Raw genomic sequence first — 288,358 nt, forward strand, 5'->3', positions numbered from 1 at the left:
TAAGACAAGTTTAAGTTTTTTTTAGTTAATTAATGATGCAGTTATGCAAAATTGTGATGGATTTATTGGATTTATTGGCAGGTGAATAGAATACGGATATATACAATACAGTTATTACATTTCGAAGTAATATAGTTTTCTAATTATTAGGTTATTTTTAAAAATCATTGAAACAAAATATTTAAAACAGTTAACGATAAAACCTTGAAGCAGAGGTTTTAAATCATTAACAAGCAATTTTTTAATTGGTTTTTGAATTTATATAGTAACTAAGTTTAAGAAAATGTAAATTGATTAAATAAATAAAAACACTATTATCATAATTTGAATCAATAATACTACTACGAAGTGGTTTCTTTTACACAGTAGAAGAATAAAAATAACAGTTCTATTTTTTTATACTTAAAATTAATTAGCTACTATTCCGAAAATAACGACTACGAATTTGTTTCTTTTGCACATCCAGACATCGGCGTCGAAGGAGAAATAACAGTTTCAATAGTTGACAAAACGTAAAAAAACTATTTTGTATTCCTGTATAATTAATTAACATTGTCTAATAGCTTTCAAGAAAATTAAAAACTATAAATCTATAATGTAGCGTATAGTAAACTTAATAACTGTTTATCTTTTTTTATGTTTTGCAGTAGTGAATTATAAATTTTGGGGACAGCAGGACTAATAAATTACTGGAAGATTTCGTTGCCTTGGGTGTCGCTAAATTGGCTTGTTAGACGAGTTACAAATTGACTGTGTATGGTCATATTATAGTTAGTGATAAAATTTAATTATATAGTAAAATAAAACATCATTATTTACGTTTAACAAAACATTTTTTTATGATAATATAGCAAGGACGAGACAAGAAATGTACAAATTAATGTACCAAAGGCTTTAACAATATTTTATCCAGTCCAGTAAAATCGAAAGTTGAGTAAAAAGTGATACGAGAGTTTCATATAACAGAGATAAGTTAAAAAAATATTTGACGTAGATTAATAAGAACTACTACGACTTAGTAAAACGAAATATTCACCGAAATTATATAGAATTATATCAACCAGTGGCAGTCACCCTAGAATTTCGCTCATCAAATATTTTAAAACTTTGATATAAGGAGTTTGGAATAAATGTTTACATATTTATCAAAACTTTTTTCTTATTTTGGTTTGAGCATTAACCTTTTTATTTATTATTTTTTTCATTTTTCTTTTTAAAAACAATAAAAACTCTGCCTCATACAAAAAACCTCGAACAATACGAATAATCCCCTTATTTTTCAGTTCATTCAATCCATGAATTTTTTTAAATTTAGGACTAGCCCACCCTGTATACTGCCTGTAATTCGCTTGGATTATTATACAGAATAAAGATAGTTCTCTACTGATCGCCTCGTCTTAGCTATGTACGAAACAGCCAACTGAAAATAAAACAAACCCAAAGAGAATCAATTATTTGCAAATTATCTTAATACCTATAATTTAGCTGGCGAGGCAAATTATCCGGAGCAATGCAGTAGCAGAGATTCTCCCTTGCTCTGAGCATTCCCAACGGTGACACAAAACATGGACATAGTCCTCTGATTGTAGATGGCGCCACGTCCTATTGCCGGGATGCCGGAGAGTTGGATCCCATTCCTGTTGCATTACTGGCGATCCTTGTATGTGCCGTCGCCTGTCAAAGCTCGGCGAATCGCCGGGAATTAAAATGTTTGGATTGAATTGTTTTATTCGTAAATCGGTTCATTCTACACACAGAAAAAAATTTTTGTAGATTACTTCTTAATAACTTGAAAGTTCACAGGCAAAATATGAATTCTTAATGAATTATTTTCAAAGAAAACGTAGCTCTATACTATATTTTGTACACGTATCAAAAAAAAAATAACAGTACAGGGTGATTCACTATATTTTGACCCCCCTCCCTTTAACTTTTTTGTTTCAAGAATTATAAAATAATGTGAAATATAAAAGTTGCACGATTTTTATATGAATTTTTCGAGAATGATAGTAGAAAAACAAATGAAGTCCAAATAAAATGGCCGCGGTGACTTTGTTAAGTTAAATGGAACACCCTGCATATTTTTACATATTTAGAACGTTCCCTCTCGAGCATAGTCATATAGGGTTTGTTGGGTCCATCTTTAACAATAAGCAAGATACTATTAAAAAACGAAGAGAAGTTTTTTTTTAAGGAAATAATACATCTCGTAATTGTTAGATCTCTTTCAGGCCAATTACGTAAGGATTTACAGATTACAGATTAGTTATATTTTGATATATCGGACATTGATACGGTCCAAAATGCTATAGGTAATGTAACGAAATATCACTAATTATAGGCCGTGAGAGGTCTAATTACTCATGGACATTATATGGTAGGTCGTAACAGTGACAGATAGTAATGTCTTGACAACATTGTTATTGATTGACAGTTTGTGAAAATTATTTAGAATTAAAATAGAGCATGGAGAAGAACTTTGCTCTATTTTAATTCCTAATATTTCAATTTTCTACTTCTGTGTAACCCATTTTAATTAAATAATAATACAAACTGTCAAACAATTATGACATTACCTGTCACTGTCATGACCTACCATAACACTGTTCATGAGTAATTAGGCTTACCTCACACGACCTAATTAGTGAGATTTAGTTAAAATACCTATACGCATTTTTGAACCATATCAATGTTCCATCTGTCAAAATATAACTAAATCTGCAAATCCTTACGTAATTAGAAAAAGGCAGAAATGCCAGAAAAAGGTTTAACAATTGCAATATGTATTATTTTCTTAATAAAAAGCCTTCTATTCGTTTTTAATATGTAGTATCTCGCCTATTGTTAGAGATGAACCCAACAAACCTTACACAACTATGCTCGACAGGGAACATTCTATCCAAATATGTAAAAATATACAGGGTGTTCCATTTAACTTAACAAAGTTAACATCTGCGGCCACTTTGTTTGGACTTCATTTGTTTTTCTATCATTTTCAAAACTTTTGTTATTTCAAATTTTTTTATAACTCTTAAAACAAAAAAGTTAAAGGAGGGACAAAATATAGTGAATCACCTTGTACGCGGTTTGTCACCAGTGTCATAGGACAAAAGTAATTCAAGAAATCATTTATATTTAAATTTATTGAGTATAGCATAAACAAGGTGCTTGTTACTATTTTTTTAAAGTACTGTGTTTAGTTCATGAATCTCAATGACATTAACCTAGTTTTGGTCCACCTGATGTGATATAACAACATGGCGCTAAGCATGCAAAAAATAAAATACTTTTTCACATTATATTTTTGATACACAACACCATCCGTTTTCCATATACTAATGCCGAGAATTTAAAAAACGTAATTTTCAAATTTTAATATCTAGAAAACAGTTGAAAACATTATTCTCCTTGTGGGAATCCTGGCAGCCATGAACTTGCCCACGTATTGTTTTACTTTTATATAACAGTTGCATAATTATATCAATTAGTCCGCTATTTTTAGCCTGGGTAATAGGATACTTATCCAAATTATCAGGTACTTGTTCTCTCTGCGTTTTATTTACACCGGTGCTAATGCATGGGAGTCTGCAGGGTAATTAATCATTCTAATTTCGCCGATAAAATCAACTCAGTCCTCTTAGAATAACGCGGAAATTAGCTGTGGATCCACGAATTATCTTCAGAAGCCATAAATTAATTAAATAATTGCCATTTCCTTTATGGTAAAATTGGCTAGAAAGGATATTTTTAAACGAGTTCATCGCCTTCTTCTATTATAGGGTGTCCCAAACTCAATGCATTCTCTCTAGAAGAAAAAATCTTAGCCAATTATACAGGGTGTCCGTTTATTGAACCAATTCTTCTATCATAGTGTAAAATCAAAGAACAAAAGAATTAAAAAAGATCCGTTTTAAAATTAGTGACATATATACAGGGTGTCCCAAAAAAGTGTGATGCAATTTATATAAAATATTTATATTTTTTTAAATATTGGGTCATCAAAGTTCAGTATCTTCTTTATGAGAAGTTAGTTCTTCACAAAATTTAAGAAGGGTCTATTTCATATGAAAATGAAGTTAGAGCAACAATATTTATACAGGGTGTTCAAAATTATGTCTTGAGTACCGATATTTTCGAATAATTTTTTTATTTTATTGTTTTAATCAAGTGCCCTGTATTTTATAACATACAGTCATACAGCCTTCGATTGTATTTAGATACGTGAATGCCAAGATGTGTAACTTTTAGAATTTCTTTGGGATATGAAATTTCAAAGACAACTGAAATATTTTTAATAATTTAATTTTGAAAAATTGAAAATTAAAAATTGGTAATTTGTAGAGTTCTTAGAACTAGTAATATAAATTATGAGGAAACGTCTAGATGTGATTATGAAGTTAAATATAGTAATTCTGTATTTTGAAAAAAAAAAGAAAAAAATTAGCACTTTGTGTCTCAACAACACAAAAAAAGCAATAGCCTAAAGGTCCACAGATAACAGTTGACGTTCTATTATGTAAACATATCTTTATTTTGAGCCCGTGAACTTTCTGTATACAGAGTGCTTTAGTCATAATGTCATTAATTTTAAAGGAAGATAGGGAAAAATGAGTAGAATACGAATATCCCATTAAAAAAAAATTAAATGCCATGCTTACGCAGAAAAAAAATCACTATTTAAACCCCCTTTCACCACTCCTGATCGCTAACCCACAAAGGTTTATCGAGAGTGAATCTTGGCCTACCGTAATATTTGGTCATTAACATAGCTTTTAATGAGTTTTTAATCCGTTGTGAACGACACCGTACAAACAGAGCTTTTTACCTATGCATATAAATGAACAAGACATTTGTTACATTTTAAATATTAGCAAGTATTATTTAATTGTTGATAAAAACACATGTATAAGAATAGCAATTGTGGTCTAATGTTAGGTTATAGAATTTAGTATTTTTAAGATTGTTAACGTATTAACTACGTATTCACATATGTTCAGTTAATTATTCAGTTTGTAGTACATATACATTACTGTGTGACTTATTTCTTGAGTGTGGTACCTACCTATTTAAAATGACACTACGGCTAAAAAAACACTCATTCATTTGTCTATAGCTTTGTTATTAAGTTTTAGAATCCGCTGCACTTTGATTTTGAAACAAATTGCCAAATTTTAGACGACTAAGGAAATCAGCTGTTTCGCTTCAACCTCCACCGATAAGGTCGAGAAATTTTTTTTTCGATTTTCTGTCTTTATTAGGCCTTTCGAATACTTGGTTAAAAATGATGACATAATGACTGAATCGCCTTGTATTTGAATCGACGCTAAAATACACATTTTATCATCTAGGAAGAAGGTACATGTCTCGGTAACCGCATTATTATCGTCTGGCTCTTGTCCCTACATGAAATAGAGTGCGGTGTGGACTGTACATTATATTAATCTATTCAGATGTAGCCATAAATTATTGTGTAGCAGTTCACGTCTTCCGTAGTCTGTCCGTATTTCCGTAAATAGAGCATCGCAGAGACCTATGCAAATGTGCCCTGTCGATCGGACTTAACATAGCAGGCGTGGCACTGGTCTTTAGTTGACAAGTGCGGCGAAGGTTTTTGCGTTCTCACGCGTTTGTTTATTCTCTGATGATCATTGACGTGCCAATAAGGAGTTTTTGTCGTGTATTGTTTACAAGAAACGATTTTTTCTAAACTGGACATGGGGAAACGTGAACCGTACTGGTTCAGGAGACAACAGGAATTTATGCAGAGTTTGTAGTTTAACGCTTGTGCAAATTTTCTCCATACTTTCGAAAATTTTTAACGATTAAATGCTGTTCTACTATAAAGAGAAAGGAAATAAAAATACTCCTATGCAAAATATTACACAGGTCAGTTAGTTTGAAAAAGAACACCGGACTCTCCCTAGGTACCTAGGGGATTGATTGATTTTTTTCAAACTAAATGTTTACCTGCGTTATTTGCTTTGAAAAATATTCACCATTCTTTCGAAAAATTATGGCGCCCAAATGCAGTCTATATGCTGTTCTAATATATAGAGTAGTAGATACCTGCATAAAAATACTAAGTACATAATGAAAATTCACCAAATCCAATGTACCACAAGATGCTGTTCTATTAAAAGAACTTGCATGAAAATACGTGTACGCAAATATTGTTCAAGCATCGAAAATTTTCACCACACTGAAAAATTTTGACAGAAATTTATTATAATTGAGTACTGAGGCTATCAAAAATTTTCACCTCGCTTTTGAAAAATTTTGATCAAATACAGTCTATTACAAGATACTGTTTTATTATAAAAAGTAGGTACCCACGCAACAATGCTGTTAAAGCTTCGAAAAATTTTGCCAACCGAATTTTCGCCACACTTTTGAATAATTTTCACGAAATAGATTTTATTTCAAGGTTTCATGTATAGAAAGTGGATATAAAAATTAAAATTAATATATTCTCGCCATACTTTTGCAAAATATGAGGGACCAATTTACAAATTGCTGTTCCAAAGAATATTAATAAAAAATTATAACTTTTCTAAATACTTATTTAAAATTTCATTAATAATAATAATCAATCGATTTTTAGGTATCCTTTATTAAGTAAATTGATCGCTGTCCATCTTGAAGACATAGACAAAAATAACGCTTGTTACGTTGTATATTATTTGATTTATTTTTTACAGGGATTGCTGGGTTCCCCTAAGTTGTCTATTTGTTTCAAAGAATTCATAGTAAATAAATTCCTAGTCGGTTTTTGCTGAGTCGAAATTGGAATTAAGACATTTCTTTCGTGGCAATTATTTACTAATTTGACATTCGAATCAGCAACATTTGCTTTTCTCTCTTTCTTGTACAACATAATTATTAGTAAAATGCCGTGGATTATAGTTAAAGTTTATTCAACTCTACAGAAACTTTAATTTGCCTTGACGAAATTGGGGGTCGACGAGTTTTTCTTATTTATGTTTATATGACCAATAATTACTTTGATTTTATAGTGCGGTTAGTTTTTACTTTGAAAATCATGGTACAATTTTTTCCACAAATTTAATTGTTCGTAATACGTGCCTTCCCGGAAGGTCGCTTCTATTTTGCTTAGGTTCACAGAAATGCCGAGACATAATTAAAGTCGATTCCAAAGTCATCTGATTTCTATCAATATTTTTTCGAGGTAAAAGAAGTATTATTTAGATTCCCGAAATTTGGTGTTTACAAATAATGGATTATGCAACAAATTGAAGCGTTCAAACAATGAAACGGGAATTTACATTTTAAATGCGAAATGTAACACTATTTTTTTTAACGAATCCGCAATGCTTAAAATTTACACCAGCTAAAAAAAGTATATCCATGGGTAGCTTCGTTTAGCTGCTGGAGCGCAATAAAGTGGGCAAAAAAATAATTTTCAAAACGAATTCTATTAATAAAAAATTTGCAAAAATCACAAAATATCACAAAAAAATGGAAATCATGAATCCCAAAAAATCTTGATTAAATGTCATGGATATGAATTATTTCAAACTAAATTCTATTGATAGGCTATTATGTCTTAAAAAACAGGGCATTAAGGAACTACAACGTTGATGGGTTTTTATTGCATGTATCGTTCACATGTTATTCAGAAGGAAAAAACCGCGAAGCGCTATTAAATTAGAGGGTGGAAATTGGAGATAGGGGTGAAAATGCACTTTTGCAGTTTTTTAAATATAGCACGAAAACGAAGCAAAATTTCGGTATAGTTCATAGGAAAAATTTTGTAGAGAATTGAATTTCCCATCGAAATGGCTTATCTAAAAAATTTAACAGAAAAATTTTATGCAAAAAATCGTTAATAAACAATTTTAAAGAAAGCAAAAAATAAGATTTTTTATTTTTTTTTATTTTTTTAATAAAATAATTTAGTAAAAACTTGAGAATTTAAGTACAATAAAGTTTATTAATAATGTATAAGTATACAGTGTGTCCACGGACGGAGTTGTCAAGATGTGAAACTCTTTTGTTTTTGACTTTATCGAAAAATGTCACTCTTTATAAAAAGTTCTGCCCCTCGAAAAAATGAGACTGTCATACAAGCATCTTAGATTAGACATACATGGTGCTCATAAATTAAAAAAACGCGAAAATAGTCCATTACCATTATTTATTTTTCACAACATTTTTATAAAACAAATCTGTTTATAACCTAAAATAATGTCCTAATACAAATTTTAAAATAAAAATTTCAATTTCGACTTTTACTCTATATGTATAGCTACTTCCTACCTCAAAAATTAAAATTTTGATTTTAAAATTTGTATTAAGACATTATTTGAGGTTATAAACAGATTTGTTCTTTACAAATGTGTAAAATAATAAATAATGGTACTTCTCTCTTGAGTATTTTCGTTTTTCTTTAATTTACGAGCACTTTGTACATCTAATCTGTTTGTATGACAGTCTCATTTTTTCGAGGGGCAGAACTTTTTATAAAGGGTGACATTTTTCGATACAGTCAAAAACAAAAGAGTTTCTCCTCTTGTCAACTCCATCCGTGGAGACACTGTATACTTATACATTATTAATAAACTTTATTGTACTTAAATTCTCAAGTTTTTACTAAATTATTTTATTAAAAAAGTAAAAAAAAATTAAAAAATCATGTTTTGCTTTCTTTAAAATTGTTTTTTAACGATTTTTTACATAAAATTTTCCTTTTACATTTTTTAAATAAGCCATTTCGATGAAAAATTCAATTCTCTATAAAATTTTTCCTATGAACTATACCAAAATTTAGCTTCGCTTTCGAGTTACAATTAAAAAACTGAAAGGTGTGCATTTTCACCCCTATCTCCAATTTCAACCCTCTAATTTAATAGCACCCCGCGGTTTTTTCATTTTTAATGACCCTTCGAACAAGTCATGTGATGAAAATCCCTGAACGTCTTATTTCTTTCCTTTTTTGCAAAAAATGAGAATTAAAACGTATGGGTAAACGCGATGATAATCGAAAAATTGGCTAAGATTGAGCGGCCATATATCAGTCAATTTTCATCCAAAAATACTCTACAACCTCTTGTTTTAAAGAAAATTTTATTTACTTTTTTTCTATGAAGCAATGCCTATACCTTTGCCTTTCATTCTAAATAACCATTTGAACGATTCATGCAATAAAAACCCATCAACGTTGTAGTTCCATACCATATGACATAATCAATAGCCTACGACTCGTATGTATTAAACTCGGCGCATTCACCATTTTCTTAACTTGCATATTTTTTTCACAACCGCTTCAATTATATATTTTTATTTAAAGCAAGCAGGCAAGAAATTGACTTCTTAATAAACACGCTAAAGTATTTCGACGTCTACAAATTCAGAGAATGCACAATCCTATGGGCACAACTAGGCGGGTTCAAAAGTGTGAAGACGAGGAAACAATAAAGAAAGGTGTGTATATGCATATAAAATCCCGCTTTTTGTTATTTTTTCCTCTTTGGCTCTTCATTCTCACCAAGTTGAGACGGACAACGACGTGGTTGGTAGTTCAAGGTCTGCTACTGCTCAGACTCTGCCAAGATGTGGAAAAGCCGCGTCACTTTTCCACCGGCGGTATGACAATATTTACGCCTTCTGAAATATCACTTTTGCATTAAGTTAAAAAGTCTCTAAGTGCTAAACTTGGCATAGAAATGAAGACACTTTAACTAAACATATTTCTGTACAAAGTTTTCTGCAATTTTCTAAAAACAAAAATGTTTTATGGATTTCAAATCCAATTATTTCATGTTTCTTTTCTGTTCAAAGTCAACATCATGTTACACCGAAACGAATGATGCTTTAAACGTATGTGGGAATTAGTAATTTCTTTTATCAATTATTTAATATTTAGGAACAACATTCTTACTGTACTTGCATTTCTTATGTCTTAAAAGTTACAAGTTACTGTTTCAGTTAACAAGTAAAGAACCCTCGTTGGTACAGACGTATTGCGGATAGTTGGCAACATTTTACCGTTTAAGTGAATATATTAATAATTATCAATTTACGTTCACGCAAACTCGTTAGAGCGCATCACTTTTTGCTTATAATTAGTAACTTATATGATCAGTTAGCTTAAGGGATTGATTAAAGTAACAGAACTCTGCACCAGGTGTTCATTGTAAATACCTCTTGTTAGAAATAAAAGAGAAATGTTCCCAGACGTAAATTACGGCCGGTTAAAAATCAAAATTCAAACAGTAACGACCGTAAGTCAAAATAATGTTAGAATGCTTATTTTTACACATAATTTTACGAAAAATACTACTGTAGGGAGTAGGCACATTAAAATACTTATACCCAAAATATTGCCAATGCTTTGAAAGATTTTCACCATTCTTTCACCACTTTTTGCAACATTCGACTGAAAGCGAAAGCAACGATAACAGAGATATATTAAATTAAAACGTGTTTTATTTCTTATTTTACTTTTTTTGACTGACTTACGTGAATTAGACACGAGACCATATAGGCCAAGCAAATACAATTTTTACTCGAAAAAAGTCCTATCCGCGAGATTATTGTAAAATTGTCTAAAGGAACATAATACAAGACATCTCTCATCTCGTGAGTCAAAAATTTTTATTAGCTAACTTTTCTATTTAAGCAAATAAGTGAGGAAAACAGTTTTTTCACTTTGCAGGGAAAACCATCAATTTTAGCGAAAAGTGACTCTCAGACAGCTTGTAGGGAATAAAATTATCTACAAAATGAGACTGTTAAATTAAAATCGGTTGATAAACAAAAAAGTTATTGCAAAAAAAACAAGAAAAAAAGCGACCTATTAAAAAATATCACCGGTTTTTTGACATTAACATTCTCAAATTGTGCATTAAAAAACCGTGCGTTTTTCGCTTATAAAAAATTTGAATAAAATTGTTGCTATTTATGCAACCTCACCGAAAATAGATTCAATGGATAGCTGGCAAAAACTACAATTTTTTTTTTAAAAGCTCCCTCCGCGACTAACAGGAGCGAAGATAAGATTTTTTTTTAATCGTAGTGCAATTGTTTATAAACATTAAGCCTTGAATTTTTCGCAAAATCAAGTTTACGACGTAAACTACGATTTCCCGTGAATTGCATTGAAAAATCTGGAAAATTAACGACTCACGAGCCCTTTAAAGAGAAGATATTTGCTTCTATTCATCGTAGAAACTTCTTTTTTTTAAACTGGGGTAGCTCGACGAAAAAATAACAATGGGCATATTTACGAATTCGTAGAATAGCCCTGAACCCCAGAAAAAATGCATCTTTTATACTGATTTTTTTTTAATTTACAAAAATGTCACAAAAATTATTGTTACACGAAATGATCCCTGAACCCCAGAAAAAATGCATCTTTTATACTGATTTTTTTTTAATTTACAAAAATGTCACAAAATTATTGTTAAACGAGATATTAATTGAAATTTCAATTTCGGAATTATTTTGCTATTATTAAATAAATAAATGAAGCTATCGTTGATTTAAAAAGTTATTTTTTTATATATTAAGCCAAAGTAAACTTATCTATTTTTTCAATATTTTGTTAGTTATTTAATTACGATTTAAATGTAAAATTAAAGTAAAAATTCACAAATTATTTTCAAATTATTATTTATTGTTAAAAGATTTAAAAAAGAATAAAAAGTAGGTATTTGAATTTATTGCAAAATTCTCAAAATTCAGAAATATTAATAAAAATAATGCGGTCGATAAAATTACAATTTTAACTTCTTGAAATTTTAATATATACTTACCTAAAGTTTTTTTTATTATATTTATTACTAATTTGATACAAAAAAATTTTTGGAACATTAAAATTAATTCAAAAAATATTAATCACAACCATTTTCAATGATAGATATACTGCTATATAATACAATTTAAAATTTAAACTTTTTTCTATTTTTATGAAAATAACTTTTTAAATGAATGGTAGCTTCATTTATTTATTTAATAATAGTAAAATAATTCCGAAATTTAAATTTTAACTAACATTTCGTTTAACAATAATTTTTGTGACATTTTTATAAATTAAAAAAAATTAAGTACAAAAAATGCATTTTTCTGGGGTTCAGGGGTACTCTACGAATTCGTAAATACGCCCATTATTATTTTTTCGTCGAGCTACCCCAGTTTAAAAAAAAAAGAAGTTTCTACGATGAATAGAAGCCGAGATATTGCAAAATTTACAGCGCGCATCAATTTGAACTTCGTCGCGCGCGACTCGCTTGGACGAGCTTCCCCCACCACCACTCCGGACATTTTACTTAGCAAGTACTTTCTCTTTAAAGGGCTCGTGAGTCGTTAATTTTCCAAATTTTTCAATGCAATTCACGGAAAATCGTAGTTAAAAAACTTAAAATTTGTATTTTTGGCCAGCTATCAATTGCATCTATTTTCGGTGAGGTAGCATAAATAGCAACAATTTTATTCAAATTGTTTATAAAAACGCACGGACTTTTAATGCATAATTTGATAATGTTAATGTCAAAAAACCGGTGATATTTTTTAATAGGTCGCTTAATTACGTCTTTAGGATTACAATAACGCTTTCAGATTCATATTTGGTTGATTTGGAGTTCATAAGTTTTGGAGCCTGCGTTATAAACAAATTGAATTGTGCGAAAACTATTGCACCTACAGCGCCCACTTTTGGCACACTTTTAAAGTATGACAAAAGCCTCAACTGTCATAGGTTTTATAAAATTTTACCAATAAATGCGATAGTTATAAACAAATTGAAAAATGGGCACTTTTCTTTTTTTTTGCAATAACTTTTTTGTTTAAACCAATTTTAATTTAAGAAGTCTCATTTTGTAGATAATTTTACTCCCTATAAGCTGTCTGTGAGTCACTTTTCGCTAAAATTGATGGTTTTGCCTGCAAAGTGAAAAAACTGTTTTCCTCACTTATTTGTTTAAATAGAAAAGTTAGCTAATAAAAGTTTTTGACTCACGAGACGAGAGATGTCTTGTATTATGTTCCTTTAGACAATTTTATAATAATCCCGCGGATAGGACTTTTTCGAGTTTCTCTTTTATTTTCGTTAATTTTCCTGCTGTAATAATTACAAGCGTCAAAAGCAATGAAACTTTATAAGATTTCGCTAAGCCAGACGAAATGTGCTTAATCCCGACCTAATTTTTTTCTATAAATTAAGTCTTCGCCGTTGTTTTCAGAGAATTGCTGTTACGCAAGTGATATTACCGTACATTATGGACGCACTTAAAGCAAACAGCTGTGAAAAATGTAATTAAAACCATACCGTTACGCTTTAATTTCAAGGAAGAATCGTAATTTTGACAATTTCCGTCACGATAAATTTAGACTTTTCGGCTTAATTATAAAGTCTGTAAATAAGATGACTATCAGCCGATCAACGAAATCCTAAAAATACCTCTCATTAAGGCAACGATTAAAAGATAACTATTAAACGACTCTATTTATTATACCTTTATTGCCACTTTAACAGTAATTAAACTTAAATAAAAGAGAACCGTGAGCGCAAAAAATCTGCGGTATGCATAGTAAGTAAAGACCGGTACACTGAAATATTTCATAACGAAGACGACAGGGTCAGTTTTATCGTACGCTGTTGTTTTGTTTACGGATCCACCTGCAATTAAAACCCTGATTTGTGGCTCCACGGCTATGAAATACGATGCAGTTCCTTCCAATTTACATGATTTTTTTACAGGCCTGTCATCGCATAAATAATTACTTCATTAATGTTAGCTGGTGGAGTGTATTATATGCTGGTAATTCGATATATAACGAGAAAGGGGGTTGTACACACATAATTCAACATTCAGATCGTTAATTAGGTTCTGTGTATATACAGGGTGGCCCAATATTTCAATAAAATTGGGATACATATTCAGCAACAGAAAAAATTAAATTAAATTGTGTTCGTAATGTGCAGTCAATTTAATTCGACTTGCAAAATTCGTTTGCAAAACTGAACTTCGTAGCTCGTTTTTACATGTGTAAAGTGTTTACAGTGGTGCTCATGGTTACCGTCGCGCGAAAGTCAAAGACAGAGTGGGAGTAGCGCATATTTACAATGCAGTTTGGAGCTCTGTTTAATCCAACCGTAATCAAATAATAGCTATTCACCGCTTTTTTCCTTAATAAACGTAATTTGTTTACGTGTGGTGTGAAATTTTGTTACTTACATACAGGGTTTCCGCAAATTTCACCGACAACGTTTGACTACATATTCACGCCGATAAATGAACACGATCTACGAAAAAAAAGTTAATTAAAAAAAGTTTGGTTTTTCAGTTACAAGCCTTCAAAGTTGTCGAAAATAAAACTAATTTAATTAATAATTTCATAACCTTTTTCCCGATCGCGTTAAAATTTGGTACATTTATTTGGACTATTATGGTGTATTATTTCTAAAAGCTATAGTCAAATCGATATACTGGGTGATAGTTTTCTCCGGTTACCTCTCCCTTTTAGCGGTCAAAACTTTCACAGTGGCCGTATTTTTTTTTAAACGGGCAGCAACATCGTTTTATTAAAAAAAAAAATATTGTGTCTTGAATAAATCGCCCTCAGAAAGCCATTCTTGAGAAAAATACCATTATTTGCAGGTCTGTATGTTTCGGTTTGAGTAGCAGTGTCACGGATTTAAAACTTTGAGTTCAGTACGCGATAAAAACAAGATATTGATTGCTGTGGCTGTCAGGTAATGTCATTATTGTCGTGTCTCTTTAAGATTTACTCCATACATACAAATTATGAAAATTTACAACTCCGTTCCTTGTAAAGCAAGATTCGTCGGTATGTACACAACAATTTTTGAAGCAAATTATTATCTTCTGCGAAGTCATTAAACGACCACAGGTAAAATTGTAAACGTGCATTGGGATAGGTATAAATTAAAGTTCTTGAGCAGGAGTTAAATGAAATGGCCGAAGAAGTTGCTTTTTAAGTTTTGTGAACATTAGTTTTACATACATTTAATTGTCTTGATACACTGCGGATACTTCATAATTTGCAAGTGTGGCCCCACGTTGGGCGCCATTTATAATATTTATAATAATATTATGTTTAATAAATTTATATTTTATTATATGATTTTATCAATACGTACTTATTTTAATATCCTCTCAACGATAATAATAATAATATGTTATTAAATATTTGATCGGTCTATATCTTTATGGGACGCCTTTATATTTCTAATTTAATATATATATTTTTGTTAAATAAATTTAAATTTCAAATGACCCTGATTCTGATTCTTTAAATTTAATACTATTCAAATTAATAATAATAATATATATAACATGAAATCAAATATCTTTTCTCAAGGGCGGTTCAAAATTTGATAAAAATAAAATTTCAAAGTGTTCTTAACAAATATAAACAATATATTACTTTTATATGTAATACATTACATCAATCAGTATTTAAATTTCTTGGAAAATTAAATTATTTATTAACTAGACTATGTTAACAAAAATTTGGTTTCTCAAATAAAAACACTGTGAGCAATATGATTTAAAAAATTTAGAAATAATTACCAAATTTTGTTAATTCTTTATATTCTATATTTTATCTATTTTAAACATGAAATCAAATATCTCAAGGGCGGTTCAGAATTTGATAAAAATAAAATTTCAAAGTGTTCTTAACAAATATAAACAATATATTACTTTTATATGTAATACATTACATCAATCAGTATTTAAATTTCTTGGAAAATTAAATTATTTATTAACTAGACTATGTTAACAAAAATTTGGTTTCTCAAATAAAAACACTGTGAGCAGTATGATTTAAAAAATTTAGAAATAATTACCAAATTTTGTTAATTCTTTATATTCTAGATTTTATCTATTTTAAATGTTAAAACAAATTTTTTTATAACTAAAAGTGACGTCCACTACCACTAACGTTTATTTGACTTTTATTATTGTTCTATTTTGACGTATTAATCAAATGTTTATTCGCTTACGAATTATATTCAGTACCGTATGTTATGCAAAAATTATATTCCACTGGTCTTATAGTTTTTCTATATTCTGGTTCATTTTTTTACTTGAATTCGAGTCCGTGTCTCCTTGTTTTCCTTTTCTCTTATTAAAACTGCCAAATCTTGATTATATTCTAATGTTCTATTTACTTCTATTTCCTATTTGGAAAAGTATTTGGTTGAGAATACATATATTGATTCTCGCTAATTAATTTATATTTTTTTCTTCCAATTATCTTAATTTTTATGTCAGATTATTATGACATCTCAGCACACCTCTCCTTTTTTTTCTGCCAAACCCATTGCCATATAAAATTTTTATATAGTGCCCCACTTTGATTCTTTCACATGTCTTGTTATTCACATCTTTTTAAATTTTGTATCACTTTCCTGTATTCACACACGTTTTACCTTATTATCTAAATTTTACATTATTATTACAATTTATTATTATTTTTTTTAACAATATTTCTATATCTAATAACAATATCTGTTTTTAATTTTCCAAATGTTAAAATAAATAATTCTAATTATTTAACATGACAATAATGACATTACCTGATGGCCACAGCAATCAACATCTTGTTTTCATCGCCTACTGAACTCAAAGTTTTAAATCCGTGATACTGCTAACTGCTACGCAAATCGAAACGTACAGACCTAACATTTTTCTCAAGAATGGCTCTCTGTAGGCGTTTTTCTGTTTTTTTTTTTAATAGAAGATTAAATTGATTGTAGTACTTACAATGCTATTTATTGAAAAATCAGTGTGCGAGAAATATCAAACTTTAATGAAAAGGTACTTAAAATAAAACTACCCAGTTATATAATTTTTTTTTTCCAATATTTTGTACCTAAATTTTTCCGGTTTCCCTGGCATGGAGGTCAAGAGCTGCCACTGGTCGTAACTAAGTTCATGTAAATATTTCAAAACAACAGGAAACATAAATTTTACTCAAGCTTAAATTGCGATACTATAACGTGAGTGTTTATAAAATGTAAATGTAAACGATCTCTAAAAAATAATATATATTTTAATTATTCACGACAGCATACAGTTGCAATTTTTTTTAGTAATTAGTCTTTGAAAAAAACAGATATAACAGTTTTTTACAAAAAACATTTTATTATCAATTTATATATGCAAATCACTTTTTCTAAAATTAATGTTTGGTTAGAGCTAACAAACACCTATTAATACTTTACCCGACATTCAACAGTTAATGCCTATGACCTTGCAAATTTAATTAATTATATTCTATATTACAAAAACATGTCTTTACCTTTGATAAGAACTACACTGAGAAAACTAGATTGCTTGAAACTAGAAGAAAGCTTAGTTTTCTGAAAATATCAAATATTTATGTTAAAATATACTTATTTGAGAAACGGGAATATATCGCGGATTGATATAATTGAATTAAAAACTGTATTAAAAACATATTCATAATATTGGTTTCTAGATTTAAATAATTATTTACAAAACACAGGTTGGTACCACGTCATCGGTTTAGGCTTCTTGATTTTTCGAGAGACATATAGCTCTTTTCTTCAGAAGAAATTCTGAAAGCGTCAGAGTTTCAGAGTTTCTTCCGAATAAGAAAGCGATATGTCTCTCGAAAAATTTAGAAGCCTTAAAGCAACCACGTCTCAATCAGCCGGAAAATCTTGACAACTGGCATGGGAATCAGCAAACCACGCTAGAAATCATGTAATTCCAAACACAAACGCTTCTACAATATATTTATTCCTCAAGTAGAATAAAACAGCATCAGCCATTACTGTGCAGGCTTAGTGTGAGGTACAATTGTCCAAATAATACCAACATTTTGTACGTAATGTTCTGTCTAATTTAAAATTGTATTGTATCGATAGTGATTTTATAATTATTGTCGACTTGGAACTGTATGCTTATGATTAATATTAATTAATTATTTAACAAATATGGATATTTAATAGTGACAATTAAATTAACTTTTACAATAATAAACAAATAAAATTATACCAATTGCATATCCTTCTCAAGAAATATCTGCACAACAAATAGGCGAGCGGTTCACCCCTTAAAGAAAGACATGAACTGACTAAATTTTTAAAACAAAAACCTACAGCATGAAAGTTTTTCTGTTTTATAAAGTGTATTTTTCTGATAATTTACATATTTTTTTATATTTTTCGGCGTGGTCAGTCAATTGTTATAAACAAAGAATTGTAAAAAAAAATTACTCGCCGAATGGCTTTGGTTTTTTATTATAAAATGGAACAAAATAAACACTAGTTGTTCTTTGACAAAAATTCGAAAAATGCTGCGTTTCCGAGATATTTAGAATTTAATGTGAAAAATGTGACGAAATCGACAAACTTTCGGATTTTTTTTCTCAAAAACTATCGAACAGAGTTTAATTCTAAAAAAGCATAATAATCAGCAAATTTTCTACTTTAAGATATATTTTTTTGGTATGTGTCAATCATTTTATTGAAGGTCTAAAGCGAGTAAAAAAAAATTATGATAACACTTCAAATTTAAATTTTATTTTTACAATATCTTGGATTAGATTATATTTACAATAAACATTATTATGATTATTTTTTTTAATCGATATATGTTAACAGTACAAATGTTCAAAAGATCATTTTGTTTGGTTTTGTAGTCGGAGTAAGGTTTTTGCAAGTAATTAGTAAAATTTAAATATTCGATTTTTTGTTTTATAAATGGCTAAAATTGACTTGAAAGTTATACCAAAACTAAACTAAATGAGCTTTTTAAATCGTAAAATTAACCTTATAATAATTGACCTAGCGGTCTCGAAAAATAAAAAAGTTATTGGATAATTTATTGTATAGGATAATTATTTTATTGTTATTTTACAAAAATATTAAGAGCAATAAAAGTATATTAATTTCTTTTTCATTTAATTTTTAAATAATAAGTTTTTCGTTATTTTCAACAAGTTCTTGAGTTGAAATAAGCGTTTCATCATCAATTTCAGATGGAACATTTTGACACTCATCTCAGCACGCATAGACTGCACAGCATTCCAGGTCCGATGACAAACAATTTTTCGTAGAAGATTTTCCACTACATGAGCAAAAATATCCTTATCATGATTTTCTTTAAAATACTGTTTTTTACTCGCTTTAGACCTTCAATAAAATAATTGACCTATACCAAAAAAATATATCTTGAAGTAGAAGATCTGCCGATTATTATGATTTTTTTAGAATTAAACTCTGTTCACTAGTTTTTGAGAAAAAAATTCCGCAAGTTTGTCGATTTCGTCACTTTTTTCACATTAAATTGTAAATATCTCGGAAACGAAGCATTTTTCGAATTATTGTCAAAGAACAAAAAGGGTTTATTTTGGCCCATTTTGTAATAAAAACTATTTTTTTTACAACTTTTTTGTTTGACAATTGACTGACCACGCCAAAAATTATAAAAAATATATGTAAATTATCGGAAAAATACACTTTATAAAATAAAAAAAGTTTCATGCTGTAGGTTTTTGTTTTAAAAATTTAGTCGGTTACCTTCATTTAGAAGCATCTTTTTAGGGGTGAACCGCTCGCCTAAAAGATGTTAATTCATTTTGGTTGTTTAAATTATTTTTTAGAATTAAATATTTAGTATTCTGATATAAATAAATACCTTATTGACTACAAAGAAATATTTAGTTGGTCAAATATAAATACATAATTTAATTAGTTCTAATATAATTTAATTTTTTTAACTAAATATCTTCCTCCGCGTGGAATGGGATAGAACAGATAAGAATCAGTTATATTTTCGTCCGTCCAGGTACACTAAGCAGAACTAGGCAAAAAATCCTAATTAATATATTAAATTATTCCTTTTAAATCGCCGCCTATCATGGTATTTTTTCGAGATTGCGGTCTGACACCCAAACAAAGCAAGAAGACCTACGCCGCGCCGTGCCTTAAAGCATTAAAATTGCGTATAATAAATCTTCAAGTACGCCATGCTTTACTGATCCGGCATAAAATAGTTGTGTCGCACAAAAACACATTTTTATCTTGTAAGCAGGCGGCAAAAACTGAAATGCTCACAACCCCGCCGATGTCCATGCACTGAGTCACAGTAATTGATTGAACACCTTTTAGAACCACCAAGGCCGTCTATTTCACGGAGCGAACTGTGAAGGTCATATGTTTGCTCATCTCGGCAATGATCTCAGATTTTTCCTTTTGTCTAAGAAAAAAATCGTACAAATTATATTGTATCATTTTTTTTTTGTTAAATCCGAGACCCCAGATCGATGTAAATAGCTTATAGCCTTTACGATTCCAACAAAGTAAAATACGTAACAAGAGCGGTTACAATAAACAAAATATTCGGCAAAGCCAAATGCGATTAACATTCTCGATCGAGGACATAGCCCAGTCATTATAGACATGAAACAGCCTGTTTCGGGAAAAAAATACTGTTAGAAGTTTATCTGCGGAATATTGTTCGGAAACCTGTTATAAACAAAATAGGCAACTCGAGGCTAGTTGGGAAACTTTATTTAAATAATGGTCAGTTATGGAAAAGTGGTTTTTTGACTCACTATTATTCATATCGAAAAAAAGTTTATACAAAAAAGGTAGGTATTAAATAAGCCTATAAAATGAGATAAGTCCTATTAAATTCCGATCATTTGTTTATGCGCAAGAGCTCAAAAATGGTCGAAAATGGCCGTTTTTTTCAATTGCTAATAAATTAATGCAATTTTCATCGAAGACACTTGTAATTCAGGATTTTTTAGGCTTTTTACACCCTTAATAAGTGGTAAAAATTTCTGCCCGAAAGCTTAATTGGTTTGGCGTTGGCGGCAAATACAACTATTTAGGTACAAAAACAACTAATGATCGAAACTCTACAACGCCTGTGAGCTTGGGAAAAATGAATCGAAAAGAGCATCTTCTTAGATAAAAAATTCCGCCAACGCCAAGCTAAGGCTTCAATCTTTACCACTTATTAAGGGTGCAAAAAGCCTCAAAAATCGTGAATTACAAGTGTCTGCGATAAAAATTGTATTAATTATTAGCAATTGAAAAAAGCGGACATTTTCGACCATTTTTGAGCTCTTGTGCATAAACAAATTATCGGAATTTAATCGGACTTGTCTTATTTTACAGATTTATTTAATACCTACCTCTTTTGTTTAAACCTTTTTTCTCTATGAATAACAGTTTTTTTACGCGAGTCAAAAAACCACTTTTTCATAACTCTGACCATTGTTTTAACAAAGTTTCCCAACTAGTCTCGAGTTGATTTTTTGATATTTTGTTTATAACACGTTTCTGAACAATATTCCGCAGAGAAACTTCTAATGACTGGCCTAACACTGCAAACATCGCATGATCGTATACGCCAATTGGAAGAAGACCAAACCCAGTTATTCTTTATGTGACGATGTCAAGACAAGAATTCTTAGAATTTGTAAAAAGAAAAGAGTAAAAACAAATTGTTTACATGGTTAGTCTGAGTGCTGGTGCCCATTATTTGTATAATAAACTAGTTCATTTTATAAATAATCGGAGTGAGTTTTTCATCATCGAAAATACTAAAAAATTTAGACCAATAGACCAATTTCGATCTTTTTTTTTTAATTCGATATCTCGCGAGCCAAGGAATTCGAATATCGTAATGCCAACTGTCTAATTTGCACATATTTTGTTATAAACAAAGTTTATTATTTATACATTAAATATACTGTATATTTTACCCTATGCTATTGGATTTTTTCAATGAAAAAATTGGTTTACATATATATTTCAACACTGAATATGAATGTATTTAATTATAATTATTACAATTATTTAAATAATTTTTGTTTAAATAAATTAAAAAAAAAATTATTTGAAAAATTAATTTTTTTGTTAAATCCGTATAAAATTAAGACAAAATAGTACTTTAAAATTATAATTTTTGAAAAAACTAAATTGCATATTGATAAATGTACTCTTAATTGTTTAAAAAAAAGTGTTAACTTTAAAAATTTACTGTGGCCATCCTAATCAATCGATTCCAATTTTTCAAAAACCATTTGAAAAGTTCAGCGGTCTTTTCTATGTGAAAAAATTTTCAAGTATATGGATGCTTTATTTGAGGCTGTGCAACATTTTGAAAATTCGAAAATTTTTTTCAAAATATTATTTTGCGAAAACTATAGAACCCATTTTAATGAAATTTGGTGTGTTGTTTTATTATACTCTAAAGTTTTTTTACCAAAATTAGAATGCCCTCAGAACAATTAAAATATTGTAAATAAATTATCCAAAAAAACTTAATTTTTTGCCTTTTTTTTCATCATTTATTGCTATTTTGCAACATCGGTAATAAATTTAAACATGTTTAACTTACAGTAGGTATATTGTGCAAAATTCAATTCTAAAACTTTTTTTCCTCTTCAATATTCTTCCAAAATGCATAGGTTCCAAGACATATGTAAAAAACTCGGATAAAATTAAATTTTTTTTTGCAATTTTGTAAATGTTCCGGACCTCGCCCATATCTAGGGATCTACACTTTTATTATGTTATATGTCTACTGAAGGGAATCCAGAAAAATTGCTTGTCCCCTCTCACATCCATCTCAAAACAGATCCACCCTGGTCTAATAGTCGTACAGGTCAGGAGATTAAAGTGCATATTTTAACGCAGTTTGTGTTTTCACTTTAGTCCCTTTGTATTTTCCACTTTAATATTATAATACTCATAGGCGGACACTATTTGTTTATACTTTAGTTATTAAAATTAAAGGCTAAAACCACGAGTTACAAAATGTAGTTTTGAATTAGACATTCTTAGGTATTTAAAATAAAATTTTCATACAAAATAGGTAATTCATAATTCTCACTCAATCCAATTGAATTAGAAACATGGAATATCGTTTACAAATAATTTTCTCTGACACTGTTCTCTTGACCTACACTTAGCCAAAACTACCAGGTACGTAAAGTGTTTAGACCTATTCCCTCTGGGTCAGCAGCTTCTTTGACCCCTTTGACTTAACAAACAGAAAATACTGTGTATGTTCACAGAACACACGCAAGTCATGATAACACTCCCATACGGACCCTGAGGTCTGTTAGACTCAACGATCTTAACATGATATTTGCTACTTCCAATAATGAGTCAGTTTTTTTTTTCTCTTCTTCATTGTTGTTAGTTCTGACTGGAGTCTAGTTCTTTGGATTAGTGTAAAAAAGTCTTTTGCGCATAAAACAGAAGATATTTTTTCATATTTAATATTTATAATAAAAGGCTTACACCTGCAGAAAATAATAGCTCAATAAATTTTATATTAATGAGATTAAAATATTTGAACAATATAATTTATTACCTAATTATAACGCTAATGATGCTTCTTCATATTCATAGCCTAGTAATCAAATACATTTTTCTCGATGCTAACAAGAGTCATCATTCAAATTTAGAAATTTTTAATAATCCAGTAATAATAATGCGCCTCAAAATTTACGGGAGACAACAGTAGTTTAGTTTAATTAATTATTAACTCTATAAAATTCAGACTAGTTCGCTCTGATCTTGGCAATTTTTAGTATAGCAAATTACCATGATTTCCTAGGGGTTTGTGGAACCTTTGGAGAGAATCTTGCTGGCGTGGGAGCTTTATGGTAAATAGGCAAATTCTTAAACAGAACCTAATATGAAATGGTAATAAGATAATGTACGTGAATTATTTTATTTTCTCATGAATTTTTACTCTGAGATTAGTACCTATTTGCATACTTAGTTGTTTAGTATTTATAGCTTTACCAATGAAACTTCTGAAGAACTGATTGGGTTAACATTAAACATGTATTTTATTAACAATAAATTTAATTGGAAATTTAAGTATGTGGTCAAATGATTGAATGTTAAGTTAAAAAAAAACACATTTATAGATAGATTATAAATAATAATCTTCTTGAACATTAACAAGACTGCTAAGATTGTCATAAGTAATAAAGGACGTGAAAATAAACGAATTTTCGTTGAGGAACCTGTGGTCAAAGTGTCACGTATAGCAAAAACTTAACCAATTATTACGCGAAACTTAAGCCGACCCTGTATCGTCCCACTTAATCAAGATTAACTATTTACAATGCAGTAACTACAACAGTAGCTTGCTTGCCTTCGTCGGCTGTAGATTTATTTGAATTGTTTTATTCTAAAATGGCTTATTGTTTTATTCCAAAATGCCTTATTCACATTTTACACTTTGTCGAGGAAAACCTGTGCCGCAGTACCCGCGATATTGCCCATCACCACCGTTTGGCGTGTGTTATGGGAGCAGTTAGGTACTGATCTACTGCTATCCATAAATGGATAGGATGTAATGGAGTTATGTATTAGCCAGTGCGAAGTCCCGATACGAATCCTTTAGATTTTTTTCTTTAGGGATGCATGAACGCAAGGATGTAGAGTTTAGACAGATTCTGGAATAATGCTTATTAGCTGATGGAAATAATTTCAAGGAATTTTTGTAGAATAACTTTTTTTCAGTTTATTTGATAAGTGGATTATTTATATTATTTTATATATTTCAGTCCCAGTGGCATTTTCAAACGAGTCCCTAAAAAACCGTTTTAAATATTTCGTCCTTGAAATTGCTACGTGCACTATACAGGGTGTCCAAAAGCTCACCTCTCGGACCCATAACAGACAAACGAAAAACGACAATAATTAAAATTATCTATTTTTTATGAACATTTTTTGTGCAGAAATTTTTTCTCTATCTCTTCTCCTTAAAAAGTTACAAATACAAACGTTATACAAAAATGTATTCTATTGTATCGGAACTAGTCATGACTTAATCAACATTACTGTGAAAAACAATCGCTGTAACTCCTGTCATAAATCTGTTTACATAGTAGTTGCTATGTTATTTTTAAAAAGGGTCACTCCACGAATAAAAATAGAACAATTCACATAATGACGGTTAAACAGGATAACCAAATATAGAAAATATTAAACAATTTTAATTGTAACTAATAAATGTAACAATAACTAATAACAAAACACAAAACAAAATATAAAATTAGGATTACTAATTTAAAAAAAAATTCGATATGCATGCCTCGGACTTCTAAGCATTTATTCAATCTTTTCCTAACTTACCTTGTAGCTTTAAACATTTCTCTTGAAAGATTCTCACAAACATGTTGAATATTTTGCTTTAAATGCTCCAAACTTCTCGTGGGTGTTATATACTCGATTTTTAATGTTCCCCATAAAAAAATAGTCTAGGGGCGTTAAATCTGGATATTTTGAAGCCCATTCTACAGGACTATTAATTCCAATCCACTTAGTTCCGAAAGTATATTTTTAAATAGTCTGAAACTCTGTTAGCTTTATGTGGAGGAGCACCATCGTGTTGCATCCACATATTCAACTTGAGCTGAAGCTGCACATGATCCAGCAGTGCCGGAAGCTCCTCTTACAAAAACTGTAAATAGCTACTAGCGTTCAATACATTTATTCCATAATGAATGGGATTAACATAGTGTGGATTTTCAGTAGCCCAATACCTAATGATCGTTTCTTTTATTTGGCTTGCCATTACTTATAAAAGGACCCTCATCGGTCCACAGAATGTGTTGTAAGAGTCTATTATCTATTTCCTAATTAACCATTATTTGGGCTACATAATTAAGTCTTTTTTCGGCATGTATGTCAGATAAGTGCTTCAAGTTATTTAGCCTATATAAAAATTAATTTTCGTTACCACTCAAAATTCGTTCTAATATGGCAAATATTCTTGGGTTAACAGCTTGACGCTCTGGATATGTCTCATAATATAAGCAGCTCTTCTGGCATTTTTTGACATTCACCATAAATTAAAATCATGTCAACTTTTTCATCGTTTGTGAACATTTCTTAATTTTTAGCAACCACTTACTAGTTTGTTTATCATGCATTTATCATAGCGTTTGACAGAAACTAATATGTAAACACATTCAGCCATTGTTTTCACAGCAATGTTGATTAAACCATGACTAATTCCAATATAACAGGATACATTTTTGTATAATGTTTGTTATTGTAATTTTTTAAGAGAGAGAAAAAATTTCTGCACAGAATATGTTAATAAAAAATAGATAATTTTAGTTATCATAAAAAATGGGTATGTTCGTGGAAAAAAAGTTATTGACGCAATTTTTTTTATTTTCCGTATTTTGAAAAAAATGTTTTTCAAGTACCTACAAAACGGACCTTAGCGAGTCCCGATTCACGCCCTCTAAACAGATTTTTACTGTCGTTTTTCGTTTGTCTGTTATGGGCCCGAGAAGCGAAATTTAGGACACCCAGTACATAACAGGACCGGTTTCAACATTTTTTATTAGTTTGGTTTGACAATTTCTTTATTTTGAGAATATGACATGTTAGAGCACAGAATGTTTAATGAAAATTGTTCAAATTTCGCAAATCCGCACACATTTTTCTTTGGTCTTTATAGCTTTGGTTATTACCGAGGTAATTCCATTATCATTGGACCTACGCTCGCGCCATTTAACATTACTGCTGCGCGAATGCAGTTACTCGGCTCCTAATATAATGTTCATTTATATTTCCGATAAACCTGCGATTAAATATGCATAAATAATGCACGGTGAAATAGGATACGTACGAACTATTAGCTTGAGACGAACAGTTATATTGACCTAGGTCCAAATTATGAACCCTAGGAGTGGTCAGTACGTATTGATCTAACGCACGCAAGTCCTGTTAAGGTTCCTAAAAACATTTTTCCGGAATTGATCCACCAGGTGTGTACGTAATTACAGTGTATTAGGAGCTTAAATATGTTAATTGGAAATGCAATTCGACGTCGGCATGATTTGTTGGTGATGCAACGGGTAGGGATAAAAATTGAATGTAAATTTCACGCATCCCAGATTTGGTTAATTAAATTTTGCTGTGCCATGTTTGCGATATGAATTTTTATTTTTTTAGATACATCTACAACAGATACAGCAGGGAATAGTAAAAACAATGGGAATTCTTCATGACACCATGGGGTTGTCTATTATTTGGCGTATGTGACGTCACTACTAAAAAGGTCTATTTGCCAAAAAAGTGTTTTTGCGATGAAAATTTTCGACTAAGCATTTTTGAGCTCAAGTTCATACGATTAAAGATACATGAGACACAATATTTGTTTATAATAGTACTGTACAGCTGCGGACAATAGGTTTTAAATCGGAGAGTTTTTTGTCCACGGCGGTTCTTACATAATATTTCGAACTTTTAAAATAATTGTTATTTAGGATATTTGGCCCGTTATTCGCACACGTGTATCCAAACCAAAACCAAATTACACGATTTATATTTAGCAAATAAAAATATGACCGCAATAAAATCAGGGATTCCTCGGTCTCTGTAAACACAAGGGACCTTTAAACTTCTCCGTGTCACTCCGCGTATCGGATTTTTATAAGCAAACACGCTGGTGGTATTTGCTTAAAAAACGAGAAAAAATTTCGGGTGTCTTTATTTGAGAAGTTTTTGATTATGTATTCAAGGTTGTTAAACTTTTATTACCACTTAGTCATTATCCTGGAAGGCCGAGTTTGTACGCCAAAGGATGCAAATGACGTGATAAATAAAACATACGGTGACTAGTGCAACTTGTGATAAATTGGCTAAAGTCAAACAAGGAAATGTTTGCAAAAGTTTGTTCCCTTTTAATCAAATAACTAAACATACACTTTCGATTTTTTTACTTCACTTTTTTGCTACGCCTTCTTCTAGGTATAAAATCATATAGTACAGGGTGACAGATTAAGGCTTTCTAGAAATCAATACATATCCTGAAAGCAGTGGCGGGTCATGACATTGTGAATAGGTGAGACCCATGGCTTTTTTACTAGGTGGGCAAGAAAACAAAAAAAGTGCCCCAGGAAAATATTTTTATATTTTCAAGGTCAAACGACTAAAGCATCTGGAAATTTTTAGTTGCATTTACAATATTATATAAAAACTGATGTTCACGAGCAGGATTTTCATTTAAATTTCATAAAAGATAGTACGCAACTATTTTAATATTTTGTTAATCCGCTCCCAAATAATAAATAGGAATAAATTTCCACGTCATTTTTTATTATGGAGATCTTCGCCAATAGCTCTACTATAACCGTAAATTAAAAAATTATATTATTAATTAATTAATATCAGAATTTAAAAAATTGTATTTACAATAAAATTAAGTAACAGAAAAAAACTAAGTGATATATTTACCTAATAATTAACAAAATTGTTTCTACTTGATTTATGAATATTTAAAAATATGAAAAAATATAACAACAAAGAGTGACCGCAAAAATCGACCGTTTTTTCACAATTCGAATTCATTCAATTCGAACTAATGAATAGATAGAAATGTTTTTGATCTCAAATTACTCGTTAATTAAAAAATTAAGATGAGCATAGGTTTCAGTTTTTTGAAAATTTTCAAAAATCACCCCTATTTAGGAGTTGAAAAGACGCCCAAAATGAAGATCTGAATATTACCAATAAATATAAAAACTATAAGCATGTGAATTTTTCTATCGAATCGTATCGATTCTTGATACAAAGAAAGATTTATTCTCATGACTGAAATAAGCAAGAAATTTGCGACGAAAAACATATTTTTATGTATTTTTTTTTAATTATGTGCGAATTGTGAAAAAACGAGCGAAAATCACAGGTTTTTTGTGGTCACTCTTTGCATAAGGTAGCCAGCCAACTTATTCTGCATATAAAACAACGCCGCCAGCTTTTCGTTTGCCTCCACTTTTAACAAAATATTGCAGGAATTGTTAAAACTGGGGAAAACAATTTCCGAAAATGCCATTTTAAATTCCTTGTATAATATTTCTATCTTTTTTTGAACTTGTAAATTACGAAATTAATCGTCTCTGTACAAAATAATAAGTTCGTTTTTCAGGCTATCTATTTGAAAAACGTTTAGATTCATTTGTAATAAACATTCAAATGATTTTTCGCGAAATTTGTTTGCATATTCGGGAAATTTTGAGGAATCTATGTAAAGCAAAAAAATTTAAATTATGTAAGTTCCCAAAACGAGTAGGTACTTAATTAAGGGGAAATATATTTCGAAAATTTTGCTAAATCGTCGTAACTTTTGCCCCGTTTACTTAGTAGTAGTAGGTAGTCCAGTAATATTTTTCCCATAATTAAAAATATTAAAAAAAAACTAATTTTTTGTTTTGTTTCTTAATTCAGAAATTCTTTGATTACAGATTACCTGTAGGTAATCTGTGGCAGTAGTTTGTCTTGAAAAAGGTGTTTCAAGAGATAAAACAATATTGTGAGATAGTTCCTTATTAGCTACATATGTAGGTATTTGAAGTATCTATTAAATTACGTTAAATTTAGTGTTACTTTATTTTGTTGTAAGGAACTTGTTTTTTATTTACTTCAAATTAATACCTGCTTTGTCCTTATCATTAAAGCCTGTGTACTATCCCTCACACTGACATCGGACACTACCCGCGTACTATGCGACGCGTGCATTAACCGCGAAATGAAACATTAAAACCATAAGCAATTTTGAGCCGGCCTCAGTTGCTTCATATGACGAGCCGCCACTGCCTGAAAGTAGTTTAAAGTATAAGAAATGTTAAATCGAAAAAAATTTAAACCAAACTAAAAACTTATTCCAGCAGCATCAAAACAGGGGTATGTCTCTTATAAGAAAATGTTACCAGAGCGCTATTTAGCGATAGGAATGTATAATTTTTTTTTTTCATCTTATATTTGAGTTGCAATCACTGGAAATATAATTAAATTCATCGGTTTTTTAAGAGAAACTAATCTCCCAGGATATATCGACCTCCCTGCACTAGCGATTAGTTGTTTGAAAACAGACACGGTCCAAAATATGACCCGGCAAGGTTAAGACTTGGTGGTACATTGTCGCCTAAGATTTAGCAGAGTTATCCATGCACAGAACAGTCCGACGACCGGTTGTTGCACTTGCACTTGTCACTCTTTTGTTTCATTTCACGAGACCTCTAAGTAAATAACAAAAGCAAACATTTGCTCCTGTGTAATAATTACCTTGGGAATGGAAACGGCTTGGCAAACTCAGGTGTATGTTCAGGGCCGGATTTCTAAGGGCACGTACGAAAGGCACTTTCGAGGCTGTTATTCCGCCTGTCGATTTGTATGGAGTTCCCCGACCGCAAATTTCGTACGTCAAGTGACACTGAATTTACATGTACTGGTTAACATACGTTTTTAAAATTCATTTACGATATGAATATGCATTAAAACTTGATTATTACAAACACGGATAGCTTGCAGTGTGCCTAAATGAGGAATAGATAGTAGTAAGAACGGATAGTAAGGGCTAGGGCTTGATACATTTTGATAGTTTCCCAGAAATGCGATATTAAAATTGAAGAAAAAATATTTTTTGTTGTACCTATATATATTTACGTAAAATTTATATTAATTAGACATGGGAATGTTACATTGAGTTCCTTCATTAGGTTTTAAATAAGGTCGTCACATCTTTTAAGCATATACAGGGTGTTAGGGAAATGACTCTCGTAATTTTACCGGGCGATTCAATATATCAAGCTAAGCAAAAAAGTTTATTACAACATAGGTCCTAAAACCAACCGTTTTCCAGAAAATCGCGTACAGTGTTAATGAAATTTGGTATGGTTCGGCAACAGCGCATCGGAACTAAACATGGGTTCTGAATGAGTAAATCAGTTGTAAAAAAGTAATCTGAACACCTAGACTATTAAATTTATGGCTAACGCACCATTATAACTTATTATTTTCGGAAAATTAATTATTTCTACAATTCAGAATTGGTTTTGATAACATTACATAGTCAGATGAATTTTAAAAAATTAAGTTCACTTGAGTTCTTTCGTTTTATTTCAGCTCAGACAACTAAGAATTACTAATTATTTCTAAACACTTCACAATAAATGTTCAAAATGTCTGCCTTCACTATCTAAACAACTCCGACACCTGCGAATCCAGTTTTCACGAATTCGTTGGAAAATCCCTGCCGTATTACGAATTTGATCGGCTGCTGCAAAAATTCGTTCTCGAAGATTATTTTCATTTTCAATTTCGGAGGAATACACCATATTCTTCATATGACCCCAAAGGAAGAAATCCAATGGATTCAGATCATGGATTCAGCGATGTGGACCATTTCTGCCTATCCACTTATTTGTGAAAGTGTTGTTTAGGTACTGCACTACTGCACGACTTGAGTGAGCTGGTGCCCCATCGTGTAAATACCACATACTTAAACGTGTTTGAATTGGCACTTCCTCTAATAACTCTGGTAAATTGTTCGTCAAAAAAGCTAGATATTCTTCACCAGTTAATCTACGTGGTAAAATAAAAGGCCCTATGAGGAAGTTACCTATTAAACCGGCCCAAACGTTAAAAGAAAATTGATGTTGCCTATTCCTTTGCACAATAGTATGGGGATTATCTTCAGCCCAATTATGTGCATTGTGAAAATTCCAAATGCCACTGCGCGTAAAACAAGCCTCATCTGTTGACAAAATGCAGGAAACAAAATTGCGATCTCGTTCACTCTTGTTAATGAACCATCTACAGAAATGTTCTCTTGGAGGAAAATCAGCTGGTAAAAGGGCTTGAACTCTCTGAACATGATATGGGTACAACAACTGTTCTTTCAAGGTTCTGTGTACACTCCAATGAGACACTCCGTTCTCATTCATGTTTATTACCTCTGTCTCCACTTCGTTATACTAGTCATTCCTTTCCTTGATTCCTTTATTTCTGTTAAACGAAAACAAGTTGTTAATACTAAACTCACAAAATATGGTGTCATTTCTTGGGAGAAATTACAGTGTCTTATGAGAAATGTACGAATTGAGATTTGGTCTCCCAGTCATTTCCATTAATCAGTCTTGCAATAACATTACTTTTTTGTTTGGAGAAATTTATATATACGGATTCCCAGTACTCGCGGCGTAAAAATAATAAATGAACAATGTCGTATCTCACGTCATGGACCGAGGCGCCCTCTGGACGTCGACCCAAGGGGGTTAGTCATAATAAACTGTTATACGCTCAACGGTCAAAACTGCTGGGGGATTTCATTAATATAGTTGAACAAAAAGAAAAAGGTTTGCCAATATTACAGGAAATAAATTTTACCTGCAAAGACATTGACAAAGTTAAGCCGCTTTCAGATGCATATTTGCATGCAATGGAAAAATAACATAAAAAACAAGGCTTTGGATTCTAGAGAGAAACGAATAATTTTTCATTTATGCTTTAATTCGAAAAAAACGTGGCACGTAATCTTTGTTTGAAAAGTGTGAACTGAGAACTAAAATTAGTAACAAGGTAAAAGCAGATAATTAGTAGTAGAGCTGTTTGATTATATTTCAAAATCAGTATTAGTAAATATTGACTTACATTAGGTTATTTTTCTTATATATTATATAAATTCAAATAAATATGTGATATTAATGATTACAGCTCGGGACTCGGTCGGATGATCATAGCCGTCGCGTTGGCCTTTCGCTATAGCACCAGTGCACCGTACGAAACCAGTAATAACGGCAGTTATTGGTTTCGCGTTTGCTTCGTGTATATGTGTTTTAATATTCTAATAATTCTAAATTCTAAAAAACGACTTTCGCTGATATAGTACGCAAATTTATTTATTTTTATTTAAATCTATTTGTTTATTTATTTGTTTACGACGAACACGTCTATGACGAAAATCCCGAGCTTTATTAATTATTATTTGGTAATGACCATTATTAATGATAGTAGTATTATATTTTACCAATTTATTTAATTTTTGTCTTTATGCTTTGTATTGATTATTATTTATCTTAGGTATTATTAACAGTTTGTGAAAGATAATAATAGAAAAGAGAAATAATTTTTGTAAAATTTCTTCTAAGCATTTTAAATTTGCCATAAGTCAACAAGAGATGGCGGAAACGTGACTCGTCGGTAATACAAGGCGTTTGGCTTTCTATATTAACCCTCAAAGCAGATTAGCGCGAATTCGCACTACCGTTTTTTAATAGCTGGCATTTATCAGGTAGGGTTCCTCCCACCACGATAATTCCTTCTATAGCCCAAACACTTGAGCCGTACCGTAGATGGCATCCGAACGGTGCGAATTCGCAGTAATGTGAGTTTAGTGTGAGCAAAAATGGCTAGAAAAAAAGTGAATTGAAATGCAGATCTCCGATTTTTTCACCTAATTCACCCTAAAATATAGACCCAAAACTGCAAAATCTTTTATTTTCTCTCTAGCCATTATCTATACAAAAATACGAATGTAAAAACAAGCGATTTTTAAAAAAATATTTGTTTCAATCGCATTTTTTATTAGCAATTGTTTTTTTTTCAAAACTAACTAGGTACATCATTCGATTTCTCAGAAAATTTTATCCCAGTTTTGATATAAATACGTTATATATTTATGTTAATAATGAAGAAATAAAGGTTCAATGTTGACAAAATCCCAATTCGCACTAGTGTGACCTTTAAGGTGGCCCACCTCAATTGTGACCTTTGAGGATTAAAGCTTGTTCCAGGGAGAAGACCAAATCCAATTGGTCCATGGTTTAAGTGACCACGAAATTTGGTGTACCTTAATGCTTACACAGGACGTTTGTAATCGAGATTGCTGTGCGCAAGACCGAAAAATGTGTAGCTAAACCAATTTGAAATTCCGTACGCGCCCAATATTATTTTTTCAGACTAATTTCCCAGTCTTCCATTTTCGTGACAGTCGACGTCCAAGAATCTGTTTATCTAGCATAGTTCACTGATTGATCATATCAGCAGTCTTGATTAGTATTTAGTGATTTGGCGTCTCGCATTGCTATTCAGAGCACATGGGAGTGCAGCTGTAATTTGTTTGGTGTGCAGGTAATTAATTACATAATGCGCCTAACATGGGAGACTGACCTCTCTCTTAAGCGTGTATGAAGTGTAGTAGGAAACGTTAAGTTGTTCACGGTTCGACTGGGAAATATCGCCGGTTTGTTTTGCCGATAGTTTTAATTGCAATTTTGCGACTGCAGCACCCAATTTTCCCACTTAAGTTACTAATTAAAAAAAGTTTTATGGTAGTCAATATGGAAAATCGCGTCACCATAAATATCTTAAAATTCTGCATCTAATAAACGTAGGTGGTTACATTCTCTTGCTTTGTCATCATTAAAGTCATATCCATTAATTGTGTATTGCTATTTTGAACACTTGTGCAAGACTGATATAAACAATAAACCACAATAATAAGAGCACTATGAAAACCACAGTAATACTGAATCGGCATAGATATATCAAATCTGCTGAAGTACCTCAAGACATATTTTTTTAATACGTCCAGTCCAGTGCTTTTAAATCGGGCAAGTGCAAACATTTATTTCTCGAACTTTGTAAATATTTACATATACACCCAAAGTTTTTTGAATTCGGAATCACCTTATACAGGGTGTGGCGTGTATAATCTATAAAAATTAAACTACAGCTTTCTGATGATCTTTGTAATAGAAAACTCATACGATAAAGTTCTATCTTCGCGTTTCTTTTGTAAATTAAATTTGTTCAACGAAAATGAAGGCCGACCCTGTTATTTATTAAAAACTGAAAATGTTTTTATGCGACCCGAGATGCAACCTTATAATTTAAGTCGGTACCTATAATCTAATACTAGTAATACTAAAAGAAGGTTAGGTTACATTGTCAAAAAATTTGTGCAGTCAACTGATTTTGTATTTGTATTGAATTCATTATTCACTTAATTATTAAATATTAAGCATCGTCTATCGACCCATCAGTGTTAAAAAGTGAAAGATTCCAGACAAAAGTTTTTATTTTGTAATTCCACGATAGTAACTGTAATTTTTATAAAGAAGTAAAAAATAAGAATAGCGTGCCGAATACATTCAAAACGAGATTCTTATTTCTTACTTTGCTTAATTTTTTAGTTTGTGCACAAACTAGTTCTACAATGAACCGAGAAAACAATGCATTTACTATTTCCGAACGTGCCGATATGGTGTTAGTGTATGGTGCAACCGGAGAAAATGCGCTCGCGGTGACTAGGTTGTACCGGGAACGATGGCTACAACGTCATCCCCCATGTGTAAATACAATCCTACAGTGCGTTCAGCGGCTGCGAGATACGAGAAGTGTTATTCCTCGAGGAGAAAGACGTGGTCGCCAAGTGAACCTTAATGTTGAAAATGCAGTGTTGGAAAACCTTGTCGAAGACCCCACAATTAGTACTCGACGACCCGCACAGTAAGTAGGGACCTCATCTCGTACCGTACATCACATCTTGAGGCGCCAGCTGTTGCACTCCTATCAACAGTTCAACAGATTTTACCCCCGGATTGTTTTGCAGATGGTTTTTACGGCAATGTGCCAAGTAAACTTTCCTGCTTATGTTTGTGTAACAGATGAGGCGACATTTACCCGTGATGAAATGAATTTCCATAATATGCACATATGGGCCAATGAAAATCCTCACGCGATTAGGGAAACTCATTTTCAACATCGGTTCTCGGTAAATGTTTGGCTGGCATAATAGGCGATGTACTTGTGGGTCCCTATTTCTTTGAAGGACGACTAAATGGACCAACATATGCTGACTTTTTGGAGAACCGGTTACCTGAATTATTGGACAATGTGGCATTACAAGCTCGGGCACGCATGTTTTATCTTCAAGATGGAGCTTCTCCACACAGTACTCGAAAAGTAACGACACTTTTGAATGATATGTTGCCTCAGCGATGGATTGAACGCTTTAGTCCTGTGCCGTGGCCACCTCGGTCACCCCATCTAACTCCAATGGACTTTTATCTTAGGAGTCACTTGAAGTCATTGGTTTACAATACTCCTATTGCTACGGTGGAAGAATTGCGAAACCGTATACTTGAAGCTACTGACACAATTAGGGGAATACCTGGAATTTGGCAAAATATTCGCCAAAATTGGGTGCGTCGCCGTCGGTGCCATGCCTGTATCCGCGCTAATGGGGATCAATTTCAACATTATCTCTAGAAATGGTGAGTTTTATTTCATTTTGTTCCATATTTTAATGGAGTTTGTTTAGTGCACGCAGTTGGCAACTACAGATGCTTCGAATGTGGTTTTGTTTGCGAACTCTTGCAGTAACAACAATTCATTTAAGATAGTAATTACTACTAATGATTATAATAAGAAAATAATCAGTTTTTTTTTCTTAGTTTGTATTTTACATTGAAAAATTACCCAAAAATTGTCTGTCTTCTATCTTTCTATCTTTCAACAACGATTTATTTACGTAGCTGGTCTACAGCACGTAACTCATCGCACAGCACACGGACAGGACCGTTCCAGAGAAAATATTTTGATCCATAATTGAACTTTAATTTACAAAAAAAAAACGCAAAAATAGAACTTTTTCATATAAGACTTTTCTATTATAAATATCGTTCGTTAGGAAGCTGTAGTTTAATTTCTATAGATTATACACGCCACACCCTGTATAATTAAAGTATGTTAATATATTACTTTAGCATATATTTTTTACACTTACCTTTACTTCTAAATGAAGGAATCTGTTGTCAGCCAAAACAAATTTGAGGAAATAGTTTACTTTTAACTTTCAACGTCCTATGCGGCCGATGGGGAAAGAAATGAAACAAAATTGTGCTTTATAAATTGTATATTATTTATAATAAATTCCTGAGCAAAACCATTGCAATTAACTATAACACGTTATATATAGATGAAATGTATATAAATCCTAATACAATAATAATAGTAATAATAATTGTCGAATACTTTAAAAACTATATAATAAAATGTTGCCAAAAATGATAGATGGCACAAAAATATGAATAAAAAATAAGTACATTATAAACTATTCTAAATCATGGCCTACATAATGACTTACTAGTTCTTTTTTTGTTGTTCTTGTTTACTAGAACCGAATTTTAAAGAAAAATAAACACCTTGTATAAAATGAATAAACACAATATAAAAATGGCACAGATGGCGCTAAGTGTTAGTTTAAGTCAACCGGGAGTAGAGGAATGCAGTCATCACAACCCGATCAAGTAAAAAAAAAATAGTGTGAGTTACTTGGTGATGTCAGAAAATCCTAATCAATAAATTACTAATGACGATCAAAACATGATGCAAATTTGAAAATCTCCGCTCATTTGCTCAGTACGTGCCACGTCGGGAACCTGAGGGAGAAAATAAATAATACAGAGAGTGCACCGCTTAACATTCTCGCAGTAATTTACATTAAAACAAAAAAAAAACGATTTTAAATCGGGACTAGCCTTGTTTGTTTAGGAATGAAATACTAGATGGCGACTCTACTATAAAATCCCTGTCACCCTTGATCGTAGTGTAAATAATCTATGAATGGTCACTGCTATTAGGCCTTCAATACACCCACACTGGCATAGAGTGACCTGCAAATTCATAGGTAATATGATAAGCTCAATCTATCGAAATAGACGAACCGATAACTGACGATATTGCAGAACACAACTACCCTGCGGGTTACATGTCCCGACCGGCAAATATTTTAGTAAACAACTAACATCATTCGTCAGCCAAACCCACCAGACACATACCGGTTTCGGAATTCTCATTCTTCTCTCTTCATTAGTACGCCATAGACAAGAGACAAACGATTAAAACTTTTGGCGTCTTAACTCTGTAGTTCATGTCTGTATATGGAATGAGATGGAATACGTAAAGGACTGTCGACGAAAAGACCTGCAATACTGCAAGCAGTATGAAAGCACGATGAATTGCCAACTAGATGTAACGGATGATATTGCGAGAAACAACTACTCTGCGGGCTCTGTGCTCCGATCAGTACCAGTAAATTGTAGGTCACTCTCTGTCAGTTTGACGTATTGAAGGCCTAGGCATCAAGTTGAAATAACCAATCATAGATGTGGCGTACATTAATTTCACGTCTGTAGTTAAGACATAAAAAATAAGTGGATCATTCGTCAGCCGCCCACCTATGGCAAACTGACGAAGACTAATAAGTCCGAAATCGATATATGTCTATTGGGTTCGGCTGACGGATGATCCTAGCTGTTTTGGATAATGCTGGTATAATTAAATGTTGGTCGAAACATGTAGCTCGCAGAGTAGTTTCCCGCAATATTATCAGTTTAAAAGGATGGTAGGGATTTTATGACAGTCGCCATCTAGTATTTTCTTGCGTAACTTTGATTGCTTCTATAACTACGTTATACAGAAACAAGTTTACTAAGTAGGGGGACAATAAAGAATTCAACTTAGCATAAAAATCTAATTTCTATCTTCACTGTAGGTGGCGTTGTTGTGCAAACAATTTGTTCTATCTCGGGAACAAAAAATTTAAGCGCGTCTACGCAGAGTATAATATTTGGCAATATTTTTTTCCTGTTTACGTATGCTAATAATTGCAATTTTGTTGTTTTTTTGATGGATTTTTAATATTTTGCATAGTTAGACAAACACTATTAAAGAGAAATAATCAAATTTCCGTGTACCTTTCGGTCTAACTAAAAGTGAAATAAATTATGCGAATCTGTATATGAATATAAGAAATGATTTTGATAAGTAATGCAACTCAAATTTTTCAAATGTACAGGGCGTTTTTTGAAAAGGGTTACGGAGAGCACGAAAATGGGCAACTTTTTTTTAAGCAACTGATGGTGTAAATGTAAACCGAACCTGTGCATCTTGTGCACATGCGTTGTGAGTTTTAATACAAGCGTCATTGGCCCAGAAGTTAGTGTATCTACCGTGTGGCGTCTACTACGGGAACAATTATTACACCCCTTTCATGTACAAAGGGTTCAGGCATTAAATAATAATGGTTTTTGAGCCCCGTGTGGAATTTTGTCATTGGTTTCGACATTAAATAGCACAAGATCCGGATTTTACAAGCAAGGTGCTTTTTACGGATGAATGTTGTTTTACTGGAGACGGCATACTAAATTTTCACAACATTCACTATTGGTGTGATGCAAATCCTCATCTCAAACCTTCATATATATATTTTTTTTCAATTTGACACGTACTGTTTTAGACCATCAGTTGCTTAATAAATGTGCAAAAAATCATAAATACCTTTAAAAATCTTGCTGATTCGATTAATAGAAATTGGATCATCTACAGTGAAACATAAGATAGATCGATTTTAAACCATCTGCACATGCATATTCTGAGTTATCACGTGTTAGTGATGTATTTACTTTTGTTTGTTTACATTTTGTTAATTTTTGAATACATTTTTGATTTTGCATCAACAGTGGCTAAATTTGTTAATAGTTCTTTTTAGTTCTTTAGTTTCGCGTTTATTATACTTGTTAACCCTTTCAATTTTCAGCTTATTCTTCCTAGATATTTCATAGCTAAGTTTATTTTATATTATCCCCTTAAATATACTAAACACAATAGATTTTCAACGATGTACAACTATAAAATAAATTATAGGTATTTTTTTTAACGTTCGTTGACCCATTCCAAACCGTAAAACGTTCGTCAATTAACCAAGGAATATAACGTTGAGAGAAAGAATTATTTATAATCATACTTTTTAATACCAGTATAGTAAAAAGATAGGTACTGCTACTTTTGTACGTATTTTATAGCGATATTCACATATCAAGAAAATAATTACCAATATCGACAATTAATTGGAAACTTGTCTACAAATTGCGTCAATTTAATTACATGTCAATAGTAATTTGTAAAAGGGCACAACACACACCGAAGAACAGTACATTCCGTCCGCGAAATACACAATTGTTTTCCAAATAAAATAAAATTTATCGATTTTGTAGTATGAATATAGTTGTGCTTAAATTTTAGCTCGAATTTTAGTAATTATGCATCTCCTAAAACAGGAACTTAACTTTTAATCAAATTACGTATTTGAAAAATATGTAATTAAAGTACCCAAAGATTCACGTCGTGCAAATAATCATACGTATTAAAAACAATTTAGGGACTTACCCAAAAGCAAAAGGAAATAGTGGTACGCAAAAAAACACTCAGACACTGGCCAATTCCAGATACCAACTGAATTGCGTAATGCTGGACAGCTTAGTACATCCTGTTATCCGCCGCGCCGTTGTCACATTGCTCGATATGAATTTTATCGAATTTTAAATTTATTACAACGCTAATTATTTTTTAGACTTAAGCATAAAGAAATTCAAAAAGTTATAAACACCGAGTTGTATGGTATTCTATGCACGCAGTTATGTCAATATTCCTTAATTGACCGAACTTTTGTAGATCAAGTTGGAGATTTTGATCATTTTTTCCTTGGAAATGGTTGAGTTTAGGACCCATGTCATATAAGGTTTTTTTAATTTTAATGTATTCTATCGTCTGTTAAAATTAAGACAGTCAAACTTCTAACACCCTGTACAAACCAAACGTGTTCGGATTATAGATATCAATCATTATGAATTCTGTAATTCGAAAGTTTTGGTAATCCGAACGGAGTGGTCTGTCAACTTTCTGTTCGGATTATCCATACATACAGCGCGACTACAAGTTCCAATAGTCTAGACAACCGAAATAAGAATTGGGAGTGAGCCGAATACGGCCCTGTTAAGAGCCACGTCTCCCGAACTCTAATCGTAACATTTGAGCGAAACAATTTGTACTTTCATCAGTGCGCTAAAAAATTATGTACAATTGTGTAATTTATGGGGACTGAACGATTTTGCACGACAGCGCCACCTACAAGTATGAATATAAATATAATATTGTATTTAACACTACTATATTTCGTCCATGACTACATAGCAACGATTTAAAATACATTTTCTTGTTCCCAAGGAAGGAAAATGTTAAGTGGCACATCTCGTCTATAGTGGCAGAGAGTTACTGAACCGTACTTACCAGATTTAAAGACCACAGGACTTGTGTTAGCGGGAGAATTTGCTTGGCAATTGAATGATTAGTAATTAGGTTCATCCCAGTCCTGCCCAACGCATAAAGTCGGGCAGCTCCCTCACGGGAACATCCCTAGCGTGAGCTTTAACTCTTAGGTTTCGGTCTTCGGTTATCAGCACCACTTCGCGAACTAGGTGGCGAGGTTCCCCTATAAAGAAGGAAAATTCGTTTATTCCCTATACGTCAGTCTAAAAGTGTAACACAAATTATATTGCGGAATAATACAAAAATTTAAACAATCTCAGAAAAATATGAGTCCTTTTCCGATAGAACTGTTAATTGTTCGTGTTAAAATTAGTTGTTTCTTAACTGTTACTTATGCGCATCTAAATGTTTCTAGTGTTTAGGTATTAAATATCAATATTCGCCCAAAACACATTTTTTTTTTTAGCTACAAAATGATATTCCGATGAAAATTTACAGGCAAAAATTGTAAAACAACATGAAAATACTCAAAATCCAAGTTGCGAGAAATTGCTGTATTAATAGATATATTTTCTCGTGCATTGTCATAAAATTTTAAAGGATATTATTCTTTATTACTTATTATTATTATTTTCAGGAGAAAACCACATCAACATAATTGGATTCAACATCAAAGCATGGGGATAAAAGCAAGGATCCCAAACACATCCTCTATCACTGATTCAAAAGGCAAACACCTGGTGGCACCACTGATGCCAACTTAACACATTAGAGAGAAACTCCAGCAGAGCTAGTGCTTGCTTTCGCACGCAGCACAGTCCAAACTCTAATCAGCGGCATGCACAATAGATCAAAAACCTAAGTGGTGCAGATTGTCGCGCCGCCGATTTTACAACAAACTCCACCGAAGAAGATGTACATGTCTAGAATCTACTTTATCCTTGTTGCTGTGTCGTTGGACTCGTCAATAATAAGACAACGCAGCGTAGAAATTCGTAAGAAAATTAAAAAGTTAAATTTACTATTTAATTTACAAAAACAAATCCCTAAAATGTGTTTTAGCTTCTTTATTGTTTCAGATTGGAAACCAAGACGATGTTTGTTCCCATAATAATAATATCTCTCACTTACCTTCTGGAACTTGAGCTTGGTCTTTGTCCTTGTGGCTCTTACAGAGGACAAGGCACGTAGTTAAAATTTTGTCGTCATTCCTAAGGCTGCTGTCCCAAGTTGCGTCGTCCTCCGTGGAAAAGGTGGTCGAGGCGATTATGGCCCCTTTAGTTGTTACGCACTTGACGGAGGCGTGACGGTTCCGTAGAAAGTCCAGCGCGTTTTTCGCGGACTCCGCCACCTTCTTCACATGCTGGGGGTCCAGGAAACTACGGGAGTCAGGAGTCGGCGCCTTGCCTCCTCGCGACAGGCCCTCCAATTCGCTTAAAACTGAAACAATGGAGAGAAGTGTGTAATCATACATTTTCTTCGACATATTTTTATTAAAACTAATTTTTTTCGAGAACTATATTGGCATGTACGATTTCATTTTGTTTTTGAGGATAGGAAATGGAAATTTGTTTCCTCTGTAGGTAAAAAGCATTAGTTTACGTATAAAAGTGACACAAATGCTCGACAACTTCAAAATACGTACTTTAAAATACATGAAAATCAATGAATGATGAAAATCTTTTGCAAAATGTATTTAGAAAATATTTTGAAATACTTGGAAGTACCTACTTCGAAATTCATCGAAATATTTTGAAATATTTCTTAAATCACCAAATGTTCGTAATATGTATCTCGAATTATTTCGAAAACCATTAACTTTTCAAAATAAATATCTTCAGAAATTACAAAATGCATAGAAGTTTTTATACGTTTTTACAAATACTTACAAATCTCTGGAAATACTTTCAAAACAAATTCTCGAAAACTATAAAAAACGTCGAAATAAAATGGTCTTAAAGTATTTTAAACTATGTATTTCGTAGTTTTCTACCTATTGCAATTTGAAATTTTCGGTGCATCTGGAAATAATTTGACTTCTTTCAATATATGTCGAGGTAATTCGAGATGTTCGAAAAATGTCAACATATTTAGAAGTTTTTGAGGTTGTGTCATTGCATTGATAATTCTTCCTAGCCGCAGTCGCAGTTTGAGGAGTTTGTATTTAAACGCATTTAGAAGTTTTCGACATATTTCGAAGTAATCAAGTTTTGCGAATTATTCCCAGGCCTATACATTGCTATATTTCGAAGTTTTCAACGCATCTGGAAGTAACTTGAGGTCCTTTCAATATATTTCCATTTAATTCGAGATATTCGATAAATGTCGACATCTTGAGAAGTTTTCGAAGTATTTTCAAGTTTTTTCGAGGCTCTGCATACATGTGAAAGTTTCCGACGCATCTTAACGTAATGTAAGGTTCATTCGATATATTTCGAGATAATTCGAGATGTTCCAAAAATGTCAACATATCTTTGAAGTATTTCCAAGTTATGCCATTGCATTGCCAATACTTCGGAGTTTTCGAAGTAGTTGGATGTAGTTTGAGGTGCTCGAGGTATTTAAACATATTTAGAAGTTTTCGACATATTTCGAAGTTGGTTTTGCGAATTATTTCCAGGTCGATACATGACTATACTTCGAAGTTTTCACTCATCTGGAAGTAATTTGAGATTCTTTCAATATATTTCTATATAATTCGAGATATTCGATGAATGTCGACATATTTAAAAATTTTCGAAGTATTTTTAATCTTTTCACTTAGAAATTTCCGACGCATTTGAATGTAACGTAAGATTCATTCCATATATTTCGAGGTAATTCGAGATGTTCGAAAAATGTCAACGAATTTTTTCCAGGTCGATGCATTGCTATACTTTGAAGTTTTCGATGCACCTGGAAGTGACTTGAGGTTATTTCGATATATTTCCATGTAATTCGAAATATTCGATGAATATCGACATATTTAAAAATTTTCGAAGTATTTTCAAGCTTTTTCGATGCATTGCTTATACTTAGAAGTTTCCGACGCATTTGAATGTAATGTAAGGTTCATGCGATATATTTCGATGTAATTCGAGATGTTCGAGAAATGTCAATATATTTAGAAGTTCTCGAAGTATTTTCACGTTTTATAGATGCATTGCCAATACTTGGAAGTTTTCGACGCATTTGGGAGTCATTTGACTTTTAATATATTTCGATGTAATTTGAAATATCTCGTATATGAAATGTATTTAGACATTTTTTCAATGCATTCCAAATGTTTAGAAGTTTTCAGTGCTTTTAAAGTGATCTGAGATTTTTTGCAATTCAAAGTATTTGAGATAACTCCACGCAGTTAATTTTCGAAGTATTTCGATATGTTGGAAAATATTTCGACTATTTCGAAGTTTCGCTGGTAGTTTAGTTTTTGTTCAAATTTTACATACACTATTGTTAGAGCTGCCCTTCTGCTAGTTTGAAGCCTGCATCTTTGAATGATCATGGGGCACTCGAGGACTATATTAAAAAAATTCGCGTCACAGCGGTACAAATGCAAATTTTTCCGCAACGCTGGTGGACTTCCAGGAGATTCGCACGGAGCGTGTGCACACGGCATAATGTAACGCGGAAGTACACCTGCACATCCAAATTGCAATAACGGACAACACCTTCCCACAATACGCGCGGTACCATCGACTGCGGTGGCTGGGTGCTAGCCAATTCCTCGCACGGTATTCGAACGACGCCTGCTTCGATTTCTGGCTCGATGCCCGTCCGTACGCAATCGATATCGCAGTGGTCGGCGGAGTGGATATCTCGCATTGCGAACGCATTTCGAAGATGATAGATCGGATTAGCCGTAATGGGCGTACAAAAAATTCCTCGATCGGTTGTTCCCAGCGCCTATTCTCTGACTTTCCAGGATTCTCCTGTCACGGAATTAATGTTTTGGCCGAGTTCTAATGCGAAACTATAAATTCGATCAACGTGTCTCATCCTCAGACAAACAGTTATAAAAGACTGAACCAATGTATGAAATAATGCTACGATATTCGATTAGCACGTGTTGAGTTACTGTTATGGTAAAGTAACGAATTAAAAATTTGACAATGGTTGACAAGTTGCGTTTTTGAAAACACAATTCGAAATTTCATTTAAAAAAATATACAAGGTGCCCCATTTTTAATTAAAAGAGTTAATAAAAAAATTAATTTTAGCAAAACGTTTCATATTAACAAATATCTGGAAACCCTTAAGAAAAAAAGGTACAAGGTGTGAAGTTACAATAAATAAAAAAGTTTTTATTTTATATTTCCGCGTGTACAAAGCTAATTAATACAAATTTACAGACTCTACAACAAAATATATACAGGGTCGCTGATATGTATGGAAACGGTCGATTATCTCGTAATACAAGATCGCTATCGAAAAATCATAAGACACAAAGGTTTTAGGGTTTTAAAAAATCTATTACAATAAAGAAAAATTAATATACAGGATCAGTTAAAAAGCTACGACGAAACAAAGTTGTTTTTTCTTTAATGGAACACCCTGTATATTATCCCATATTTCAATTCTCGAAATTCTAAACAAAATTCACATAGCACATCATGTACCTAAACTTAACCGTTTTCGAGATATCGAACTTTGAAAATCATTTTCTTATAAATTAATCAAAAATATTTTAGTCCATTAAGTTTACAGTCCATCAAGTTACCTTTGAATGTTTATTTTCTGTAAAAAACTAATAATAAAATTAAATCATATTCATATCCTGCACCATGTGTTATTTTCAAACTAAATATCCGTAATTGGGGGTCCTTCTTCTTTTACAAATTTGAGAGTAGTAAAAAGTTACTTTCAAAGTTCGATATCTCGAAAACGGTTAATTTAGGTCATTCACTATATTTTGACCCCCCCCCATTAACTTTTTTGTTTTACGAGTTATGAAAAAATGTGAAATACAAAAGTTGCACTATTTTTTATGAAGTTTTTGAAATTGATAGTAGAAAAACCATTGAAGTCCAAACAAAACGGCCGCGAATGTTAACTTTGTTAATTTAATTAGAACACCCTGTATATTTTTACATATTTCGATAGAACGCTTCCTGTCGAGCATAGTCATATAGGGTTTGCTGGGTCCATCTTTAACAATAAGTGCGATAATATTAAAAAACGAAAAGAAGGTTTTTTATTAAGTTTTTTTTGTAATAGTTAGGCCTCTTTCCGGCATTTCTGCCTTTTTTTCCAATTACGTAAAGATTTAGATATAGTCCATTGATACGGTCCAAAATGCATATAAGTATTCTAACTAAACCTCACTAATTAGGCCGTGACAGGCCTATTTACTCATGGACAATGTTATATGGTAGGCCGTGACAGTGTCAGGTAATGTCATGACAACATTGTTATTGTTTGACAGTTTGTATTATTATTTAATTAAAATGGGTTACACAGAACTAGAAAATTGAAATATAGGAATTAAAATAGAGTAAAGATCTCCATACTCTATTTTAATTCCTAATAATATTTCAATTTTCTACTTCTATGTGACCCATTTTAATTAAATAATAATACAAACTGTCAATCAATAACAATGTTATCATGATATTACTACCTGTCACTGTCACGGCCTACCATATAACATTATCCATTAGGCCTCACACCGCCTAATTAGTGAGATTTAAGCTTCATTCACAGCCAGCCAATTACAATTACAATTAGTACTTAGAATTAGTGGTAAAAGTTTGGCATGTCACTTTATACATGATCGTTCACAACCTTTAAATTAACGTTTCCACTGATACTTACACATACACTTAGAATTACCTTGCAAAGCCCAAGCTTTTGCCACTAATTGTAATTGAAAAATATTTGCGCGTGCGCATGAGTAAATGACAAATCACCTAACCTTAAATATGGTGAATGTTTGTTTATATTAAATTTGTTTGTTTAAATTATTATTGTGCAATAAACTCTGTTTCCGAGACGAAATGCGCCGTTCCGGCGAAAAATATTGGGTTCACTAATCACTTGGGTATTGAGAAATACTTGACCTTCAATGTAAATTAATTTTTGCTAGAATTCGACGTTCTGAATGATCAAAACAAGTTAATTTTCGCCCTACGTCTAATATTAATTCTAAGTACTAATTGTAATTGTAATTGGCTGGTTGTGAATGAAGCTTTATTATAGTCAGAATACCTATACGCATTTTGGACTATATCAATGTCCGATATGTCAAAATATTACAACTAAATCTGTAAATCCTTACATAATTGGAAAAAAAACAGAAATGCCTGAAAGAGGTCTAACAATTACAAAATGTCTTATTTTCTTAATAATTGACCTTCTTTTCGTATTTTAATATTATCTCGCTTATTGTTAGAGATGGACCCAACAAACCCGATATGACTATACTAGACAGGGAACGTTCTATCCAAATATGTGAAAATATACATTTAAATTAACAAAGTTAATCCATTTTGTTTGGATTTCATTTGTTTTTCTACTATCATTCTAGAAAACTTCATAAAAAATCGTGCAACTTTTGTATTTCACATTTGTTTATAACTCTTAAAACAAAAAAGTTAGAGGGGGTCAAAATATCACCCTGTACATGATGTGCTATATGAATGTTGTTTAGAATCTCGGGAAGAATTGAAATATAGAATAAATAATACAGGGTGTTCCATTAAAGAAAAAACAAATTTGTTTTGTCATGATTTTTTGACTGATCGTGTATATTTAATTTTTCTTTATTGTAATAGATTTGAAAAAAAATCCTAAAACATTTGTGTCTCCATACGTATCAGCGACCCTGTATTTGCTGAAAACCGAAATATTTGTTTCATGCTTGAGCGTAAACACAAGAGCGAAATTTTTGGAAAAAAGAAAACCATTACTTTAATTCTTGAACACTCGCACTAAATCCAACGACTTAGTTCCTGTAGGAAGCGTGTATTGTGTCCGCCGAATTTCCACTTCCGTGAAACTCGACTTTTTCCGTCCCGGCCCCACTGTGCGGCGTCCCGCGTTCGCCGTCCTGCCGTGCACGGGTCGACGTTAAAAGTGCAAGTAGCGTTGAGAGTGGAAGTGCGGCGCCCGCTGGCTACCGTTTTCCGCTTCCATCCTGACCGGCCTACGGCGAAACCACACGGAGAAGGCAGCACCACGCTGCGTACCGATGTTTCCAAGTCAATGCTCCTCGGATCGCTCATGCCCGCACGCCAATGCACGCGCGCCGCGGCGCTGCGTGAGATTCGGACACACGTTTGGACGGTCCCGCAGAGAAAACAAATGAGAGTGCTTTTTTTAATAGGAACTTCACGGAAAAAAATGGCACAACGCAATCTAAAGCGTTTATGTGTATGTACTAAAATATACACGGTGATTAAGAACTTATCAAAAAAAAATTCTGGATGTACAGGGGACCCTTACAAATACAATTTTGCCAAGAAAAAATCAAAAAGGGCATTTCGAAAATGATTTAAAAATACACTTCTGCACGGCACTGGAAACTGGTCCACTGTAAAACCTGACCCCGCACAAAGCAACCAGCATGGCGGTGTGATAAAAACGGACAAAAACTTTCGCAAGGAAAGAAATATGTGAATAGAATTTTATCGCACCTATTTTATATCGGCAAATTCAACTACTTTTGCCTTTATTAATTAATAAGATTAATTTGTGTTTTTAAACACTAAAATCATTTGACATACCCGATGTTACAACAATTGTTCAATATTTTACCCACCAATGTGTAAACACATTTGGGTACGTTGTACTCAGTTTCTACGAACTAACACAAATGTTGTCTTGTTTCACCATAACACAAATGCTTCACCATAAATTAAAACGATATCCATCAACTGCGAGTACACGCAAACCATTGTTGACACTAACTACCCATTTTTGACACAAACTACTAAAAACCTATTGTAAACACCACAGATAACAGGTAAATATCGCAACGACGACTGCAAAATCCGAATTCAGTATTCGGAGTCGCCGAGGCCACGTGGCGAATGACGCTAGAGACTACAGCTGTCCAGCTATGTAGTGGTTGAATGTACTATAACTTCAATTTTTTTTTCTTGGAAACTACAAGGATTTTACAAAATGTTTTTTTACGATATTGATTCCATTTCTCATGCTGCATCTATTCCCAAATTTTTTTGGATAAGTTATGAATCGCCCTGTATAGATAAATTATTTGATTTATCTTTTTGTTCCTTTTTCAAAATCCATTAACGTTTTTGGAATAATTATTTATTTTCATGTGTTTTATGTTCACGGAATTGTATGACGTATAAACCCAATTATCTTCAGTTCTGAGGTATGTCATCAATGTAAAAAATTTGAAATTATTAGAATTTTCCCGGAATTCGGGTCCGTCACATAATAGCTGCGCATTTCGTTTTAACATCAACCAATCTTTAATTCTGGAAACTCTTTACACGTTTTACATACGATCTTGCAAATTCTCATGAAAATGGTAAAATTTTCATGAATAGAATCGTCTATTTTTTGTAAGTGTTACTTTGACAGCTAGTAATATTCGAGTGTAACGACAGAACCAGAATTGAACATTATAGTATTGTAAGAAAATGATATTGTAAATAAACTACTGTAGTTGAGGTTGCTGTCGTTGCTCCTGGACGAGTGTGTTTTTTCAATAAAATATTTTACCGAAAATACCACATACATTTTGTTATTAAATAAAACAATTTTCGATTACACTCTTCAAATCCACCAAGTCGTAGGAGAAAAGACCAGTCCTCCATGAGATTATTATAATTCTCTTACGTCGAATTTCATTTGGATTTCACAACTTAATTTGTTTGAAATTATTTAAAAATAAATTTCTATTAGTAGCTTTGTATCTTTCTTAATCGTTTTCGAGGAAACTTTTTGCTTAATATTAAATTGAGATATGGTTAAATGTTTTAGAAACATTCTGTATACAATAGATGTAATAGTTCAAAACATACCTTATCTGAAAAGAAAATTATGCGACTGACAACTGGTCTACAGAAATGTGATACATCAAAGATTAATTTAAAAAAAAACTTGTCACTATTACGAATTTGAAAAAAAAAACACTTGTACACCATTGAAATACTGGTCGACTGGATTGAGGTAATAACTCTTATCTACCGAGCAATAAAATAGGAATGCGGAGTTGGTACATGTACATGTAGGGAAATAAATAAATAAATAAATAAATTTAAATTTAAAGAGGTCAGTTAGGCCGGTTTTGGCCAAAAAAAGGAAGAAAAAAAATTATTATTTATATCCAATAACTAAATCGATTCCATCCCAAACGGGACCTACCTTCTCCTTCCTAGTCAGGATCAAGGTCAATTAGAGGTCAAATTGAAAAAAAAGCCGAGGAATCGAGTCCGGGCACATTTTATACGGGATTTTGGAATCGCTATTTTTTACAATCTTCATGTATTTTGACTTTGTAAAGTAGAGGATAAAAAATTATTATGCAAGCCAATATAGATTACCAAGGGTAATATAGGCCGAAATATATTAGTATTAAGGTTTTTACGACGCAAAACGAATTAGTATAAGGTAATATAGATTTTTACAGAGAAATATGGGTTGGAAAGGGGTAACGGAGGTTATGGGATTAGAAAGGTCTGGAGTTAGATGGGTATGGGGTAGTACGAGAGAATACAACGTTTTATGGAGGAATATGTCTATATGTCACTAATCCTACCAGAAAACGTTCTTTTTCTCAAATCAACCTTATAATGACCTTAAACCTGATTTGATACATATAAACGGACCTTGGACACAGAGACTTCAAAACCAGTAGTCGATTTCCCGTTTTTTTCTTGGATTGACCTTTAAATGACCTTGAAATAACCCTCAAAAGACCTGACGCAGACATACTGACCTCGGATTTTAACTCAGCTATCCCAAAATCTATACAACAGGCGGTTAGACTTAATTGTTCGGCTTTTTCAATTTGACCTTGAAACGACCTTTAAATGACCCGGTACAGACAAACTAACCTCAGATTCTAACACAGCAACCCCAAAATCCTGTATAACAGCTGGTTGGATTTGATTACTCGGTTTTTTATCAATTTAACCTTGAAATGACCTTGAAACAACCTCAAAAGGGCCTGATACAGACAAACTAACCTCGGACTTAGCGACCCAAAAAAACCTAAACGCCGAGATCCTTTGATTTAATGCACTTTTTCTCAATCTGACCTCTAATTGACCTTGATCCTGACTAGAAAGGAGGGGGAGGTCCCGTTTGGGGTGGAATTGATTAGTTATTGGATATAAATAATAAAAATGTTTTCTTTTCTTTGGCCAAAAATGAAGAGGGCCGAAAATCGGCCTAATCGACCGTCCCCCTTTAAAGTAAATAACTGCATTTATTTCCAAAGTTTTTTTTCCTAATAGACTGTTCCACTTATATACCAATTTAAAAAAATAATGGTGCTCCCTTGAGGTATTTTTAAAGCAACAGCATTTTTTTTCAATTTCAACTGTCTGTAATTTAAAATTAATCCATATTTTCTACCAAAATTAGTGGGCTATTTTAAATACTATTTCGAATAATTTATTTTTACTATACTATCTAAAGAAACACCTAAAATAATTCAATATCTTTTCGATATCATAGTAATTTGCTTAATAAAAATATTGAACCATAAAAATAATGAATATGCATTTTTCAAACTTACAAAATTACCTTACAACAAATAAAAGTTTTTTCAAGTCTTGTATTTCTATTTTCAAATAAATAAATTAATAATTATTTTTTGCTGTGCATTTTGCAAAAATATATATTTTTTAATTAATTGAACGCCATACATATGGCAAAAAACACTAAATACATACTCAAGGTAGGGAAGAGGCAAATTAGGTCAAACAGTTTAGATGCCTAATACGACTTTAAAGGAGACCTAACATTTTCCTTAGTTGTACCAGCCAAAGTAATAGACGTAGAGCCCAGAATTTGACAATGTATGCACACAATGTAACACAGAAGTCATTAAACAACTTTAATTAATCCGAGAACCATAAAGCGCCCCATACACGCCATTGTCATACCCTGAATATGCATAAAATCTGTATATTTATGTTGCCATTCAGGGTACACTACGGCGTCCATTCTGCTAGTGGCAGCATTAGCGCGAATCATTAACTCACCAACAATGGGGACCATAAGGGTGTAACAATGGGACTGGGCTATGGTCCGGATGCCGTCCAGATGGTCGATGAAGCAATTGGTGTCGGGTACCAGGTACTTGGGCCGCACCTCCATGTGGACGCTGACCACCGACTGGCTGAGTATTTTCTGTGAACAATCGGCGACAATGTGACAAGAGATTTATTGCATAACATGCATCGTACATTATCAGGGCTTAATCGTTGGAATGTCGTGTTGTGTCGGCAGGCCGTACCAATGCCGTGGAGACGGCCGGCTGTGGTACTGCGTTAACGGTACCGTTGCGGCGTTACATCGGGGAAGGTGACCGTCGTGCCGAACATTCACGTCGCGTTTTGAGAATCGAAGCTGAGATTATTTATTGGGGGCTTGTACGGCGTACGATAAATGTCGGGGAACAGGTACTACCGCCTCATGTGTGACGGCGAAAAACCCAGATCTCAATTTTTTTTCTATAATAATTATTAACAAAAATGTGACAAATAACATTTGTTAAAAAAATTAAATTTTTAAATATCTTACAATTTTTTATAATCTATATAAGTATTGAATTTTTTAAGCTTCATATCCAGACTGATTCAAAATTCAGTACAAAGAATTTGGGAACATATTTTTGGGGTCAAAATAAGACTTTATTCCTACAAACGTGGGTATACAATGCTTAGTTTTCGATATAGAGGATGTTAATTTTTTTAAATTTTTTTCGGTTCTTTAGAAATAATTTCCAAACCGATTTGAATGTTGGCATAAAACTTGCGGTACGCGGTTTTTTAGGATGCTAAATTTCAATATGTTATTGCTTTTGACGCTGCTTGTAGAGGACGCCACCTATAAGGGTACGCTTGAATTAAATTGGCCCTAACATTGTTATTACAATGTACATTGACGTTTCGTATTATAGTCTGTTTGGAAATGAAAGAGAGTAATAAAACCCCGAGATAAGAACCGGTCATGGGCGTGGTAATATTTCGTTTCAGGTAATTATCGGGTAACACTAATGCTAACAGGTAATGGGTGTACATTAGTATATTTTACTGGATACATCATAGGGCAGGAGCCAGTGTATTGTGACAGATCAATCCAGTCTTAGAGCTGAATATACGAAGACGTGCTAGTGCAGTAGAGTAAAATTCGACTTGTGTTTAGTGACTATTGTGCCAGTGGATATAATATTGTTTGGGTAAAATGTCGAGCTTATCAGATTACGTACCTGCTAAACGCGTGAAAAGATGTGCGCTGTCTCAGAATGAGAAGATTATTATATTAAATGTATTTAATGCATTGAAACACCAAAATCCTACCAACAGTGTTGACGACATCGTGGAAAAGTGTTCCAAAATGACAGGGATTGGAAAATCGACTATCTACAGACTTTTAAAGGAAACAAAAAATGAACAAGATACTGTAAATCCCCCAAAATCATCTACAGGGAGGTCAAAAGTCGTTATAGATGATTTCTTCAAAAATGTCATTCGCAGAAAAGTACACTCATTTTATTTTAAAAAAGAAATACCAACGCTAAACAAAATTTTAAGTGAACTTTCAGAGGACAACGATTTGCCAAAAATCAGTAGAAGCAAATTATGGGCCGTCTTACGAGAGTTGAATTTTTGCTGGGAAAAGCAGAACAGGAAGTCAGTTCTTATCGATAAAGATGAAATTATTTGTTGGCGAAGATCCTACTTAAGATCAATTAGAAAATTCCGTGACGAAGGGAGGAATATTTATTATCTAGACGAAACTTGGGTCAACGAGGGATATACTGTAACAAAAGTATGGCAAGATAAAAATGTAAAAAGTTTTCGACAAGCATTTTTGGATGGACTTTCAACAGGGTTCAAGGCACCTTCAGGTAAAGGGCGAAGATTAATAGTGACACATATAGGTAGTGCCAGTGGTTTTGTAGATGGCGGTTTACTTTTATTTGAATCTAAAAATACAGGTGACTATCACGAAGACATGAACGCAGATGTTTTCGAAGAGTATTTTACACAGATGTTGGATCTTATTCCTCCGGGGTCTGTAATTGTCATGGATAATGCCAGTTACCATTCACGGCAGACCGAGCGGACGCCTACGACTGCTTGGAGGAAAGCCGATATAATTCAATGGTTATCCGGAAAAAACATTTCTTTTGAAACAAATATGGTGAAAAAGGAACTTTTGACACTTGTCAATCTTAATAAAGATCAGAAAAAATATGTTATCGATGAAATGGCAACAAATCGCCAAATAACGGTACTACGGTTACCACCTTATCACTGTGAACTTAACCCAATCGAATTAGTCTGGGCGCAGGTAAAAGGAGATGTAGCGCGAAATAATACGACGTTTAAATTAAGTGACGTGAAAATTTTGTTAAAAAATTCCTTGGAACGAGTAACTGCAGATAACTGGCAAAGATGTATACATCATGTACAAAAAGAAGAGGAGAAAATGTGGGAACTCGATAATTTAATTGACGTTACTGTGGAACCTATCGTTATCAATCTAGGAGACGAAGATAATTCATCAGAATATTCAGAGGATGAATTTTAATATACCTACTTTTTTATTTTCTTTATTGTACATTTATACAACACTACATTTACTCACCATAATTTGAATTTTCAAAATACATATATTTTTGTGTGGAATAAAAGTCTATTCATTAAATTTAAATAAATATTTTGATAATAATATTGAATAATTTTATTTGAATTACTAAAAACCCTCTTAACCCGGTTATGATGCTTAAAGTAGCCTCATGTTTTGAAATGCTGTTTTTATATTGTTTACTTATAAGAGAAATGGACCGAGAAATTGAAGCGGCATAGACAAAGACGGATTGTCGGGGATTAAATTTTAGCTACCTGCTACAATTTAGTACAGTCCGATCGCACAAAGTTTTTTTAAAAGTACACCTCATCTATACCGAAACTACATAATATAAAAATATTGAATATAAGTACTACATTTATTTACGATTTGCATACATAATGAGCTTTTATTACTCTCTTTCATTTCTAAACAGACTATAGTGCGGTTATTCTCCCATCAATTTTCAGCAAGAAAGATGTACTTGGGTAAAATCCCTCAGACCACCATTTCCGAGATAATGAAGAGTTGATGAAGAGTTAAATGCACACCATATTTTAAAATTTTATTCCTGTATGTATGTATTGTTACATTTTGTTTATAAGTTTTTGTTTCTATTAATTTTTTTTTATTTTTATTTATTATTTAGAATATTTTAATTATATTTTGTTATGTTTTTATTTATTAATTATTTTTGAGTATATTTTTTTGAATATATTTTTCCCAGGGCGCCAACAAGAACTTGTCTTGTACTATTTATTTGATTTTAGGATCATCAGGGTGTGGTTTCTTTGGCTTATGTTGATTTATTTTAAATATAAGATTTTTGAGAAAATGAAAAATTCAACTTAGCATTTTACAAATAGATTATATTACAAATTCAAAATATTTGGACAATTTAACAAGTTTTATATTTCTTATACTTCTACGTTATATCTACTAACTATGATATTTTGTTCTAGAGAGTGAACATTTTGAATTATAGTCGACTTTGATATTTACGGAAAGTTTAATTTAGAGTTAAGTTTGACTCATATTACGAATTCGTTTGGTGTAATATTTTTAATTGGCCAATTTAAAGTAGATAACCCACGTTACACAATTGAGTAATGCTGGTTTCAGACATGCCTCCCCGGTAACGTAATTCTTTTTATGGCTGGTGCTCGCTTTCGGTGCGTCAGGATGGTACCATACGTCTAATCTTCCACTGGTAGAAAGGGTTTGAACTTAACCTGCTGTTGTATTTGTCCACTGCGCTTCACTAATTTATTTTTGACAAATTTATATTTTACACTTTCGGTTAATTAACATACGTTCCCATTGTATAAACTTCCAGTAGATATTTGGTTCGTTGTGAAAATTTGAACTGATAGAAAACTGTACCTCTTGACAGATGCCGTACTACCTTGTGAATACTGTTTGACCTGTTCTAACCTGGTAACTAATTTCACCATTTATTTACTTAATTTTGATTTTCATTTGTTTATTTTAGGTACAACTCAACGATGTTTACTGTTCGGCAAATTATGAAAGACTGGCTACTACAAGCCCTGTTTTAGTTTTTATAAACTGTTGACAAAAGAATTTGTTTTTATGGAGACATCATATTAAACTTTTGTGAAATTTGTAATTGAAAATTATGACTTTATGCATGTTTTTTGTAGCGTGACTATTACATATTCTGATTTTACACAATTTTCTCTAAATTTTGATGTCTGTATCTATTTTCTACATTCATTTTCCAACATTCTACAAATTTCACCTATTTTTGTAAATTTTAACCAAACTGTGCTATCTAGCTTAATTCTATGTCTGCAATACTGTTCCACGACATTGATATTTACTTATTTTCACTTTTCTGAACAATCTTTATCTGTTGGAATTAACAATTAACTGAAATGTTTTTAGGTCCATCGTTTTTGACAACTTTTAAAGTTTATACACTAGTTGGAACGTAAATTGAGATTATAATACAGTTTTTTGTGACTAGAAGGTCTTTTTAACACTGCACGAATCATTTTACATCTTATAAATACCTCCTACACAACAAATTTCACATAAAATCAACTTATGAGTTTGACATTCCGAAAATCGCTACATACAGTTATACAAAGAACATCCACTTATAAATATAGACTAAAGAAAGGTATGATATACTTTAGTATTAGTTTTAATGCTCCAATATGACATATAACTTTACAAAATTGTACTTTATTGTACCTTTAAACTTTTCTACGATATATGGTTGCCTTTTACAGCCTATTTAATTCAAAAATTTACATTCCTTACTTTATTTTGACAGATTGATTTAATTCATTTAACGATTTTGCCTTTTTATACCATCAACTTATTCTATATCTAAATAAATTTTATCCTAAATTTTCTCATATTTAGTATTCCACATCCCTATTGTCAGTGTTCTCTACTTTTTTTCACGTGAATTTGTCAAAATTTCAAAATTACGTTGTTTTCTATTTATTTAACGTTTCAGCTCAAAATATCATAACAGTATATTTATTTTTTAGATTTTAGAATCTGTAATGACCCTCACATCTAAAAACATTTCAAATAGCACAGACCGTTACCTGAAACGATAAGCGAATCAGATGTACACAAACACAGAGGTAGATCCGTACATGCCCCCAAGACACACGTCTCGAAAAAAATGTTCCATTAAGACAAATCAAATCCCGGCGTATCAGATAAGCCGGTCGCCTCCCACAACATAGTCCGGTCAAATTAGTCATAAAAATAGTGGTCAAATAACGAAAATTCCGACAGAGCTAAGTTTTGGTGGAGACCTTGGGAACACCATTAGAAATAAAGTGTCAAAAGTCCCCATCGATCCCATGTGTGCTAAAAAAGTTATTCGGGGTCAAAAGTCAAAATTTGAGGTTTTTTGGAATTTTTTCGAAAACGGTAAGTTTTATCAAAAAAGTAGTCCAGACAAAAATTATAGATCTTAATTATCTACGAAAATGATCCTTATACTTTTTTTTTCTAAGAATCACCATTCCTGAGATATCCCGATTTTAAAAGTTGAAGGAGTCACGTTCTACATTATATGCACATATATGCCACGTATATGCATAGCCAGGCACTTAAAACAAATAAAAATACCTATTTGTGTCTCTTATATGTATAAACTATACTATTCTGAGAATATACACTCAAAAGAAACTCAGTCCCTTAGTCAATCCCCTGTATCCGCATGGCCTTGAATAACATCTGGCTACTCTATTGTAAAAACTTTTGTAAAAAATACACGAAACAAGAAACAAGTACAACTATCTCGTCTTCCTCCAACAGCGGCTTCTGCTAATCAACACTTGTATCCAGTATACTATCAAGTTCAGATATGGCTAGGCAATCAACTGAACCCAGAAGACTGGGGTTCGAAATTAACAGATAATACTTTGGAACCGATTCAAACTTTACTCTCACCTGCTCCGGAAAAACTCCTAAATACTATTTTTTGCAATTGCAAAAAAGGTTGTAGTACTAAATGTGGCTGTAGAAGAGTAGGGTTACTGTGTTCTCCAGCGTGTACTAATTGCCAAAGCCAGTCTTGCTCAAATGTCCAACTGAATGCAACAGACGAAGTCATATGACTTCGATGAAGAAACAGCTGATCTTCATTTGAACAATTTATGAACAGGAGAAGAAGAGGAAGAAGAAGAAGAAATCGAAGACTGACATGACTATTGAAGTCGACTTTGAAGAGTATGAATCAGATTAAAATATCAAAAGAAATCAGAACTGCAATTAAAGTCAATAACAATGCCAATATTCATCATGCAATTAAAAGAGTATTGTCCCTGATTCCGTCATAACAGTTCGTGGGGTAGGCTTACAGGAGAAACCACGTTAAAAAAAGCGCCAAAGTACACTACCTCACAGGTGGTGTGGAAATGTGTGCATATCATGTAGAACGTGACTCCTTCAACTATTAGAATCGCGATATCTCAGGAATGGTGATTCTTAGAAAAAAAGTATAAGGACCATTTTCGTAGATAATTAAGATCTATAATTTTTGTCAGGACTACTTTTTTGATAAAACTTACCGTTTTCGAAAAAAATCCAAAAAACCTCAAATTTTTACCTCTAACCCCGAATAACTTTTTTAACACACATGGGATCGATGGGGACTTTTGACACTTTGTTTCTAATGGTGTACCCAAGGTCTCCACCAAAATTTAGCTCTGTGGGAATTTTCATTATTTGAAATGTCTATTTTGACCGGACTAACACGAGTAACAGACCTATTCAGTTTCAATTTAGCCGCGCCGCGGCATCTGATGTTTGGAGGCGCACAATTAAAATAGCTGTACATCGGCTCAGTCTGGAACAGGAACGGGCACAATGAAAAGGAATTCTCACGATTAATATAGGTATTACAGCCACCAATTTTTGCGCATCTAGCCAACTATAAATTTCGTATGGGAATCAGGTTAATACGACGTTCGATCCGCCAGTCGGCCCGCCGTTGTGTGCCATTATCGCCGCATTTTATTAAAACTACAAATACACGCATTGCATTAATACCAGGTGTCAAGAGGTTACGGTTTATATCTGCGGGTTAATGTCTCAGAAAATGGTTTATATTGCACACTTAATAATGATCCGTAGGAATATCCGCGGTTTAATCGACCCGCAAATGGACTACCTACTTTTCCAATTGACCGCCTCGGGACGGATCTGTTTGAAAGATCGTATTCCGCAAAACGGACCGTGTTTAATGCACAGAAATGGACGTTAAGCCGTACATACCGAGCTAATCTCGAGTAATTATCAGATGCACCGTCAGCCACGAGAATAGAGGTACGACGGTGACAAAATCTTATTGTTCCTGTTCATCAAATTAGTATGTAACTGTATACAGGGTGTAAATAAATCTCATTTGACCATCGCCTGCGAAGATACAACCGGAAGATACAAAGGGTGCCTAAAAAGTAGTTTTTAATTTTTTTCTGAAATACCAAAAAAGTGACAGAAATGAAATTAAGTTAACAATTTCAGCTATCGAGAAGACACTTAGTAAACAATTTGTTGATTTTCCCCTACGGTTGTAAGGGGTAGAAAAAGCCACCCCTAAGACTTGTTTCATACGTAACTTTTTTTAATATCTTACCATTTAAAATTTTATTTCAGATAGCCTGATTCATTCTAAACAAAGAAGGTATATTGTACTTTTCAGGGGCCGTTGAATCCGAATTCAACATCTGCCCGTCGAAATTAGCTCATGTTCAAGGTTATTTCAAGGTCAACTTTTGTTTTTTTTTTTATGGTAACACTATTTTTTTCCCCGGATTCTGGAAGATCGAGCAATATTATATTCGGACTTAATCTTTAAAGTTATGTTTAAGGTTATTTCAAGGTCAACTCTTGTTTTTTTTATGACAATACAATTTTTCTCCCCGGATTCTGAAAGATCGAGCAATATTATGTTCGGACACATGATTGACTTAATCTTTAGTTATGTTCAAGGTTATTTCAAGGTTAACTCTTTTTTTTATGACAATACAATTTTTCTCCCCGGATTCTGAAAGATTGAGCAATATTATGTTCGGATACGTGGTTGATTTAATCTTTTAAGTTACGTTTAAGGTTATTCCAAGGTCAACGCTTGTTTTTTTTTATGATAATACAACATTTCTTCTCGGATTCTGAAATATCGAGCAATATTATGTTCGGATAGGTGGTTGATTTAATCTTTAGTTATGTTCAAGGTTATTTCAAGGTTAACTATTTTTTTTATGACAATACAATTTTTCTCCCCGGATTCTGAAAGATCGAGCAGTATTATGTTCGGATACGTGGTTGATTTAATCTTTAATGTTATGTTGAAGGTTATTTCAAGGTCAGCTCTTCTTTCTTTATGGTAATACAATTTTTGCCTCCAGATTCTGAAAGACTCAGCTTTTTGCATTCGGATATGTCATGTTCAAAGTTATTTGAAAGTCAACTCTAGTTTTTTTGGTAGAAATGCAATATTTGTACGCGTATCCTGAAAAGGCGAGAAATTCTACGTTCGAAAATGTGGTAGTATTATTTTCTCATTTTGAAGGTCATTTGATGGTCAAATCCTCTCTTGAAAATCTTGGGCTAGTATCTCGTAAGTATAGCGAGATATCGGAAAAAATACCTCTACAAAAGTTTTTTGAGTCTTCAGGAACCACCACTTCATGACTTTTAATACGACCTTGAAGGTCATTTTGGTGAAAATCACTAGAATTGGCTCTAGCACGGTAATATGATGATTTTTGTATCCATGAGGTCTGGTTTTCATAATTTTGAAGGCACAAAAATTGTAACGAAAGACTTTTTATTCGGGAATTTTGTCCTGCATACTTGTCGTTTTAACACACTGAGGATATTTCAAATGCTACCTCACAATATGCTGGAAATAGCGACACAGTCCAGAAAGGGAATGTGTGGCTTAATCCGTCCTATGGTAAAAAAAGAAGAGTTGACATTGAAATAACCTTGAACATGGTCTTCAAGATCAAATCCCAGATCACCAGATGGTGGTATGGTCTCCAATGACTCAAACAACTTTTATAGAAGTCCTTATCCCCGATACGTACAACAAAAAAAAAAGAGAATTGATCTTCAAATGACCTTGAACGTGAGCAAACTTTGACAGACGGACATATGATTCGGATTCAGTATATCGCACATTTAATTTTTCCTGGTCCGACAACAAAATGAGTTTCAAAGTTGCTATTTTTGATAGATAAAATTTTGTCACTTATTTCTGGGACACCCTGTATATAAGAAGGTTTAAGATATGCCAGGATATTGATATTCGCTTAGTATTTAAACTGATTTTTTATTCTGAAAATTTGTATTGGAAAGTAAGAGCAGCATAAAAAATAATTAGTGTGTAGTAAATTTTGTATTACTTTAAGTTAAACAAATGTCTCTCAAAGGCCCATTCACATTTTGTGAAAATCATAGATTTCATAGATATTTAAAAAAAAAGCTTTCGCAATCAGCAACTTGCCGAATAAAATTTCAAAAACCTGAACGTTTTGATTTCGTTCTAAAAAAAGGTCACATAGTCAGCAACTTACCTTACCTTAAGCCAATATGATAGACGATAATACGAGTATTAGAAATTTTTTTCTGGGGTGGGCATCGGGCTTTCTACTTCCCCCTAACTACGCCCATGCTTACTAGCGCAAATATTAAAGTTCTTTAAATGTCCATCAATTTTTGCACTACCGATGAGAAAAATTTCCTTCTAAATACGTAAAGAAAACATTGCAACAGCGGCAGCGAATCAAAAGATGAGTAAAAATAAAAAACTCGAGAGATCCAACTACTCCTCTTCTTATCGAACTCCTACCTACGCTCCTTTACGAACACGAACTGTATATACGTATAAATTCGAAAGAGTGGTAGGTTTTATCTCGGTGAAATATTTTAGAAGTCCCAGGATGAAGGGAGAGTAAATTGCCGGCAATTACACTACCAAAATCCGATAGAAATTTATGCGCGAATATACCAGCGCGATGTAAGGAAGAGATTACATTCACACCCACGATTTCCCACGGTCCCCGACACCTCGAACGACGCCAACGGTCCAATATTGGCATTCCCTTTTAACTCTCTTAAAATTCCCCGTTAAATAAAGAATATTTGCACGACAAAGCTGAAGCCCGTACACACTGCGGTAATAAGACGAAAGACGAAGACACCGGGTGCAATATTTTTTCTTTAGAAAAATAATATTTACCATAAATATTGAACTAATTTTATTGTGCAAGAAGTTGTCACAAGCTCTAAATTTTGACAATACAGACAAACTGTAAGGCTACAAATGATAAGCTGTCATTAAAATAAACTCTGTCTCTCAACATATGTGTTGTCAAACGTTTCCGGTGCTGAAATGAGTAAAGTACGTAAAGATATATCAAGTGGCTCTTCCCGCTAATTGTGCTCGCTGGAAATCAAGAATTAACTGTACTCCCTGGTATGCGCTTTAAGTGATTCTTTGTAGGAACGGATCTTCTCAGAAGCAATTATATTTTATAAAAATCGTCAACGACGGTAGAAAATCAACAAGGACTCCTTTGTATGCAGCGAGTTTATTTTTCTCCTTTCTCTATGGCCTACGAATTTTTTATCAAATTTCAGGTCAGCTTCAAAGAGAAAGATATCAAAATTCTAACCCAAATAGTAAGAGAGGAGAAAATATGTAATATAATTCTGAAGGAATTACATACTAACAGACAATTTTCATAAACTGTAAGAATACCTAGTATTTAAATAATGATATTGTGCGAAACTACTACCCTGCGGATTAAGGACCCGTACAACATGGAATTACACCCGCAATATCTAGAGAGGCAGCTCATATCATTCATCAGTATAATCACAAGGCATATACCGATTTAGAACTTATTAACTCTTATTTTGTAGGTTATATCTGACTCATAAGAATTTGAGTGCTAGTTTATTTTTCTAGTGAAGTATCTTAAAATATGGACTACCAAAAGTAACGAACAATCGATTTTAAGTGAAATTAAAGACATACTGAAAAAAAATCAGAAAACCCAACTGTCTATCTTATCTATTAGGGATCTCTTATTAATGTGTATTCTCCTGAAACCCAATATACCATCTTGATTCCAATCGTTCCAAATCACACTGACATTAAACTTTCTTTCAATCGATAATTCGTCTAGTTAGAACTTAGAAGACAGGCTACTATCCAAGTTGAACTATCCAACGGTAATAGTACAAGAAAAAAAAAGCTGCTGTGCATGGAGCATTATAATTTTCACATTTTTTGTAATCAGATTATTGAATGACATCTTGATAAATGTAGGCGCCGCTGGCGGAATAACTGTTCACCTTATTGCCGTATAAATTTCAATGGCCTTAATGAATACACAAACAATTTATTAGTGCAATTGTAATACCAGATCATTTGAAATGATTTCAAAGAACAATGAACGATAGATTCGAATATGACGTTTCCTTCACGATTAAGCAATGTAATATGTTCCAAATTCCAAGAGTTCATATTTGTAAAAAAAAACATTGGTCCTGAATATACGAAAAGGTAGTCTTAATTTATGTAATAATACACTCGTATATGAGTGACTAGTGACTCTAAATTTACTCACAATACTTACAAAATTAAAAAATAACTAGCTTATTCAATAACTAAACTACTTTATCGTCGCTTTCTTACGAACAATGTGTAAGTTTCTTGTTAATATGGTATTATACAGGGTGTCCCAAAGAGACCAGGACCTACCCGATAGTTTTTCAGTCCTATCAAAAAAATTTCGGATAAAAATTATAGAAAATGAAATGAATATAGGTACCGATGACCTTAGAATTTATCTTGACCTTGGAATTTATCTTGACCTTCAGTTCCAAGGTCAAACTGAACTCAACTTGAAAACATCATAACATAGAGCGCTAAATTTGATATCCTAATACGTGGTTATAATTTTTTTTTCCGGTATGACAGCAGATCATTTGAAAGTCAAACTAATTTTTCTCCGAATAACTTGTCAAGATCGAATTGTGGAGAAAGCTGTTTTGAAATAAAATTTTGAACGATAATTAGTTGTATGTTACAAGGTCAAACTAAGGTCAACTTAATGTCAAATGGAATACGTTACTTTTTTATCAGTAACCGATTCAACGCCAAATTCTATGTAGGAGTCTGGTATAAACGACTTTTCTAGGATGTCCTTGCAGGTCATTTCAAGGTCGAACTCAATTTTCACGCAAAATAATAGATATAAAAGTAAAATAATTCAACTAGAATATTAGTCAATAGTCACAGTCGTAAGTCAGTTCTCGACAACAATTTTGATATTTAACACTCTTAGGTTAATAATTAAGGTTAATAATTGAACTTTGATGAAAGGACATTTCTGGAGGTTGCCATCTAATCAGCTGTTAGGTTAAATTCAAGGTCATATCCTAATTTGTCAATCAAAATCCCACAAATTTACCTTGAAACATTTTTGTTTGAGCTTCACCTTCAAGTGACCCGCAAGAACATATCGAAAAAATTCGGACGTTGGAGTTATATCGACTACTGACATATAGGATATGATGTTCCATTTAATATTCTCAAATGAACCTTTTTTTACCTTGAAACTGAAGGTCAAGGTCAAATCGGAAAATTTACCGATACTTTAATTACTCCGCTTCTGTGTTTATCATACACAAACTTTTTGTACAAAAAAAGTAGTGGGTTATCTATAAAACTTTACCAATAATACAATAAAAATAATGGTGCAACCTGTCAACTGACACGAAAACTATAACTGTCGAGTGCAATAATAAATCTGGGTTAGAATACAGCAACGTCAGTCGTCTAACGGACGTTCAGTTTTGCATCGTGTCAGAGGATAGCGTCCTTGCGCAATAAATGTTGGCGACCCGACAAAGAAGAAATAAGACATTTTGTTTTAAAATTATGTTATAAAACCGGCGACCAGAGACAACCGTAACGATTAACGTAACTGATAACGCCGCTGCGAGGCAGTTAACCCAGGGATCCGGAAGACAATCGATGTGATACCGATTAACAAAGCGTGAGATTATCGGATTTATATGCAAATTTGTTTGTTTCCGTGGAGCGTCCCCTGTATTCCTCTCTAATAAATAACCCCGAAGGAATCACAAAAGTAATTTTTAACACGTATATCACCATAGTTGTAAAAAAGAATAATTGTCCTATTCAGATGAAACATATACAGGAACATTTACATGGGACATTTAAAAAAGTTTATCGTTATGTATAAAAAAGTAGCATTTTGGAGCTAGAACTGCTTTTATCAAATTAACCATGCGCTTTTACCCTGGATGTCAAATTTGACATAAATCAAACAACTCGTATAAATGTTACATTAAAAAAATACCCAGTACAGTTTCAACCGATAAGAATTTTTATATTAATTTGAATTAGTTATTACCTTTAAAGTAAAGTAAAAGTACATAATTGTTCTGAAAATGCTTCAAATAAAAACAAAGAAAAACATTTTTTCCGTGTAATTTTGTCAATTAAATTAGAAGACGGATTTAAAACAAGTAAAAAACGCAGTTAATTCTCAAGTACGAACGAATTAATATAATCTGAATGTGGGTGAGATATAACCTAGGAGTACCTTAATTCTTAGTGATACGCACTATAGTCGCAGAGTAGTTGTTTATCCCAACATTATTATTTACTATAATTTATTACTGCATTATGACGCACAATGCAACAAAATTTTTGCATTTATTATCACTCAGAAATTACATTTCTCGAGAAACATATTGATACATAAGGAAACTATGCCTTTATGGAGCAACAATGTTTTATTAAAACTATATTTCTTTTTCACGAAACTGAAAATTCTTAGTAAAATTGATGTCATTCATCAACTTATTCAGGTGCCCCCCCAAGGTTCCAAATTGGAACCGCTACCGTTTCTCCATTTTATTAATTATCGTGAATTGAATAAATTGAAATTATTTACAAAAATTCTTATTGAAAATGGCTACAATTTGTTACAAGTTAATGTTATCGTTAATCTTGTATGTGATTGGAGTAAAGAGAAGCAACTAAATTTCAATATCGGTAAATGTAATAAGAAATATACAGGGTGATTCACAAACGGTGGCCAAAAATGAATGAAACCTCGTATTCTTTGGTGAATTTTAAGGGGGGTCTTTCGTATAAAGTTTTTATCTAGGATGCTTCGTTAAAAAGATACAGGGTGTTAAAATTAAAAAAATATTTTTAATTTTTTTAAATAATTTAAAAAACAGTAAGTGAAATAATTTGAAATGTATTTACGTAAACACTGTCCAAAATCTAAAACCTTTTTCTAAAATTCAGATGCTCCAGTGGCGGAGATACAGGGTATCGGTGGCATATTTTTCTAAATAAAATATTACGCCACTGCTTGACGGTAACAATTATGATATTTTCGGATTCGTCTTTCAATTTTCTACAAATTACTACTCTTTTATGAATTTCGAGGAAAACTTAAAAAACTAACTGAAAACACCGGACCTCAACCTACTGGATTTCTTTTTGTGAGGTGCTGTTAAACAGTTGGTATACAGTGAACAAATTAATACATCTGAGCAGTTACAAGAAAGAATAAATAAGGCTTTTTCATCAGATTCAGGCAACAATAAATTTCGAACAAATTACATTTTCACTACTAAAAATATGTCGCGCCTGTGTTCGTGCAACTGGAGGTATTTTTGAGCATTTATTCAAATAAAATCATAAAAATAATGATGAAAAGTATTTTTTTTGCAGTTTAACACCCTGATCTTTTTAAGGCGATCTAGATAAAAACTTTATACAAAAGACCCCTCTTTTTTCACCATTCACCAAAGAATACGAGATTTCATTTTTGGTCACCGTTTATGAATCACCCTGTATAACAGGTCTAGATATTATGGATAGTAAATCTGAACTAAATATATGAGGCAGTTGGGAATAATATTTGACACAAAACTTTCATTTAAAGACTATGAAAATTTGCTTACTAAACTTAATTGAAAATAAATGAACTTTCACAATCAGAATTTTGGGTTTTTATAATACTGTTTTTTTTTTTTCATATCATTATTTTGTTCAACCATTTAATTGTAAGTTTAAAATTGATAAATCTGAGTTTTCCATTGTAACTTATTTTAGAAATAAGAAAGGGTCCAATTTTCTCACAATCCTTTTATTTTTAAAAAGACTACCGGTTTCGAGGTTAAACTTTACACCTCATCTTCAGGTCTTACAAGGATATCACAATTACAGGAAAATTCAACCATATTACTACAAAACATATTGAGATTTTGTCAACAAGATAAATTCCACTTTTTTTAAAACAAATTTTAAAGGCCAAATACAAAAAAGTTACAAACAGGTATTATTAAATTTAACAATTCAGGACAAAAGTTAGATTTAATAATACCTGTTTGTAACGTTGTTTTGTATTTGGCCTTTAAAAACTGTTTTTAAAAAAGTGGAATTTATCTTGTTGACAATATCTCAATATGTTTTGGATAGTAATATGGTTGAATTTTCCTGTAATTGTGTTTCTGAATGAATTCCGAAGCTAATAAAGCGTATGGATTTATAGTTCGCAACTGTCGTGATTTTTCAAGCTTAGATGTCATAAAGCTCCTTTACTTTAGTTACGTTAGATTGAAACTTAAATATGCCTCTCCCGCACAGTGGTGTCCACATTAATAAACTGGAATCGATTCAGCGTCGATTTTTAAAATATTTAAATTTTAAATCTGGTGGCTACTGTCCACATATCGGATATCCGCGTGAGGACCTTTTGAGTAGACATTCCTTTATCAGCCTTGAAACTAGACGGAAATACTTTTCGCAGGTCTTTCTTTTTAAAATTTTACGTAATTTGGCTGACTGCCAGGAATTTCTAGCCAAATTATCATTTTCTATACCTAGACTTAGCTCTAGAGAAAACGAAACATTTTATTTACCAACTCATCGTACTAATGTACTCAAACATTCACCACAACTGTAATAAAAATTCTCTAGATATCTTTAACTGCAGCCTTAATGACTTAAAATAACTTTATTTTTAACGTCTGGTAGTTTCAAATATGTAATTTTAATCTTCATTTATGTGTATTATTTAGTGTATAGATTTTATTTATTTCCTTCTTTTTATATGATGTATTTGTATTTTTTTTTGTTTGTTCTTTTTAATTTTTTTTTAAGTGTTTGTAATTAATGTACTTCTTTTATTATTGTCTGTAAAATCCCTATTCTATAATTGGGTAGTACCTGTTGAACAGTGTAATAAATAAAATAAAATAAAATTATCCTTTTAAGACCTGAAGAAGAGGTGTAAAGTTTGACCTCGAAACCGGTAGTCTTTTTAAAAATAAAAGCATTGTGAGAAAATTTGACCCTTTCTTATTTATAAAATAAGTTATTTAATTGTATTTACTAAGAAAGTTAAAAAATTCTAATACAACTACTTCTTTCAAATGTTAGAAAGAAATATGTCAAATTACTTCTAATTAAGACATACCTAAGCCTGTTTGAAAAATAAATAAATATTAGTAGTTTTTCCTTTTTTTCACCAAAAAATAGAATCTACCTTCAAAAGTGTGAAATAACTCTCCCCAGTACCTTTAATCGTTGCCGAAAATCAAGGGAACCCCTCCAAAACAAAGTGACAGTGACACAGGTAGCTCCGCTTCCTTAAACTTGCGCGATGAGCGCCCAGGCGACCTCTCGGAACTTCCCGCGGCCCAAATGTCAATTTGATGCAACTTAATTATGCAAGAGTTAGATGGCCTATTATTAATAATTTATATGGAGGCATCGGCGGGGTTTATAAAATATTCAAGCCGCTTACAAGATGAGTTTCGCAGGATGAATAATTCATCCGCGGGAGTTAAACTTCGTAGCATTTGCGGAAACCGAGTAAAAATTAGAACGCGATTACTCCCAGACATTGCGGGGGTAATTATTCGTGAATGAATTACCCGCCCTGCGGTTTTTAACCGCAACAACCAGGTTAATCTCATGCGGGAGAAGGGGTTGCTTAAATCGCGGATTGTTTGTTTTAAAGTGGGGTGACGAACTGCTTGTACATCAAAAAGTAGTTAAAAAGGGTAAGTTAAAACACGAAAATACGATTAGTTTTGTCTTTAGCAATAACAGAATCGTTACCAATTTTTGAAATATTTTTCAAAAAATTTGTAAGAAAAGGGAACACAAAACATTGTGGCATCTGTAAAGACAGCTACACAATCTAACTTGCACAAACAATTGCAGATTGCCAATAAAGTTAACTTCAAGAACATTATATCTTTATTGCCTTCCAAAGGTCCATAAGACTTCCACTTCGATCAATAGTGAGTGCACTAGATTAGATCACTCACTCACCTATTCGTCCAGAAAACTGAAGATCTGGTAGGAAAGATAGAACACCATGTCACAACACGATGTAGATTTTATAGACAAAAACAAGGGATCCAACTAGATGTATATGAAAATGAAGTAACGTCGTCGTTTGCAAAAGTACCAATTGAACAAGCGGAAAATCTACATTGAAGACGAGCATGAGAATTTAGTAGACTTGCCAGATGGAACTCCTTCAGTTTTGTGAATAAACTGGAGTAACAATGGAATCAACCATATCCCCAACTATGGCAAATATGTATGGAAACATGGAAACCTTCGAAGAAGAAAACCCTGCAGTCGCCTCCACTAAAGCTGAAGCCGTTGGTTTAAATATGTTGATGATACATTTATCATCTGCCTTCGTGGTTGTAACGTACAAAGTTTTCTGGACTACATTATTGGAATACATTCGCATATCAGTCTCATCATGAAGTTGGTACAAAACGGTACCCTTGTGTTCCTGGATGTCTTGTTAAGAGAGAATCAGATGATAACCTACGGTAGACGGTTTATAGAAATTCAATACACACGGATAAGTACCAACCAAGTATACATTGGGCAATGATGAAGACATGTTAACGAGAGAAGTCATCAGTGCAGATATATGTGATATACCGAATATTAAAAGAGCAGTGGAAGAAAAGATTTTGGCAAAGATTTTACAGAGAAAAAATATAAATCCACAAAAATTGATATCAAGAAAGACGAGGACTAACTGCAATTTCAATTAAAGCTATAGGCGCACACGAGATGTTCAAAACTTGTGTGGAACTGTTTACGAATGCCGACTGAACTGGCCACCAATAAAACTGTGTTGGGTGCCAGGACACAAAGGCATTTGTGAGAACGAGAAAGTGGATGAACTTGCTAGGAAGGGATCCGAGACAGAGTTCATTGGGCCGGAGCCCTTCAGTGGTACATCTCCCAGTGTGGTCAGGAGGGCTCCGGGCAAATGGACCGAGACAGAACATAGGAAATACTGGATTTCCAGACCAGGACATAGCCATTCTAAGGAGCTCATGGAGTATCTTTTGAAGGAAAGAGTAAACGATTTACTGAGCTTGAATAAAATCCGACTCAGGAGAATAACGGGACACTGTCACTTTAGGAAACATCTACATAAGCTAAAGCTTGTAGACAGTCCGGTCTGCCGAGGATGTGATTCGGCGGATGAAACTTCTCTGCATATCCCAGTCGAGTGCACGTAGTAGAATGACGCTCTTGTGGAGACCCTATTTGGAACCCAAGGAACAGAGAGAAGTGTCAGCAAGGAAGCTTTTGGACATTGTTAAAAGGACAAAACTACTTGCTGAATAGGACTTATCAGGACCAACCACTAGGAAAGGACGAAGAAGAAGAACTGCAACTTGGAAAGGAACCACCACCGGAACGACACAGACCAGTACACACAACAAACATTTGGCTTGAAATCTCACGAAATTTAAAACGACGACCGTGTTCACCATCTTGGATATTGTTCAATCTGAGTTATTTTTTAACACTGTTTTCCGAAAATTGATAATATTGGACCTTTTTAAAGGGAGATGATAGTTTTCATATGTTTTGCGACATCTTAACTGTCTTTGGACACATACTTTGCATATTTTAAACTTGGACTTACGGCATCTGGACACTAAGGTACTTGCAACTATTGAAACCCCTCATGTTGCTCCAACAGGGGTTATGCCACAAATATAAATAAAAATAAACAAACATTTTATATTATCGTAGCCGTTGTAAAATTGAGATTATTAAGATAGAGCTTCAGATTACTTCCAAACGCGAAAAATTCAGTCCACGATCCTGCTATACAGCAAAACGCACCTTCCTTGACGAACCGCCCCGGTCATTTCCTTGACAAGCCCTGATGGATTAGACTTCCAGAAAAAACACAAATATCAATTTGCGGACTACTCACCTTCACCCTCTGCATGTGAAGTTCCTGGCTGCGCTTCCGCTTCTCCAGCTCCACCTTCCTGGTCAACAGGCTCCTAATTTCGGTGGGGGCGTCCTGCGTGACGTTCTCCTCTTCCGCCTCGTCTTCCTCGCCGCTGAAATCCTCCAGTAATATGTCATTGTTGTTGGTCTGTAACAGGTGAGAGGGGATGAGGGATAGTCGCTAATAAGGGGGCCCAGCCAGGGGAAGAGATAAATGACACCGAATGGAATTGCTTAAGCCGGATGGCCAGAAATACGAAGAAAAGTAATTAAATAACAGGGATAATTGTTTATGGAAACTGTAATGTGCTGTTCATTTGGCATAGTGTTCCGATATATACAGGTAAAGAATGTTAAGAGGGAAATTCGCAGTTTTTTTAAGTTAAAAGTATTTACCGTGCGTTAAACGTCAAGCGAGAAAAGAGGGAAGGAAAATAATTAAAATTGATAATGCAAATGAACTTCTAGCATTAAAGAAAATTAAATTCAAACTGCAATCGCAGAACAGAACAACGCCAACGGGACGATTGCCACGTCATCGGTTTAGACTTCTTCACATTTCGAGAGAGGTGTGTTCTCTTTGAAACTCTGAATCTGGAGATTAAGACCTCGGGCCGGTATTTAAATTTCCTGTGTACACTGGTTCACTGCGTTCCGTATGACTTGAATTCACTGTCTTGTGACGTACCAGTTCTTGATTCAGATCGGATATGTCTCTTGAAACCGAGTACGTGGCAACCAGATTGGAAATTATTTTACAACCAGCAACCCAAAGCTGTGACTTTCTATGGTACCACCAATAGTAACATTACCCAAAAATCTCGCTACTCACCAATTCGTGTGGGGAGGGGGGCGAATCCCGGCTTCTCGACGTCGACACTACCGAGACGTACTCCCTGGTGTCGTCCTCGATCTCCAGTTTGAGCACGGGCGGATCGACGCCGCAGAGGTACACGGTGCCGAAGAACAGGAGCTTGCTGAGTCGGAGGGCGAAGTACGCCAGTTCGGTGTCCAGCTCCTTGGGGGCGTAAGTGAGATCTTGGACGGTGTACATGAGGGGTGTGAAGCCGCTGAGGACGCCGTCCTCGGGCAGCCTGATGGATTCGTAACCTGAAACAATATTAGTTTCGAAGAATAGTTGACTAAGACTAATGATGTAAGAAAAATACTCTGCTGACTACAGCCCCGTCCAGCAAAGATTAGTCGATGAGTCATTAGACACAGGTTCCAAAGTTCTTAGAAGTGTGCTATAGGCGAGACAATATAGTTATTTGAATGTCTTTTGCATAGACTTGCTTTGATCAGCGATTGCAATTAATATATGACATATTTGTAGGTTATCTCATCCACATTGAGGACAATTCCTATTAGAGATCTATATATCTATCTATACATTGCAATGTTCCACAGACAAAACTTTATAGGTGATTTTTTAGCCAAAAATAAAAAAAGTTCAACCATGCAGGTCTGTACACTCTTCGTTTACAAAATATAGGGTGATTATGTTATGTTTTCTTGTTATTTTGTTATTTTTTCGTATATTCAACAATTTTCAGAATATCAGGCAATGTAACCAATAACTACCCTCTGGAAAACTCTATAGCGCTATACTTTTTTAAAACTACGACTGTTCTCATCCTTCTAATTTTTTTCGCGACGATACTAACAGTTCTTTCGAGATAAGACACATTTTCTGTTAATTGTTTAATTAGCTTACTCTATATTTTTGCTTTTAAAACTGTTTGGGTGGTATAATATGCTTTCAAGTCTAACCAGCGAATAGAGACATTGTTAACAATTTACCTACAACAAAAGAGAAAAGACAATAACAAAAAAAGCATTGAAATTTTACCACCCTGTATCTCAAGAACGAAGAGTTTGCGGACCAGCGTTTATATCAACTTATTTCTCTCATTTTTGATGAGAGAACCTTGCATTTTTGTAATACTTTGTACAAAAAAAATTTATGCAACAATTCCTAAAGAAACTTGTACCGTTCTTATAAATTCCAGTATACTATCAACAAATTTCATAAACGGTTACAGAATATTCACACGACTAATCAGTTGGTCACCTCTTTGACCGGCAAAGACCAGCTAGAAAGGTCAAGTCACAAACCAATAAGCTTAAACTATCGAATGCAAATTCGATTTCGACTCTAATTTGCGAAGAATTCTTCTCACATACATATTTAATTAATTGACTACATGGTTATAAAACAACACATGTGTAAGGTAATCAATATTGGCCAATAAATTCGTTGTTATGTTCGGTATCTTCTTGTACGGCTGCTGCTGGTGACATCTGTTAAAGTACAGCGTGTCCCAAAAAAATATCAAACTAAATACTGTAGTGATTTTTTTTTAATAATTTACTTTGTGAAGTGGTATTAAAATATTTTGCTGTCGCTACCAATATGTTTGCAAAAATAATTATAAAGTAGCTCTCGTAGATTATACTGTTCAAGAGCTGAGCTTGCGACGAAGACCCTGAACGTACAAGCTCCTAAAGCTTCCATTCCAGGTACCCTAAGAAGGCACCTCTTAAAATTCTCAAATCAGGAGATTTCACAAACATTTACTTTTGGCATTGCTCTAGCCACCACCTTAACATAACTCTGAAGGATGCAGCCAATCAACACCCACATGGCGCTCAACGTGGGGCCAATACATCAGAAATTTCAACAGATAATGTTATTCTACGACAATACAGTGCTAGGACCGTTTTTTTATATGAAGAAACAAAGAAAGATACTTCGCCGTCCAATTATACATATTCTGGTATATGTAGATATTAGAAATGTTCTCCGTTCATATAACGTCTATTTATGTCCCCCTTATTGACTTGACTACTTGAAAAGAAGTTGATAAAACAACAAGTACTTCTTAAGGAAAAAAAAATGTTTATCCAAGTTCATGTGCGATTAATTGTGCAAAAAATTGCCAAACGCAATTCATTCTTCCAGAGATAACGTACGTGTAAAATCGCACGTGCAAACAATCCTCAGAATCTTCCACCTAAGTGTGGAATCTACGCTGGGGTCATTACATCGATAGTCGTGCATGAAAAAATAGGTTCCCACATAGCAAACCGTACATTAACATTTTTGAGCGCAAAATTCGCTTTTGAACCGAGGGGTATCATTATTCCTTGGCTCCCATTTTACCGAGAAATAGTAGTTTCGGATTTACCGAACCACTGCCGAAATAACAACACACATAATTACACACTGCGGGAGCATGTAGCTCGTCTCCTCTCGGACATCATTATATTTTATTAGCGCAGTTGCTGCTCTTCGGGAAAACTGACTGCACTTTTTTATTGGCCCGGACGTAATGGTGGCGATTAGACGCAATTTAAGGCCTCGGTTAAATTTATGAATTATCGCGATTATAATTTGGTAAAGTATGACTATAAATCAATCGGCGTGTGTGTGTGTGTGTGTGTGCGTAAGACCTGGCATTAAGTTTTAATGGAGTATTTATATGACCATAAGACAGAATGTTTTATGGAACAGGCAGTTATTATATTTTTAGGGCAGTTTTTCTCGTTCCTTTAGTTAAAAAAAAATTAAAAATAAAAATTACGACAGTTAGTCTATGCGTTGAAAAATTTCTATCTTGTTTTGAAAAGTTCAACGTCGTTGTTTCAGAAATATGAGAGTGAAACGTCAAAAAAACTAAAAAATAAAACGTTTTTTTGAGATGTTTTAATAAGCAACATAAAAAAAACATGTTTTGAACAAAAACCCTGCTTCTATGATAGTCCGGTCAAAATAGACATTTCAAATAACGAAAATTCCGGCAGACCACTATTTTTATGACCAATTTGACCGGACTATGAGGGAGATTAAAGGCCCCAGGAAGCGATTAGAGAAAAACGAAAATAATGTTCTAGGAGTATATTCCATTTTACCAGCAAATTGAAGAATGGACTGGCCACGGCAGAAGAAGCCACAAGTAAGCAGGAGAGGAACGTTGGAGAAACAGCATCTCAGAAAAAAACATATCTCATGTCGTCTTTAACTTAGCATTTGTGCAACTAGATGACGCTACAGATGTGATTGTGATAGCACCCAGGACAATTCCAAAAAAAGAAAACATCAGCGTCCTGGAACTAACTGCGAAACCAACGAAACCAAATCTATGTAGAAAAGAAGTTCAAGCCATCAGAAAACTGAAGGAAAATGAAGAAATTATCATCTCCCGACCGATAAAGGTACTGAAACTGTGAACTTGGATGTAACAGAGAATGAATCCAAAGAGAAGAATCTACTTCAGAATGGGATGTACAAGAAAATCAAGAAGAACTAAATCAAGAAATTTGAGACAGAGGAGGAGTCTGCGATTCCGACATCTGACATTCCCAAAAAACTACACTTTGTTTCTAGTGATTCCAGAATATCCTATAGCCTTCCAAAGGTCCATAAGTCAAACGTTAAATTTAAGATATGGTAGGAAACACCAGAGATTCCAGCTTTGCAAGAATTTAATCGAAGCCCCGTCGTACCAGACAAGTGTGCACTTTCTTTTTCTTTAGGGATTAGTTATAGATCCACTCCTGACGCCAACTATAGCAAATATCTCCTTGCAACCCATCGAGAAAAAATCCTGAAGTCAGCAACTAAAGCTGAAGTGTTCGTTTAGATATGTTGATTAACTTTAATTATCTTGAATTAATAAAAAATGAGCATAGATGATGTGGAAACTAATAATAAACGGTCTCAATGCAAAAACAACAATAGTGAAGAGTCAGAGTGGATGGAAATCTTCTGTTCGGAATAAAGTCGGCACAACAAATAAAATTATTAATGTGGAAAATAAACAGAACCGATCTGAAATGTTCAAAAACGAACCCAACATTATTGACAACACAAATATTATGCTCGCTGACTGGAAATTCAACATTTAATAATTGTACTTTTCATGACATTCAACATAAATATTAATAACAAATAAGTTATATTTTTGATATAAATTTTTGACAAATTATGTTCTAGTTCTGTCAAATTATTACCGGCTGTAAAGTACCACTTTCTTGGCATGTAAATAACTTTTAAACCTCAAATTTTTTAATTTCTGTAATAAATTAATGAGTTTTAACTACATATTATAAAGATCAGGCTACAGGTTGATTCAAGTAGACATTCACTATTGTAATTGGCTCACAATACAGGGTGTTTCAAATTTCATGAGGAAAAAACTTATTCTCTCTTGCACCCTATGCTTTCTTTAAAAATGCCTGAGCATCGTTGAGATAATGCTGAGAAAATCAACCAATGGCAGATTGTTAACGTCAAAATATAGCGATTGGGCCAAACATGCCATTATTAATGACTCGTCCTGTATATCAGCTGCTGTTTCTATTTATGAAACACTGACAAATTTGTTTTATTTGTAAGATTATTGTCCTCATAACCCGATAAAACGAACGCAATTTATAGAAAACAACCAATTTTTCAAACTGCCCGAGGAAAGCATTTGCGAACATTTGTACCCAAGCTGACAAGAGTCCATTGTAGACCTTGATGCATATTTTAGCATTATTACCCACAAAATTCCCGGCAAAAACTTTACCGTTGCCCGTAAAAGTAAAGCACCATATGGCAGCGACATTAACGTAAGAAATGATGCGGCCTAACGGCATGGAGACAATACTGCTTATGTTGTCCTGATATGCCTGTCCGCCTACCGAGCATGTCGGAGACGTCCTGCAAAAAAAAAAAAATTGATCTGCGAACACGGTTGATGTTTCGAATGTTTTGTGGAGAACGAGATTGGATTTTCATTATAATCTACATATGCCCAGGGACTTTTTTTATTCCAAATACGTAAATATTCAACGGGACACACAAAAAAAATAAAATAAATTATCTACTGCCACATCCCGACTTCGCACAGACGCATCAAAGGCCAAAGGGGAATAACGTTATCTGTATAAAAAAATACGCTTTCCTCTAACAAGTTACGTATTTAAAAATATCCCTGTCGTTATAAATCAGGCTGAACTACTATCGCATCCGGAATACCTATACAAATCAAGAACAAATTTGGAGGTGGCCTTGCCAAAATACTGTTTTAATATGCTATATTTAGCTGTTTGACCTAAGTAATTAAAAGAACAGACACATATGGTATCTACCTGCTACCTAGACTTAATTTGAGGAATACACATTTCGCCTTTATATTTCGCCTTTATATTTCGCCGACTATTATCGCTCTAACCCTGATACGGCTACAAATTTTGATTTACAACAACACTTAACTCAATGGCTATGCAGAAGTGACTGTTATAGGAAACCATAAAATCGTTAAAGCGGATTATCTGTATTACAAATTCTTCGCCATAATAAAATACAAAGTAACTAGATTAGCTGTAGCATTAAAATAATACCAATGACACAAGGTCAAATTTTATATTTATGACATAAACTGAGATGAAGAACAAAATATGTGGGGAAGGTAACAAGAGTTAGTAGTCGGCTATTGCATAAGAAAAAATTCAAAAGTCGTACGTATTTTTTCATTTACAAAATGCGACTTACATGTACCACAAACCTCTTTTATACTGTCTACGACATACTAATGCAATAATACTGACATAAATACTCTTTGCTGGGTTCCAGGCTATGTATTTATTGAAAAAATGAATGATAAATATTCTCTTTCTGGAGTTGAGGAAGACAAAAATGGAGGTGAAGAGGAAGAATAATAACAGAAATCAACTGAAGATATTAATACAGGCAACTTATTTATACAGGGTAGGAAAATGACGTCAATTGGGCATAATATGCCTTAAAATGCCACTCCTTACCTAGAAAGAGGGTGTTTTATCTGAAACTTTTCTCAAAATTTCTTGTTATGTCCGACAAGCCTTAGAGGTACTGAATTAAAAATTTAGGAGAATCCATTTTAAAAGACGACAAACTACGACATGTAAATGGTTTTCTAATTACTAGTAGGCGGCGCTAGTGACGTCATAGAAAATTCTACTGTTAAATGGAAACCTAATGGATTTTTACTAAATATTAAGATTTTTAAAGAAAAATATATATATTTGTTTCAATAAGTTACAGCCATTCGTTTTAGAGAAAACCGCGAATTAATTTATTACTGCAGTAGGTACCAAACTTATAAAACACAGGGTGTTTTATAAGTTTGGTCTCGGTAAGGAGTGACATTTTACTAAAGCATATTTTACTCATTTTTTTTATTTTGCTGTCGTCTACATACAACTGCTCTTTGCCTCATTCCTAATGGAACACCCTATACAGGATGTAAGAAGTTTGACTGCCATTACTGCAGCCATGAGATAGAGTAATCATCAACGAATAAAGAAGTTGTATACTACAGGGGCATAAGAGTAACACTTTTCAAAAAACAGCGAGTATTAATATTGGGGACTTTCATCACAACGTGACAACAGCGCTTAACCCAATCTACAGCTACAACTGATGCATACCACGTGTGCACACGAAAGACTTGTCCTACGGAAAAAATGTAAAAAACAATTATTGTGAAACATTTAGTAAATTTCAAGTTCTTAAATAAATAAAATAAAATGTATAGATTTTGTAGTACGAAGATAATGTTGAGCTTAAATTTTAGCTCGAATTTTAATAATTACGAATCTCTTAAAACAGGAACTTAACTTAATCCAATTTTCGCGCACTCGCCTCAAGAAAAGGAAATAGTGGTATGCAAAAAACAGTCAGACACGGTCCAATTCCAGATACCAATTGAATTGCGTATTGCTGGACAGCTTAGTACCTCGTGTTATCCGCCGCGCCGTTGTCACATTGCTCGATATGAATTTTATCGAATTTTAAATTTATTACAACGCTAACTATTTTTTAGAATTAAGCATAAAGAAGTTAAAAAAAATGATAAACATTGTATTTTATGGTATTCTATGCACACAGTTATGTCAATATTCCTTAATTAACCGAACTTTTGTACAAGTTGGACTTTGATCATTTTTTTCTCGGAAATAGTTAAGTTTAGGCCCCTTGTTATACATATAAGGTTTTTTTGTTTATTTTGATGTATTTATTCTTCTAACACCCTGTATACCAAGCAGGAGTTCAAATTTAAAATAAAAAAAATATATGTATATAAATTTTTTAACGTAGAAAAATGAGTACACAATTTAGGTTAGTTGCCGATCTTAATTGATAAATTGATGTTAATGGGAAGGCAACAAGGGGGGGGGGGGGTGACGTAGCCCTAATAATAAACTGCATTGCTTTCAAGAGAAAATATTACCTCTTTAAAAATAACATTAACCCCACTGTGCTTCACTTAATCTCGTTCTTCTCTTTTTTTTTTAAATCAACAAGAGTAAAAAAAGTTGTGAAATCCTTAAAATGAAATTGCAAAATAATCCCGGAGAAAAAAAGAACTGGCGATAAGAAAATAAAAAATTTGGAAAACCTAATTGTATCGAATTGACTTGAATATTGTTAATTCATCGTAATGTGCCAAAATACCCAGTTTGTAAAGACATCACAACTTTTTCAAAATTGTAAGCCCCACTTTAGAAATTAACATCTCCTCAATGTTAGTGATAAACAGCATCAAATAATTATATTTTGAGCCACCCTGTACATACCTGCCCTGTGTCGGTTCATTTAAAAATCACACTGTGTATCATTATACCAACACAGATAAAGATTATGTTAAAGAAAAGTTTTAAGTTGCAGATTAAATTGTAATTGAGAGGTTCGCAACGATTCCCTGCAACATTTTGAGGGAACCTATTATTTTAATCTACCACTAAACGAAAATCGAAAATCGCCATTGACCCCGCTCGACCGCTTAAGGCGGACCTTTTTGGGCATTACACAAATTACACGTCTGGTAGATGAAGTGCCTTTTATAACAGCGGGTTACTTGGCCACCATTTTACCGCCTCTACATCCTCAATTTTAGCCCGAGCTGCGCAGTTTATTGTCAACTGTGACATGTTAATTATGTTAATACTGGTCGTTTGTGTAGTGGTATACGCCATTTGACAACGTTACGGACCGCGTTATGGTCTTTTACGCAACGATAGATGACATTGTACTGTTCCTGTGAGACACTTTAAAAATGAATAAAATAATCGAGATTTTTTTAGCGTCAGGCAAAAACAGTCTTTGTAATTATGCAAAACGACAATGTCAAATTGTATTTCAAATGTATTCGGATTTCTTGTTTCATTAAATCGAGAGAACTGGAATCGATTCATATATACAGTACAGAAACTTACAAAAAAATTGTTGCAGAAACGGAAAATTGAATGGTCTATCGCGCGTCCAAATTAATAGAGACAAGTCATGTTATCACGAAACATTTCCAGCATGATGTGAGGAACAGTAACCTATCCGAAGATCAAGTTGATCTTTATTATTTATTAGCAAGAAGCTAAAGAAGGAATATAAAGATATATCTTAAAATATCGAAAGCTACGAAATATATTAAAACAGAGAACGAAATGCATTGAATTCTTCAAATCTGTTGTGAAATACATTAAAATATATTAAAAAATCAATACACCGCAAACTTCAAAATGCTTCGAAACACTTCAAATACATTGGAAAACGATAATTTTCGACAACCAACCTGTCGGCAAGAATACCCTTTCTATGATTCCTAATAAGATTGCAGTGTTTGAAATTAGAACATCCTGAAACATATACAGGCCATTCATTCCGAAGAACATCGGCAACGTTACTGGCTAATACAGGAGTTGATGTGTTAGCAATCAAGAGACATGGTGGGTGGAAATCAGCCACAATTTTTATAAATGTTACCAAATGTAATAACTGTACAATTACTATAAATATTCATTCATAATAAATAATTAATAAAATGTAATGTTCATAAAATATGCATTTATAACTCGAAATCGCTTTTTTCCCTAGGGAGGTAAGTTACCTCAGTTACCTCCCGTTGTCCATAGCAACTCCCACTTCTACGGTAAAATCCACTTACCTCCTTACAAACACTGTATTAATTAATAGTCTATTTACTATAGTGGGAGCAGATAAAAGACTTTACGTGAAGTAGACAAAAAACTGTAGTTTTGACACTTAAGTACCATGTAAAAGTCAACTTTTTGAAAAATATAACACATTTGATAACCTGCAAATACGAAGTTTTTGAAGTATTTTCAGATGTTTCGATATATTTCGAATATTTCTAGATTTTCGACATGTTTCGAGGTAACTTTTAGCTTTTTTAGAAGGCTTCAGAAACAATTCGAAGTTTTAGAGATATTCCTATGTAAGTATCTACATATTCCGAACTTTTAGAAATATTGCGAGATATTATTGCCTTCCGTCAGTCTAATGTTAGATTTTGATTACATTATTTTATTACCGAAAATTTATTGTTTATGGAATGGCTGTTTCTAAATTTTGCACAGAAGCTATAAAAAAATCCAAGCACTCACCTTCCTGCTGGCTCTTGGCGAAGCTGCTGGTGGCGCTCTGGTCCATCTGCTCCAGCAGGTTCATGAGAGTAGCCAGCCTGCTCCAGGCGTCTCCCGGGGACCTGCGCGCGTAAAAGACATTAATAACACACGCAAATGAGCAGCGGTCGTTAACAAATAATGATTGATCGGCGTGGTGGGTGGTAACCGATCCGAACATGTGGGGAATATTTTATTTCGCGGCCTCATTAAAATGCACGCCATTGTCATTAAGAAACACCGTGGAAAAGACGTTATTTTTTCTTGTAGTTTTTTACGTATGTACGTTTGGTTGTAGAGGTACAAGAAATTATTTTTATGTTAGCCTTAGTTTGTCTACGTATAAAGACTAAAGCATTCGTTATCGACCTTACAATGACCAAAAGAAGAAAAAATTGAAAAACCATAGTAACCAAAAATTATTCCATAAAGGATTATCAGATCCTGTCAAGCAAAAAAATATTAATAAAAATTAAAAAAAAATCAATTTTGCAAATAATAACCAAATTTTCCAAAAATTTCTTAAAATTTTTTTGCGTTATCTTTCTTACAATTTTATATTGAATATTTCAAATGTCTAGAATTTTTTTTTAATAAAAAAAAATTTGAAAAATGTGATTTTCTTTTTTAAATTTTGAATTTTTTTCGATATTTGATAAGTATTTAACACGCAGTTATGAGAAAAATAACGCAAACAAAATTGAAAATATAAAAATCCAAAAAAAAATCAATTTTGAAGTAAAAATTTTCCAGAATTTTCTTTTTTTTTGCGTTATCGTTCTTACAATTTTATATTGAATATTTTAAATGTTTAGAAAACAAATTTTTTAATATAAAATAACGCAGAAAAAAATTGAAAATATTAATAAAAATTTTCTTAAAGATTTTTAAATGAATATATTAATAAAAATTGAAAAAAAATCCAATTTTGAAAATAAAATTCAAATTTTTCAAAATTTTTTTGCGTTATCTTCTTTACAATTTTATATTGAATATTTCAAATGTCTAGAACTTTTTTTTAATCAATAATTTAAAAAGTTGTACCTAATAAAAAAATAATACGAATTTATGAAATATTTTATTATTTCTAATTAGTATAGCTAATAGTAGTAAAAAATGGATATTTTGTGCGGTATTGACTTTTATACTGTTATCCAAAAGATATTTTGAAAGCATTCAGAGCCGTACTCAGGAAAAATTTTAAATGATAGCTAAAAACCTTTTTTTTATTACAATAGTAATATCATCTAATTCAGAATTAAAAATGACTAGATTTTGTCATAAAAATTGCAGCAATTTAAAAAAATTAATCTGACGATGGCCCCTCGAAGATGAAACGTCGGATGTAAAAATGTTGACGCCATAGGATGGAGCGAAGAAAGTGGTAATGTAAATATGCAATTTATTTTAAAATTCGTTTTCAAGTAAAGATAGAAAAAAAAAATAAAACGATTTTTCAATATGACAGGTTTTCGGGTTTCGCAACAACAGTAGACTTTGCAGTTAATACAGTAGGTATTGCTGAAATCTCAAATCATCCACACATAATTTATCATTTGTGCATTTGTAATTCGACTTAGATGTAGCAACACTGTACAAAAATAAAGTTTTGCGTCAAACAATGAGACAGTTTTTTTTTAATTTTTTTTTTCGAAGAATTGAATGGTGTAATCAGTTTTTAATGTTTTTTAATTTAACCAAATTATCAATAAGTACTGAAAAATTCCTAGTGTAATTTGGTTGGACTATAGTTTCAGTGTCCACAATTTTTCGAGTTACTACTTAAATAAGGTGTTATTGCGTAAAGAAAAAGCGTAAAGAAGAAGCTGTAACTGTAGTAATAACTATTAAAAAACGGAATTATTTCATCTGTCGCAGGTTAGATATCTACTATGTCAAAGTATAAAAATTATACGCATTTTTCTATATTTGCGTTGTTTATACAATTAGCTTTATACACTTGCTTCGTTATTAAAACACTCTCACATTCAACTGGTAGAGTTACAATGACAGTATCGAACTGTCTCAAACTTTTCAGGTAATAACCCCTGCTAGGTCAATAACATCACGATTACATATATCCATGTAGGTAAACGGAAGACTGAATTTGAAATATATCAAAAATATATAGTCGTATTCTGTTCGGTGACTCGGAAATAAATACCATAATTTGGTAAGAAATTATTACATTCTACATAATGTGGTTGAAAGAAAACAAACTAGGATACTGACATTCGTTAATAGTGGAAAAGTACATACTCCACCTTATCTAAATGCATTTAAGAATCAGCAGATTTAAAAAGTTTCTGTCATTTGAGAAAAATGTATTGAACTACAACCCAAAGAAACTAAAGATGATAAGCCAAAGATATAAAGAACAAAAAGAGAGTCTCAAAAACTAACTATATGTATCCCATCAACGAAACTCAAACTTAAATATAAAAAAAAGGAATTCTTGCTAATTACTGCCAGCATGATTTTTTGATAATTGGCAGAGCAAATCGACGTCGTGACGAGAATTTAAATAGTTAGTTGAAAGCAGAGAGAGAGGGGGTGTATTTATCTTGTATTTAATTTGCTGAACTGTCAGCACGTACACACGTTGAGAATCAAGCTAATGAGCTGGAGAATTAAAATCAATTAAGAATGTAAGCACCAATATGCGAAATAAAAGATTGTAGGGCTGCAAAGGCTTAAAGAAATTTATTTCGCATTAACATATAGGATGACAAATTATTTTTATGATAAAAAATAGTGCAGAAAAATAAGGACAGAGATTGATTCAGAATGTTGCTTTTCAAATCTGATGACGATCAACACTGTTTTCTTTTATTCTAACTAAAAAGCTATTGCTTTTTTACAGTCTGTTCACTATAAAGGATTTGAATTAGTTTTAAAATCACAATATCTTTATAAAATTACTAAAGATTTTTATTTTTCTATAGATTTATCATTTTTACTTTGAATTATTACTTTGTGTTTTGGCAAAACAATTTATCTTGAAAAAGAAACGACCAACGAATACCACAGTTAGGTAAGTACTAAAATTCTAAAAAGGATTCGCAATATAATGTCTCCGGTTTAGTATTCCCTACGCCACATGGCATGATGCAATATTTCCTTTAAGAAAGTTATTTATTTGCATAGTATATTTCGTTCTGTCTATAATTCTTGTGGCGTCCGAAAACGTAAATAAATTTTTGAAAAAAAAAGAAACGCCGACAACTTAAAAATGAACGACTGTTTATGAAGCGCATGCTTACAATACTAAGCGAAATCACATCGATGTATACGGGGTGCAACAATGATGACGCGAAATATTTCTGGAGGAGATCAAACTCATCGAAATGAGAACTGACAAATAATTGTAAATTCCCTTCTGTGCATACATCTTTTCCATTTTAGTTGCAAACAATGTAATTAGCTACCATATTAGAACTTTATTATATGTGACAAAATGCGAAACCATTCGAGAAAATTCCTATTAAATCTGTCACATATTGCATATAATAGATGTTTCAATTAAAATAGTACCGATATTATAAAGGGCGATCACCTTCCTAGTTATTATCTCAGTGATGATTTGAGATTTGAAAAAAGCGCAAAATTAAAAATTGTAGAAATATACAGACCTATAGGAGGATCATATTCGATGCAAAGTAGAGCAAAAAATTGTCGGTCTTTTATCAAAGGAAAATCGTGTCATCATTTTTAGGATGCGTAAGATTTCAAATTTAAAATGAAATTGAATGTGCCAGTCGTGAACTGATCCCTTCATCGCTTCATAATGCGTAAACAAATTATTCAATTTCTAAACCCCTTAAAACCGTACTGCACTGGATCGCTTGATAAGCAATGATTTATCACTTTGCATCGAATATGATCCTACATAGTATAAATTTCATGACACATATTTTTGGTTACAACTCTGTTATTATTGGAAACACATCTATCTTATTCATTCTATAAAAATATACAAGGTGTTTCATGAAAAATATATTACGTCTGTGCTTCAATAATAAAATGTTCAATTGTTTCAGCAACATAGGTATTGAACATTTAAGAATTTAAATAGGTACCTATTTTTATATCTCGAAGTACAACAGAGATAAGAATTCTGTACATGAAAGAAATGATTTTTATTTAAATTACTACATTACTGTAGCCTACCGAATTGTATGAAAAAAAGTCAAAAATTTAAGCATAAATATATTTTCATATAATTCTGCAAAATATTTGTTTTATTGCAGTAAAATTTAACAATGTCGTCTCATTGTTGTGGAAAGCAGTACCTACATATGTGAAAACAAGAACACATTGTATCTAGATCTGTGTAAAGTATTTTAAAATTTTTCAAAAAATATTTGTATGACACTGAACACTGAAGATATTAACAGTTCTTTGTTACATTTGTGTTTCTTACACCTTTATTGTATTAGTATCTACTTAGTATGCTTTAATTCGCAAACGTCTTAAGTAAATGTTAGGCCGTATCCCCACGACATCCTCACAACATTCAAACGATATGTAAGCTCGATGCTGCGTCGGCGTATTTAATAAATGAAGCTATTCGCATGACGCCATATGACATGGAAGCAGCTACGATATGTAGTAAAAGTCGAAATTTCTTTGGATTATAACAAAAAATATACGGTTGCGACATCGAAGCGACATATTTTGATGTTATGCCGATGTCGTGTAGATAATTGAGTTAGTTGTGCATGGTATCATCCTGGTTACGAATAATTTTATGTAAAACAAACTAAAAGATTGGGATTTGCTCGTAAAACTGAAAGTACAATGTTCAAATTTATTATTTGTCGGCAAATGTTAACAGCAATATGTTAGTGACTAGTTATTACCGTCTTTAATAGTGTTACACTTCTTCGATTGCCACCATACCACTGTGAGCTGAACCCCATTGAATTAATCCAATACGTAATATAATATACGGACATATACTTCAACATATTGTTAGTAAAATATTTTTTGCACGTGGAAGAAATGTATCAGTGTTGCAAACCACAACTTGTTCCAAACTTTTGGGCACACACTCACCCGACTCTGAAGTCTTGCGTGGATGGTGGGGGGTTCCAAACTTTGGTGTGACCGAGCATCCAGTCGCACCACACCTTAATGGCAGGAAGCAGGACGTTAGCGTCCTGGGGCAGGGAGTTGATGCTAATGTCCTTGTTGGATGACACGTGGTCTTGCAGGATCGAAACGCACCGTTCCAAGATGAGGTTGAACATTTGCAATGACACCACCAGCGCTCTCTCTTGTAATTCCGATCTGTAGCCAGGTTGCATCTGCAGCTGGGGATCTGAAATAGACGACCGTCATTTAGCCACACACATTTGAATATACATAGGGGTAAATACATAATAAGCATAGTTTGACACTTCGGTGCGTTAACAAAGCGGCGAGGTGGGGGGGGGGTTCAGAAACAGTCGTCAGTTGCAATTATAATGAAGACACTGGTAAGTGTAAATAAGTTTATACAGTCGTGGACAAAAAAGATTGTACAAAGTATTTGGAAGAGTCTGAAGCACATAGCGTCGTGTTTTTTCCAAAATTGAAACTGTACTCGTACAAAACCGAAAGTTGTAACTATTTTCTGTGCGCATACTCAGATATGACTAGTAGGAATATCACTACAATAACATATGTTATTGTAGTGATACTGTGTGTGTGATAGTGATACTGTTTTAATGATTAATGGTCAAGCTTATTCAATGTTTAGGAACACCCATTGATTTGTTACAATGTATCGAGATGCCATTAACACAAATGTTTCACTGTTTCAGTGAGAGTCCGTAATGATCGTAATTGTACCGTTCCCATGTTAAATAACACGGAAAATTACGAAAATAATGATACCTCGACACGCTCGAGTAAAAAACTAAACGGCAAGAAATCCTTTCAATCAGAGTGGAATGCAGTGAATTTACCATGGTACAGTTACCGAAAACTGTAGATCCTAGCCCCAGGCCTAGGTCAACAAACATGTATAGGAGTAACTCTGGACACAGAAATTAATATGGGTTGTAACATATATTTACTCATAAATAAAAAAAATCCAAAACATGTATTTATGTTTGTTAAACAAATGTTAAAAATTATATACAGTGCAAGAAAAAGTGAATACAGATATTGCCCAAAATACAGTTGTAACCTTTCTGTAGACAATAAAGCTTTCATATTATATGGCGAACAGGATAATTCTAAGTGTTTTCCCTTTTCTAGTTGATTCGATTAAAGTATAGTGCAAAATATTGGATATAATAATAGCTACATTGTCAAAAATTCCGCCAACCAGATGCAGTATCTCTAAAAAAAACAGTAGTAATGTAAAATCCCATGATTAGAGGCCAAAGTTCATTGATCATATACCAAAGGCCAATGGTTGGATGTCAAAGGCCAATGATCGAAGGCAACAAGTCAAAGACTGCAGGCTAACGGTCAATGAACGCCCAAAGTATTTAGAAGTATTTTGAAGGACCTACTGATTTTTACGTTTTTAAAATGACTTCAATGTTCTACTGAAGAAAACTAGTACAGTCATTGGACCTGAAAATGAGCTGTAACCTCCGAATTCTTTGAAACTGCACGAATTTGCATGAAAATTTAGAATAAGGGTCATCTTAGGCTCAAGTTCAAAAGTAACATAAGCCCGATTGACGCTTTTTGTTATTTAGGGGTAAAAACCACCCCCAAGTGAAAAAAATTGAAAAAATTAAGTTATAAGCATTTTATTGATAAAAATCTTGTTCAAGCACAAAAAGATTAAATAATGTTCTCGAACATGTTTTATAATATATTTGATCTTTTCAACCCTTTATTTAATCCTTAAAAACTACCCCTATGCAAAAAATAATGATAAAAAATTACTTTTTAAAGATTTGGAATGATTAAATCGTGCAATTATTTAAAATAAAAGTTACCTTATAGCTAATAAAAGAATTTTTCCCTTTCACCCCCTGTATTGACAAAAATAATGAAAAATTACTTTTTAAAAACTTGGAATGCTTTAACGGTGCAATTATTTCAAATAAAAATTCCCTCATTGCTTATGAAAGAATTTATATCGCACAACACTTTTCAACCCTTATAAATCACCCCTGTGCTAAAAAAATTACGTTTTAAATCTTGGAATGCTATTATTGTGCAATAATTTAAAATAAAAATTCTCTCATATTGTTTATGAAAGAATATTTTACTTTTGCCATTTTCAACTCTTATAAACTACCCACCCTTTTACTAACATTTTCCTCCAAAAATGAGAAAGCCTATTTTGCTCCGAAAAAATGTCATTGGTATTTTTACCATAACTCGGTTAATTTTGAAGCTATAGTATCCTACAAAAAAAGCATTTTAAAGATAATTTCAAGAGCTGTAAGATCGTTTGCATATAAAACCTTTTAAGTCCTTCATTTTTTAAAGGGAAATGATCGAAGGGCTCGAGACAGGTCGTTTTTTCACTAAAATGGATACTTCAAGCGGCGATATCTACTTTATTTTTTATGCTATAGGAATAAAAGAAAAAGCAAAATATTTGTTGAAAAAATGCTACATTTTTGTTGTCTATCATTTTTTACGTATTTTTCATAGTTTCAGAGTTATCATATAAATAAGGCAATATGATTTCAAATTTTACCGTACATTATTCAAAAAATACGCATTCTAAACCGGTCTAACTTCAGGATCGTATGAAAAACACTAAAACAAAACTAATTGTAAAGGATCCACGATTAATTGTAATTCTGATGGAAATGGTACAGCGTTTACTGCACATTTTTCCTTAAAAAATATGAGCAACCCATCTGTTTTTGACGATAACTCCTTCAATTTTGGTCTAATTAACTTTTATAAGTGCTCATTTTGAAGGTCTTTTTGAGTACTACAAAAAACTCCAGGAGCGTTATACACGTAAAATTAATCCCTTTTCCGTTATTTGACGTTGAATACATCGATTCGAGTATTCCCCTCAAAACAAGTTCCCTTCCACTAACCATATTTCGCTTTGTATAGGACGTACAACACTTTTTAAAAAACTATTTTCTTTGTTTATTTATAAGCTACATTTTTGTTCATTACACTTTTTTTAATAAATGCGTAGTTTTTGAGTTATTCGCGAAAAATATTTTGAAAAAGTGTTTTTTTTTTTACTCAAAATTCCAAGTTTTCAATCGTGAATAACTAAAAAACTATTGATTTCTCGAAAAAATTATTCGAATATATTTTGCTCAAAATTTGATTCTCTATCGAATTCCAGCGCTATTTTTGAAAAAAATATTTCCATCCCCGAGAAGGGGTGTCAACCCCCAACAGGGTCGAAGCGTCAATCGGTGCAATGTCACTAATGTTCATTGACCTTTTCTCTAACTATCTGCCAAATTTCAAGTCGATCGGTTAAGTTTCAAAGAATTCGGAGGTGAAAAGCTTCAATGACTGTACTACACTGAAAAGACCACTTTTTGAGGTCGTGTTGTTCACAACCATGACTCTCTTGCCAGTTCCAAATTACGATATCCTCCCTGTACATTTGCGTCGAGGGATAGATAAATCTGTGCAATTATTACTATCGGACATTCCTGAGTGCGCTAGATTGGCGCCACTAAACCTAAGTATGCCTCGCAAGGCTTCATTAACCTCATTTGTCCACGATGCGCAACACACGCGTATGACAGGCGAGCTGGTCGAGTTCCGCAGGGATCTGATCTCAGGTATTCGCGTTTTTTCGCGACGGTAAGTTACGAGTTATCAAGTGCACGAAGGGTAATAAAAGTCTTAAAAGCTTAGCGATAAGATTTTCATATGCATTGATGATGTAAAAAGTGGTTTAAAATTACTCCCAGGAAAATACCAATTAAATGCTGTTGTTTAATAATTGGTATGTCCCAACAATTACACCACCACACAAAAAAAAAGTTGTCTGAAATGTACATGCGACATATGATTTCCGATGTATTTTCGCCCGCTGAACACGAATCCGGAGACAGAATTTCTCCATCACCCTTCAATTTTCAGCAAAACGCTGAAGAATCTTCTGAAAAATGAAAGTTTACGAGGGTCAGTCAAATATAAACCGGACTTTTGTTTTGACAGCAAGTGAACTGAGCGGAGCTGGCAACTGAGCAGGGTTATTGCAGCCGGGAATGTGGGGAGGGGATTGAAGCAATTGCGCGCGCCTGTCGCCATTCTGGCTTATCAGTACAGACATGTCTGAGCAAGTGGTTACATCGGCGATTGTGCAACATGTTATATCAAGTTTTTAACAAAGAGGGAACAGCTTTTTGCACAGAATAGTGACATGTGATGAGCCATGGGTTCGATTGGAAATGAGTTTTGCTAATCGATTTTTTACATGATCGTCGGATTGTAAATGCTGCCTATTACTGCCAGCTTCTGGACAACGCAAAAACCGCTTTCAGAAACAATAGACGCAACCGGTCAATTAGTGACATGATTTTGTTGCACGATAACGCTAGGCCTCACATAGCCGCACTGACTCGAGATAAACTGAACCAAATGCGATGGGAAATCCTAGTACAGCACAGATCTGTCCCCAAGAGACTTTAATTTGTTTGGACCACTGAAGAGAGCACTAGGTGGACATTTCAATTGGACCCTGACAAGACCTCAATCTTTTTACGAAGAAGGTATCTGCAAGCGCCCCACGCGTTGTGAAAAATGTGTAAACAGTGAAGGGGGCTATGTAGAAAAGCAATAAACTTATTTTGTAATTATATTTTCACTAAATAACTTATTTTTACAAAAGTCCGGTTTATATTTGACTGACCCTCGTACCTTTTTCAGAAGATTCTTCAGTGTTTTGCTGAAAATTGAAGGGTGATGAAGCAATTCTGACTCCGGATTCGTGTTCAGCGGGCGAAAATATATGGGAAATCATATGTCGCAAATACATTTCAGACAACTTTTTTTTTATTGTGTGGTGGTGTTATTAAAAACACGCTGTATATCTACAGGCTATAACAAAAAAAAATACTTTCAATACATAAATATCGGGATACACAAATATTTTTTTCGGTTGTTTCGCTTCAAAATTACATTTCTCACAGCTGTTTCAGTTAAAATGTATTTAATTTATTTTATAACTTATGTATACAACATTTTCCGTGCTTTTGGCTTAAGTGTGTAAAAGGAACAAAGAGTATCAATCAAACAATTTACAAGAAAACTTAAATGTATATTATTTAGAAAAATAAAAACTTGGTAAAAATGATTTGATGATGAAATCTGTGTTTTTGCTTACTTCCAGTATGTTGTTGCTGGCGCCAATCAGAAAGAGCTGTAGAAGTAATGGCTTGAGTCACTCAGTAAATATGATGTTAAGAAAAATGTAGGCAATTTTCAAAATAAAGAGTACTAAAAAGTAGGAATAAGAAAGTTAATTTATTTTATATCTTCTAAACATTGACCAAGTGAATTAAAATTTGTTACACCATATTACTTAATAGGTCTAATATAATTATTTATCAATACAAAAAAATCAACTTGTTCCAGTGTTGCCATGGGCGTACTGTTGAGAGGGGTTAAGAGGGGTTTAAAATATAATTTTGCGATTTTCTTCATCATCGAAAAAAACACAATTTTTAATATTATCCTGCTCATTCAGAAAATGCTACTACTTTATCTTCTAATGTAATTTATTTGCGGTATAGTTTTTGTTTTTCAGTAAAAAAAAAACGAAACGGCATCAGTTCTGAAAACAGATTGATTTTCGAAATGTTGACAATATATTGTGCGCGATATACAGGGTGTTTCATAACAGTATCTCTTTATTCAGGGGAGGTGGGTGAATCTATCCATGATTTTAAGTAAAAAATATAGGGTGTTAAAATTTAACTGTTTTTTCTTTGTATCTCCCACAGTTTTTGAGATATGTATGTCGGCTAACTTAGATTACCTGCATCATTAGCCAATAGCTGTCACGTTCTACAGGGTGATGCTTTTTCTGGGGGTCGGGCCTCCCTTCAGACCCGCAAACTTTCTTTCGGTACGCCATTGGTCATTTCTAGAAGGGGTCACTGTTCAATTTAGAAACTTTTTTGCCTCTTGCAGTGTTTTGGTATCTGCTGCCGGGGATTTTTAGGGGATTTTGAAATCCGGCTTTTAATTTAGCGAGTTACAAAATACCATTTTTTATTATTTTGCTCGAAAACGGCAGCAGATACAGAAACATTGCAGGAGACAAAAAAAGTTTCTAAATTGAACAAAGAGTTAAAACGCCTAATCTGGGAAAGACCAGTGGAGTACCGGAAGAAAATTTGGGGGGCTGAAACGAGGCCCGACTCCAGAAAAGTATCACCCTATAGATCGTGACGACTATTAGGCAGGGTTAATGATACACAAAGAAAAAACAGAAATATTATAGAACACCCCGTACCATGGTATGGAAGCATTTACGGATATATGTTTATACGAACTTTTTTATTTAAAATCATGGGCAAATTCAGCGCCCCGAATAAAAAAATATTATTATGAAACACCCTGTATAGTGATTTTTGAATTTTTTGTCTGCTTTTTTTCAGTGTGATATTTTTAGATAAAACTATTTATGTACAGAGTGTTACGTCTTTCGCAGCTCTAGTAATATCAATAATCCAAAAATGTGTTTCTAATGAAAATTGCACATAATTAATTTTTTAAATTACACCTCCTGTATTTCAATATTTATTTGAGTCGTAAGTCAAGAAATTTAAAAAACGTTTATTCTTTTTATTTTTTGGAATAATCTTAACATTTTGTTTTAATTTTTAAATACCCCGTAGTTATATACAGGGTATTCCATTTAAGACGAACTCTTCTACAGGCCTGATCATATCAAATATACAAAAAAGTGCTTCGAATAAAAATCGCTCCGAACCAACTTCTTAATTGCACATCCTGTATGGCAATATTCACCGCAGCCATAAATTTAACAATTCCAGGCCGTTAAAAATTCACCATACGAGAGTATGGGGGTAATCAGCGCGAAAAAAAAACCGTTACAGTCCACTTTACACCGTATAAGCTTTTCTGTAACGTTTATGACACGCGTCAAAAGAATTACGGGCCGTCCGATCGCAACAAAGTTTTATTAATTGCCGTGGCGCGGAAAGCTCGTACATATAAAACGACAAATCCCCCTTAAATGATTTAATAGAGAGCATTGTTCACTTGGGGCTTTAATGGAGCGGATAATTTCGCTGGGCAATTTATACCTGTTGTTGCTGAGGAATAATTTTTATACCTCTCGTATAAATTTATGGAAGCCGGAGAGACTGGCTTAACAAGCGTAAGCTTCATTAGCGACATCCACGGTGAATCGCAATAATTAAAAAACGCCTCAAAGTGCTCCTCATTTTTAACCGGTCGTTCCAGTATCGTAACGGTAGATTACAGGCACACAAAAAAAAAGTTGGCCTTGCGCTCGGACCAAACCTACTGATTTCTATGTATTTTGGGGTGCTGAACTCGAATCCGAAGTCGGTCAATCACCCACCAATTTTTAAAAAATTACACCTAAAAAGTGAAATAATTAGCTTACAGTTATTTTTAAAAAATCGATTTTCGGGTCCTCCTTTAGCGGGCTGTGTCTCGGTAGGGGGCTCACTATGAACGATTGGAACTATTTTAGTGTCAAAATCGTAGAACTCTGGATAGAAAAAAGATAAAAATGTTTAGCAAGCGGTGTTTTAGAGGTAAAAGGATTACCTTTTAGGGAAAAATATCGAAAATGCCCTCGATTTATTAGGCTGCTCTCAGGCACCTCGGTTTTTTCATTTTTTTTCGATTTTACGAATGCCACTACTTTTCCTCATCTGACTATTAAAAAAGACAATTTTTTTCAGAAAGTAGATTAAAAAATCTTCAATTTCCATTTTGGTACAATTTATTTGACCTATTATATCTTGAGTGAAAAATTCAGTGTTCATAAATTTAGTTTCTAACAGTGTTTATATCAAATTAATTTGTCCGTTTTCATTCAAGTTAATTTAAAAAAATATTTTTATTAAAGTATACATTAAATGTTGGATAATTTACGAGTATTAAAGTTTTAGACTGAAATACACAAATGTTTTTAAAGATTTTTTTGGACTTCACTTAATTTTTACTTAAAAGGTAAGTCTCAAAAAATCTAAATATTTCGTTATAGCAAGGGATATTTATCCCGAGAATGAAGCATGAACCTTATACTTTACCTTATAATCGAGTTCAAAATCTTTTTCTCTGAAATAACTGATTTAATGTATGATATAAATTACAAACTATGGAGTTTTCTTCATACCGATTTGGATATAAGGATACATTTGGATTAAATCACTTTGCAGATAAAATGGCTATATTGGGGAAAATGTATATTTCTGAGTGTATTATTTTTATTTTCCTAATTTTGAGAATATGTCATCATCCAATCTGCATGAATGCATTTTCTACTCGAAGTCATACTTGAGCTACAATTACCATTCAATTAGAGACATTATATTACTCTGAAAAATGAAGTCCCGTATAATTTATTTATCACGCAAACAAGAAAAAAGTTCCATGGAAAGTTTATAATTTATATCATACATTAAATCAGTTATTTCAGAAAAAAAGATTGACTATTCCTATACAATTGTAATATTGTCTTAACGGAAAATAAATTATTATTATTATTATCTTTTCTCTAAAACTATTACCCCTACATAAAAACATATTCATGGTTCAATCTCGGGATAAATATCCGTTGTTATAACGAAATATTTACATTTTTTGAGACTTACCTTTTAACTAAAAATTAAGTGAAGTCCAAAAAAATCTGAAAAAACCAAACATTTGTGTATTTCAGTTTAAAACTTTAATAAATTATCCAACATTTAATGTATACTTTAACAAAAATATTTTTTTAAATGATCTTGAATGAAAGCGGACAAATTAATTTGATATAACACAGAAACTAAATTTATGAACACTGAACTTCTCGAATGCCAATCATTCAAGATATAATAGGTCAAATAAATTTTACCAAAATTGAAATTGATGATTTTTTAATCTACTTTCTGAAAAAAAATTGTATTTCTTAGTCAGAGATAGTCATAGTTGAGGAAAAATAGTGATCGAAAAAATCGAAAAAAATTGAAAAAACTGAGTGCCCACATGTGATATCTGGAACACCTGGTATATATTCTTATAATGTAAAGAGTGTGACTATAAAAAAAGAACGGTTGTGTAACTTTTTTGAATAAAATTACATAAAAGAGGACTCAACCTAGAGCCAACCCTGTACCACATTGCAGCCACCCTAATATTTCCGATCTCTACTTATCACCTTTTAGCTGTTGTAACTATAAATATCTCGATTTATAAATTTACATTTCGAATGAATCATTAAATGTAAAATTACATACTTAAAGTAATTTTACATTAAATATTATGGTGTTAAAATAACTATCTAGTACCAGTTTGAATTGAAGAACTTCACAAAAAAGTTGTACTCCCGTATACATTTCTACCAATCCCAACTTTGTTTATTAGAATGTAAACGAACTCTTATACAGGGTTAGTCAAAAGTATGGAAACCCCCCAGAAAATTCTGCATCCGAGTATGACATTGACCGTAACCTCAAGGTCAATAGTCAAAGTCAGTTCAAGGTCAAATGTTGATTTTCACTGTAAATTTTTATTTTCAACTACGGAGTCAGGAGTGACAGTCTTTGAGTAGATACCTGACGGTACTCCTTAGTGACCTTGATCTTCGATTTTGGAACGGCCGAATCATTCCCCATTCTTGCGTTCAGTGGTCGAATTATTCCCTACTCTCGCCTTCTATAGTCGTATTATTTTAAAGTTTTACGGTTAGGATTTCATAGGCTAACTGAACCATCTGCGATCACTAAAAAATTGCGAGTCCCCTCTATTCCATCGTCGAAAATGACAGCTGGAATAATAACTTGACCTCTACCTGTCCTTGACCATTGACCTGAAGGTTTAAGATCATAATAGCATATAGTGCTCTCCTATTGCTAGCGTCGAAATCCTCAAGATCAAAGTCACTGCCACTGATTCCGTAGTTAAAAATAAAAAATTACAGTAAAAATCAACATTTGACCTTGTACTGACCTTGAGCTTGAGATCACGGTCAATATCGTATTCGGATGCACAATTGTCTGCTCTCTCCACTTCCGGTTCTCACCATTTATCCCAAAAATGCTTTCCCGCTGATATATTTGGAGGTTTCCATACTTTTGACTAACCCTATATAAAGATACACATCTTCATTCACTTGTAAGTGTCGCGCTCATCTAAAGGCTAAGGTTACATTTACATAAACCATTAAATACGAGTATAAATTGAATTTGAAACCAGTGTCATTGCAATTGATAACTTTATACATTACATAACCAACGTGACGATGAAAGTTATGACATTCGAATCAAAATAAACGCAAATCCTATGCTAATTCGATGAATTCTACCGTAACCTCAGTCAGATGTGAATAAGGTGTTGAAATGTCATTAAGGATTATTATTGCTATTATTGTATTATGACTTTCATATTTATGAGAAATGGAATGGTGTCATAAAAGGGAAAATAAAGGCACTTTGCTACCGTTCTAACTAATTTCAAGTGCTGGATAAATAAAATGTGTCTGCAATTAAGTATTTGTACATGGAGGAAAAATTGTAAATCCAATTTTTATTCTTCGAAAACTCGCACTTTAATTATGTTTCCTAAGTGTCAAAAATATGTTCTAGTTAACTGGAACAAAAAAAAAATGAATCGAAGCCTGAACCAAATAGTCTAGACGGTATCTGTTTCAAAGAGTCTATATTTGGGTGAATCGTATATCCACGGAGATTTATGGCTTTTTGTCTTTCAAATATCACTAGAAATGAAAATTTTTCTATGCGCATAAAAAAACGTGGGCTTAACTTATGACGGCACAATATGTTAAAAAAATTCTAAAAATGTCATATTTTTCTTCCTATTTATTATGTATCTTTTCAAGAGTTGATTTTAGGCGAAAATGGAAGAGGAAAAAAATATTTGTAATTAAATTTTACAAAATATGACTAGTTACAAATCGAATGAATCATGACTATTATTGTAAAAATCGCCAAAACTGGGGTTAAAAAACTACTTTTTTGGGAATTTATTTGGGGTCTTTAAGTTGGGTATAGGACCTTCAGACTTGGCTCAAGAAAAGTTCATGATATGTAGAATCATCACACCAAATTTCATCAAAATCGATTCGATAGATTTTGCATAATAATTTTGCAATCCAGATTTTGAAAAAAAAAATTGCAAATTTTCAAAATTTTGCACAGCAAAAACCAAGACCCTTAGATTCTTGAAAATTTGATGACATATATAAGGGCTTTCAAGCTTTCAAACGCTATTTGAAAAATTCGAATCCGTCAATTAGGAGAGCTCTGGCGCTTGTTTAAACATTGGTCGAATTTTTGTACTATAATTTTGTATTTTTGTAATATACTTAATGAGTTAATTTCTCATTTGCTTATATTTTAAACAGTAAATAATATTTGAATTATACTTTAATCACAAAAGAAATGATGATTAAATTAATAATTAATTAATTAATTACTAATTTTTTCACATATTTTGAAAATAATTATTGTTCAAACAATTTTAGAATAAGTATTTAAATACATTTGTTTTTGATCTTTGATAAACAGTATATAAGTTGATGCACTTACCTTTGATACAATAAAAAAATAAAGTTTATAATTAAAAGAAGTTTAAAGATAAATAACTATCGGACTGTTGAAAGACTAATAATTATTAACGATAGGCATTTGAAAATACGCTAATTGTTTTTTTTTTCGCGAGACATCGATTTAAAAATAAATCATCAAAATCGGACCTCTAGAAGCTGAGACATTAAAAATTTTTAAGCGTGTCGCGGTTTTGAACACGCCGATTCAATTTCAAGCAGGCCGAAGCGGCTGCGCTCTCTACTTCCTCCACCACCACCTTCCGTACGATTTTCTTGAATTTCTCGCTTCCATAAATAACTTTAAACGCGTTTTAAAGTAGGTTGCCAATGAAGAAAAGTATTGTAATCTTAGACTCGGTAAGCACTCAGAACACCAAAGGTATTTTTCGAAAAATTAGCCCAGATGTCCCAGTACATTTAGTGTAAATGACGGTTAACTTTGATTGGCTATAACTACGTAACTAATTAACCAATCGATCTGTTTCTTTTTTAAAGAAGAGTATTTCCAATAACTTTTAAAACCTGCTTTAAAAAATTTGATTTGATTGAATATTCACAAAGTTATTCTAATGGTTTATAAAAATTCGATCAATGTTTAAACAAGCTCCAGAGCTCTCCTAATTGACCGTTTCGAATTTTTCAAAAAGCGTTTGGAAGTTTGAGAGCCCTTCTATATGTGATTCAATTTTCAAGTATCTAAGGGCCTTGGTTTTTTCTGTGCAAAATTTTGAAAATTTGCAATTTTTTTTCAAAATCTAGATTGCAAATTATTATGCAAAATCTATCGAACCGATTTTGATGAAATTTGGTGTGATGATTCTACATAACATGAACTTTTCTTCTGACAAATATGAAGGTCCTATACCCAACTTAAAGACCCCAAAAAAAAATCCCTAAAAAGTAATGTATTTTAACCCCATTTTTTGTCATTTTTTCGATTTTTACAATTTCGATTTGTAACTAGTTATATTTTGTAAAATTTAATTACAAACATTTTTTTCCTCCTCCATTTTCGCCTAAAATCAACCCTTGAAAAGATACATAATAAATAGGAAGAAAAATATGACATTTTTAGAATTTTTTTAACATATTGTGCCGCCAAAAGTTAAGTTCACGTTTATTTTATGCGCATAGAAAAATTTTCATTTCTAGTGATATTTGAAAGCCAAAAAGCCAAAAATCTCTGTAGATATACGATTCACCCAAACCAAAACAGATACCGCCTAGTCTAAAACAAAGAGCTTTATGATCAGGTAAAATGTGTTGTTATAGGTGTTTATTCCAATAAAATTGACATTTTTGGACAAAGAAAGCTCCAATCCGTTGGAGTAGAATAACATCGATGTTTTCAAAATTCTAATCGCTGTTCCAGTACAACCTTCGTGTGTTCCCCGTCATAACACATCAACAACCACTCAATTTTTACGCCAGCTCGTACCTATGGTCGAGAACTGGGTAATAACGTAAAATAACTCCTACTTCTCACAGCAAAATGTCATACAAATTGGCCGTAATCACTATAATTCCAAATGGCCTGATTGAAAACTGATTCCGCAGCGAGGCCTTACGGGCATAAGAGGGATAATTAAATAAAATTATTTGCACGACCCGACGTAGTTTTTCAACAAAAACAAACTAAAGAAGGGCGTAATATTAGGTTATTTTAATTGTTGTGGCAATCTGTGAAGTGATATAAGTGGATGGCGTTCGATAATGGCAATGGGAAAAAAAAGACTTCACACCTACATGCGGGTATATAATTTAAGTTATTTAAATTGCTCCAATTGCCACCCTCAGGTTCCAAATGAGAGATACTACCTATAAAAAATAATGTTATTTTCTTCAGCATTACTCTCATTACCTTAAGGTTAAACAGATAATATTAGAATTAACTTTGAATAAATTAATTTAATTATTGCAGTGATATACGAGTAGAAAAAGTATTAGAATTGAACAGACATGAACCACAAAGCGCAAGACAAAAATTTCAGAGAAGATCAATTAATGACTACATATTCCAAGACAAATTTTTGCTCAACTTTCCAATCGGAACTATGAAGCCATCCCCAATCACTCTACAAAGGGCTAACCATGTCTGAGAGGGTCAAACTACCTTCTACGAGAAGCAGATGGTGCTGCGCGGAAAGTAATACTTTCAACTATGTTTCCAAAGAAGCTTTCAGCCATCCTAAACACCAGAGCCGTAGCACATGATACCGCTGGAAGCCATGCTGCCGGTCAAGCAGTCATCGATGACACGCTGCTAGAATAGAAAATTCACCTCACTTTCGAATTTCGGAACCTGAAAAGTTTTCCGTATATTACGAAATTCGAACTGGGGTAGACAGAACCAAAGTACCACGTCAGACTACAAATCGTCATCAGTATTAGTCGGTGACAATCCAGAGATGGGCTAAATTATCCAAACCCAAGGCGGACTTCGCTACAGGACTTCTGCGGACCCATCAAGGAACGTGATCGAACGTCGACCCTGGCACATTTTAATTCAATAACCAGGAATGGATCACTCTTGCACGCATTTCCAGGAATTTACCCCGCTTCCGATGGAGGACAAACGGCTAATGCGAAGTCACACCCCCAAACGTTCGTTAGGGTTGGCGTGATGAGGGAGACCGAACATCCAGTCTCTTTGTCGACGAGCAGGAGACGAGAGCTTGGTTTAGACGCCGAAAGACGATATGGCACCCAACGTGGGGCCCGATTGTCGGAAACGACAAGGAAATGTGATAAAAGACGACAATATCAAATATAAAAAGAAACAGAATTCGTCAATTATTGACTCAATCCAACCAAACTGATAGAAATTAATGTTCTACAGAATGAATTGTATATTTTGAATACGATGAATACTGTTCCTACTCCTACGATGAATACTAGCTTTTGGCACCTGCTGGCACCTGAATTGACTCAAAACATTCCTCACAAATCGAGCTAAAACCGTATCCAATCGTTAATAATTGTTCAATAAGAACAAATTAAGTTTATTTGAACGGCCTCAATAGATGCTTTGATATTTTTTTTAGCCATTACAATGTTAAACCGATTTTTTTCTGCAACATAAAAGACTATTCAATTTCACAAAAATATACAGGGTGATTCACAACTTATCCAAAAAAATTTGGGAATACATGCAGCATGAGAAATGGAGTCAATATTGTAAACAAATTTTTGTAAAATCCTTATAGTTTCCGAGAAAAAAAATATTAAAGTTGTAGTGCTTTCAACCATTACGTAGCTGGACAACTGAAGTCTCTAGCGTCATTCGTAATACGCATGGAGAGCCACGTGGCCCCAGCGACTCAGAACACTGAAATCCGATGTTTACAACAGTTTTTTAGTAGTTAGTGTCAAAAATGGCTTGCGTGTATAACAACCTGGAGTTGATGGATATCCTTTTAGTTTATGATGAAGCAAGAAAACATTTTTATTATGGTGAAGCGTTTGTGTTATGGTGAAACAAGACAGCATTTGTGTTAGTTCATAGAAACTGAGTAAGACGGACCCAAATGTGTATACACGTAGGTGGACAAAATTTTGAACAGTTGTTGTAACATCAGGAATGTCAAATTATTTTATTACTTAAAATCACAAATGAATTTGAACAAAATCAGTTGAGTTTGCTGATATAAAATAAGTGCTATAAAATTATATTTATTCTTTTCCTTGCAAAATTCTTTCAAGTTTTTGCCCGTTTTTATCACTGTCGCTGTGACGGTCGCATTACGTCAGGTCAGGTTTTACAGTGGACCAGTTTCCAGTGCCGTGCAGAAGTGTAGTTTTAAATAATTTTCGAATTGCCCTTTTTGATTTTTTCTTTACAAAATTGTATTTGTAAGAGTCCCCTGTACATCCAGAATTTTTTTTTGGATAAGTTCTGAATCACCCTGTATATGCTTAATCTAATAAAAAATAAAAAAAATAAATAAATAAAAATTAAAACCATGCAAAAGTCGCTTTAAACGTAGTATAGTTCTTGCATTATGGACATCGTTAAACTACACAACACTGCAAAACAAGGTGCAATATGGTGCAACAAACAGAGGTTTTTCACTATAAAAAATTATGTATCCTAAATATCCATCTCGCACGTCATTGCAAACTTATCGTAAATAGTCTATATGTACTGAGAGGAAAATACATTATTAGTACCTATTTTTATTATTATTATCAAGCTGGCCATCCCTCACTAAAGGCTCATATTTATGTACATAGAAATAGTTTATTGGGGGAAGATAAAAATGGCAAGAATAGAAGGGCGCCATAAACATTTTTATAAAGATATTTCAAGGTTTCCTTAACATAATTATAGACTAAAAAGATGCTTATTTACTTTATAGTTTTCTTCGTATTTAAAATAAAAAATTACAGTTTGAAGTTATGTTGTTATGCAGGGTGTCCCGGTACTTGATACAAAAATACAAGTACAAATAGATGAGGTCAAAATGATATCAGTTCTTCATATATATTTTTTTTTATAAGGGCCTTCGTTAATAAGTTACGGGCCCTCAAAGATGAAAATTGAAAAGTTATTTTAATTTACAGTCTCTAAACTATTAACATGATGAATGATGCATGATGGAAATTTGATGATCGATAACACAAGCGTAGTTACAACTTATTTTTGATGTTGTAAACTTCATTATACCCAGATCGCCAGAGACGGACTATGCCCAATAGTTAACAATCCAGAATTTTTACATAGATGGCGATCTCAATTTGACAGTATCAAAAATAAGTTCCTTAAAGAATCTTCCAACGATAATATCTTGGTTCAAGTCGGTAAATAGAAATATTTGTGATTTTATTTTGTTACAGTGCACATAAAGCGGCTCTTCCATTGTTTGTTTTTAATTTTTAATTAAAAATTAAACACAAAAATGGTGGAGGCACCGCTCGATGTACACTGTGACATAAAATCACAAATATTTCCTAAATTGTTCATTTTACCAACTTGAACCAAGAGGATATTATCGTTAGCAAATTCTTCAGGGAACTTATTTTTGATACAGGCAGATTGCGATCGTCATCTATACAAAAATTCTGGGTTGTTAACCATTGGGCATAGACCGTTCCTGGCGTTCTGGGTGTAAAGTAATTTCAGTTACAAAATCAAATACAAGCTGTACGCATGTGCTGTCGATCACCACATTTGCATCATGCTGAAGTTAATAGTTTAGAGACTGTAAATAAAAATAACTTTTTAATTTTCAATTTTGAGGTTCCGTAATTTGTTAACGAAGGCCCGTATGAAAAAAATGTATATGAAGAACTGATTTATTTTGACCACATCTACCCGTACTCGACTTTTTTGTATCAAGTACCGACACACCCTGTATATATATATAACACCGGCAACACTGCATGCAATAAGTCAGCGGTTCTCAACTTGTTTTCCATAATAAGACAATAAAACAGGATCTTTAGCAAAAAAAAAGCTTGTAGAACTGTGCTGTATCCTTTCCCGGGATATACCGCACGAATAAAAAAATATGCAGTTGCCTCCAATTAATATCACCAAACAATGGAGGCGATTAATCTCACTGAACAAACGCTACCGACATACCAAATCGATTTCGCATCTTAATAATCCAACATTTATGGGCATAATTATTTGCCTTTCAGGTTGTCCGATATGTTAGTCGCAGTACGCGTCGAAACGGACGTAAACTAATGATTCCTGCTAATCAAACTGCACTGAAAAAGCCGTTCTGGAGCAGTATTCGACTCGGACGACGGGCTGCGAGAACAAGTGCGGAATAACTTATGATTTTTTTTTACAGCTAGACGCTCCTTAATATAATAAAGGAGCCTTAGCAACATTATACCAGCAGCAATTTACTGCGATTTGATGGGAACACTAATTTTATGGGTATGAAATACAGGAGTAGAAAACTGTTACGGTTATATTAATTGCCAACATAAAGTCTACATGTACGTTCGTTTATGGCGAGCTGGTTTTTGATATGCAGAGTAGACGGCGTCCGAAAATTATCGCGATAAATATTATTCTTAACGACCGGGTTATGTAATGGTGAAAAATTATGTAAGTTATATCGAGTCCTTGTCTGATACCAAGAATTTTGTAGCTTAGTGTCTGTTATAAATAGACATAGAACATACAGGGTGTTAGAAGTTTGACTGCCTTAATTTTAACTGATGATAGAATGCATTAAAATAAACAAAAAAACCTTATATGACATGGGTCCTAAACTCAACCATTTCCGAGAAAAAAATTCATCCGACTTAAGGAGGTATATCGGGGTCCGAGGGAAGTGAGGAGCGCAGGAGGGGTCATATGCTTTTCTTATGGGACTAAAGCCCGCTGCCAATTTGAAAAAATTAAATTCTATTGAAATTATATGCGATAAACATTATCTATATAGCAAAGAAATCAACTCATATGCACATATCATACATATTGACTAATTAACAACATAAAAATATCATATTTAAGTAGTTTTAAATTATATTTAATGAACGCATGAAGACTATGTAGATGTGGCAACAGCGCTAATAATTGACTAGCAGTTGTACACACTGCGAACCTACAGACCTCGGATATCAGAGATATTGCGCGTCAAATTCGGGTAAAGATACGTACGCGTTCAAAAATGTATTGTGTGTAAACTATGTACAATATAATAATTATATACCTATAGCAAATATATCGTATTATCCTCGCGAAGATTTGTATCCTTTATTTAAAATCCGTGAATCATGTGAACTGGTAAAACAACGAAAATTATGTTAATTTAGTTCTAAAGAATTGAAATGACACTCGCGCCCATCTCTCGTCCAAGTCGACGAAAATGTTGGATGCAATTTTGAAAGTTCTGTGACAGAAATTACATTATTACTCACTGTTCGTGTTTTTAATCTCTATTTGAGTAATGTTACAAAAGTATTGCAATTATAACAAATTTTTTAGATATAAAGTGTGCTGAGAAATATTTATGTTCCTTTGTTATTCCGTACAAATGCTTTTATCTCAAGTATTACTAATTATATTAATCAAGTAAAGAAAATTTTATGTAACCCTAAATATTGCTGGGGAATGATTACGATGTTTTTATAAACCATTAAATATATTAAAAGGATTTATCAACTGTATTTTTTTAGTTTTTTAAAAACATTACAAAAAATCATCTGTTGTGGATTATTGATAACAATGTACATGGGATTTAGGAAAAATGTATATGTTTGAAATCAATTTCGTTTTCATCAAGTCTTTCAAATGTATTCCCTCCTTGCCGTCAGCTGATTGCGACGTTGCCACATTAATCCTCAAGTCAGACAGAAATGCAATTATTGGTTTCTGTTTCTAATTAATACAGCTGTATTATGTTCAAAACTTACATTAGTTTTACATAAAAAATAAGATAGTACTAAAGCTGCATTTATTAGAATGTGTTCATTTGTATCATTTTTATTTTTTGGTTTCATTTAAATTGTTTTACGCTTTATGGTAACACCCTGCATAATAACAAACAAAACACTAAATGAAATTCATTATTACTACTACAATACAATACATCTATTAGTAACTATATAAAATGTATTCGATTTTTCTGAAAAAAGTTTAAACTTTTTGAAATCAAATATACTAAATTTTGAAGTTTAATTAACTTTCTCTTAAAATAATACTGACTGTACTAATTGTAAGATAGGTATAAACAGAACGTCTTCTGAAATTAAATCTAAGGCAAGTGTAAAAACGAAATTTTCAAGGAAAAAAAATGTGTTACCAAAAAAAAGACAATAAATTGTTTCCTTGTAATAGTATATTATTATTGCACAGTTACGACGAGAAAATTTTTTTTTCAGTTTTTGAATATATTAATTAATTAATTAATTAATTAAGACATTTCGTGCAGCAACAGTACCGAAAAAAATTCCTTCTAGCAACAGGTGTCATGTGTTTACAACAAAATCATACAAATATATGGTTCTTCTTTTAAATGATCTCAATGTCAAATGATCAAAATTTTTTAGATAAAAAAAATCGTAGCACGTTAACTTTCCAAATAGTGATCTTTATCGATAAAGTCGGCGCCGAGAGCACTCGTTGTGTGGCGTAACTGCGCAATTTGTTGCTCGGTTTTTAGAGCTATTTTCGCACACATACCACGGCTTAGAAAGAAGAGGATGATATGTACAGCCCCCGTGTCCCCGTTTGACCCTTACAAGGCTGTTTCAAGGCCGAACGTTGGCCGATCTTGCCGCTTTTACGAGGTCGTTTCTTCACATCGCTCTCATTATGTTCTTTGCCCGGTAATTCACCCATTGGCGTAGTTTGGGAGGAATAATAACTTTTCGTCCTCGGATATCGTCGCACTCGCGTCACGCAGAAAAATGCTCAAAAACGGCCGAAAAAAAATAAAAAAACAAAAACAGAGATATTAAAAACAAAGCTAAAATAAATAGTGGAATAAACAGTAAATGATGTTGAGAGTACATGTTGAAGATTTGTAGGCATGTTTCAGTTTTAGTCCTAAGTAGAGATATAAATATTCGAAAAGAAAAACCTGGAAAAATTGTAAAAAATTGATTTTTCCTAAGCAAAGAACTGAAAAAAATGGAAAATTGAGAAAACTCGAAATAGACAACTAAAAAACAAAAAACATCTATTAAAATAGATCTAATTTCTTGCAATAAATCTCAATGAGTATAAAAATAACAAAGTTGCTATGGACAACAGGAGTTAAGTGAGGTAACTTTTTTTCCCTAGGGAGGTCCCTAGGGAAAAAAGCGATTTCGTGTTATGAACAAATAAATAGAAATATTTGATGAACATTACATTTTATTAATTATTATGAATGAATATTTATAGTAATTGTACATTTAATAACATTTATAAAATCTGGATAATTATTCCCTTCGCGTTTACCAATTGTCACATTTTTCTCAAAATGATTTGACCGCTCCATTTCAGTCACCGGAGGCTCAATATTATCTGTCTGATCCATTAAAACAGCATGATGCGACGTACACTAGAACCTGGAGTTGAAGTGTCATTGTAAAGAATCCTGTTGGCTGTTTCATTTTTGTTACTTAAACTGTCAGCAACATAACTTTCTGCAATTGTGGCTGATTTCCACCCACCATGTCTCTTGATTGCTAATACATCAACTCCAGTATTAGCCAGTAACGTTGCCGATGTTCTTCGGAATGAATGGTCTGTATATGTTTCAGGATGTTCTAGTTTCAAAAACTCGCCCGTTTCGGGTTAGAAGTGGGAGTGACTATTCAGATTATGAAACGTCTTCAATGTAACCATCCTTGTCTATCGCGTGGGGACTTTCCGAACCTGTATATAAAACTCATCATTTTGCCTCATGTTAATAGCACCATGATCCTACAAATTATTTCTATTAAAATATACAAATTTCACTTAATGAAGATGAATTTTCACAAAGAGTTTTTCAAGCTATGTATTTGCCCATTTACCTAAAAACTTGATATCATTAGAAATGTTATTTTTTCCATCAGAGTAAATATCTTTTCTTATTTCATAATTTCTGTTTATCATGAATTTCGTTTCAAACTGATATTCTAAATGAAACGACCCTATGGAGTAATTTACGGTACCCTCTGGCCCCCCCGGAGGTGCGCCGCTGGCCTCCCCGCCCTCCTCGTCGCAACGGCGTCGCCTTACCGCCGCCGCACGCAACAATGAACGTTCCGCACCACCGCTCGCGGTCGGCGTCATCACGCCTCAACAAAACAAACGACCGCTGGATGTCGTAGAGATAACATTTCGGTGCGGTTTCGAATTTCGCGGAAAAAATGACAACGGGATGTGTCACGGGCTAGATGAGGTGATGGAAAAGGTCGTCCGTCCTTGTGGGGAGACCCGTGAATAATATAGGTATAGGTATTTCAAGTATTCGGGAAGTGGCGACATGTTATTTTTTTGTTGTATAAGGTCTCTCAAAGAATTTAATTATTAAAAAAAAGAAATTAAGCACATTGTACATTGATTTTAATGCAGAATACGAATACGTTAAAAAAATCGGGGGTTCCCATTTAAAAATTTCGAGTTTTCCACATTTTCTGAACTTCACATTCGATAATTTTTTTTTAGCCACCTTGTGTAAAAACTGGAAAACTTTCATGTCAAATCCGATAAATTAGATCTTCTTCTGCAAAATGTCCAATTCGCACAAAAAAAGAAACCTGTGCTTCCGGGAAAACCAAATTTTGCTGATAGTCTGCATCTGTCAATTTTTGCCTAAAAATCAAAATATCTCGGAACGGTCAATCCTAAGTATGGAGTGTGCTATATGTTTTCAACTTAAAAATAAATGCTCTTCAAAAATGCAATAATATACAGTACATCCATATAAAATAAGAAAGTTGGTATAACCGGATGTACAGTTAGTTGTATTTACTTTCTCTCAAAGCTTAATGTAATTTCCCTGTAATTTTACACTGATGCCAACTGTAATCCTCCCATACGTTTATTATCCTCATACCACCAATTTACTCTTTATTTTACCAAGATGATTACTCAAATTGTCACTAATTGAAAATTTACATATTTCTCTCAAATATTAATGTAATTTCCCTGCAATTTTACACTAACGACCACTGTAATTTTCCCATACGTTTACCGAATCAATCACAACTACGACCATATTTCTGCTATTATACTAAAACATAATTTTTCATTATTTTACTTTCGTTCGTTTAATAACTGTAGTATTTTCTCTGCAATTTTAATTGTATACAAGCAATTGTAAATTATATACATCTCTTATACCTTATACCTTACATTTCACCCTACAAATCCACATTAAACTGAAAATTTACAGTGCATATACATTTTATTCTAAGATTATTGTAATTTTACACCTACAGCTACTGTAATTCTTTTGTACGTTTATTATATCATCCACAATTACGACTGTTTATACCAAAATATCATGACTCATTATTTTAATTTCATTATTATTATTACAATATTTTTGTTGTATAAATAATTGCAATATACTATTATACATGTACTATTCAATTTACCAATGCACTCTTTAGTTTCTCACATTTCTATAACATAACTATTACAATCCTTATTTAGAAATTTGCAGCATATATATTTTTTTCTCTGAAGTTACTGTAAATTTACTGTAATTTTACACCAACTGGCGATACGTTTATTCTCTTATATATTTCACTACTTCGTTTAACAAAATTAATTTGCTCTCTTCTGAGACATTATGACATTGCTCGAATGTAATTTTACAGAATATTAATTACAGACAACTGAAGTGCCCGTTTCAATTGACACCGTCTGAAGAACTCCAAACAAGTTATAAAATATCAATTACACTATAGATCGCCTGCCATAATATCTGTAAAATTACATTATTGTAAAATTACATTATTGTAAAATTACATTGTAAAATTACGTTATTGTAAAATTGCATTAGTGTAAAATTACAATAAGTATTATTGCAATTTGCAGTAATCCCTTTGGAAGAAGTACATTGATGCAACTGTCAGTAAATCACTTTAATGCAAGTAATGACATAATCGGACGTAATAAACCGTTATCTATATTTCACAGGAGGGTCGAGGAAAAATGTTCCTCGACTTAATGGGTATTTACAATTGTAAACAACTAGGAAGAAGATTACCAGCGGTTGTAATATATAGCCGGGGCAACGTCCCCGATAATCACTATAATGAAACTGAAAACTGGGAAGGTAGGAATCATAATCACACCAGTTTCCAATTAAGTGTATACAATGTTATTAATCGGCAATTAAGCTATCAATTTACTAGTGCACCTTTTGCTGTTGCAATTACAGCATTTCATTTATTCGTCGACTTTGCAGATAATTGTCTACAACCTCGTCGTCAGCTTTTAACCAACTGCACATGTTGTACCTCCAAACAAGTCAAACAAAAAATTGATTTGTTGAAACATACAACAACGGGTTAATAAGACACGGACTGACAACTCTTCTCAATCAACACAGGCAGATTATTTGGTTATGGCTTTGATCTTTGTTTCGCTCAAAATACCTTTTGTGCCGCATCCGACTGTTATGACAACGTAACTGTACAATTCGGAGGTAAAATAATAAAACAGCTAAGAATTCTGACAAGAAAATTACGAACTGCGATTGTGATTATAAGAGTGGACTGCTGATTAAAGACTCATTTCAAACCAATATTTTTTTGTTAATCTTATAATTGCTAGATTTATTTTTTGGATATTGGAATGTCAATAATGTTTCTATAGAAATAAATTACATTTAAAGACTTTCTGGAATGAATCCAATGCACTTTTCACTCACGAACATATTCAAATACCGTGTTTCTTCTACGAAGCAATATTTTTAATCCTTCAAAACTATATTCTTTCCATCTCCGTTGTGCTATCTAGAGAAGTTCGTTGTTCCACTGAGAGACATCAATGTGTAAACCATTGCATTTCGAGTGTTTGCACAATTTACATTTACAAGGAAGAATATCAGTTCTCACGCAGATCAGGCTATCCCTTATTTGCGATTCCCCGTGAAAAGTACTAAGTATATAGTGCTCGTGATGGTGTTAAAGTGATAAATAAGTTTTGCAAAAAGAACAAGTCTTTAATGTATAATAAACAAGAAGGAGATACGTAGGTACATGAAAAACTTCAAGGCGCAGTCGAACTGCTAAGTTATAGAACGCCTTAGACATGTATGAATACAAGGTGTTTCAAAAACTTTACCCGGGAGATAATTTGTCTTCGCTGATAAGGTATAGGATATTAAATAAACAGTATGTCAGTAAAATAGTAGGTAGTCGTGACCCTACTTTTGGAAAAGTTCTAAATAAACGAAAAATGTTTCTTCCTTTCGATGGGTGTTATAAAATGATCTTTGTATGTTGTTTGTTACAGTGACTTCTAGTCGAAACAATATACAGGATGGTCCAGATTTTAATAGACAAACTTCGGGAAAGTATTAAACAACAAAAATTAACATCACTTTGCTCTACGAGCATAGGCGTAGAAAGTCACCGTTTATGAGATACAGGGCGTTGAAAATTAACAAAAATAAAAGCAATTTTTTTTAAATATCAGGAAAACCGATTTACCAAATTTATCCAAATTTGTTACAAAATCTTAGGAGACGACCAAAGAAGACCAAGGTTCTGTGAGTGGATGGTGAACTGATGACTGGTGTTTTTAATTTTAAGAACAATCATATCTCGACACATGAAGACCCCCATGTAGTGCGACGTCGCTCGTTTCAACAAAAGTTCCAAATGTATGGATAGGAGTTATAGAGACCTCACATCTCTCCAACTAAACTAAATTCCGATCTGTTTTTAAATTTTTTGGACAATAACCTCTTCCAGTTAATAGAGGACATACTTTTGGACCAACGAATCGAGATCTGGTTTCAAACGGACGGAGCACCAGCACATTCCGGCCAGGTAGTTCGTGAATGGCTGACAAACCACTACCAAAACAGATGGATTGGTCGGAATGGTCCCATACCTTGGCCACCTAGATCACCTGATCTAAATATTTTAGATTACTTTATTTGGGGTAAACTAAAAAATGACGTTTATGCCATTCATATAGCAAATAGAGAGCAGCTAGTGCAAAGGCTAAATGAGGCCTGCACTAATTTGAAGCTGCTGTGAATTCTTTTGAGGTTGGTTAATTTATTTGTTTTTCATTTAACTTTACTTGATACAAATTTGGATAAATTTGATGAAGCGGTTTTCCAAATATTTAAAAAAACTGTTTTATTTTTGTTCATTCAACGCCCTGTATCTGACAAACGTTGGATTTCGTCGTCTATATTTATAGAGCAAAGTGATGTTAATTTTTGTTGTTTAGTACTTTCCCGAAGTTTGTCTATTAAAATCTGGACCGCCTTGTACTGTAACGTCAGGTGTTCCCCAGGGCTATATACTTGGACCCCTTTTCATTCTGATTTATATTAATGACTTAAATGATGAAGAATATTTGAAATTACCTTGTTATAAATAATTTGGACACTTGCCTAAATTTGCAGGTTGATTTTGAACATATAAATTCTTAGCGATTAAAAAAAGGACTTTATCTGAATCCTCCTAAATGTATAATTCCTAATTTCTCAAGGAAACAGTCACCATGTGAAATTATTTATAGCGTTGATACCAATGATCTATCACGTTGTAATTATTATGCAGATCTTGGAGTGCTGTTTGATTTAAAATCAACACTTGAGTGATCATGTTATAAAAAAAAACTACCTACGGTTTTATAATTCGAAATTGCAGGCAATTCTCAAGACATTGAAGATATTAAGACTCCTAGGATCTCTCGTATGGTATCTTTGTTACACTATTGAAAAAAGTCAGATCGAGAGGATTCAGTTTAAAAAATATATATAGCATATAAGGTTGATGGAATATTACTGGAAATACGATTACATTACATTTTCATTTATACAAATTACATCATTTTTCCAAAGCTTCTGTCACACCTCGCAAGCAGCCAAAAAATCTGTGACAATTGGATGAACCGTGGTACATTTTCAAGAAATATGAATGCACATACATCTCGATAAGCCCAAAGAATTAATTACAATAAATTATTCTGCTAACGGGCGAAGAAGGAAGACATCCATTTTTCGTCAGGCGCATCGTGGCATATAATCGGCTTATCGTAACTACCGATCGGCTAATTGGTAATTAGGCAATACCATCATGCGAAGATAACACGGAGAATTCGTTTTATTCCATCAGCGTCAGTACATGGCGTCCTTAAGCTGCTATTTTACTTGTAAATCATACATTAACCGTTAAACGGAGGACCTACATATCGTCAGTGGAATTTCAACGAGCAGAGAAAAGAATCCGTTCCATTATACATCACCCGGTGCAGGGAACTTGCAGGTATCGGTTTGTGATCTGATTGGGAAGTGATTATTTGCTGGGGATTTACATGCGATTTTGTAAAATTTAAATTTCGTGTAATCGGCAAACTCGTTACGTGACACGGCATTACGCGAATGCACGTATTTTAATCGGGCTTAGTTTCAGGGTATACAGGGTGAGTCGAGAGAATCGCAACGTACTCCAAGAATGGATTCTATATGTCAAAATAATAAGAAAAAACTTAAATGTTATTGTGCGATTCTCATTTGTTTTCAAGTTATAGCGTAATTACAAATTTCAAATGTTTAAAATTTGCTTAAGGACGTATATCGGGGTCTGAGGGAAGTGAGGAGCGCAGGGGGGGTCCTATGCTTTTCTTATGGGACTAAAGCCCGCTGCCAATTTGAAAAAATTAAATTCTCTTGAAATTATTTGCGATAAACATTATCTATATAGCAAAGAAATCTACTCATATCCACATAGCATACATATTGACTAATTAAGAACATAAAAATATCATATTTAAGTAGTTTTAAATTATATTTAATGAACGCATAAAGACAATGTAGATGTGGCAACAGCGCTAATAATTGACTAGCAGTTGTACACACTGCGAACCTACAGACCTCGGACATCGGAGATATAGCGCGTCAAATTCGGATAAAGATGCGTACGCGTTCAAAAATGTATTGTGTGTAAACTATGTACAATATAATTATTATATATAGCAAATATATCGTATTATCCTCGCAAAGATTTGTATCCTTTATTTAAAATCCGTAAATCATGTGAATTGGTAAAACAACGAGAATTATGTTAATTTAGTTCTAAAGAAATGAAATGACACTCGCGCCCATCTCTCGTCCAAGTCAAAGAAAATGTTGGATGCAATTTGGAAGGGTCTGTGACAGAAATTACATTATTACTCACTGTTCGTGTTTTTAATCTCTATTTTAGTAACGTTACAAAAGTTTTGCAACTATAACTAATTTTTTAGATATAAAGTTTGCTGAGAAATATTTATGTTCGTTTGTTATTCCGTACAAATGCTTTTATCTCAAGTATTACTAATTATATTAATCAAGTAAAGAAAACTTTATGTAACCCAAAATATTGCTGGGTAATGATTACGATGTTTTTATAAACCATTAAATATATTAAAAGGATTTATCAACTGTATTTTTTATTCCAATAAATATATCAGCTTCCTAGTCTTTTTTAATTAATCTATTTTTTTAAAAACATTACAAAAAATCATCTGTTGAGGATAATTTATTGTTGATAACAATGTACATGGGATTTAGGAAAAATGTATATGTCTGAAATCAATTTCGTTTTTATCAAGTCTTTCAAATGTATTCCCTCCTTGCTGTCAGCTGATTGCGACGTTGCCACATTTATCCTCAAGTCAGACAGAAATGCAATTATTGGTTTCTGTTTCTAATTAATACAGCTGTACTATGTTCAAAACTTACATTAGTTTTACATCAAAAATAAGATAATACTGTGTACTAACTATGGAAAACTTTTATTTCACAATTTCTAAATTTTTTTCTCAGTTATGGGCAAAAAAAGAGCCGCACCGTCCATCTTCGCCATATAAATATGTTAAAATGAACAACTTTCAACAACAATATCTCAAAATCTAGATTCAAAAAAAATTTCAAAAAAGTATGACGCACAGAGGGAGCACTGGGTAATACGCTATATAAATTTCAAGTACATCTGGGCATTTGAGTAAACCCGATATAATTCCTTAATAAAAGTTGAAGACGACCGATATGTGAATAAAATAGAACAATAAAATACAGGGTGTTCCATTTGAAAAATGTTAGAAAATCAAGTTTAAACTTTCTTAAAATGATCGTATTATAAAAAATGCCCTGTATAAAATATCGATATTAGCTAATACAGGAGTTTATGATTGACATTTGCCTATAACTCTATCATATATTTTTGCTCCAAGCGTTAGTAGTGGAAAGTTAATACAACTTCTTCGAGGTCATGGATTTTCCAAAATCCGAAGAATTTTCTACATAACTTGGCAACCCCGCACTAAAATGATAAACTGTTTATATTGCCATATATAGAATTTCCTCGGAAACCCATGTTTAAAAATATAAAGGGTGTTCCATTTAAAAAATGTTCCCAATATTTGGCGTGTCGTTTTTACTCATCACCCTATCATATGCATCAAATTAATTTTGTAGTTTAGATTTCTTGATTCTACACAACTTTTATATAAACATTTTTTCTGTATTATGAGTACCAAAGGAGTTATTTTATTTTCTCACACTAATGGCCCACCCTGTATATGTATATGTAAATTCTTTTATTAGATTGGCATGCCATGTAAATTACGAAACCAATGAAGATATCACTATGAAAGTACAGCCCGGTCATGGCGAAAAAGAGAAACATAACACCCGAACAAAAAACAGGTGGAAATGGCATATTTATTCAAAATCACCAGTGCAATTGCACCGCACAAAACATATAATCGAATAAGTTTTTGCCCATTGCTGCAGAGGCGCGCAGTAAAGCGTAATAGACCATTACTAACTTTTCCGTTTCCTATACGCGGATTTACCAACAACCATCGAAACCGAAACTAATCATATACTGTTTCAGTAATAAACGAAATAACTATATCATCTGGAGGAAACGCGTAATATTGGCTTTATTTAAGAAATAAATAGGGAAAGACTACTCCCACGGAGTTAACTGTAAAATGTCTGCATTCGAATATATCGATTCGGAAGTTTTCAGATACTTCGGTTCTCGATTAGTGAAATATGCGAGACAGCTGTGAACAAAAAAAAAAAAAGATTCCGACAGTAAACATTTAAAGAAATTTAGTCAGAAATTAATAAAATCTTGTTTTTTTTAAAGCGTGAAAAGTTTAGATTGAAAACCTTTTCTTGTCTGCAGCTAACTCATAAACAAGGAGTTAAATTCACAAAAAAATTAAGTAACAATGAAAACTTACACATTTTCCGACAAATCTAATGTAATTTACTTGGAATTTTACACTGAACATTTTTTCAAATCTCCAATTGGCTTAGCTGATGCTTAGCTTTTTATATGCGATATGTAAGTAATTACTTAAATTGTATTTTTCCTGTTGTATTTTCCTTGTAATTTTACATCCAATTGCACAGAACCGAGTTTTATAATAAAGTTACATCTCTTTAGGTAATTTTGTGGTAGAAAGTTTTTAATCTGTCTAAAATGTCAATCAATGTTAATGTTGAATGTAATTTTACAGATTATTATTACAGACACTTTACAATGTATCTGAGAATCTTGTGGTAAATTTTAAAAAGCGTTTAATTAAAATCAAATGTGAGTGACAGTGTTAAAGTCGAATGTAATTTTACAGAATATTTTTAGAGACACTTCAGAATATATCTGTTGCAATTACATAACGTACATTGCTGATAACAAGTAATCTACATATAAACTGATGTAATTCTACAATTTCCTTTTTGTAATTACAGTAATTTTATAAACACCTCACGATGTCTCCATGATCCCAAATATTAAGTGGAATTTCACAACATATTATGTACATTCTTGATAATCTCATTTCTAACTGTAATTTCACAACTATTTCTTATCGCAATAAATAAATGTATTCTCTAGTTATCTTTACGTAACTCTGTGTTAAATTTGAATTAAAATTTCAAGTTTTTAATCCACCTCAAATGTGAATACAATTAATGTAATGCGGAATGTAATTTTACAGAATATTTTCAGAGACACTTCAGAATTACATAACGTACATTGCTGATAACAAGTAATCTACATATAAACTTATGTAATTTTACAATTTTCTTTTTTGTAGTAGATAAATATATTCTCAATATATCTTCAGGTAATTGTGTGTTAAATTTGAATTGAAATTTTAAGTTTTTAATCTACCTCAAATGTGAGTTACGATTAATGTAATGTGGAATGTAATTTTACAGAATATTTTTAGACACTTCAGAACATATATGTTGGAATTACACAACGTGCATTGTTGATAACAAGCAATCTACATATAAACTAATGTAATTTTACAATTTTCTTTTTTGTAAAAGATAAATGTATTCTCAATATATCTTTAGGTAATTTTGTGGTAAATTTGAAGAATTACAGTAATTTTACAAACACACACCTCACGACGTCTTCATGATCTCAAATATTAAGTGGAATTTCACAACATATGTGCAATGTTGACAACAGATAATCTGCTTTCTAATTGTAATTTTACAACTATTTCTTATCGCAAAAAATGTATTCTCTAGTTAACTTTGTGTAACTGTGTTAAATTTGAATTGAAATTTGAGGTTTTTAATCTACTTTAAATGTGAGTTACGATTAATGTAATGCGGAATGTAATTTTACAGAATATTTTTAAGACAGATTTGTCTGACTTACATCTATTTATGATTCGTTGTCTTAAATTTGCTTCATTTTCTACTAGTGTTTATTTTATTAAAAATATGACAGTAAATTAAAGACGCCTATTATTTCTGAAAATCCAGTGGCGCAGTTTTTCTGATGGTTTTAATGACAAAGAAGAGCCCCCGGTTGACAAATTTATGTAGAAACATACCGAATTATTACATTTAATTAGTTACATCATTTCCCCAAGTTTCGTCCATCTGTGTCAAACAACTTCAGAGATAATTGAAAAAATTTGATATATTTCAAAAACTTTAACGCCGTATATCTTGGAAATCAGTAACTTTAGGGCCCTCCTTTATTAAGGCTTTTGGGCCTAAATTGACCCAATTAAACACCCCTTAATTTAAGACATAAACCTAGGATACATCCTGTATTAGCTACGCTGGTATATCTAATGGTATATTAAAGACAACAAAACTATATCTAATGCATCAGCGATTTCCTCCTACTCGAAGAACGCAACCGTTCCATTTCAACAGCCGACGATTGCACAACAAACTATATCTGCTGGGCAAGGCCAAGCAAAAGGCCATCGTCGCATTCTGTACTCCCAAAAAAAAAAGTGACCGCACCAAATTGGTCCGTTTCCTGTGAGCAACATCTATTTAATGGCCGCCTAACCGTAAATTTGGCGAAAGCGACCACAAAAACAACATTCTAAATGTTATTTTGAGAGGTAATTGTGCATCGGTGGAACGACACCGGGGTTGCGGGGGAGGGGGTACCTCGTGTCCGTAACCTTGCCAAGGTCGCCGCATAGAGTTGAATAACACCCGGTGTATGGCAGAATCGCCAAAACCAAAGACTTCCTTTAAATAATAAACAAATTAATATTCCGCGGTTTTTTATGCGGGAGATTGTTTGGAGCACGTTCTCTTTGTGTCGGACGCTGTTTGAATTCGCTGTAACGGTATACGTTTTCGAAAGTACACTCAGAAAACGCTTTTGGGCAATATTTTCGCGACGTTTAGTGAGGCTTTGAAGAATTTGATGAATTAATAAGTACAACATTGTGCAGTTTAAAACTTATTAGTTGTGCAAATTATGAAATGAGTGCAATAAATTTAGGGGACGACAAAACAAAAATGAGGCGATTTTTTTCTAAGATTGTGCTTATATTCGATTTATCGTTTTCTGTTTTCGAGATACGGGACGTCAAAGACGATTTTTTAAGAAATTTTAGTCATATCTTCAAAAAAGCGATGTATTTTTTCAAAATTTGGTCAAAGTAAATTTTTGAGTGCGTTAAATTCATCAGTGCTGTGTGTTTTTGACCATATTCTAGAGGGCGATAGCTACTATCTCATTCAATGACATTTTATAACGAGTTTATCGAGGTAATTTTTTTTATAGTGTATATCTTAAATCCCATAATGTAACAGTTTTGACCAATTTACCTCGGTTCAATTTTGCTTCTAAAAAAATTCAAGTTTTCAGAAAAGTTAAATAATTTTGCAATTTTAAAGAAACTGCTTATTTTCAACCAAGGAAACTACCCCTGAAGTATAGCCCATTCGTTTCCGGACACCCTTTACATCAAGGAATAGAAACTGGTTGGTTGAATTTGGTAGTCAATTGCGTTTTTCACAAAATATATCCTTTTCGATAATTTTGACACACAACACACTGTAAAAAAACTAACCTCAAAAGATGCCATGATCAGAATCTACATAAAAAACACTGAAAAAAATTTTCGTTTGTTGCATATCCATAAAAACCACTATTTTCAAGAAAAACTAATTTTCATTCAGTGTGCATTAAAGTTTTTACAGATTTAAAATAAAAATTATCTTCCTTTTTTTTCAAAAGAACTCGAACAGATTGGCTGTTCTCCGAACGTCATTAAGTTAGCAACAAAATGGTCTGAAACTTCCTCATTTCTATGTAATTTCTGCGATCCCAATACATGGATCACCAAAGCGGCCTAAAAATGATTTTAGGAATCACACACTGGAACATGTAAATTTTAAGAAAAGCCTTCAGATTTTGGACAATGTTTACATAAATACATGTGCCCAATTTCAAATTATTTCACTTACTAGTTTTTAAATTATTTAAAAGAATTAAAAATATTTTTTGAAGTTTAACACCCTGTATCTTTTAACGAAGCGTCCTCGATAAAATTCACCAAAAAATATGAGGTTTCATTTTTGGTCACCATTTGTGAATCACCCTGTATATTTATACAGACGCCAAAAACAAATTTTTAAAAGAGAAAACTTCAGTTTCATGTACATTGTACAAATTCTTCTGTAATTTGAAAATCGTGACCTAAAAGTGACTTTTTTGCAAAAAGTGACTATAGTGGTCGAAGTGATAAAAGTAGTTTAACAGAAAAAAAGAGAGGATAAAGGCAAAGATATTCCATTAAAACAAAAATAGAACTTTGGTTTATAATTCCGAAATGCAACACTCAATTTTTTTTTATATACACATATTTCTTTGAAATTGAAAATTTCTTTGGGTGTGGTTTTCATTTTTTCCTAGACAGGGAGGTAAAAAAAACCAGGAAAAATATTATGTAAATAACTGGAATAAAATATTACAAACATTTCTCTCTATGTATATTTGTTTAATTTTGAATTTGCGTCAGATACTGTCCCCACAACAGAAGGCTACTTAAATTAATCAAAAAAACTTAGATACTACATAATGTTAAAAACAATCAAATTATAATTTAATCCTAACGCTCCTTTAAAAAAATTACATAATTAATCTTCAACTTTTCAAATCAAATCGTACACTCGCAGAATGTGAAACGAAATCATATAAAAGAGCTACTGAGCCAGTCATTAAAAAAAAAAGACAGCTTGGAACGGTCTAACGACCAATGAGCCCGAGCATAAATGCATTTTAAGTGGACGCGAGGTGCCGCCCCTCCCACTATTAGCCTCTTAATTGTGTGATTAGTGATAGCACTTTATTCTATTTCAGTTGTGGTTAAATAGAATCGTGTGGCAAGTAAAACGCCACGCGGACGTAGCTGGAATAATAAATGAGCTACCAGGCGCCACATAAATCAACTACGCCCCCTCTCCATCAGGACACGGTGTCGTGTGAATTTATTTTTTTTTTAGAGATACAACGGTCTGATTAGAGCCCGATTTTTATTGTCTTGTTACACCTTACCCGAGTATTGGCAATGCGATTACTTTGTGTACAAAAAATCTCACTTTACGCGCAGTGCATCGCAAATAAATTTAAAAGTAAAAAGATTCCGTTCAATAGTGCGACACTGAAAAAATATTCGCTCTTATGCATAAAAACTAGTAATTACTAGTATTTTTTAAGCGAGCATTAGTTTCATATGCACAAACATTTCAAGCACTTAATATAAATAGCATTTGTTTAATTTTCCTGTAAAACTTCAAATCGTTGTATAGTATAACGGACAGTGTTTGCTTCAAACTAATACTTGTTACATTTGAAGCCAGTTCGGTTGTCTAAAATTATTAAATTCTCTTCACGACCTTCACGTATAATCTTTCCGATCTCAATTGAAGACCCAAGAGGTTGACAGTTTCGGTCGCTGATGCAGCTACTCGACATTGAAATATTTGAAAAACTTGTTCCCCTATTTATATAGCCATACCCATAGACAGGTGTGGTCGCCCAGTTGAAGAATGAGCGCGCGGGTAAACACGGTACAAACACAGCCGCACTGTGCGACCTGGCCATAAATTCAGTTGTCAACAAAGGGCCTAGCAGTGCAGTGCAGCAATGCGGAATTTGGTGTGATTTAGGTAATTTGTCTGATATAATTTGTTTCTCTTAATATTCTTAAAATATTCTGCTTCCTAGAGTGTCGCTTGTTTATTATTAGTACAATTTTATATACCTACTTTAACTAGTTGTTAAAAATTTCATCTTTTGAAAAAATAAATAAGGTTCTTTCATACAAACATTAAAACCTTATCTAGGAAAATCTTTAATTCCTCAATAGTAACAGGCCAAATGGTAGGTTTTTTATTTAAAAATTGCTAACACAGTTTTCCTCAAAAAATTCATAAAAATATTCCTTAAAATCGATATTTTAATAACTCTATAGCCGTTCTGACATTTTGTAGATAAATTTCATTACTTAATTGAAAATATACAGGTTGTTACAAATCGTTTCCCACTACAGGGATCTCGGAAACGGTAAGAGGTACGAAGTAACTTAAATGGGGGCAAGTTGCGTAATCAGAGGACCAACATTATGCCTCTAAAAAATCAAGGTTAACATGACTAGTTTTCGAAATATTTGAAAAAAAAAACCGAAATTTTGGAAATCCATTTTTGTTTCATTTCAGCCTTGTTTGAGGCGATATTGAAAAAAGAAGAACACTTTCTCATGGCTACTTTTTGCCCTCTATCGAATGGCATAATCAGTTTTTATATCTAACGTTTCGTCTCTCCAGGACCATCATCAACTTCGTTTTTTTAATACGACCCTCGAAATTTTATTACATTATTTGCAAGCCCTCATGGCCTCCGATACTGTACTGCCTCAGCCCGAACCAGATTCAGACGTTTTGTCTCGAAAAATTCATCTTCTAAATTTTTTATTTAGATTTCTTTGTTTAGTGAATTATCGTACACTTAAGTGTTGTTAGACCCTGTGAAATCCATATGGTTATTTAAACTATTACCACCACGCGTTACAATAAAACATCTATTATTATTAACTATTACCATCACTTGGTCATACATAATAATAAGTTGTTGCGTCAAAGTTAAAACATTACAATTTTAATTTTATTATGACAAATTAATTTTTAAAAATGCATATGAACAACCAAAACGCCAACTGAATATTATTCTTTAAAAAATTTCAGTAAATGTTAAAAATCATTTCCAATAAATATTTTGCCAATTTATTGCAAGGAAAATTAATGGAATCAGTCTTAGGGGGATGTCATATTTATGAATTTTGTACAAACAATAAATAAATGTAGTTTACTACCAGTATAGTGTGGAAGTAAAATATTTCTCTCACTATCTGAAAATTCTTGTTGGTATTTATACAATGTCCTACAAATTTTATTTTCTATTCTTTTGGCTAGACCTTAATTCAATTAGTTGTTTTTGTATCATAGGTTTGTTTAATATAATATAGATACCTTCAGCGGCTTGAAAAGAATAATATATACTTTTTCAATGAATATATGTATACATTTACATACATATGATTTATTCGGTCTGATAGCCGCACGGGTTAAAGCGTCAGTACTTAAATCGTGTGCAAATTTCTGCCCGGGTATGGTAGGGTGGAAGAATGTTGGCTTGGGTCAATGTGAGAGATTGACACCGGTTGGCATTTGACCGCCCCCCTAATTAATGAGGTTTTGCAGGTTTCCCTCATTCCTGCACTGAATGGTGGTTAGGGCCTACCAACATAAGTCGTTCCTGGGCGCAAATGCGGCCTGCCTAATAATAATATGCCGCCTCCTCTTCCGCACAAGTCTCCGACTTATGGGCTAATTCTCGTAGTTAGAATGAGGAGTAGAGATATTATTATTATTACTTTTCTTCTAACCACATTTTTTAATTCGTTTGCCTTTTTTCGGTGTGAGATTTTTGGATAAGCGAATATAACTTCATAAAAACAAGTTTGTTAAATTAATTTTTTAACAAGTCATAAAATAAATTTATGTCATGTCATAAAAATTCACACAATTTTAGGAACAATTATGTCAATTTTCATGACGTTTTTTCCGTGCGATCCAAACCATTAACTGTGTTCGTTTTTAGCAGCTAATGTGGCGCAAAAACGAAGCATTTGTTTATACAATTTTGTCATTAATTCGAGATGTATATCCGCCATATTTTTTTAGTTACACCCCGTACATGAAGACACAAAAGGTATCGCTAAGGGCGTATTGAAGGATTTACCCATTAAACACCACCTGGTTGCGAATGAAAGTCGATTTGTTCAATACGAAGGAGCCTGTAAACACGTAAACTCCTAATATAACAGTAGAAGAAGTTTTAATGGAAATACCTCTATTTGCAAAGCCATTCGCGATGTTTATGTCCCGAGAAACAGTTAATTATAAGGCCGGGAAGACAATGGCAAGACAATATTAAAAGGAATTTATACACGGCACATAAAAGGACCCAGCCTTCCGCAAATCGATTCGAATTAAATGAAGTGATATGCGGACCGCAGTCAATCTATTCGCTAAAAATAACACCTCGCCTATCTACCTGGCTGGACATAAACGAATCGAAATGCAGTAGTAAAATCGGCGGGGCCCCATTGCGCCAGCGGTTTGTACAAAATAAAAAAGTTTCATGTTAGGGAGACTAGACCTGAACCACAGAATATGAATTTGACTCTAGAATTACGCCACTTCAGGATTTTCTCTAACCTCAAACAAAAGTCGAAATAGCAAATATCGAAAAGCTACGGGAATTTCACGAGAAACAACTATGTAATAAATTCCAAGAATTCCAACCTAACCTTGAAAATATGCGCAGAAGAGTTTGCCATGTTCGGGCCTTACACGTTACAAAATATTGAACCACCCCGTATATTTAAACAAAAAATAGTTATATCGCGAAAAATCGACATATGGATGGGTGTTCGAACTCTAATGTTTACCAACAAATGAAGGACGTTTTTGTAGAACTGAAGTTTCTGACAAAGTTAAATACAAAAATTACAAACATTAGATAAATATTGCTAGGCTTTTTGCTATTTCTTCTACCAGATTCCAGAATACATTAATTATACTGCATCTGTTATTAAGCTTGACACTTCAGTGCACGAATAAGACGGAGACATTTTAAAATGTCTGGTATGAGCTATCAAATTTATTAAATGTATTTTTACACTGTAATAGAGCAGTAAACGTGTTTTCTATCAGTATAAAGAACATATTGTATGTCAAATGCATAAAAGACATCTGCTGTTACAGCTGCCATACTGGGTATTTTTATTGTATAACCTACAGTTTATGTTCAGGGTGCGTGTAATATTCCTATGTATTATGTGGATGAAAAAAATCGTTTATTTTTGCAAAAACCCACGACGTTTCACTTAACACGGACCCTTCAATGGTTTTGATACCAATAATACAAAAAAGTGTTTCAAATAAAAGTTACACCAAAACAAATTACTCGCATTTCAAAATTATTTTTTATTATAGTGTCCCATTTTTCTAGAGGTTAAAATATTTGAGTTTTCCAAATGCACTCTCGCATTAACGTTTTTTTTTTTATAAATATGTAGATAGTTGGTGTAATTATTTGACATATTCAAAAAAATTACGTCTAAGCCGTCGATTAGATCGTCACAAGCATCACGAAAAAAAAACAAACTGAGAGTATACATACAGTGCTTTCGAAAAGTAACGAATAAATTCATTATTTTTTAAATTGAGAAGTTTTCGAAAAAATCCCCTGGCACGTCGATTTTGTTTTAAAAAAAGGCACTTTTTGACATACGACCCATATTTGTGACGTCATCGTTGTTCGAGATATGACGTCATCGACAATTTTTTTAAATAGCAACCCCCAATTTTGACCATGCCATTTGAAAGAGCGTGTCATTCTACATACACAGATCATGAAAAATTATGGTGTTACATAACAAAAATTTCAAGAAAATAATGTTTGAAGATTTTAAAATTTAATTTTCACAATACTGAAAATGATAATGATTATGTAAAAATCGACTAAATTAAATGTTCAAATTGTGCACCGTTGGCTGCCTGACAGTAGCCAAGACGATTAATAAATTCTTTTTGGACATTATCAATAACTTCAGGAGGTATACGATGTATCTCGTGACGAATTCTTGCTTTTAAATCTTCTAAATTAACCGGTCTAGTAACGTATACTTTGCTTTTTAAGTATCCCCACAAGAAATAATCTAGGGGTGTCAAATCAGGCGATCTGGCTGGCCACTCAATCGGCCCCCTTCTCCCTATCCAACGATTCGGGAACAGCTCATCTAAATAAGCACGGACAGGTGTTGCATAATGGGGAGGTGCACCATCTAGTCGATTTTTACATAATCATTATCATTTTCAGTATTGTGAAAATTAAATTTTAAAATCTTCAAACATTATTTTCTTGAAATTTTTGTTATGTAACACCATAATTTTTCATGATCTGTGTATGTAGAATGACACGCTCTTTCAAATGGCATGGTCAAAATTGGGGGTTGCTATTTAAAAAAATTGTCGATGACGTCATATCTCGAACAACGATGACGTCACAAATATGGGTCGTATGTCAAAAAGTGCCTTTTTTAAAAACAAAATCGACGTGCCAGGGGATTTTTTCGAAAATTTCTCAATTTAAAAAATAATGAATTTATATTATTCGTAAATCGAAAGAAATATGAATAACTGTAGACGAAACGACAGAACAAATTACAAAAGGGCATGTTTAAGCCTGTATTCATAGCCATGATAAAGCAAATTATGTTGCATTTTTCACTGATAAACAAACGTACTGTTTGAAGGATCATATGCATATCGAGCTATAATTATTATTAACAATTATATCGAATGAAATACACGACATATCTATTATGAAACAAGTACAAGTCACTAAACTAAAAAACAATTTAGTTGTATAATTTAATTTAGTACAATTTACGGAACGTATCATCTTTATAAATTCCAAATTTGTACTAAAAAAAAAAAAATTTAGTTTAAAATTAACTTAATTGGAAAGTATAAAAAAGTTTTCTTTAATTTCTCGCGATTTATATTTAAAAAAATAAAAAAATAAAAATATTTTCACATTCATTGTAATATTGGAAACGTTAAAGAAATCGGTAATAGGTTGAAATGTAAAAAATTTTCGGTCGCCACTGCTGGGCGCAGGGATAATCCGATCGGAGGAATTTTGGTGTCGTTGTTTAGGTTGGATCCTGCGTCGAACAGAAATGTTTCGGGCACTCCACGCCTGATAAGAAGGAGGAAAATGGCAAACCTTGATATTTCTCCAATATGTCGATGTTTAAGTGCAGTATAAGTGATTTTTCGGATTTTTAAAAATATTTTATGTACAATTTTAGTATTTTATTGTTTTCTCTTGTAAAATTGTGCACGGACACCAGAACTTGTCAATTTATTTTTACAATTTTTTCGATTCGTCCTTCAAAACCGACTTCTCCGTAACGACCGCTGGTGGAACAGTAACACTACCCGCCGCCTCTGCAGCAGTAGTAAATTCGCATATACTATTCTCGAAACAGTTTTCTGCCGTTTTCCGCGATTCTATTTACAGCGGCCAGTGGCTAAACATGTGCAAGTTTTTGTTGTTGCGATGGTATAATTTTAGATCTCGCATATAAGTCCGACCGGTTTATGCTAATGTTTGAGCGTGTATTTCATCGGCAGAGTCCCGTGGCGTGTAAGGGTCACGCAACCACGCCGCGCGCTGCCTTCTGCACAGGATACCTTGTGTAGCGCTGGCTCCGTTGGATCTTCAATTTAATCTTTCCATCTTTTCTGGTTATGCGCACTCGCATAATTAACGGCCCTAAACGTTAAGGGACGTCGGAGATAATAATTTGGGGACGCTGCTTTACGAGTACCTTTAATAATAGTACCCAAAAAGTTTGAATATAGGACAATATCAGAAATATACAGGATGATTCGCAACTAAAGCAATACATATCTGGCATATCTATTCTGTATTACTGTGGTTTTCGTAGTGCTCTTATTACCGTGGATTACTGTTTACATCTGTCTTACAAATGTTGAAAATGTTCCTCACTAGGCCGATTTTGTTAAAATTATGCATGTAGACATTGTACTGTAAACTATATTCATTAGGGTGGCCCGAAAAAAAAACGAATATTTTTTTCTCGTGTCTCTTGTGAAAATATGTTGGTTTATCATGTTGTAAGAGCCCCCTCAATAAATCAGCTCAAAAAAAATTTTTTTAGAGGTCGCTCAAGATTTCTAAAAATTTCCAAAATCATCAAAAATTTAATTTTTTTGTTTTTAATTTTTTTCTCGTTAATTTATCATTTTCTAGGTTAAAAAAAATATCGGTTCTGAAAATTTCAAAACGATTTTTTTATTATAATTATTTTAACTTTAAAAGTGGTGTATCTAAAATGTTTTCGAGCGACCTCTAAAAATAAATATCAACGAACTAATATTTTTTTTTATTGAATTTGATGAATATAAGAATAAAAATAAATCACGAGACACTTAAAAAATTTCTCGAGTCAAAATTTATTACCACATTGCGAGTGAAATATTTATAATTTTTTAATTTTTTAAAATTTAAGTGTGATTTATTTCTATTCTTTTGTTCATCAAATTCAATAAAAAAAAATTATTAGTTCGTTGATATTTATTTTTAGAGGTCGCTCGAAAACAAGTACACTACTTTGAAGTTAAAATAATTATGAGTGACCTTTAGAAATTAAAATATCGATTTAAAATTTTCAGAATCGAGATTTTTTTCAACTTATAAAATGATAAAATAACGAGAAAAAAATTAAAACAAAAAAAAATTCAATTTTTGACGATTTTTTAAATTTTTAAAAACCTTGGGCGATCTCTAAAAAAATTTGTTTTTGAGCTGATTTTCTGAGGGGGCTCTTAAAACATGATAAACTAACTATTTTGACAAGAGACGAAAAAAAATATCCGTTTTTTTTTGGGCCACCCTATTATTAATAGATATAAAAGAATGATTAATGATAAATTTTGTCGGGGTCAAAATATATTTTCCATTTTTTTTTCTTAAAGATGAATGTTTTGTAAAATTTGATGCCTTCTAGTGGTTAAAAGAAGCAATTTAGAATAGGGGAAATTTAGTTAAATCTGCTTATTTTGATCTGAGGAATCTCTGATAACTCCGAATATACGAATTTTTTTTATTATGTTAATATATTATGATACACTTTTTGTTTTACAAATAATACTTTGGAAACAAAACATTCAAACCAAAAGTTATAACAGTTCAGTTAAATTATTATCATTGATACCAAACTCTAGGGAACCAAAAACGCAATATCACAAAAATAATGGAGTTATACTTATTAATTAACTAATTTGAAGAATATCAGGCATCTAAATTAAACTTTAATGAAAATTTAAATGAACTGTCAAAATTTCGCCCTACCTAATAGTTTGATGTTTTGTTTTCAAATCACTTCTTTGTGAAAATTGACAATTTGGTATTCCGACGAAAACAAAGCTACACAGGGTGATTCAGAACTTTCCCAAGGAAAGAAATAAATAAAATTTTATATCAGCAAATTTAACTGCTTTTTCCGCTATTGCTATTAAATTAAATTGTTAAATTAATTTGTGGTTTTAATTAATAAAATAATTTGACATACCTGTTACAACAACTGTTCAAAATTTTGTCTACGACCTAACACGAATGTTGTCTTGCTTCAACATAACACAAATGTTTCAAAATAACACAAATGTTGTATTGCTTCACCATAAATTAAAGCGATATCCACCAACTCCGAGTTGCTATACACGTAAGCCCTTTTTGACACTTGAAAAACTATTGTAAACACTATCGCAACAAAGATAATACTAAAATCGAATTTCAGTATTCGGAATCGCCTTGAGCCACGTGGGCGAATGACGCTAGAGACTATAGTAGCCCAGCGATGTAAAGGTTGAATATATTACAACTTCAATAAATTTTTTCTCGGAACCTACAAAAAATTTTTTACGATATCGATTCCATTTTTCATGAATCCTCCCAAATTAGTTTGGATAAGTTGTGAATCACCCTGTATAACACACCATCGTAATAAGCAAAACTAGCCAAATTAAAATCTATTAAGGAGCAAAAGCATTGTAGACATCCTCTCCAAATATTATCTAAACAATTAAGACGCGCGGAAGCAGTGTCATCCTCCGTTACAACACAACAATCGCTCACGTAGCAGCAATTACCGAAAAGATTCGCAGCTTCCAATTCAAAAGTCAAAAATGAAAAAAATGCTTTACTGTTCGTTGACGAGGCAGGTTGGAAGTGAAAAAAATCCTAATACCGTTCGCTATTCACACAATGGGCTATTAGTGGTTTTAGATGAGCGGTGGGTGAGATTTTTCAACATGATAATACAATTTCGTATGGGTTCAGTTCTATAACTGTACAATATAATTTAAATAAATCCGAGAGGTGATGCTATCTGGTGGAACATCCTGGAGAATACCGAATTAACTGCAATTTATTTAATACTTCACTTGGTTAGTCCAAGACACAACTATTTATACATCTGATAACATTGGCGGCATCAAATCTAGCAGTTAACATTTTTAACAGAAAAGCAAAAATCAAATATACAGGGTAATGTCTGTAGCTACGCACATTTCCTTAGAATGGTTTTGAAGATCAACTACTAAAAATCAATTTAGGATTTCATCATGATCTATATAAAAACTACCTGGAAACCGATTGTGCGATTATGTGAAGGACAATTAGTAGATGAGTTCTGCACACTTTCCAACTAGTGAATCATAATCAAAGTTATTAACAATTTTCAACAAAAATTCGCAGTTTTTTAGTTTTTTGCTTATAAAATGGAAACCACTGAAGCAATCTTAATGTTGTCAATGGACGAATCGTAGAGAATGAAATTACGAAGAGAATGAGAGAGATCGGACAATTAAAACCGGAGAAAAACCGGAAAATTTAACGTTTTCTTTAAAAATTTACAACACCACCATTTTTTAATTTTAAGAACTGAAACTTTGCACACAGGCAACTATTTATATTTCTAATAGTTTTTGCACAATCGTCATTTGAATTTTTTTTGCATTTTTTTCGCGGAGGGATGGATACTCGTGTAATTGCCCGATTGAAGTTTCAAAAAAGGAATTTGAAACTAGACATGCACAGCAACAAAACGTCTAATTTCGTTTTTCCATAAAATGCAGGGAAATAGATGAAAAACGGTCGTGAATATGAGCGCGCGGGGAAAGCGCGGTGTCCAGTTTCCGATGCGGAAGCCGATAGAGTTTCAAAAAATAATATGAGTTTGATATATAAACTATATTCGAAAAATGCTTCGTTAAGGAAATACAAGGTGTTCAAGATTGGTTTAAAAAAAATTAAATTTATTAATAATTATTGTTGCCACACCACACGGCTGAAGATATTTCAATGAAATTTTGTAAACGTTAACTACCATCGGGAGAGCACGTTTTGCAATAAAAAACATTATTTTTAGTTTAACAGTGGCGACCGTGCTGGCACGTTACTGTATATTTCTAAAGGAAAAATGGGTACGCCACTGCTTTTACATAAAATAAAAATCAGTTTTGTATTCTTCGTACAATTCGGAACAAAAAAGCTCTCTTTCTATTTTTCTGCACCACTCAGCGTCTATATATTTGACTGACTTTGTTTTGTAGATATACAAGGACAATTTCCTAGAAATAAAACTTTTTTTTAACTTTGTTACTAATTTTATATAACAAATCAACAAAAAATTTCACAAATTTTTAACTAATTTTTAAAATGCTGTATCTCAGTGAAAAATTTTGGTCTCTAGTTTCAAGATCTTTTGAAATGTTACAATTTTTTTTTTTAGTTATTTTTAGGACTTTTTTAGGACTGCTTATCCCCGGACTTTTGAATTGAACGTTACGAATTTAACTGACTTATGCATTGATCGAGTTCGAAAGAATTTTTCCGAGTGTGTGGACGATCCAAAAAAAAATTGAAAAATTCTTTTCTATAGATATTTCTTATGATTGCTCGAAAACCGCAGCTCAAAAATTTTTTTTTTCAAAAGATCGTAAAACTACAGACGTAAAACTTCAAAATGCTTTTCTATTTATATCGATACGACCATTCTTCACCGAGATTTCAAAATTCACTAAAAAAATTTCTGAAATTTTTTTGTTCCCTTAATTTTTTCCAGTAGTATATAAGTACGGGTGTTTCAGAAAGACCTCCCGTAAATTCAAGGGGTGATAGTACGACAATAAATAAGAATTTTTTGTCTTATGAACTATATGTCTATCTCCTCTTGATTTCGAGATACAGAGACACAAAATAAAAATTTTTAAATAGAATTTTTACGAAAATTTCCAAACGGTGCGAAATATTTTTATGAAATTTGGTATTCCGGGGTTTTTAAGGACGCCAAATACGCTGGTCTAATTATTTTTTGGATATTTCATAGAGGGCGCTAGTTTCGCTACAGTCCTATTACATTTTAGGTTCTAATTTTTTAAGGTTAGGTTTTTTACCATTCGGGTTGCAATTTCTAATGTACAATTTTATTTTCTAAAAGTAATGTACTCTTGTTAGAACATCCCAATGTGGACGGTTTTCGAGAAAAAAGGCTTTTAATTGAACTCTTACAATATTACTGTGAAGAAAATAAGTGACTTTTCTCAAAGTAGGCTTATGTCAAAACTTATTGGATGTCTCATAAACAACGCATACATTCTCAGTAATATTTTCAATTCTAATTAACTTTATATCAAAATTTTAGTGACTGTTAGTGACTGTAAGTTAGTAATGACTAATAATCCGGATTTACAAAGATATCCTCGTATAAAGTGTTTTGTAAAACTGAAGGAGAGGTTTGAAAGAACAACAAATGCAAATTATGAAAAGACAACAAGAACACACGCATGCAGTATCCAAACCAGTAAATTAACATCGTGCATTTCTAACAAAAGTAATAAAGACCTAGTTAAATTAGTAATTAACATGTAACCGCTCAAAGTGTCTGCCTTTTCTCTAGACATTGAGCAATTCTACGACGAAAATTGGTAAATACTTGTCAATAAACAGTTACCATGAGTTTTACTAATTATTCTATTATTTATTTACTAATTCTTCTTTAGAGTAATTCATTTCGCTATTATTACTGTCGCTTTTCTATTAAACCTTATGTGAATCGAAAATTTTCCAGGTTATCCTTTGACAGGAGCCTACTACATTATTTTACATATAAGCTATTTGTAAACTTCGCTTTTTTTCATAGAAACGAGATTTCATGAAAAACTAATGAATTTTTGTATAGGAGCCGGTATAGCAAAGTTGTAGAGAATTTAATTCTGCATCTAATGGTATGAAAATATACAGGGCGTTGCATTTAAAAAAATCGAGATTTTTCAATTTTTCAATTGGCAATTTTGACATGATATTTTGGTCACCCTGTATAACGCAGGCCAGTTTTTGGAGCATGATTCGGAAGAGTCATCCTTACTAAACATCTGATAAAAAAATGGGCTTAGTAGCTATTAGTATAACCTGTCAGTATCAGAAAATGTAAGCAACCAATATCGACTAGGAAAACCTTTCAAGCGAGATATCTCAAAAACTGTGAATATTTGAATAGAACTATTCTACACAAAGTACCCTTTATTTTTGAGGTAGAATCCGAAAAAAATATAAAAAATGTGTTTCCATTTAAAAAACCAAAGTTGGTGTCTGTCCAGGAAAAGTGGAACATCCTGTATAGTTGAATATATTTGTAATTTGTACATTCCGAGAAATGTGGCAACACAGTAAAAAGAAAAATCCATATATTCCTCATTTTAAAATAGATATTGGACTTTCCCGCACTAGTGGGACACGCTGTATATTTAACTTTTCTTGTTTTTTGAATAATTTCTCAACAAAGAAAAATAAATGAAAAATTTTTCACTCTTCGATTTGTTTTTGTCCCCTTAATTAAATCCCAGAAGGACGGACGGCACCTTTAGGACACCCTGTATAGTTCATAAGACAAACAATTTTTATTTTTTGTCGTACTATCACCCCCTGAATTTACGGGAGGTCTTTCTGAAACACCCTGTATAAATATTGAAACTATTTTAAGGCTTAAATGAGATCAAAATGAAAAACGAAAAGATGCAGTACCGGTATTTTCAACCCATTTTCATTTTTTAATGTAATTAAAGACTTGGAAGACAACCGGTACACCCCGTATACGACCGCGCGCCTCCCGAAGAGAATCCCGGGCCAAAGAGTTACGGCCGCCTCACGCCATAAATATTTTTATCAGAGTTCGCGGACTGCATTTCTCAGTCCGGTTCCCTGTCAAAAATAAGAATGTGCTCGAAACTTCCGGGTAATAATGCAACACGCGGACCGGCTAAATCCACATTTAAGAACCCGTTACATATTAAAACCGACTCCAGTTATACAGCATGTTATTCCACATAATACATCTCCGGCTCGGAAGACGTTAACATTCCGAGATGCTTAATTCTGGCGATACCGGGCGAGGTCCCGTAATTGGTCGGGGATTTGCATAAAATTTCGGCGACTCGGCCGACAGAGAGCGACCGTAAAAACGCGGAAACGTCCCGTTTAATTAATGTAAATCGGCGCCGCTAAAGTTAAGAGCACGCCATTATTACGAGCTTTAATTTGGCTATTTGGCGACGCTTTTTAGTTTGGGAATTTGACCAGAGTAATGTCAATCCATCAATGAAACATAGAGGCTCAGATGTAATGGTAATTGAGGTCAATCCTGTATAACAAGAACAATCGTAAATTTACAACACTAGATGAACTGCGACTGTAACATTGTAGCGGGTTTGAAACACCACAGGACAATATAAAATAACAAAGGTACTAATGTATGTTATGAAAGAAGTAGTATAAAGACAAAAAAAGTGAAAATGACCAAAGACAAAATAACTATAAAGAAAAATATCATAAACAATAATATTGGGGAGTTTCATCACAACGTGACAACAACGCTACACAGCTGATGTGCACCACGTGTGCACGTGGCAGGCTTGTCCTACGGAAAAAATGTAAACAACTATTATTGTGAAACATTTAGTAAATTTCAAGACAATTGTTTTCCAGTTTTTAAATAAATAAAATAAAATGTATCGATTTTGTAGTACGAAGATCATGTTGTGATTAATAGTCCAAGCATTATAGAGAAATGCTTACAGAAATTATTACCTGGACAAAAAAAATATGACCGTATAGAAAATTAAATTTTAAATTGAGTTTCTTGTTCTTTAAACTCGATCCAATATGGCGAACATGGTTAAAAAAAATCGCAAAGTTGAAAAAAACGGTTTTTCTAAAATAACTAAAAAAATATAGCACGGATTGAAAAATTTTAAATGAGAAAGTTGTAGGTTTTGAAAAGATCTATCGACTGATTTTATGAAAGTATCGATTGCTTTGTTACTTTTCGAGATATATCGAAAAAACCGTTAAAAATCTTCTCTTTTCGCTTCTTCTATAACTCGTTTACATTTACGTGCCCATATTTGCTATTTACTGCAAGCATAGCCCACGGCAAGCCAAAAAAGTACATTTTTGAAAAATTTAAAAATATTAATTATTTTTCGAGATATATCGATTTTTTGAAAAAAAGGCGCTCTCGAAAATTGGCCAGATCTTCTCAGCGGATAGCCCTACAGTAACGATTTTCGGTTTATTTTCTTCGTAAAGAGTTATATTATCATACTGTTAAAAAATGTTGACGATTTTATTAATTTTAAGGATCAAAAAATGACTTTGAAAAAGTTGCACTTTTTTGGGTATGTAGCTATTTCAATTTTTATTTTATGAAAATGACTTTTAAAGAAAGAAAACTAAACATTTACGGGTCTATTTTGCTTCTAAGGCAAAAATGCTATAATATTCGTGTTTAGCTACCCCAGATTAAGTACAAAAAAATAATAAAAATTGAAATAGTTATTTGAAAAAAACATACCCAAAAAAAGTGCAACATTTTCAGTCATTTTTTGATCCTTAAAATTAATAAAATCGTCAACATTTTTTAACAGTATGATAATATAACTCTTTACGAAGAAAATAAACCGAAAATCGTTACTGTAGGGCTATCCGCTGAGAAGATCTGGCCAATTTTCGAGAGCGCCTTTTTTTCAAAAAATCGATATATCTCGAAAAGTAACAAAGCAATCGATACTTTCAAAAAATCAGTCGATAGATCTTTTTAAAACCTACAACTTTCTCATTTAAAATTTTTCAATCCGTGCTATATTTTTTTAGTTATTTTAGAAAAACCGATTTTTTCAACTTTGCGATTTTTTTAACCATGTTCGCCATATTGGATCGAGTTTAAAGTACAAGAAACTCAATTTAAAATTTAATTTTCTATACGGTCATATTTTTTTTGTCCAGGTAATAATTTCTGCAAATTTAACATTAATCCGTGACAGAATGCTTGGACTATAAAGGGTCTAGCTGTACATCCATGGCGAAACTGTGCTCAACAGGAACCTATGTTATATTGTAGAGGGCGCTAATAGTAGTTGATCGAGTAGATATTAGCTCTATATCTTAGTTAATTTAGGAGCTATTTGAAAAAAGTGTGACGACTTTTTTTCAAAGCGATATATCTTGGTTAATTTCAAAGTTAAGAAAATAAAACTAAATGGCAGTGTTATGGTACACTTTACAGTTTATTTATAGCAGTTCCTACGTGCCAAGCCTAAATAAAAGTATTAAAAAAGGCAAATAAAAATTTTGTAAATCGATTTCTATCAGATCTAATTGAATTACTTTGAAAAAAATATGTAATAATTGTCTACGTCTTGCCTAACAGCATGCCAAGTTTCATTAAAATCCAAGAGGTGCGACATGTCGAAAAATAATTTAAAGTGACTGGACCACCCTACGACTACTATGTTGACGCTTTTTTCATATTTCAATAATCTTTGAAAAAATTGCGTTTTGACAGCTCATAAAAAGTATAGCAACGCTCAGTGGTGTCAACTAGCCTGTTACAATGTTTTTTTATCTACTTTTTTAGCGATTAGCGAATCGAATTTAATTCAGTTTTAGTTAAGATAAAGAATTCTTAATACCATAAGTGTAGTTTTATACATAAAATTAATATATCTACACATGTTTTAATGGATTTGTTTGTCCTCTAGTGTCTACAAAAAACACTCCGACACAGTCCAATTCCAGATACCAACACCAACTGAGTTGCGTATTGCTGGTCAGCTTAGTACCTATTGTTAACCGCCGCGCCGTTGTCACATTGCTCCATATGAATTTTATCGAATTTTAAATTTATTACAACGCCAATTATTTTTATTAATCATAAAGAAGTTAAAAAAAGTGATAAACATCGCATGTTATGGTATTCTATGCACACAGTTATGTCAATATTCCTTAATTAATCGAACTTTTGTACATCAAGTTGGAGATTTTCATATTTTTTTTCTCGAAAATGGCTGAGTTTAGGACCCATATCATATAAGGTTTTTTTTTTGTTTATTTTAATGTACTCTATCATTTGTTACAATTAAGGCAGTCAAACTTCTAACACCCTGTATGTATATAACAGCCACAAAACTAGAGAACTAAACACACCAAAGTACCTCCTATCGGATGATTAAAACCTCAGATGAGTAAGGATCATTTTCAATATGACGTACGCGAAACAAATGTTGAATCTTTATAAATGCTGGAAATATGAGGTAAAGTGAAAAAAAGTCCATCAGATATCTGCTAACGGTTTCCCTAAAATATTATAGAGCTTTATATGCCTTCAAAGTTCATGTTGGAGAAACCCTACAATGTCCAGCTAAACTGAGATGGTAAGGTAGAAATAGTCTGACAATTTGAACACTAGTGGAGTACATTAATCTGGCTAAAACAGGATATTGGAGCAAGGATATTTGGTGTAAATTCCTGAATCAAAAGATTTATGTACCTTAGAAGCAACACAACTGTACTCCAAGCAAGAGTACATACTACTGAACTCTGCAGAAGAACATCAGGATGGGATACAAAGGCAAAAAGATCCTTATCTACGCCAACAGCCAAAGCTCTGGCAAGACAAAATATTACCTTAAAACTGGATCTAGGTCTTCTTACTCTGGCTACCCACACAAAGATGACACTCAAATGGGTACCATTCTATGAAGAAGGGCAATGAAGAAGCAGATATCGTATCTTTTTTATACAAATCGTTGGTGCGTGTGCATAATTTATTGGATAGAACTACCATACTAGTCGCACTGGAGCCACATACACAACAAATCGTAAAATCATAGAAAAAACTGACTGCAACTAAGGATAATCATCAAAACCAATATTTAATGAAGATTAAAACAGTTAAAGGCAACAAACACCTTCATTTAGTGTATAGAGACAGGAACACAATAAGCTTTGGAGCCCACAACTTCTGCTGACTGTACCAATTAAAAAAATATATGTATATAAAATCTGTCTTAACTTTTTGTCTCAAGTAACTGCATTTAGTAAAGGCATATTACAGAGGTTTGTTAATTCGACAGTCAATCGTTCTTGGTCAAAATTGACAAAAACATTTCAAATGGATTAGAGGTTAATTCTGACAGAGCCATAAAAATAGTAGTGTAGGACCCACGTTTTTGTAGTTACATTGATTTAAAAATGTTTAGTTTTTAGTCTATTAGGAAATATTTTCAATTAGTTTCAAATTTCGCTAAATATAGCAAAACAATAACTTATTTATTTATTTCAAAGATGAAAGGTATATGTACTTTTTGATTCCGCGTTTTATTTTTTCAACAAAAAAAATATAAAACTTGACTTACCCTTCAGCTGAGTGCTCTCGATCGCGAACATGTTCAAGGCCAGTAATTGCAGGAATCTATTACAGGGCAACGGAACAGGCGAGTGCTGCAGCAGGGCGCGGAACTCTCTCAGCATCTGCATCGCCGTCTCTTGAAAGCTCTCCATACTGCAAAGAACGAAACCCTTCAATTGCGGAATGGAAAAATTAAATGCAACGTCTGCCTCTTATCAACAATGACTTATACATAGGTATTCCCTCAAAAGCCCTTGTTTCATTCCCAAACGGAATTATTCGAAAACGTAGAACGATGAAAAACGGTAATTGGGATGTCAACATTGTACAATTACGCACCGTCATGTGCTCTCTTTTAATTATAAGAATCTTTGTTAATGAATGAATATTTAATGAATGAATGAATGTATATTTAATAAATATCTTAATCTTGGGGAGATTAAGGAGGTATATCGGGGTCCGAGGGAACTGAGGATCGCAGGGGGGGTCCTATGCTTTTGTTATTGGACTAAAACCCACTACCAACTTGGAAAAAATAAATTCTATTGAAAATATTTGCGATAAACATTATCTAGATAGCAAAGAAATTTACTCAATATGCGCATAACATACATATTGAAAATTAACAACATAAAAATACCATATTTAAGTAGTTTTAAATAATATTTAATGAACGCATAAACACTATGTAGATGTGGCAACAGCGCTAATAATCGAGTGCAGTTGTACATACTGCGAACCTACAGACCTCGGATATCGGAGATATTGCTCGTCAAATTCGGGTAAAGATGCGTACGCGTTCAAAAATGTATTGTGTGTAAACTATGTACAATATAATTATTATCTAGCAAATATATCGTATTATCCTCGTGAAGATTTGTATCCTTTATTTAAAATCCGTAAATCATGTGAGCTGGTAAAACAACGAGAAAATAATTATGTTAATTTAGTTCTAATGAAATGAAATGACACTCGCGCTCATCTCTCGTCCAAGTCAAAGAAAATGTTGGATGCAATTTTGAAGGTTCTGTGATAGAAATTACATTATTACACACTGTTCGTGTTTTTCATCTCTATTTTAGTAAAGTTTTGCAACTATAACTAATTTTTTAGATATAAAGTTTGCTGAGAAATATTTATGTTCGTTTGTTATTCTGTATAAATGCTTTTATCTTAAGTATTACTAATTATATTAATCAAGTAAAGAAAACGTTATGTAACCTTAAATATTGCTGGGTACGGATTACGATGTTTTTATAAACCATTAAATATATTAAAAACTGTATTTTTTATTCAAATAAATATATCACAGCTTCCTAACCTTTTTTAATTAATTTAGTTTTTCAAAAACATTACAAAAAATAATCTGTTGTGGGTAATTTATTATTGATAGGATTGTACATGGTATTTAGAAAAAAATGTATATGTTTGAAATCAATTTCATTTTTATCAAGTCTTTCAAATGTATTCCCTCCTTGCTGTCTGCTGATTGCGACGTTGCCACATTAATCCTCAAGTCAGACAGAAATGCAATTATTGGTTTCTGTTTCTAATTAATACAGCTGTACTATGTTCAAAACTTACATTAGTTTTACATCAAAAATAAGATAATACTGTGTACTATCTATGGAAAAGTTTTGTTTCACAATTTCTACATTTTTTTCTCAGTTATGGGCAAAAAAGAGAAGTCCACCGTCCATCTTCGCCATATAAACCTATGTTAAAATAAACAACTTTCAACAATATCTCAAAATCTAGATTCAAAAAAAAATTCAAAAAAATATGACGCACGGAGGGAGCACTGGGTAATACGCTATATAAATTTCAAGTACATCTGTGGATTTTAGGAAACCCGATATACCTCCTTAAATGACCTATATAATGTTCCAAATATCACAGTAACAAAACAAGCATTTCAATTACCTACATTAGTTAATTATTATTAACTATCCTATTCAGACCTCATCTATTTTGTTCAAATTGCTTAATAACTTGATCGACTGTCCTCAATTTCTCTTGATCCGATCTTTGTTAAACTTCAATGTTCCATTTACAAATACCAGAACTAATTATTTATTCGATATAAAATGTATGTAAAACCAATTTTAGAGATGAATAGCTATACAGGGTGGGCACACGAAAATCCTCGAAAAATTCGGTCACGATCATTTCAAAATGAATTTCTTACTAATAGCCTGCAGGACTACATCGAGGATATACTCGTTAACTTAAAACATGAAAGTTGGATACAACTAGATGAAGCTCCCCCGCATTTTGGAATAGCTGTAAGAGAATAGCTAAATACTAATTATCCGCAACGTTGGATTGGCCGGCTAGGAAGGAATGACATGAATCATGACGTGGTTAATGGTATTGGACCAGTAGCCTGACCACCCAGGTCACCAGATCGTAATCCACTGGACTTTTACGTTTGAGGAAATGTAAAAAACAAAGTTTACGCTATTCCAGTGTTAAGAAGAGATGATTTAGTTTTAAGGATTCAGCAAGCTGCTGCAATAAATTCATTGTATCGAAGTGGGTGGATTACATTTCGAGCAATTTCTTTAACTTGCATTTTTATGTTATTTTATTGTTGTTGTTGTTGTTGTTGTTGTAGTATACCACTAATTAAATCTGTTGTTTTTCCTGTGACAGTTTCATTAGCATAAAAAATGAAATTACTTTTACATTGTATGTGTTGAAACGTTTTTTTATTTTTTTACTCGAATACGCTTAGTGGTACATAAAAATCGAAGAGAGCTTTTTTCTTCCGAATTGAATGAAGCATTTTATGTAAAAGCAGTGGCGTATCAATTTTTTCTTTGCAAAACGTGCTCTCCCGATGATATTAACATCTACAAAATTTAATCGAAATATCTTTAGCCGTTTGACAACAATTAATAAATTTGATTTTTTTAAACCAATCTTGAGCACTTCGTATTTCCTTAAAGAAGTATTTTTTGAATATAGTTTATATATCAAACTCATATTACTTTTTGAATCTCTATCGGTCCGGATCGGAAACTGTACCACCCTGTATATAGAATAACGTTGTCCTTCGATAATTAGTTATGACAGTTCTATAGAACTACTTCTTGTATAGTGGTTCTAACTATATCTATAAAGGCTACAGAGAAATTGATCATCACTACTTGTACTTTTTCCAACATATGGAGAAAACCTAAGATTTGTTCTATATGTAAAAATGAAGATGAGTCCCGAGAGAATAGGCCCAGTATTTAATTTTAGGTCTGTTTCTATAATATGAAGCTTCTACAAAATTCTGGAAATATTACAAAACTTCAAGAGTTAACAACCAATTATCCAGCTGCCAAAACAGATAGATTCATAAAGTCGGTCAACGAACACCAATTTAATTTTTAATCAATTTTGAACCAGTTATCTGAAACAGTTTTTTTTTTCATTCGCTTTTGCAACTACTTACATTATATTTGCACGATAGAAAACAATACGTTGCTTACAATGGCTTTAAGTGTATTAAATTTCTACAATCTTGAGAAAAATGCTTTTTTACGTCCAGAGTTAGATTCATTATTCAGGGTCTTCCATATCTTCGCAGATAATTATCTGTGAATTCAGAAACACCTACATATTCCTTAGTAAATGTTCAGAAATAGAGAAATTATTAATTCGGATCTTATGATGAGATTTGCGGAATCAAAACACAAACCCAATATTTGACCACATTACTATCCACACATACACTAAGCTGCTCCAATATTGATCATTTGAGATTTACTCCCAATGGTTTCAAACACCATTCCAATCTAAACTCCAATTTTTCTCATTCCTCCGCTATTGCTGTTCGCAATCCAGAGAGCTCGTCACCTGACCTAGGATGTCACAATCACTGCTTGTTAAATAACAATCCTCTCGGAGTCTATTCATCCTTCCACCTGCCCGATTCATCGATCTCATTAAATGCAACACAAACAATGAGACGCGCTTGCATAATTTGCCAGACAATAAGGAGCAGCCATGTGACTCACCCGGGCAGGTGCACGCATCAAAAGAAAGCAAGAGTAATATCCGCGCCTATTTAAATATAATGTAGGGATTAGGTACCGTCCATGGGAGACAAGAGACAGCTAAGCAACTAAAACGCTATGCTAACCGGATAGGTACATAAGCTATTGTTCCACCGATAAATCCCAATGTGTAACAATCAGTGGATGCAGATATATGGATGCATAAATAAGCTCAGTATTAAGTCGTTAATGGTCCGGTAAAAGTTAGTTTCTCTTAGTCGCAGGCCGTGTTCCTAAGATGGAATGAATGACCTGTTGCATATTGGTGCCAGTGTTTTGATGTCATGATAGAATAAACATTGAAGTATCGTAGAAGATCATTCCAAACATATACTTTGGTGAAGCTACCGGAATAGTTTACGTAACATATTAAAAAAAATGTAATTTAGTTGCAATACTAGTTATTCTATTATCTATAATAACCTGATGTGGTCCCAAATACATGGACGAACAAAAAACAGGACACTTAGGATGCTACAGATGTGTTAAAAGTTAGTTTCTCAGTCGTAAACGTGTCCAAAGACAATCAAAATGTTACATACTGATCACAATATTTCCAGTCATCAATCGGAGAAGGCGGTCCATCTCAACCAAATAGATATTTTTGATTAAGACAATGGAATGTCCTGGATAACATAATGAAGAGAGTAATATTAGTTGTTCCTTTGTGATATCCTAATATGTAGCAGACATCAGATGCAACATACAGCTGAATAAAAAACATTATTACCATGGTGTGATTGTACGTTACGCCTATACGCATGTGGTGACGTCAATTGAGAGAAAGACAAACGAAATAAATCATGACAATTAAGGCATGCAACTTTTTTCCAAACTCCTAAACATTTCCACATCATTCATTTTATTATGTAAAAAAGATTACATTCCTCCAAATTTCAAATTTGACAAACTATTTAAGGTGACATTCACACTTAGAGTCTACACACTTAACTGACATTCTAAACACGATTAATAGCAAATGTTGATGTGGAAATTACACATTTTATCTCTTACATATTTCGATTAACTTAAATTGTCGGTTTATTATATTATACAGCTACTGTTTGTGTCAAAACGAAAATCTGCAGTTCTCTGCTGACTTTATCCTTAGTCGGTTCGAAATTTAGCCAGCTGGTCAGCACACCATGCTATATTCACACCACGATTATTGTTAAGACATTACAAGTATGTTAAAAGTTTGTTGTAGACGAAATTTTTGTATCCCTAAAATAGACTCAAAATGAATGACCTAGGCATCACATATTGGTCACATAATTTTTAATCACCAACAGGTTTTATGATAATCAGAGGAAGTGATGTAAATAAATACTTTTCATCAAGATTCTAGAATATGTAGTTCGGATAACATATCCACAAACAGTCAGTTTTGATCCAAATATATTGGTGACTAAAAAATATTACTATTAAGACATCAAACGCTTGTTAAAAGTTTATCACAGTCGTAGTTAGTTGTATTCATGACATAGAATCAATATGAATCATCACACTATTTCCAGCCACCAATAAGATTCAGATAAGGAAAGAAAAAAACCTTAAGACATGAATGACCTGTTGCACATTGACCACAAATTGTCCACTTCATGCGTAAATAGGTATCCATACATCACAGAAGATCTGTCCTATTCAACATATATTATATATCATTAAAAAAGATATTGGAATGGTCTGGGTAATTGAAGTTTACTTTGTATCCCCATTTTTATATCTCTAGCAACTCCTTATCTTTCTCTCTGAGTACCCATGCCTTCTTCTGATCATTCTGGTTAAAAATAACCTCAGCTTTTGTTTTGTTCACAATAATTTTCACACATTGCACCATTGCAATAAATATCTTTTAAAGATGAAACTAGCTGAAATACTTTTGGAAACTAAAAGAATAAATATAGAAACAGAAAAAAGAATGGGATGTGGGATATGTTTGCCTTTAATTGATATTGCTTTTTCTTCATACTTGAATCTGACTTGTCTATCTATCAATAATAGGTATTCTTCAATCATTTATAGACAGAAAAATAAATTACCTTGAACCAATACTACTGCAAACAAACGGTTATTTTTTTTTTCAAAATGTGCAGAATTCCTTCACAGTTATCTGTTTTTTTTTCAGAATTCTCATTGCTTTAAAACTTTCTGAGATAAACGAGAAAAACGGAAATCTTTTTTTTTAAATTGATTTTGCCAAACCAAACTTTTGAAACAAATTAAAAGGTCACATTTTTTGAGCTTAAATACTTCATAATCACGAATAAAATGGAAAAAAATTTTTTTTAGGTTTTCTCATATTTTTACAACAAATAACGTTGATTGATGAAAAATAAAATAAAATCATTTTTTTTTTTTTCAGAGATTAAGAAGGGTACTGTTAAAAAAACTGTTTTTTAAGTGATTATAGACTGCACAAAAATTAATTAGAAATTTGTCCCAAAAAAACGGTATGAATCGGGATCGAATTCTGGTTTGGGTCATCAACTTTAATTTTAATTTAATTAAAAGTTGATGAACAGACGAAAAAGTCGAATCGTGCTAGAAACAATTGGATTTTGTCCAAAAGGTTTTCCAAAAAAAAAACAAACGGCGAAAATTTTTGGGAAAAATATTTTTTTCCATCAATTTAAACGTTATTTGCGGTAAAAGTGAGAAAACAACCAAAAAAAATTTTTCTATTTTAATCACGATTATTAAGTTTAAGCTCAAAAAACGTACCCTTTAATTTTTTTTTAAAGTTTGAAACAAAGAAACGGTTCGCTACGTCGAGATGAAACTTCATAGGGTTATTCTGTTAGTCATGTTTAACATTGGTCATTTCGTGAATATTTCTAATTTAGCTGTGAATTTTCTAAAAACCATAAATTACCTTCTCTTCCTGTTTTTTAAATTTCGACCGAAAGATCTAAAAACTAGAATCTTAGAGCTTCAAAATGCTTTTTTTTAATTCCCGATACGACTATTCTTCGCCAAAATACAGTCTATCAAAAATCACAGAAAAATTTCGGAAATTCTTTTGACCCTCTAATTTTTTGCATTAGTTTATATATTTATCTACAAGTTTTAAAGTATGTAACTAGAATTCTGAAAAAACAGGTTAGAGCTAATGAAAATTTGCAAATTTTGAAAAAAAAAAAATCGTTTCGCTATCACGATGTAAATTTTGACATGGCGTCACAGACCTCCAAAAATTTTTTTAGAAAAAACAAAAAACATGCGTTTCATAAAATTCAAAGTAGATTAACACCCAAGTTTCAAAACAATCGAAAGGTCGTTTTCTTTGCTCATTAAATCCTTGTGGAAACTACCATATATTGATTCTAGATATTTTTCTGTATTATATGCACCAATTAAAGCTAAATGTATACTTAGTATACTTCGTAACGGAAACAGAGACGTTTCAATTCGAATGCGATAAAAAAAATCTAAACTACTTTCACATTCAAAGCCAGTACTGATGAAAACTTAAATTCAAATTATACAAACACTATTAATCTAAGCTCTCGAGTACAATTTCTTAGATTTCATGTTTCTACAGCAAACATTTATACACCGAAAGTGTCTACTTGTCCGAAAGAGAACATAATCGCCCAATTAATGTATAACGTCGCCGTGGCAGGCGAGGAATCAATGACCTTTTTCAATTAGACTTAAACGTCTTTTGTGTGTAAAGTCTCCTACTGCATGCATTCTCCAGTTGAAGAGTGAAGATACACAAGTCGGTATAACTGTAAGTGTACACGCAGATGCCCTCTCTTGCCGCGAGCATTGCCAATGCCGCTACCGAATGTAGTATTTTAAAATTTTTTGGGCGTGGTCGCCCGTCCACTACGTGCATAATCGAACGCGACAAAAATTCGTACGACAGACGGACACGGTAGAGTTGAAATTGAGTCAGGTTTCAGATAATTTTTAAATAAAACACAGATGTCGATGAATGGAGTTGAAAAGATGGAAAAAACATGAAAAAAGTTATTGGTAATAGAATTTACGTCTTAAAATTTACAAAATTGTACTTAGTTAACGGTTAGTGAATAAAAGAAAAAAAACTTTTATATGAAACAGTTAAATCTTCACAAGATTCATAAGTAAATTTTAAATTCAGAGACAGATAATTTGTTTGAAACGCTAAAGATCTTACACTCAGAAGAATTGAGATGCAATTTACTTTCTACACACCACAAACCATCTAAGAAAGTGTTTCCAGCAATTAATTATATTACTAAGATAATTAATAATTAGCGTGAACAGAAAGAGGCCAGGAGTTGAACCCTGAGGTACTCCACAAGTCGCAACATACCTGGTAGTATGAGAACCATTGTATCTGACATATAATGCTCTATTGTATAAATAAAATCTAATGGAATTAAGAAAGTTGTGGCAGAAGCCAAAGTTCGCTAGTTTACAAAGTAAGATCCAATCAAAAGCCTTTGAAAAATCTGGCGTGTATAATCTATAAGAATTAAACTACAGCTTCCTAATGATATTTGTAATAGAAAAAGTTCTATCTTCGCGTTTTCTTTTTTGTAAATTAAAGTTCATTTATTCAACGAAAGTGAAAGCCGACCCTGTGTAACTTATTAAAAACTTTGGAAATGTGTTTATGCGACCCGAGATGCAACCTTATAATTTAAATCGGTATAATCTAATACTAGTAATACCAAAAGAAGGTTAGGTTACATTGTCAAAAAAATTGTGCAATTAACCGAGTTTGTATTTGTATTGAATTCATTATTCACTTAATTATTATTAAATAGTAAGGCATCGTCCATCGACCCTTCAGTGTTAAAAAGATTTCAGGCTAAAGTTTTTATTTTGTAATTCCACGATAGTGACAGTATAATTTAAAGAAGTAAAAAATAAGAATAGCGTGCCGATTACATTAAAAACAAGATTCTTATTTCTTACTTTGCTTAATTTTTTAGTTTTACAATGAACCGAGAAAACAATGCATTAACTATTTCCGAACGTGTCGATATGGTGTTAGTGTATGGTGCAGCCGGAGAAAATGCGCTCGCGGCGAATAGGTTGTACCGGGAACGATGGCCACAAGTGTGTTCAGCGGCTGCGAGATACGGGAAGTGTTATTCCTCAAGGAGAAAGACGTGGTCCGCAAGTGAACCTAAATATTGAGAATGCAGTGTTGGAAAATTTTGAAGAAGACCCCCACAATTAGTACTCGACGACTCGCACAGCAAGGAGGAACATCATCTCGTACCGTACATCGCATTTTAAGGCGCCAGCTATCATCTACAACCAGTTCAACAGATTTTACCCACGGATTGTGATCAACGAATGCGTTATTGAAGATGAGGCGACATTTATCCGTGATGAAGTGAATTTCCGTAACATGCACATATGGGCCGATGAAAATCGTCAAGCGATTAGTGAAACTCATTTTCAACATCGGTTTTCCGTAAATGCTTGGGCTGGCATAATAGGTGATGTACTTGTGGGCTCCTATTTCTTTGAAGGACGACTAAATGGACCAACATATACTGACTTTTTGGAGAACCGGTTGCCTGAATTATTGGACGATGTGGCATCACAAATTCGGGCACACATGTTTTATCTTCAAGATGGGGCTCCTCCACACAGTACTTGAGTAACGACATTTTTGAATGAAATGTTTCCTCGACGATGGATTGGACGCTTTGGTCCTGTGCCATGGCCACCACGGTCACCCGATCTTAATTCCAATGAACTTTTATCTTTGGAGTCACTTGAAATCATTGGTTTACAATACTCCAATTGCTACGGTGGAAGAATTACCCAAAAATTGAGAAGTATCTTTCTATCTTTCAACGACGATTTGTTTACGCGGCTGGTCTACCGCATGTAACTCATCGTACAGCACACGGACAGGACCGCAAACGCAAACCGCAAAAGTAGAACTTTTTCGTATAAGACTTTTCTATTACAAATATCGTTAGGAAACTGTAGTTTAATTTTTATAGATTATACACGCCACACCCTGTATATCACACCTATCACCGTTCTATTATCCAAAACACAAATAACAGATTCTATCAATACTAAAAAATTTGTAACTGTTGATCCGCCACTAACAAATTCATGTTGTTGGTATGAAGAAATGTGGTTATGAATGTACGGATGTAGATAGAGTTAGGTATCTCAAAAACTTTTGAAAAAATCTAAATGGTTGATATATGCCTATAGTTTTCCACATGAGATTTGTCACGACTTTTGAAAGCAGGACAAACTTTGGTCACTTTCCTGATTCTTTAAAAAGGAGCTGCAGAAACTGCAGCACAATCACCTTAAACCTCATAAGAACTTGTACTTGTTCTTTAATTTTTAACAAACTATAAGTATCTCCGATACGATGCGTTTGTGAACATGTTCACACGATTTTTTTTCTTGGTGTATGACTATCATTAAAGTTTGACCAAATACGTTCCTGTATAAATTATAGCCGCATTGTCATATCTCCGAAAAGGGCAATTCGTATCTCCGATTCGCCTGCGCGATATTTATTTATGGTGCATCGTGCTCTCGATAGAGTTCACAGTTGCTGGCTCATTCGAATCGCTGGTATATTGTTATGCTGATCGCGCACCAGATTAACGCCGTTACGCGAGATGCGCCCCATAAGTAGGCGCAACACGCTCGCGCTCACGGAAACCTCTGCCAAGTTTATATCGTACGGAACATGGGACTTTTCTTTCTTCCATGGTGTACGAGCTAATTGCGAATTTTTGAAACGGCCCCGATACGGCGGCAGATATTCCGACCTTAAGGGACAATTAGTACGGATTCCTTCCAAAAGATGCCTCATCAAAAAAATTGGGATATTTTCTTCGATAAGGTGTACAACTAATTGTCATCCGTTAGGCATAAACAAATGCTACGCTATTATCTACATTAAGAAATCTAATCCGATACATTTCGATTGCATCAAGAATATCTCTCGGAACTTTTTAAGGGACCAGAAGATGTTGAAAAATTTCAAACAGTTAGGTTAGGTACACTCTCACCTTGACTACTTTCCTCAAAACCTTGGAGACTACAAAGAAGAAGAAGAAGAAGAAAATTTCCATCAAGCTATAAGTTAATATCAACATGATGGCCGAATTCTGTTGGACACTAAAAAAGAAACGAATCAGAATAGACAGAAGAGAAAGCAAAACGCACTGCATAGGTCATTCGAAGAGAAAAGAATTCGCTACAAGAGAAGAAAAGTGTAAGAGCGATATCAAAGAAAGGCTGGTTTGAGTCAGTCGAATCTATTTGGAAGTAATTCATATCCATGACATTTATTCAAGATTTTTTAGGATACGAGATTTCCATTTTTTGCGATATTTTGCGACTTGTACAATTTTTGGGTAATGAGGCTCAACAGACTTTAGATTCAAATTCGACTCGACAAAATTTATGAAAAGAACACTTGATTCAATCTAGAAAAACTATTTCTAAATTTTCTCACTCTCATTGATATGATTTTTTGCCATTTTCAACTATTTTTTTGTTTTTTTTGCAAAATCTGTGGGGGGATATAGACTTAAAACTCGAATTCAGCCTTTTACAATACATAAGAAACACTTTTGATCAAGGTGAGAAAAAAATTTTCGATTTTTTTGCGTCATTTTTGGCGATTTTCCGTTATTCGCCATTATTTTGCGCCTTTTGCATAATCTGGGGGAGTGCGGCTTAAAATACATCAGATTTAAATTCAGCACCTCAAAATATATAAGAAACCCACTTGATCAAGTTCAGAACAAATTTTTTAGAATTGTTGTGCTCCCTATCGTAATTATCGGCGATATTTCACTATTTTTTGCAAATTACTCGAAATTATGGAAGTGGTGAGCTAAACGGACTTCAGATTCGGATCAAAGGTACAGATCACTTTTTTTGTGTGCAGGTGTTGTTAATGTCTGCCAACAAATGTACGATAAAGCTGGTAAAGTTAGTAGAAGGATACAGGATACAGGAGTCTTTGTCTAACATTTGCCTATAACTCCGTCCAATTATTTTGTTCCAAGTGTTAGTTGAAAGTTAATACAACTTCTTCGAAGTCGTTTTTTCCAAAATTCGAAGAATTTTCTACATAACTTGGCAACCCCCGCACTAAAATGTTTATATTGCCGTATACAGAATTTTTTCAGAAATCCATATGTTTAAAAATATACAGGGTGTTCCATTTAAAAAATGTAATATTTGGCCAGTCCCGTTTTTACTCATCGCCCTGTGTGTTTCGAATTAATTTTATCCATTAGGGTTTTTTGATTCTGTACAACTTTTACAAAGTTATAAGAAAATGTTAGACAAAGGCTCCTAAATTAGGTAATATCGATACTTTATACAGGGCATTTTTTATAATACGATCATCATTAGAAAGTTTAAGCATGATTTTCAAAAATTTTTCAAATGTATTTTATTGTTCTATTTTATTCATATATCGGTCCAACTTTTATTAAGCATGTTCTATATCTAAAATTGTTAGTTTTTAAGATATAGTTACGTTTCTGAAAAAACTTAATTTTTATTATTTTATAGAATACCACAAATAAATATTAACTAATAAAATTAACTCAAAATGGAATGATAAATTATAAATTGACAAGTTGACACAATGTGACAGTTTTTTCCAAAGCCATTTCATGCGACCGAAAATAATAAAAATTAGGTTTTTTCAGATATATTGCTATATTTTAAAAACTAACAATTTTAGGTGTAGAACATACTTAATAAAAGTTGAAGTGGACCGATATGTGAATAAAATAGAACAATAAAATACAGGGTGTTTCATTTGAAAAATTTTAGAAAATCAAGTTTGAACCTTCTAAAAATGATCATATTATAAAAAATGTCCTGTATAAAATATCGATATTAGCTAATATAGGAGTCTTTGCCTAATATTTGCCTATAACTATGTCAAATATTTTTGCTCCAAGTGTTAATAGTTGAAAGTTAATACAACTTCCTCGAGGTCATGTTTTTTCCAAAATTCGTAGAATTTTCTACATAACTTGGCAACCCCGCACTAAAATTTTAAACTGTCTATATTGCCATATATAGAATTTTCTCAGAAATCCATGTGTTTAAAAATGTACGGGGTGTTCCGTTTAAAAAATGTAATATTTGGCGTGTCCCGTTTTTACTCATCGCCCTGTGTGTTTCAAATTAATTTTGTCCTTTAGGTTTTTTGATTCTGCACAACTTTTATATAAACTTTTTTCCTGTATTACGAATAACAAGGAAGTTATTTTACTTTCTCACACTAATGGCCCACCCTGTATAATATTCTGAATTTGAAAAATAATTATTTCCGCGTTATTTAAATGGAAAATAGAAAATCGCGATGCGCGACCTCTAAATATATTAAGAGTTCCGATTTTTACAGGCATCTCTTCTCACCTCCCTGCAACTATTTCAGAGGGAATTTTGAAACAAAAATAGTCGATTTTTTTTAATCAGCCTAATCTTCAGCTTATCAAACCAGGGGGTTGTGCTACGGTTTCTTGTTTTTCAACCAAATTCCTATAGTAGGATCGTATTCAATGCAAAGTAGAGCAAAAAATTGTCGGCCTTTTATCAAAGGAAAATCGTGTCATCATTTTTAGGACACGTAAGACGAACCATTTCAAATTTAAAATGAAGTTGAATGTTAAATCTGAAATACCGCTGCATACGCACTGTGTTCTGGTAGTAGCTGTAGTCGCCCAGGTGCATCGAGTGTACGAAGTGGTCGGTTATACATCAAATACTAACCTGACGAGCTTGGTCGTAAATCAGAGACCGTCTCCAAAAAACAAGTAAACAACAGTGGCGCGTACAGAGGTAAAATGTAGTACATATGTGGAATTTAAAAAACAAATTCGATTTATAATAAATTATATTTAAAGTAAATAGTTTATGTGAATAAAGGAATTTTTGAACAGAGGTGCCAGACGTAAACTGATTTTCTAAACCCCTTGAAACCGTACTGCACTGGATTCCTTGACAGGCAATGATTTATTACTTTGCATCGAATATGATCCTACTATAGGAACTCTTTTTTTCATGTCTTTAACGAGCCTGTGGCGCAGAAGTTTCACCATTCGACCGTCTCACCACCGCATTAGTCCAGTCCAGACCAGCGTAGCCAGACGTCCCGATTTTGGCGGGACGTCTCGATTTTTAACACAAAATTAAATGTCCCGCGCGGGACAGTCTCAATCCCGCTTTTCCCGATCTTGTTTTGTTTTTTTTTTAGGCATCAATTTTCTCCAGGTCTGTTATTTTAAGTAGATATTTCCTGATTACGCTCTTTTTTTCTGTTTAGACATCGATTTCTTTGAAAACAATTTGTTTCCCAGACCTTTTTTTTAGGCATCAATTATACAAATGCGTCACGACGTCATGCCTTAGTATGTCCCGTTTTTGGACGAAAGAATCCCGCTTTTTATCCAAAATGTTTCAAAATCCCGCTTTGTCCGAAAAAAAATCTGGCAACGCTGGTCCAGATACACCATTCGATGATCCTCACAGGAATTATTAACTCAATTGGACACAATTGTACCTCATAAAGGCGTACATTCATTAACGGCGAACACCACCTTCGCCGTCGGACGATCGAAATAATTTCCATACCCCCGTAATTTTTGTCCGTGGCGCTGCGTAATAGCCCTCCCTCGAAAAAAAAAAAACGGAAAAAATCGCCGACATGATGTTCGTCAATTACCCTTTACCCACAACATCTCGGCTAGACAAAGTAGCGAGATCGTGTCGGGAATTTTAATGTTATTACTGTATTCAAGCGCGGTGGCGAACAGACTTCCGCGCTTGGGTTCGCGATAATTGGTGATTGCGATCGAGGAGCATGTCTACAGGGCGTTCGCAGGAATCCACGGCGCGCGGGAAGGGTATCATTTCGCTGCCGCCTGCGTGTTATGTTTCGTGACGCGGCCATCAGCGAAATTGAAACGTAAGCGAAACCGGGGATCGGGGGCAAACACATGTTCGACGAGGTAAAACCAAAAGTGAATTGAAACCGCGTACAGGGTGAATTGTTACGATGCGAACAAAATAGAACTGTTGGCTGTCGGTTTTTCAGTAATCAGACATATTTCGCATTTTAAACGCTGAAAACAATCGAATCTTTAGTTAAATTTTGTACTTACCCAATTTTTGTTATAAGTTTTCCATGGACGTGAAGGTAGCTTATTACAAATCTCTTATTGACCTGAAACGAAAATTGAATTTCAGTCAAGGAAGAGTCAAATACATACACCAGTGCCAAAATAGTAGGCAGTGACTCGTGACGTGAAGACCACGCGACAGTTACGGCGTGCGAGGAATTCAATTCCATGGGCGTATCATTTTTAAAGGTTACAAAAATTGTTAAAGATATAGAACAACAGATATGTCGATTTTGAAACAAAAACATCCTCACGAATTTAACTATTCTATCCTCGTAGGTAAAGATGGCCTACTACAAACTGGGTACATTTTCTTCTCGATTGTTCTAAAATGGTACGGAGCCAAAGCTTTTGTTAATTGGACAAGTGTCCCTTGTGAAAAGTCTATTATTGTAGTGTCGTAACAGTAAAGTAACAAAAAAATCAGTAAAACCACTATAACTACTAAAAATAGAATTGATTACAGTTGCCTATCCCTATCACTGTCACTAACGCTGTCACTGTTATCGCCTAAAGGTATACTTGTTACGATATCAATTGGAAGCTGTGAATTTTAAGGCACAGGACCGTCTGCACTTCTCTTGAAATTCCTATGCTTTAGCCATGATGTGTCTCGTAATTTAAACTCGAATAGTCATTGGGCGAGTCCGATAATGGTGGACCAGTCCGCCTGATGCAGAATCGACGGCGGCGCGCTGGTCGTCAAAGCAAACCTGTATTGGTCCACTAGGTCGTAAATAATTTTTTGCATGGTATTCTATAATTAGTTTGGTGTCAAACTAGGTTCACTTGGCTTTGTCAGTGCCGTGGAGAGCAGTGCTTGGCGTGGTATATTTATTGTTGGTATAATACGTATTATTAATTATTAGTTTTTATTAATATTTGTTATATCGTAACCAATAAAGGATAATAGTTATTAAAATAAATATTATATGTAATTATCTAGTAATTTAGCATGGAGACCCTTTGAAACGGAAGATAACGAAATAACCCGGGAGAATCCCCAAATAGTCGAGCCGGTTTTTGTCCAAAGCGTCAAAACAAACTCAGAGTTTAAAAACAAAGATTTACACGTACCAAGTAAACGTATTATTTTAAATATAACATGAATGTTTGAAAAGAGAAAATAGTGAACAATATGATAAAGAAATTAGGAAACAGATTAGCGAATTAACTAAGATATCAAAAACAATTTATCGGGTAATTATAGAAGGAGGCGTTATTAATCACGGTACAAAGAAGAAACGGAAAAATACAAAATTAAAGAATATTGACAATTTATATGTATAAAGAAAATAAAGTTCCTACTTTAAACATGATTCAAGATAAATGAAGCGATTATCCTGATTATAATTATAAATCTTTAGATATTTTACGACATGCTTTATTACAATGCGGTTTTAAACATAAAAAACTTAACAATCGTATGGTAATTATGGAATCACGACGTATAATTGCACTTCGGGAAGATTATTTACAAAAAATTCGAGTATATCGTCAACTAAATAGGAATATAGCTCGGAATATAGTATTTCAAGACGAGACAGGACACAATTTTCCTGGACGCCTATGGATTCCGTGGAGTTTGAGTTAAATGTTTTTATGCGGTTCCAACTGATACCGTAACGACTATATAATAAGTGGTTCTATTATAATTTCAACCCTTGTACCGAAGTTCCACATTCGTTGTTCTTTTTATAATTGCATAATGCACTATTCCATGTATCCGCAGTTATCCTGCCAAAGTATTTTTATATTTCGTAATTCAAAAGTTGTGTGCTTTTTTCTTTTTGTATAACTGCTAGTATACTTTTAACATTGTCGTCTTTATATTCAGTATGTTTTCTATTCAACCAATTCATTTCTCCTTTGCTCCCTGCAAATGTTGGCATTTTGTCTATTCTTGACCCAGGTTCCATGTGAGGCAAAATGGATGTAAACCATGATTTAAATATGCCACAATTCATGGTATAGTCTCTCCGATCTCAATCGAAGACCAAAGAGCTAGGCAGCATGCAGGTTCGGTCGCTGACGTAGCAACTCGGCATTGAAATATTTGAAAAACTTATTCCCATATGTATTTAGCCATACCCATATACAGGACTGGTCGAACTAAACGTGCAGGTGGTAGAAATGTATACGACCATTTGAAGAACGCGCGCGGACAAACGCCGCACAAACACAGTCGCACTGGGCGACTGGGCCATAAATTTCAGTTATTGACAAATTGCCTAGCAGTGCAGTGCAGCAATTCGGAATTATTTTATTGTTGATGTTGGTTTTTATATAAACTAACAACCTTTCCTAATCCTTTCCTGGCAAGGATATGTACTTTCCGGTTGGTTCTTGGCGAGCAGTAATATATTTGAATGAAAATGTAAATATTTTTTGATATGTTATAACCAAGATTTGACATCAATATAATAAAATTGTTTGAGGACATAAATAATTAAAATATGTTGTTGGCCAAATGAACATACAACAGAAATTTTCGACACATTATATACAAATATTATTTTTTACCTTCAACAGAAAACGTTTTTAAGGAAGCCTATGAAACTCATTAAATTTTATTGCTAGGCGTTTTTATCACATGTTCAATTGACTTCGGAAAAACTATAATCCATGTTCGTCGTGACTCATCATCCAAAAATTCCCATTCACTTCCGATATCCGTAATTATTAATCGCCTTCCTCTCCTAAATAGTGCCTTTAATCCCGTAGAAAATGTCTTTCATTTATCCACGTTTCGTCGAGATAATAAATTTTCATTTTCAATGCACGACATTATATTATTTTTTCTCATCGTCATGCTACTACTTTTCTATTTTCTATCGATATTTTCGATTTCGTTTCAAATAATGAAAACTCATAACATGCAAAGTACGGGGTCAAACTTTTCGGGACAATTTAAGCGAATCCTAGTCTTCCGCAATTATTTACAGTTTGAATTTGCAATTTTAAAGCATAATCCGTGAATCTTCCAAGTGCGCGCGCAGGCTGAAAGTATCGGAACACTATGCGGAATGAACGACACATTACAATTTCTATACAGCTGCACAAAATACACAAAATTATTTTTATCAAATTAAGGAGCAGTAAAAATTGTAATTTGATTTATTTATGACTCACTGCGGATTATTTTAGACCTAGAGTATAGATATATTAAATTGATATTGCTGAAATTATTACATTTAACGGCTCAATTACGTATTATTCTACAGACTCTCTAATTTTCTTTTTATTTCTTAACAATTAACAGGGAAACATATGAAACGGTTTCTCACCTCGACGCTGCTCAACGAAGCCAGATCTTCTTCCTCCGAATCCTTCTGCTCCTGCATGGCTTGAGTCGTCCTGTGCACCCTCCTTCCTCCCTCGGGATGGATCCAAGTTTCTTTACGAAGGGAACCGGGGATATTTCCGGAGTCTTCAGACTCCTTTTGTTTCATCTGCTGCCGCTGCCGCTCGAGCCTTTCCTCGCGGCGCTTTTTCTCGCCCTGCTCGTACTACGGAAACAGAAAAAAATCATTATCCGTAACCCTTTACGGAAATCGCCACTAAGACAACATATATCGCTACTTTACAGGCTACCTTAACATAAACACTGACATTCAAAATCAAGGTTACTATTTCGTATTACGTGGTGTTACAAAAATTCTTAAATGAACAAATAATTTGGGGTATGATATGGAACCTTACAACAAGGAAATTTAAGCTGTGTAGTTATTTTGTGACAATTTTTTTTTTTAGAAAAAGATGACAATGTTTAATTTAACCATATCGTTTCTAAACTTGGTTATTATTGAAGACACAAAGTATTCTTTCCTGGCGACTATAAAGCGGTAAATAAAAAAAAACAAATGAATCCCGCATTTACGTCAATATGACACTTCGCTAAATAATTGTTTAATTTATTGTTAGTTTAAAAATTGCTATTCTGGTAACTTAACCCAGTTTGGATCTCCAATAACAAACAAAGTAATTGCGTTGTTCGTTCAACGATCGTGCCGATTTGGATTGAAACACCCTGTATATAACGTAAGGTGTAACTTTAAGCAGGGGGTCAGTTTTTTAGGGTAATAGTACCTACATGTTCCCCAAAATACTAATTTGACTTTTTTAAATAAATAAATAGTCGAATTATAATTCACTTTTTAAGCTGTACATAAATCCTGTCTACGCCGCTACTGGACATCTCCCAAACTCATGCGCTCTTATCATGTCCGTTGTTACATTTTAAACAAACTGTATGAAACCAATAGGCAGAGACAGAGAAGAAAAACTGTAATGGAAAATAATTTCATAAGAAATCACTTTCTATTTTTATGTTAATGGGAAAAACATTTTCGAGGGTTTTTAAAAAATTTATATATTTTGCATGATTTATGAATTAACTAATTATCAGCAAGTTAATTATATATATAATTATTTTTATTGCATTATAAAATCTATAATCTGAAATTTTGCATAGACGTTTAGTCTGGATGACAATACATGGTTAGCCAAGTGACGTCATTCTAAATCCAATATGGCGGATTCCCAAAGATGGCGGACCAGTTATTTTTTATGCACCCCTATGATATGGATATCAAATGAAAGGGTTTGCTGAGAAAAATACGAAAATAAAATTACGTCACTAAAAGCTTGTTTTTTGTAAAAAAAAAATATATGAATTTATTACTGTATTATAAAATGTACATAATAAAGAATGAATAAATATGCTTACTAATCTTATAGATTTGAAATATTTTTTAAATTCATTTCAAGTTGTAAGGTTATCCGTTATTAGTTTTTGAAGCACTGTGTTTAGTTTATGAATTCAGTGTCAATGACCTCTGATACTGACTTGGTTTACATAATACTTATACACCTGATGAGATATGACAACAAGGCTTAAACGGTCAAAAAAAACATTAATTCATTCGGAAAAAAGGGTGACCCCCCTACAGTTACACCCCGTATACCGGTATAATTTATTAGACAAAAGTGAATTGTCGGGAGATTGCCAAAATGAAAATAGCGAAAACCATCACTCATAAAAAAAATGTTTTCCGCATTATTTGCCGTCGAAATGTGAATGCATAGTATAAATTACTATTCCCGCAATCGAGTGTCATGATCGATTACTTTCCTACTTAGGCATAATCGATGTTTAAGCTGTAGCCGTACGTTTAATGAAACACATATTACAAGGAACGGCCAAATGATTTTCTTACATCCAGTCGAAAAAAAAATACACTTAAAGCAGCATTACTCCCACTAGCAAACGCAACTAAATATAACATCAATCATGTCTGCCAACAGAGAATCATGCAATCAAACTCGTATTAAACGTAGCTGTACAATTAGTATAGTATATAAATAGTAAATATTTTGGTTTTTGTATTTTTTTATGTTGAGCAGGCTGCATAATAACATTATTACAACCGCCTCTAGAAAGTATATTCCCAGAAGTAATTAATCTATTCCAGTTAAAATAAATAAAGCATGAAATTAAATGGAACGGAGAAATATACAAAAAAATAAATAAAACCTGGTTTTGTTTTCAGTAAATTTAATTAGCTCAAACTTCAATGCGCTCTAGCCTATAGGTTTCTACCTTTTCCCAAGCTTGTTGGTTTAATTTTGTTACACTGCAATCATGAGAGGATCTTCCACTGGAATATGTGAAAATATACAGGGCATTTCTTTTGAAACATTACCCACACGCTGTCGCTTCATTATTTTTCTATTTGAATATTACAAATACTAGATCTGTTCAGAAAATAACCAAACTTTTTAAATTCCGCGCTAATGGAGATATTTAGAGATATGCGGTTGGCAGCACTGCGTTGCGCATAACCTCCTCTGAAACCACATGTTCTTGGATTGTTGATATCTCGTTTTCGTGATATTATTATTTGACTGCAACGCGTTTAAGTGTTAATGACGATTTTTGAAATGTGCGATTTTCTGGAACAATGCACCAAAAATTTTGGGTTAAACTGGAGAAAGCTTTCACGGAAACGTTCCAACTTGTGAAACAAGCTTACGGAGATGATGCTCTGGGCCGTACGCAAATGTTACTATTTAGTTTTCACCATTTAAAATTGGTCGTCAGTCAAATGAAGATGATCCTCGACCAGGAAGGCCTTCCACTACAAACTGATGATTTCCACCCCACGTTCAGAAAGTCAAAGGTTTGATGCGTGGAAACTGCCGATCGGCTGTCAGAAAGATTGCAAGAGGTTAGCATCTGAAAATTTGACTGAAAAATTGAACATGCATCGAGTTGCAGCAAAATTTGTTCCTCATTTGATGACCGAACAGAAAGAAAATAGTGTGGACGTTTGTCGGTCCTCCTCCTCGAACAATCCAATTACGATGAACATTCATCCAAAGGGTCATAATGAGACAAAAATTCAATCATCACAATGGATCTACACGCCCCAAGAAAGCACGTCAACCTCGATCCAATGTCAAAGTGATGCTCATTGTTTTTTCTTTTCTTGGATTTTAATGATGATGCCTCAAAGAGAAACAGTGAATATCATGTGTATTATCAAGGCGTTTTACAACGCTACGTGAAAAAATCGGCAGAAAAAGACCAGAATTGTGGTGAGACCTCGTCTGAGACCAGAACTCATGGTTCTTGTACCAAGGCAATGCTCCCGCGCACTCAGTTTCAATTCGTCAGTTTTGTACCAAAAAGCAGATTACTGTCCTCCCTACACTCCTTACTCACCAGACCTGACTCCTTGCGACTTTTTCTTATTTTCGAAATTAAAATCAGTGCTAAAAGGGCGCCGTTTTAGAGGAGGGGAGTACTTTCAAGGGAACAAGGACCATTAAGGTATAAAATTAATAATAAAGTTTAAAAAAAATAAAGTTCGGTTATTTCCTGAACACACCTGTATCATACATATTTTAACCGCAGTGGATTATTATTTAAAAAAATGTGAAATACAATTCAAGTGATTATTTTTCTGTATAAAATCGCAATTTCTCCGCGAGATAACTGCGACATCGAGCGTAAATCAACTTTACAGGCGTACGTATAACAGGAGACAATAAACATGCCACAGATAAAAAAAAACATCTAAAGATTGGTGCACAAATTAAATGTACAGTTATTTAATTTACGTCGGACGTAAAAAGGTAACTAGCTAATCTATCATTCATGAAATGAACTGGGAAAACAATAAAACGGACAAAATGGAAAATGAACAATTACACTCATTACAACAGAGAACAGGCCACAGGCGCAACCACTGCTAACTACCAGCACAGGGACGGGCTGGGCACGCAAAATGGTTCCATTGTAACACAATAAATGATTTGGTAATTGAAGGAATTGAACTGGCTTCCAATTTTTTTCTGAATTGATCAAATCAAGGTTTATTACTGAAGTCAAAAAAAATAAAAGTATAAAGGTATGCAGGGCCAGTCCAACCCTGATATCAAGTTATATGCAAATATTCCTCAGAAGCACGAAATGGTGAAAATAGTTACTCATAGTAATTGGTTTTAACATTTTAAATAAACGTATGTCAACAAAGAAATATTTTTCATTGACTGTAAGCATTTTGAACGATTTTTTAGTCTAACAGCGACAAACTTCTTCAATCAATCTTTAAAAGTTGTCGTGCCACCGTTGTTATCCCAGGATCACAAAAATCGCCATGTTCGCTATGTAGGGGATGTAATTTTAAGGAGCATTATTATTCTTTAATGAAATAAATTGCGGTCAAATTCTTGTCTACGCCATCAATGGGCAGTACCCGAATTCTATTGTACGTGCAGGCTTACCAGTTTTGCCTGTTCTTACGTTTTTAATCCAATTTGATGAAACCAACGGAGTGAGAAGAAAAATTATTTTGCAAAATCATAATATTATATTTTTGTTTTATTTTGCGAGATGTGATTTTAAAGTCGCCACATTCGCACATTCTATGTACAGTTGTTTTAAAATCTTATGAGCTTTGACCTTCATATGCGCAGAAACATAATTCCGACCGTTACCTAAATTATTCTACGTCCTAAAAACATTACATATATTATTCACAGTCTATCTCGAGCTCTCGTAGCGTAAACAAGCCTTTGATCCGATTACAAATATAATAATAAAATGTCATATTCTTTATTTTAATTGAAGCAATAAAAATATATATAACGAACGTTCGCTAGTTGACTTTATTGATGCCCGAGCGCCTTAGTTCATTTCTGCTTGTAATGAGGCACGTGGTCTAATTCTGAGTCAATGTTTTCACGACGTGCTTATTAGAAGAATTATGAGGCTACGCCACGCCTTTCGCGCATTTCGCGGCTCATGAGATTTTGAAACTGCTCTAAATGCGAACGAATTTGAAGTGATGGTTACTGAAATGTCTTGTGATAACCTTATAGTAATTTATTTTAATGTTTTCTGAAGGTACTGTGTGTTTGTGTGTCTTCATTGTTAATTTTCAGTGTGATATGAAAAAAACATGTATACAAATAAAAATTTGAGAACAGGCTGTCCAGTGACGGGAAATAAAAATAACAAATTTAATTGATTACTTACTATATAAAAAATATTGATCATGACGAACAGTTGGCTGTTTTTAACGTTTATAGCGAACATAGCCAGCTCTGATCCTAGCATTACATTCAGATACTTTTGGGTGTGAGATGAATGACCCTGAGAAAATGTTACTTTATTCATAGTCCAGATAATTTTCCCCGCCCGCCCTGTCCGCAGCACGGATAAACGCCTAAACTGAAAATGAAATCCAATGCAAACACACAATAAATCAAATCACACATACGTATAGACCTACTTGATGGATATACTATTGGCAGCATGTTAAGGAGGAAGAGAACAGGGAAACATTAAATTTATTACTGCACGTTTATTGTCTTCGCTATAACAAAATGAATAAAATATCGGAGAGGATAGGTGGTCTTGGCGAATGGTTCTGCGAGATTTATAGGAGGCGCGAAATTATGCTCATTCCGAATTAATGTCATATTAGCGACGTTCCGTAAGCGGCAATAACATCGTTAACAGCAACAGCACAGTGTTTTACCTAATAAAAACAATTGTTGGGCTCTGCGTTTACAACGGCAATATAAGTTTACTGCATCATGGAAGGGTACCAAGTACCCAAGCAGCGAGTCTTGAGAAAGATATTATTGGCAATTATCGGAGGCTATAGGAAAACGTAGGTAACGGTAAAGCTTACGAATCGTTAACTGTTAATTGTTTGTTTTGGCCACCATAACTTTAATTATTCAGTAAAATTTGATACAGGACATCCACTAGAAGTTTAAATTCATATATTAATTAAACTGAGCTAGGCTATAAAAACAGATCTAATTTTAATGGTAAGTATTCCATCTACCACGAATTAAAACAAGATTTAATGGAGGAAAACAATGGTTTTTCCAGAAATTTAAATAAATAACTTGGGAATGTCGAAAATTAACAAAAACGACTGTAGAAATAGCTCATCAAAAAATAAAGACAATAAAAAAGTGCACTCGATGATATCATTAAAAACAGGATGTTAAATTTGAAAAATCCAAGAGAATGAAGCTTGATGAAATAATAAACGTATCACAGATTTATAGTGTTTCAGTAATGTCTGTCTTTCAGATCTAACGACTACCATTTGAAGATTATAAAAAATTAACGTCACATCCAAATATAAAACTAGTTATATCACCATCTGCCGAATTCAAATATGTGTAAACTGCTATCTCGTTTGGAAAATTTATTTTTAGACCGCCACATCTTAATACATCGCCCTGTATATTAGAACATAATTTTAAAAAGTAGTTTTTTCGTCCCTACCAACTTTTAGTGTATGTCAGCTAATAATAAAGGTGTATACGTTTCTGAAGTTGTAAAATAAATTAAAAATTTATTTCACCTACCTTTCAATTATGTATAATTGTATATGTATACATATGTATAATTGAAAGATAGGTGAAAACAATTTTTACAACAAATAATTCCAAATATTTCGAATTTTCACCACCCAGAAACGGCGGTGAACATTTTTAACATTAAGGCGATGTTTCGCATTGTCCTGTACAAATTTAGTTTCGTGCAACTCTCTCGGTTTCAAAAATATGTAGTCGAAAAATTTTATACCTTTCAATATGATATTTTAATGTAAAATCACACTAAACATTATGCATAATGCCCAGCAAATATGAATATACTACTCCATTTTCTTTCGATAATGACATAAATAGGGATTAAGTTAGGTTAGGTTAGGTTAGGTAGAGATTTAGGATTTACCTAATGAACGTTATACATAGTGTGGGAGCAACGTGACAAACTTGGAAATATTAATTTACCAGAGTTCCCTAATCGTTATGTACAATGCCCCGGCATTATACATAATAACCAAATAATCACATTGTTCATAAAATATTCACACAATGAAAGGATCAAATGTTAGAGATCAATTTATTTTTCCTTACATAAAAAAAAACTTTTGATTTTTATTTTCAAAGGCATGCCCAAACGTAAAAATTTCAATACTGTACAAATTTAAAATCGACGTTACCGAAATATTTTTTCTTTGTAACATGTATAAATATCCTGACCGGGATATAAACTCTTTATTTTTTTTATTATTGACAACGGTTACGTTTCAGATATTTTACCCATCTTCAGATTTTACAAAAAAACTTGTTATTACCTTACGAAAATAAATAACAATATATATATTTTTTCTTTTAATACTCACGATTTAAATATGTAGCAACAATCCAACGTTATAACTATAAATTTCAAACTTTAAAATTTTTTCATTTGTATGCGATAAAATCTTTTATATTATTAAAAATAATAAAAGATTTACAATTTTTTTTTAACTTTCGTCAGTAGCATATTAGAAATGGACTTTTTAAATGACTTAAATGACGAAAACAACGTTAAAGACAAGTATCGGAATGCTCGTAAAAATTAGCAAGAAAAGATGTTTTTGTAAGTAGCATAAAGAAGATGTAAAAATCAGTGCAACATATACAGGGTGCAACTTTAAGTGGCGGTCAGTTTTTTAGAGGTAATAGTACAAGTTGCTCTGCATACGAATCTGAAATTTTTTTTTTAATCAAACAGTCAAGTTATAATTAGTTTTTTAAAATGCACGTTAATATTTGTGTACGTCGTCACTGTAATATTCATGTATTACAAATACATCAGCGGTATTCAAACTGCGTTCCGGGGAACCCTGGGGTTTCCACATACGCAACGGGACAAAAACAAAGTATCACAATGCGCTTAATGCAGAATTTGAAATGCGGTTTCAACTTATGACAATAGCACCTGATTTTAACATATTATGTAAAAATATTCAAGCACATCCCAGTCTCTGATTACATTTAAGTACTCTTTTTTAATTATTCTTTAATTCTTTAATTATCTTTAATTTTAATTATTATTTATAGAATTTGAACTTCTTTTAATTTGTACCATTTCAAGATCACATCTTTTTCGAAAGTTGTTTTTATTGTTCAGAATTTCAACATTATTAAAATCAAATTTACGATTAATTTCTATTGCATGTTTAGAAAGGGCGTTGTTATTGATATTATCCGGAGGTAATACTATATTATGATTATAAATTCTCTTGTGTAAACATTGTTTTGTTTGACCAGTATATAGGGTATCCCAAAAATATGGAAACCCCAGAATAACTCGAAAGTAAAGGGCTATACGGAAAAACGTTTCATACAAATGTGTCAGGATTTTTCCGAGCTAATCAATGATGACCTTGAATTTGACCTTGGCTTTGATCTTGAGGATCATTTCAAGGTCAAGGTTATTTTTTCAAAAGGGAACCCCTACTTTTTATCACGTCATTGGAAAGAGTGGAAAATTTTACATCCAAATATGACTTTAACCATGACCTTTCCGCTCTTTCCAATGGCGTGATAAAAAGTAGGTGTTTCCATTTGAAAAAATGACCTTGACCTTGAAATGACCTTCAAGGTCAAGGCCAAGGTTAAATTCAAGATCATCATATTGAATAGTCCGGAAAAAATCCTGAAATTTTTGTAAGAAACGTTTTTCCGTATAACCCTTTACGTCCGAGTCATTCTGGGGTTTCCATACTTTTGGGATACCCTGTATGTACCGTTACAATTATTGTAATTTATTTTAAAAGAACGTTACTTTGATCACATATCTAACCCATATGCGACACTGAGAGAGATAAGGCTACTTCGTGCAACACGAATGGAGATACATCCAAGTTAAAGGGACTGAACGCATGCGTATTTCCAAACAGAACAGCTGTGTGACAACGTAAGATGATATTTTCAGGTTTACTATTATTTCGGCAATAAACAGAATAAATATGAAATACAAAACTTTAAGGATATATAAATTTTGTAGAGTAAAATAGAATGTTTGATTATTTTGCCCATAAAATGATGCTGCTCCTATGAACGGTTTTTATCTGCGAATTAAATACATTACCGATGAAGCCTGAATACTTCCGAACATATTTTATCTCCGCGTGGTTTCTGTTAGTGACGTTACGTTAAATCATATAATAGCCATTTTGTAAACATTGTTGCCGTTAGCTGTATTGGAGTGTTTTAAAAAGTTGTTTACAGTGGATTTATAGTTATTTATTTTTAAAACTTTGGCGTTTTTATTAACAATTATTTGCAGTTGCAAAGAATGTCTAAATCAGTATCGGAAATGCAAGAAAGAAAATAAAAACATACATTTTTTTCGCTTTCCTAAAGAAGAACAATTAATTGTATAATTATTAAGTACTTTTTATATAGATAAATTTAAATTTCTTATAAAAATTGTTTAAAAATTCAATTTTTATAATATAAATTGTTCTTTTAAATGTCGATAGAAAAATGTGGACGCCCAGAATTAATAATGCATGGATAAAACGATTTCAAATTTACATAACTAGTGTAACACCATTTGGAAGTTTACTATCCCTAAAATGACATATTTTCTATATTCTTTACTCTAACTGAGCTATTTAATAAAATAACTTGTAATTCTGCGAATTTACTACTACATAAAATCTATCAATCAAAATTTTAGTAAACCTCTAATAAAAAAAATGAAAAATTAAATATGTGTAATTTTACATTTAATACATATATAGCAATTTTACTTTAATACATTAGTTATCTAATTTATCATCCCGTTTAGACAGACACTTTATTAATTAAGTGAAAATTGTGATAAATGTAGGTGTAAGTATTTTATGTTCATGTTTATTCAATATTTCGAACCGACAACACTTACTTCAGATATAAATTTTTATTGCCCAATCTGGCAACGTTTAGCATCCAATTTAAAGGGACGAGGTCAACAGCGGCATTTACGCCACATCAAAGGAGTGTCGCATATGGGTTAGATATGTGCTTTGATTTTCTTTTGTACTTGTAATACCTTTCCAAGATATTTCTTTGCAAAAAAAATAAAGCGGGGAGTAACACTTAATTATCACACTGTATAGTTTGATAGACGAATATCTTAATGATATATGTGTAGAATTACTTGATAGGGACAAGGAGTATTTAAAAAAAAAGGTACTAAAACTACTGAAGCGTCAAAATAAAAGGACCTTATGGAATACACACCACTCACATAAGTTATATACTGACCTCTTTCTAACAGAAGACATGAAAAGGGCAAAATAATAATATATCAGTAAATAAAGTGATATGTGATTGTGACGAAAAACAAAAAAAATATATATAAAGGCTTACCTTCTTCCTATTCTCGTCGAACAGTGATATGAGGTTCTGCCTAGCAGTAGGGACTGGATTTGACGACATCAAACTTCTCATGTAGTAATAGACCGCGTCTAGTTTCCTCCGCTGAAACAAACGGTTGAATTATGCAGAACTGCATTCTGTGGAAGAAAGGACAATATTGCCGATTAGGCAACCAACATGGCACGGCTGGTATTGCCAACTAAAAATCTCCAAATCCTAGTGTCGTCAATATTAATCATTCGTTTACAATGAACAATGACAAACCGTTACCTCTACGCTCAAGATAATGCGGTCGCTGATTGGTTGAATAGAATCTCGTGAAAAATTACACCAAAATTGATCTTATCATTTTAATTTTACAAAATTTAATTGCCAACTTGAAATCCAACAAGTGGTATTAAAAATATACTAGTTTGAGTTTGAATTACACCCCAAATTGCAAGCAACGGTAACGCGGTAACAGTGTGACGTCACTGCATTCTGCGCACTGAAAAATGAACAGGTTGAGGTATTTGTGTTAATTCGTTATTTTCGCAGGCACTGTTTTTTAAATGTATTTCATTAACATTTTTAGTAAACTATGATGCATTTGAGTGAAATATGGCAGTTTACAGGACTGGTGAAATGGTAAAGCGTATTTTCTGCAATGAGTGCACATGTGGCAAAAACTTTATATTCCGATTGATACGAGATAGAGGAAATATTAAAAATGCACATACAGTCTGTTACCCAAGTGCGTGCGATTCGCTAGGGCTTTAATAGATGGCGCATCGATACGATTTTAGTTCCTCACATTTTTTTGGATATCTGGCTTTCATGCTTTGTGGTTATTTCAGTTGCGCATGCTGTTTATCGGAGTAACAATTTTAAAATGAGTTCCATGTACGGTGGCTGATTCGAAGCGGTGCTTTTGTACACCCATCCAAAAGGACCGAAAATGAAGTTTACTTCTGCCATTCACTATAGGCAGAAGTCTGAAACACTTGTTAGAAAATGCCATGTTAGAAATGTCAATCACTATAAAAAACGACGACGACTTGCTGCAACGTGGCAAAGGACGCTCAACATCCCAATCCGACGACAAACAGATATTGCAAATTGTTAATAAAAAATACGGCATGTTCCTCGAGGCAAGCAAAGCAAATTTTAGAAAAAAAAAGGTTTAACAGTAAGTTTAAATACCAATAGATGCCGATTATTGGAGTCTAAAATTGGTTATAATTGTACAAAACTAAAACTTTTTTTAAGTGAAAAACGTTTGGAGTGGGCAGAAGCAAATATTGACAGTGATTTTTCCAATGTTATCTTCATCGATGAATCTTCCTTTTGGGCCTGGATTACTAGGAAACGTGCTTAGTCAGTTCACGGAAAACCCGTCATACAGCGCACGATCAAACACCCAATGAAAGTGAATGTTTGGGAATTACTTGTTGACAGACAATTTGAATGCCCAAAAAATGGTCAAAATATATGACAAATGTTTATTAAAGGCTGCTCGAACATAGTTTGGTCCAAATTGCAATTCAAGAGGATAGCGATCCCAAACATCAGAGTCGCTTATGCACAGACTGGAAACGCGAAAATGGCATTGTTTCGTTGGATTGGCCTTCTCAGTCCCCTGATGCCAATCCAATAGAAAATGTTTGGGCAAAGATGAAATTAAAGTTCAGAGGAAAACGAATCTTCAACTTAAAGCAGCTGATCAGGCATATTCGAGAGATTTGAAGGTTTACCTGACATATTCACGAAAAATCGGTGAAAAACGTGCCTCGATGGTGTCAAGCTACAATTAACAATAAAGGCGATTGGACAACATACTAGGTAAACCCATTTTGGCTTAATGATTGTACTAAACGATTGAAAAATAATTTTTGCTCTTGCGGAACAGACATCCAATCCTAATATTTACATTTAATGTACAGAGTGTCGCGCTTAAATATGATATAAGCCGGTAACTTCTTTATTTTTTGGCCGATTAAAAAAATTTTTTTTTAGAATGTAGGGAAAAAAAATCTATGTAACTGTGATACTGTTTTTATTAATATAATACACAGCCAACTAGAACGCGGGTTTTTGACGTCAAAACAGCTAATTGAAATTAGCGATTTAAAAAAAAATTGCTAATACCAATTAGCCATTCTGACGGCAAAAAAACGCGTCCTAGTTGGCAGCGTGTGTTACATTAATAAAAACTGCAGTATCACAGTTAGAGTTTTTGTTTTACCCTACATTCTAAATCAAAATTTTTGGAATTGGCCAAAAAATAAAGAAGTTATAGGCTTGTATCACATTTAAGGGCGATACCCTGTACATTTGTTGCAAGTATCAAAGAAAACATAAAAAATTTTAAAGCGATATGCTTGCACAAATTTTGATTTCGTGCACACATTTTATGGACCCCTTATCAATCATTCAGTAAAAACTCAATACTTATGTAAACAGAAAATTTTTTTGAGGTGTCATTGGAAAAATGCTTGTTTCAACAATTCTTCTCATTTCATATACAAAATTACAGTTCAAGAGTACTGTGTAACATCATCGGCAACATGGCTGATCTATGTTAAGCATAAATGCCACAAGGAAGTCAGCGGTTCTAAACAAGTTTTCTATTAAAAATCATGCATGTTTATTTCAAATTTAGACTTTTCTAGACCTAATTTTGATGTACATATTTAAAATTGACCCTGTATAGTAAATGCTTGAAAACTTATTTGTGTTAATATAAGTCTACGTTTTATACAAGTTTTTTATCTATTTTTAACAAAATTATTCAAATTATCCAATAAATAGAAAAATTTTAAAAAATTAAAAAATTAAAAAAATAAAATAAAAAAAATAAAAAAATAATTATAGATTTTTAACAAAATTATTAAAATTATCCAAAAAATAGAAAAATTAAAAAAAAATAAAAAAATTATTAAAATTATCCAAAAATTAGAAAAATTAAAAAAAAATAAAAAAATTATTATGGATCTAGTTTTAACAAAATTATTCAAATTATTCAAAAAAAAAGAAAAATTAAAAAAAAATTAAAAAATTTAATAAAATAGAAAAATTATTATGGATCTATTTATAACAAAATTATTCAAATTACCCAAAAAATAGAAAAATAAAAAATTTAAAAATTAAAAAAATAAAAAATTATTGAAAAATACTTACGGCGTAAACAGCTAAAATAGCGAGCTGGTTATAAGGCTTCCCGTTCTTAGGATTTATTTCATGGGACTTGATGTACCACCTGAAAAAGCCAAAAACGCTCAGAAACACGCACACCTCGACCGACAACGTGCGACTTACTGCCTACACTTCCCGTAATTGGACGTCTCGTTGACCTGCTCCCGGTACCTCCCTAGATCCCCCAGGAAGAGAAAGATCTTCTGCGCCGAGACCAGCGCCATACCGGTCAGGCCCAGCCCCTTGTGGGACACCAGGCTGTTGGGACCCAGGTAGTCACCCACCTTGAAACCGTAGGCGGACTCGAGCAGGACCAGCAGGCTCTCGAAGTACTTGGTGCCCTCGTCTATGAGGTAGAGGAGGAAGGCCTTGTAGTTCTCCTTGTTGGCGACGTCGTTGTTGATGGCGTTCCGCGTGACCTCGATGATGTTGTGGTAGAGGATCTTCCAGAAGTGCTGCTCGATGTTCTCCATCTGGCAGAACTTGATGGCTTTCCCCAGCAGGTATTGCAGCGCCTCCTTCAGGAACTGTCGTAGGTTGTCGACGACGTCCCACTTGACGAGCAACAGCCCGCTGTTGATGATGTACTGGAGTTCGGTGTCAGCTTTCTTGACGTCGCGTAGCAATTCGGGGAAGTAACTGGAAGTGAAGCTCTCCATATTCTCGTCGTACCAGGTCGGGCGGACGTTGCTGTACTGGTCCGTCGTTTGAATCTCGGGAGGTGTCTCTTCGGCGTTATCGGAGAATCCCGGCACGGCCACCCTAGAACCCGTCGGCTTCACGATTATCGGTTTGCTCGGATTGTTCGGGTCGAACAGGCTCTTCTGCTGGCAAGGGGACTTCCTCGTGTCCAAATATCGGGGGTGATCGGAGTTGCTCAGGGAAGGCGGGTGCGCCTGCTCCGATTTCTGGTTGGGAAGGACTATGATGCCGGGTTTCTTCGTGCCCGACTCCCCGTCTTCCAAGATGCAGTCGCTCCTCTCCGAATTCTGCCTGCTCCTGACCATTTCCTCTCTCCAGTTCTCCGGGCCGTTTGAACTACCGCGGGTCCTGTCCCAGCTACCTTCTCGGCTGGGGTTTCTTGAGCCGCCGTGGAAGCGTTCGTAACTCCTCTCTCTCCTGTCTTTGGAGGATCTCCTTCTGGGGTAGCCGTCCTGGGGGACCTTGAAATTGTCGACGCTCGTGGTGGAATTCTGCCGGCCTCGGTTTCTGGTGCGAGAGCTGCTGCGTTCCCCACTCCTTAAAAATAGGATTATTCGTTACAAACGTTATTTAATACAGGGAAATGTCAGTTACCTGTGTTTACTTCTTCTCCTGCTTTTCCTGTAAAAATTAATGTGTTAGCTTTGTACATACAAACAGAAAACGGTCAAATTTACAATTAAATATACTACATGGTGTATCACTCATAAAAACGCCGTCAAATTTCTAATTGCACTTACTTTTTTGATTTCTTAGAAGTCGGCGGTGTAGAATTTATTGGTAACTGGAGCGATTTGGTGCTAACTTCATGCAAACTTGTAATGGATGAACTTCTTGTCAAGGCGTCACTCAGCGCTTCCGCTTCTAACTTATCGTTCAGTTCCACTTCTTCGCTCCAATCCTTAAAAATACAAATTAGTTAACAATTTATATCAAGTGCAACTTTGCATCCACTAAATAATTGCTTATTTATCATGTAACTAAAACGATCGGTCGAAGGTTAAAGGTGATTCTACAACAAAAATTAAGAAAAAAAAATCGATATACTTGATCTTAAAGTTTTAAAAAAAAATACACAGCACTGTAATAAATTTAAAATTCGATAAAATTCATATCAAGCAATGTGACAACGGCGCGGCGAATAACACGAGATACTAAGCTGTCCCGCAATATGCAATTCATTGGTATCTGGAATTGGACCATGTCCGAGTGTTTTTTGCGTACCACTATTTCTTTTTCTTAAGGCGTTTTCCAGCGAGTTCGAGGAAATTGGATTCGAAGGTGTCGTGCGTGCATCGAAAATGGTGGTGGACATTTTGAGCATATGTTGTAGTTTGTTTTGTACTTGTGCCTTTAAAAATTACTGAATTTTGCTTTTTGGTAAGTTCCTAAATTATTTTTAATATGTATGATTATTTGGATGACGTGAATCTTTGGGTTTTTTAATTACATATTTTTCAAATTCATAATATGATTAAAAGTTAAGTTCCTGTTTTAAAAGATTCATAATTAGTAAAATTCGACCTAAAATTTAAGCACAACATCTTCGTACTACAAATCAGTACATTTTATTTTATTTATTTAAAAACAATTGTCTTGAAATTTACTAAATGTTTAACAATAATAGTTGTTTAAATTTTTTACGTAGGACAAGTCTGCTACGTGCACACGTGGTATGCATCAACTGTGTAGCATTAGATTAAGTACTGTTGTCACTTTGTGATGAAACTCCCCAAAATTAATACTCGCTGTATTTTAAAAACTGTTAATCTTACGCTCCTGTAATATACAACTTTTCTGTACATTTATGATTACTTTATCTCATGCTGAGTAATGGCAGTCAAACTTCTTACACCCTGTATAAGGTTTGATATGGCAATATACAGGTTTGATATTAAAGGAATGAAGAGCCAAAAGAATGTGATCTATTACAAATAATTTTTTGTTACTTCAAAAAAAATTCTTCATATAACACATTACATTTATGGCACTTTTTTGAGATAGACTTATCAAATCTTATATTTTTGTAATCCAGAGAAAGTGGTCTAACGTGTAAAAATATACAAGGTGTTTCTGTACTTTTCCTTGAGAAAAATCATTGAAAAGCCATGTTCTATTTTTCCAATCCCTGCAAATACAACGAAGTTGTAGTCCAATCTAGTCAGAAACATACCAGATTTTTACATACAGGAGTGTAAGTAGTGTTAGAAGTGAACTGAACAATTTTTGTTTGTAATATTTTTTCTTCTGAGGAATTTGGTTTACTACTACTGTAGAATTAGATTGCTAGGAAATATCAACAAATGGTAAAATGCAAATTATTACTGGTTATTTTTTTTTCTTATTTGTAACAGTAATTTGAGCAATGATATTCCATAAAAATTAAATAACATACAGGGTGATTCACAATTTATCCAAAAAAATTTGGGAATAGATGTGGCCTGAGAAATAGTCAATATCTTAAAAAAAATTTTTGTGAAATCCTTATAGTTTCCGAGAAAAAAATTATTGAAGTTGTAGTACATTCAACCATTACATAGCTGGACAACTATAGTCTCTTTCGTAGTATGCGTAGAGAGCCACATGGCCTCAGCGACTCCAAATACTGAAATCCAATATAACAATCGTCGCTGCGATAGTGTTTACCTGTTATGTGTGGTGTTTACAATAGTTTTTTAGTAGTTAGTGTCAAAAATGGTTAGAAATTCACTGAATTTTGATATGAATATAATTTCGGTTTATTTAAATTCATCTATTTATCAAATAAAATGGAACTTTTTTTTCTTAGACACCACTGATAAAATTTTTAAAATATGCAGTGACGTCAAATTTCATTCGAATTCAGTGAATTTCTGCAGATATACTTTGGAAAATTTTATTTTTTCCAAATTTCAACACCTCAAAACCAAAGTGTTGTTCTTAACAATTTTTTTTCTTATTTGTTTAAAGTGGATCGCCATTAAAATTTTTTCATTAGAAACGAATAACCTACAAAAATCATTACGAATATTAAAATTCAAGTACTCACCAGCATCGTACTGATGATCTGAAGGCTAATGGGTGCGGAAGCTTCTTCAGGAGTGTCGGGGGACACTGGGGACAACTGCGCCTCTAGGCTTGGATGCAACCTGCCCTTAGCGTGCGTTACTCCGTTTCTATCGTTATTCTCCTCATCAGGAAACCAATTCTCTTCCGTGCTAGTCGTTGTAGTAACATTCGACGGAGTGCTGTTATAATCCCTGCTCCTGCTCCGTCTGTCTCTTCTGTTGTCCCTTCTCCTGTCTTTATTCGAAACGCCTCCGTCTCTTCTGTTCTCTCTATTCGGAGTGTCTCTATGTCTTCTGTTGTCTCTATTAGGCGTTTCTCTATTAGGAGTTTCCTTGTCCCGTTTGTAATTATCCTGCATCCTACCTCTGCCTTTATTGTAGTTATCTTCGCCCCGTCTGTTGTCTCCTCGATAATTTCCTCCGTCTCTATTAAAATCGACGTGCCTGCGACTGTCGTATTCCCTGCCCTTTGGGCCGGCTCTCGATTCGTTCTGCCTTTTGATATTCAACTGATCTGATAAATTCTTCGACCTATCCTCTTGTACGTTTTTGTTGTATCTGTCCTGATAACTTCTATTTTCTTGATAGTCGCTGACGGGAGTGTGCGGCCTGCTGTCGGGCCTTCTATTTCCGCTTAAAGGCGGCGTGGGCGGGCGAGAATTACAGGGGCTCCTGATCCTGTCCGGAGTCATAGACCTATACATTTGTCCGGGAGGATTCTCGTATTCGTGTTGCAAACGGCCTCGGCCTCTCGGCCTGTTCGGGAGCGTGTGGTATCCCGAATTGCTCATGATCTGGTTATGCAAATGTTGGTTAGCCGGAAGGGTGTTGTAGGTCGCACCCATCTGGTGAAAACTGGGATTATTCACGTTGCTCGAATGGCTGCTGTGGCCCTGGAAAGTTAGGCTACTGCCGTCCCAATTTTCCTCGGGCGTGGTGGCGGTTTCTCCTAGGAATTTTTTACGCAATCTCGGTGGTAAATTGTCTATGTTGAGCTTGTGGCGTTTCTCTGGCTCAAGGCCTATCGTGCTGTGTCGGCGACCGCTAGGTGGCTTTGATTGTATTTTTTCGCCGGTGTAATTACGATTTGAAGCTCCTGGCTCGACACTTCTGGTGTCGCGGTCTCTTGTCCGGTACCAGTTTGAGCCTGAACCTGGACCGTTGTTAATGGCTGTAAGAAATGACATATTTAAATACCTGTATCGGTTAAATTAGACGTAAATATGGTTTAATGAAACTAATACCTCCCGCGTAATTATTAATTATTTATTTTTAAGCCAGGGTCTATTTTTTGAACAAACTTACAGTCAGTTAAAGCGGATGCAGATAATAAGGGTAACATGTACAATGAATTAAAATTATAAAGTAAGATATAACAACAAAAACAGAAAACTATTGAAATACTGTTAAGGAATACAACTAAAAATTAGATAAAAACTACTGTAAAGTACTTTAACTGATTTGATAAAATCCAACATTTTTAATGCTTTGGAGATGATGTGAGCAGTATGAAAAATAAATATTATAGAAGAATCAAAGGCAACTCACAAAACTTCAACGGATTAAACGGAATCTAATGGTGTATTATTAATAAATGTGTTTAACCTTGCTTATGTCCTTAAAAGAGGTATGGAATGGTATTTGAAACGACTAAGATCCATACCATTTTCATGACACCAAATTGATAGATTATGTCATATTGAATTTTATTAAAATTGGCCTGCGACTTTGGTGACAGACAACTTTTTTTCCAGTTCCAACATTCCCAGTATATGAAATTTGAGGATTAAAATATTATTACTACCAAAGGCTTTGAAAAAATCTGTATGCATAGAATCTAATTGATATTCATCCTGTAAGACATATGACATGTAATGGCTGCAAGTCAAATAATTTAACTTGGTACACCATTTAGACATAGCCATATTGATAATTTATAACAGCATAGGGTAAATGAAAAGTAAAAAATTGCACACCTAACTCAAATATTTTCGAATAGTAATAAGAATGCTTACGGATTATCTTAATTGTTAATAAGATATGTCTCCTGTTTGAGAGACATAACGCTTAATTTCCAAAAACTATTAAAAACACCTTGGTTTAAAAATTAAATATAATGGTCTGGACAAGTTAAATCTCCAATAAGTACCTGAGAATATTAAGATGGATAGCATCAGGTCCTCGACTGCTTAATTTAAATTTAAAAGCCAGTTACGATACTAAAAACACGTTTAAAGAAATATGAAATGACATTGATAATAAAAAGAAAAGAGAGAAAGTGTTGTTTTTGTTCTTTCTTCTTGTCACCGATTCTTTTTATTGTTAGTCTAATTTCGTCCATTTCAATTTAATTATATTCGACTCCATAAATTACAGATATAATGGTCTGAATCAAAAAACAAACTATTAAACTAACTAAACTAAACTAAATGGCACTAGTGTGATTGGATTGGCACTAGTGTGATTGGATTGGCACTAGTGTGATTGGATTGGCACTAGTGTGATTGGATTGGCACTAGTGTGATTGGACTGGCACTAGTGTGATTGGATCAGTGTAAATGGCACTAATGTGATTCAAGTAGACATTCACTATTACTGTTCACTGTTACACCTTACAAGGATTAAGGGAAAAGAATTCATTATCTCTTACACACTGTATATGCTGAAAACTAAAATTACAATAACAATTTCTATCAGTGTTATTAAACACATGTTTATAAAAAAAAAAGATAGTCGAAACCACCAAATTATCGGTGGTAAGAATGTTAATCTTGAAAGGCCAAACTTTTGTGGTATGTTAATTTTGATGCAAGGTGTACTTATAAAGAAAACAAAATTGTTGATACCAAGAAATCATTCATATTAGAAAAAGATAAATAACATTCCTTGATTGAAAATTGCTATGGGAATCACAAGAAATCATGTATAAGCCAACATACAGATAGTAATATTGCTGATAACATTATCTGTATTACAAAAAAAAAAGAAGATAAATAAATTGAATCTCAAATTCTCAGAAAAAAACAGGAATGAACACACACACAGCATATATTAATAAACATATTATGTACCTACTCTTGACTTGAAAATTAACCTTGATGTTTAAAAAAAATTATCAATTATTTATTATAATTAAAATATACTGCAGTATAATAAATTGTTATTAACCGTTTAGGTATGACACGTCTCTTGCTATTCCAAAAACACTTCAAAATAATCATATTGCATAACATGTAGCTATTCTGCTTAAAAATAAGGTGGAAATATAACTTGTGCTGTCACAGAAATTATTTTAAAATCGTACGCACGAAAACTTTAATAAAAATAACACAGGTGGCTGACCTTAACCATGATTTTTTTCATTTTTAATGTCATTTCAACATCAATTGTGACCCAGAGAAAAATAAAACTAATAATAGTTTGGGAATATTAAAATCATGGAAAAACTAAATTGTACTTATAATTGGGATAAAGGTTATACATATAAACTAACGTACCGTATAGAATAAACCTAATTTTGGTAAAAAAATTGCATGATCCCAAATTATTCTGTTACATAGTCACTGCGAACTATGACTAATACCAGTTTTCGACTAATTTTGTAAAACTCCAGCAGAAATAAAAAAGCATAAATAAATACTATTTCCTTCCCGGTTTTCCTATTTGCGACACTGCTTGAATTCCTTCATTTGTTTTTATGACTTAATAAGGTGGTCGTGAAATGAACCTTTTTTTGACGGGCATATTTTTCCAATTTATTAAGTAGGCATTTTTCTCTTATTTGACTTCTTGTTGATTGTAGAATGTCTTTTTCTTGTATACCGTTATTACTATTTTCAACCTTTAATTCAGGTGTAAACGGTCATTTTCGATTAAAACGATCTAATATAACGGAATCCCGAAAGTAAGATTTTTTTCATTAGTGGGTGGTCGAAAACAGGTAAAAATTGAGTTTTCAATTTTAAAAAAAAAAAGATTGTAAAAAAAATATTACTATTATTATATTCAAGTCATAGCAAGTCGAACCCACAACTAAGTACTGTTTAACAGTGATTTCAGATTTTAATAAAAAAAATCTATTACCTAAATGATCGAAAACTGGCACAGTGACCCAGACATGACAAAAATCATGAATCTTCAAAGGGTCTGAGAAATCCCAGTTTGTCTGTTATGTAAAAGCAATTCTTAAATATTCGCCGTATTAAATTAAAAATTAATTTCGTACATGATATCAAAACCTTGTGCATTTTAACACCTAACGGTCTTTATCGATAGCTCATTGTCACGAATTAAATTGATTAAATACAAAAAACGTTACATACCCCTAGGCTCCGAACCCTGCCTCGGTCTGTACACAGAAGGGGAGGTTTCTCTCCATTCATTCTGAAAATCATTATCATCTGCTCGTTTCCTCTCAAAATATCGCTTACTCTTGCTGTTTCCATATCTGTCACTTTCATAACTCTTTTCATTTCCATTCGTTGGTGGGTTACTACGAGTAAAATCTTGAGATGCACTCAACTCCCTAGCGTGCACTAGCGGTCTTGGCACATAATGCATTTGTTCGGGTTTCTTTTGCCTCTTTGATGCGTCCGGACTTACGGATATATCGCCTACACGTGCGGTTGTATCTATATCAGCAACTTTATCTCTAGGTGAACTACCTTCGCTCTTATGTCTCATATCATCATTAACTAGTAGATGTTTTGATTGATTCTGTCTTGAATTAATTACAATGTTGGTGTCTGACTCTGATTCTTCAATTCCTGTATTTGACTTTCTTAAAGGTCCACTACCTGGTCTATATATTTGTTGTTGTGGTTTATTGCCTCGTCTCATATTTTTCCTCTGCACTAATGAGAAACCTGAAATGGATAAAAAATTTCAAATTAAAACCTAAATAAGTGTAAAATAATACAAATGTCTTTGTTTATAAATGAGTTTAAATTAAATTTGAAAGATATAGGTTATGTCAATTTTTATGACAAATAAATAAAATAGTTATTAAAACAAGATGTAATGAAATAAGTACAACAATTCTTGTCCCACTGCAAAAATTTTAAACTAAAAACACATTTTATTGTTACATAAAAGCATTCTAATTTTCAGGACACCTACCAGAATCTGGTTCTTTTTTCTGATCTTCAAAACTCGCCATGACAGTAGAAATATAAATTATTGTGATATTTCATCCAAAACTTCAACAGTCTAAACAATTTGAGTTTGTCGGTTATCTAAAGTAAACTTACCTTAAATTTGCTTATCTGGATAAAATTATTAGTTTTCAACTTGAAACGTTTATATTTTTAAATTCGTGCATTCGAGCGGGAAATTTGAAATTATGAGCAAAAAACCGTATCCCCTTGATCCAATGGCTCTTTTCGATAATACGCCAATAGAAAGAAAAGCAACTCCGGGCCCCTTAATGCCAAAAGAAGTAAACGAAGTTGGAACGAGCGAATCGGATACGGAAAAACAGTTCACCAGTTCTGTGAAGAAAACTCCAAAAGAATCAAACTTGAACCAGGAAGGAAGAATAAGTATTATATCACAAGTGTAACGTGCAATTACTTATTATATTTATACATTTACAAAACTACTGGCATTCTTTTAGGGAAGGCCCAAAGGAGGCTCTTTGTATTAAATACAACGAAGACTTTGACTATATTGGCGTTGGCTATAATGATGGTGTAATCAGGGTGTATCAGTCGACAACAGGAAAGGAAGCACTTCAGTTATCTGACGACGATGTTAAAAACAAACGGTCACCAGTAACTTCAATTAAACATAGACCAGTCTCAAAAGTATATCCTGTTACGAATTGTTTCACGGGGACATGTAAATATAAGTATACGTATGCTTTATTATACTTCAATACTCTTACCTTAAGATGCATACCTTAAGAAGTTATCCCCCTTGCTTTTCTCTTCTCATTTTAATGCATGAGGTTGTTGTATTTTATTACTGCAAATTGCTAGATTCATATAAATTCAGTATTATGTTGTAAAGTGAAGCTATTCTTTAAATTCCAGATGCAAACGGCTTCATAAAATGCTGGAATTACAATTTAAACCAGTGCTTGTACTCAATAAAAGAAAAACGCCAAACTTTTGGACTTACGTATCATCCTCGTGTGCCAAAATTTGTAACATACGGAGACGACAGCAGGATTTGCTTTTATGACGAAGAAAGCAAGACGATGGAACGTGTCCTATTACCCAGGTAATTTTTTTAAAATGACAGACGGGTTATTTCGAGTGGTGATATCCTTTTTAGTGATAATCCGACAATACACGACGGTCACACCTCTAGAGTTTTCGCAGCATGTTTTCATCCCAGGAACAACTACGAATTGATAACCGGAGGTTGGGACGATTTGATACATTACTGGGATTTAAGGCAGCCCCACGCCATCCGCCACATATCGGGGATTCACATGTGTGGGGAGGGACTCGATATAAATATGAGAGGAACAGAGGTTTTAAAAAAATACAAATTGTATTTATTTACTAGGAAGTGTTATTTACAGATTTTAGCTTGCGCTTTTCAACCTTCCGATCCTTTGCAAATCTTCGATTATGCAAGTGCGAAAAGGGTGTCTTGTATAGAACCAGATATATACGCTTGCAGGGTAAGTATTTGTTTCAATGGAAACCATTTGGTAAATGTGACTTTTCAGCTCTACTGTGGTAGATACGCTTCCAAAGACTTTATCGTTTCTGGAGGTACTGATCAGAATCTTTTCCGAGTCATTGATATGCAGACCATAACTGTAAGTAATACTACTCGATGTTAATATTCGAGTCTCAAAAACAGTATTTTTAGTGCCAAAATTCATGTAAGTTGTAGTATGAGTCAAATATTTAACGAAAATAACCACCTTTGGTTTTTTTTATCAACAAATATTCTTTTTGATGCTGTTTTATGTATTTCTTGCACTAATCTACCACATATAACATTTCAATTATACTTTTTGTTAAATTAACTATTTTTGCCACACTGAAAAAGAAAAGTAGTCTTAAATAAATGTCCCCTAGCTTTCTAAGAAGAAACTTCCGATTCTACATTCTTCTATAATAATAATTTCAAATATCCAAAACTCTTGACAATCTAGACTTCACTACGCTGCTGCATTTCTAGATTTCGGCGTCAGGTATGCCCCAAGGCTCTCACTTGGGTCCACTTTTTTCTCAACAATGTTTTAAATGGTAATGAGTAGTTTTCCCATAGTAAATTTTTATTGTTTGCAGACGACTTGAAATTAATTTCAATTATATCAAATTTTTTGGTACAATTTTAATAATCTATTGAGTTGGTACAAAAACTTTACCCTCCTCACATTGAGTGTGCTTCCGAATCTGGAACAACTAGACATAAATTCCTAATCTCTAAAAGTTATTTCCAGAACAACAATGGGCTCATAAATAAATACATATAATTTTTTATTCTGTTTGGCATACAGGTATTCTTTATTGGATTTAGATATCTTAAATCTTCCAAATATTTGATTTACTTACTCAAATAATACCTATTCTGTTTACAACAGAGTTCTGCATTTTTACGGGATATTTACTGCCATGACATGTCGGAATTCTATACATTATTTCAATATGCCAACGATACAGCTTCCGTCCACAATTCCAGTCTAAATCTAACTACAAAAGCCTCAGTAGCTCGTCAAATCGATGCTAACAAGGTAGTGCAATAAATCATTTAAAGTCAATCCAACAAAACTTAATTCATCCAACCTTAGAAGCAATAAGCCTTCCATTATACAGGGTATAGCAAAAGTATCGGACGGCAGAATAACTCGGCGGGAGAGCATTTTAGAGAAAAATGTTAAATACAAAAGTTTCACGATTTCTCCCTGGCTATCCGATGGTGACCTTGATATTGATCTTGACTTTGAAGATCATTTCAAGGTCAACATTTTTTTTAAGTGCTCTCCCGCCGAGTTATTCTGCCGTTCCTATACTTTTGTTAGTTTGACCTTGTGGGGGCCCCAAGATCAAGTCACTCAAGGTCATATCTGAACGTAAACTTTTCCGTTTTTTTCATTTCGGTGGTCAAAAGTATAGGGTCCCATTTGAAAAATCACATTTGACCTTGAATTGATCCTCAAGGTCAACGTCAAGGTCATTGTCAATGTCACTATCGGATAGCCAGGAAGCAATCCTGAAACTTTTGTTTTTTTTCTAAAATGCTCTCATGCCGAGTTATTCTGCCGTTCCGGTACTTTTGCTATACCCTGTATACCTCAAAATTACATAAGTGCAAATGTTGAACCCCAGTGAGCACATAAAATCAGTTAAATTGAAATGTATTGGCAGAAATAGAGTTTTTTGTAGTTAAATGTATGAAAATAAAATAATTAGCAAGAAAACAGCTACCCATATCTACAAAACCATTTACAAATGTGCTCTGTCTTTATCTAAAAACAAGAAATAAGGTGCTTCGAAACCTAAGGGTGGCAGAAATTTCCACAATTAGATATGTTACAAAAATATGTCACATTATTAATTGTCTCCACAATCCTCCCAAGTACAGCAACGAATTGCTGTACGATATTACCAAAATCGAACCTCTCAGTCTATTATAAAAATTATTCTTAAAGTTTTGTCACAACATGAACGTTCTATAACTTTTTGTAAAAAAAAGAGAAATTAATGGAACAATATTCAATATTGTAGAAATTATCTCCAAGCATTTATTATTTCACTACACTACTTAAAAGTTACCGTTTCGAAAACTTTTTCAAGTCTCATTCTCAAAGCATTTAATTAAATCAATCGAAATTCAAATGTTCACTTGCCATATGTCATTTATCGTGAACTTTTGTGTACAAGATATTTTTGTTGAGACAAAACCAAGTTTATAAAATCAGCCCCCCGGATGATCTACTTAGCACGATTTTTTGGTTCTCTTTTCAGCCTGGCAAAAATACTTATTAAATTTAAAAATATGCTACAAATATTAGTCAATATTTACGATACACATTTTTTAGACTGTGGCAAATATTACCGGTCTTCCTGGGGCAGTGTACGCTCTGGACTTAGGACCAGTGAAAAAGAAGGTAGAAAAACCAAAAGACCATTCAGCGAGGCCTAAAAGTGATATATCTTTAGTGCCAAAAATAGCGTTTATTTCTGCAAAGAAAGTGTTTCAAATAGAATGTTATTAAGTGGATGAACGTGTTGTTGTGAATTTGCTCCTTGGACTTGTAAATACATTTTTCCAAATAGTATTTTCGCACATAAAGTCGTTTTGTAATTTTTTATCCATTATTAACGTGGCGTGGTAACCGTATAAATTCACTAGATTCTTCATAAAAAATAAGAAAAAAGTGCTGCTTCCTATTAGTTTTTATTGTGGTGACTTACACTTTTAATATCGATTTTACTTGAAAACAGTACAACCTTTTGACGTCCAACAAAAGCACCTTCCTTTTGTAACAAAACCAAACATAAGATTTTTCAATTTTGTGAATATCGAAAAAAACTGTTGACAAAAAAGTTGCAATGTTTTTTCCCCACCACCAAAACCAACGTCAGGGTGGACCTAAAGTATTTTGATAGCAGGTCCGCCCCCCACAGAGCTTGGCACGAGAACAAGTACATGTCACTTTCCAGAAAAGGCCTGTAGACGGCCAACAGAGGCCAGAGGACTTAAATCTTTAGATTTACAGTTTCTGCTGAAGGAGAGCGATATGGCTCTCAAAATGTCAGGAAATTTGAATGAGTCGTTTTTTTAAGGAAGGCACTTTAACCCACAACAATTTTTAAATAGGGTGTTACGACTTGCCACTGGCTACTTTCATTTTTGAAGGTAAATAGCGATTTTAATTTGGAATAAAATACGGCTGTTACAACAGCGAATTAGTTTTTTTCTTCTGAAAATAGTTTTCATTTGACATTTTTGTTACACTAGTAAAAAGCAGTGTAAATTTTTTGATATTTTGTTGTTGTTATCGAATGTTTCTTTATATTAATTTGCTTTTTTTGTGCTAGAATATTTTTCAATTTCTATTAAAATAAATATTTCTTGATAAAATAATTTTTGTCTATTGGAATTTTGTTTTTATATATACAGGGTATAGCAAAAGTACCGGAACGGCAGAATAACTCGGCAGAAGAGCATTTTAGAGAAAAATGTTAAATACAAAGGTTTCAGGATTTCTCCCTGGCTATCCGATGGTGACTTTGACTCTGACTTTGAAGATCATTTCAAGGTCAGATATGATCTTGGGTGACCCCTTCCTTTTAGCCTTGGTGTCCCCACAATGTCAAACTAACGAAAGTACAGGAACGGCAGAAGAGCATTTTAGAGAAAAATGTTAAATACAATATTTCAGGATTTCTCCCTGGCTATCCGATGGTGACCTTGACATTGAACTTGACCTTGAAGGTCATTTCAAGATCAAAGTTTTTCTCTAAAATACTCTCCCGCCAAGTTATTCTGCCATTCCTGTACTTTTGTTAATTTGACCTTGTCACTCAAGGTCGTATCTGAATGTGAAATTTTCCGCTCTTTTAATTTTTGGGGTCAAATGTATAGGGTCCCATTTGAAAAATCACATTTGACCTTGAAATGATCTTCAAGGTTTTGTTTCATTGTCAGGGAAAAAGTCCCCCTCACATAAACACTTAGACACTCACCACTTTTCTCGGGATGTATCGTGGAAGTGAAACAAAAAAAATTCGTATTAAACAATCGCTTTTTATTTTGTTTGCGTATGAGAACAATTTTCGTAAGCGATACATCATATTTTACATCTATAGTACAAAAAAAAACTTACTATCACACAATTACACACAAAAGCAATAAGGACAGTATATTAACTTAAAGTACTATTCTAGACACTTTAAGATCTTATAAAAAAATATATACATCCAAAATTTACATGCAAGCTCATAAAACGCGCTCACGTGACAATTTCAGACATTTCGACCAGCCAGAAATACTGTACGAACCTAGGAAATCAAAAAACGCGCTCAAGGAACAAATATCCGAATCGGTGGAATCAGAAAACTGCAAGAGTGCAACAAGGCCTACCGATCAAATTTAGAAAAGAAAATACTTGATGGTGGCTCTCCCAGCAACGAGATAGAGATCTTTTGGAAGTGGCACCATCTAGCATGTTCAATCCTAAGTCCGACTGGTTGTCTCGGTAAATAAACATTTGAAGTTAATTTGCGCTTCCGCTGTATACGAGCCATTTTTGGAATTCTTAGGTTTCCTTCAAGTTGCGCCGATCGACAGGCATAATCATTAAAAATACATCGCCCAGACACGGTGCGATTCTTAACTAACCTCAACAACAGCAACTCAATTTGAGCTCACAGGCTGTATTTTCTCATTCTGCAACAACACACAGGACTAGATTTCTCGACAGCCAAGTCTATTAGTTTCGGAAAAATTACGTAAAGGACCAAGTGTTTTCATCTAGTAACTTTGCAGATTACGACTTTAAAATTTTGAATGAAAAAACTGACTTCTGAAATTATTAACTATTTTTAGCCGTGAAAAATAAAATAATTCTAATTTTGGAGACGTTATAAAATTACTAGAGTGAAATAAAAGCAAACCGATCTCCCCTGCTCATCGTTTTTTTTCCCAATGATTTATACTTATTGTTAAAGTGGTCCACAGTTTAACATTTTGGCAGTAAGAGATGTTGAGAAAATTAACTGTTGCTTCTGATATCCGTTTAGAGAAAATCACAATAAGTTAAAAGCAGTTTGTAAAGACCAATAAAAAATTTACAAGTTTAACAAGTTCAAAAAATACATAGGCGTATTTACAGGAAGCAACACTTACATTAGTTTTTCTTTAATTTTTTTTCATTTTACTTATATTTTATTTTGCACTATTCTTCAGTATAACTGCTTAAAGCCTTTGTGAAATATTTACAATACACTTAGTCGCGATACAATAAAATCGATGCGAAAATCTCGAAACGATTTAGATGTCTTCAACGCAATTAATCCAGGTTTTAGTTTGTTACGATGAGTTTTTGCGACACTGTCTATATTAATGACACATTTATTGTCCAAATAAAAATACCATGGTCATAGAAATCGCAAATTTGGAAGTTTAATTTTTTTAAATTAAACTTAAAATTACAAGTCCTTATATAGTTATGAATTTGATTCACCTTCACCTACACCTTCATAGACAACCCTACTATTTATTTTATATACAGGGTGTCCCAAAAAATCCGAACCCTTGATAATTTCTCAAAATTTCAAGGTCGACTTGAAAATATCAAATAGATCACCTTTTATCCCAGTAAACGATAGGGGGCCAAATTCCACATCTGAATATGGGGAAAATTTTTTCAGTATGACCTTGTGGGCCATTTGAAGGTCAAACTAATTATTCTCGGTTTCAAGCAAAATTTGTAGGAATTTTAATGACAATGAGATGGTGACCTTGGACATGGAAAATTCTTTATTCCTAGATCTGCTAAAATTTAGCAGAGTATCGGTTGCTGTATTTCATATTAAGTTTGACCTTGAAACTCGTGATGAAGGTTAAATCGAAGGTCGCCATCTAATTTACCAATCCTCCAAATTTTGCTTGAAAAATTTTTTTTCACAGTTCAATATTGTTGGATTGTTCAGAGAAAACCGAGTTTGACCTTCAAATAGCCGGTAAGGACATATGGGAAAAATTTTCTGACTGGATGTAAAAATATGTCACTGTATCGATTGTTTGCATAAAACTAGTATTTTCAAGTTGACCTTGGTTTGACCTTGAAACTTAAGGCCAAGGTTAAATCCAAGGTCACCACCATGTTGATTTCTTGATATCTTACAGCTTTTATTTAAAACTAATAGGACTATCCTGTCTTTTATGCCAATAAACAATAGAGGGCCAAATTCTACATCTGAATATGGGGAAAATTTTACCAGTATGACCTTGCAGGCCATTCGAAGGTCAAACTAATTTTTCTCAGTTTCAAGCAAAATTTATAGGATTTTGAATGATAGATGACCTTGCACATGGAAAATTCTTTATTCCGAAATTGCAACATAAAATTTAGCACAGTACTGGTTACTGTATTTCATATTAAGTTTGACCTTGAAACTTGTGATGAAGGTGAAATCGAAGGTCGCTATCTAATTTATCAATCCTTCAAATTTAGCTTGAAACATTTTTCTTCACAGTTGGATATTGTTGGTAAGGACATACGGGAAAAATTTTCTGACTGGATGTAAAATTTGTCACTATATCGATTGTTTGCGTAAAACAATAATATTTTCAAGTTGACCTTGACACTTAAGGCCAAAGTTAAATCCAAGGTCTCCAGCATATTGATTTCTTGATATTCTACAGCTTTTATTTAAAACTGATAGGACTGGCCTGTCTTTTATATCAATAAACGATAGAGGGCCAAATTCCACATCTGAATATGGGGAAAATTTTTCCAGTATGACCTTGCCGGCCATTTGAAGGTCAAACTCTAATTTTTCTCGGTTTCAAGCAAAATTTGTAGGATTTTGAATGACAATTAGATGGTGACCTTGAACATGGAAAATTCTTATTCCCAGATTGCAACACAAAAATTAGCACAGTACCGGTTGCTGTATTTCATATTAAGCTTGACCTTGAAACTTGTGATGAAGGTTAAATCGAAAGTCGCCACCTAATTTATCAATCCTGCAAATTTTGCTTCAAACTATTTCCTTCACAATTCGATCTTGTCGGGTTATTCAGAGAAAAATGAGTTTGACCTTCAAATGGCCTATAAGGACATACGGAAAATATTTTCTGTCTCCGGATGTAAAATCTGTCACTTTATCAATTGTTTGCATAAAACAGTAATATTTTCAAGTTGACCTTGGTTTGACCTTGAAACGTAAGGGCAAGGTTAAATCCAAGGTCACCAGCATATTGATTTCTTGATATCCTACAGCTTTCATTTAAAACTGTCCGGTCTTTTGGAGACACCCAGTATTTACAGTTAAACAACCAGCTAAACTTTAGAATGAATACCAGATGGCGACTCTCCCACCGTTACGAGTTATAGGATTTTTTGAAAACGTCGCCATCTAGTGTTCTCGTTCTTAAGTTCAGTCAGTTGTCAATTTGGGATAAAATGCTTTTTTTTTAATTTGAAAATCTGTAAAACGTGCCAAACTTACGAATGAAAATCCTAGATGGCGACACTACCAAGAAATATCTGCCATCCTTGGTTGTAGTGAGGACAAACGTTAAGTTTTTACAACTCGCCGCAGGGAATGTTAACTTTTGAGGCAGAAGCAGTTTCTTTTACGATGGAATTCACAAATCTAGAACGTTTCTAGGTTTGTGCAATTAGCAGATTATTCGGATAAGAGGGTTCTATAGCAGATAGGCAACCAGCAATACATTTTTATAGATTTTATTACACAGTTTGTCTAAATATGAACTAATGCACAAATGACAAACTTTCCTCCATTCTAAAGCAGATTTCCTATAAACTGGACTTGGTTTGAAACAGAAATTACACTTTGGTGTAAAGAAATTTGTAATTTCCTTGTTCAAAAGCGGCAAATTACAAATTTCCTTACAATAAAACGTAATTTGAGTTTCAAACTAACTCCATTTTATAGAAAATCTGTGTTTGAACGGAGCAAAGTATGTCGTTTGTGCATTAATTTATATTTAGACGAACTGTGTAATAAAATCTATAAAAATGTATTGTTGGTTGCATATTTGCTCTTAACCGAGCAACAAATGTATGAAAAAACCAAATTTATTTAAAAAAAAACGATTTTGACGACTGTCAAAATTTTGATGGGAAGAGGCAATTTTTGGAAGTGTCGCCATCTAGTGTTCTCATACCCAAGTTCTGGCCGATTGTACAACTACACAAATATATAAAAATCCCTTTCATTGTAAAAGACCAAGAGAGTAAAATATTAGAAGCAATGCCCAAATTCCGTTAAAAAAAATGTTATAACGTAACGTGTCTTTAATATAGACGGTACCATAAGCGAGTTAAACCGTTTCGACGTCTAAACTCTTTGAGATTTTCCCGATTGATTCTACCGTTAACGAACAGGAAAACATACCCAATACATCACGAACGTCAATTTATATTCCCTTCATCTGAATCGATTTTAAACATATGAGCGCTCAAACCGAGCAATATATCCACGGAGTCGTACACAAGAATAAATAAAAACCAATGATATGCAATAACGAAACTGTTACAAAAAAAAAGAACCTAAAAATTGTTACAAAATAAGCTCGATTATCCTAAACAAACATTAAACTCTAATCTGCGTAGTAAAAAAAAAAAGAAAATAGTGCAGTCACAGCCTTCTCTGTAATTTGAGCATTACATAGTGTTATAAACGGGGTTGTTGTGTCTCGGCTTGATGTTCAACTTGGACAGCGGGTGGCTCTTCCCGTACTGCTGTTGCTTCCTGGCCGCCGTGGCGATGACCGTCGCCGACAGCACCGAACTGGGCGAATTGTACCTCGAGATCGGCGATATGGGAGGCCTCTTGGACTCGCCCTCGTTCTTGTCCAAGGCCGAACCGTTCCTGTTGAGATTGGAGATCAACGGCGTCTGCGTTATCCGGACGGGCTTCTCCGACACCTCGATGCAAGAGTACCTGGCGTTGCGGATTTGCGCCAGAGGCTTGTTGGAGGCGTTGAATTTCTGTCTGAGGTTAACCTGGACGTCCTCTCTGTTGGTCTCGAAGATGCCTATTAAATTCTTCAAATTCAAGTCGTCGCCTTTCTCTTCCTTTTTCTCCTTGGTCTGGTGGACGCTTATAGGGGACGACGGCAGGCTGCTGACTTTCGTTTTAGCCGTTTTCGACGAATCGCTCGTTTCCGCGTTACTCGCGTTCACTTGCTCCAGGTTTATGCTGGACTTGGCTTCGAACTCCTTCTTCAAGTTCATAACCTTCCCCGAGTGGTTCGAACTGTCAAACAGATCCTCAGATTTCTTCGTCATGTACTGCGAGTGCTCCAAGTTGTGCAGATTCTCCAGCAAGGTCCTGTGCTGCTTGACGGACGAGCACTGCGCCGTACAAATCACCGAACTCGAACCGTCCTTCGGTAGCTTTCCCATCGAAGACACGTTCGATGCCGATCGGGACAGGGAGCACTCCTGGGGTATTAATTCGATGGAGGAAGATTCCGGCGCGCTAATCGACAGTCTCGACAGATTAGTCGGCTTGTGATCGTCACCGGGAATGTCTATCTTCTCGGATATGGCACTCGAAACAACATTATCGCTATTCGTGGACGCCGATTCAATCAAAGCCTCTTCGACGTTTCCCTCCTTATCCGCGAGGAAATCAAACAGTAGCGTTTCGGAACTAGGAGTTTTCGCTAAGGAAATACAACTGCTCGCTAGACTATCGCCGCCGCTGGGCTTCCGGGACGAGCTCTCCTCGATCTTCTGTTTCGTCCTTTTAACGGTTCCCGGATGCCACGGGATGTCTTCCTTGTCGTAGGGGAACATCCCCGACGAGCTATTTTCAAACAGCTCGCTGTTGCTGTGTAATACTTTCTCGCCTTTCTCGTTCACGTAGTGAACCGGACCACGGCGTCTTGTGTCGTACGAGCCCCACGAACTGTTCCTGCTGGGTAAGGTGCGCGTATCCCCGGAGCCCCACGAACTTTGGCGAGACAGTTCTGTTTCATTCGGGAACCCCAACACTACCGCCGAGTCATACGAACTCCACGAATTCTGTCGCGACGGGCACTCCCTGACGTCCTTCTCCTCGTTAGAGAGCTCGGGAGGCACGATCGGTATCGTGGACAGTCTCTGCTGCTTCTTCTCCTCGCGGTCAAAAACTCGGTCGAGCTGGTTCGAGAACGGGTCACTGTCTTTACGTAACGTCACGGTTTTCGCTCGGACAGTCTGTTGCAGGGAATCGGGGATTTTCACTAAACTATTACTACAGCTAAGGGGCACAGCACATTCAGTTTTCACTGTTGTCGAGGACGTCCACACAGTCTGGCTTTCACTTATACTATCGGTTTTTAAATCACAGAAATCGCTTGTACTGCCACAGTAAGACACTTTGCTCGCTTGCTTCGCCTCCCCGGGGTCCCACGTCTCCTTTTTCACGTCGTCCGTCTGCAGTTTATCGTCCGTCTCACTAATATTACAGGAACTATCGTCGCTCGCTTCCACCTCGTTTTTTTGGTCCGTCTTCTCGAACCTCGTGGAGAGGTCTAAAACTAATGTCTTCTTCTCCTCCTTGCCGGTAGAGGCCAAGTCGTGGCCGGGTAAGTGAACGATTTGGTTTGGAGAAACGCTGTAAGACTCTCCGTTATCACAGGGCATCAGCACGTGTCTGGCGAGCGTGCTTTTCATTTCCACATGATACTGCAGGCTCCTCACGGATTCCTTCGAAGAGGATTTCTGGCTCACGTCCTCCAACGACACCGAAACCGGAGAAGATTTAACTCCGATAACCAGCTCCCTCGCCGTGATGTTATCCGGCGACCAAGATTTGGGCCGCGCACCCAAATGCCGCAGATCCTGGCCCGACATCGTGGCTTCCAGATCGTACGATTTCGTCAGAGCTTGAATCACGGGGGTGGGTTCGCTGCCCGCTAGGACCTTTTCGCTCTTCGAGCCAGGCGATTTAAGGTTAGTTTCAGACTTTGATCTCTGCAATTTTTCCTTGTTCTTCATCGCGTCCAATATCCCCTGGTAAGTTTCCAGCTGCGACAAAAAACTCATGTTCGGTTTTATACAGGATCTCTTGTCCTTGACGTGGTTCAGGGCCGTGTCGAAATCCCAACTGTACGCCTTCATGGCGTAAGCGATCACCACCGACGCCGATCTGCTGACCCCCATCTTACAGTGTACCAGCACCTTGGAGCCCGTATCTTTGGCTTTTGTGATGTATTTGTATGTGTTGTCCCAGTGTTTCAATAGGTCGGTTGTTTCATCGTCGTACACCCTCACATTCAAATAGTCAAATGCGCCAGGGAAGAAATTATCGATTTCTTTGGAGACATTTAAGATGTAACCAATCCTGGAACAGAAACGCTACTTTAGTGACAGTGCCTTTAATATCGCTCACAGTTTCCGTAAGCGGTGGTTATCAGTGCATTTTTCTCAACTTGGTGAGTTCAGGTTTCAAATGTCTAAAGCATCATTTGAGGCAATCAAAAAAAAAAGTAATGATTGTTGCAATATTTGTTTTACATTCACAAATTTTCGAAAAAATTGACTAAGAATTTGGAGACACAAGAAAGGTTTTAATTTAACCGGTTTTGGTGATTTTTTTAGTAATTTTTAATATTTTTGTTTGTGAATCTCAGCGTCGATGACATTACTCCATAATATCGATCCACCTGATGTGATATGACGACCCACGCATATTTCAGCAAAACCAGAATGGCAAAATATGTTACCGCTTCATTTTATTGCGTTTATTTTAGTTTTCAGTTTTGGTAAATTTTTTAGCTTCAATAAATTGGTCACAAAATCAAAAACAAGAGAACTGGTTTTAATTTACTGGTCAATTTTGTTAAGTTTTAACGGCATTTAATATATATTCAATAGTACAAATTTTAGTTATAACCTATAATTTTGTTATTAATTTTACCAATTTTAGCTGTATTATAAAATTTTGACACTTATTGTTTTAAACCATATATTTGAAGTTAATTTGGAATTCTGTTAAATAAATATTTTCGTTCTATATCAGCATCAATTTTTTTATGTTTAAAAATGTCTTTACTATTTTAGACAACTCAGAACAACATACGCAATTACGAAATAAATAATCTTAGTCCAAAACTTAGTAAACTGACGAATCACCTACCTATTTTTCTGCAATTCCTCGTAATTGGAAGCGTTCCACTCCGAACCCAGATAGACGTGTTCGAAAATTTCCGTCGGAGCGTCCATCTGGCCGAGGATAACCAACATCTCCTGGTCAATGAAAGACTTGTACTCCCCAAGGTCCATGTCGAGCTCGTCTTCGAGCCTACCCCTTATAAATTTACTAGTGACCTCGTCCAAGTCCACCGACATCATGATCTCCTTGAGGGTGCTCCTGATGACCTTTTCCGTCTCCTCCCTCTCAGTGGGCTTCGTGCGAATGGAATCCGGAGAGGGCGGTCTTCTGGACTCGAGGTTGTCCATGGCGTGCCATTCGTTCAGACAGGACCGTTCCGACTCGATCCTGTCCTCGTAGTAGTCGACCCAACCGTGGGTCATCCCGCCCTGGAAGTAGTTCTGCTCGCGGGCCTTGGCGCTCACCTTGTGCAGATTTTGCAGCGCTGACCTACAAGAAAACGAGAAAATGTAAGAAAGTGCAAAATTCAAAATAGCACATATATTTTGATTTGTTTTTTTAACATATGCGTACTTATTCTGATTACAATTTTTTTATTTTTAAACATGTATTCTACCATTCGAATTAGCGCAATATTTTTAAAACAGAATAAAAATATACAAGAACCGATAACTGAATAAATGTTTCAAAAAATCATATTTAGTAAAAAGAGCAAATATTGGTTTGTTAAAAAAAATGATTCACATCTACTCTATTCATACAAACAAAAAGATCCCTTTGTAGTACCTGTTTTTACATGTTTACCTTTGTCAAAGGTGATGAGGCAACAACAAAAATATAAAATATGTCTTTGAATGATTACGTTATTTCACTACATATTTTTGACAAGAGTAAATAACATAGTACAACAGTACATCTACTGTTTGCATTAAAATCGGTTGTTTCTTTGTATTTAAAAATCTCTAATGTTTTGATCTAGTCTGAGTAAAATCATAGTAATAGTGTCACAGTTATTAATAGTTAGTGTTTGCCATTGACATACGGTGAATGTGGACAAAATTCTGTGGTGGCAGAAATAAAGTTCATGAATAATTTCTCACGTGATGTAAGATTTGTAATACTTAGAGAACATGGTCGAAACATTAAACATTTACTGTAATGTGATGTTATTCGTGTAAAATCACGACTTCTGCCTTGGCTACAGCAGTCCTCAATATATATTCCTACTTTTTGTTAAGTAAGTTACTGTTTATTTAATATTTTCATACATTTTTCCGTCATATATGGCTTAATTATAAGATGGAGTTATTTTTAAGAAACAGACCTTTTTAGTAGTGCACAGTGTCATGAAGATATTCTCAATATTTTTACTAGATTGATTCAACCTTATGTACTTTGGATATAACCGCCAAAAAAATGTCTTCTTTGTCATGACCTTAAATATTGCGGTATTCTGGCAATATTAGAAATATTTAAGAAGCTTCAAACCCCAAGTGACAAACTAATAGAATTCTAGAATTTTAGAACAATATTGACTTTTATAGTAATTAATAAATTAAAATTATATCAATGTTACAGAGCATGTCGATTAAAGATAGTTTTATGTAAGCGAGGTAGCCTCGCAACAGGATATCATTCAAGGAAAGTTTGATTATGGTTAAGAGTATGTCCATAATAAACCACTTGAAGAAAAAAACACTCTATAAACACACTGACACAGTACAATGCTTAGAAAAACAATAACAATACTTAGTAGAACTAGAAAATGCCAAGATTAAACAAAACAAGAGAAAATACGCTAATGATGTCAGCGATAACATATCAACAACAGCTCACCTGCGTATCAGGCTATTCCTTCCGAGCAAGAGCATTAGGAATCACACGGCTAATGTTAAATTTTTACTGTATTTAAATTTAAGAATATTCTTTTTTGTTTTTTTGTAAGTTTTAAGCATATTAGTGTATCTATTTTACAAAACACGTGTTGTTTGTTCTTAAATACTTAAAGAGAAACTCAAAAAAATTCCTATCCGCTATATTATTGTAAAATTGTCTAAAGGAACATAATACAAGACATCTCTCATCTCGTGAGTCAAAAAATGTTATTAGCTAACTTTTTTTTTAATTTAAGGGAAAGCGGAAAACCTTTTTTTTTAATTTAAGGGAAAACCATCAATTTTAGCGAAAAGTGACTCGCAGACAGCTTGTAGGCAATAAAATTATCTACAAAATGAGACTTGTTAAATTAAAATCGGTTAATAAACAAAAAAGTTATTGCGAAAAACAAGAAAAGTGCCAATTTTTTAATTTGTTTATAACTATCGCATTTATTGTTAAAATTTTATAAAACCTATGACAAGTTGAGGGTTTTGTCATACTTCAAAAGTGTGCCAAAAGTGGGCGCTGGAGGCTCCAAAAGTTATGAACTTTAAGCCTCTGTACAGGCGTTAATTTTCAACCAAACATGATTCTGAAAGCGTCATTCTAATCTTAAAGACGTAATTAAGCAACCTGTTAAAAAATATCAAATATTTTTTTGACATTAACATTTTCAAATTGTGCATTAAAAAAACGCTTATAAACAATTTGAATAAAATTGCTGCTATTTATGCTACTTCACGGAAAATAGATGCAATGGATAGCTGGCAAAAAAATACAATTTTTAAGAAAAAAGCACCCTCTACGATCAACAGGAGCCAAGATAAGAATTTTATTTTTAAAAATCGTAGCGCAATTGTTTATAAACATTAAGACTTGAATTTTTCGCAAAATAAAGTTTACGACGTAAACTACGATTCCCGTGAATTGCATTGAAAAATGTGGAAAATTAACGACTCACGAGCCCTTTAAAGAGAAGGTACTTGCTAAATATAACTAAAACAGAACAGACTGCAAAGTAAAATTAATTTCTAAACTGCTTTAATGAATTTGGTATGTACTTATATGTTTTTAAAATGCTGGTAAGTACAAACTAAAAAAATTTAAGCTTTTATGGAAAAAAAATATATATTATCCTGCACGATATTACAAACAAAAAATAATTAATTCGTTATTTCTTTTAATTATCACTCATAGCATATTAAGATATTATTTTAAACAAAAATACACTTGTTAAGAACTTCACGTCGCGAAACGGCAAAGGATGTATAGGGATAAAAAATGAAGAGGATGCAATGGGGCATATGAAGACAAAGTTTGCTTGAAACATTATACAAAATGATATCATTTATTATTATTATTTTTTAAAGATATGCCTACCCAAGTACTTTTTTATTTTACATCTACCGACATATTAAAAGCATACATCAAATTTTGTTAAAATGATTTCAAAACAAAAATTGTTACATTATTTTTTTTAAATTTTTTTAAAGCCTATAGCTCGAAAATCTGTTCGTAGGTATTGTTAACAATAGAGGCTTTCTATTTCCAACCAACTATATATTTTTTTAAAACGGAAACGCGAACACACATTAACATTTGAGTAGGTGTCGATCGAACACTGCAAACTGATAAAAAATTATTCTCATTTCTATGGAAATAAAACGGTAAAAATTTCAAGCGCTCACCTGGTAGACGTTTAGCACACCTCTTTCTACATTTAAATATACATGCTTAGTTGAATGTGAAGTGGTGCGTTAAAAGGTACACTTAAGAAGTCAAACCTATACTGGTGATATATTGTGACGGGAAATACGTTTATCGGTCAGATAGATTCTTATCTTTTGCGGTGCGCTGTAATTTTTTTACTCGTATACGCAGTGAGAGAACACAGAGCTTTTAGGAAAGCGAATGCACTCCGGTATCCGAGAATTTTAGATAAGAAATGCCCGCGCAAATATTTCTAATTAAATAAATTTAAAAAAAAATAGTCAGTGTTCCCTAGAATATTATCAGCAGCTGAATTATAAAGAAAAAAATTAGATATTAAATCAATGCAGAGTAATTAATGGTAAAAACTTTAATTATATTGTAGTAACCCATTTCAAATATTTAAAAAATCCCGCGCGATTTACTTATTCGAATACGAAGAAGAGGAGATCTGGAGTAAAGAGTTCAGTGTTCTTAGTTCTTACTTCTTATCTTAGGCTTATGCTTAGTTAGGAAAAAAGAGGTTATGTGTTGTCATGTGTGAAAAGAAGCGTTGTTAAGATTTATGTCTTTATGGAAAAATAAAGTTTTAGAGAAAAATATAGTCTGCCTTCCTGAAACAGCCACCCAGTTAGAGCTCCCTACAAAAGTAATAGAGATATGATTTGACAATGAAATCGAAAAACTGAATCGAGACAAAACCAGTTCTACCGATTTGTATTACAAGAGCCGAGCAATTTACACAAAGGAGCTTCACAAAGTTGAGGTTCGCATTTTTATTGGGCATTAACATCTCATGAATTCGTAATTAACAAAGTACCACTTAGGCGAATGTGTATAGGTATCCTCAAGCCCATGGTCATCAGGTCCAGACTGACGGTCTCCGCAATATCGTATCGTCCAAAGTAGAATGAAAACAAAAAAATTATTTTATGCGAGCAGGTACCAATATTATCATAATACGAATTTATTAAGCATTCACGCTGATAATTCATAAATTACACGGGCTGGGTATAAGTCGGATAAATAAAGTGACTACTAGTTGGCCTTGAGGCCGACAAAATATTTCCTTTTGTATAGTCCACTCGTATTTGATTGGCTATTATACTACTGTCGGGGATCTGTGTACCGAGATGTACATATAAATGGGTTTAAATACTTCAAATGTCATTTAATCCAATACCGACGTCATCTACCTATAAATCAATCTTATCATATTGCAACAAAAATTATCTTTTATATATGTTTTAATGCATACATAAAATGTAATACGTTTAATAATAACCGTTGCTGAGAGTAGTAAACGACTGGGATTTCCTTAGAACAAGTTGACACTTCCATATTTTTAGAACATCCTACTACAAAATATTTAAATAAAACTTTAATTTATGAGGCGGATCGACTGGATGTTAAAATTGAAATTTACAGTGCAAACACTTGTAGTTAAAGCAAATATACTGGTTGTAATGCAAATGCTAATAATCTTAGCGTCAAAAGTCAAAGCAGGATAATTGGATTAGCCACTGATCATTTGCCCGTGACAAGACATTAAAATTATTTTTTTGTCAGCATTTGTGAAACCAATGAAACACCTTTGGTACTCTATGTAAACACATAAAGTTACAGCTCAGCACATACAAGTCAGTAAGGGAATACACTCTTACCCTTTTTAAAAATAGGTTTAAAGAATTGGGACCTTGAGCATGTCAAAGGGAGTAAATTTTTCTTTGTTCTCTGAGTCTATAAAAGCGAAGGGATTTTTTAGTTTCTCAGGGAAAACTAAAGATAATGCAACAGTAATTAAATTTATTCACAATGAATTCAAGAACAACAGAAAACAGATTATACAGATATAAATAAACTCCACCATGTTATAAAGAAGTACACTTAAATTATATAATAAACAGAATAATAAAAAATATACAATTTCTAAAATTGTAAAATATGTTCCTCCTTCTCACATGTAGCTTTGGCCAATGGCCATTACATTAACATTATTTGTTTTGGGGTCTGGTGATGATATTAGTACGATACGTATTGTACTACGTATTGATCTGAAATTTTGTGGTAACAGCCCATGTCAAACTAATAGTCAAATGGGCCTTTAAATCGCAATTTTGGTCAACTTGCATGAATTTTTTATATAAATCAGTTTGAGATATATAACAACAATAAGCGACAGTAATTTTTTTCAGACGCGAAAAAAGGAAAAAAGAAGGGTTTTTCAAGATAACTCAAAAGGGGTAAGAGTTAGAAAAAAAGTTTCGTATGAAAGTGATAGAGCATAGAATTCTACATAAAAATCATATATTGACTTTTTCGATTATTATTAAAATTAACAGAGTTAGAAAGACTAGAAGTTAAGGTCATAACAAGCAGAAAAGAAATGAATTTTATATATATTTTTTCCAATCTACTCTAGAAATATGTAAACGTTCTTTTCAGAGAATTTTTTTTATTATTTAACACTAAAACATTTTTTTTCTATGCCATTCTATTGATTATTTAAAATAATGAAAAATTTCTTTCAAAATTTTGTTTTATGACAAAGATAAAAAATCACGTTCGTTATGAAATGGTTATAACATTTCTATTAGAATTAAAAAATATACTTATCTATTTCTCTGAAAAGATAGTTTACATATTTTAGAGAAGATTGAAAAAAAAAATTATAAAATTCATTCATTTTTCTGCTTGTTACGATTTTTTAAATTTCTGAAATCATCCCTTAACCTCTAGTCTTCTTTACTCTGTTAATTTTAATAGTACCTACAAGAAAAAGTCAATATACTATTTTTATGTAGAATTTTATGCTCTACAACTTTTATAAGAAACCTTTTCTCTACCCCTTTTGAGTTATCTTGGAACACCCCTTTATTTTATCTTTTTTCACCCCTGGCCGGGGGGTTGAAAAAAAAATTACTGTCATTTATTGTTATTATATACCTCAAACTAACTTATATCAAAAATTCAGGCAAGTTAACCAAAATTGCGATTTAAAAAACCATTTAATTGGACTATAAAGACAATTGGTTAAATAGTTTCGTCTGTTTGGAAAATATATTAATTAATTTCAATTTAAACACCTCACAAATGCAGCAACTTTGAACAAATAAATGTCTATAGGACATTATAATATTTTGACCCAAGATTATCTAGAAGTATTTGTGTAACTTCATTTAAAAATGCTCAATATCAGTGTCTCGAATTTTACCTGTGATTTGGGAAGTTATCAAGGAAGAAAAATAATTAAGTTATTTTCGAAACCTCGCCGATTTTTATATACAGGGCGATGAAGTTTTTAAAATAAATGTAATATTAAATATTTTCTGAACAAATATAACAAATACATTGAAGCGAATATGTGTACACAAATTACATTCAACATGAAAATATTAAGTCGCAACTCAAGCCAGTGGCGCAGATATGGAGTATGCTGGTTAAATTTTCCTCAAGAATGATGGCAATCCAATTATTTGAAAGCAATTATCTTTTATTATTTTTAAAATATAATAAATGTAGAATATACGAACATTTAATATTTATTTCGAGTATTGTGTACAAATGATATCGTTTCACTATCGTCATTTTTTTCGAAGATATCTGGAGATTTCCTTTTTTTAAGTTCTTTACAAAAAAAAACGCTTTCGAAAATAAATTTATATACGATTTCCTGCATTTTCTTGGTTAAAATCCGTGCGTTTCTCTAATTCGGAGTTGGTTAAGTACGTCAAGATCATTCATTAAATGTCTCAATCAGTAGCCCTAATAGCTAGTCTCTCACTAAAAATTAGTCGCATTTACAACATCCTCATGGTATCTTCAGTGATGCATCGGCTTCATTTCCGTCTGACGAGTTGCAACTGTGACAATGATAATCAATGAGGCAAATAATTAATGACCTGCTAACACTTAAGCTTGACCGAAAACACCGAATCTCACAACTTCAAATATAGTGTTTTCTCCGTTCCAAGCCAATAAATTATCATCATCCCACACAACAACCAGAGAAGGTGGGCGGTGCTTTGGTGTTCGATGAAAACGGATTTGCAAAAAAATATGAAACATCCGCCTTCATATAAATCGCGAATATTTGATACAACAGAAGGTTAGTGTCAAAACTGTTATCCAGAATGATACCAACACTCATGGATTAACATGACTTTCTGTTTTCAGATGAATCTTTAGTAGTTCTACCCTATCAATCACCTATCTACCTATCAGTATCCCATATGGAGGCGCGTCCGATGAATCTGCCGCCTCTGTACACCACCATTATCACAAAACAGTTAAAGTCTATTCGCGCCAACAACGAACACACTCAACTCTTGCAACCCCGCGCCGAAATTCAAACCGTCGATCGCCAGCGAGCGATCAGATCGAATTGTTGCTGGACTCCGCCAAACAGGACGGAAGGCGATCGGTCTATCCGCGACAATCGGAATGGACTGACTGAAGTCATTGAAGCGGCCGAACATGGCAATCCGCGACGTCCGACCTCCTTGTAACACCAACACAAATCCCGCGCTCCCTTGCCATATAAACGCAACAGTTCTTCCAATTAGGAATGGACCAGATACCTTTCCTTTCTCTCGAAAATCCCGCGTAAGCAGGCAGGGAATAGGCGCGTCGATGAAGGAAGTATCTATAGTTTAATATACAGGGTGTTTTGTAGCAAATGTGTCACACCATTTATTAGTAGACAAGCATGAAGAACCCTTTTTTCATATCAGAAATTACATATTATGAGGACCAAAAAAGTTGAAATATAATATATGGCAAATTTGAATTTCGCATCACGATAAATTGCCGTGGACAGAATCATTTCACGTACAATATCGCGGGTACTGAGGTTCAGGTTTCGACAAGGTGTAAAATTTCCTCCTCCCTATTGAAGTATTTCTTGTCCACAACCTTCATACGCTGGTTTCACTCTAACAGTGTCCCACAGTCTTTGAACAACGTTTTGCGCTCTTCCAGGAGATTCACTTGTTGTCTTTGGGGATAACGATTCGCATACAAACAAGTAATAATAAAATCCTATTCATACTACCAGTACATTAATATTATATTCGATAATCCTTTATTTTAATAAGGCATTTTGAAATAAAACAAAGTAAATCAATCTTCAGTGGATGAGAGCAAGTGAGACACGTTTGCGCCAGGGCCGGGCAGATAACCACACTGAACTTGACCTAGTTACTGTATTGTAAACATAAACTTTTTGCATAAAGCAAAAGAAGTGTACGGTAGTAGGCCATCTTTTCCTACGGGGATAGAATTGCTGAATAGATATTTCACTATAAATAAAAATGTACCTGCTTCTCTGTCGGATATTTGGATATACCAGATCTGCAAATTTGTAATGAAAGTCTAGTTTTTACCAAATTCGACATATTTATCTGTCGTTTTACATGTAACAATTTTTTGAAACCTCCATGATGATACGCCCATGGAGAATTAGTCACAGCCTACTATTTTGGGCTTGGAGTATAGTTGAATGAGACGCATGAACAAATCGCAAACTGATCGCGAGCACGTTAAAACTCACAGAAATTGAGAGGAGTGGCAGCGAAAACCGAAGCCAGAACTAGGATCCTTATTTAGCCATGAGTGAGCATGGGTGGAACGTCCACGGCAATAGAACCACAGTTCGGCGTCGCGGTTGCGTGAACTGCCGACGAAAATTTATTAGTTTATGTAAATTTCGGATACAAGTGTGCCGACATACGAGATAGGGGCCGACTGAGGAGAGTTATGCGTTCCCAACTCATTTGAATATTATTCGAGGAAATATATCGGTTCTCGTTACTATTGCCCGATAAAGAACATTCTGGTCTCGTTCGGGTTTCAATGTAACTCATTTTACGTGACCCGCATCTCACGTAGACGAAAAAAAATATAGAATTTGAAAAAGTCCGCAACGCTATGTGAATTTATAACTTCGAAATGGAGCGAAATCCAGTGAAATTATAGATTCATTGATATAAGATTTTATTAAGTTACACACAAAGCAGATACCAATAATGTCCTGTTTTAGTAAAAAAAAAATTTGACCCGTCATTGTTTTCTGTGGAAACATTGGAAGAGGCCGGTAACAATGGAAAGCCTCAGAAGACCTCCATTGTCTGAGGAGCGCCCCCGCAGAGTCTAGCATGAGAACAACAAGGGCGATTTGTAGTTGCGATTAAGGAAGCGCATTATAGGTCTGTAAAGGTGAAGGCATAATAGGCCGAAAAAAAGGTACCTTAAATAGAATTCGATCACATTTTGCTATTGCATTTTACGGAAAAAATATCAAGAGATAAAAGTTTATAAATTCAATGGCTTTCTAGCGGACTAATAATTTTTAAGAAATTGAAATATGCGACTAAATTTTTTAGCTCCATAGACACTAACAATCACTAAAATTTCGATATAAAGTTAAAGTTTAAAATACTACTGAGAATGTATGCGTTGTTTATGAGACATCCATCAAATAAGTTTTGACATAAGCCTACTTTGACAAAAGTCACATATTTTCTTCACCGTATATTGTAAGAGTTCAATTAAAAGCCTCTTTTCTCGAAAACCGTCCACATTAGGAAGTTCTAACAAGAGGACATTATTTCTAGAAAATAAAATTGTACATGGAGGAGTAAACTGGAGCCCGAATGGTAAAAAACCTAACCGTAAAAAAATTAAGAGCCTAAAATGTAATAGAAATATCCAAAAAAATTATTAGACCAGCGTATTTGGCGTAATTAAAAACACCGGAATACCAAATTTCATAAAAATATTTCGCACCGTTTGGAAATTTTCGTAAAAATTCTATTTAAAAATTTTTATTTTGTCGCTCTGTGCCTCGAAAACAAGAGGAGATAGATAGATAGTTCATAAGACAAAAAATTCTTATTTTTTGTCGTACTATCACCCCTTGAAATTACGGGAGGTCTTTCTGAATCACCCTGTATATAGTTTTTGAAGAGCTAACCGAGGACTTATGTATTATTGATCGTTATTCGTCTAGGTGCTAGTACCATGCGGAACATCGCCAGAATTTTAAAAATGTTGTCACCGCTGTTCTTGGGGGTGAAAATTCGAAATATTTAGAATTATTCAAATTTCGTGGCTGAAAACGTACATAGGTATTGTATTTTTGAAACCGAGCGAGTTGCACGAAACTAAATCTGTACAGGGCATAGCTAGTACTAGGTAGAAAATTTCTACAATTTCCTTAGTGGAATAGTCTGCATTTCCTTGGTGAACGTCTACAGTTTTCTTGGTGGAAAGCAACTACATTTTCCTTGGTGGAAAACATCTACATTTTCCTTGGTGGAACTGAACGAGCAGACTAAGAAACCTCATTCCTCTAGGTATTATTTTTTTCCCGATAAAAAGACTACACAGGGTCATTAAAGCAGAAGCCGAAGCTCAATGATTCCAAAACCCGTTCAGAACGTACTACCTTATGAACGAGATCTCATTTCTATTCCGGTGGGGTAGCAGACCGCGGTTCAGAAAACCGTGTGGCTAAATAAGGAAAGGGCAGCACCGCCGCTGTCAATCATATTTCCTGTCGAACGCAAGGACGACGGCCCGCGGAAGAACGCGATATATCGAGAAAACGCTTCCATCTTTTTTATAACGAGAGAAATAAAACCGCACGTAACTGTACTTAAGGGAAAACTAGGTAGACAAAATATTTTGACAAAAATTTACATCCTTGTGCAAGAATAAAATAACTGGATATACAGAATGTCTACAAAATTGTGTCTACTCCATTTTGTTATATTAACTTATAACGAAAAAACATACACTTACTTGATTAGTCAAAATTACGTCAAATTTGAATATTCTGTGTCTAAACGATTCTCATATTTTTGTTTTTCTTCTCACAGCAATTTTTTATCGCAGTACGAGATTGTTTTGACTAGACATTACGGAGAACAATTAATTATTTTTATGACATCATTCATATTTTTAACACCTACAAGAATCAGGTTTCTTGAATAACTAAAATAGTATTACGTTAATTTCTCACGTCAATTAATAAATTATTAACAGTATGTATAATTCAATGATTTAAAACAGAAGTGGGAGGCGAATAAATGAAACAAGCCAGCCGATGTGAATAACGTTTTTTTGTGCACAGAATTGTACTACAGACCGCAATAATGTTTATAAAATAATGTTCATTATTTTGTTTTTTTTTGAACTAAAGTTATTTATTTGTGGTGTAATTTTCGTTTTTTTTCCTTATTTATTGGGTATTTTGCCACCTCTGAAATAATTTAAAAAATTAATGAAATAAAGGTTTAAAACAAATTAAATTTGTTTGTTTTTGCCTATTTCGATAGTTAGTGACTTCATATGATGTTTGTTCTATCAGTACTTTAGTATTTATACATATATAATAAAGAAAAAAAACTCTAATTTTGTCAATGATCTCAAGAAGTCTGGAAGAATTCGAAAAGTTCCCAGAAAATCCAACAGGAAAGTAACCCAAGAACACGAAAATCCAATCACAGGGCACATTGACTTTACATTTCCAATACAACATTCATACATTCGAGATGCGAGATAACCAAACAATGCCCATTTAGAAAAAAGTTACATCACGAGACCGAGACGTTCCCAGTCCACATTACGCGGCCGTGCCCAAAACTGGAGTCGGAATCGACCCATATCTGGAAGCACCGCCATTGGGTTCCCACGACCCGTGGAGCTGGTGAACTGGCTAGACGTCGCCGTTACCTTAAACTGTTAAGCAACAGCGACGTTAGCCACGACTTGCCGACGCGGACGAGGATGATGACGGATTGAAAGGAAAATCGAAACGAAAACTATGGTCGCAAATAGTAATCCTAAAATGTTTCGTTTCTGAGGTACAGGACAACGAAAATTTTATTTCAATTTTATGTTAAAAATAAAGATTTACATGTTCAATGTCAGCGTCCCATTTTAAATATTTATGATTGTTTAAAAAAGGAAGAAAATGAAAAATCAGATAATGAAATTATAAATAGTATTCACATATTAACCAAAGTTTCAATAAATAATTAAAACATGTTGTTGCTCAAATGAATATATAATAGAAATTTTCTACACGTTATATACAAATTTTTATTATTTTTTACCTTTAGCAATACTTTTTTAGGGACGCCTATGAAACTCATTAAATTTAATTGCTAGGCGTTTTTATACATGTTCAACTGACAAAAGACTATACCTGCTTATATAAACATACTGTCACGGGTTTTCCGCTCAGTCCCTAGCAAAACCTAACATTAGCTTCAGATCAGACAAAAAAAAATTCTGCTAGAAACAGTAAAATAGTTAAATTAATTAATATTTACATTGAATATATCAGTAACGATATATTTTGTCACTAGTGAAATATGATTCGAAATTCTAAAAATGAATATAAATCAACACTATGAATAAATCAAAAAAGCTAATATTTTTTTGCAGTGATGACATAATATTCGAAGAGTAGGTACATCGTCACAACACAATTAAACACAAATATTATGAAAACACTACGGTATGGATGGCAAAATATTTTAAATATTATTCTAATGCGAAAATATTTATTTTTATTTCATCACTGGGACTCCCCAGATCATAAACACATATTTTTTAGACATCCTATATTCGAAATTGTTAAATTAACAAAACAATTCACTTTTACTTTCTAGTACAAAAAGGTTATTTTAAAACTTCTTTATAACTTTTCAATAACGTACTTAAAATCAAAAAGAGATAATCGAACGTACGTTTTTCAATTCACAGCCAAATTAGAAGAACCGAACCCCATAACTCCACCATATCAAACCCGTGGATACGTAGAAGCTGCAACCGATCACCAATCGGCTTCTAGCAGCGGCCAAATGGCCTGAATGAAATTGATGGGTACTTAGTATGTGCATCGCTTAACTCTGGACCGTTAACTCGAGAATTATCAAGCAGTGGAACTGTTCCTTTTATGGGCACCAACCTTCACAGTGCACTCCCATTCAGTAACCGTGCCAAATTTATACGCCGCCTTTGGAACGACCTCCGCGAGCGAGCACGGCTACGTAGATGCTTGCCAAAGCCTCCGAATTTCGGTTTGTGCGACATGGGCGGCGCGTACGCGTACAGTTTTATCCACCAATCTGAACTGTGAACCCATCAGTACATATCAGTGAGTTAGAACTGACAGTATTCCCCCTTAGTTTATTAAGACCGCGATATATGCCACGTTAAAAGTTTTGGGAGATTTTACAGTAGTATGATGATGAACGACAATAAAATAAAGAAGAAAAGTATTGCAGACATGCACTCAAGCGACTAATCGCTACTATTGGCTGTTCTTGGCACTGCCTACTGAGTCGCACAGTAATTCATGACAAAATGTACCTATAATTAATCTTCTTAAGCCACCAATAGAGACACCGTCGCATCATTCACAAAATTTAATATTATTTAGCGGAAATTCCTCACATCGCCTAGACAGGTCGCAGCGTTCGAAGGGCGGTCGTGTGCGACGGCGGCTAGGAGAAAAAAACGCATTCTCTTAACGACTCCATATTTTCACGTTGCCGTCCATGTCCGGCTAGGAGTTCAGCCTTCTGCATACCAAACACAGAGCAAGTAATGCTCCTTGCCGAACGCAACGTTCTCCAAATACGACAGTCGTTCTTAAGGGCATCTTCATTTTTAGTCACCTTAGCGCTGAAGCTCAAGAATATCGACAGGAAGGAACACGTGACTGTTACAGAGTGAATCCAAAATATATAGGTACATTCGTTAAAAAAAGTGTTTTTGTAGTAATTATGAGTGTGTTTCGATAAAATGAAAGTGAATCCTTCCAAATAAAAACATGAGTAATAATTTCTCATAATTGAATAATCCTCCAAAAAAATAATAAAAGTAGCAGCGTCATATCCACGATTAATTAGTGTGATAAAGAGATACCGTTTCCTTTATCAATATAATATTATGTATCTGGTCATCCATAAATAAATGCTGTATACACACCATCAACGTTATTCGTGCCCTATATATTATTAGTTTTATTCCTGGAGCAATCCAAAAGTTTCCAATAGTCAGTGGCATGCGCATTCCCAAGGTTCAAAATACATAGTTGTGAATCAAATTCGATTGCGTCCGACTGTTGGAAATTGATTCTAGTGCACTAGAATACAGCTACGAGGGTCATTCGAAAAGTTCTAGGTTCAGCGACGGCGTAGAGATGGCGCAAAAATGGCTACAAAAGTGACCACAAAAAAAAAGGTGTAATAGTGCGATAATGGTGTTGCAGCATTTTGATTTTTACCATCATATAACGGCGAATGTCGGGTTTGACGTTTGGGCTTCAATATTTTATAAATATTGGAAAAAATGACATTTGTCAAGACAAAGCCTATTATGTACCTCTTTCATAATGTCGTATTCAATAATAAATGATTTTTCAAATGGAACACCCTGTAATTTTTTTATTTGTAATTTGTTTAGCATAAATAGCGTTGACGTACCAGGGCTAAAGAGTTGAAACAAAGAAGCACTGCTCAAAATGTATACTTTTTGCAGAACAGAACAATGATCTTAAATTGTGCAGCTTTCTTGTTCTTATTGAATTTTTAGTGAACTCGATAGCTGTTATATGACAGCAAAATATATATATATTTATTGACAAAACAAAGTTTTATTAATTGTTACAATAGATGTTCAAAAATATTTCCTCTTTCTCGAATACACAAGTTAATTCGGCGAAAGATATCAATGTGAACCATGTAGCACATTTCTGGTGTTATATCAAGACAAGCTTATTCTATTTATCATATTTTCACGAGTAGTTGGTGGCTCTCTATATATAGCCTGTCTTTTACAAACTCCCACAAAAAAATTCAAGTAGGGCATGACAGTGGCCCACCTCGACCAATCCATCTATTAGGATAAATTTCATCCAGATCCAGCTCAACTCCTCTTGAGAAATTTATTACGAACAAGTAAGAACAAAACCATACAAACAATATTAATTCATTAAGAATAACTATTTGAATAACAGAAAAACGCTACTTCAACAGTCGAAGCTAATGACAGGAAAAACTATTGACAGTTACAAACATTTCTTTTGTTTCACTGCTATCATCAATGCCTCCCTAGGATATTTTCATAAAAATTAAAGAAATTGCTAAAAATATCGTAAAATATGAGGAACTGATATACAGGGTGTTAATTAAGTATGTACAATAAAGTCAACAGACGATTATTTGAGTGATTTTAAAACAAAAAGTTCATATCAACATTGGTCCACAGTCATTTTGAAGATACAGGGTGTTAAAATTTCGTAGTATCTTAAATACCCTTTACCCAATTTTGTTATAATTTGGTGTTATTTGTACTTTCTGTTATTTAGATGTTACATGTTATTAATAAAAAATTATATAAAAAATGAAAAAGAAACTTTTCCCTAGGTTTCATGTGTGGTCCAGGAAATTGGATTTTATTTTTTTTCTACAAAAATTAATCAAGATACGAAAAACATTCAAGTGACAAAAAAGTTGGATTTTTAGTAGCTTAATTAAAAAAAAAATATATAAAAATTACAAAAAAGTTAGTGGCGTACATTTTTTTGTATGAAAGTTGTAGATTTTTAGGTCTTTCACATCCCGTTAAAAAGTACATTCCATTTGAAAAAAAAAACAAAATTTCTGCCTTTGAAAAAGATAACATTTAGTGCGATTTTGTGAACACCCTGTATGACATTTATAAACAGTAAACTCTTCAGAATTTACGGTGAACATAGTACAATATGTGTGACGCTTGCTTAGATTGTATCCCAAAAAACGAGTATATCAACAACGATCAAGTGTAATGGCGAAAATGTCATTTTTTATATAAAAATATTATCTCGGAAAGGGCTGATTTTTGAAACAGTACCTATTACGAAAAAGTTGCCTAATTCCATGTAAAATATAAATATCCACTAAAATACAGGATGTTCCATTAAAAAAAAGTTAAACTTTGGTCAGCCCTCCGAAAACAAATCACCCTGTATAAGTCAAACTATTTTTAAAATGTGCATTCGTCGCCCTCCCACCCGAACTTATTTTGAAATATTTTGTCTCAATTATATCTCTAGCGATAAATCAATTTTGCCACAGCCTTGACTCACCCTGTACAGGTAACTATAAAGTTTGTAAAGTATTATTTTCAATACTATTAACAAATATACAGCCTAAAGGCATAATTATAGATCGATTGCCTCTATACCAAAAAGCAGTAAAAAAATTCCACTATGCGCGTCATTGTACAATAACATGTACACGTCTGCCTCTGATATGAAGCTTCGCATCGATCAATTTATTCGCTACGTATCTAGCGGCAGCCATATAGTTAAGTTCGGACAGAAAAGTTGTATAATGTTTTTTATGGAATATTGCAACGCTCTGTATAGTTCAGTTAGCAGCAAACAACTTAATGTTGATAACCTTTGCTTCATTTTCTGCACAAATTTAAAAGAAAGCTACTGACGCTGATATAGAATATTTGCAAGCAGGACTGTTTAACATCTAAGCAAGCTTCCAACTCGAAATTTCACGGAATATTCCAAATGAGCCCATAATCACTATCAGACTTGCATAATGCAAACATTAATTTTCGTAGAGCCGAGCTAAAGTGTCTGCTTTCCCTTTTTCATAATTTCCGGTTCTCCGTACCACCGCTGGGATCATCTTTCCAATTACAATCACGAGGTAATCGTTAGAACCGTCTCGAGGAGGAATAAACTTCTAATCTATAAATAATGCGTATCGAATCGTGTGGGAACCGAGAGAGACCGTAGGTACATCGGAAAACTGTAAATTACGGAACACCTGGCCAAACGCAATCATCTCTAAATGCATGTGAGCGTAATCGTTAATTCTTTCTCTTGCCCGTTTAGAAACCATTACCGACGGAAACGCCTCGGCTAGATTTTCAACCTATATACTGCTAAATAAGCGCTCGTTTCGTGGGCGGGTAACAACAAATAAACAGATGGGTAATAGGAAATAATTACATAACCGCTAGATGTTCATTCAGGAATATCGATAGGCTGGCGCTGCAACAGATGCGTCTGGTGCAGCAGAGGGACCGTGTGTTACGAAATTTATTTCAAATTTTATCTAGAAGTCGTGTTCAGCTTCTCAAAAATTTTTATTTATGCTTTGGAATGGTCAGTTTCAGATATTCTTCTGAAGTACTGTGGCAATCAGCTTGGAAACTTTCTACCTTTTAGAATAGTTCGAAAATGTAAACTTTTATTCTGTTAACTCGTCTGAATTTGAGAGAGTATAAAATGCAATTTAGAATTCGTCAAAAGCAATTCTGAAAAAAAATTTAAAACAGTTATTTACCCTGCTAACATCGCATTTTTATGGTGCTTTTCGTCCGAATTACCCCTACAATTCCGCCAATGTGTATTACAGAAACTATTTTTCAATATTAATCCTAATCAATACTTTAAAGATTTGTGCACAGTTTTATCTGATCAACCACTTTGGGGTTATTACAAAAATTGCACATTTCGGGAAGAGAAGTTCACGGGATTTTTTTTTCTCAATTTGATGAAAAGATCGCCGACCAACCATGAATTTTTGGAGCAAAATAAATCGACCAAACAATGACAATATTGTATTAGTTCTTTTATTTAAACTGTCCGACTAACTTGAGTATACATTTTTCCATTAAGGCGGAGTCGGTACCCTAGACACGATTAGTTCTCGCTTTATTTTTACCTTTCGAGATATTATTTCTCTCTACAATTACCAAGCGCCGCACTGAACACATACACTTTAGAAAACCACTTACTGGGATATATTGCCTTTCGTGCAAAGACCATATTACACGCTCTTACGGGTATGGAAAAATGGCATCAGGTTCCAGCAGAACGAAGCGTCGGAAAAATGAAAGGCGTAGGCAGACAACAGAGCAAGCGTTCGCTTCTGACGACAATAACAAAGTAGAAAGAGGATTAAATATTATTTTTCAAATGTGTACTCAATTATGAGCGAACATTCTCAATGGTAAATTGCTAACTAATAAATCTATCTTTTTAAGCATCAAACAAATCGTGACAGAAAATTAAACAGGGGACTTTTTTTTTAATCTATATTTCAGTTCCCTCAAGAAAGGGATGTATCTCCCTAGAATATTTCAGTAAACCGAAAAAGTACACGAGCCGAAGAATTAGATGATTGTATTGTTTTATTATTAAAAACACTAATCGGATTTTTTTATAGTATTATGTATTTAAATATTTCTTTTGATAAATATATTCTAAAAGTGAAAAAATAGCATTGGTGTCAGTAAGGAATCGGGGTAAGAAAATAAAAACTGTCGGAAAACGACATTTACAGTTTGTTACAGAAAAAATAAACATTACGAAAGCTATTATACATTTTGACGATATAAAAGTAAAATAATATGGTTTTCGTACAAATTTCGTTTTGATATGTACCAAATACTTGAGGCCTGAATTAGAATTAATTTCGCAAATACAATATAACGAGCGTTCAAATAAAAACGTGGTCGAAGTTGGCTCTGACACTTTGGACGTAGGGCGTAGCTTATAGCGACCAACTTAACCTCATTTCTCAACGAGCTGTATAGCAGCTGTCAGTTTCAATAACAAAGCGGCGATATAGCGCTTTGACAGATGACGTTTAAGTTCATTTGCTATACGCTTCGCCCTACGTCCAATTTTCAGAACCAACTTGACCACGTTTTTATTTGAACGCTCGTTATTTCACAATCAAACAAATATTAATTTATCACATAAGTACATCTCAATTTTACACCTAGAAGATAAAGGTACCTACATTTACGAGATTGCACATACACACAATATTTAATAACACAATTCCATCAAGATACTATATCTTCAGAAATCAGTCAATTAATTACAAAATTTCCACCTTCTATCTGATACCTTTCAAATTTACAGCGCCATCTTCTTATCTTCTATTGTACTGGTAATTCGCTTTGTGAAACCACCCTGTATTAAATAAGTAAAACAAGTTTAACTTGTACGGTCGCCGCCAATTTTTTTGCAACTGGTATTAACACTTTCTATCGCTGGATGGTAGCGAAACAGACGCAACTTCCAAATACGGGAAGTCTGGTAGTTTTTTTTTTTTGCCGAAAACGACTAACCGATTGACCCAATTCTCGTTGACCTCTTACTGGAGGACTGCGGGCTCTGCAATTTGCGGCATAGAAATCAAGAAACTTCTCACGTCTCTTGACAGAGCAGCGGCGTGCACCGAGGGGTCGACGAGTGGCTCCCGACTCGTTTTTGCGACACTCGAAACGTGAATGGTTCGTAATGCAGCAAAAAATTGTTTAATGGTATGATGACGGAGAAGTTTAACACAAATGAAATGGTGTCCCTACTTAATAGAAATATAAAAAAATATGTGTGGTGAAAATGCAATGCGAAATTTAAATGTGTGGAAAGTAAACAGAAAGTTTGCCAAGTAATGTGTCGAAAAAATTATTTTGCTCTAATGTACTGCAACAAATTCTAGTTAAAAAAGTAGTAGGTACGTGGTTACTAGCCTTTAGAAAAATTTATAAAATCACAATTTAATATTGACCAGCAGGCAAATGTTATAGGAAATCAAGAAAGATGAGATTTGGCAACAATGCATACCGCAGGTCTCAAATGGGTATGTCCTCGCATTAATCAGTATGAAACCAATTATTTTTTTTAATATTCAGTTTCCACGACAGAATTTGTGAAAATCAAAAAAAATAGAAGAGCAGAGAAATTTCCAATTTTTTTTTTTTTTAGTGATTTTGGAAAGGCTGTAATTTCGTGAACAATGGTCGTATCGAGAAAAAAAAAGAAGCATCTTAAAGCTTGAAGATCCTAGTTTTAAAATCTTGAGATGAAATTTTTTTTTGAATATTACTTTCGGCGCAATCAAAAGAAATAATGTAAGGCAAAAATTTTACAATTTTTTTTTTTCAAAACTGCACAGGTTCACAATTTTTTTTTTCTGGCTTAATCAATATCAGGGTCATTTAGCCTGATTCATCAGCTAAAATTTTTTTTTATTTTTTGTACCTGTATCGGCTACTGAGTAGTCACCTTTTTTTTTGATCTTCGATATTTTCATGAATTAATGATCGTACAGCGAACGAAAGGTAAGTTTTAGAAACCTGAGTCAATCCTTTTCAATGGCTTTTTGGTATGTCTGAGAAATAAAATTATACTCAGCACTGATTTGAAAAAGTGCAAAAAATTACTTTTTCTCCTGTTTTGGAAAATCAACTACTTCTTTGTAAATATTGCGAAAAGTACCAATATTTGTAGGCTTTTTTTAATCTCAATACATGCCCATGAGGACGGTAAATTTTGAAATCGATCGGCCTCGATCGGCCGAACCGTTTTCCTTTCCTAAATCGTTAAAGTTTTATAGAAAATTAAAGGAGAAGGTTTATTGTTCCTTAAACATCAATTACCTAATGATTAAGATAAAACATATTTTTTGCGTTATTTTTCTCACAATTTCGCGTTAAATACTCATCAAATATCGAAAAAAAACCTAAATTTTGGAAAAAAAATCAAATTTTCCAACTTTTTTTCAAATTTAAAAAACTTTTTTTCCGACATTTGAAAAATTCAATGTAAAATTGCAAAAAGAGGAGACAAATTTTTTTTTTCAAAATTGATTTTTATTTTTTTATTATTTCTTCTTTCTCAAGATTTAAAAAACTAGAATATTCAAGTTTCACAATGCCTTTTTTCCTCGATACGACCATTATTCACAGCCTTTAAAAAATCACTAAAAAAATTTTGAAATTTTTCTGCTCACACCCGGTAGATACATCACATATTCTATAAAAAGAACAATTTTTTAATAACACTTGTTCAGCAGGGTGCGCTGTAAATTACAGACACTTTAAATATTATTTGCTCAAATTAGCTTAAAAAACTGAAACTTTATGCAAAATAAATCAATTAAAATTTTTACGTGTTTTTACCGCCACTAGCAAGTACGAATGAAAAGTCAACGAACCACATTTCTTTCTTTCTCACAGAAGTGAAAACTTGCAATATCATTAATTTTACCGTTACTGAATAGCAGTCTGAATGATTTCACTACATAATTGAAAAGACAAAAAGAACAGCTTCAACAGGGAGAATAAAACAAAGAGTAGATCATACATCTTGCTACATTCCATATGGTAAATAATAACAATGCCGCAACACAAATTGCATAATGGTAATTGTTGCTTTAAAGAGTTATGAAAACATGAAAAAACAATCGAACACATATGTACTTATGTACAATGCCATATGTTGAGAATCTACACATAACAAGCGGTTGTTATAAGGTTATGTAAAATGTCTTAAAATTCACAGTAAAATAAACACAGAGTTCTATGAATTATATTTAGCAGTGTCGCTTTATCTGATTATTCAAATTGATTACATTTGAGTTAAACGAACTTTTCAATTTTGAGAACGGAAACAAATAATTTTTAGAAACGTTAAATTAACAGTTTGTTTTTTTTTATGGTAAAATATGCAAATAAACAAAGACAAAAAACTAAAAATGTCACAAATATATAACTGTAAACAGCAGACAACTTTCTTTCCGAAATACTGGCGTATTATTTGCGGTAGAATCCTCAAAACCTATGTTTGTGGTCTACTTGTTACGTAGATACATAAAAATATCACGGAATGACGTACATCGTTTCCATTTTTGGACGAAGATGGCACCGATGTTATCTCTAGCTGTGCCGACATGGTTATCTTTGTTGGTTATAATAGGCCTATAAATTACCTACTGAATATTTTTAGATGAAAGTGAGAAAGTCGCGATAAAAAAAATATTTGGCACGACTCATATCACAAATATTTCCATGGATCAGAGTAAAAATAAGTGGGAATATGTATTAGTCACAAAATTAATAAAGTTGCTATTATTCTCTCGACAAAGTCATAATATGTACATATTACTAACAATAGGTACAACATAATAATAATAATAATAATACACCTAGGACTTTTTTAGCGATAAAAATGACAAAACATTAAACGAGCAAACTATACAGAGTATGAAAAAAATAAGGGGATTTTCATGTAAAACAAATTCTTTGTTCTTTCCCTGTGGATGTATGAAACGAGGAAACAAAAATTTACCACTCATTTATTTTTTTCTTTACACGTGGAGAAAGTTACAAAAATGAAAATTACGTCCAACTTTCCTACTATCAATAATGCACTAACTAGATAATCTCTTGGCCATCCCCTTCGACTGGAAGTGGTAGAAATAAACATACCTACAAACAATTCCTTGCATATTTTTTTTTTGTCGCCAATGTGGTTAAAAAAATTGTTTTAGATAACTCGAATAATTTAAATCTCGTTTTTTTTCACAAATTATTGATAATGTATTTTATTATTTTATACAATACAGTATGTTCACCGTTAAGAGTGATTTAGTCACAACCTACTCTTTGAATTAAAGTGAAATAACGTCAAAGATGCAATATTATTATTTTAAATTACAAACAAAATTTTAGATAAAAATATTTCTTTCCCATAGCGGAGAAAAAAGATCAATTGTATCCGTTTACACATCCTTTAATAAAAAAAGTGTATCAATTTTGCAATAACTTGAAATCGTACAGGGAAAGTAACTCCCTTGTTATTCATAATACAGAAAAAAAGTTTATATAAAAGTTGTACAGAATCAAAAAATCTAACGGACAAAATTAATTTGAAACATACAGGGCGGTTAGTAAAAACGTGACACGCCAAATATTACATTTTCAAATATTTTTACTCCAAGTGTTAGTACTTGAAAGTTAATACAACTTCTTCGAGGTCGTTTTTTCCAAAATTCGAAGAATTTTCTACATAACTTGGCAACCCCGCACTAAAATGTTAAACTGTTTATATTGCCTTATACAGAATTTTCTCGGAAATCCATATGTTTAAAAATATACAGGGTGTTCCATTTAAAAAATGTAATATTTGGCTTGTCCCGTTTTAACTCATCGCCCTGTATGTTTCCAATTAATTTTGTAGTTTAGGTTTCTTGATTCTGTATAACTTTTATATAATTTTTTTCTCTGTATCATGAATAACAAGGGATTTATTTTACTTTCTCACACTAATGGCCCTGTATATTTTTTTTCATACTTAAAAATGTTTAAATAGAAATAGTAGTAATATTTTCAATGTTTTTCAAATTTTCGCGCCCTGTTCACTCAAATCGTCGACATAAATTTTTGTAAATAATGAAAGTGGGCCAATCTTGCAATAAACGGAAATTCTTCGGTAATTTTCAATTCAAAATTTTCCCAATAACACTTTTTCAAAAGAGTATAAATAAAGGAAGTTTACTCTTGACATTTTCATATTTTTTAACTTTCCGGATACCCCGTACAAGAAATATTAACTTTGTTCGTGGCAGCCCCATTTCAAATACAGCAACAAAACTTCTTATCAAGCGTGCTGTTTCCCGTAAAATGTAAAACAAAACAAACATTTTTCATTTAATGTACGTAATTTCTAAAAAACAAAAAAATCAATTCAACATTAAATTCAAGATCCGTTTTTCGCGGACCGCCCTGTATGCGACACGGATTTTCGCGGGCGAAAAAACTGCGAGCTACGGACATATAAAGGCATGTCGACGCAAACGCGCGGGATCCCGCGCCAAGACCACGCTGCGCTATAAAAAGACGCCTGCGGGACGCCCTGCCGACGCCGCCGACGACGTGGCAGCGCGGCGTCTCCATTTAAGGGGCCCGCCATCCTCTCGGTCAATCGCCTGCGTCGGTGGTCCAGCGAAACCGTGTCAAGCTCGGAAGGAGGTTATGTTTGTTTACAATACGTTTGGCGGACGGCGATTTTAGCGAAAAGTCGAATCTCGGGAGATTTTCTAATCGCTGACGGTATTACTTTGTATGAAACTACGACTTTCTTTTTTACATATTCCATTAGTGAAAATTTTAACTTATAATGTCATTAGAGCTTAAATTATATCCGGAAATGTTTCAACGTCATAGACACAGAATTTTTTTTAAGGGATAATTTTATAAAAGTATGACCAAGAAAAAATTTCCCCGAAATAATAAAAATTTCGCATAAAAATTGTGAATAAAATTAAAATAAAACCAGACATTTCCCAAGTCGAGAATAATTGAAATCTAAATGCGAAAAATGCCATGCCAACCGTGTTTAGTCGACGTGATCTTTTTGTTGAAATTGTTGTAGTGTTTTAAAACGTTTCCTTTCGGTAAAAAAGATCAAACATAATTCTAAAAGTTCAAAATTTAATACCAAAAAATACCAACGCGAAGGATTGTCTACTCGCATTCAATTTTTCAAAAAAAGAAATTGATAATCTAAGAAATCTGAAAGGTAGCATTGAATATGTCCTGTCTATTTGTACAAGAAATAAAAAAGAGGAAACATACGAAGACCGACATATTGTTTTTAACTCCAGATCCAAACGAAAGGAAGTAAATTCAAGAGAATGGTACAAGGACTGCCCAGTTAGGATGAATATAGGATATATCTATGTTGGTTAAATCCACAGTTTCTGATATAGGGAATTGACATAAAAAAACAAAAAATAACCAATCATTCTGAAAGAACGACTGTCAAATTTGACCAAAAAGGGCATTGGAGGACAATACTAAATAGAAAATAGAGAATAGTTGTATATTAATATTAATTAGTTTATTGTTCGAATTGCTCTATGCAACAAATTTTTTTATTACTGAAATATCATTAGCAAATTTAAATTCAAACAAATTTATTTCATGTTTTCAGATGAGGTCAAAGAAAAGAACAGTTATTAATTTTATTATCGAAAATAATAAAACGTAACTTGTATATATTTTTCCACACAACTCAAATAGAATTGGATTCACGTATTAGCGTTTAGGAGAAAAAAATAAAGCATTTTATACTATACTAAATAAAAATTTAGAACATAATAAATGAATTACCTGTATACCACATGTCACAAATATAATCTTAAATGATAGAAAGTTTCCAATATAATTTCGTCTAAAGTAGGTGCCCAGCAAAAAAACATTTCAATATAATTTTTTTTGTTGCCATGGTAGTTTTAAAATAACATCGTTTGATGGGCTCCAGAAAAGGTTGAGATTGTTAGTTGTGTAATATGGCACGATGGAACGTGTTTTTTTTTAATAACAGATATTAAGGTTAATAAGGTTTTATTCTTTAACAGAAGCAAAAAATTTAATTGCAAAATAGTAACATCTCAAAATTATGCATCGAAAGATGAGTGTATTGCTTTTTTTTTAACTTACCACATAGCCTGGACCGATACTGGTTTGAAAATGTGATGACGCTCACATACGCTGACGCTGAAACCTCTGAAACAAAATGAAAAATCAATTAATTACAGTTTGGCGACAACCTATTATACAGGGTGTCCCAGTACTTGATACAAAAAAGTCGAGTAAACATAAATGAAGTCACAATAATATCAGTTGTTCATACAAATTTTTTTCATACGGGCCTTCGTTAACAAGTTACGGGCCTTCAATGGTGAAAATTAAAGTTATTTTTATTTACAGTCTCTAAACTCCTAATTGCATTTTGACAGTTAGTTGACAGCTTGTTGACAGCTGTAAGCTGATGACTACATAATTTTATATCATATTTATATTCACTTATCTAAAAAACTTGAAGTTATAAACAAAAAATAATTTTTTGACTTTATTACCGGACTTTGAAGAATTGTTGACAGCTAAATGACAGCTGCCGATAGTCATTGTTATTGATTTGATATCGTCTTTGAACTTATCGAACTAAAAAAAAGAAAGATAAAACATAAAAAACAAGTTTTTGGCTTTAATATAGCACATTGACAGCTATTTGACAGCTGCCAACTGTCAATTTTGAAAATCTAACAACAGATCTGAATTCAGCAACCTCAAAAATATAAACCTAGATAATAAAAAAAATGAAATAGGCTATTTCAAAAGTCTATACACACTGAGCATATACATAAATCCGTGGAGGATATTCGGAGCTTTAAAGCTCTGTACCGGCCAAACTATCTATTTTTGAGCTTTGTGGCCATTGAGACAATTGACCAGTATGATGAACTCTATCACATATCAAAAATTCAGCGAATTTGACCGGGACCCAATTTCCATAAGATTTGTGCGGGGTCCTTTGGTAATCGATAACACATGCCTACAGCTTGTTTTTGATGTAAGTGAAACTTCATTATGCTCAGTACACTAGTAAATAAAAATAACTTTTTAATTTTTCCAGCTCAGTATTATCCTAGAATGAGATTTCTGATATGTCTGATCTGAATATCTTCAATTCGCTCCGTAACTTTTCGGATTAGAGTACGCCGCTGCCCAAAACTATACAGCGTCAGTATTCTCCCAGAATGAGATTTTTTATATGCACAATTTTATCTAAAAGCCCCTTGACTTTTCGAATTTAGGTACGCCGCTGCTCAAAACTGTACAGCGCCCAAATAAGAGCCACATACATTTCTACGCCCGGCTTCATCCTTCCTAGACTGTATGGCTGCTTGCCCTCTCAAGGCGGAGATATATATCGCGACGCGACGACCTTTGCCCGTCCATGTAACAAAACCAAGCCGGTTGAGCGAGCACACTTGTACTTATGTGCAAGCACAAAAGGATGAAATAAGCACCCCGGCGCGGCGGTCCAAAGTCAATGAACAGAATTTAGAGCAGAAAACATAGTAAATACCAAAAACGATTAATCAACGTCGCAACGAGGCTCGCACGGTTGAACGGCTGCGACCGTGTCGATATGGGGACTTATTTAGTCCACATACACACAGTGGGAAGCATTGTACAGTGGGAACGAGGCTGGAGTGAAGTGGCATTAGACGGCTTCCAAGAAAATAGGATTTACTATGTGCAAATACAATTCAGTTACATGAAAAACATAAATAATAGATAACAAAACAATTGTTGAGTCAATATTGTTAATCCCCATTTATTTCGACATGATTAGAGTAACAAAACTGTACTTTAGATACGGTTTTAAAGAATTCTTCTGGCGTTCATAGGGCTAGGAAGATATTCTTTCTATACCGCCAAAAACGAGTCACAAATAAATCACTCAAGCAATTGCAAAAAACGAAGACTTGCTTAAGTTTTCTCAAAAAGTTTTATCGCGTAGATACTATGCATAAGATGAATTTTCGTTATAGTACCCAGTATGTATATCACTCAATGCATTTGAGTGATACAAGCAGGTGCCTTCTTTATAACGAGTCCGACAAACATTTCTTTTTAGAAAATTTTCGTCATCGCCGCTTTTTCAACGAAAGATTCCGGGAATTGTCGTTCTGACGCTGTGCTACAATGCGATATATGCAATTTTCAAACAATTAAAAAAAAATATGTGTCCAACAAAAATCATGCCGCGTTCCCATTTGTCCACCATCCCCAAAATGTTAAAATGGCTTCATTATGTAACCTTTTCGATAAAAAATTCAATTCTCTACAAAATTTTTCCTATGAACTATACCGAAATTTTGCTTCGTTTTCGTGCTATATTTAAAAAACTGCAAATGTGCTTTTTCACCCCTATCTTCAATTTCAACCCTCTAATTTAATAACACCCACCCGGTTTTTTCATTTTTAATGACCCTTCGAACAAGTCATGTGATGAAAATCCTTGAACGTCTTATTTCCTTCCTTGTTTGCAAAAAATGAGAGTTAAAACGTATAAGGGTAAACGCGACGAAAATCGAAAAATTGGCTAAGTTTTAGCGGCCATATACCAGTCAATTCTCTAAAATCTAAAAATACTTTATAACCTATTGTTTTGAAGGAAATTTTATCTACTTTTTTTTTCTATGAACCTATCTTTACTCAAAAAAACTAGAGGCAAAAAAGTAAAAAAATCAGAAAATCGAATTTTTGGCTTTTTTCAAATTGTTTATTAACGATTTTTTGGAACAAAATATTTTTAAATAAGTTATTTCGATAGGAAATTCAACTCTCTAAATAATTTTTCCTATGAACTATAGCGAAATTTTGCTTCGTTTTCGAGCTACAATTAAAAAACTGAAATGGGTGCATTTTCACCCCTATCTCCAATTTCCGCCCTCTAATTTAATATCACTCCGCGTTTTTTTAATCTAAAATCACCCTTTGAACGATTCATGCAATAAAATTGCTTGAAAGTCATAGTTCCTGTTAACCTTGTTTTTTTTATATATATATAATCAATAGCCTAAGCCTAAATACTCCAAAAAACTACACATATACACACAATCTTTCACATATACAATAACGAAGTAACTTTTTTTTATAACAAATAAAATTCCAACTTTTTTTTTTAAATCTTTTTGAATAAATCTAAGAATATTAATTTTTATGGGAAAAATATTTATCTGAAAATATTATATTATATTAGTTTTATGCGAAAAGGGTTTAACTGTTCTAATTTTTACTAAAAGGTATTTTTGCGTTTATAATAAAAAAAATTTGGACGTTAGGAAAATAATGTTGGTATTTTAATCTTTGAACAATAACAATATTTTACTGGTAATTTATATTATTCTAATCTTTGAATCCACCAAAAATAATAGCAATAATAGCAATTGTACATTTTGATAACTTTTTCAGATTCGTTCATCTCGTAATATTAAATAACTAACAACATCTGTTGAACCATAATTTACTAAAAAAAATATATTTTAATTTTATGCTATAGCTATTAATAAATAATAAGTAATTTAATATAAAAAGTGCGAGGTACCTACTAGAAAAATGAGAAATACAAAGAAAAAATGCAATTTAATATTAATCAATAAGTACAAAATCTCATTTTATCAGTGAACCCTAGCATCTGTTTTTTCATTTTTCATTTACGCTTTATTATAAAAAAAAAGTACAAAAATTTTAAATTAAATTTGCATTCAATATTTAGAACAAATTATAACAATTGTTATAAATGAAACTTAGGTAAAGTAACAATGATTTTTTTTAAATAATTATTTTGTCAATACTTTTATTTTTTATCAATAGTCTATTTATTTAAAAAATACGTTTATTTAAGATATTTAAGTAATCATATTTGTTATACAGGGTGTCTCATAATTAGCCAACCCTGAACAGGCCGATTCTATGATCAAAACTAAGTAAAAAAGTTCATATGAACATGGGTCCGGAAATGCTTCCTAAGGGCACAGGGACCCATTGAAGAGGGAGGAATGGAAATAATTTTTTTGCAATATCTCTCAATCGCGTTGTGATAAATGAATGAAATTTGGTATACACAGCTAAATTTTGATGAGCAATTTGATGGACTAATCCATTTATTTCCACAAGGTCCATTGGGGTGGGTACGGGGGGGCCCTTGGTACTTTGCGTGTGTAACTTTTTCATCTTTGACTTTTTAACAAATTGGACAGCAAATTCCGTTTTCCCGAACTGTTTTACGTTAAAAAGGTACTCTTGTTTCAAATCGTTATCTTTAACGGTTTCTGAGAAAATCGCTCTTGAATTAATCCCACTTTGGTCAATTTCATAGTAATTTAAACAAAAAAAATTTTTTTGTTTAAATTTAATCTAATTTTAATAAAAAAATAATAATAAAAAATTAAATTAAATAAAAATTAATCCTTTAAATGGAAAAGAGAGGAAAGGAAAATTATTATTATTATTTTTTGTTTAAATTACTATGAAATTGACCAAAGTGGGATTAATTCAAGAGCGATTTTCTCAGAAACCGTTAAAGATAACGATTTGAAACAAGAGTACCTTTTTAACGTAAAACAGTTCGGGAAAACGGAATTTGCTGTCCAATTTGTTAAAAAGTCAAAGATGAAAAAGTTACACACGCAAAGTACCAAGGGCCCCCCCGTACCCACCCCAATGGACCTTGTGGAAATAAATGGATTAATCCATCAAATTGCTCATCAAAATTTAGCTGTGTATACCAAATTTCATTCATTTATCACAACGCGATTGAGAGATATTGCAAAAAAATGATTTCCATTCCACTCTCTTCAATCGGTCCCTGTGCCCTTAGGAAGCATTTCCGGACCCATGTTCATATGAACTTTTTTTACTTAGTTTTAATCATAGAATCGGCCTGTTCAGGGTTGGCAGTTAATTATGAGACACCCTGTATAAAGAGCATTGCGCTTTTACATTTATAAAAAAATAGACTTAAATTAGCTGTACTTTTCAACATTTTTATCATCTACAAAAAAGTACGATATCGATGATATTTCCATATAATGACTGAAATAGTAGGAAAATTCACATTTAATAAAATTTCGATTATTAAATTAGTTACAAACTTTATTTTTATTATATTTTATAAATTTTTAAAATTATTTAATTTATTTAAAAAAAGTTCGTTTAGAGTATTTTTAATGTTTTATCAATTTTTTATTAATTTGCGGTGCTGTTTTTGTAGGACGCATATTTTTTTGTAATAAATACTTTATTTCAAAACGAAAAAAAAATAGACTTGCTTGTATGAGGAAGCATAATCTAGCCATTTTGACATATTTGGGGCGTCGGACTACTTACTTGTACGCTGCATGATTTTCGTCGAACAAGTTGACCACAGTTTGTTTCACAAATTATATACAGGATCGGAAAGTCACCATGGTTCATCGGCCGTTATGAGAGAGCGATAAAATAAGTCATAGGAATCCGTGCGATAGAGAAAGATGGCTATAATGAAGGCGTCTAAGAGTCACCGCCCATTTCGCCCTTCCACAAATAAGAAGTGGATCTTATTTGTGGAAGGGCGAAGTGGGCGGTGACTATTAGACGCCTTCATTATAGCCATCTTCCTCTACTGCACGGATTTCTACGACTTTCTTTATCGCTCTCACGTAACGGCCGATGAACCATGGGGACTTTCCGACCCTGTATGTACTTCAGCTGTTTACGCAAAATGGAACTTGCATGTATAAGGATACATAATGACGCAATTTTGACATTTTGGGGATGGTGGATAATTGGGAACGCGGCATGATTTTTGTCGGACAAATACTTTTTTAATTGTTTTGTCATAGAAACTGACCATTTCGATAAAAAAAAAATTGCATGTATCTCATTGTAACGTAGCGTCAGAACGACAATTCCCGGAATCACTCGTTCAAAAACGCGGCAACGCTGAAAATTTTCGAAGAAAAGTTTGTCGGACTCGCAAAGTTTGGCTCTTGCCAGAACGAAAACGAAAAAGTATGCTTACAGAATATCGATATCGAATCAATAATTTGTACTTTATTTAATTACATCTGCAACCCCTTCAGTTACTCCACTGAGGTTTAAGGATTTTATTTAAACCAGAAACCTGGTCACAAACAACGATTTCTTTGAAAAAAAAAAAGTTGAATTTTTAATGGTTTAGCCGACTTACCCATCTCCATCGAGTGTAATCTGAGTATTCGCTAATACTTTAAGGACTAGACCAACGGTAGTTTTTTCATTGCAGTCGATGCCCAACAGGCAGGACTCCTCCCCCCTGCTTCCCATCCTCGAGACGACGACCAGGTACCTCGTCCTTGTGGGGTGCACGCTTTCCAGTTTCACGGCCTGTAACAAAAAAAAAAAAAACGTCAATTTAATTACAAAAAGGAAAACGCACTCGGTCGGCCGGCTAATCGGGAATTCTGGGCGTGTCAGGTCGAGATTTCACATCATATTTATGAATTATATGTATAAACGGTTATAGCATTATAAACCAAGCTAGACCAGAAATTTCTTATTCGTGTCACCTGTATTGAGTTATTTTACTCCCTTTTGCTTAAAAGATGCGCCATGGGCGGCACGGAAATAAAGTTAAATGGGTAATCAAGAAGATAAAGAAGCCGCAATTCGATGAGTTTTAATAAAAAAAAGAAAATTGTCTAATGTTCTCGATAACACTAAATTTATTGGTTAGTTAAAAAATATCAAATAAATAATTAAAATATGTTGTTGGCCAAATGAACATATTATTATAATAGAAATTTTCTGCACATTATAAACAAATTATTATAATTTTAAGTTTAGCAGAACTAGATCGACGGAACTACTTCAATCAAGTCTAGGGTTGCCAGATATCCGGGTTTGACCCGGAGTTTTCGGGTTTTGATGGTACATCTTCGGGCTCCGGGTTAACATGTCATTTTTCCGGGGGTTTGCTTTTTTGTTGCGAAAAATACGTAAAACATTGTATGTCTCCAAGATTTCCCGATTGCGTAACTTTTTTTTCGTAGACATCGATTTCTTCAAAAAATTTGTCTTCCAGATTTCCTGATTACAAAACTTTTTTATGTTTGTTTTTTTTTATTTTTTTTAGTCATCAATTATACAATGTCTCCGGATCTGTCATGAAATAGATCTGGTAACCCTAATCAAGTCATCACCGCACAAATATTGAGCTGCACTTATAAAAACTGTAATTTAACATTGACATTTTCAATATTTCTATGTATCAATTAATTAATTTTATAAAGCAGTTGAACTACTTTTATTCTCTGTGTTTTTAATCGATTATAATATTTTTTATTATGTATTTCACAATTTTTGTTTTATATGTTTCAGTTATTTTTGCATTTGTTATCTTTACGTACTTTATATTATTGTATTCTTCCATTAATTGTATCGTTTAGGTTATACCCGTAGATACAAAAAATGTAATAAAGAAATAAATAAAACTTTATTAGGGGCATCTATGAAACTAATTAAATTTTATTGCTAGGCGTTTTTATACATGTTCAAATGACATCGGAAAGACTATAATAATTTGTGGTGGTATTTATAGTCATAAAATTAATTTTTCAATAGTTTAGGATTTTCTATTTTATTAATTTAATTAAACTAAAATCCATTATAGTACATTAAAGTTATATTTAAACTGCAGTATGATACAAGAGATTGAGGCATTATCCCAAATAATTTTTTTGATACATGATGTGGCACCCTCCACGTAGACAGCGATTTTCAAAATGTATATGTGGATGGATGAATGTAAAAATATTTATTTTTCAAAGTTTATTACACTCATTGTATTGATTTAAGTTTTTCCAGTTTGCTTATGAAATCAAAATTCTGTAGACCAGAACTTTCTTATTAGAAAGAAATTTTTGAAGTTTAAGTTTCTAGCAAACCTAAAGGTTGCAATGTAATATGCACATCCGTTTTACAATAATTTGATCGAATGAATTTGCCTGAAGAAGTTCTCACCAGTTTAAAAAAACATTTATCCGGTACATAGAAAAACATTGAACCTGATCAATTTATTGAATTCTGTTAATATTAAAATTATCCTCTACTTATTTTATTTATTTTGAGAATATTGTCCTTGTCCCCATTGAGAAGTTTTCTGGGGGCGCCCATGAATACAACGTATATAAATTTCCCGCTCAATACATCTTTCTCTAATCGATAAAGTAGTTCAAGTGTAAATTTTCGCCCTTATCCGGGATGTATAATAGATTAATCTACTTTGGAGAGGTTCAGAAGAGGAGTGAATTAATTGAGTAAAATAATATTCTATTCAACAGGTGAAACAATCGATGTCTGGAAATAACAATATTAAATTCCTCTCTCAATAACAATTTAAATAAAATTTAACTAGGGCACGATATTTATTATTTATTTATGAAGACATAGTCACTGTCCTCCACCTCTGCCTCTGGTTAAACTGTAACTTTCAATATAAAAACTCGGCAATGGCATTTTGCATTAATAATTCATATTTCTGCGTTAGTTGATGCATAATTTATTATTTCTGCATCGACATAAGACTTTTTCCCGTTTCGTCCGCTATCTCTTGTAATTATTAATGCCACTTCATTGAAATAAAACCCAACAAACAAAACCTTAACTGGTTCGTACGGGAAAATGTCACTTGTAATACGTTGAATTAAATATTCCCTGTGAAAATAGCGAACTCAAAACGTAAAATAAAACTGAAACTACAATTTTGCTTGAACTTTTTTTTTAATCTGACATGTTTTGAGTAATACTCTTTTTTTGAAATTTTTTCACGGTAAATAAATTATCTGCGCTGTACCACTTCCGTACTGAAATAGCATTTACAAAGATTTGAAATTCATCAGATGACAACTAAGATTACTGCTAATCAGACAAACAAAGAATTTTCCAGACAGTTTAAAACAATACTTGTCGGTAGACAACAGACAAAATTACTAGATGTGCATTAAGAAACCGCGACTTAGTATGCGTAATACAAACCTAGACTTATTGTTTATTTGTACGTATACATTTGGAATTCATGAGGAGTAAACAGTGAAAGTATTATGGCGCATTATAAACAGATGCATCGAAAGGTTTTACGACTACGTGAAAAAATGTATGTGCGCGGAAGATAACCAATAGAATTATTATTAATTATTATTGTTTTGCTTCTGCTTACCTTCCTTCATTAAAACCACACGTTATTCGTATAAGGCAATGAATGGTAACTGCTGAAGAATAAAATTACATATAAACTACCAGGTTAAAGACATTGCAGACAAATTCGTATTGTCGTATCGCTCAGACGATTCCAATTTGTTTGTTTTGGACCTCCATCAAAAAGTTCGAACGAGCAAAGCAAGTCGGTGGTTTTCATTAACAAACACCACGATGAAAAATATCCGCAGATGTCCAGATTTTATTTTTAACGCCGCTCTTGACACGGCACGTGGGTTATCGAAATTTAACAACAGGTTGATTCCTAAATTCACTGTAAAAAGCACAAGCGCATTTAATTTGGTAGGTGCCTCGTGGGCAACCGGCCACATTCAGCGTTCTCCCACATTTTGTCCAAACATTTTAGGTCAAGACTTCGGACTGAGCTCAAAATTGACTGTGGTATGTTTCCAAAGTGGTAGGTGTCTTGCATTTAGGAACTTCTATATCTGTACCTTAAAACGTAGTTGAATGTAATCTTGAAAAAACGCCTAAAGTTACTGGTAACAGACCTACTCATCTTCATACACATCACTGACGTTTGGTTTATTACAATGCGGAGGAAAAACGCTAACAATAGCACACAACAATCGAAATATGACTTGGCAAAAAACTGTAGGCGCGTGACAGAAATAAATTAGCGACGGACTAAAAATTATAACGAGACTGCTCTCTTTACTACCTTGACATTATTCCCATTTTAATATTTTACATGATGCGGAGATCCCTGGTTACAGAAACTAGGTAAATAGATCTGCGGCCTCGCCTATGGCCTTTTACACGAATTCGAAGTGTTGGCGAATAATAAATTTTGATTTGAATTGTTTTTGTAACGGAACTTGCTGGCTGGTTTTAAAACAAATCAGACTTGTTTAAATATTTGTTGATGGTTGACGTAGACTCACGAAATTTTGACTAATTAAAGATAAAAATTCATCAAATTGGTAAAAAAATTCTAGCAAGCAGTGATAGGAAGAATCTTGCATTTAATTTAACTCTATGTTAAAATCTATCAGATAGGGTTCAGTTTTTCTTTATTCTTAAGAGTTACATAAAAAATTACCTAACCCAATTTTAAGTAAAAATCTATTACCAGACAAAACCGGGAGAAAAATAACTAAAAAAGTCCCTAGCAATTGGGCTATGTCAGTAGGTACAAGTATTCTTTTATATGTACGTGTATATTAAAAAAAATTACCTAATTACATAGAGAAATCTATGTGGTAAGGTTAAATTTTTCTTTATGTACTTTAGAGTGACCCAAAAATAAACGAATATTTTTTTTTCGTGTCTCTTGTGAATATACGTTAGTTTATCACGTTTCAAGAGCCCCCTCAAAAAATCGGCTCAAAAAAAATTTTTTAGTTCGTTCAAGATTTTAAAAAATTTCCATAATCGTCAAAAATTGATTTTTGTTTTAAATTATTTTTCTCGTTATTTTATCATTTTCTAGGTTGAAAAAAATCTCGATTCTGAAAATTTCAAATCGATATTTTAATTTCTAAAGGTCACTCATAATTATTTTAGCTTTAAAAGTAGTGTACCTAAAATGTTTTCGAGCGACCTCTAAAAATAAATATGAACGAAGTAATAATTTTTTTTTATTGAATTTGATGAACAAAAGAATACAAATAAATCACAAGACACCTTAAAAAATTTCTCGAGACAAAATTTACTACCGCACTGTATCAAATATTTAAAATGTTTAATTTTTTTTAAATTTAAGGGTCTCGTGATTTATTTCTATCCTTTTGTTCATCAAATTCAATAAAAAATATTATTAGTTCGTAGATATTTATTTTTAGAGGTCGCTCAAAAACATAAGTACCTACACTAATTTGAAAGTTAAAATAATATTGAGTGACCTTTACAAATTAAAATATCGATTTGAAATTTTCAGAATCGCAATTTTTTTCACCCTAGAGAAAGATTAAAAAAGGGGGGAAAAATTAAAATAACAATTAAAATTTTGACGATTTTGTAAATTTTTAAAAATATTGAGCGATTTCTAAAAAAATTTATTTTGAGCTGATTTTTTGAGGGGGCTCTTAAAACATGATAAACTAACATATTTTCACAAGAGACACGAAAAAAATATTCGTTTTTATTGGGCCACCCTAATGTACTTACCTGGTTACAAATGTCAATTTTTTTTCCGCTGGATTTCTCATAATTTGTAAAACGTGGTAACCAATAAAGATTTTTTTATTTTTTCTCGATCCTAAAACTACAGACTTCAAAATTTGCTTTGTTTTTATTCTACGACCATTTTTCGCCAAGTTAGTCTTTTGAAAATCGCGCAAACATTTAGGATTCTTTTATTATTTAATTTTTTTGACTAGTTTATGTCTATCTTGGAATCCTTACAATTTCCTCTAAATAAATAAAACAAGAGCATAGCCAGATGAAAAAGCAATTTATCCGAATTAAGACTACTTTTCCTCTTCCGTTCCTCCATCTCGCTGCTCCCAAAATAGCCCGATGAAGAAAAACAAAACAATTAAATTCCAAAAGCGTAATCGCTTAATCCTTTTAGAACGGAGTCGGCAGAACTAGAGCAAAACAGACGAATTAAATCCGTGACCAGCCGCTTCCATCAAAACGTCGAACTTAACGCGCGCCAATAGACCCCAATTGCTTTCTAGATACGATTAAATTGATCCCGAGCCTCCATGATGAATTTCAGAATTTAAAATTAGATTTAAATCGAATGAGTCACGGTTAATGTTACTGTTAAATAATATCGAGTCACGGTCGTATCCATCCGCACAATTGCCATTAGAAGAATCTGGGATAAGTTTTTATTTATTTGATTTTTATTAGTTAGCTTAATGTCAAGTTAATCCGCGCTGAAAGGATAACAGCTGGATTCTTTCTTTAGACCAGGCCGAATGGTAGTATTCGACGAGAGGAAGTGACCCTGAAAGCAACGGAATGTGGGTGATGATTGATTTCAAGATTAACGAACTTACATTATGATTTAGTTTTGTTTCAAGTCGATATCGCTTGCGATATAAAGTTAATATTAAAGTTACTTAAATTGTTTTTTTCAAGTAACTTTGAAATGCCCTGTAAGAGTATTGACAATTGATACACTGATACTTCCTTATAGATGACATAGTGGATTAACAAAACTCTCTGCTCATAATTTTGTTGAGGGTCATGCAAAAATATGGGTACCAGTAAGACACATAATTATTTACATTTGCTATAGCAGCACTGAAGTACCTTTCCAACGTCATCTGCATGAGTGGCATTAAGGAAAAAATAGATAAATTACACCTTTTATGGCGGAATTCCGTTTGTGTGACACAGAGCCATTTAGAGTACAATGGCATATGAACTTAGCACACATATTCCCAAAATAGCGATGATTTGCCATTTGCGGTATAATGTACTGCTGACGATATAGCTACATTATATTTTTGATTTTCCAGTTCTATGGCGATAAAAGGAAACGGTAAAATCTATATTTAGGTCGCACGAGATTTATTTCAACAAACTCAGATATTTTTGGAGATAAAACATCCAATATGTCCCAGGCTCATTTCTAGGGAAAGTTGACGATGTAAATCATATTTCGATTTGTTAAGACAGATATAACAAATTATTTAACAAGGAAATGCAACCTAAATTCACAGAGAAAATAATACTTCATTTAAAACAGTTACAATCTAATTTGGTAAATAATTAGAATCAATATCCTGAACAGTTGTTAGTTTAATAGTTTTATCTTGAGAACTCTTGTTACATCCTGTCCTGTGTGTGTAATTATCAAAAAATATAATGACATTTTTTCCTTCAGGTTTATATTCAACGTATTTCCAGTCTTGATTAATCAACTGACCTCATTTTATTACGTTATCGCGAAATAATCTACTGAAATTTCGCACGTATTGAGTTCAAATAAAAAGAACTAAATTTGTTTTCTTTTATTTTACAGATAATTTGCATTTTGTACGATTGGACTGTGGCAAAAAAATTTTAGGAGAGTATAAACGTTCTATACATACTATACAGGATGTTCCTTTCAACTGGTGTTTATAGGCGAAAATTTAAATAATTACGTCCCTAAAGGGCAGAACTAACGCGAATCTACAATACCAGGTGGTACAGATCGGCTTCAAGACATGGAACAGGGTTACGCTTTGTAAAAAGTTTTATGTAAGTAATAAATCGAGTTTAGTATTGTGTTAGTGATTAGACAAACTGTTAGAAGGTACCTACAGTCTATTTAAAAACTATTAAGTGCGATAATGACCTTAGAAGATGACAATGTTGTCATAGTTTGTGTTTTAGGTACACGATTCAATTAAACGAATTTTATAAAGGAAACATGGCATGTATAGTCCGTCTTTTATTGACAAAATTAAAATTAACACTATTATTTATAACATTTGGACGTCAGAGTAATGTTCCAAACAAAATTATCATGATTTTGAATGGCAAATTAGATGGTAACCTTGAATTTGACCTTCACCACAAGTTACAAGGTCAAAATAAGGTCAACTTAATATCAAAAGGAATAAGCTACTTATTTTGCAAGCATTGTCAAATTTTATGTCGGAAACTGGGATCAAATATTTTTGCTAGGATGTCCTTGAAGTCAATTGAAGGTCAAACTCGTTTTTCACAAAAAATAATGGATATAAAAGTATTAGAATTTAATAGACCTACTGTAACAACAATTTTAGAATTTAACACTGTTGGATTAATAATTAAATTTGAAGAAAGGGCCATTCTGGGTACTAATATTTAATCAGCTGTTAGCTCAAATCCAAGGTCACCACTTAATGTGCCATTCAATTTCTTACAAATTTTGATTTGTCGAGTTATTCAGAGAAAAATAAGTATGGCCTTCGAATGACCCCCAAAGTAAAAAATTTGGGCGCAAAATTTGGCGCTCTATAGATTGCTAGCACAAGAAAATCGTGTTCAATTTAACATTTTCAAGTTGACTTTGGTTTGACTTTTAATCTTAGTCAAGGTCAAATCTAACAAGCAGTCTTGATATCTTGAAAAGTTATCGTGGGATCTGAATCTTTTTGAGACACCCTCTACAACACGGTATAACCTTCTAGTAAGTGTGTTCAATTTAGAACGTTGTGATTGTGTTTGATATTATTGAACTTAAATTTTACAGTTTTCCTCTTGAATATTGTCTCCTTTCCCAATAAACAAACGCATACTAAGAGGCAAACCCTTTCCATAACACTCAGTATATCACACCGTCTGTTTCTACCTCAGAATCAATTTTTTTTGGCGACATTTACCTCGCGATTCAATCGCCTCTCTTGTATGAATATTAATAAACATGAATAATCTATGAGGATGCAATCATTACTACAATTCCGCTTGCGAAACGCAAAAGAGCAACGCACGTAACCACTAATTATAGACCATTACCTTCTGTTCACGCTTTTCGTCTTCTTTCCCCATTAACCTTGACAATAGGATCACGAGCCTAACCCCGCCGATCAAAAGACGACTTTCCACTTTTTTTCTCTGCGAGCGATACAGCTTATCTCGATCGGCAAGATGTACGCGAGGCCTTGCGGAACACCCGAGCCTTTCTCTTCGCGTTACCAACCGCTGACCTTTGCCGTTAAATGTCAGGGGTGGAAACAATGGGACGGGATAACTATTCAGCTCATCAGCACTTCTCCGCGGACGCGATATAAAAATAACATTCCATTAAGAGTGCACGAACTCTCGGCAGCCGGCGAAGGTGTAGGGAACATCCGATGGAGTTATTAATAGGGCACACCTGCGACTTCGAGAAACGGGGAAAATGTTACGCCAAGGTCAGCACCGAAACGTACACCGTGAAGTAACAAAGAAACGCTAGAGTTAGACCGCACGGTAATGATGAGCAGGGACTCTGAAAATGCTATGAAGCAAAAAAAAAGGATAGGCTGGCTAAATATCAACATGCGAAACAATGCTTAATTAGATTAGTTCTAAGTAACACACTGAAAGGGTGTTTAATTAAACCTGTTTCCATAAGTAGAATTAGGAACTACATTTTCACTGATGCTCCTGTCACGTTTTTGATATGCTTACAAGCTAATGAAAATTCTGAGACCGATTCCGTATTATTAATCATACATTAGTACTATCGCGCGAAAATAAATCAGTGCTTGCTGTCATTTCTAGCGTCGAAGATGCTCGACATTTTAATAATCGCTTTTGTTCTTAGTTTTGGTATGAGTTTTTTGCTATAGTGTAAAGTTTTTGTGGATTAGTTCGAAATTCACCCATGTTTCCAAAATAATTCGTTAACCTTTCAGAAAGCTCCATACAAGAAGAAAGCTCCTTACAGACCTACAAGTCCTACTACGCAAATCTGATGACATAGAGCAGGAAAACACCGAGGAAAACACATTTTCACCACAGTTTTGAAAAGGAGGAGGGCCTAACTTATTTTTGGCTGAAAAAATCTAAATTTTTTTTTCTTTAGTACCTAACAGCAATACTGGATCGTTTCCACCCTAAACGGACCAACCCCCTTACTCTCCTTTTCCCTTCCACCCCCTGAAAACCGAGGAAACCATCGCTTATTAGAGGAATCTTTAAAGAGCTTAGAGATGCGAAAGACATTCAATTCCTATGAATCTTACATATGAAAAGTTTTTTGGGTCGCTGATCACGATGTGGTCTCAGAATCACGAAATACAAAATGGCGGATCCTATATGGCGGACAAGAAAATTGAAATGTCTTCAAAATGCATGAATTTTTTTGTAATGGGGTTGTTTGGGTCTATGATTACGAATCTGGACTTTAAATCACGTAATTCAAAATGGCGGACAAAATAATTAAAATGTCTTTAAAATGCATGAATTTTTGTGTAGTGGGATTTTTTGTGTATTTGATTACGAATCTGAAGGCAGAATTACGAAATTCAAAATGAAGTATTCCATATGGCGAAAAAAAAAATAATAATCCTCAAATATTTTTTTATAGAAACTTTCTTGGATCACTGATTACAATTATGAATTCAGAATCACGAAATTCTGTATGTATAATTATTGATTTTTTCTTTTTCGTTTTATTCAATGTAAATGTGTGTCATCCCATTTAAGGGGGTGGAGGGGGAAAGGAGGGTGAGGTGGTTGATCCGTTTAGGGTGGAAACGGGTTAGACTTTGGATCATCATTAACCAAACTGATTTTCAGCACCAGAATTCCTTGGAGGAGACCTCCATATACAAGCTCCTAAAACCTCCATACACAAGCTTCTAAAGCTTCCATATAAGCTCCTAAAGCTTCCGTACAATCTCCTAAAGCTTCCATACAGGCAGTCGAAGGGGGGCCTCATACACATAAACTTTAGTGCCATAGCCCAACACACTCGACAGTGATCCACAAAACAAAGTGCTCAGCATCGACATCATCTAATCCAAGCGTCCGTTGAGGTTGGCGTGAAGGGGGAGACGCCCTGGTAACCACTACGCAGGCGACTAACCTCCCAGCACCCAGCACCGCAGGCAAAAATGGCGATTCCTGGAACCGTCGCTCGCTCAACACGATATAAGTTTGAGGATGTACAATCCCTTTAACATGCTAAAGGATAATGAAAATGGGTCCAATCATATTCCACGATATGATCTTAATTTATGGCGAATGTCTTCCAAAGTTTGCACAAGCATCTCAACCCTATGCATAGCGCTTTATTAATAGGATAAACGAATCTGTGATAATGGAAAGTAACAAGAAATGCCGCACCAGACATTTCTCATGATTGTGGATTGTGCACCCAAAACAAGGTTTTTCTCGATTTAAACAAAAATAAAATTGGCCGCAATGGGTCAGGTTAGGTTAAGGTTGTTGTATTATTTATAGAAAGCGCGAAATAAGTAAATAAACAAAACATATTCCGATTGGCAACAATCCCGGTTGTTGTGACGTCATATGCGGAATTTATATAGAGAGAAAGGGAGCAGGGAATGTTTCTAAGGTGAAAAAATTGGTTATTTTACTCATACTTATACGTAACTCTATAATCAATAAGCCTTTTTTATTGATTTATTTTGTAGGTTACATTTTTAAGAAGCGTTTGCATCGGTATAGCAAAACAACGACTAATCCAATGTAAAGAGAAGTACTTGTACAGGAACTTGTATCTTTAGTGAGCTCAGGGAAATGAATAACCTGTCAAGCTATCTACCTACCTATTAATACCCCTTTTCCTTAATTTTTTACTATTCGCACACTTAACTAATCCAATTTAAACGCTTTAAAAAAGACAAAGGAAACACTTTTGTGCATGGACATCAACTTGTCAAACAGACCGAATAATAGACTATCCTGGAATAGTTACATTTGTATACTGGTACTTAGCATACCACGTCCAAGTATTCCAGTGTAAACGCCGCTTAACATAGACACACTCGACTGCCACTCCGTAGAGTAGATATGTTCAACATTTAATGGAACATACCCGAGAATGAGATAAGAAAACCAGAGAGTCGAGCGATGACGTAACAACCAAAACGGGCGGTGAACTGGCGTGAGTTGGTAGGCGTGGTCCTTTCGATTTACCGACTGTAGGCATCTAGCGTTAGTAGCGTCTGAAAATACAAGGCGATCGAGGAGGGTAAGAAGGTCACAACGTCGAACGTCAAAGGTCGCAACAGTCCTGTCGGACTGGATAAATCAAAACATTGTGACGTCACTTCTCCAGTGGTCTGGTCTTTCCTTTTGGTAGTATGCAACGGTTGAATTAGATAATTGTCGTGTTCGTTTCACCCGAAGTTGCGCATTCGTACAGAAATCTAATAAATGCTCTTATAAATTTAAAATCGCTCCTTAAATCCTGTCCTCTGGATATTTTAGATTACATTCGGTTTCCTGACTCTTGCGGGATTGCAACTTATTTTTTGACATTTCTGGTTAATTCGTAATAGTATGGGTGAGATATAACCTATATTGTAGGTCTTATCTTAATTGTCATTATTATTAAGATAGCTTACATCTCACCCACACTCAAATCGTATCATATAAATGCTGGCCAGGGCTCTAGTCCGCAGAGTAGTTGTTTCCCACAACAATTATTAATTAAAATACCTCGTAATAGTTTAGTACACCAACACACGCAATTTTTCACAACCGAATCTACTTAAATCATCCAGTATTTTCCGTCGTTATCGAATTCAGTGCCAGCTGCAAGGAAAAACGCGAAAGGAAAGCGATCAACCGCATCGAGACACTCGTGCCGAAGCTCATCTTTACTACCTGACCTTTTATTCAGCCGCAAATGTTACGTCTGACATGCCGTTGGGATAATTTATCGATGTGCCACGTAATGCATGCGATTACAAGAGGCGGAAGTGGGTCAGTCACATTGTTAATGCCTCCAGCAGCCTCCTTCGACGACATCCATGGGCGTAGCCGATGGTGCCGGTACCCATACAATGGGCCGTTATGTTATGGCCGTCTTCGGGCCCGCATCGCCGTCGACGAGGCATGGTCGATATGAAATTCAAAATACGCCGGGATCCATTACAATGAGTAGAGCTTTTCGTCTGACAGATCATTGATCAGGAGTCGGTTCTATATTTATACACAAACTAGTACAATGCAATACACTTTGGAATGAATAGAGAGTTTGAAGTTCTATAAAGTGTTTATTCCAAATTTTTTTATATGACTATACTTGAAAACTTTATAAACTCTTTGCCTTTTTTTTCGGCTCAGCTTACAAACAATATAATGAATAATTATCAAAAAAATTTACTATTAACTAACTTTATTTGATCTATGCAATACTGAGAACGTCTCCTTATATTTTTTGTTGCCTATTAGAGAGGGCATCTCTCACATATGAACGAAAATGATTCAGACTAAAGTAAAATGGCTGTTCATTTGACAGATTTTGTCAGAGCTCGTGAAAATAGTGAAATATTTAAGTTACAAGTGATTGGATTATGCTTATTTCTGTACAGGTAAGTCCTGTGGTTTGTTATTTATACTTTGTAAAGATTTGATGCGAGAGAAAGCATGATTTATTGGTGATAACTAACAATATTATAGTGCACTGTTTTTAGGTACCTGGTACGTTGTAAAGCTTGAAGTTTTCTTTGCTGGAAACTACGTAGAGGCCTTGCAGACTATTTATGGGGCCACTGGAAACTGCTTTGGAACTGCTTTATACTGCTGGTAGCGGATAATTTTCCTGGGATGACAAAATAACTTTCTCTGGACTCTGGCAAACTGTGGATTTAACTGGTGAATTTTCTTTCTTGGACTGTTTTTTCTTGCTCTATTTTTAATTTTTCGGGAGCTGCCTCACCACGCTGTACATCTTGCAAAACACAAGCCATAACCAACCAATATCTTTTTTATTTTTTTCATCCTTCCTGAATATTCTGCCCCTAGCTTTGCTTAAGGTCCATACACAGAATTTTTCAGTCTTTGGATGTCCTTTTCAATCACTTTTTCACAACACTACTTATAACTAACACATTTTTTTAACAAATGTCCTTTTATTTTTATATACAATTCTATAAATTAATTTATTAAATATTCTTTATTTTATGTCATTTCTGGGTGTTCTTACAAAGCCACCTTTGGCATTTGTGAAATTTATTATAAAATTTGACAATTGATGAATTTTAATGTTATGGTTTATGTTGGATTGGGATATCTTTTTTAAGCTTACTCGTCTTCCAACGATATGTATACCAGATTAAACTGTAGACTTTAAACTTTCATTCGATATAAGTCACTCTAGGTTTAGATTCGTTTTTGTCTATGTACTGAGTAACAAGTGTCGACGTCATGCATTTTATGACAATTTATTCTGTACCTGAGAATAAAATTAAAAGATTATTAATTTTATACTATACTAACAAATATTATTATTATACAAATTTGGTGTTGCTATAATAATAATTAAAATTTAATACGATTTTAAGCTCGACCACGCAATATTTTCATATGAGTTTCTACATGAACATTTCAAATTCGTTGCAGTATAGTTCTTTAAAATCCCATTAATGTTTCAGCTAAAAATTACCTTTCCATATAACATAACCTTAAATATGTCAAAAATCGCACTTTTAGGTTAGAACATCTCGAAAAACCAGAGCCAATTGAGAAATTTGGACCTCGAAAGTACATATATTCGTGTTGTTGCGTTAAAACCGTGTCGGCCTGTGTTATTCTACAAAATTCTGATGAGCACACAATCCATTAATATACTTCAATGCCTGCCATACCTGCAGTCTAATTCTTGAGTCACACCTTTGATATCTCGACTATAACAGCTCCTATTACTGCGTTACAATATATTAGAATACGACATTACCTAATATACCTAATGATATTAATGGTAAAATCCCGTCGACTTAAAAAAATTGTAGAAACCATGTAGATTATATGCTGACAGGATTGGTAGATGATTTTCACAGTTTTCCAAAATTGCAATATAATTTTGTGTACTTACTTCAAAAAAATTGAGATAAGAACTGACTAGCCTCAACAAAATTGGTTTCTGTTAACTGATATTTTTATTAAATAATCCCAATGTACTTATAATTCGCCAAATATGACTCACTGATAAGTCCTCTGTTGTATAATCGGTATCATTGAGCCACATATTTATTTGTCATCTTGAACATATTTACTGTTGCGCAAATAATAAAAATATTTAGAGAAATTCAAAGAATGATTAAATATTGACACAATGCTCACGTATTATCTCATGTTTTGTGTTTGCTTGTATCGTTATTAGTTATTTACGAGGTTACAATCCTACCTATTTTTTTTAAATAAAATACAACTAGATTGTCAATTTAGATACATTATCTTTATAATTGATATTGGGACCAGGTTTATAAGACCATTTTAAAAATATATATCATGCACAAAAGATTCCTGTTTAAACCATTTTATAAATTATACATTATTTCAATGTAGCAGAAAAAATCGAGAATTTAATAATAAATAATATACATACGCGCGCTGTTGGTAAACAACGTATTGTAAAACTGCAAGTTAAATTTTCTACAAGCGTTAGCGGTATAATAATCATAGTTATATTTAGAACAAATCGTAGGCTTCATGGTCTCCAAATTATATTTCGGAATTCGTCGGTGGTACATTATTTATTACAGGATAAAATAATTATTGCGCTTACAGGGACGAAAGCTGAAAATTAAAAAAATATATGTCATCGAATACAAAGCAAAACAGCTATAGTAGAAACAGCTATTCCAAAATAATTCGTATCAGAAATCAAATTTTATTTATTGTAAATCATTTTATATTCAACTAAAATAATTAAAAAAAAGTTACATCATACCTCGTACAATCAATCGTCAATATACTGAAGATTATGGTATTGCTTGGATGTAAATAATTTAAACAAATAATCTAACACTAACTTTACAAAGCTTATATCATTGTGTAAATACGTTTTCTAATTAAGTTTTAATTTTTAATGACTGCTGATGTGGGTATTACGCATTCCTAATTTTACTTACATCAATCTAGCTACTCGAAACATTATTGATGTACGAAAAATATGGCTTCTTCTTAGAAGCAGAAAATGGGTTCTGTAATTAAAACTACCTAAGCAAAAATCAATCAATCCTACATTATCTAATAGCAGTTTAAAATAGCACAACATTAATTTCCCATTAAAAGCTAAATAATAAGCTTTAATTATGAATCTTTTGGTAGACTAATAATAAATGATATTACATTTTGTTTCAGATATTTTGTCGTTAAATGTACAGTAAATTCGTTAAGTTATTAACAAACTGTTATTTAATTTTGCGCTGCCTTTCTTGTCTTTTATATTTTGATTTTTACGAGCGACAATACAACAGTAGCTGTAAATTACTGTAGATAACGCAAATAACAACAAATAAACCGCACACCCTGTTGAACTTGAGATTGAAACGGGAATGTCGCAATCGACAATTACGTAGGTAGATTCTGTTATTTAGGAATTTATCGACTTGTGTTCTTGTCTATTAATAAACTGCTAGCTACTGGTCTTGTTCCAACGTATACACAGAATTATCTGCGTCCACGCTTACTATCTACATGTTTATTAATAATAGCGCCTACACACACCCAAGGTACGGAAGAAAATACGAAAAGCTAATTGACAACATGCCCTTTATATTGAAAAATATTAACGTGAAAACGGAACTTAATTAATTGAAGGTCAACATGTATCCGATATCAAAAATTAAACCACAGCACCGTAATTTGTTGAACAAAATTAGCTCAATGTACATTTTGTTCCCCACAACATTCTTATCCTATAGCTTTGTCCTTTAACTGGAACGACTACAAAATGTACATTTCTCCATTGTAACAGTTTTTACTTTTGATAAGTCCAACACGGGAACAAGACTGAAAGCATATTCAGGTTTTTCCTGATGCACAATCTTGACAACTGAAAGTAAATTATAAATGCTAAAACATGTGACATGCGTAGAACTCTGTCGCTATGAGAATTCTACCATAAATATAAAAGTAAAAGTAAACGAAAACGTATTTAATAAACGGTTAAGTCATTAAAGTGTAAACCCCAAGTGCAAACTGATAATACCGCAACTTCCCGTTCTGTTATAGATTCACAAATTGCTCATTGCTTTCTCCTCATAACGCATAGGAGAAAAAGACATTAATTAAAAGTGAACACGAACTGTATGGCGTCATCCGTTAAATTTATTGGTTATTATGCAGGTTCATACGTGAGAACGCTGTTACATCAATAGATCAGTAGCTGGATGTACAATTCCATGTCCATTCTACATTGGATCTATCGCAATTCGTATTATTGTCCATTTGCGTTTGTTAGCCTTCTAGTTGCGATATATTCCCTGATAACGCGGTTTATAATTTAATAAATATATATATTTTCATAAAATTCCCGTATAAACCAGATTTTGGTTTTAAAAAACGCTTCATGTACAATGGATGTCATGTTATTTTAACGTATCCTGTATAAATCCGAGATATTGCCCACATCCTGTAAATTCTAAGTCCGCATATACTACAATTATATTAATTTCAAGTCAACATGACTTGTCTATATTATGTCTATTGTGTTATGTTACATTATGTTAGTTACATTCTAAAATATAGTAACGCAGTAATAAGAGCTGCGGCAGTAAAAAGCTTGCCTCAAGAATTTGACCGAACTGATCCAGATATTCTGCTGTTAGTTCAAATGCTTCTGAGGCAGTATGCATGTCTGTATTGTGTCGAAATGTTGATAAAAAAAGTCAACCATACAGCATTATTTCATCATTTACTTTTTAATCATCATATCATATGAATTACAACAAAAATTTGATTTTGCGCAATGATTAGTTTAATTTCGAATCGCAAACCTATATTCGAGGAATACTGAATAAAGTGTAGTATCATTGAGAACAATATAATTAACTTCTTCCTGTAATTTACGCCTAAAATGAACTAACAGTTAAAATACTAATTTTTTATAGACTATAAACACGAAAATGTGATAAAATTAAAGCTTTTAACATTTGCCGAACGTCATTTTAACTTCAATTGTACACTGCATCAAATTTATTGACTATTATGCGACATATATCAGTACACACGGTCACTAGCACAAAATAAAACATTCGTTATGCAACAAACAATTGCACAGTCACCGCTGATTTGATTACTGACCTACCACGTTACTATATTGACCTGCGCTTGTGTTATGTAGTTGCTTTTATTTTTCACTCTCTGCACATTATCTTCCCTCGCTTAATGCGACAGCTTTACCTACGTGTGGCTGAATTAAAATCGGATATACATATGATCACAATTTACTATGTAAAGCTCTATCGATACCATTTTATATTACGCGAGAAATCTAACAGGCCACAGTAGTATTTACGGAGCGTGTGTCGGGAATATGCATGTCACAATTATCGGCCGCGAATAAATATTTGTAATACATAAATCGAGACATAAATAATTCAGAGAACTATCCTATTGCCTAACGACAGACTTTTCGTAATACCAGGACAATAACAGCGTCGTTTTCTATGCACTACAGCTGGTAATCGTTGCGACAAACCGAATCTAACAAATCGATCATAAAAATGAGTTTCAAGTCACGAAAACGACTATTTAAAATAATTGTACACGATCCTTTTTTTTTCGAGGAAACGTTTGAAATTTATTAAAAAATAAAAGTATAAATAGTAACCGTACTTTACTCTGACATACTTTCGGTGATTTAGCATCACAAAATCACGGTACATTATGCTTCTAATTTTAACTTTCTTTTACATTTAGCACATTTATGCTCTGCCTATAATAGCATGGCTGTATCTGAAGTTCCACGGTTAGTTACAACCAGTAATAGGTTTAAAATTAAAAAAAGAGCGAGGAGCAATATTTTTAAAAAGGTTATTATTAGCAGCATAAACTAATTGCTCAAGCTTTTTATAAACTCAGGTATCTCCTTTCCCATTAAAGGTTTATTTGCGCGATGCTTTGAAACGATTCTGTAATTATTTCTTCATTTCAATTTCTCAGTCAAAATAATTTTTGGGTATTTCATGTTATATCCTGATTGAAGTGGATCTGGTGTGCAAAAAATATGTAAATGACGTGAATAGCCATGACCGTTTCAAACATTCGAAAGTCCAGTGGCGTGGGAAGTAGGCGATTTCTGTAAATCATTTTATTCGTCGAGTAAAAATAACCCGAAATGTCGTAATTTATGTTATAGGACGACATTCCTTCAGTTCTCTTAGTATTAATGTATTCTTTCTGTTACTAGACAAAAAAAAAATTCCAAAACTCTCATCAGCTAGGTCCGGTTCGTAACATCACCACCTAAAAGCTTGCAGTGGTTTATACGAGTAGAAGTATTAAACTTATCCAAAAAAACTTTTTTGCGCTTGCACTTCTAACTCTTTGAAACGTACATTTTTCAAGAGAACGCAGTGACATTTCCTTCACGGATCCCTGTTTTTGGGGTCGCAGATTACAAGTCTGAGGTCAAAAATACAATTTGGCAATTGACAGCTGCCAAAACGGTGTCATATTAACGAAGCAACTCAAGATCTTGGATAATGTAACTGGTAAAGGAGTTTTTGACATCGGTGATTCCGATTCTGATATCGGAAATGCCTCCTGACAGTCGACAGCTATCATATCGATGCTGTCAAAATGACAGTGAATTAGTTTTTCGAGAAAGTTCATATCCGAAGGTTTTTGGGAGTGGGAACTCCAAATATATCCTGAAAATAATAATTTTCGGACGCGAAATACGAGTACACTGAACACGAAATAGGTACTAATCCAAATTTGGTCTTTCCTGAAACATTGTTCTTTCTTGACGTTACCCAAATTGTTATTTTCAATGTCCCATTCCGCAGATCCACTCTCCAGAGATCACTTTACCGAAAAAACAATTTATTCTGTCATTTTGACAGCATCTATTGTTGTTTACAGTCAAGATGCATTTCTGATGTCAAATTCAGATTCAGCAATGCCAAAAAAACTTTTTGCCAGCAATATTTTTTAAGGTCTCGAGTCACTTCGTCAATGTAACATTTCTTTGGCAGTTGTTGATTGCCAATCTGTATTTTTGACCTAACATTCTTAACCAGTGACCCCAAAAACTACCAGGCATACACTTGAAAATTTCTCACTCACGCTAAAAATGATTTTTCCAAAAAAAAAAGTTTTTTGAAATCTGTTTATTTACAACATTATTACAACAATTAATAGAGCTTCCTGGGCAATGGAGTAACATTCCTACATGAGCACGTAACCCGAATAATGAAAAAAAAAACTGAGGTTCAAGAGTCAAATTGAGAATAAATGGCAAAAAATTGCGGAAGAAGATGAAGTGGGAACGTAGCTTACCATATGCCTGTAAGGCTTACAGGCATATACAGCTGCTTAACGCTTACAGTGTAAGCGTTAAGCAGCTTCGGGCGATTTGATTTCATAAATGCCAATTTATTCAATATTACTGTGGTTTTCATAGTGCTCTTATTACTGTGGTTTATTGTTAACGCCAGTCTTACAAGTATTTAAATGTGTAGTATAGTGCGAGTGTGTATAAGTATAGTATATGTCAATTTTTTTATTAGTGTTGAAAATTTTTTGTTCTCGGAAACTAGTAAATAAATCAACATCGGATAAACAAATCCCACTTACCATTTTGAGCGTTTCTTCGGGCCGCAGCAGGTAGAACATGGACTGCAGGTGCTTCTGGATGTTACTGTTGCCCTGGGCGCCGGTCGAGCCGCCGCCTTCGCCGCCGGTCCGCTGGCCCCCCGAACCCGGCGAGGTCTTCGAGTGCGCCTCCGCGTCCGGCAGTACCAAGGCTGTGCCCTTGCCCGCGAAGTAACATTCACTGAGGCTGCAACAAAGAGGAAGAGCTCTGTATCGAACGGGTCTCAGTTAAAAAAAAAAAGAAATCGAGTGCATGCCGCTGGAAGTCGATAAATTAAAATTCTCAATAGGCAACTTGTACGGTAATTTAATTTCTTTTAGAACTGCGTAAGTTTGCAGTCTATACTCGACAATAACCGACAGTGGTAAAAAAATAATTTGTTTAATGCCTCCTGGATAAGAACGCATTGTGACGTCATTTAGTGCGACCGAGACCACAACCTACTTCTCGGCTCTCTACCATCTACCGTCTAGTTTACAATATTCAAAACATATCGGTATATCAGATGAACGATACTTTTCGTTTGACATATCGGAATCTAACTTTCGGATAATTGTTTTTTTTAATTGCCAGAGTTAATTTAAGCTAGTACGGTAACTGAAATTATTACTTTAGTAATTATTAAGTGAAGTAATTCGTAGGTTTAACTGTTGATGTTTGATTTTGTGTTTTTAACTCATTAAACTGTCGTCTGAGTCGATTTGATCAAAATTGCTTAATATTCTTTTATATTGGAGGTTTACGAGAATTAACTCGCAGTGATCTAATCATAGTTTCTCTCTTTCTCTAAAACCATAAAGAATGATAAGGATGAAAGTATAGTAATAGCACTCGGAGTGTTTTCTGTAAACCACTTCGACATTTTTCCGACATACATATTTCAAATCGGTACCAATATTTTGCGAGAATGATGAGTAATATCGAAATTTTTTGCGATATATTGAAAACTCAAGACAATACATTTTTCCAAATACTTATAAGGTTATAGGCTCGGTTATAGATTATTTCAAGACATTTAAAAATATATATGCAAATTGCTCATTAAAGAACAGAAGGAAAGAACGTGGAACAGTGATGCCAGATTTGGAGATTTTTACGTAATTTTAGGGGAAAATATTCAGATTTGTGAAACTGCAGAAATTAGGAAATTTATATAATATCTAGGAATTTTGTTCTTCTTTTATGCAAAATAGAGAATTTCAGACTAAGTATAGCCAAGGAATTGAAACGCAGCATATAATAAATTTTGCGTAGATGCAAATATGCATAATGCGAAAAAAAATGTTTATAAATAATTATGGGTGACAGATGCATTATTTGAAAGGAAATTTTACGGAATTCAAATTTTAAAAAATATTCGACTAAATAAATTTAAAAAAAGTAACGAAACAAGGCATCGAGGTGAGGTTTTCACTACTTAACTTTTTTGTACCTTTTTTTCATTGTAAACCTAAGAAAACATTATATTAAAATAAAAAAACAAAGGTTTGGTTTACTTCTGCAAAGTTAATTATTTTATACAGATGTTTGAACTAAAAGTTTGATCCATAAATATTTTTTCTAAGTACAAGAGTGTATAAAAGCGATAAAAAAGGGTTGAATATTGGATGCTGGGTTAAATATTTTACAATTTAGTTTTATTGACGAAGGAAATACAAGACAAAATACTTTCAAGCAGATCAGAGACCTGACAATTCTAATTATAGAACACAAGTCTATCTTCCTGCTAATTATATTTGGCAATGACCATACTTTTCAAAGTATAAGCAGAAGGAAGAATGGGGCAATATTTACGTAGAAAAAGTAGTTACTTGGATATCTAAATTTGGTTAAAGTTCAACGCGCAAATTTCACGAATTATTTATAAATACATTCAAAATAGACTCTCTCTCTGTGTTTCTGAACAATTTCGTATCCTCGATTCCGCCGAATCTAAACTTGGCGTATCGCCACTTACTATGTTTTTTATATATAGCTCATTATATCCGTACCACACCACGAAACGTGTAAATCCGAGAGTATGGAGAAGTTTATAGATTTTTAAACAAATGGGGCGTAAAAAGTCATCTACAAAGAACGTTACACATCACAGCAAAAATACAAGCGGATCTTTAATAGGTATCTTTCTTTGTTAATACTTTAATAGGCAATAAAAAAAATTGGCGATTGTTAAAATGAGCAAACATTTCTCTTTAGCAACTTTTGTACTAAAAAATTAATGTAGGATTTATAAGATGACAGAACAGTATGGTTTCTTGTGTTCCTTAGTTTGGCACAGCCTGATCAAATGTTGATAGAAATATATTTGGCAGAACATATTTGTTTACTCTTCTTAACGGCAACGCCCACTCCACACTGTATATGTAAGTAAATACTGAATTATCTCTAAGTTTCAATGAACAAGAACAATAACAAAAGTATACTCAGTTACATCGCCTTTTTTACATCAAAATGCGATTACAAGTGTATTTCCAAATAAATCACGAGGTTTTTTGCACACTTTTCGGATCTTATTAAGGTTCGGTGGTATCCCACACATTACAGAGAATTCGGACCGACCTCAAATTTAGGTAAATCATCGCAGTATTGCCAAATACAATCATTCTATTAATAACTAATTTTACATACGCAAAACTTCTGGTTTTAGATGTACTTTAACCTCAAGATCTGTAAATGCAATTTTAGTTAGGTATGTCAGTAGCATGCACTTAGTTCAAGCTGTTTATAGGGAAACTGGTACCTACTAAATTTTCAAGATAAAGCACACTTAAATTCATAATTGATAGATACGTTACACACTTTACAATTCTTTGTTACAATCACCAATATTACAATTATAAAATACTCATACTTTTTCTATATGAGGATATGCATAATTGTTATTATTTATTTATTTCACTACATACCCAACAGACAAATGCTCAGTTACAGGATACATATCCAATGTAGTAATATAACACACAACGCATTCGAAAATATATAATAAATAGAATTAATAATAATAATAATTGAACATGGCAATATACCAGTACAAAATATACATATACACACAGAAAAATATAGATTAGACCAGCAAAACTATAGTAGATATAAAATCATCACACATAAATAAATACATAGTAGACATACACTTTTACATATAGGTAGACACGAATCAATAAAATAGTAAAAACAAAAATAAAGTATTAAAACTATAAATTAACAGTAAAGAATCCGCTTTTTAATTTCATTAATGCAAAAAAATATATCTAACCTGTCCTCAACATTGCAATAGTTGACAATCATCTGATATAAGGGAGATGCTTTAATAACGTTAGTTCTTACAGTGGGTAACTTAAATATATTATTTTAGAAGCAAGCCTAGAAACTTTGATCTGAATTTTGTTCAGTAACCAGGTGCCAGTTGTTTAGTATTTTATGTAAAAAGACATTTTGATGTGTAATTCTACGTGTTTTTAACTCATTACAGTGAAAATGAACAAGTAGAGCATGTGAATATCCTCTTTCAGGGTATATTCCGTCAAGCTTTGAACTTTTTCCAAAGAATCAATGTGTGCACTATAAAAAGGACTCCAGACAATTGATGAATAATCCAATTTTGACCCAACAAAAGATTCATAAAGTAATTTCATAGTATGTATGCTACGGAATCCTTGAGAAGAATGTATAATAATACCTAAAGATTTATAAGCAGATGATGCAACTATCTCAATGTGTTTTATAAAATTTAATTTAGCATCGAAAACAACAACAAGAGCTTTTATGTACTGAGGCCTTTGCAACATAGAACTATCAATGTTATAGTTATATTTGATGTAGTTAATTTTACGTGTAAAAGACATTACATTGCATTTATCTGCATTTAGAGGTAATTTATTTTGGTTCCACCAAACAGCTATCATATTTATTGCTTTTTGAAGTAGAGCACAATCAGATTCAGATGTAATTTCTGTGAATAATTTCAGCATACAACAAACAGTGCACCCAGTTAAAATTCACAATTATATCATTAATAAACATTACGAACAATAAAGGGCCCAAAATAGATCCTTGTGGTACACCCGTTATAATTAGAATAGTCAGTCACTAATTTTTAACAAATTAATAACAGGTTGTTCTGTAATTATTAAACAAAGTAAAACATTTAGTTTCCCGAGGGAAGTGAGGATCACAGGGGGGGTCCTATGCTTTTCTTATGGGATTAAAACCCGCTATCAACTTGAAAAAATTAAATTCTATTGAAATTATTTGCAATAAACATTATCAATATAGCAAAGAAATTTACTCAATATGCATATAACATACATATTGAAAATTAGCAACATAAAAATATCATATTTAAGTAGTTTTAAATTATATTTAATGAACCCATAAACACTATGTAGATGTGGCAACAGCGCTAATAATCGAGTGCAGTTGTACACACTACGAACCTACAGACCTCGGACATCGGAGATATTGCGCGTCAAATTCAGGTAAAGATGCGTACGCGTTCAAAAATGTATTGTTTGTAAACTATGTACAATACCTATAATTATTATATATAGTAAATATATCGTATTATCCTTGCGAAGATTTGTATCCTTTATTTAAAATCCGTAGATCATGTGAATTGGTAAAACAACGAGAATTATGTTAATTTAGTTCTAAAGAAATGAAATGACACTCGCGCCCATCTCTCGTCCAAGGCAAAGAAAATGTTGGATGCAATTTTGAAGGTTCTGTGATAGAAATTACATTAGTACACACTGTTCGTCTTTTTAATCTCCATTTTAGTAATGTTACAAAAGTTTTGCAACTATAACTAATTTTTTAGATATAAAGTTTGCTGAGAAATATTTATGTTCCTTTGTTATTCTGTACAAATGCTTTTATCTCAAGTATTACTAATTATGTTAATCAAGTAAAGAAAACTTTATGTAACCTTATATGTTGCTGGGTACGGATTACGATGTTTTTATTAACCATTAAATATATTAAAAGGATTTATCAACTGTATTTTTTATTCCAATAAATATATCACAACTTCCTAGCCTTTTTTAATTAATTTAGTTTTTTAAAAACATTACAAAAAATAATCTATTGTGGATAATTTATTGTTGATAACAGTGTACATGGGATTTAGGAAAAATGTATATGTTTGAAATCAGTTTCGTTTTTATCAAGTCTTTCAAGTGTATTCCCTCCTTGCTGTCAGCTGATTGCGACGTTGCCACATTAATCTTCAAGTCAGACAGAAATCCAATTATTGGTTTCTGTATCTAATTAATACAGCTGTACTATGTTCAAAACTTACATTAGTTTTACATAAAAAATAAGATAATACTGTGTACTATCTATGGAAAAGTTTCGTTTCACAATTTCTCCATTTTTTTTCTCAGTTATGGACAAAAAAAAGAGCCGCACCGTCCATCTTCGCCATATAAACCTATGTTAAAATGAACACATTTCAACAACAATATCTCGAAGTTCTAGATTTAAAAAAATCCAAAAAAATATGACGCACAGAGGGAGCACTGGGTAATACGCTATATAAATTTCAAGTACATCTGTGCATTTTAGTAAACCCGATATATCTCCTTAAGGTCGTACTGTGCGGTATTATACACATCAACCCAATTCTTTGCGATATGACGAGACAGCATCTAAATATTCTAAATTGTCATCAAACTAGACTAGTGTGGTACTAAACAAGATAAATACGAAGTCTAGACACTGATCAATTGAACGAGGACGGCATTCATACCAACGATCTCAATTCAAGTCCAAACAGCTCCGATATCCTCGCCTAAAATCATTAATCCTTTCGAAAACATCAATCCGCGTGTCATAAAAAAAGAGAAATTCTCGCCGCCAAATATGGCCAGCTCGGAATTACACCAAGTGCAAACGCAGCGACGCCAAATAGGGTGATTTTCAAAGAGAATAGTGACACATACCTGCCGACATTGACGGCGTACTCCGGGGACACTATGAAGTAATTGGGAATCGTGGACACTCACTGTATTATACCGAGCGACGACAAAACCGTATGCTCCGAGAAGCGCTAGAATTTCCCCGAGGAAAGATAAGGCGTCGCGGCCACTCGACAACTCCGGTACGGATCCGATAAGTCCGGGTGCGACGGTACGGAACACAAACTGTTCAGAAAACGATGAAAAACCTGACTGGACGGAGAGCATGGTGACCGAGTGCGAGAGCGCCAAACACATATAGAAACGTGGGTGTCAGGTGCACAGGTCAGGGCTCGGCCCAAATCGCAAATTGTACAGAATGTAAGAAAACATGAATATTTCTAGTCTAAATATACAGGGTGTTTGGTAAGTCGATAGCATATTCCGAAAATGCTTAGTTTTCGATCGACAGGGTGTTAAAGTTTTAATAAAAAAATGCAATTTATAAATATTGCGGAAACCGCTCGGAATATTTTAATGAAATTTTACAGGCTTTGATAGTTAACAACAGTACATGTTATACGATAAAAATATTTTCAGTTTCACCAGTGGCGTGCGCACAGGCATGTCTCTAGATATTGTTAAAGAAAATAATGATACAGCATTGATTTTTCTTAATATAAGAATTATTTTTGAATTCCTTGTTCAATTTGGAAGAGAAAATGTATCTCGACTGCTTTTATTATGAAGCACAGTAAAAAAAATAAAATCGATTTATTGCATGGCATAATTCGGTTTCAATAATTTGAAAAATAGCAGAAATTATGCTCTTAACTGCTTCACACTCAAAGTGACAGCTATTATTAATTTTGTCACACAATAACAAAAACGAGTGCACAGCCAACTTGCTAATTTCTGTTTAGATAGTGAATAGTGAATCTAAAAACTGATAAATTTATATTAGACTGATGTTAACTGCGAGGAATAATAATTTTTTGTAATAAAATTGGTACAAAAAAAGCTGAGTGCATAATTTCTGGTATTTTCCAAATTATTGAACCCGGATTATGCCATGCAATAAATCGATTTTAATTTTTTTTACTCGAAAACGGTGAGTCATAAGAAAAACAGTCAAGATACTTTTTCTCTTCCAAATTGAACAGGGACCTGCAAAATAATTTTTATTTTAAGAAAAATCAGTGGTGCGTCATTTATTATTTTTATCGTAAAACATGTATTATTGTTAATTGTCAAACCTTGTCAAATTTCATTAAAATATTCCGAACGGTTTCCACAATATTAATAAATTTGCATTTTTTAATTAAAACTTTATCACCCTGTGATCACCCACTCCTGCAAGGAATGCATCGACTTACCAAACACCCGTATATTTCCATCTAAAATGCTTGATAATTAAATTACATAAAATCTAAGGGCAGAATGTTTTATCTTATTTTATTTCTTTTTATTTTTACATACACCACACGACAGTCAAAACTTATTAGTTTGTAGGGAAAAATAACAAAAAAAAGTACATGATTAAATATATAAAAGTACTACCTAACATACATACAAATTCAAAATAAAATACTTAAAAATAACAAAACAAATCAATAAAAATACAAAAAAAAGTTCAGCGAGTAGTGGTTGGAAAACATTCTTTCAATATATGAATTATTATATTGTGAATTCCTTAAAATAAGACCTAATCATCAACTGCTACACCAATATATTTGCTATAGAATATTTGCTATATTTGCTATATAGAAGCTATATTTCCTAATTAAATTATTATCAACCGTATAATTATATACAGGGATGCGTCATGAAAAATGGAGTCAATATTGTAAAAAAAAATTTTTTTGTAAAATCCTTAGTGTCCGAGAAAAAGTCAATGAAGTTGTAGTATTTACTTTCCTTATATCGTTGGGCTATAGCGTTATTCGCGTTGTGAGCTGTGACCAATGCGCGCTCTTTCTTCACGTGGGCTCAAGCGATTCCGAATACTGAAATCCGATTTTAGTATTAACATTTTTGCGATAGTGTTTACATTAGTTTTTCAAGTGTCAAAAGTGGCTTGCTTGTATAGCAACTAAGAGTTGACTCAACTGTGGTTACACGTCGGTGGACAAAATTTTGACTAACATCAGGTACGTCAAATTATTTTCTTAATTCAAACCAAATTAATTTTATTAATTAATAATTAATTAATAACAATAGCGGCAAAAGCAGTTGAATTTGCTGATATAAAATAGGTGTTATAAAATTTTATTTATTTCTTTCATTGGGGAAACAAATTCTTTAAACTTTTTGTTGGTTCAATTTGCTTATTATTTAATTTTTTGGATTTGTATAGATATATTGCATCAAAAATTTTAATACTGAAAGAAATATCTGCACAAGTAACACCGCTAGAAGAAGCATTGTTCATCCTTGTTTTTGATATTGTTAAATGTGAATTAGTGAAAACCGAATTTAATTATTATATGTATTTCAAAAGTATTTACCGATTTCCAAAAGTTTTACGAATCAATTTATTATACGTACAAGAAACTATTAAATTCTACTGTTTGTGACACTGCGGCCGGTCCTGACCACGACCACCGGTTTTGCCAAGGAAATACAGAACGACGTCACTGATTTCTCATAATGTACAAACTAGACGAATGAGAATCGTCACACTCTGCAAGGTTAACAGAAACCCATTTCACAAACTACGCGATCTGTACCATTTACCAATCATTTGAGAAGAATTGAGCTTCTTCAGCAAGAGAATTACTTTTTGACGTCGTTCGTTCCTTTCTACCGTGAGGCAAAAATATTTCATTATTATTTACTCGAAAAAAAAATTTACTATTATTTGTAAACGTCATATTGATGGCTAATATTATTCCAGTGTTTCACCGGTTATGGTTGGTGTAATTTTTCAGATTCTATTCAATCAACCAGGGATCGTAGTATCTCGGGCGTAAACGTTACGGTTTGTCATTGTTCATTATAAACGAATCGTAAATATTGGCGAGAATAAGATTTAGGGAATTTTCGTAACCAGTACCAGCCCTTCAATGTTGCACAAAAGTTTGACGTTTAACAAGAGATTTCTCAACAAACTTTTACGCTTTGTAGATATAAAATATTTGAAATATTTCACAGAACTGTTAAAGTTAACTGTTGAGTTAACAGGAAAACGCCTGCTTTGATTAAAACGTTAATAAACAGTTCGAAAAAACAACATACACGAACCCAGTAATAGCGATAAATTGAAAAACGATGTATCCACCGATTTCTCCCCTTGCTTGTTGACCCGCAGCACCGGAATGTTATCAGCGAACGCGAGCAACCAAACAAACAGCGATCTACGTGGAAAACTTCACATGCCAGTGGAACCAGATGAACAGAAAAAAAATAAAATCAATTAACAGCCCGTTCGACCTACAATTTGGCCATAATCCGTCGCGTATTACACAAAATTAACGGCCTCGAAATAAGAAACTATTTACAAATCTTATTATCGAAAAAGTGTAAAACTGTCGACGAACAATGAATGAAAATCGGAGGAAATGAGGCAACGCTTTTAGAAGAAACGATGCGTTAAATGTCAAGGGTGGGATTAATTAACTTAACATTACCGCAATGTTAATAAAATATTATTATTATTTTTAAACCAACTGCTTTACAAATTTTACTACCGAAAAAGAAGTTACTGCTATAAAATATACTGATCAGTGACACACATCGACTATATGGGACATAAATAATACCTTTTTTTTTATTAACCATGTAGTAAAACCGTCACTTAACACACATTGGTACTTAGAAAAGACCTCCGTCGATTGTAACAAAAATTACACCCATCATCTTGGAGCCTTTGAAGTACTATTAGGTATATCAGAAATGTGTAGAAGCTTAAAAATCTAAATTGGACCCTGAAATGATGAAACGAAAAAAAAAAAATTACGGAAAAAATCGATTTTGGTGCTGTTGTTTGTTACAATTGACACCGGTGCGTCAATTTGTAACTCGTCAACGTGTATTGTAACACGCCGTAAGAAAATATAAATATTTTTATTAAAAAAATCAACAATATATTACAACAGATGCTATGCTAATTACAAAAATAATAAAAGTATTGAATATTAGAATAAAATCTAATATTTCAAATGCTGAAATACAAAAAATCTGACCTCAAAATATTTGTACATATATTTAAGTATAATTAAGTATAATTAGTCGAACAAAATAGTAATTATATTGGATTGCAACATTTGGACGTTAATCAGTTTTCAATTTTTGCAAAAACACCTCGCATTAATTAACTGATGATTTAGTGTTATTGGTAATCTCATTGTGATGTACTAAAGAATTACACTTCAATTTATTCACCACCCCATACTTTAATTACTCCGCTTGCCAATAATGTAAATTTTGAATAGAAATAAATGTTTTCAATAAATCAAATATAAATGCCAATAATAATTTGTTACAATTGACATCAATATGTTACAATCGACAACATCTGGTTTAATTCAACTAATTTGTAAGAGAACAAGCAAAATAATTAATAGATATATAGCCTACACCCGTGTATTTTACGACTTGATTGAAATTTAATAATTGTCGCATAATATGAATATAAGTATTGAACTTCTTTTAGATATATGCTGAAAACTGTCAATTATACTTGCGACACAACTGACAATTATTACTGCAATATCAATCATTTAAGTAGGTAGAGGAAGTGAAGTATCAATGTTACAATTTTTTTCTTCTCCGTGACCTAAGAAACAAATATTATAATTAATTTTTATGGAGTTATATGGTTATTGCATATGCTTTGAAATGTATACATTTTTAAATAAATATGTACGCACTTCTGCTGAAGTGCTACAATGAAAAATAAAAAAAAAATCATAATTGTAACACTGTTTCCTGATAAGACACTATCATCAGCAACAGAGACAAATTGTTTCTTGTCGTCGACATAGAATAGACAGTTCACTTATCGTAATAAATAAAATAAAAAGCAAGGGGCCCAAGACGGAACCTTGAGAAACACCACATGTTGCATAAAATTTAACACGCATGTCTATGCAGAACAAAAAATGGACCTAAAACTGTTACTTCTGCACTTCCCCTAACTGTTATTTTTCAATCTGTTACCTCCAGCTGAGGGTTCACGAGAACAAATTAGAGTGGCTCAGCCGAAACCGAACCGTTTACCTTTCCCATTAGCGAGGACCCGTTAAGGACGAAAAAAAGTAAAAATCCCACGCGAAATAGGCGAGGTAATGGTTCCCGTAGAAATGAAAAGTGTGTACCTATGTCCGTCACACGACGAAATAAACGAAAAACTTAGCGTGATTAACCCAAACCTTCCGCGACACAGTCGTGTTGAAACGGTTCAATCGTCGAACGTGGTAAAAAACGAGAAAAAAGCCATTGCACGAAACCCGAGTAAGATCAGGATAATTACCGAAACGTTGTGTCGTAAGTGAGAAATCAAATAGCGATATGCCTACGCTCTGTTCTGCAGCTGATGAAATAATTATGTGGTTTTTCGTCTCTCGCTGCCCAGATATATAGAAAAGAGTAGCGCTTACGACATTTTTCAATTAAAGTTTCTCTTGCATAAATCAAAAATACGAGATATACCAGACCGCTTATCTTATATTAAGAATGAAATCGACAATGGCTAAATGAAACGCTTTAAAGCGACTGTTTTCCATAGTATATATGTGATTGGACATGTGGCATACTTATCACTCTTTCTTAAACTAAGTGACTAGTATGACTACAAGAGCTGCTCATTAAAATTAATCAGTTTATTATTTTTTTATTATTTAAGTGTAATAAAATGTCTTGTTTGTAAAACGATTATGGGCTGAAGTTCCAATCAGCGTCAAACACTTACTGAAAGTCAGATGCATAAAAGAATCAACTCTTACAGCTGCCGTACTGGGTATTTTTATGATATTCGTATGTGGCCGATGATGAACAATTTAATTATTTTGGCCGACATATATTGGGCCATTACTAGGAAATCATCGATTGCATCGCGTAAAAAATAAACTGACTAATCTAGATTTAAGGAGGAAAAACTTGTGGATAATAGATACACGATGCTATAGATAGATAAGAAAAATAATAAAACAGTGCATATTTTACGCCGTATTTTTAAAACTAATAAAGCAAGTGCTTTTCGCTGATACGTACATACGTACTTGAAAAGGCCATTTTAATGATACAGATAGGTAAATGGTAAAGTTTCCCTTGATACAAAACCAAATGTTGGTAAATTTACTTTGATATATTTAAAACACAATCAAATTATTTTTAAATTTATTAGTGATGCCACTGACTTAACACACAAATGTCGAACTCCATTAACTATTATCCGTCGTGCTTCAAAAGATTATTTAAAAGAACTCGAATTTGTTTTACTCTAGTGGTTTTAAGGTTTACATGCCTTCCAATGTACTTTACTCTTTGACTTGCCCTTGCTCTCGGGCTGTGCTCTGTGGGGGCGGACTAGCTGTCAGAACCTCTAGGTACACACTAACATTTATTTCAGTTCTTATTGGTTCTAAGATAACTACGTAAACGCCCCCTCAGGCAATAGGGGCATTCCATAGTGGCTTTTGTAACTGGCCGCATCCAATGTTCCCAACGTTTCGCCATTCTTCATTGTCGGCATATTCAGTAGTGACTTTGCAAAAACTTCTCCGCGACTGGATTCAGGGTTCTGATACCGGGCCCGCCCCCCACAAATCCTAGACCGAGAATAACCATGGTACCTTGTTTTACCCGAAAAACCTTTAGTTTTACTTTAAATAATGAGTTAGTAATGTAATTGTAATGTAACGCACATGGGTAAAATGACAGCCGAAGTATAATTTTTGACATTTTGTTGCCATTTTATATATAGCAGGTCTTTTAACACGTAGTTTACTGAAATTTCCATGGGTTAGAAAGCCAATGATACGCCTATGGTTGATTTAATTCGTCGCATAAAATTTCAAATATTTAGAAAGTTTGTCTCAGTCCCACCTTCTCGGGTGCGCCACTGGTAGCGTGGTTGGATTTAACTTAAAAAAATTGCATATGCGTTGCAAAGGGTTTTAATTTTTTCTTACAAACCTTGTTGATCCTATGTACCCAGGAACTTAATTTCAATTTTAGATTAGGTAACAGATTCAAATATTCATTATTTCCAGCCTCCGGCATCATTTTGAATACACTTATTTCCGCTACTTAATCTCAAGAAGTTACGTGAACGTATTTAGGCAAATTAGGTTAATGCAGCATTAAAATTCAACTCTTAAACCATCCACAAGTGTTATAATTAAAAAACTTACGTAACCGGATGCGGATTTGCAAAATGTGACCCAAATTATGCGAACTTAACCGGGCGGTTAGGAAAAAAAACCCAGGTAATTTATAGCCAGACCTAGACCCGTAAAATCATGCCGTTTTACCAGGCCAACTACGATTTCCTCCCCATAAAATCGCATATGTATGAGTGGTCGCTCGACCGTGCATAGAAGAGCGTTGCCTCTGCCAATAATGGTCATTCACCTGCAGATATAACTGTTCGCCTGCATGTATTTGTTTATTTTTCTATCGGTTCTGGAGAGCGGTAAAAGTGAATATCAATAGGTCACGGCGAGGTTTGTACTAGGACGCGCAGGATATAGCGCGATTTTCACGTCCATCCAATCAGCCGTTGCGAAAACCATGAGAAATACGTTAATAACTATTAATTAATATATCCTATAAAATTTTCGAGGCAGTTCAAACTATTTTTTTTTGTATCCCAGTTTGTAATTTTACGCCTATGGTCGTGATGCGAAAGTGTAACAATGGCAACTTCCACATCTGAAGAATATTCTTAACCTAAAGCATTTTCTAAACGATAAGTAACAATCTTTAATTGAATTTAACATGAACTTTCATTTAATTCACGATAGGAAATAAAAAATACCCATAGTTTTGTTACAAAAATAAAAATTATACTCTAGGTCGACAAATACTAGCATTCTATAACGTCACAAAAATTTAATAATATCGATTTCAATACGCCTTACATTACATGTAATAATAGACCACCACATGTCGAAAAGAACTCTTCGACAGATGTTGAACAGACGAGATTTATAACATTAAAGTAATCTTATGTAACAAGATAAAATATTTCTGTAGGTATGGGAAGTATATTTGTCTTGATCGTAACAGTTATACAAATTAAAAATAACAAAAGTTTTCTAGAAGAGCATATATACCATTAAAATCTTTCTTTGTTTCTGTAAGTATAAAAATAGAAACAAATATCAACTAATTCTTCACGAGTGAAATAAAAAATGAAATACTATTCAAAATTGTGTTACCAAGATATTACAGACAAAGGGAGTAGGTAAAGTTGACCCCTACATGAAAAGTCTCACAAGAGTTAAGGCCAGTAAAACACGGGCTTGAAACTCTGTACCCTGTATACCGCATAATGAATGACAAAAGATCAATTATTACAAGAAGGAATATGAAAGGGCCCTTAAGGCTTAACCAGCCTGAAAAATCAGTCCAACATTTAATAGATAAATTACACACAACAAATTTTGAAGACACCGAGGTACTTGTGGCAACGACAAAGTTTTACAACCCCAATTATATGAATTTTGATGAAATCTTCCGGTGAACCTGATTACCTGTTCTAAAGAACAAGCAACGGCTGATGTGAGAATAGGTAATACACCACTGCAAGGGCCTAAAAGGTAAACAACGGCACCGACGATACCGAAAATGAACGTGAGGCCACACCTTCGAAGCTACTGCGCAGGCGTATCCCATGGGGGATATACCGGAGGCCACGCCCTCTACCCCACCCCGCAGGACTAGAGACGCGCGCAGCAGTCATCGATAACTGTAAATGATGGCAACGAGCTATGGTATAAGCATCCGAAAAACTAATTCAAAATTTGTGAACTCCTAATTAATTCTATTTCAAACGGCTAAAACTTTTTAATTCAGTATTTCCGGTCCATGCTGTATCTTCGTGAAAAAATTCCTTTACACGATTACTGAATGAAATGGAAAAGTAAATAAGGGTTATACTAGTTAGTATTTGTCTAGCACACCAAGTGGGTGCGTTAATATATTCTATTGTTGAGTAACCTATCTAATTAAAAAGAGAATAATTTACACAACACAACGCGAGGTGTCGAATAAATCATTGCGTATGTATAAAATTGATAGCAATTTTGTAACATACAATCATTTCAGAGTCAGGTGTGAATTCTAATCACTGAAACCGTTATTTTTTTATTCCAGGTTCCCAACTATTGCTTTCGTTTTCAGGAATGGAGAATTTTTTCAAGGGTAGAGAAGAAGTAGCCATATATTGCAGCAATTTATCTAATTAAATTAAGTAATAGTTGAATAAAAAAGACTCGTTTCTTTTCCAGTTAACTAAAGTGCCTTTTTAACACTTAAAAAGCATAATTCAAATGTCAACATTTTAATGACGGTTTAAGAAAAAATAAAACATTACAAAAACTCTACGTCATCCATTTCCTTTGCAAACTGCCATAATTCCGACGGTGTCTGCGACTCGATGATGATCACGATGACCTCAAGAGGCGACACTACCGTCTGTCCACTCTACAGACCGAATTTTAAATAAGCCACAGGTCTTTCGGCGGCCCAAAACCGGATTGGCCGTCCTACATCGGGCCAAAGGGAAAAGTAAAAACAGTAAAAACATCGCGCGATGAGTCAGGCATGTGACACAGAAACAGCATAAAGGAAGAAACGTACACAATACCGGCAATTGAACGGTGTGTAACGGGCAACCCAATTCCATAGCGTACACAAAAACATTAAAAGTCAATGTAATGGGTTAATGGAAAAAAGGCATTAATCATGTCCGCAAAAAAAGGTGACTGAACGTTTACTGGGAGAGTTTGAAAAAGCGTCAAGATATAGGTGTTAAATGTACAAAGTTGTTTGTGTTATATTCAGGTATCTGTTAATTCCATATTTAAAGTGGGTCACTTAACAAGTGCATCTAAAAATGCAGAAATACTTTAATTGATTTATCTAGATGAGTTTCGTGATGAGCTGGGTTATTAACACGAGATAAACTTACTACACACTAATTTGTCTAAAGATTTATGAGTATTTTTAATTATGATGCCATATTTTTAGTTTTTAACTAACAGTTCATATTTTTTACTACTTATACAACTAGTCTACTTAACACATTCAATTATTTTTGGAAGCACATAATTAATTATATAGTAGGATCATGTCGGATGCAAAGTAATAAATCATTGCCTGCCAAGGGATCCAGTGCAGTACGGTTTTAAGGGGTTTAGAAATTGAATAATTCCTTTCTGCATTATGAAGGGATGAAGGGATCAGTTCATGTCTGGCACCCTTGTTCCTACAAAAATCCCTTTATTCTCGTAAACTATTTATTTTAAATGTAATTTATTATAAATTCAATTTGTTTTTTAAATTCCACATATGAGCTACGTTTCGCCAGGTTAGTATTTGACGTATAACCGACCACTTCGTACACTCGATGCACAGCTACTATTTCAGATTTTACATTCCATTTCATTTTAAATTTGAAATGGTTTATCTTACGCTTCCTAAAAATGATGACATGATTTTCCTCTGATAAAAGATTGACAATTTTTTGCTCTACTTTGCATCGAATAGGATCCTATTATAGTCGTGTTTACCCGTAGAATGACGTACATAATCAATGAAATATTGAACTAATATTTCTTAGAAATTACAAATAAATCAGATGAAATGAAGAGCAATTAGAGGACAGTGCAAAAAGTGATGAAGAAAATTGATTAAGCACGAATGAACTTTGCGCTGAAAGAATGAAAAAAAAGGATTATTTTTTCTGTTCGGGACTAAAAATAAAAATTAAGACTAGAAATTGGTCTAACTAATACTGAAAACTGTTTTGCCATTCGAAAGTCACAGTATTTTAATCTTGCTTCGACTAGAAAAAACTTATGAGCAATAGCATTTGAGTTAGCAGAGAATTTGAATTTAAATTTAATTAAATGGACTATATGTAGAACAGTAGGTGATGGAATTACGGCTCAGTCCGTAGATGATGAAAATGACGAAAAATAAGCGACTGGCCAAATTAATCTTCAGTATAACCATACAGACCAGGGTTCGAAAATATCATGATATTTATATAAATATCATCATATACCATATCATCAAATTTTGATATTTATTTTGTAATGTCTTATCTATTTTTTGCTATTGTAAAAAACTGAGAAATAGTAAGAATATATTGCCACTGTACTTTTTTTTATTTAGAAAAGAATACAATGTAATAAAAACTGAGCTGAGGTCGATAATAACAATTTCACTAAACAAATAAAATTTGAAAATGATTTCACTTCATGTAACTAATGATAGTGGTTAGGCATCGAATAATGATGGACATAGTCGTGCACTTATTTTTTATGGGAATAACTACATTTTTATCAGTCTCGAAAATTTTACATTTGTTATAAATATCCATGATAAATGTCAGAATTTAAATATCATGATATATGTATATCGCGATATACATCGTGATATATATCCTTCGAACTCTGATAGAGATGATGTAGAGGACGAAGATAATGAAAAACGATTGGGTGATAAAATTAAATCTCGGTGTAATGATGAAGAGGAAGTAGAGACCGCATTGAGAAACAACCATTGGACACAATGTCTATCAAGCTATCGATGATGAAAAGTATTGTTTTTTTATGCTGATGTATCACAAATTATCCCTTACTAAATAGTTATTACTACTAAATCTTTATAAGCCAAAGTTTTGTTAGCTTATCTTCAAAGTAAATAGAAACTTGTTATTTTGACTATATCGATTACATTTAATCAAACTTAACCCAAAAAATGGAAAACAGTGTAATTTTAATCATTATGATCGATATCACTCACCAAGCCCTTTTTTTTAACATACCGGCGTACAATACCAGGCGCACGTCAATTGACTTTGCTAAAACGAGTTCAATGTCATGGGGATATCTACCTCAGACTAGGCACACCGTTGTTGAAAGGCAGAATATATTACTGTTAAACCATATGTAACTATCCATCACCAGGAATAGTTTATCATCGAAGAACAATAATATAAGGGTGTAGTTTGATTACAATAATTTAAAACCCACACGCGGTACGCTTTCTCTGACCAGGATCGATGTTGGGCAGAATGCCTATACATATATGGGTATCCCCGACGTTAAAGTTTTGGTATGTAGATATTCCGAAGAATAATTCTACTATGAGTCACGTCATTTATAATATTCAGCAAAATAAAACAAAAATTTTACTATAAGCATACAAAATGTACCCCAATTTCAGTTTTTAGCACCAACAAAGCTGATTTGTTTCTTACAAACGAACTTTACTGTTTATTTTCGAATTGCAAGGCATTTTCTAAATAAACACAAATAAATAATGTAAATGCGTGGTTAATTTCACACTTATTACGAAACCAAATCCAAAGCGAACATAGGATTATATTGCTCGAAACCACGCCATGAAAGCACAGATAATTGAAACTTAAATTAAAAATAAAAAGGAGAACGGTCTGTTTGAATAGAATAGGTTCTTTTTATAGCAAAAAAAAAGTTATGGCCGGGCGCTGGTGCATTGTGTGACAGTTTTATTTCGTTTATTTTTACGATCTAAAAGCTAGAGCAACGGCTCGCTTTGTTCTAGTTACAACTCAAAGAATTTAAAGTCGGCAATAAAATCCGATAACAAACAACCTACAAAACCGCAGAAAGCGTTTTGGAATTTTTCAAAATTAAAATATACTTCTGTTATAAATAATGAACATGAACCGAAGTTTGTGCTACTTTTATTTATTCGTTTTTAATTTGTATTAGTTCTGTATCAAGGACAAGATGTTTTATCATATACAGACAGGTTATTATTGTGTTTTACAAACCATTTTAATTGTAGACGTTACAGGCACATAACTTCAAACAATGATAATTATTTAGGCTTCTAACATACTGCTAATTAACAAATATCTTCTGTTCCATTTCTACAATTATCAACTTATTTTTGCCAATCATATTTCTAATTTAAAAAGCGTACATTATTTAAAAAAATTAGGCAAAAATATAGACACTGTGACAGTTCAAGGCAAACAGAATTTCCAAGAACTAACAATAGTAGATTAAATATAAGTCGGGGAAACCAATTTACCTTATATTGTTTTTTTTCAAACCGCGATCGTCATTAAAAGTTCTACAAACTTCAGACACAAAAGGTGATGTTACCGGTCGGTACGAGTATAGACAGGATACTTATAAAAATCTGCACTAGCACTAGCGATATGTCTAGGCTGCGTTGCCGTGATTGTTAAAAATACTGACGCCAATGGATAGATCAATATTATGTAGATGATTTTTTAAGAAAACAGGTATAAGATATTCGTCGATTTGCTCTGGTACATTATCCACATTTTAGCTTTGTTCCTAGAGCTGTTCAAAACAACTTCCAACAATCCGACGCAATCGCGCATGCGCATTCTGATAAAATGCTTACATAAGATTTAAAACTCATTGTTTTGAATCAAATTGCGTCTAACTGTTAGAATCTGTTTCTAATACACTACGAACAAAGTTATTACTAGTAGAACAAAATAAGGGTAGTAGATATGAACCTTTGAAACTAGTAAACAATTTATTTATTTCAAGTGAATAAATTTTTCAAAATATTCTCAACCTTGAATACAAAATAACTATTTTAGTTAATTAAGCAATGCCTAATAGAATAAGTTTCAATCTCATTTTTTAATATACATATAAATAGAACACAATTTATATTCTACCCCACAATTTAAATTTGGCAACGTCACATATTCTTCTGTCAACCACAATGTATGGGGGTGTACCACGTATACAAGCGAGGGTGGACAAAGCCATGTTATTAACGGTCAATGCCCTTTCGACGACACACATACGCGGAAAAGGCCTCCATAATTTCAGCTTTCTTGTATTAGGGCTTTATTAGTAGAGGCGCCAGTCCAATATGTATATTCGCTGGGGAAGCTCGGCGAAGTAGCGTTTATTTTTAAATAATAAACTTCAGGAGGGGACACTAAATTGATTCCAACCTTTCTTTATTTACTTGTATTTATTGCACTAAAAAACCCTTACAAAAGTTAATTAAAAGTCTAATATTGATGATAAACGGGAAAATGTTCTATAAATGGTTTAAAATTACCTAAAATTTTATAAAAGTTGAACTTTGTCAAATAATAACGTTTTCACGATTTAAACTTCAACAATTTATGTTGTCTTTTAATGTGCCTGTCTCAGTAAACTTTCAAACAATCTGTACAAAACAACTTGAAGTCATAAGTCTCAATTATCCAACGTGTTTAAGAAATTATCGATGGGACTTGATTAAGAATTCAAATTATTTCAAACATTAGAATTAACACCTGCAATTTGTCAGTCAATTTGTTTGTAAGAACATGTAGTCATTAAATAGTCATTAAGGCACTCCATCGCCTAAGGGTATTATATATTCCACATAAAGTAAATGGATATTAAAAATTTCTACAAATGGGAATTAATAGTGTACTTTACTCTCGAATACCGATGGAATATTTCGGTCGGAAAGGTTCTTCATTCCGATGAGTAAAACACGGGTTGGAATATTAGAAAAACTAATTCCCTTCAAATGGAATCACTGGTACTTTTTTAGCACCATAAGATGCAATTTCTGCATCTGTTTCAGTAGGAAGCTTTAGTTTTATGGAAATATCAAATATTTACTGCTAATTGTGAAAATTGAATACATTCTCAATTTTCAAAATATTTTGTATATTTGCTACAAGAAGCTAAATGTTTACTATTAAATGCATAATATTAAACAGAGAAAGGAGCATGTAGAGTAGAACAGCATCAACCATTACTGTGCATGCAATGTGTGAAGTTTGGAAATCCTCACTAAAATACTCACAATTTTAATAGGAATTGAAAGTATTGGTGCTATACATAACAAAAAATCATTTTTTGAGCTGTATCGATAGTGATTGCTACTAACCTGGATGTGTATACGATACGATACATATTAATACGTTAATTTAAAAGAATATTTTTCTAAGTAGCATTTTAAAATACTTTAGTTATGTTCTATTTTAACTTCAGTATATATTTCAAAACCTCTTATACTAAACTAACCCGAGAACTAACCATTTCATACATAACAATGCGTGCACAGTAATGGCTGACACTGTTCCACTCTGTATACTATAGTTCCAGTGTTGCAATATTTAATCTTAGTAAAAAAAATTATTTCCTACAAATGTTTGTACTTAAAACGACATTACTGTGATGTACTTAAGTCATCTGTTTACTATTTTATATAAAAAAGATAGGATCTTCATCCAAATAAATCAAATGGTTAAATGAAAAACTGCCTAGGCAGAAAAATTGTTAAAACACTTGGTTCAGACATATTCAATGCTTTAGCAACAAGTAGACACTTTCAAGCGACAAAAATTGTCTGAATCATCCTCAATGAAACTGTCTTAACCAGTGTTTTATTTTCAATGCGATGGCGCTTTAACCCCATACGAATTTTGATGACATTACATTACGATGTCGATGAATTTCTTTCCTCTCTAAAGTTATTTTTTTTTCAGTTAGTAAGCAACGTTATTCAGCTCATCTGTCGATGTAAACCAGTTATCGAAAGGCACAAACAGGTGATAGTCTGTCGTTCAACGCAACATCGAGATCGTGGACAGGCGAAGTTATCTTTTCGTTTTGCTCAATCTCCAGGTTGTTCTTTGAGAATGAATATTTTACTTCTAAAGAATGTAATTGATGGTTATTCCCGAAGCTGTTGACTTTAACTTGTTTCATTTGCCGTTTATTTTAGCCCAAAAGGAAAATGTTTGAGTCTCTCTTACGAGGGTGCTTGGAAGAGTAATAACGAATTGGAAATATTTCATGGGAAGAACACTCAGAGGAAATACATTCCTCTATTTGGTAAGATTTTAACATTGTCCAGTAGATGATCTCGTAGGATGGTGGCACATATCAATCAAGGGGCTTTAGTGACGAGTAGAGGTTTAAGAGGTCCTGTTCATTTGTTCCTTAAATGTGAATTGATGATTAAATTTTAAAAAGTCGTGTTTTTCTAACACCAACAGTATCGGTTTTTTGCGTAAACGAAATAACCGATAGCTGCTATAGATATATATATGGAATAAAGTTGTGAAATTTCCGAATTTCCAACAATGCCAAAGTATTAGAGGCGATCGCTATATTTCAAGGATAATATGCATGAGTATTATAAAACCGCAATGACTAATAGCAGTAATAAAGTGTTGTATTAAACGTTTCCTTGTCTTTCTCTCCAACCGAGTAAGCAATAATTACTGCTATCGTTAATCGCTGAAATTGTATGGACCCCTTCCTTGCCGGAATAATAAAGAAATACTCGCGGAAGAAAAAAAATCGCGAACAGTACCAATCCATTGTATTTCAACAATGGCCAACCTTGATGTTGTTATGTCAAGGAGCTAATAATATTCGGCGTGATATAATCCGCCCATGTTAGAAAAGTTGTAGCGTTTATTTAATTTTTTTCTTTACGCATTTTTTAAATTCGCATAAACCGTTTTTGGTACCCCGCCATGCATGTCTGATGGTTCTATGTTGCGTATACTTGAGCATAATTGCTGCGGATTCTTACATTGGACGGGGATCAGAGAGGCCGTGACCCAACCAGTCGAATTTTAGTGAAATTTATTAGACATTAACTTGCGACATAATCGAAAACGGTGATAAAATAAACGATTACGTCTTCGTGATCTTGGGTTTTATATTGGCAATATAGTACTGGGAAAAGGATTCGTCACTCTTACATCTAAAATTCACTGTTTCGTAGTTACTTTACTTTTAATTTCAATCAAAAGTCCTTAGAATACGAGCGAAACTACTTTTGTAAATATTAGAGTCCTATGCTAACTGGAAAATCATTTTGATAATCACATCTCTTTGTTCTAGAGCAGCTAATGGTCATTTCCGAAGTAATTTTTTGCGAAGAATCTGAGATATCCTAACCTAAGTGTGAAAAACGCCGTTTTTAGCTATATTTGCCCTTATATCGCGAAATTATTTTTTTTCTGAAAACGAGTCATGTCATCTAAAAGTAGAACTCTTACCCTTCAAAACATTCATTTTTCTCGAAGATATTATTAAACGAATTTTAGTACTTTAGCGATATCTTAACAGCAGTATCAAAATTGAATAATGTTCTTCGGATAGCGAATTATAGACATTCCTATGTTTTTTGGGTCGCCAAATCAGAATCCAACATCGAAATTATTCAAGCATTCCAGGGTTCTGAAATTTCCTAACCTAAAAGTGCAAAATTTACGATTTACATCTGAACTGTCGGCATGAACCACTATGCTGTAACCTGCGACCAATTTTGAGGTTGCTTTCAAATTCTACGCAAAAAATTACTTCGGAAATGACCCTCAGCTGCTCTAGAACAAACACAACCACTTTTTTGTAGATCTGTGTAATAATTCACCTTCACCCAACGTCTAATTGTATTCAATGGATGCCAATTAAATTCAAACATTTATTTTTTACCGACAATGGTATCATACCAAAGAGATATGTATGTATTTAACATCGTCATTTAAATGAATTCACGAAATCATTTATGTAAATTAGGAATTGTGTTGGACCCAATACAGGTCCCTCAGGCACACCATGTTAAATTTCTTATTATGATTCACAAATTGTCGACGATTTGAAAGATATGTCAATAGTTCACTTCTATTTATCAATAACAATTTTATGTGACATACTGTTAAAAGCTTTGGTTAGATCCAAAAACTAGGAATATACAGGGCGAGCCATTTTAATCTATGCACCTAAATTCCTCCGTACCTAAGCGAGATACGGAAAAATGGTTCAGACGAATGTTGTTCAGGACAATGAAGCTCACCTATCTGTGGAACTAACTTTGATCTTCAGATTAATTTTCAAGGTCAGTTGTAGGTCAGATTGTTTTTTTTAAATAGGGACCCCTATTTTTGACACCGGGTTCGAAATGAACAGGATATTTTACGTCCGAAATGATATTTTCAAGTTTGTTTTCGTGACTTCCCGAAGGTCAATTCAAGGTCAAGTGCTAAAAACTGCCTGGCAGCTGTTTATTTTAGTTTTCTGGTAGAGTAAACGTTGTGAAGGTATCTTTACGGGAAATATCGAACTGAAATGTGACAACGACCTTAACAATGTTGACCTTGAGGTCATTTTCAAGGTCATTTGGATGTTAGTGTTTTATTAAAAGGAAAACTTTGTTTTTGACACCGGAAAAAGCGAAAAATATAACGTTAGATGTGATATTTTAATTGTTGTTGTTCTGACCTTGAGAAGGTCAAATGTTGAAAATTTGCTTGGACAGATTTAACGTTGTGAAGGTACATTTAAAAGGTAGATCAAATTCAAATTTCAAAACTACCTTGAATTTTCCGAAAATAAGGAATAAGTAACTAAAATGGATCTTTTTTAATATGGGAAGACGAATTAAACAATCCTGCTATTTAACAGTTTCTTGTTCTTTTCTTAAGGATTAAAGTCCAATCTCTTTTAGAGAACCAGTTCTGGACTGGCGCCTAGCTTTCAAACCAAAGCCTCTAAGCGTTTTACTAATTCCTTCGAGAAAAAAAAATCTGTACGGTACCGAGCTAAGCTATTAATCCGCGATTATATCACGACGTGGCCGAGGAAAATAATAACTTTTTTCGCTTCGCCACCGCTTTGCCGGACAAAACGACCCGAGAGCTGTCTCATAACACCGTTACATCAATTTACCATACTTTTTGTCTTTTTACATAACCGCTTCGCCGGAGTAAACAATGGAGTTTTGCCGGACGGTCCGAGATCGTCCACCGGGAACGTCACATAAGAAAACCGTAACCGTTAGAAATCGCTCGGTGGGCAGTGCACTGTGAAGTGCATGCGATTAGCGTTAATACGGGTACAATTATCTCGCAGAAAGAAAAAGTAAAAGTACATAGGGGCATGGCGAACGGTGGAGATGGAAATTCGAAGCGAGAGTATCATTAAATTTCTAACTGGATGCAATAACTGGGAAAATTAGGAGGGTAATGGGAGGTATTACGACAAATGGAGCACTATTTTCGACAGAGAAGAGCAGCAGTTATTACGTTTGCGAAACTATGGTACATATTATCTAAAAAAAGTTTCTAAGGATAATATCTAAACGTTTTGTATGAAAAAATGTAAAGATATGAGCAGATTTTCATATAGTTTAGTTGCACACATAATTCTTTTGTCGCCACAAATTCAAGACAATGTAACTGCACCAGTAACTGCCATTATAAGAAATACTTCTTAGTCTGAAAAGGTTCAAATTGAAAAAATTAGAAAAAAAATACACGTTTCTTGAAATATTTTTAATAAAATCTGAACTGTTGTTTATACATTTTTTAAATGTTTCAAGGATTTCTATATTCTTTTGAGTGTATTGGAAAAATGTTTACTTTTGTTTTTACGTGCATTTCCATCTGAAGCAACAATTTTCTATATTTATAATAATAATTGATTCTTTAAAAAGGTGGATATTACTGTATATTTTAAAGATTTCAACAATATTTTTACCAAACAGGTATAGTCTTTCCTTTGAAAAACTTGTACCGATATTTACTTAGCCATACCCATATACAGGTCTGGTTGCCCAGTTTAAGAATGCGCGCGCGGGCAAACGGCGAACAAACACAGCAGCACTGGGCGACCGGTCATTAATTTCAGTTGTTGACAAATTGCCTAGCAGTGCAGTGCAGCAATGCCGAATTTAGTGTGATTCGGGTAATTTTAATTTATTGTAGGCACTTTCTATTAATCATTCACATTACAATTACGAAAGGGAGAAATAAGAGATATATCTTGTTTACTAATATTATTACAATATGGCATTTTGGCGACCTTTTGAAACAGAACAAAACGAAATACCGCCAGACAATATTGAATTAGTAGAACCGTTTGTTGATGAAACAGATTTAGAATTAAAAATTTCAGCGTCACATTTTAAATATTTACGATTATTTAAAAGAGGAAGAAAATGAAAAATCAGATACTGAAATTATAAACAAAATTCACATATTAACTAAAGTTTCAGTATCCACAATTTTTCGTGTTATTAAACAAGGTATTAGATCATTGCCCTAAAGATGAAGCGAAAACTAAAATTTAAAAATATTGATATGACGGGAGACGTAATTCGGCGGACAATTTATAATTTATATAAAGAAAATTGGGGACATAAATAATTAAAATATTGTTTTCTACACATTATATACAAATTATTATAATTTTTTACCTTAAGCAGAAAATTTTTTTACGCCTATGAAATTCATTAAATTTTATTGCTAGGCGTTTTTATACCTGTTCAACTGTCTTCGGAAAGACTATAGATATAATTTGTACCTCAAACAATAAAATAAACCTAAAATGAAAGGTAGACTGAATTATTTTGAAATTTACTATAGTAATTGTCAATTTATACTACATTAAATTTCCAATAATTATTGTAATCGGTATTAGGTTGTCCTTGGTTTGACTTTGCCACCTACGGTCAAATACAAGGTCATCATCTAATTTGTCATTCAAAATACTACAAGTTGTTCAGAGAAAAATTAATCTGTTTAATCTTTGGATATAGTTATTTTCTATTAATCTATGATGATCTGTTTGACTTGCAAAGACATGCAAGAAAAAATAACTGAGAAGATGTTCGGATTTTGACGCTCTACCAATTGCTGGTATAAAGAATTGAGTGTTCCATTTAATATTTTCAAGTTGACCTTGGTTTGACCTTGTAATTTAAGGTCAAGGTCACCATCATATTGGTCTCTTGACACCCTATAACTTATATCTGAATTATTTTTTATAGGACACAATTCTGAAAAGTTGCTGTATGGTTCGGATCTTTTTGGGACACCCCTGTATATTATAACAGAAACGTGCTACCTGGTGCAAATAATGTGATAAATGCAATTTTTAAATAAAGTGTTACATTTAAAATCAAATATTGATTCAAATAATCCAATAATTTTTCTTTTCTTTTTCTTTAAGACAATTAAACCGAAACTAATTTTACCTGCCATTTTCTTATCGTGAAATAAAATAGTAGCAATAGAAAGTTAAGCAATAATAAAAGTCTATCCAAAAAGTGAATTATTTTTAAAATTTTATTTGCTGTTGAGACAGTTTCTAAAGGTATCAAACTATTTCTTACCTTCATCTTCAGAAACAACGAACCTCCCAAATTTCTGAGGACGAAGACAAAAAAAAGTCACTGTATCAAACTGAATAAATATACTTAAACAATAAAATGAGACAGTGTCAAACTATTTCATTTTATGAATTTATATATTTATGTCAAGAGTTGATTGCTACGAAACCACTTTTGCTTAACAATTTTTTTTTCTCGGAAACTATTAAGTAGACTAATAAATAAATGGGGTTTCCTGTTTATACTGAAACATAGTACCATTTTTTTGTCATGGTAAATTTAGAATTAATAAGTTCATGGAGAAGCCAAATCAATTAATGTTAAAATTATTCACATTTTAACTGACTCATTCAATTTTTCCTAAAGTTACGAAGTTCAAGGAGTGAATATTAAAGAATATCTACCTGTAATATTAAGTACCTACCTAATACGATTATAGCGAGGTTGTATTACATCAGGTAACGAATCGGAAGACACAAGGACCAAAAGTTTTCTATTGGTTTTTCCAATGAGCTCAGGTGTGGATTAAACTACGAAATTGAGATAGCTATAGAGTTTGTTTCAAAACGAAATTGACTTATAATTGCATAAGTTATATAATTATCAGTCCAATTAAATTCGAGAAGGTACATAATTTTGAGACGCCAAAAGAGAGATTTGTGTAAAAAAAATGTATAAGATATTGATTTATTATTATTGAAATAATCTATTTTTTATTCGAAAAGTGTTAGTTTCTATTAAATTAAGACACATTTCTAATAAATTTATGCCATCTACATCTTTAAAAAATATGTAGATAAAGAAACGAAATATAATTGTGATTGAAAGTCGTGCTAATTTCAAAATACGATGTACACGTTTAAAGATAAATAAACAACAAAATAACGATATTCTCACAAACAGTTATTGCACAGGTTCTTATAAAAGCCAAGTTTTTATACTGAAAATTATGTAAAAAAAATCCGCTTGAACACTATCACGTTTCAGATAAAATTTTTATATTCCTACGCAAAATTGAATAATAGTGCCTATACAGATAAACACCTCTGGTTCTATTTTCCCAAGATGCTAGACCAATATTCTACATTTTTTACCGAATTAAACATCTAAGACGTTTCTCTAGATTTCTATAAGGGAAATGATCAGCGGCTTAATCAAACACAAATAACCTCTTCACCTCCTTTATCTTTTAAATATATTTTTCTCTCTTTAACTTATCCTCTTAACAGAACTAACTTTAAAATTGAGATTGAAGAAGAGATAATATAATATTAGCAGGGTCTCAACCCAAAATATTAAAAGAGAAAGAGTGGCCAAGTGACCGAAAAATTTAAAATAAGAGACCGAAAAGTGACTACGTAAAATTAACTTTATTTTTGATGATGATTCGATGATGAAAATTAATGGCAGTAGGTAGCTCATATAAAAATGTCGATAGGTGTTTCAATTTCAAGATAAAGGATGTTGAAGTTACAAAAATTTACTTACTTTTAGTCATAACTCAGAAATCTATATAGTAATTGTTCTAATTTTACATCAGAATCATCGAGTATACAGTTTCAGTTGATTGCAAAATCCAGTGGCGTACAGGTATAATTACAGGGAATCTTTTTGGAAATAAATAATAATGACTAAAATAAATAAAAAACGCTCTGTTTAGAATTTGCGGATATTTTAATCGAAACAAATTTTCATTTGTTCCAATATGCAACATTTTAAAGAAAAAATAATTTTCGTTCAGTGACCTTTATAAATTCAAAAAAATTAAAGGTGCAGAAGTATTTCCAAATATTTTTAGCGTTCTTTTAAAGACTATAAATTCGTGAATAATGGTTATATCGAGAAAAAAAAAGAAGCATCTTGAGGCTCGAAGATTCTAATTTTCAAATCTTGAGATAAAAAATTTTTTTAAGCCTCACTGTCAGCGCAATCAAAAGAAATAATGCAAGGCAAATATTTTACATTTTTTTTTTATGAACACTACATGGCATCAGAAAAAGTTTTTCTGGCTTAATCAATCATCATTCACCAGCTTCAATTTGTTTTTCTTTATTTTTTGTATTTGATATTTGATGAGTATTTATGTGAAATTGCGAGAAAAATAATGCAAAAAAAATTCTCTTAATTTTTAATTGATGTTTGGAGCAATAAACCTGCTCCTTTAATTTTTTTATAAAACTTTGGACGATTCAGGAAAGGAAAACGGTTAGACCGATCGATTTCAAAATTAAGTGCCTCATGGACATGTATTGAGCTAAAAAAAAAACCTCCAAACATTGGTACTTTTCGCAATATTTGCAAAGTAGTCGATTTTCCAAAACAGCAGGAAGTCATTTTTGCACTTTTTCAAATTAATGCCGAGTATAATTTCTTTTTTTCTCAAACACAGCAAAAGGTCCTTGAAGAAGATTCATTTGGGTTTCCAAAACCCCCCTTCCGTTCGCTGTACGATCAATAGTTCGTGAGATAACGATGATCAAACAAAGGTGACTTTTTACTCAATAGCCGATATCTCGATGAGAAATAATCGTACATAAAATAAAATATAAAACAAATTGAAGCTGATTGATCAAGCTAAATAATCCTGGCATTGATTAAGCCAGAAAAAAAATTTCTGAGCCCATGCAGTTTTGAAAAAAAAAATTGTAAAATTTTTGCCTTGCATTATTTCTTGGGGTTACGCCGAGTAAAAATTTCCATGCCAAGATTTCAAGCTTCAAGATGCTTAATTTTTTTCTCGATACGACCTTTATTCAAGAAGTTACAGCTTTTCAAAAATCACTAAAAAAATTTGAAAATTTTTCTGCTACTTTAATTTTTTTTGCTGTGTATTTCAAATAATCGTTAAAATAAATAATGTTCCTCTTTTTTTTTGAAGTATATGAAATCTACACTAAAACATGACAAAAAAAAAACAAAAGACTGCGTCAAACATTCTTAGTCACGTCCGTGTTTTAGGCAAGGAAAAATGTTGATCTTCGCCTATTTCAAAAGGCCTCCTAAACCAATGGTGGGTAGGCTTGCCAGATCTCCGGGTTTGATCCGGAGTCTTCGGGTTTTGATAGTACATCTTCGGGCTCCGGGTTAACATGTCATTTCACCGGGTTAACGCCTTACCCACCCTCGAAATCCATTTCCTCCAGTCATATTCCTTTTTTTTATAAACATCGATTTGTCTAATTGCAGAACTTAGGATTATATATTTCTTTTTTTTTTAGAGGTCATTTTCTTCGTAAACAATTTCATTCCCAGATTTTCTAGACCTTTTTTTTTTAGCCATGAATTTCTCCGGGTCAGTCATGAAATAAATCTGGCAACCCTAATGGTGGGGCAGCTTTTTTTTGGTGACGATTTATAATATTTAAAAATCGTAAATAATCCATGAATTGCGATGAATTGCCAGTATCATTCAATTAATTTTGTTATAAAATTAATTATTTGATAACTTTTGTCTATCCTTGTCATAGCAAAATACTACATCATTACATTTAATGAATTATGTATTTGATAAATAATTCTAGTGTTAGCGCTATCACAAATGCGCCATTGCCAAAAGTAAATACATACCAGTTTTCCCCAAAGATGAAACCAAAATTAACTTTTATTGAGAATACTTCAAGATTGAAATCATTTATGTATAATGTTTTTACAGCATAGGGCTGAAGTCTACATTTAAATAAACTTCACACGCCAACACATTTTAAACCAGAAAACCACAGCTTTTTATACCTTGTACAGATCATTCTGTAGCTCAAAAAAGCAATCTAAAAGTGACTCTTTGGCTGTTTTTTTTTTAGAAAAGTGACATTACCGATTGTTTCAAAAAAAAGTTGTCCCTACTGGAAGCCCTTGAATCAACGGTTAATTTTTCTTCCAAGTAAATTAAGTACTGAACTGACTTTCTTACATACCCAGGCCAAGCCATATAATACCCCAACACAACCTCCATGGCCGCCTCCCTGGTCCCTAATTCTGAACGATCACCATCACAAACAGATTACGGGTAAAATCACAAACGTTTCGGACGAACTCCGGAGCGCGATAAACGATATCTACGCTGTCGCGACACCCGCTGCGGTACGGCAAACACTACAACCGTACTGGCGTCCAAGAGTCGACTGAGTCGCGCCAGGAAAAAAGTAGTGATGGGACTACTCGAATGAAAATTATCGATTATATCGATTATGAAAATCTCTCGAGATATCTCGAGTGGTCATATAGAATCATTCGATTATTCGGATACGAATGACAGTGGCCACAGCGTTACTAATACGTGCACTACTCGAGCGAGTGCGCAGATGTTTCGATTGTTCCAACGCTCTAACGAGCTACAACATCTCGAGATAAGACGGCCGAGAGGATAGATGAGACAATCGAATATCACCGACATACAATAAAAAAGGTATGCAGGAATTTTATGAGTGGCATCGCGGGGGGTTAGATGGGAGCTTTATTTAGCGGGGATAAAAATTCATATGAATGAAAATAATACCAAATTATGTTTTCTATATAATTTTTTTTTTCAAAAAAATCCCAAACAATGGACCTCTTTAGGCGGCGACTACTCATTTTAAACACATGCTGCTGAATCACTCAACTGGCAACGAAGAAATATGGAAGAAATGCCCCAATCCGCGACAGTCATTCATTTACCTAACGTCAACATGTTTCGCATATGATTTGGGATAGACCGGAAATTTTCAAAGTGAACTTTCGATTATTCATTCGAATGATCATTCGATTATAAAATTAATTCGAATGGTAACCTCTCGATTATTTAATTCATTCGATTATTCCCATCACTAGAAAAAAGTAAAGCTCCCCGACAGCTGTGAGCAAGGACGGGCTGGGGAGCTTATAGCCTTTACGGCGCGTCCGAACGGCGTAAACCTACCTAGCGTACCCCGACACGGGCCCTTATTCAACCGCTGATATAAATTGTGTAGGGGCACACGGATGAAGCTACCGAAAAAAACAACCCCGTTCCTCGACGTGGCATATTTTCTCATGTTTTTCGACGTGGGAGAATAGTCGAAAAATTTCCAAACGCCTGGGAATTATACCCAAAGCGAAAAGTAATAGTAAAACAAGTGAAAAACAAAAGATCGATAAATTTCAATGAACATTTTGACTGACAAAAAATATAAGTGATGAAATTTCTGGGATTTAGCTTTGGTTATTTGGGGAAACAAAATGTGCTTTTAATTTCAAATCATTAAAATCCAATACGCCTAAGAAATTAAGAAAATATGATTTTATTCACCATAAAGTGCCATTTCTAGGTGTACACCAGGAAAATTAGCGAAAATAAAAGAGAAACTCGAAAAAGTCCTATCCGCGAGATTATTGTAAAATTGTCTAAAGGAACATAATACAAGACATCTCTCATCACGTGAGTCAAAAACATGTATTAGCTAACTTTTCTATTTAAACAAATAAGTGAGGAGAACAGTTTCTTCACTTTGCAAGGAAAACCACCAATTTTAGCGAAAAGTGACTCGCAGACAGCTTGTAGGGAGTAAAATTATCTATAAAATGAGACTTGTTAAATTAAAATCGGTTAATAAACAAAACAGTTATTGCAAAAACAAGAAAAGTGCCCATTTTTTAATTTGTTTATAACTATCGCATTTATTGTTAAAATTTTATAAAACCTATGACAAGTTGAGGGTTTAGTCATACTTCAAAAGTGTGCCAAAAGTGGGCGCTGTAGGTGCAATAGTTTTCGCACGATTCTATTTGTTTATAACGGAGGCTCCAAAAGTTATGAACTTTAAGCCTCTGTACAGGCGTTAATTTTCAACCAAACATGATTCTGAAAGCGTTATTGTAATCTTAAAGACGTAATTAAGCGACCTATTAAAAAATATCACCGTTTTTTTGACATTAACATTCTCAAATTGTGCATTAAAAAACCGTGTTTTTCGCTTATAAACAATTTGAATAACATTGTTGCTATTTATGCTATCTCTCCGAAAATAGATGCAATGGATAGCTGGCAAAAAAATACAGTTTTAAAATAAAAAAGTACCCTATACGACCAACAGGAGCCAAGATAAGAATTTATTTTTTTTTTAATCGTAGCGCAATTGTTTATAAATATTAAGACTTGAATTTTTCGCAAAATACAGTTTACGAAGTAAACTACGATTTCCCGTGAATTGCATTGAAAAATGTGAAAAATTAACGACTGACGAGTCCTTTAAAGATCCTCGTTAAGTAAACTGTCCGGCGGCCGACGGCGTGGTGGTGGTGGGAGAAGCTCGTCCAAGCGGTCGCGCGCGCGAGGAAGATTCAAATTGATGCGCGCTGTAAATTTTGCAATATCTCGGCTTCTATTCATCGTGTAATCTTATATATTTTTTAAAACTAGGGTAGCTCGACGAAAAAATAACAATGGGCATATTTACGAATTCGTAGAATAGCCCTGAACCCCAGAAAAAATGCATCTTTTATACTTAAATTTTTTTAATTTACCACAAACATTATTGTTAAACGAAATATTAATTAAAATTTCAATTTCGGAATTACTTTACTATTATTAAATAAATAAATGAAGCTATCGTTCATTTAAAAAGTTATTTTATTTACATATTAAGGCAAAGTAAACTTGTTTTTTCAATATTTTGTTAGCTATTTAATTACGATTTAAATGTAAAATTACAGTAAAAATTCACAAATTATTTTCAAATTAAGTCTCATTTTGTAGATAATTTTACTCCTTATAAGCTGTCTGTGAGTCACTTTTCGCTAAAATTGATGGTTTTCCCTGCAAAGTGAAAAAACTGTTTTCCTCACTTATTTGTTTAAATAGAAAAGTTAGCTAATAAAAGTTTTTGACTCACGAGATGAGAGATATCTTGTATTATGTTCCTTTAGACAATTTTACAATAATCTCGCGGATACAACTTTTTTCGAGTAAAATTTTAATTTGCTTGGTCTAATGAGCTTACGACAAAATGTTATTAAAAGTGGCTTGGAATAAAATAATGTAATTTTTTTAAAACCTTACATAAGCCAACTTTTTTATTTGAAATGACAAAGTTATACTTCCAAATGAAAAGTTGTAGGAAATAATTTGACTTAAGAAAAATTTACAATTATTTCCGGTGTTGCCAGATTTCTTCAGTAATATTTTTTTTAAATGGCAACATCGCATTTTTTTAACATAATTTGACAAATCTTTAAATTCTAAATAAAAAATGTCATGTCACATTTGTTTATTGAAGTAGCCGTTTTAGAACAATCAGCAAAAAACAGCGAAAATAATCTGCAGTAGAGAGGAATTAAAAGAAGCTAACATTGCAATAGTAGGCCTTGCAAATTGAACAAAAATTCTGTTGTTTGGAAGGAGCCATCATTATTGTACACAATTTTTGTTTAATTTCCAAGGCCTACTGTTGCTATGTTAGCTTCTTTTAGTTAGTTCCTGGCGACTACGGATTATTTTCGTTGTTTTTGCTGATTGTTTTAAAATGGCTACCTACCCCAATAAAAAAATGTGACATAACATTTTTTATTTAGAATTTGAAGGTTTGTCAAATAATTTAAAAAAAAAAACGGTGGCTATTTAAAAAAATATTGTTTTTGTACCTACTGAAGAAATCTGGCAACACCGGAAAGATTAATTTGCAAACTTTTCTTAATCAAGTTATTGCCTGCAACTTTGCGTTTGGAAATAATAGTGTATCACTTCAACTAAAAGTGTCAATTTTTAAAAAAATTACCTAAACTGTATTGAATATGTTCGTAAAATATTGTTCTATATCCAATTTAATATAAAACGATATATATAAAATCGAACAAAATTTCTGTTTGAACTTTTCAAGATTCGAGAAAGACCAAAATAGTAAATTTAATAGAAAAAAAAATGTTTAACTCCGAGATAACCACGTACTAGTGATTCTCTTTTGGTAAAACTATATATTGAGGTGCAGGCTATCTTGAAATAAAATTTCAAGAACTTGCAGAGGTTTTTCGATTTCGTGAAATCGCCATAGATCAAAAGAGCTTCAAAATTCATCAAAATTCCTCGAATTGGTTTTAGAATCCTTCCAAAATACCAGAACAGCTATAAAATACGTCAAAGTACATAGAAACGGCATAAAAAATATTGAAATCTGTTAAAATACAAGTAAAATATTTAAATTCCGTTCAAAATATATTAAAATAATCAGAAACCTTTCAAAAGCGCTTAAAACGTCAAAATAGTAGTAAAAATGCATCCGAAACTTTTAAGAATATCGAAATATGTATTTCGAAAACCACGAACAATGTTAACACTAAAATTTATGCCCACACCCATATATCTTGACACAATTTATGACCCTCCCCTTGGCCTGTTTCGTACCTTGTGTTCCCATATCTGGTTTAGAAAAGTTATAAAGTAAACCGTAATGTTACCCATGAAAAAACAAACCCAGATTAGTGTTATAGTGCACGGTGTACGATATCTATTTTAATTATCGGTATTTTACCTGAACGATAAAAACAATTAGAAATTTAGCAAAGTTGCAAAACCAACCGCGGAGATAATTGAAAAGTATTTAGCAATCGATAATGAAGGGTGAAGGCTGTCAGTTTAGTCATCGGAGACATTGCATTTCTGTGTTTTAAGAGATAAGAATGTTAACCAAGGTTTACAAACTAAGTACTTTTCCAGGAAATCGGCGACATATCTATATCCGAAGTGCTTTAGATAACAGGTAAATTAAAAACAAATTAGGCCATGTTTATAGATCTACAAATACTATTATTAGTATTACCACAATTTGAGAGAAATATATTTCCGTGACTTTTTCACTATATTTAAAACTAGTAATTAGTCTAGCTTATAAAACATCGTCTTCAAAGTTACGCAATATATCTAAAGTTGAACCACCATGAAACCATTGGCAATTTGTTTTGGGTGGGTACAAAATGATATTCAATAGAAGCCAGAAGAAAATAGTCATTGTTATCTGTACAATATAACAAATATGTAGTTCCTGCCTGCTTGAAGTTAAGCAAACCCGATTTTAATGAGAATTGTATACAGGGTAGCCCATCGAAAACGTACCGCAAGGCATTACAGGGTAGTAAAGAACTTTTCGGCAAAATCCAAAAACAGGTAAAATTTGTTTCTGAGGGGGACAACTTTTGGCGCAAAAAGCATAGCAAAATCTTCAACCCCCTAAGTGGGGGTGCTATCCCCTAAATTTTTTCAAATGGGAATGGGGGTCAAGTGGGGGGTCATTAGAAAGGGCTTTTAATTCTCTATACATCGATTCTTACTTTTTGAAAATCGATTCATTATTTTAGAAAATATGCAGCTTTGAAAATACGAACAATATTTTTGACGAGAAATGCGAAAATCGATTTAATTTTACTTCAAAACTTACGGTATTAGTCAAGTAAATGCTGAAAATGTTGTCCGCCAACTTGCATACAATGATACAGGTTGTCTTCAAACCGTTGTCGAACATTCTGGAGCACTTGCGGTGTTACTTCGCGACATACATTAATGATTCGTCCTCGCAGATCTTCCAAGGTATCAGGTGGAGTGCTGTAAACTTTGCTTTTAATGTGCCCCCAGAGAAAGAAATCTAAAGGATTTAAGTCGGGTGACCGAGGGGGCCACTCAATTGCACCTCTTCGTCCTATCCAGCGTCCTGGAAACGTCTCATTTAGGTAATTGCGCACATTGAGCGAGTAATGTGGAGGAGCTCCGTCTTGCTGGAAAATCAGTTCGTGTTCATTGTAAGCAGGGTCGTCCTCTATGATATTTGTTAGAGCTGGGTCGATGACATTTTGTAGTAAATCCAAGTACATATCGCCTGTCAAATTTCCAGGAAGGAAAAAAGGACCTACAATGGAATTTCCAAAAATACCTGCCCATACATTCAACTTCTGGGGGTGTTGGGAGTGTGTCTCATGGAAAATCCTTGGATTGGTATCAGCCCAGTAACGACAATTATGGCGATTCACTAAACCATTCAAGAAGAACGTACACTCGTCCGAAAAACACACATTAAAGAGGAAATTATCGTTTATCGCTCGTTCAGTCATTATTTCGCAAAATTGCAAACGACGATCAAAATCGTCTTCATTTAGCTCTTGCACTAGCCGAATCTTATAAGGATGGAATTTGTATTTTTTTAATATTCGTTGGACACTTGTACGACTCACTCCTGTCGCAGTAGCCAATTGCATTGTACTCAGCGTACTATCCATTGCCACTTGCCCCAATACCGCTATTTCCGTAGGTTCATTTAGTACCGGATTTTCAACCTGCCTCTTTTTGTTATGAACGGAGCCAGTTTCGCGAAATTTGGCCACCAATTCGCGAACAATTTTTCCAGACGCATGTTTCTCAGGATGCCGTTGGTTGAACAGTTCGGCGACCCGATTTCCGCATTCATTGTTTTTGAAAAAAAGCTCAATAATTTCTACTCTTTCTGGAATTGAGTACACCATAATTAATCAATTTAAAAGACTCGGCAGTATTGGTACTCTTCAACTACAAGTCACAAGACAGTTATCTAGCAACTTCTTGTGGCCTATCTAAATACGAAACAAAAAGCGGACAATTTTTTGCTCACCAAAATCAGGCTAAAGAATTCGCAAATCAGAAAAAAAAACAGCGAATTCTTTTGAAGGAATTTACCAAGCTAATACCGTAAGTTTTGAAGTAAAATTAAATCGATTTTCGCATTTCTCGTCAAAAATATTGTTCGTATTTTCAAAGCTGCATATTTTCTAAAATAATGGATCGATTTTCAAAAAGTAAGAATCGATGTATAGAGAATTAAAAGCCCTTTCTAATGACCCCCCACTTGACCCCCATTCCCATTAAAAAAAATTTGGGGGATGGCACCCCCACTTAGGGGGTTGAAGATTTTGCTATGCTTTTTGCGCCAAAAGTTGTCCCCCTCAGAAGCAAACTTTACCTGTCTTTGGATTTTGCCGAAAAGTTCATTACTACCATGTAATGCCTTGCGGTACGTTTTCGATGGGCTACCCTGTATTTTAATAGCAGCAATCGCTTTTGCTGGAGTTTAGTACCACCAAATATTATCAGTACGAGGCCTTTGTAGGAGAGAACCTATAATTGCTTTTAAAAGTTTCCAAGGAATTACTGAAATGATTTGGAAAATTATGTCATTGTTTAAAAGCACATATACTAGGAAGTTGTACCACACTACCAGGAAGGAATTTGTACTTACTAGAAACAATTAGGTGATAGAACCATTAAAAAAATACATCCGACATAATATATTCATTCCATAACAACTCTTGCAACTCATTTCGTTGATTGTATTGTTTTGCCAAGCTGAATAATTATAACAGCGAAATTGAGAATATAAAATATGCAAAGCAGACCAGTCAGTGTTATCGGTAAATTCCACCTCTTCCGATTTAACCTGAAATAACCCCGACTTTCTTTCTACACCGAAATTGTATTTTTAATGTACAATGCATAACTGTAACAACACCGTTTATTTGTCTACGTTTTCAATAGAGCAGTGAAAACTGAATGCCTGCTTTATTTTATCAATGTGGCGTGAATTCTTTAAAAAATGAAAATAGACCATATCGTTTACGTTCCCTGTGCGGCACTAGTCAAGTGCTTTTAACTGATAAGTAAATCTAACGACAGTAAGTGCTCATACACGAAGGGCATATCAGACACGTCGATATGGTCTGTAAGTCCAGGCGATAGAGCATTCGAGGCGTTTGTATTTGAAGTCGTCTATTTTATTGTACAGAAAAATCCCAAATATTATGTAGAATAAGAATCCGAGTTTGCCTACGGCACTGGGTTCAGCATCCCCTAAAACGGTTTTATGCCAAATTTCGTAAATAAATATTTAATAATGAGGGATTTATAACCAGAAATGAATTTTGGAATATATCACATGAACTTCCAGTACAAGAAAAAGTCTTCATTTTCAGTTAGATGGATGTCCTATCCACAATGCAAGAGTGGTTATCGAATGGCTTCATGTTAACTTTCCTAACCGATGGATAGATAGAAATAGCCCCCTAATTAAATGGCCACCCAGGTCCCCGGACTTAATGCCGTTGGACTTTTTTTGGGGTGTCATAAAATCCAAGGTTTATAAGTCACGCCTGGGCTATAAAGAAGAATTATGCGCAACAACTACAGAATGTTCAAAGAAAAAGTCACAAGAGATTCGAAAAATGCATCGAAATTAACGGTAGCCTTGTGGAAGCTATAAAAATTTAAAATGTGATGTTAAATTTATTATACTATTGTAATTTCTCGTTTTTTTAAATCATTTTTCATAGCCAACATTTTTTTTTCAGAAAATTACTATAACAGTATTTTATAAAATGAAGCCTACATTAAAATTGTTATAAATCCCTCATTATTAAGTATTTATTTACGAAATTTATCAGAAAACCGTTTAAGGGGATGCTGAACCCAGTGCCGTAGTTAGATTTGAAATAAAAAAATCGCTAAACAGTTTTTTGTAAAATTTGACAGTGAAAAAAATTCGAAATAGGGCTTGAACATGGAAATCAAATTTTAATATTTTGCGCCATAATAGAGTTTTTACTACTCCATATTTTAGAGAAAACCCGAAAGAAATCGGATAATAAATACAATTTTTCTGGACCCGTTTCCATTTGAAATGGGTCACATGTATTTTATTGCGTTTTATTGTTTTAAGAAGGTATATCGGGGTCCGAGGGAAGTGAGGAGCGCAGGGGGGTCATATGCTTTCCTTATGGGTACTAAAGCCCGCTGCCAATTTGAAAAAATTAAATTCTATTCAAATTATTTGCGATAAACATTATCTATATAGCAAAGAAATCTAATCAATATGCATATAGATAACATATTGAAAATTAACAACATAAAAATATCATATTTAAGTAGTTCTAAATTATATTTAATGAACGCATAAAGACTATGTAGATGTGGCAGCGCTAATAATTGACTAGCAGTTGTACACACTGCGAACCTACAGACTTCGGACATAGGAGATATTGCGCGTCAAATTCGGGTAAAGATGCGTACGCGTTCAAAAATGTATTGTGTGTAAACTATGTACAATATAATTATTATATATAGCATTATCCTCGCGAAGATTTGTATCCTTTATTTAAAATCCGTAAAACAACGAGAATTATGTTAATTTAGATCTAAAGAAATGAAATGACACTCGCGCCCATCTCTCGTCCAAGTCAAAGAAAATGTTGGATGCAATTTTGAAGGTTATGTGATAGAAATTACATTATTACTCACTGTTCGTGTTTCGTGTTTTTAATCTTTATTTTAGTAATGTTACAAAAGTTTTGCAACTATAACTAATTTTTTAGATGTACAGTTTGCTGAGAAATATTTATGTTCCTTTGTTAATCCGTACAAATGCTTTTATCTCAAGTATTAAGTACTAATTATATTAATCAAGTAAAGAAAACTTTATGTAACCCTAAATATTGCTGGGTAAGATTACGATGTTTTTATAAACCATTAAATATATTAAAAGGATTTATCAACTGTATTTTTTATTCCAATAAATATATCACAGCTTCCTAGCCTTTTTTAATTAATTTAGTTTTTTAAAAACATTACAAAAAATCATCTGTTGTGGATAATTTATTGTTGATGACAATGTACATGGGATTTAGGAAAAATGTATATGTTTGAAATCAATTTCGTTTTTATAAGTTTTTCAAATGTATTCCCTCCTTGCTGTCAGCTGATTGCGACGTTGCCACATTAATCCTCAAGTCAGACAGAAATGCAATTATTGGTTTATGTTTCTAATTAATACAGCTGTACTATGTTCAAAACTTACATTAGTGTTACAACAAAAATAAGATAATGCTGTGTAGTATCTATGGAAAAGTTTTGTTTCACAATTTCTACATTTTTTTCTCAGTTATGGGCAAAAAAGAGCCGCAAAAAATTTCAAAAAATATGACGTACAGAGGGAGCACTGGGTAATACGCTTTCAAGTACATCTGTGCATTTGAGTAAACCCGATATACCTCCTTAAGTAAACCATTACGGGGATGTTTTTTTTTTCTGTAATTTGGACTTGATTCAGTACGATTAACTAAATAAATAAATAATAATCCAGCATGAACTTGCGTGGGCTGACGTGCCCATACACACAAACAATCGCACACGTCGCCACAGACGCCCTTTTTGAACTTGGTGCCGTTTTTCATGGACAACGCGTAACCGCACTTTCTCCGTTATTAAAACTTTCGCCGGCCGTCGATTTTTACGCGCGCCGTCGGCCGTTACGGAAAACGTCCTAGCCGCGCCAATTCGGTGGGCAGGCCACTTATCAAGAAACGATAATTCAACACGGGCATTGTCGATAGTCGCTGGAGCGAGAGGTTAGTTCCAATGCTAACCCGAACATAAATATTGACAATTGTGTCGACGCCAACCCAAGCGTGGACAGAAAAATGCCGGGCTATTGTTGTGTCGGTCGGGATTTGCATTTTTTGTGTCAGGCTGGCCGTGGCGGCTGCTAACAAGCTTTCCTCTTAATTACCAGCATGATTAGCGAGTCGGAAAAACTGGAATGTAAGATTAGAAAGTGAGCGAGAAACGGATAAATGGACGCGTGCCCTACCAATACCAAAATGTAATAGTGAAACAAACTACAGAACAGGACCAACTATAGAAACTTCTATTTTGTATATCATATATCACACTATAGGCCAGGAAAATAAGCTGGGAAATGGCCATTTCGCGACTTTTTGTTTCGGCGCAAGCTGAATTTATCACTATAGACTATAGATGTTAAATATTATGTACAATAACATATTAGTTTCCACAGTCATAAAAATGGGGGGGGGGGAATTGTTTACATGTTGGTTAATTGTATAATTTTTACGTAAATTCACGTTTTTCGCTTATAACTTTTTTCCGTACATTTCCACGAGATAACAGTAAGGTACTTTTTTTTCGTCATCAAAAGACCTACAAAACTAGCCCTCGAGCGTCAAAAAATATTGATTAGATCAAAAGTTATAAACAGAAGAAGTTTATTTATGACTTTTGAATTAGACATTTATAAACTGCGTCATTATTACCAGAACGTTTTAGCATCTCATCCTCTCATTCTTTATCACTGTCTAATAACTCACACGAAATCTGGATCGGTAAGTTGAATAGTTTACAAGTTATGGCCTTATAAACAAATTAACTAATTATTACTCTGGACGATCCCGAGAATCTTCCACAATCCCACTGATTTTTTTCAAAGTATATTTCATAATAAACGTTGAAATCTATATATTTTTTTTAATTTTAAATTTGCAACCTGGAAAGTTTTTTTATTTTTTAGACTTAGTTGCAAAATGAAATATACGACGCACGAGCGTGATATAGGGTAAGTCCGGTGGTGTTGGCCATAGGGGGAGAGATAGCCATGGTTAATATTTAGCACACCAGATAACAGATGACGCTGTTATCAGACGATGTCTGAACCTTAGTTTCTATTGTGCTATATCTTCGATGCAAACGGTACTGTTGTTATAATAATAGTTTTTTAAATATTTACAAAAAAAGGTTTTCGAGGTAAGTAAAGTAGATTTAGTGATTATATATATTAGCCAATGATTCAAAGTTTTTACAAATTTGAGGTAATTACTGGATATAAACATGATAAATATACACCATCGTGCACCATAACCTCAAAATCGTTGCTTCTACAGTTGAATTAGTTTAGAAAAAGTCGCACATTTTTCTCTCAGTCAC

At 33.3% G+C, this 288,358-nt stretch overlaps 3 protein-coding genes across 6 annotated transcripts; 1 reads left to right on the forward strand and 2 right to left on the reverse strand.

The window, feature by feature from the left end:
- Positions 1–36,741: 36,741 nt before the first annotated feature.
- LOC108913298 (telomerase-binding protein EST1A) lies at positions 36,742–179,691 on the reverse strand. Of its 2 annotated transcripts, none has more exons than XM_018718826.1 (19): positions 179,641–179,691; positions 178,714–179,256; positions 174,373–175,562; positions 172,085–172,245; positions 171,939–171,965; positions 170,766–171,881; positions 170,628–170,706; positions 167,460–167,570; positions 157,019–157,240; positions 153,714–153,775; positions 138,540–138,685; positions 87,045–87,309; positions 81,969–82,069; positions 72,367–72,644; positions 71,515–71,682; positions 52,078–52,225; positions 42,041–42,349; positions 40,931–41,132; positions 36,742–37,242 (listed from the first exon to the last, which is right to left on the reverse strand). In XM_018718826.1, the coding sequence occupies exons 2-18, from the start codon at positions 179,228–179,230 to the stop codon at positions 41,002–41,004; spliced, it is 5,031 nt and encodes a 1,676-aa protein (XP_018574342.1). In that variant the 5' UTR covers positions 179,231–179,256; positions 179,641–179,691; the 3' UTR covers positions 36,742–37,242; positions 40,931–41,001. The 2 variants fall into 2 exon arrangements, with proteins under 2 accessions (XP_018574342.1, XP_018574341.1); XM_018718825.1 differs by lacking the exon at positions 179,641–179,691 and adding an exon at positions 179,510–179,621.
- A 71-nt stretch (positions 179,692–179,762) lies between these two features.
- Positions 179,763–183,572, forward strand: LOC108913295. The gene is made up of 7 exons (XM_018718819.2): positions 179,763–179,947; positions 180,006–180,229; positions 180,424–180,613; positions 180,668–180,869; positions 180,921–181,022; positions 181,071–181,163; positions 183,396–183,572. The coding sequence occupies exons 1-7, from the start codon at positions 179,763–179,765 to the stop codon at positions 183,570–183,572; spliced, it is 1,173 nt and encodes a 390-aa protein (XP_018574335.1).
- A 1,515-nt stretch (positions 183,573–185,087) lies between these two features.
- On the reverse strand, positions 185,088–276,744 carry LOC108913297 (protein phosphatase Slingshot). 3 transcript variants are annotated; one of them, XM_018718821.2, is made up of 6 exons: positions 276,537–276,744; positions 245,362–245,566; positions 225,158–225,333; positions 219,073–219,138; positions 193,186–193,650; positions 185,088–192,390 (listed from the first exon to the last, which is right to left on the reverse strand). In XM_018718821.2, the coding sequence occupies exons 1-6, from the start codon at positions 276,572–276,574 to the stop codon at positions 189,720–189,722; spliced, it is 3,621 nt and encodes a 1,206-aa protein (XP_018574337.1). In that variant the 5' UTR covers positions 276,575–276,744; the 3' UTR covers positions 185,088–189,719. The 3 variants fall into 3 exon arrangements, with proteins under 3 accessions (XP_018574337.1, XP_018574338.1, XP_018574339.1); XM_018718822.2 differs by lacking the exon at positions 276,537–276,744 and adding an exon at positions 251,320–251,528; XM_018718823.2 differs by lacking the exons at positions 219,073–219,138; positions 225,158–225,333; positions 245,362–245,566; positions 276,537–276,744 and adding an exon at positions 200,967–201,175.
- Between the last annotated feature and the right edge of the window lie 11,614 nt (positions 276,745–288,358).

The sequence above is a fragment of the Anoplophora glabripennis genome, unplaced genomic scaffold (genome assembly GCF_000390285.2).
Source record: "Anoplophora glabripennis isolate ALB-LARVAE unplaced genomic scaffold, Agla_2.0 scaffold365, whole genome shotgun sequence".
Lineage (NCBI taxonomy): Eukaryota > Metazoa > Arthropoda > Insecta > Coleoptera > Cerambycidae > Anoplophora > Anoplophora glabripennis.

Bases quoted from the DNA above. Each gene is read 5' to 3' on its own strand.
- LOC108913298 (XM_018718825.1), bottom strand. From the start codon at position 179,549: ATGGCGAGTTTTGAAGATCAGAAAAAAGAACCAGATTCTG. The intron at 172,246-174,372 runs GTGAGTACTTGA...TGTATTTTTAAG, and splicing joins AGATCATCAGTACGATGCTG to GATTGGAGCGAAGAAGTGGA. The intron at 41,133-42,040 runs GTAAGTGAGAGA...CCTTCTTTATAG, and splicing joins CCAAGCTCAAGTTCCAGAAG to GGGAACCTCGCCACCTAGTT.
- LOC108913295 (XM_018718819.2), top strand. From the start codon at position 179,763: ATGGCTCTTTTCGATAATACGCCAATAGAAAGAAAAGCAACTCCGGGC. The intron at 180,230-180,423 runs GTAAATATAAGT...TTTAAATTCCAG, and splicing joins GAATTGTTTCACGGGGACAT to ATGCAAACGGCTTCATAAAA. The intron at 181,023-181,070 runs GTAAGTATTTGT...GTGACTTTTCAG, and splicing joins CAGATATATACGCTTGCAGG to CTCTACTGTGGTAGATACGC.
- LOC108913297 (XM_018718821.2), bottom strand. From the start codon at position 276,574: ATGGAGGTTGTGTTGGGGTATTATATGGCTTGGCCTGG. The intron at 225,334-245,361 runs GTAAGTGGGATT...TTTTTGTTACAG, and splicing joins CCGAAGAAACGCTCAAAATG to GCCGTGAAACTGGAAAGCGT. The intron at 192,391-193,185 runs GTAGGTGATTCG...TTTCTGTTCCAG, and splicing joins GAGGAATTGCAGAAAAATAG to GATTGGTTACATCTTAAATG.